This window comes from Prionailurus bengalensis, chromosome D4 (genome assembly GCF_016509475.1).
Source record: "Prionailurus bengalensis isolate Pbe53 chromosome D4, Fcat_Pben_1.1_paternal_pri, whole genome shotgun sequence".
NCBI classification, from domain to species: domain Eukaryota; kingdom Metazoa; phylum Chordata; class Mammalia; order Carnivora; family Felidae; genus Prionailurus; species Prionailurus bengalensis.
In genome coordinates this window covers 72866000-73099453 of record NC_057359.1, presented here as the reverse complement: position 1 = coordinate 73099453, position 233454 = coordinate 72866000, and the positions used below count along the sequence as shown (strand labels likewise).

The following is a 233454-nucleotide window of genomic DNA, read 5'->3' as shown; positions in this document are numbered from 1 at the left end:
GGAAGGAGGGAGGACGATGAGGCGCGCCCGAAGCTCCGCCCCCGCCCGCCGCCCGCAGGAAGTGCGCCCTGAGCCCTCGGCCGCTGTCCTCCGCGTGGCCACCCTTGCCTCCAAGAGGCTACCCTGTGGAGGCTGCGCGCGGCCCCCGGACAAATATTTAACGGAAATCAGAGGTGGAAAAAGACGTTGGAGCATCCTGTTCCATTCCGCCCGCGTTTACTGAGGCGCCCGCGGCAGGCATGCGGGGGGCTGGGGGCTTTGGGGCCCGCACGGGAGTCGGGATCGCCTGGCCTCGAAGATAACCCAAAATGGAAGGAATCACGCCGCATATTATAGGAATGGCATAAAAGACTGTGAGGCGCAAAGGAGCTGGAGGACACGGGGTGGGAAACCTAGAAGGGAATTCAAGGAGGCCGTGTGAGGGTTCTGACCAAGCGCGCCTAGAGATCCCCAGGCCCTCTCGGTGAACCTCAGAGGAGGGAGCATCAGAAAGGGAGGGAGTGCTACGAATGATGTAGGACCCAGACTCACACCTTGACCCAACTGTGCCTTTTGAGAGAACCCAATTTTTCATGCGTTTGTGCTTCCTTTCTAGGCCTTTGGCTGGGCTGAATTCTCGTTTTTATTTGCTAGCAGAGTGGAGATAGTCAAGGCGTTACTTGACCCGTTTGGGGTGGAAGTTCACCGACTTTAACCACCTTACCTGTCTCCGCATTTTCTTAGGGCCAGGTCAGTAGGGGGCATCAGTCTGCGCAAGAATAGATGGCTTCTAGCAAAGGAATGGGTAGGGAGTATTTTTGCCTATGGATTTCCAACCTCTTTAGGTTTGTCCAGTTTCATCTGACAAATCTTTAAGATTTTATTTTATTTTTTAAGTTTATTTTGAGAGAGAGAGAGAGAGCGAGAGAGCACGCGGGCGAGTGGGGGAGGGGCGGAGAGAGAGGGAGAGAGAGAAACCCAGGCAGGCTGCATCCACTCTTGTCAGCACAGAGCCTCAGGCCTCCAAATTCATGAAACTGAGATCATGACCTGAGCGGAAATCAAGAGTCAGATGCTCAACCGACTGAGCCACCCAGGCGCCCCTCACCTGACAGATCTTGAAGTTGGGATTCACTGTGGTCTCCACCATGCCTTTATGAAGAAACAAGTGATCCTTCAGCTGGAGGAGAATGCAAAGAATTGAAGCTGAGCTAAAATATCACTCAGAGACTCGCTGAGCTTCAAAGACCTTATTTCCCCTGGGGTAATTCGCTGAGCCTTAGCCCTCAAGTTACCAGCTTTTCTCTCCCCCACATGGGTCTGCCTTGTTTGGGGACAATAGGACACGGAGGGCACTGGGAACAACTTTAAATTCTGCTTCTTGTCTACCTCCCAGGAATGCCAACGTCTGGTCCTCCTGGAGATGGGTAAAATTAATACTTTTATATTCAAGGGCTGCTTACAATGACTACAGACCCTATTAACTGTTCTTATAACATCAAAGTATGTAGCACGGATATAACTAGAAATGAATGTTCTATAGATGTATAATATAGGTGATTTTTACAGAATAGTGTTATTTATTTTAACAACCAGGCCACCTTAACATAATAGAGATCTTATTTTACGAAGACTCCACATAGCTTTCTCCTCAGGTCACCAGGAAAGAGTGAAAAGAGAGCCACATTTGGATTCCTGCTTCGTCACTACAAGTGGGTGACCATGATCAAGTTTCCTAACCTTAATGAACCTGTTTCCTAACCTAGAAAGGAGGGAGCGCATAATAATAGTTACCTTGGTGGTGGCTGTGAAATAGCATATTCTGCAGGTAACGTTCCTAGCAAAATGCTGATGCAGAACAGACACTCCCTAAATGTTCATTCCCTTCCTTTCCCCCTCTATCCGGTTTTCTCTACTATTGTTACAAAACAATAATTATAGAGTTTTCATAACTGAACATGCTGCACTCCAAACTCCTCTGTTTGCTTCGTTTGGGTCAGAGTACCATTTTTCTGTGCTCCTCCCAAAAACAAAAAATAAAACCCAGAAAACCAGAGTTCCTAAAAGGCCATACGAAAGAGTTTATTTATTTTCCAGTTTCCTGGTTGGTCAATGGCATCTGGCCACAATGATCCACTGGGTAGTCATCAAAACTAAAGAAAGTGAACTTCCATGGAAAACATTTTGGTATAAAGTTTCCACCATTCAAATTTAGCCCAGAACTGCCTATTCATACTCACCACTTCCTGTTGTATTTTAGTATTCCTTGTGGTGGGAAACTGCCATTGAAATAACGTTAAGTGTCCTACAGTATGTGACTGTGCTACTAAAAGTTTTCAGAGCAACATGGTGGGAAGGAGGAAATGTGAAGTTTTTATATCTGAGCGGAAGGTTCTCGTCTTTGCTGGAGTTTATGGAGGGAAGCTTGGATCTCTAGGGCTGAGTTCTGAGGAAGAACACACTGGATATTATATGTACGTGGGAGCACAGGGTAGATGCCACCAACCCAAGAACACAGGATGGAGCCTTCCGGCATCCAAAGGGAATCTTAGGCACTTAAGCTGGCACCTTTCATGAGACAGGGTCTTGGACCCCAGAATTTTTTAAGTTTGCCAAGCCGGAATCCTGTAAACCTTACCAGCAAGTCTATCTGGGCTTTACACGAGCACCCAGACCTCAGAAACAAAGCAGAGTCGCAACAAAGCATTCTCTCTTTCTCTCCCCTGGTACAGCATGTGCTTAGGCCTTATTCATGTTTGTGTTAGCTGCTTATCCTCTCCTGGTTTTTAATACAATCGTAGCTTTATTTTATACGGCATCCCAAACCCTGCCTCAAAATAACACCACCACTTCTGAAGTGGATGGCTGATGAGGACAAAGGGGGTTTTCAAAGAGCATTCAGAATGACATGTAGAAAGCCACAGAAGCCTGTCTCAAACAAGAGGGCAACTGAGAAGACACTATCGCCAACACAGGCAAAATTGTATGGACAATCTAATTCAGCCAGTGATGTCCCAAGAAAAAGAAAAAGCCAGCAGGTCCACTTGAGGCCAGGATCTGAAGAGTTTTGTAAACAAGAAATTGGACCTTGCCCCAGAACCAGCAGAGAGGCTTGTGGCTAAATCATAGGATCATTTTGTATTTCCATATCGAGACTCCTGGCCCCCAAAGCACTGAGACCTTCTGCAGTAGATAATGCAACCCAGGCCATGGAGCTGGTGCCTCAGATCCACCTGTGAATTTGTTAAAATGAAAATTTTTAGGCCCTATCCAAGAGATTCTGATTCTGCGTGGGCCTGGAATCAACATTTTTAAACAAGTCTCTCGGTGATACTGATGCTGATCTGTAAACTGCACTTTGAGAAACACTGTTCTCTGAGCTCCACCCATTTCTCTAAACCATAAGCTGACATTCCAAACCACCTTTTGTAAACAGCATTTTAAGTGCTTACTTTGGAGAAATTTCCTGTTTGCTGAGAAGTTTCTTAAAAGACAAATTTCTTTTGCAAAATTCTATTACAGGGAACTTTTGCCCTAAACTTTAATGGTTCTTTTTATGGAGCATCTACCAGGTGCTTAAAATTTTGGAGAAGAAGCTCGGTGAACTAAACTGTCTGTTGAGAGATTCATTTCATAGCTCTGCCTGTGGAATGCCTCACAACAGAGTGGGTATTTTTCAAAGCACCCAAAAAGGCCATTCTTTGGATGGCCTTGCAAGCTCCTGGTAACTGGGCTTCGTCTGGCCATAGAAAGGTAATTCACCACCTTCACAAGGGATACCTGCTACCTGGCTTTCTTCACAGGCAGGCTCTGGAGGGTGTGGGTTTGTACATATTCTTTTTTGGTGGCTACCCATTAGAGAGGGTGAGCTGGAGAAGATACAGAGCTGACAAATACTGGAAGCCCAGGCATTGAGCCTCATTAGTAGTGAATCTTTAGATAAGGTGGAAAACCTACTTACTGGCTGTGTACCTACTTACATGATAGTGTTTGGTTCCATTGCTAGGAATGATCCTTACAAGGCATCTAGAAGGTAAACATTCAGATATCCTATGACCCAGTAGTTCTACTCCCAGAACACAACAGAAATGCATGAGTATATTCATCAAAAATGGATTTGCGAATCTCTACAGCAGCAGCATTTGTAATAGCCAAAACTAAAAATAATTTATGCAACCGTCAACAGTGGTATAGTCACACGAATGGAATGTTACACAGCAATGACAGTGGAGGAACAACATGGTGAGTGAATCGCACAAATACAATTTTTTTCTTTTTTTTAAATGTTTATTTTTATTTTATTTATTTACTTCTTTATTTATTTTTTTAATTTATTTTTAAGAGAGAGAGAGAGCAAGCAGTGGAGGGGCAGAGAGAGAGGGAAACAGAATTCCAAGCAGGCTCCATGCTGTTAGCACAGAGCCTGACATGGGGCTTGAACTCATGAACTGTGAGATCATGACCTGAGCTGAAACCCAGAGTCAGATGTTTAACCAACTGAGACACCCAGGCACCCCACAAATACAATTTTTTAAAAAATGTTTATTTTGAGAGAGAGAGAGCGCACACGCATGCATGTGCATGTGTGCACAGAGAAGGGGCAGAGGGAGAGGGAGGGAGAGGATCCCAAGCAGGCTATGCTATCAGTGCATAGCCTGACACAAGGCTCAATCCCACCAACTGCAAGATCATGACTTGAGCAGAAATCAAGAATAGGATGCTTAACCAACTGAGCCACCCAGGCACCCCACAAACACAATTTTTTTTAAGTAACCTCTATGCCTGGGGCACCTGGATGGCTCAATCGGTTAAGCGTCCGACTTCAGCTCAGGTCATGATCTCATGGTCTGTGAGTTCAAGCCCCGCGTCGGGCTCTGTGCTGACAGCTCAGAGCCTGGAGCCTGCTTCAAACTCTGTGTCTCCCTCTCTCGCTGCCCCTGCCCCCCTCACGCTATGCCTCTGTCTCTGAAAAATGAATAAACCTTTAAAAATAGAATCTCTATGCCCAAGGTGAGACTCGCACTCGTGACCCCCAAGATCAAGTGTCACATGCTTTACTGACTGAGCCAGCCAGGTGCCCCTCACAAACACAGTATTGAATGAAAGAAGCCAGATACAAAAGAGTATCTACTTTATGACTCGGATGGTTTGAAGTTCAAAAACAGGCAAAACTAAAATGCAGTGCTAAAAGTCAGAATAGTGTTACCTTTGTCTTTGCGGGGGTTTCTGGGGTACTGATAGTATTTTCTTATCTGGGGACTGGTTTCACACAACACATTCATATTTTGTGAGCCTTCATGTTAGGCTGCATTAAAAGTTTATGTAAAAAAAGGCATCTGGTCTATGACCCTCACTTCCTAAATGAGGAAACTGAGGCCCAGAGATATTAAGTAACTTGCTCAAGGGCAATCAGCTGTTGCTGTCCTACTGTTAAGTGCTTCCTTCCATTTGGATGCATAGTGATTCACACGTGGGTTTGGGCAATACTTGCTCAAGTAAACCCAAAGGTAAAGGAGTGAGGACATAAAGAAAAAGGAGAAGGACAGCGATGTCAGCAGCTAGTATTTGCCTACCAGTCATTTGTCCTTTCCCCTGGTGGTTGTCTGTTTCTCTTCCACCCTCCCTTTTGAACGCAGTCTTGCAAGGGCTTGGTGCCTGGAGCCACTACAGCCATCTTGTGGCCATGAGTGGAGATATTCCCAGTACTCGGGCATCATTGAGCCAAGGCACCAGACTCCAAATTTCTTAAGTAAAAAGTAAACATTCCTATGGTCCCAGGCAGTTGAATTGGGACCCCTGTGACATGCAGCTGAACCCATCCTTAGGAATTCAGAGGAAGAACAATACAAGAAGGCAGGAGAGGATCTCAGAAGAGAGTCCCCCTTGTGGGTAGCAACATTCACAGCAGTGGTACCATCCTTCCATCATATGCATTCTCAAACGGGGCCATATTGTCCCTGAAAGGGGTGAAAATCAGTTCTTGGGGTAGCAGTAGGGCAAAAAAAAGTCTTAGCTATTACAATGGTTTATGGCTCTCCAAAGCTGACCAACAAAATTTTATTCTTCAGTATTTAATTTTTCTTGTTTTGGCAAATTTAAACCTACTTCACTTTTCCCCCTTAGGGGCAGCGATGAGGATAAAGGGTTGAGAAACACTGCTCTCTAAAGACACAGGAGGGGACCTGGGTGGCTCAGTCAGTTAGGCATCCGACTCTTGACTTCGGCTGAGGTCGTGATCTCACGGTTCGTGAGTTCAAGCCCCGTGTAGGGCTCTGTGCTGACAGTGTGGAGCCTGCTTGGGATTCTCTCTCTCTCTCTCTCTCTCTCTCTCTCTCTCTCTCTCTCTCTCTCAAAAATGAATGAATGAATAAATAAATTTTAAAGATGTGGGAAGAGCTGTAGAACAGAAGAGGAATAGAGTTCCCGGCTTCCTAAGGTTGAGCTTCTGAGCCTTCCCAAAGCCTCGGAATTCTACCAGCTCTTCCCAGAACCTTGGCCCAGATTGGACCACTGTAGTAGGTCTAGCCAGACCTGCTCTGCTCAGCCCATCCTGTGCCTTGTCACCCAAGTGATCAATGACTGTGTGGGCCCACAGTCTTGTCCTCACTATACAGAGGTAAGGGGAATGCAGACAAGAGGCCTCATCTTTCTTTCTTAAGTTTATTTAGTTTTGAGAGAGAGAGAGACAGAGCATGAAAGGGGAGGGGCAGAGAGAAAGGGAGACACAGAATCTGAAGCAGGGTCCAGGCTCCAGGCTCTGAGCTGTCAGCACAGAGCCCAACGCGGGGCTCGAACTCAGGAACCATAAGATCATGACTTGAGCCGAAGTCGGACGCCTAACCACCCAAGCTCCCCAAGAGGCCTCGTCTTTCTGTAGAACCTATGGGCAATGTAGCAAGATGGTGCCGGGGGGCACAGCAAGGAAGTTACACTCAGTGCCCAGACTTTTGGTCCAGGTGAGGTGACTTGCTAACGGCAGGGCCCATACCATCTGCTAGCTAAGGTCATTGATCATGCTGGTATTTCAGATTCTCTGATTGTCAGCGCAGGAGGCTTGGTCTTCCCACTCGGGGGCCTCCTTTGATGTGGCAGGCAGCCCACCATCACCACCCACTCATGAAGGAAACAGCAGATTCAGGAAGCCGCACTCACCACATACCCACTAATCTGGTTCTCTCTGCTTGTTGAAATAGTAGCCTTTGAGTTTACGCCAATATATGGAAACTTCTAGAAGTTTTATCTGCTGGCATGCTCATTTTTTCCAAAATCAAACCCAGTCCCTTGCAAGACTTCTTAAATCACACTGTCCTACACTAATGAAGGTTCGTTCAACTCCCAATTTCTAGTGCGGGTAGTGTATCTTGGCTCCTCCAAGTCAGCATCCTTGTGAGGTTGTCAATCTTCTAAGTTCACTCATTCCACTGCTTGTTGTCATCAAGTCAAAGCAGACTGAAGTTCTTCCTAGGAAGAGCCACACATCCAGTCCCTCAGAGTGGGATCTTAGGAGGTTATTGATGATGCCATTAAAGTAATTGAACACTGAAATGAAAGCAGAGTTGTAACTTCACCTTGAACACGAGGTTTCTGTACAGTCTCAGGACAAAAAGCTTTGCTCTGCCGATTTCAGTCCATCCACCAGCACCAGTACTACCCAGAACCCCCTGGAGGGCTACGTGGCTCGTACTATCTGGAGATCAGGAAACTTTAAGGGGATACCAGAAACTAATCATGCCACTTCTCCCTTAATAAAAAATTTATGCTACAAAATCATAATTTGATATATTAGCATAATTACAAATCGTACTTTTTAAAGCTAATTTTCCTGGAGTAGAGAGGATGCCTTTTAGTTTTGATAACATTGCTGCTAACAGTATTCCATTACATGGGTAAGAGAAACTACACCGTATCTGCTCCTTCCAGCTGAGACCTAGGGGACTTAGGCTAGTTGGGCAGGGAAAGATGGTAGATGGAATACCTCTCACCTGCCGCTTCGGGTAGTACAGAAGTCAAGAATGATAGAGGGGAGTAAGGTGAGAAGCCAAGATAGAAAAACCAGGGTAAGGGGTCTTGCTTGGTCACTCAAGCAAGGAGAGAGGGGAGGATGAAAGCAAGTGTCAGTGGGGAAGAAGAGAATCAGGGTTCAAGAACCAGGAACAACAGGTTGAGAAAATAAGCCTTCTGGTGGTCTTGAGCAGCATCTTGGGGCAAGAGGGGGTAAAGGATGTCATTGTGACCCATTGAACTTCCTAAGATAGGAGGCATGGAGTGGCCAGGACAACCAGAATCAGTTATTCTGGAAAGCTTCTCTGAGCTGGCTGGGGAATCTGGACAAAGGAAATGACTTTTCAAAATTCATTTCTGACCCACCTACAAAATTTGTTCAAATTAAGCATGAGGTTGCAGAGACACCAACTCTTTGGGAAAGCAGGATGCTTTCTTGGCATAGATATACTCCCTCAGGAAGGATGTGGCTAGCAAAAATGCTTCCCCTCCCCCAATTAAAAAAATTTTAGAATAATTTTAGATTTACAGAACAGTTGCAAAGATAGTGTGAAAGTTTTCAAATACTCCTCATCCAATGTCTTCTATTGTTAACACTCTATATCACTATGGTACATTTGTCATGAGAAGCCAACCTTGGCACGTTACTATTAACTAAATAAATGGTATACTTTATTGGATTTTATTAGTTTTTCCCTAGTGCTCTTTTTTCTGTTACAGAATCTTGACAGGATACCTCATTACATTGCACAGTCATGTCTCTTAGTCTCCTCTGGTTGACGGCAGTTCTCAGACTTTCCTTGTTTGTGATGCCCTTGCTGGGGCATCAGGCCCATCAGGCATTTTACAGAATAGCCCTCAATTTGGGTTTGTCTGTTGTTTTTCTCATGGTTAGACTGGGGTTATGGGTTTGGGGGAGGAAGACCACAAAGGTGAGGTAAAGTGCTACTCTCCTCATATCATATCAAAGGTGCATACGCTCAGCATGATTTGTCATCACGATGTTAACCTTGATCACCTGGTCCAAGTAGTGTTGGCCAGGTTTCATTACTATTGTCACTCCTACTCTGCGCCCCACCTCTTCCCATACTGTAGTCTCTGGAAACATAGTGCTAAGTGCAGTTTGGCTCCTTTTTGCCCCTTGCTGTTAGGACCCCATTTTCAATTCTTTATTTGAAAGAGAAAGTTGGGGCGCCTGGGTGGCTCAGTCAGTTCAGCTTCCGACTCTTGATTTCGGCTCAGGTCATGATCTCACAGTTGGTGTGTTGGAGCCCCACATCACGGTCTGCATTGTCCATACAGAGCCTGCTTGGAATTCTCTCTCTGCCCCTCCTCCTCTCTCTCTCTCTTTCTCTCTCTCTCTCTCAGAATAAATAAAAATAAAACTTGAAAGAAAGAAAGAAAGAAAGAAAGAAAGAAAGAAAGAAAGAAAGAAAGAAAGAAAGAAAAAGAGAAAGAAAGTTACTTGGTCAAGGCAGGTCTCAGAGTATCAGGTGAGCACACACTCTACCCTAAGCAACCACACACGGGATGATGAGGACTCTGCTTGTTGGGAATGTTCCTTGTCCTTGCTCTTGCCTTTTGTTCCTGGCCCTCAAGATATTTATCTTCCCCCTAAGTCTGTTGGAAGGGAAACATCTCTCTCATTAGGTACAGTAATTTCTTCCTGAAATCTAGTCAACAGGCAGGGTTCTACTTGATTAGTGACTAGGAAAAGATTGAGAATATATTCCAGATGAAGTAAAGATGTAAACGTAAAAATAAAATATTAGCAGAATGTTTAAAGAAACTTGGAGAGAGTAGAGACCTTAAAGCCACATAGGAAACTACAGAGCTAGAAGTTGTAAAAGAAAAGAGAAATATTTCACTATAGGAAAATTAAGAAAAGTTGATACTAAAAGTACCCTATGTCAAAAGATAAATTGTGATGGAGAGTGATAGATAAAGTGCACAGGATTTCTGTTGGGGGTGATTAAATGTTTTAAAATGGATTGAGGAGATGGTTGCACAACCCTGTGGACACAGAAAGAACCATCGAATTCTAGACTTTAAATGGGTGACGGATACGTTAATTAGCTTGTGACAATCATTTCACAATGTATGCAGATATCAAAATATGCTGTACACCTTAAATATAGTTTTGTCAATTATACCTCAATAAAGCTGGAAAAAGAATATTCATCAATCAATGGGCGAATAGTATGATACGTGAATTACATCTCAATAAAGATGTTATAGGGGCGCCTGGGTGGCGCAGTCGGTTAAGCGTCCGACTTCAGCCAGGTCACGATCTCGCGGTCCGTGAGTTCGAGCCCCACGTCGGGCTCTGGGCTGATGGCTCAGAGCCTGGAGCCTGTTTCCGATTCTGTGTCTCCCTCTCTCTCTGCCCCTCCCCCGTTCATGCTCTGTCTCTCTCTGTCCCAAAAATAAATAAACGTTGAAAAAAAAATTAAAAAAAAAAAAAGATGTTATAAAAAGGGGCGCCTGGGTGGCTCACTCAGTTAAGCATCCGACTTCAGCTCCAGTCATGATCTTGTAGTTCGTGAGTTTGAGCCCCGCGTTGGGCTCTGTGCTGATAGCTCAGAGCCTGGAGCCTGCTTTGGATTCTGTGTCTCCCTCTATCTCTGCCCCTCCCCCACCCATGATCTGCCTCTTTCTCTCAAGATAAATAAACATTAAAAAAATTTGTTAAAAAGATGTTATAAAAAAAAAGACAAAGGATAATCTAGAGAAAATTATTTGTCACACATATGACCCACTGGTTTTAATATCCTTAATACACATAGCCCCTACAAATTAATAAGAAACAATCAATCAAAAATGACCAAAAGAAGGGCACCCGGCTGGCTCAGTTGGTGGAGCATGTGACTCTTGATCTTGGGGTCATGAGTTCAAGCCCCACATTGGGCACAGAACTTGACAGAAGAATATGTACAGTCAATTCAATGAAAAGGAAATACAAATGGCCAATATATATGTGAAAAAATATGCTTGATTTCACTAGAGATCTATGAAATGTCAACAAAAGCAAAAAGATACAACTTTCGCTTATCTTACTGGCAAATGTTGAAAGACAAATAAATTATAATTAGATGAGGATTCATGCTTTAGGAGGTCTAAAATTTAAACAGTTTGAAGACCCTTTTCAAGTAAAGGAATTTAAAATTTCATTACAAAACTTACTACAAAGGTAAATATTTACAATGAGAAAATCACCACGATAAGAAATTTTATGAATCTGATCACAAATATTCCCCCCCAAATTTAAGCTGCTTATTAACCGCCTGACACACCTCTACAATACTATTTTTCATAGTCTTTGGATGTATATTCCGTAAGAACTTCCTCATATGACAACTATCTGATAATATTATTTTCTATAGAAAGTTAATAAAGTCTTTCCTCTAGCATGGCTGTTTGAAAATATGCTTATTACTGATAGCTTTAAAAAGCTACAGCGCAGATTTGTTGTTGGTAATGTGCTAAGAGCCAATCTGATACACTGGCAGGCATAAAATATGTGGCTTCCCACCAAACATACCTGCTGCTTGCAGTGTTGTTACAAATTTTTAGCCTACAAGCACAGGAATTCTAATTGTGTCTGAGGCAAGTTCCAGGTGAATTTATAATTGTATGTACTGCTTTACCAAGGATACTAACAGAAGAGAAACACCTGCTTAGAATTCTATCGCTTGGACAATGGGAAGAGTTTTCTACAGGGGTGTGTGGGTGGCTCAGTAGGTTAAGCATCTGACTCTTGATTTCAGCTCAGGTCATGATCTCACAGTTGGGGAGTTCAAGCCCCACATCCAGCTCTGCACTGGCAGTGCGGAGCCCGCTTGGGATTCTCGGTTTCCCTCTCTCTCTGCCCCTCCACCGCTCCTGCTCTCTCAAAATAAAATAAACTTAAAAAAAAAAAGAATTTTCTACAGACCAGCTTCTGGCTCCATACATTTCACACTCTTTCTCCTCCAGTACTCTCATACAGCTGGTGCCAGGTGCCGTTGGACAAGTTCATTTCATGATACAAACTCTGACCGTGTGTCTTCAGTCACATACTTGGAAGCCATTCCTATGCCAGATGTCCAGTGATAACTTCACTATGCACAGAAGTGACAGTGAATAGTAAACCTCATAAATACATCCACTAAACTCAAATAGACACATCCCAGCTCAACTTTCTTTCTTTCTTTCTTTCTTTCCTTTTCTTTCTTTTTAAGTAAACTCTACCCTTAATGTGGGGCTCAAACTCACCACCCAAGATCAAGAGTAGCATGCTCTACCGACTGAGCCAGCCAGCCAGGTGCCCCTCTGCCTCCCCAGCTCAACTTTCGAAATGCCTGCAGCCACTCCAAAGCCATCCAACCCAAGGGGAAGCATGAAGGCAGGGAAATTTGGAGTGAAAAGGCACAGTAGTCTTAAGTGGCTGTGGATAAAGTAACCTACTTTTTCAAATATTACAAAAATACACAACCCTGTGAGCAGAGTACTAAGACTTCTCCCAAGGCCTTAAAGGGGTAGAGGAGTAGGAGTAAAGAGCCCTGAAACTTAAGCTTCATGTGACATCTACCTCCGCATCCACTACTAATAAGGGTACGGGGAACTGGGTGCTGTCAGTGTCAGCACAAACCTGTGATTCTACCAAACTAAAGGCTCTAGTACCTACTGGCATATATGTGCAAAGATGTTTATTGCAGCATTATTTGTAGAGGCAAAGAGAGTGGAAATAACCTACATATACATCACTAGGTAAAAGGTTCAACAAATTATAGTACATCCACACTATAGGATGTAGCAATAAAAATTAGCATTTTGTGTATTGGAAGGCCTATGATACATTAAATTTTATTTATTTGTTTATTTATTTATTTATTTATTTATTTATTTATTTATTTATTTATGAGAGAGAAAGAGCGTGCATGAGTGCAGGGGAGGGGCAGAGAGAGAGGGAGAATCTTAAGGAGGTTCCATGCCCGGCACCAAAGTCCAACGTGGGGTTCAATCTCATGACATTGAGATCACGACCTGAGCCAAAAATCAAGAGTTGGAGGCTTAATCGACCGAGCCAAACAGGCACCCCAAGACATTAAATTTTAAAAAGCAAATGGTGAAAAAATAAAAAATAAAATAAAAAGTGGATGGTGAAGTAACATGTATAGTGGGACCACTGTATATGAATGAATGTGTGTATAGGTTTATATCAGAAAAGGACAACGAATGGTAGGATATGCACCAGACTGTTAAATATTTTATCTTGGGCTGAGGGGGGCATCAGGGCAAGGGCTAACCACATTAACATTTTAACTTTTTTCTTTTTTTTTTAAAGAGAGAATGTGAGTGGGGTAGAGGCAGGGAGAGAGAAAGAGAGGGAAGGAGGGAGGGAGGGAGAGGAAGAGAGGGAGAAAGAGAGAGAGAGAGAGAGAGAGAGAGAGAGAGAGAGAGAGAGAATGAATCTTAAGCAGGCTTCATGCTCAGCAATGAGCCCAGTGCAGGGCTCCATTCCAGGACCTTGGGATCATGACCTGAGCCAAAATTAAGAGTCAGAAGCTCAACCTACTGAGCCACCCAGGCATCCCAACATTTTCTTTCTACAACTTCATATTGTTTCCTTTCATGCATTACAAAGAGCATTTATTTCTTTTGAAATTTAAAAATTCTAATAAGGAAAAATTTTTAAATCAAGACATGAAACATCCGAGTTAAACATATTTACAATACTGGGATGCCTGGGTAGCTCAGTCGTTTGAGCATCTGACTCTTGGTTTCAGCTCAGGGCATGGTCTCACAGTTCATGAGATGGAGCCCCAAGTCAGGCCATGTACTGATAGGGTGACCTGCTTGGGATTCTCTCTCTCCCTCTCTCTCTGCCCCTCCCCTGCTCATGCTCTCTCTCAAAATAAATAAATAAACTTAAAAAAATCATTTTTGCAATACTTCCTACTTCTTTTCCAAGGCTAAGCAATATTCTTTATGTAAGTCAAACTTTTGCTTACCTTTCTCCATTTGTAAAGTGATATAATTACAAGAACTTTAAGAAATCTCCATTATATCCCAATTAAAAACACTTTTAAAAACATCTCTTATGACATATCATTTTTTTAAAAAGATTTTATTTATTTATTTATTTATTTATTTATTTATTTATTTATTTATTTTACATTTATTTATTTTTGAGAGACAGAGACAGAGCATGAGCAGGGGAGGGGCAGAAAGAGAGGGAGACACAGAATCCAAAGCAGGCTCCAAGCTGTCAGTACAGAGCCCGGCGCGGGTCTCGAACCCACGAACTGTGAGATTAAGACCTGAGCCAAAGTTGAATGCTCAACCGACTGAGCTACCCAGGCGCCTCTTAAGATTTTATTTTTAAGTAATATCTATACCCAACATGGGGCTCGAACTAACAACCCCGAGATTAAGAGTCGCACACTCTAATGACTGAGCCAGCCAGGTGCCCCAGGTATCTCTATTTCAAATTATATTTATATGCCACACAACAGCAACAAAGACAACTTTCAGTCACAGTCCTAGACTTCCACCTAACAGCTATGTCCCACCCCTCTCCTCCGTTTTATGGACATAGTCCTTTCTGTCTTACCTCGCCTTTATCAGATGTGTCTTTTTTTTTTTTTTAATGTTTATTCATTTTTGAGAGGGGAGGAGAGGGGCAGAGAGAGAGAGGGACAAAGGATCAGAGGCAGTCTCTGTGCTGGCAGCAGCGAGCCTGATGCGGGGCTTGAACTTATGAGCTGTGAGATCATGACCTGAGCCAAAGTCAGACACTCAACTGACTGAGCACCCAGGTGCCCCCCAGATGTGTCTTGAGACATGTGGAAACAAACAAGGTTGAATTCATGTCATATAATTTGACGTACACTACAGAAGCATTTCCGATTTGAGAAAAAATATCGATTTTACTTATTAGAATTTTTTTTAACACTTCAGAATTATGTGCGTCTTTGCTGTTAATTGTATATATAATGTGTATTTTTTTACTGGAACTGGCATGTTCTCAGCATCTCATTTTGATGATGATCTTAAAAGGTTTTTTTAAATATTCTGAATACTACAAATATATAAAATATAGCAGCATATTCTGAATTGTCCAGATGACCACTCTTTAGTTGACTAATGACATAGATATCGGCTCCCACATTTATTTTTTTTTAATGAAATTTATTGTCAAATTTGTTTCCATACAACACCCAGTGCTCATCCCAACAAGTGCCCTCCTAAGTGCCCATCACCCACTTCCCACTTTCTCCTCCCCCCCACCCCCCATCAACCCTCAGTTTGTTCTCAGTATTTAAGAGTCTCTTATGGTTTGCCTCCTTCCCTCTCTGTAACTTTTTTTCCCCTTCCCCTCCCCCCTGGTCTTCTGTTGAGTTCCTCAGGATCTACATATAAGTGAAAACATATGGTACCTGTCTTTCTCTTCCTGACTTATTTCACTTAGCATAACACTCTCCCGTTCCATCCATGTTGCTACAAATGTCCAGATTTCATTCTTTCTTATTGCCAAGTAGTATTCCACTGTATATATAAACCACATCTTCTGTATCCGTTCGTTAGTTGATGGACATTTAGGCTCTTTCCATAATGTGGCTACTGTTGAAATTTCTGCTATAAACATTGGGGTACAAGTGCCCCTATGCATCAGCACTCCTGTATCCCTTGGGTAAATTCCTAGCAGTGCCATTGCTGGGTCATAGGGTAGATCTATTTTTAATTTTTTGAGGAAACTCCACACTATTTTCCAGAGCGGGTGCACAAGTTTGCATTCCCATGGCTCCCACATTTATATGTAAGATCAAAAAACTACCAAATATTTCCACTTTAATTTCCCAATATTAATGACAAATGTAACACATGTAAACTTGTGCCTAGTCAGGCCCATCTAAGCATTTGTGGGGCCTGGGGCCTCAGTACAGATGCAGGCTCCATATGTCTAAATATTTAAAAGTTATAATTCAAGTTAGGGGTGCCTGGGTGGCTCAGTCAGTTGAGCATCCAACTCTTGATCTCATCTCATAACTGTTGGTTATGGGGGCACCTGGGTGGCTCAGTCAGTTAAGTGTCCGACTTCGGCTCAGGTCATGATCTCACAGTTCGTGAGTTCAAGCCCCGCATGGGGCTCTGTGCTGACAGTTCAGAGCCTGGAGACTGCTTCTGATTCTGTCTCCATCTCTCTCTCCCCCTCTCCCACTCACGCTCTGTCTGTCTCTCTCTCTCTCAAAGAGAGAATGTTATAAACATTAAAAAAAATTTTTTTAACGTTTATTTATTATTGAGAGACAGAGAGACAGAGCATGAGCACGGGAGGAGCAGAGAGAGGGGAAGACACAGAATTTGAAGCAGGCTCCAGTCTCCGAGCTGTCAGCACAGAGCCTGATGCAGGGCTCGAACTCACAAACTGTGAGATCATGACCTAAGCTGAAGTCGGATGCTTAACTGACTGAGCCACCCAGGCATCCCTATAAACATTAAAAAAAAATTTTAATTGTTGGTTATGCAAGAATTTATTGAATTCACATCTGATCTGAGACACAGTATTTGGAATTTGTTTTTTGTCTTCCCTAAGTACTTCTGCTGTTCACCTATTCCCTGCACTAAAAAGCAGTGTCCATTTCTGGCCTTTTGAGATAATAGAAAAAATATATATTGGTGTCTGCCCCCACCTCAACTCATTCCTGGCACAGGGCTTCTGAAACCTTTGTAAATTCCTAAGTGATAAGAACAGTAGGAGCATCTTTGGTTCTAAAATTTGTTCTTTGGGGGCACCTGGGTGGTGCAGCTGTTAAGCATCTGATTCTTGATCTCAGCTCAGGTCTTGAACACAGGGTCCTGAGTTCAAGCCCCACGTTGGTCTCCCTGTTGGGCACTGGGCCTACTTAAAACAAAACTAAACTAAACTAAACTAAACTAAACTAAACTAAACTAAACTAAACTAATAAAATTTGGTCTTTGAGACCGGCTCCCAAGACAGGGCGCCTAACCAACCCCCTTAGAATTTCCTACGTGACAGGAGGGCCTTTTGTTCTAATGAGATGACTGAGTGGGCTCCTGCATGGCTCCAGGAAGGGGGCTAGTCATCAGAAAGACCATGCCATGACTAGAAACTTGGAATATTCAGCCCCACCCTCCATTCCCCTGAGAAAGGAGAGGGGCTGGAAATGGGGTTAATGATGGATCATGCCTCTATGAGGAAGCCTCTATAAAACCCCAATTGTACAGGGTTTGAGAGCTTCCAGGTTGTTGAACACATCTACACATCAGGAGGGTGACAGACCCCAACTCCACAGGAAAGAAGCTCCTGAGGTCAGGACCCTCCCCAGAGCTGGCCCTATGTATCTCTTTACCTGGTTGTTTATCTATATCCTGTAGCACGTCCTTTAATAAACCGATAAATGTAAGTAAGAGTTTCCCTGACTTTCTGTGAGCTGTTCTAGCAAATAAATCCAAGGGGGAGTAGCCTCCAATTTGTAGCCAAGTTGGACAGAAGTTGTGGGTAACCTGGGGGCCCTCTACTTGTGACTGGCATCTGAATCAAGTGCGGGGAGAGAGAGGGCAGTCTCATGAGACTGAGCCCTTAACCGATGTGGTCCGATACCATCTCCAGGTAGATGGTATCAGAGTTAAGCAGCATAGCTGGTGTCACAGGACTGCTTGGTATGGGAGAAGCGCACACACACTTGGTGTCAGAAGTGCTGTGCCCTGTGGTAGCAGGCAGTGTGAGTACAAGGGACACACAAGACTGGGTTTTTCCCAACTCAGACCTCAATGGGCATAACCCATAAACCTTCACAGCTTTCCACCCCAGCCGCCTTTTGATTCAAAAACATAGGGCAAGAGATGTGAAGTGTTTCCATGGAGCCTGAATAGTGTTAGTCATAGCAGCAGATGGCCAAGGCTCTAGGTTGTGCTGGGCCAGTGCTCAAGTGACAGAGGTTCTCATCTGCTCTGGAACAGATGGGTGCACGTTGTGTGTACATGTGTGTGTCATACAGGACCCTCTAAGATGTGGGGGCAGAAGCCCCTCCTGCTTGGACCTGGGGTAGTCCTGGGCTCAGTGAAAGCCAAATGACTTCACACTATACCATAGAGGTGAAGGTTTTACAGTCATTTTGTCACCAAAACCTGAGTTTGGCTGCTCACAGCTCAAAAGCCGAATACCCAAGAGACAAGTGTTGTTTGGAAAGGAAAGTTTGCTTTATTCAGGAAGCTGGCAACCTGGGAAGATGGTGGACTAATGTCCAAAGACCCTTTCCCAAAGTCCCAGACCAAGCAAGGGTTTTTTTTTAAAGGGGAGGCACAGGAAGTGGTAAAGGTCAACAAGTAAGGGGAGGCATTCTCCATGTGATCTGAGGCAGATTTGCATCAGGGAAGGCTGTTCTCTAGTGTGGTCAAACTTGATCTTCTGGAAACACCCGGGTTCCTTGTTTCCCCAGGGTCAGTATTCTGTTGAAATCTCAAAGAAGCTATAATTAGGCTATAAGTTAGAAGGCACAGATTAATGGGTTATAGATATGTAGCCTTTAGGCTGCCTGGAACACAGTTACATTCTGAATGGAGAAAACTGGTGGGAGATGCAAGGAAACCCAGAGAAATGCAGGCTGCTGTTAAGAGCATCTTCACACTGTCAACAGAAAGTCGAGTTTACCAAAACATGTTACATGAAATTTAATGTACTGACTTGAAGGTATTAGTTTTGTGGTTTGTGTCTAAGCTAAACACCTGATTTCTAAACAATTCTTAATTTTGAGGAATATCATATTTACTTTGAAAGTCTTGCAGGGACACATGGGTGGCTCAGCCAGTTAAGCGTCTGACTTTGGCTCAGGTCATGCATGATCTCATGGTTTGTGAGTTCAAGCCCTGCATTGGGCTAGCTCCTGTCAACACGGAGCCTGCTTTGGACCCTCTCTCTGCCCCTCCCCTGTTCCTCCTCTCTCTCTCTCTCAAAATGAATGAATGAATCAATCAATCAATCAATCAATGTCTTACAAAGATAGGTAACCCTCACAGAGGCACAGGACTTGTGCTGATTTACAGGTGTTAAGAGATTATTGAAAATCATCATTCCTGTTGCCAATTAGGTTTTAGATACTGAGCAGGAACCTTCCATTTAAAACAATGGGATGTTAACTAACTTGGATTTAAATTAAAAAAAAAAAAGCTGAACTCTTAACAAAATAATAATAATAATAATAAACAAAACAATTGGAAAATACTCCTAAGAGATTACAGTTGTAGGACTTCTAACAGCTAATGTTGATGCAAAATTGTCCTGTCTGATTTGTCTTGTATCGTCCATGCTGCCCAACATGGTGATTTGCATGCAGAAAGCACTCAGTGAGAAGCTCAGATAGTTATGGGAAAAAGGCAAACTGCAAAAAGGCCATATGCACTTTTAACCAAATTTTAAAATAATGTAATATATTTAAAATGCAGTAAAAGTTTAAAGGTATGTATTGGTGCAAAGAAAGCTACATTCAGGAAAGTGGCTTGCCTCAGAGGTGGAGAGAGAGGAGCCGGATGGGAAGGGTATCAGGGACGATTTAAATGTATTTGAAACATACCGTTTTTAGGCTAAGTGGTATGTTCCAGGGTGTCTAGTGTGTTATTAGCTACATATTTTTAGAAGCCTGAAACACTTCATTAAAATGCAACCCAGACAAAAAGGCCTGTCCAGCATTTGTTCTCAGGCATTCTTACATACATGCTGCGACAGGCCGTGAATAGCACTGTATTAGCTGCCTGTGGTGACTCTAACAAGTGACCACAAACTTGGTGCCTTAAAAAACAGAAATTTAGGGGCGCCTGGGTGGCTTGGTCGGTTAAGCGTCCGACTTCGGCTCAGGTCATGATCTCACGGTCCGTGAGTTCGAGCCCCGCGTTGGGCTCTGTGCTGACAGCTCAGAGCCTGGAGCCTGTTTCAGATTCTGTATCTCCCTCTCTCTCTGCTCCTCCCCTGTTCGTGCACTGTCTCTCTCTGTCTCAAAAATAAATAAATAAATGTTAAAAAAAAAAAAATTAAAAAAAAAAAAGAAAAGTATTTAAAAAAAAAACAAAACAGAAATTTATCCTCTCACGGTTTTGGAAGCCAAAAGTTTGAAATCCATTTAATTGCGCTGAAATCAAGGTGTCGGCACAGCCACACTCCATCCACAGGAGGGGAGGATGTCCTTTGCTCCTGAAAGTGGGGGTGCAAGCCCCCACAGGCCCCACAATAAGGACAGAATGGCTCCTGGCTGCCTCTGACCAGAGTCACATAGCCCTTGGTTACTGTTATAGAAACCTTCAAATTGCCTCAGGAAATAACATAAAGTTGCCTCCAGAAAAGTCTGTGGGATGTTGCGCTGCCTGAGATAACAAACATAAGGTGCTGTGTTTGCAAGAAAAAATAATAATAGTTTGAAGCTCAGTAATCATCACAGGATGTAAAACCTTGGCCTCTGGACTCTAGAGATGACATCACTAATGCAGCTGGCCGAGAACATCTTGCAGTTCCAGGGCCCTAAAGTGGAACGACCAGTCCCCTGAAGCAGAACGACCACCTCATTACAATCTCACTGAAACCAGACATGGAGTCAGTGGAAGGGACAGGATGATCAAGAAAGCAAGTATTACAGCTGGCCAAATCCCTCATCAATCAGCATGATCCAAGACCCTGAGTCCCTTAGCCTGAATTTCCACCTTTTTTTTTTTTTTAATTTTTTTTTTTAACGTTTATTTATTTTTGGGACAGAGAGAGACAGAGCATGAACGGGGGAGGGGCAGAGAGAGAGGGAGACACAGAATCGGAAACAGGCTCCAGGCTCTGAGCCATCAGCCCAGAGCCCGACGCGGGGCTCGAACTCCCGGAGCACGAGATCGTGACCTGGCTGAAGTCGGACGCTTAACCGACTGCGCCACCCAGGCGCCCCATCCACCTTTTGAAAACCATTGCTCATAAGCCACCTGGGAGTGCAGGTCTTTGAGTGTGAGATCCCCCTTCTCCTGGGTGGGGCCACACCAGTAAAGAGCCTACCTATCTTGCTTCACTGCAAAAGTTCAGGGTCAGATTTTTCATTGGCTTGCCCTGCCTTGTTAGGTTACACTTCTTCCAGCACACTGTCTTCTCTTCTGTCTTTGTCAAATCTCTGCCTGTCTCTCTCTTTCCTTCTCTCTCTTTTTAAAGTAGGCACCATGCCCAATGTGGGGCTTGGACTTACAACCCTGAGATCAAGAGCCACATGCTCTACTAACTGAGCCAGCCAGACACCCCTCCCTGCCTCTCTCTTATAAGGACACTTGTGATTGTGTTTAGGGCTCACCTGGATAATCCAGGATAACCTCTCCAACTCAAAATTCTTTTTTTTTTTTTTCCAACATTTATTTATTTTTGGGACAGAGAGAGACAGAGCATGAACGGGGGAGGGGCAGAGAGAGAGGGAGACACAGAATGGGAAACAGGCTCCAGGCTCTGAGCCATCAGCCCAGAGCCTGACGCGGGGCTCGAACTCACGTACCGCGAGATCGTGACCTGACTGAAGTCGGACGCTTAACCGACTGCGCCACCCAGGCGCCCCTCAAAATTCTTAATCTTACCTGTAAAGACCCTTTTTCCATCTAAGGTAACATTTACAGGTGTCAGGGATTAGGACTTGACCACAAATAACTTTACCCTTAGGCACAATAGGAATTCAGTCCATTCCTAAGGTTTGGGTTGAATAAAACTGGCCCAAGAACAGAAAATTAAAGTACTCATTAATTAGAAAGGAATTTTAAGAATGCCAGGGGACTTAGAGCATGCAGCATGGGATGGAACTAATATTTTATCATTAACGATCTCTAATAAGAGCACTTCAGACAATTTATTAAATTTACAAATGGCACCAAGCCTGGAGGAGCTGTTAATAGTCCTAGTGTTAACAGTTTCAGAAGAGCAAACACCTTGAACTTTGGTGGGACAGCAATGCTGAAGAGCATGTTAGCTGCATAGTGAGAGTCCACAAAGCATTCTTTGACTAAAGGATTAGATTAGTTTTCAAAAGAGTAGAAAAGCAAAAGTGGGGTTCTGGCCTCCACACTCAAAAAGCATGTTAGAGATAAAGACAGTTCATTCCGTTTGTATTTTCATTAAATGTTTAGTGAATAAAGGACTATAAGGGCCCATTTCAGCTTCAACTGGGTTTAAAACAAAGTGGGCGTGTCTGCTTGGCACCCTTCTGATGAGGGAGCAGAAGGCAACCTGACACCCCACAAACCACGCCCACACAGCACCCCCAGGTGGGCTAGGTGACACTCCTCAGGCACTCCTGGCTGCCCAGGAACAAAGGAAAGGACAGAAAACAAATGGTTAAACTGATAGAGTCTCTATCAGTTTACAAAAATCTTAGTATTTTTAGTATTACAAGAAAAGGGTAATCTTATCGATAGCCTAATCTCCAGGAATTCCCTACTGTCTTAATGTTAATGTTTTGCTAGAGGGAAAAAAGTTAGTCTGACAATGGCTAAACCTCCAAGTAATCTGTGAGTCTTTTTTAGCATATGAAAAATCCCTTTAAGAAACTTCCTCTTGACATCATGCCCCACACCCCCCGCCCCCCCCACTCCACAGTATATAAGCAGTCACTCTTCACAACCCCAGTTCAGCTTTCTGCCCATGGGTCCTGTCCCTGGGCTTTAATAAAATCACCTTTTTTGCACCAAAGATACCTTCAAGAATTCTTTCTTGGTGGTCAGCTCCGAACCCCCACCACTCCAAAACATCATCACTTCTAGGTACTTTGAGGATTCCAAAAGGTACTGGAGACCTGGCTCCTTAGAGGTGACCACATTAGAAGTAGATGACAGGGGGTGCCTGGGTGGCTCAGTCGGTTAAGCACCCGACTCTTGGCTTGGGCTCAAGTCATGATCTTACAGTTTGTGAGTTCGAGCAGGGCATCGGGCTCTGTACTAATGGCACAGAGCCTGCTTGGGAGTTTCTGTCTCCCTCTCACTCTCTGCCCCTCCCCCACTCTCTTTCTGTAGCTCTCTCAAAATAAATAAACATTAAAAAAAAAAAAAAAGAAAGAAGTAGATGACAGGAAGCATTACTCTGGGCTCATGCTGCCATGCTCCGTGAGCAGCTTAATGCAATTTCATGTGTCCTCTTGTTCAGGTCCCAGTGAAAGCATCAGGGTTCAATCCATTTTAATTAAAGGGACACACAAGTGGTAAAATTAACTCTTACTTTTTAAAGTCAATCAATCTGTTAAATAAAACATTTCCAATCTAATTTTTCCCACCCTTGTGGTCCTCCTCTCCTTGCCCCAACACCTTTACCTCCCTCCATGGGAAAAGAGGCAGAGTGACCTAACGCCTTGGTGTCTGTGCCACACAGACTTGGCTGGCAAACTGTGAACTAGACCCAACTCCACATGGGGCCTCAATCTGCACCAACTGGTGGCAGTGACCACACTACAAGCTGTTATCCTTGGCCATGGTTATACACACGAGGGGCAGCTTCGACTAGTGGTTTGTGTCTGTTATAAAGAAACAACAGGCCCCAAATGGAGTCACTTATGTTAAGTCTCACTAAGAATACCTAATAGCAGTTTCAGCCTCTTCCAGGAGTGCAGTTTAAACCAATCTGTCTGAAATTTTCTGATGGCACTGGTGAAGTAAGTTCATGATAAAACCCCACAATCCTTTCCTCTAACTGGAAGGTCACCTTGCCTGGAACAATCCTTTCTTTTCTTTTGCTATTAATTTCCTTGTCCTGACCTGTTTCTGCCTATAAAACCTTCCATTTTGTACAACTCCCAGAGCATCCTTCTATTTGCTGGATGGAATGCTATTTGATTCGTAAATTGCTGAATAAATCCAATTAGAGGTTGAATTTTTGTCCTTTAACAGTTCATTATTATAAACAAAGAATGGAGCGAGCATCTTGGACAAGTTACTTCATTTTTTAAAGTCTCAATGTCTCCACATCTTTAAAGCTTAAAGATGATCATTGTATCCTTCTCAAAGCTTAGTCTTGTGACAACACATGTGGAGTCCTAGCATACAGTAAAGATCCCATAAAAGAGACCAATTACCTCTAAAGATTGTAGAGGTTTCATTTCATGGTCTGCAAATTCCCCTTAACCAAATCATCTGTCTGCCTTTTGATTTAACTGAAATCCACTCTCCTTCAAGGGTAGCTTCCTTCACATTCCTTTAGTAGAAGGTGCTATTATTACTCCTTTCCACAGATGAGGAAATTGAATAGTAATTGAACAGTGTTAACTCAGTAAGTGGCAGAGCCAGAATCTTAATCAGGATAGTCTGGTTCTAAAGGCTGCTCTCAACCCAGTGGGCAATTTTACCCCTTTTTGTAGTTAAGAGTTTCCTGAACTAACTTCACCCCATTTTATGTTACAGGATCTGAAATAAGAATACTTTGTTTGTTTGTTTGTTTGTTTGTTTGTTTAAAGCAATGTAGTTGTAGTAGCCAGCTCCTAAAATGATCCCTGCTTTGGACTGTGTCCCCCCAAAATCTGTATGTGGAAATCCAAATGCCCAGTATGCTCATATTTGGAGGTAAGGCTTTGGAGGTGCGTGGGTCACAAGGGCAAAACCCTCACATATGGGATTAGTGCCCATTTAAAAGAAATTTCAGGGGTGCCTGGGTGGCTCAGTTGGTTAAGTGTCCAACTTCGGCTCAGGTCATGATCTGAAGGCTCCAGAGTTTTGAGCCCTGCATCAGGCTCTGTGCTGACAGCTCAGAGCCTGGAGCTTGCTTCAGTTTCTATGTCTCCCTCTCTCTCTGCCGCTCCCCTGCTCACGCTCTATCTCTCTTGTCTCTCAAAAAATGAATAAACATTTAAAAAATTAAAAAAAAAAAAGATTTCAGAGGGGTGGCTGGGTGGCTCAGTCTGTTAAGCCTGTCATGGCATCAAGACAGACCTCCCCCATCCATCCGGCTGAGCATGCAGCCTGCTTGGGATGCTCCCTCTCCCTCTCTCTCTCTCTCTCCCCCTCTCTCTCTCCAAATAAATAAACTTTGAACAATAAATAAATAAATAAATAAATAAATAAATAAATAAATAAAACCTCAGACCCTTTACCCCTACTGTTAAAGTAGGCAGTTAGTTAGGCTTTGACAGGATGACAAGAGGCCAGCAAGGGGGAGTCATGAATCATTCTCAGGAAAGTTAGAGACCTGTCCTGGCAGCATTCCAAAAACAAAGCCACATGAAGAGCCAGATCAAACTAGATAGGCCCAAGATAAAGAAGGCCAGAGACCCTGACCAAGTAAGGGAGAAAAGGCAGGAAACCCTGAGAAAGTCCCGCCCCAAATAACAAATATTCCATCCCTCAGTTAACAACTGTCAATAAAAGATAGAGACCCAACCCCACCACCTCCCCCCCAGCTATCCTTTGAGCTCTCCAGTGCATACCCTCTCTAATAAACTCACTTGTACTGCTCAAACACTGTATCTGGTCCATCTTTAAACACTTCCTTGCAGGAGACCCAGAGCCTCCAGCGACATCCCGGGGATGGGCTGGGTGGAGGCCTCGGGGCCCAGTAGTCTCCACCACTCCACGGGGCAACACTATTACCATGTGAGGTTACTACAAAAAGACAGGTGTCTGTGAATGAGGAAACAGGCCCTCACCAGAGCCAGATGGTGCCAGTGCCTTGATCTTGAACTTCCCAGCCTCCAGAACTGTGAGAAATAAAATTCTGTTATTTATAAGCCACCCAGTCTATGGTATTCTATTATAGCAGCCTGAAGGGACTAAGACAGTCCCAAGTGTTTCTATCTCCCAGGATTCAGAGCCTTGTAGTCCCTTCTACACTGTATCAAGGCCGGTCTGTGAGCAATAGTATATAGCAGGAGAGATGGGAAGTCACTCCTAAGATCATGTTCTAAAAGACACTGTTGGCTTCTGTCTTGGTCACTCTCTCTTACTCTTGTATCACTTGCTCTGGCTGTGAGTTGTCATGTCATGAACAACCCTGCAGGTTGAGGAACTGAAGCCTCCTGCCTTCAGCCATGGGAACGAACTTGCAGGCCGATCCTTCCATCCAACTGAGCTTTCAAATGATTACAGCCTTAGCTAGGATCTTGGCTGCAACCTTACAAAAGATCCTAAGCCAGAACCACCCAGCCAGGCTGACCACATTCCAGTCCTTCAAAAACTGTGATAAGAGAATGAACATTTGTTGTTATAAATTGCCCAAGTTTGGAGGTAATTGGTTACAAGCAATAGAACTAATACGGCAACTGTCTCAAACTTCTACACACTTTATTTCAAAGGCTGTCTAGCCTAATGCATTTTCCATAAATATTTAATCACAAAATAGCAAAGGAGAGTTAAGGTGGCTCCACCTGGAAGTTGGGGATTATTCTCACCTCTCTACTCTGACATTAAAAGCCCATGACAATCATAATGGCTTTATGGGCTGTTACCTGGAATTTCCTTATCAGTTAACAGAGCCACGGGACTGTCACATACATTCCTTTTGTTGTGGACTTTCCCCAAGTAGATGTGTACAATCTGTGTGTTTATTAGCTGACCTATGACCGAGTACCGTATGCGGTAAAAGGCAGATCTGTCACAGTTGCCACAATCGCCACCAGCCATTTCCAGAACTCTTTTCATCTTGTAAAACTGAAACTCTATACCCCATTAAACAATGGCTCTCCATTCTCTCCAGCCCTTGACAACCATCATTTTCTTTCTGTTTCTATGATGTTGACCAAGTACCTCGTACAAGTGGAATCATATAGAATTTGTCCTTTTCTGTTTATTTCACTTAGCATAATGTCCTCAAGGTTCATGCATGCTGTTCCATGTGTCACAATTCCCTTCTATTTTAAGGCTGAATAATATTACATTGTATGTATGGGCCACATTTTGTTTATCCTTTCATTTGTGGATGAACAATTGGGTTGCTTCTACATCTTGGCTATTACGAACAGTGCTGCTGTGAATATGGGTATACAGAGACCCTGCTTTCAATCATTTTGTGTATATGCCCAGCAGTAGAATAACTAAATCATACGGTAATTCTATTTTTAATGTTTTGAGTAACCATCATCTTGTCTTCCACAACGGTTGTACCATTTTGTATTCCCACCAAACAGCGCACAAGAGTCCCAATTTCTCTGCCAACACTTACTATTTTATTTTCTGGGTTTTTTTCTTCCATGTTTTTTTTTTTAATGTTTTTATTTTTATTTTTGAGAGACAGAGAGAGAGAGAGAGAGAGAGAGAGAGAGAGAGAGATGGACAGAAAGGGAGACACAGAATCCAAAGCAGGCTCCAGGCTCTGAGCTGTCAGCACAGAGCCCAATGCAGAGCTCGAACTCACGAACCGTGAGATCATGACCTGAGTCGAAGTTGGACGCTTAACTGACTGAGCCACCCAGGCACCCCTTCTTTTTTTTTATAGTAGCCATCCAATGGGTGTGAAGTGGTCATTCATATATATTTTTATTTCCTTTTTATAGATGACAGAACTGAAGCATTGAAAGGTAAAACAAGGTCTAATAATCATTAAGTGTCAGAGCTAGGATTTGAACCCAAGTAAACTCACCCACTAATAACCAATATGCCAAAATTCTTGTGAGGTGGCAGTTCCAACAACTTCCAAGGAGAAGACTGAGGGGCAGTTCAAAGGCTAACATCTACCAAGTAAAGGGCAAAAAAAAAAAAAAAAAAAAAAAAAGCAGCAAATTAAATTCATTTTTCTCCTGATAATGTTCTCCCAAAGCCTGGAGGCTGACCTTGCCGGGAATTTACAAAATATTCTTCTGGAGGTAGGACTCTTTTTTTTTTTTTTCTTTTCTCCATAAATGGGCTTGTTTCAGAACATCCATTAGGACTTAGACTGCTAACAGACACATGAAAAGATGCTCCACATCACTCACCATCAAATACAAATGCAAATCAAAACCATGAGATATCACCTCACACCTGTCAGAATGGCTAAAATTAACAACACAAGAAACAACAGGTGTTGGCAAGGATGTGGAGAAAGGGGAACCCTCATGCACCGCTGGTGGGAATGCAAACTAGTACAGCTACTCTAGAAAACAATATGGAGGTTCCTCAAAAAATTAAAAATAGAGTCACCCAATGATCCAGCAATTGCACTATTAGGTATTTACCCAAAGGATAAAAAAAATACTGATTCAAAGGGACGCATGCACCCCGATGTTTATAGCAGCGTTATCAACAATAGCCAAATTATGAAAAGAGCCCAAATGTCCATTGACTCATAAGTGGAAAAAGAAGATGTGGTATATTTATAGTGGAATGTTACTCAGCCATAAAGAAAAAAATGAAAACTTGCCATTTACAACCACATGGAGGGAGATAGAGTATATTATGCTAAGCTAAATAAGTCTGAGAAAGACAGATACCATATGATTTCATTCATATGTGAAATTAAGACACAAAACAGATGAACACGGTGGGGGGGGGGGCGAGAGAGACGTAAACCACAAAAAGACTCTTAACTAAAGAGAACAGACTGAAGGTTGATGGAGGGGGGTGGGTGGAGGATGGGCTAGATGGGTGATGGGTATTAAGGAGGGCACTTGTTGGGATGAGCACTGGGTATTATAAGTACGTGATGAATCACTAAATCCTACTCCTGAAACCAATATTACACTATATGTTAACTAACTAGAATTTAAATAAAAACTCGAAGAAAACAAACCAAAAAAGGACTTAGACTGGAGCTTTCTTATGCCCTAGTTTCTGTATTATCTAATCAGGCCACCTAAAACCAAAAAAATTTCCTAAGGTTTTGTAAGCCGTATACATCCCAGTCATCTTTTTAGTCAGTCCAGGACTCAAAAAGATCTTTATAAAAAAATTTTTTTTACATTTATTTATTTATTTGTTTGTTTATTTATTTATTTTTGAGAGACAGAGACAGAGCACAAGTGGGGGGAGGGGGAGAGAGAAAGAGAGGGAGGAAGACACAGAATCCAAAGCAGGTTCCAGGCTCTGAGCTGTCAGCACAGAGCCCGACGGGGGGCTCGAACTCAAAAACTGTGACATGACCTGAGCCAAAGTCGGAAGCTTAACGGATGGAGCCACCCACGGGCCCCAAGGCCTTTTTTTTTTTTTTTTAACATTTATTATTATTTTTTTAGTAATCTCCACACCCCACGTAGAACTCCCAACTCACAACCCTGAGATCAGAAGTCATCTGCTCTTGCAACCGAGCCAGCCAGGCACCCCTCAAAAAATGCCTCTTAATTGAAAAGCAGTCCTGGCCGACTACCAGAATGCTCACGTATTACACTTTATATCTACATTGAAGATGTCAGCAAGGGCTGGACTCTGAGGAATTCCTTCCTCCAGAGCAGAGACAATGTGTGAGACTTAAGAATGTGGGCCTTAGCATCTGGCAAACATTTACTCCTTTGAAACTCAGGTTGTTACTTGACATAAAGTAATTCAACATTTCTGAGTTTCATACACAAATATATAAATATAAATCATATATAAATCAGGAAATGGCAGGATCAGAGCTCGATGCACAAGAAGAACCTAGCATGCAGAAGGCACTCAATACATGCTTGGTAGTGTTATTATTTCAGAGATCCATACGTAACAAAGTTGTGCCTTATAAACATTTACCATTGAGCAAACATTAAGAATCGATGTTCAAATTCTAGAAATATTCATAACAGGGGTTACCCACCACAGAACAGGTGAAACACACCAACACATGGTTACCTTTTAATGTAAATAGGTAGATCTGTAGATCAGGCATCAGGTGATCCCACTAGGAGGGGCTTTGTGTTCTGAGATGTGCCACAGCCATTTCTTAAACAGATTATAGCACAGTAGCAAACACTTCTGCATGTTTGGTGCTTTTCTTATGTATAATTATGTAAACTATTAAAAAAAAAAATCCCTGGGATTTGTGGAAAAGTGCAGACGCAAAACCCCAGATGGTTGTTGAATAATAAAAGCCAGCCCTGCCTGTGAAGACTGGCCCTCCTCTTATCCTAGCCGGAGTGGATTCCTATCGTCGCAGGCCTGGCCAGGATAGTGACTTTTCTCTGAACAGAGGCTTTGACAAAAGGGCCACTCGCGGTGCTAAGGTCTCAGCCGGTCTCGGCCCCGCCCCTGCCCGGCAGAGCCGGCAACAAGCGTCTCCCTGAGCCCCGCCCCCAACAGCACCGCCTGCATCTCCCATGAGCTTTTTCGGCTGTCACTCTTCAAAAGGGAAGTGGCGCCTGCGCTGAGCAGTTAAAGCACGAATCACAGTGGGCAGCCGCTGCTGTCTGGAGGCGGGAGGCGGGACTTCCGCTCCCTCCAGTGTACGTCAGGCAGGAGGCGGAAGCGTAGCGGGGGCGGGAAGGTTGTAGGGCTGCATGTTGGGCTCTGTTTGCAGGTGTTTAAGTGGTCGCGCCCCCTTTGAGAGAGCGATCTGGACGCGTGGAGGGTCCTGGACGCTTTCGTGGCCCGGGTAAGTAGGACCACCTGATGGCGCCGGGGGATGGAAGTGTGTGGCGCCAGCGCGGATCTGCTGCCGCGTGCTTTGTTGCCACAGGGTAGCGGGTTCCCCACCTTCTTCACTCCCCCTCCTCTGGGTGGTGTCGGCCGCAGCCCCCGCCCAGCCCGCCCTCCACGCCCTCCTGCAAGGGCCCTTTGAGTCGCGGGTGCCGCCTTGTCACATCCCCGGTTAACGTTCCCCTTCACTAGATGGCCCTCTTTCTTCCCGACCCAACCTGCTTGCCTCGCCCTGTGCTTCTGCCGAGGAAGCGCCTAACGATATTTTGTTCAAAACCGCAATCCGTTTGCTAGCCCTTGTAGTTTTCCGGGGTTCCCCTAAAGGCATCCTTCATCACGTCGAAAGAATCAGCTCCTCTCTGCTTCCGGAGCACTGGTTACGCCTTTTAAAGAGCGCGTTTGTTAAACTTATTCGTATGGTTGCTTGAATGAGAGTATATTTTCCCATAGGATTGTATGTTCCTTGAAGGCTGGCGTAGGGTCCTGCTCATTTGCGATCTCCCCAAGGCCTAATACAAAAACCACCAAGTTTGGAAACTAACAGCCCAAAGTATTCGTACTAGCTTTGTGACCTTGGGCACGGATCTCCCTATCTATAAAATGCTGATAAGTAAAATAATTTCAAGCATCTTAGTGTATGGTGCAGACTATATACTTGGTAAATTCTAGGCTTGTTTTCCTTTTTAGCTTTTAGTATACACAGTAGTTGCTGGATATATTTTAAGTGAATCCAAAAGCACCATAGCGGAATGATTTTTTTTTTTCTTTCTAGCACTCATATTGATGCTGTCAATCGGTTGATATATGTGGTAGTATTTGGTAAATACAACGTAATGGTGTATATTAAAGAGAGTAATGCTAAATGTTGGTATCAACATCTTCAAGAATAAAGACTTAACGTTCTAATTAAATACTTGAGGACTTTGCAGAGTTTAAATTTGTGATTTAAGTCTGTGTGCTTTTTCAGATGTATGTTTCTGATGAAACGAAGACACTGCAAATGTTTCATTGTAGGAAAGCTAGCTGTTCCTGACAACTTTTAGTTTGTTATTAAAGTATGGTGCATTTTATATGTTTGTACATGTATTTTTTTTTTTTTTTTTTACAGGAGATTGGAAATTGCTGACCAGTTGCCACTGAACATAGTTGAAGCAAAATAGGAAGATATGGCAGCAAACTCATCAGGACAAGGTAACGCATGCTGGAACTTGTTATTAATAGGAACTTTTCCCCATAATAGTGAACATGTTTTAATAGAAAAGTTAGTATACAGCAGTTAACTGTAGTCAGAATAAAAAATGAATAGCAAAGTAAAAACTCTGTATTTGAAGTAAGTCCAAGATTGTATCAGATATATAACATTCTTAATAGATATTAATTCTATGTTTGTTTTTTTCAAATGTTTGTTTATTTTTGAGAGTGAAAGAGCAGGGGAGGGGCAGAGAGAGAGGAAGAGAGAGAGTCCCAAGCAGACTCCACATTGCCAGCACAGAGCCCGCTTGATCTCACAAACTGTGAGATCATGACCCAAGCCAAAATCAAGAGCTGGATGCTTAACCAACTGAGCCACCCAGGCGCCCCTATTAATCCTGTATTTTAACCTGTGTTAAGATTATTCACAGTGTAAACCTGTGTTCTCTTTTACTTGCAATCAAAACCACTTTAAGTTTATTTATTTATTATAAGAGAGAGAGCAGGGAAAGGGCAGAGAGAGAGGAAGAGGGAGAGAATCCCAAGCAGGCTCTGTACTGTCAGTACAGAGCCCAGTGGGAGGCTTGAACCCACAAACCTCAAGATCATGACCTGAGCACCTAAGCCAACATCAGGAGTTGGACACTCAACTGACTAAGCCACCCCAGGCACCCCTCAGAACCACTTTTTTTTTTTTTTTTTTTTTGAAAGAGAGGGCACAAGTGAGCAAGGGGCAGAGAGGGAGGGAGGAAGGGAGAGGAAGAGAATCCCACAAGAGGGGAGAGAGAGAGAGAAAGAGAAGCCGGGCTCACCTTAAGTGGGGCTTGAGCTCACCCGATGTGGGACTTGAACTCATGAACCATGAGATCATGACCTGAGCCAAAGTCAGATGTTTAACGACTGAGCCACCCAGGCATCCACGTGTCAGAACCACATTCATTCATTCATTCATTCATTCATTTATTTAAATGTTATTTGTTTGAGAGACAACCCACACAAGCGGGGGAGGGTCAGAGAGGGAGAGACAGAATCCCAAGCAGGCTCTGCGATGTCAGCACAGAGCCTGACATGGGACTTCATCCCATGAACTGTGAGATCATGACCTGAGCCGAGATCAAGAGTCGGACGCTTAACCAACTGAGCCAGTCATGCATCCCCAGAACCACTTTTAAGATGTTATATTATCACCAGGCAATATCCATGCATTTATCTTCATTTGTTCTAGAAACTTTCATATACATCTCTGTTTAGAAGCTCTCTAAAGCAAATCAAGTCAGACACATCCTAGAGAAGGAATTTTTATTTAAAAATAAATTTTGGGTAGCTCAGTCAGTTGAACATTGGACTCTTGATTTCAACTCACAGTTGATCTCATAGTCATGGGCTAGAGCCGTGAGTCAGGCTCCAAGCTGAGAATGGAGCGTGGTTGGGATTCTCCCTCTACCCACCCTGCTCACGTGCGTGTGTGCTCTCTCTCTCAAAATAAATAAATAAACTTAAAAAAAATAATAAAATAAAAATAAGTCTTAGGGGTGCATGGGTGGCTTGGTTGTTTGAGCGTCCAGCTCTTGATTTCAGCTCAGGTAATGATTCCAGGGTCGTGGGATCGAGCTCCACATCAGGCTCTGTGCTGAGCCTAGAGCCTACTTGAGATTCTCTCTTTCTCTGTCACTGCTCTTTTCCCCTGCTCACACTCACTCTCTCTCTGAAAAAAAAAGTTTTACAAAGTAAAATTTAATCTCTAGAAAGTATTAAATCCCACTTCGTAAGTTGTTTCCTGTTCCACAACTTGAAAGCAAACCTCTATTTCCTTTCCCTATCAACTCTGAACTTTTTTTGACCCATATGTTTTTATCCTCTCTGTTCTGATTTTTTTAACCTTAGTTTTGTCTTAAACTTCATATAAATGGAATCATAGTGTGTGTACTTGTTTGTGTCCAGCTTTCACTCACTGTCATGCCATGTATCAATAGTTCATTATGTTTATTCTGGAGTAGTTTTCTACTCTGTATTTACCACCATTTTTTTATTCATTCTCCTGTTCAGGGGTTTTGGGGTTGTCTCAGTTTTGGCCACTGTGAATACAGTTGCTTTGAAAATACTCGTTTATATGTCTTTCTGTAGATATTTGGATTAATAGATACAAGTGGAGCAACTGAGTATATTGTTAATTTTATAAAAAACTGCCAAACCTTTTCCCAAACTGCTTGTACCGTTTTACATTCCCTCTGGCAATGTGTGAGAAATCTGGGTGCTCTACATACACCGTTATAGGTCTCTTTAATTTTAGTCATTTTAGAGGACAGGAAGTGACATCTCATTATAGTATTAACTTGCACTTTGCTGATGACAAATGTTGAGCTCTTTTTTGTACTTCCTGGCCATTGTAAATCCTTTTATGTGATTTGTTTGAGTGTTTAGTTCATTTTTTAAAAATTGGGTTATTTTTATTATGAAGTGTTTTGTTTTTTTAAGAGTCTGGATATAAGCCCTTTGTTATCACTAATTGCATCATCTGGATCATCTTGGAGTTGGTTTCTGTTGACTGTATTTATTTACTTATTTATTTATTTATTTATTTATTTTTTATTTAAAAAAAAAATTTTTTTTTTCAACGTTTATTTATTTTTGGGACAGAGAGAGACAGAGCATGAACGGGGGAGGGGCAGAGAGAGAGGGAGACAGAATCGGAAACAGGCTCCAGGCTCCGAGCCATCGGCCCAGAGCCCGATGCAGGGCTCGAACTCACGGACCGTGAGATCGTGACCTGGCTGAAGTCGGACGCTTAACCGACTGCGCCACCCAGGCGCCCCTATTTATTTATTTTTTTGAGTGTGGGTCATGTTTTCCTTTTTCTTGCTATACTTAGTGATTTGTTACTGGATATACTGGATATTATGACTAATACATTGTAGAGACTCTGGATTCTTTTTGTATTCCTCTGAAATGTGATTTCTAGCAGATGCAAGCCTTCAACTCAACTCAGACTCCAAACTCTTGTCTCCTTGTGTTGGGCAGTAGCTGAAATCTCTGCTCAGTCTTGTAAGCTTCCAGCTGCTACTTTATTGCTAAATCTCCTGGGGTTTCCCCCATACATGTGTAGTTTTAGCAAGAAGCAAACACTTTGGGTGGATTTTATAGGCTTTACTCCCTATGCCTTTCCCTCTTGGGTTTCTCCCCTTATTTTCTGGCTACTCTGCCAGCCCTGAACTCTGTCCTCTGATACCTCAAAAGCCAGTAAGGTGAGGCAATCCAAACTGTGAATTGAACAAAAAGTCACACATTCCCAAATCTCCCTAATTGTAGTTTCTGCCTGTTGGGTTAGTTTCTACTGCCTTCACATAATGATTTTTTAATGCTTTGTCCAGAATTTAAACTTCTACAGTGGCAGGGTTGGTCTAACCAAACTACTCTGCCAGTACTGGAAGTTGGAAGTCTGCTGTCTTATTATATGTAAATTTTTTTTAGTATATTAGTTGCATTTAGGGCAAACTAAAGGTTGCCTGAGTTTTATAGAAGTGTAATGTTGTGAAAAGCTAGCTATGGTGACAGTTGTAACTAGCTAAGAACTGTTCTGTTCTTTCAAATAACCATGTGTGATTTGTGTGCTCTGTGGATTAATCACAGGTCAACGTTCCTTTCTGGTCTTTGATCTCTTCTTTTCATCAAGTTATCAGATTAAAAGTAATTTAATTTGAACCAAAATAAAATCAAAGATATGTCTATTTTTGAAAGGAAATATGCTGCTAAAAAAAAAATCACACAGTCCAGTCCAGCTGAAAATAAATTTTAAGTTATCTGTTCTAATACCACAAATAATCGAGATTTACAGTTTACTGGTTATTTTTTTTTCCACATTTGCAATAAAACACAATAATTTTTAGGGTTGTTCTTGATTTATCCATAATCATCTTCTGTGAAACATCCCCTAATCTAAATAGAAGCGAATTTAGATTAGCCTTTTGGCTTTTGTTGTCCATGATTTTGTTGGTGTCCTGGGCTGCTATTAGGCACCAGCAGAGGGAGTCCATATCATGCACCATAGACTTCAAGTGAATTTTTAAATTCTTACCTATTTGGATGTATTGCATTTTACTTTCTATATTAAATTATTTCTGTACTGTTTACATGTATAGGAACTACTCAATACGGAGATTGAATGCCAAGTGCCATAATTATCTTATAATGATAACTGAGAGAACCATGACTGAAAAAGAAATCCTGATCTGTACACTGCAATTTGTTAATGTCTCTAGTATAGAAGACAGAATCCCATTGTGTTCACTGAGCCCTCTAGCAGATCTAGCAGTCTGTCATACTGTGGTAGCAGTCAAGACTGCTAATTTCATAAGCTCTTGGCAAACCATCACTGAAGTCTCCTATTCTTAGCATCTGTCGTAGTATGGAACATTTGGTTCGTTCTTAATAACTACTTGATGGATGAGTAACATTTTGAGAATTTTAACATGTAGAGGCAGATTGTCAAACTGCTATTTGGCCAAGGTACTATGTAAAGAATCTTTCATTATTGGTAAATATCAAGGTCCTATGTACGTGTGGATTGGTCCAACCAATTGGACCGACCTGATTTCAGACACAGAGAAACCTAGTGAAATAGTAAGAAATTATTATTTTCCTTGACTCTTTTATAGTTATCTCAAAATGTTTATAGTAATAATTATAAGCCCTGCAGATCAGGTGGTGGGAACTACTGATTTGGGACCATACTAGATGCTCTTAGCTGTGATTTCAGGGTGCTGTGTAAGAGTGGGGTGGCATAACTCTTGGGAGGTGTCTTGCTTGACCTCAGGCCCAGATATTATCTTACCCCAAACCATCTATAGCCCAGAAGAAAAGCAAACGTACCCTTAAGCCTTGTACTAAGGTATACTACATCTTAATTAAGAGTTTGTCTCACTGAAGGATAAAAATCATATTTAAATTCTTGCATTTGTATATTTTAAAATGGAGAGTGTGGATGCAAAAATGCAATTTGCAGTTGGGGTTGTTTTTTTTTTTAAGATTCATTTATTTTGAGAGATTGTGGGCACATGCACGAGAGCAGGAGAGGGACAGAGAGAGAGGGAGAGAGAATCCCAAGGGACACAGAGAGAGAGGGAGAGAGAATCCTAAGCGGGCCCTGTGCTGTCAGCATAGAACCCAACACAGGGCTTAATCTCACGACCCTGGGATCATGACCTGAGCTGAAATCAAGAGTTGGATGCTCAACCAACTGAACCACCTAGGCGCCCCTGCAGTAGGTTGTTTATTTTTAAAGATTATTATTATTTTTTAATTGTTTTTTTGTTTATATATTCTTTTTGAGAGAGAGAGAGCAGGGAAAGGGCAGAGAGAGGGAGACAGAGGATCTGAAGTGGGTTCTGTGCTGACCACAGAGAGCCCAGTGCAGGGCTCCAACTCAGGAATAGTGACATCATGACCTGAGCCAAAGTCGGACGCTGAACCAAGCCACCCAGGCACCCCTACAGTAGGTTTTTTTTTTAAGCTAGATTTCTTTTTGTGTCATTTATTTTTTTTATTAAAATTTTTTTTTCTTTAAATGTTTATTTATTTTTGAGACAAAGACAGGATGCGAGTGGGTTAGGGGCAGAGAGAGAGGGAGACACAGAATCCAAAGCAGGCTCCAGGCTCTGAGCTGTCAGCACAGAGCCTGACTGGGGCTCGAACCCATGAGCTGTGAAATCATGACCTGAGCCAAAGTCGGATGCTCAACCGACTGAGCCACCCAGGCGCCCCATTTTTGTGTCATTTTTAACTGCAAAGCAAAGGGTACAGTATTTTTCTGATGTGCTAGGATTGATCTGTAGGCCCCAGGTTCAAATAGGAATGAAACTGAGTTGAGGCAGAATTTGCTGTAAAGTAGCTTCATAGAGTATGTATAGTTAGGAGAGAGCTTGAGATCCATTCAGTCTGGCCTGGAAGCCCTGTCCTGTGAGTGTAACCTAGAAAGCTGCATGCTAATCAGCTTTATTCTTTGTAATAACAACTATTCACTGAAAGTGGATTGGCAGAATGGGGCTGATGAGAATCTAGTGATGTTAACTAATAGAGAATGCTAGATAGTAATAGCTAGTATTTATTAAGCAGTTACCACATGGCAGGCTGTATGCTATATTTCCTATATTTCATAAAACCACCCTTTGAAGTTGTTACCATTGTCCCCATTTGTCCTGCAAAGTGAGATGATTTTCCCAATATTAAATAGTAACTGGTAGTACTTAGATGAGAAATCAAATCGATTCTGTGCCCACGTCCCATGTTTTCCCATACTGCACTTTAGCTGAGGGATTAGAACATTCTAATTATAGCATCTAAGAAAAAATTGGGAGTTCTAGAATAGGGGCAGAGACTTCTTAATCTTTGTATCTCTTCTGCATCTATTATGAGGCAGAAAATCCTTGTACTGAATGAAAAAAGGCCCTGTGAGTTTAAGAGGAAAAAAAAAATGAGTGATGAGGAAAGGTCAGCTCAAGCAGATCACTCATCATCTTATTTAGCCAGTCCTGAAGATGGGAAACCTCAAATAGGTAGAAAAAGTGGCAGTCGCTTACAGGGAGTAAGTCCATGAGGTCTGAGAGAGAACTTGAACACAGGGAGATCATCTGAGCAGACAGTAGTGTTTATTCCTTTGATAGGTATTTTCAGTAAAGTCCAAAAGGTGGCTAAGAGTTTTAGATCTCACCGGATATAAGAAGTGTTTGCCATTCACTAGATACCTAGAAGCTAATTATTGGTAATAATCAACTCATGTTGACTTAATGTGATATGCTTTTATTCTGCTAAGACTTAGACATCAAGCAGTCTCCCCTGGATGAGGTTTGAGCTGTAACCACGGAGTACATGACATATATCATTAGGCAGAATGGTCCCTCCCCCACCAAAGATGCCCACATCATAATCCCCAGAACCTGTGACTGTGTTACCTTATGTGGCAAAAAGAACTTTGCCATGTGATTAAGGTTAATAAGGGCCTTTAGATGGGAAGATAATCCTGGATTATCCAGGTGCACCCATTTTAATCACAAGTCCTTAAAAGGAGCAAATTTTTTCCTGGCTGTGGTCAGAGAAATGACAATAGAAGAAGGGTTGGAGAGATGCAACGTTGCTGGATTTGAAGGCAGAGAAAGGGTACCAGGATCCAAGGAACTCAGGAAGCTTCTAGATGCTGGAAAAGGCAAGGAAACAGATTCTCCACCAGAGACTCCAGAAAGGAATGCAGCCCTGATTGTAGCCCAGTAAGACCACTGAACTATAGAACTGTAAGATAATAGCTTCATGTTGTTTTAAGCCACTGAGTTTGTAGTAATTTGCTACAGCAGCAATAGAAAAATAGAAATAATTCACCATGTCAGAAATCTAGGAACCATCCATGACACCTTCCTCATTCCTTACTTTATATTTACTCTATCAGTGTCCTGTTGATTCACCTTCCTAAATAGCTCTTGGATCTGTTCCTATCTTTCCACTTCTCTGGCCTGTCATTTCTTGCTTGTTCTACTGTAATAGTCTCCTGTTTTCTCTTGTGTAGCCTAATCTCAGCATTGCAGCTACAGTGCTCTTTTCATAGGGAGAAGTATCATTTTTCCCCCACCCCTAATGAACTTACTTATTTATCCTTTAGATTTCAGTTCAGGCATTACTTTCTCTGGAAGCCTTCACTGGTGCACTTGCTCCCAGTCTAGGTCAAGTTTACTCAACATTAATTCCCATGGTAATGATTGTTATAAGTGTTTATAGAATTTTCTTTCTTTATTTCAGACTACTCCTCTTAGATTCTAAGTATACATTCATTTCTGTAATTATTTGATCATTTCTATCCTCACTGGACTCTGACAGCCATGAGAGCTAGAGTCATGCCAAGTTCTGGCTTATCATTGTATCCTTAGAACTTTATCTAGTCCCTGTGTATAAAGCATACACAATAAATATATGTTGATTCAATAAATGACTTAAAACATGTTAAATAGTGCCACAGTGACTTTCCTTTAATACAAAACAGGTATCTTAAGTATGATACGTTGATTTAAAGTATAGCTGTGAAGGGGCACCTGGGTGGCTCAGTCAAGCGTCTGACTCTTGATTTCGGCTCAGGTCATGATCTCATGGTTCGTGAGATTGAGCCCCACGTCGGGCTCCGTGCTGTCAGCACAGAGCCTGCTTAGGATTCTTTCTCTTTCTCTCTGCCCCTCCCCCTGCTCACATTTTCTCTCTCTCTCTCTTTCCCTCAAGATAAAAAAAAAAAAAAAAAAGTATAGTTGTGAAGAATATCTGGCTTGTAGGATAACCACCTCAAAGGATTTGAATAATATTTTAAAATATCTTTTAAAAAGTGTTATGAAAGCAGTTTATCAACTGTAATTGGAAGGTGGATGATTCATAACCCTACTGAACAAAGAAAATAATTTTCATTCTTTAGCTTTAGAGTTTTTTTTTTTTTTTTTTTTTTTTTTTCAGTAGAAAGAATTCCAGTTAGTGCTTGTTTACATGTGATGGAGCTATTCATGTAAAGTGAATATCAGCTGTTAGGTTTTATTTTTTATTTTTTATTTTTAAAATATTTATTTGTTTTCAGGAGAGCTCAAGCAGGGCAGGGGCAGAGAGAGGGGACAGAGGATCCAAAGCAAGTTCTGCATTGACAGGCCGACAGCAGCAAGCCTGACGTGTGGGGCTTGAACTCACGAATTATGAGATCATGACCTGAGCTGAAGTCAGACGCTCAACTGACTGAGCCACCCAGGTGCCCAAGCTGTTAGGTTTTAAATGTAATTGACGTGAGGCTGGTTCCTCAAGAGTGTTTTTAGTGACCAAAAAATGTGTAGGAGTTAAATGTTTCTATGAATGAATGTGGAGATGAGAATATATATATGGTTGTGGATGGAGGTAGGGTTAAAGTTCTAAAAGTAGAAGTATTTTAGAGACTGCTGCTTTATTCTAAGATAATTGTTAGGGAACAGGTTAATTATAAAGGAATATTAAGTACTGCACGTGAGATGTATCTTTAACACCCTTACGCTTCTAAGAATATAAAAGTTGGATGTAACTTTATGAAATGTGTAAAAGAATGTAGCAATGTTAAATTATGGCACGAGATAGGTGTGTGTTTTTTAAAAAAAAAACTCATGTAGTGAGTATAATAAAACAGTTAAATGTTATATTGGTGTCCTAGAGTTTGTATAAACCCTAAAGGTGGGAGACTCTCACTACATAACATTATACTTTATTTATTTATTTAAACGTTTATTCATTTTTTGAGAGAGAGGCAGAGAGAGAGAGCATGAGCAGGGAAGGAGCAGAGGGAGAGGGAGACACAGAATCCGAAGCAGGCTCCAGGCTCTGAGCTGTCAGCACAGAGCCTGATGCGGGGCTCAAACTCACAAACTGCGAGATCATGACCCGAGCGGAAGTCAGATGCTTCACAAACTGAACCACCTAGGCGCCCCCCCCCCCTTTTTTTGAACGTTTATTCATTTTTTGAGAGACAGAGAGCATGAACATCATTCAATACAACCAGATAAACTACCTAGTTTGTGCCTTGAGTTTCAAATTTGCAGTAAGTTATTATTACTCCCTAGGTGCTATCTGTTGACTTTTATACACTTTTATAATGTAAATGTTTTGTGCAAAACAGACATGTAAAATAATACTATATATTATTTTTTAAAAATCAAGAAGGAAGCATAGGTTTCAGGGGCATTAGACAAGATTAGAATATAAAAGGCTAAAAGATCTGACCATACCCTTTCCCTACCTATAAAGTTTAGCCTTTGTGGCTATCAGCTGCCTGTAGTTACACATTAAGATCTAGAATATTATGCAAGAGATCATTTTGTTTGGTTAGGCTGGAAAAGGAGTTGATTGAGGAAGTTCCTTTAGTGACGTTTAGGACATAAAATTAGTTGGATTAAGTGATTGGTTAGATGTGGGTAGAAAGAGAGGAATTTAAAACTTGAGCTTCTGGGTGGGAGCATGGGGGCACAAGTGAGATACAGAGATAAGCATTATCCCCTCTTTACAGGGAGGAAAGGCTAGGAGCTAGCCCAGGCCAGTGACCCCTTGTTTAAATATTTTAATGAATTCTTTGAAGTCTGAGGGGATCTTTTGCATGGAGAAAAATACTCATCACTGCTCATAATTTAATTGACGGTGTATTAAACCTACTCATCTAATAAACTAAGTTCTAAAATAACATTTTTTAAACCTGTAGAATTGATTATAAGCTTATTTAGTTAAATTCTCTTTAATAGTTTAAATTAGAATTATAATTAATATGACTGTGTAACACATCCCTAATTATTGCAAAACTTAGTACACTTAAATCGATTTTAAAATATTAACCCATGATTAATTGATTTACTCATTCTGTACTTGTTTTTTGTATTTTACTGGGGCTATAATAATTTTCTCAGATTCTTACCTCTGTACTTTCCCAGGATCCTAGTAATTTTTCTATACTTTCCTAGGGTTACAGTAATCTTACCATTACCAAAAACAAAACAAAATTTCAGACAAGTCAGGATTTAGTGTTTTTGAGAAGTTTGATTCTCAGCCAAAACACAAGATTTGGTAATGCTTTTAAAGATTGAAAGCTTAAAAGCTGTGGTGGTGTGCACTAGGTCCCTTCTATAATTAAACTTTACCTGTTAAGTTAGTTAATGGGATTTTTGCAAGCTCATGCCGATCCATAGATTTTTGGTTTCTTACAACCTGGAGTCAGTCCCTGAATGAAATACTTCTGTGTTCTGTTTTCATTATGAATTGCCCTTTTCTGGTAGCTTTACTGCCAGGATTTCATGCGTTTCATCTCTGAAGAGGTCTGGGATTATTAGGTCTATACAGTTAGTTTTCTTTAGGATATTTCACTAATTCATCCAGTTAGAACTCAGAGTTTCTACTTGGTCATTGTGTGACATGGGTGCTCATTGCCACTGGGTCCCCTTTTAAATGGTGTATATGGGTGAGGACCTGCACTAAATCTACCTCTCCTGTTCTTAGTACCTAACCTGCTTTTTCTGGAACTATTTGACTTAGCCCCTGTTCCCTGTGCCTGCCCCTGCCTCCCTGTACCTTAACAAAAAAGTATTCAGCTATATTTTATAAACAGGCACATTTAATAGGAGAAACAAACCCCTAAATATTAACACTGACCTAATTATTAGCTATAATTATTATAACTAATTATTAATTATAATAACTTATTTTCACCCTTCTTTATAACTATATTTTTATGTATTTTAACTTTCCCTTTTGTATCTTTCTATGAAGTCATGGCTTATCATAGATTGAATTTGTTCTATTTAGCTATAATTATTATTCTCTTTTTAATGTTCCAATTGTGACAGCCTGGCTAACCTTAAGTTGGCTTGTCTTCAGCACTACCCTGGACATTGTTTAAAAAACTTCTTGCTTCCTGACCACTAGATGTTCCAGGCCCTTCTTGATTTTTTTTCTTGCCCTAAGACATGCACCTAGAACTCTGGTTCCTTTTCCTGGAGGAAACACATTTAAAAATAGTTTACGTTGGGATGCCTAGGCGGCTCAGTCGGTTAAGCATCTGACTTTGGCTCAGGTCATTATCTCACGGTTGATGGGTTCGAGCCCCGCGTCAGGCTCTGTACTGACAGCTCAAAGCCGGGAGCCTGCTTCTGATTCTGTGTTTCCCTCTCTCTCTGTCCTTCCATCGCTCATGCTCTGTCTCTCTGTCTCAAAAATAAACATTTAAAATTTTAAATAAATAAATAAAAATAATTTATGTGCATTTATACACAAAGAGCATTGAAAAACTCGGTTGTGCTTGTATTTATCTGAACGTTATTTATCAAATTATCTTCATGTAGTCTTTTTAATGTTTTGTACATACAGTTTCTATGTACATACAATTACTTTACTGATAGTGACCCTAAAACATTTTTTTGTGAGCAAATTAATCTTGAGGGAAATTGATATTTCTGTAAACAGCAGATCAGTACTTTCCAGTGTGGTTATTTATTTTGCTCATCACATAATTTAGACACTGTCAGATTTTTAAATTTGCTTTTCAGGACTTTATTTTATTTTTATTTTTATTTTTTTAAGTAATCTGTACACCTAATGTGGGGCTCAAACTCACAAACCTGAGATCGAGTTGCAGGCCCCACCGACTGAGCCAGCCAGGCGCCCCAGTTTTCAGGACTTTTCTATTTATAGTATCTCTAAATTCCTACAAAAATGGAACCACAGAATTATCTTCTAAGAATGCATTAGCCTCTTCTGAGAAGTGGAGAAAAGTCTCGTCCTATAGGTGGAAATATACCTAGTGGTGTAACTTGCTTTACATGTATGTAACTTCGTGTATACAGATGGGAGAGTGCTCCTTTCCCTTGGAAGGTGTTCTTCAGTTTACAGAGACCTCACTTTGAGGTTCGTTTGCCTGTCTTTTATCTTTCCATTTGTTTTCTTCTGAATTAGGGATCAGAAACTCAAATGCCCACAGGGCGTATAAACAAGTTGAATAAGGACGGCAATAAGTTAGAGAGTGCCCATTAAAGGTGAGGACTGTTCGTTCTAGTTAATTTTTACCACGGGGTATCCAGATCCCTTGTTGCCAGTTCTCAACATGTTTCTAGAGAAGCAAGAAGTCTGAGAATTTTGTTTACATTATCTCAATGTTTACATGTTGGCATTTACTTCAGATTTTAAAAACCTAGTTGGATGCTGCTCCTGGGCCAGCACTTTGCCCGCTCTGCGCTAGATCTTTTGTAATTTAAAAATCAAAAGCCTAATGTTACGTACTTGCTAACAGACACATCTTTCTGCCCCCCCCCCCCCCCATTAGGCTCCATTTCTTTCCCAGAATTGCTGTGTGGGCAGTCACCGTTTTTTGACTTGTTCCTTGAAAGATTGTGCGTCATTTCTGAATGAAAGCAGTTGAGAAAAAGAAATATTGTTTAGGTCTGAGCATGTCTGTTGCTGTTTTCCTCCTGAAAACCTTGGTGATTACAGTTCTTTAAAACTAAGTCTTTTGAATCCTCAGTCAGTATTAGGCTTTACATGTATCCGTGGGCCGTGCTGGTAAAGTCGCTGGGAAGTAGGCAGTGGGAAGAGAGTAACCATCTAGGGAAACTACTTACTAGTGAGTTTGTTATCTTGTTAGAGAATAGAATTTGCTTTCTGGGTTTCTAGATGGCCTGGGTTTATAAAAATATCTCTAAAATGTTTTTTTATTTCTCTCTCCCCTCCACCCACTGTCTTTTTTAGGTTTTCAAAACAAGAACAGAGTTGCGATCTTGGCAGAACTGGACAAAGAGAAAAGAAAATTACTCATGCAGAACCAATCTTCAACAAATCATCCCGGAGCTAGGTATTGACGAATAATATGGGTTTTATATTCAGTGATATAAAAAATATTTTGGACAAAATACCTCAAGTTAATTGGCAGTGGTTTATTTCTCTAATATTGGAATTTACATGTTATTGTTTTGTTTCCTAGTTAGATTTGAAAAAATTAGACAAGTAGATTTTGTTGGATTTTAAATATTTTAATTCTAACTAGAATATTCAGTGTTCCCTACAGCCTGCTTTTTAAAAAAGAAAAGGATTTGTGTGGGTTTTGTTTGTTACTGAAATTATTGTCAGCATCCCACTCTTTAAGCGTTCTGTAAAGCAGGTAAAATTTAGGTATCTTGATGATCTTTGTGTTCAGTTTCTGCCTTCTTACATCTCTTCCTTCAGATTATCCCATTTAACCACCACCCTAGCCTTCCTCTCTCTTCCAGCCAGACCTCTTAAAAGTGCTGTTTATCCTCATCTTAACTGACTCCCTTTTACTCCTTAGTGCACTCCACTTGGTCTTGAGGCCCCCTCTCCCTGCTTCCCAAGAATAGGTGCTCCCCTAAGTCACTTGCACCCTCATTGTAGATAAATCCAGTAGGTCAGAGTCCTTTTCTTACGAGACATGTTAACATTATTTGACACCACTGATCACTCCCTCCTTCTGCAAATACTCTCTTTCCTTGGCTTCCATTCACTCAGTGTCACACTGTCTTGATTTCTCTTGCAGACATTTCTCCACTGCCTGTCTCGTGAATGTCAGTGCTCCTCAGAGTTCAGTTCTAGATCCAGTTTCCCAGTCTTCTCACATCTTTTCCATTGGACAGCTGCACCCACTTTCACAGCCTGTTATTTATGTGCTGATAACTTTTATCTAGTTTTCTCTCCCAAGTCCCAAACCGCCTCCTGGATACCTCCACTCTGATGTCGTTGAGGCATTTCAAACTTAGTATGTCCCGAGCTTAACTCCTCTTACCTTCGTGCCTCTAACTACTTAATATTCTTGGGTTTCTTGTCTCAGTGGATGGTACAGATCTACATAAGTGTGACCTTCATTTATTATTATTATCCTTTCATTTCTATCTCCAAGCATTTACCATTCTTTTATGTTTATACTTTGAAATGTGTTTCAAATCTCTTCTTCTTCATTGCTACTGGTCCTGGCCACTCTCATTTCTTGCCTCAATTACTACAGCTGCTTCCTCACTGAGTTTCCTGTCATCTTAAGTCTTCCTGAATACATTTACCAGTTGTGTCAGTTAGGATGCTTTAATCTAAAAGTAACTGAAAACCAAGAAAATGGGCACGTACATTAGGATGTACGTTAACCAAGAGTATGAAGAGCAGGGGTGTCCAGAGTGGCGTCATGCGGTGGCCCAACAGTGTCAGCAGTGCTCTGGCTTCCCTCTGTGCCTTTCTCTGTGGTTCACCAGCTCCCTAATGGTCAAAATACGACTGCAGTAGCCTCAGCCTCACCTCTACACTGAGCCACCTATAGAGGCCAAAGCCAGAAGGTTCCTCCCCTGTGTTCCTTTTGCAAGAGCATGGAAAATGTTCTCAGAAGGCTTCCGGCAGACTACCCATCAAGTCTAGTTGCCCAGAATTGTGTATCTTTCTCTTGCCTAAGCCAGAAGCCAGCAAGGGGAATGGCACTGTCTTAACACCCACCAGAGTTCACCCCCTGAGAGATGAGCCTGGCCGGCCCTGAAGCATGGAAACACCGATAATAGAACTAAGTTTGTGTTCCATTGGCAAGGAAATAGGAAGACCAGAAGTTGTTGAGGTGACCAGCACTGTCTGCCATAGTGGTGGTCCTTCAGAGCCATCATATGGTACTGATGATCATGTCACTTCTCTGCTTCTAATACTCTTGGGGGTCTCCCTTTACTGTTAGGATAAGGTCTACATTTCTTAATGTATTTCACAAGGCTTTTCATATCCTGGCACCTGCCTTCCTCCCCAGCATCATTTTTTGCTAATGCACTTCACCCCTTTTCAATCCTGACCTTCAATCCTATTGAACTCTTAATTCCTTCAGACACATCAAGGTCTTTTGCCCTGGGCTTTTTTACACTTGCTGTACCTTCTGCTTGAAACATTCAGTTCTTCTGTTTTCATCATAAATGTAACTTTATGATAGACTGGAGTAACCTCAGATCTGTTTGAAAGTAAGGGACCATAAATCATCCCCAAAAAATCATCAAAAAAAAAAAAAAAAAGAGTAATTCGAAGCCCCAGTAAATAATATAGGCTTTCTTCATATAAATTAACATCGACAGTGGGAGAAGGAAAAAAAGACTTACTCTGGAAGGCCTTTTTTATCCCTATAAAGAATATATAAATGAAAAATGTGACTCAGAAGTAAGGAAGTCTCTACTTTCAACAGCCAAATAACTAAGATTCCCATTTTAGCATTGCACTCTCGAGACCCTCTCTTAATAAGGACTTCCGGGATCATGCTGAGCAGCAGCATATTGCAGCCCAACAAAAGGCAGCTTTGCAGGTGAGCCAAGTGTAACTGACATTCTTGTCTCATTGGAGATTTCCTGGATCTTGGAATCCAGCGCAGTTCCCATTTTGTATTTCAGTGGAACGATATCAATAAAAGCGTTGCGCACATCATTGCAATGGTTTTTTGATGTTCAGTCATGCTCAAAGGATTTGAAGGACCAATACAGCAGTAATGAAAGTATCTTTTATGGTTTTGACACCGCCATGATTGATTCTGTGCCGTACCTGGCAAGGGATTGCTTGTGTACAAAAGAGTTTAGGATATTTGGATGGACAGAATGATGTTAAAAGCTAAACTGCCTAGTTTAATGGTATGTACATACTTTTTTCGAATTTGTCATGCCGTTACATCCCTTAATAGTCTTACTGGTTCTTTGTTGTTTGGATTCTTTTTTTAATGGTCAGTATATGTTTAAAGATTCACGCTGACCATAGGAATGTGATAATCCATCAGTTTTTAAAATTTTGCTCTTCATAGTAATAATAAACAGTTTTAGTATTACAGTGATCTTGGATAGTTTAACATTCTCGGAGACCTTGAACAAGCCATCATTACCTATGCTTTTAAACCTTGGAATTTCAGAATTGGAAGAGACATAAAAGATCATCTCACTTCAGGCAACCTAAAAACAGTCTTCCTTTCTCTAGCGATAGAGGGAGGTCACTGGTGGTTTTCTGTTACTTACAACATTCTCAACAAAATGTTGGTGTCTTAATCACCAGTAATCGGCTCCCTTCCTAACTGCTGCCCTTCTTTCTCAAGTTCCTGCTTTGTTGATTAAGAGGAGATCTCTGGGATCTTTGTTACTAGTTTTCCCTGCTCCAAGGAACAAAGTAATTCATGTCTTTGACTCATTATTGACTTTAGAGAATCACAGAGGAGAGAGTGGGTCTGATAAATGAGTGCCTGGTGCAGCTTGTTAATATGAATTTTTTATTACTGTCCATCTCCCGTGTATTTGAAGAAAATTAGCAGCAGCAGAACTGATTTTTAAAATAAATTTTGTCTCAAGGATAAGTAATTTTAATGCCTTGGTTGAAAAACTGTGACTTTTAATAGCTTAATTGCTTTTTTTTTTTTTTTTTTAAACTCTTCCCCCCAGCACGCACATGCACATTCATCTGGATACTTCATAACTCAAGACTCCGCATTTGGGAATCTTATTCTTCCTGTCTTACCTCGCCTTGACCCAGAGTGAAGAAAATATTTGTAGCAAAGGCAACTATATCAGATGCCAAAGCTACTATCATTTAGTGCTATACAAACTGTGACTTACAGAATTTTGGTGAACTTTTATACTTTTTGCTTCTTTGAAAGAAAGGTATGTGTAAGTCAAAGCAGAAGAGGAGGGTCACCAGGAGGATGCGAGCTTTGGGAAGTGTACTCGCTGAGGAACTGATGATGCTACTTGTCACTGTTTTGTCACACAGAACAGTTCGGTTTTAGCTCCAAATCAGACTCTGGATTGGATGGTCCCATACATTCACCCCCCGCCCCCAACTAGGTGGCCTGAATATATCATTGTCCACAATAGACTTTCATGAACCATTTATATATAGTACTTAACTTAAAAAAAAATGAGGGTGCTTTTAAAAATGTGAACCAATGGACTTAAATAAGTTACATTTATATTTGCTGTTTATAGAATTGCTATCAGTGTATCTTTTGTGTTTGTAGTCAACATGTCGTCCTGAAATCTTTAACTCATAACTGTCTCTCCTGTTTTCATTTTCAAAGAAAATCTAAGATACAATTAAGTTACCAACAAATCTTAAACATCTTTTATAAACCTGTGCCACTATAAATTATGTGACTAAATGCTATTAAAAACAGTGATAAGAGGGGTGCCTGGGTGGCTCAGTCTGGTTGAGCCTCCGATTTTGGCTCAGGTCATGATCTCATGTGAGTTCGAGCCCCGCGTCTGGCTCTGTGCTGACAGCTCAGAGCCTGGAGCCTGTTTCAGATTCTGTGTCTCCCTCTCTCTGACCCTCCGCCGTTCATGCTCTGTCTCTCTCTGTCTCAAAAATAAATAAACGTTTAAAAAAAAAACAAAAAAACTGTGATAAGAAACGTGGTTACTACATGTATGGTGTCCCTGAGTTTTATCGTCCATTTTTGTTCTAATTAAAAATGTATGCAAGTCAAGCCCCTTTTTAATTTAAGGAGTTAGGTTAAGCAAGTTTCTCAATATGACACATCTTCAACAGAATCTGGGGTGCCTGTTTAAATAGGCAGTGCCTCCTACCTTACTCCAGTCCTACAGAATTAGAATCTCTAATTCAGAACAAAGTCTGAAAACTATTGGTAGGGGAATTCAATTTTCACAACACACACACACACACATATGTATATGTGTATATATATATGTATATGTATATATATGTGTGTGTATGTATATATAAAGCCATAGATTTCTATGTTCATGAAACTTAGAGGTCATTTAGCTAAAATCTACATTTTTTTCTTACCTTTAATAGGATTGAAATTATATTTTATACTATATCACAGATATAGTATTTTATAGCTACTTATAATTGACCTCATATTAGCCTTGAGTCCCCATCATCTCTGGTGGTAGGAACTGAAACTTAAAATTCCAGTTTAGGTCAATATTTAATCGAAGTTCATCTCCCTTTTCAAAGGGTTTCTGTCCCTCCTTCCCTAGATATTTGCAACAACCGCTTAGCTCTATGTTAACCCAAACTAATTAAAGCAAGGGTGGACAATTCTAGACTTGGCTGTGCCATTTAGATTCTTTAGAATTTGAACTGATTTTCTGCATTTGGGTGAGGTGGCAGTTGTTCCACTGTAATGGTCATTATTACAGCAAAGGTGCCCTTACTTCCTGCTGCTGAGGAGCTCCCAGGGACCCCTGGCCCCTGTCCTGCCTCAGGCCCATCCAGCTCTTCCTTGGGACTTCTACAGTGGCCCTCATTTTCTTGACTTGTTTTGACAGTTTCTGTTCTGTGCAACCCACGACTGATTGGCATGGTTCTAAATTTATTGATGCTAAGAAGATAAAACATTTGGATTGTATACTTTTTATACTGTTGAAGCCTCTACCTAATGTGTGACTTATATAACCTAGGTAAAGAGATCTTTTTTACAGTGGTATCTTTTCTAGTCTCTTAGCCTTTTATTTATTTGTTTTTTATTTTTGAGAGAGAGATCGTGAGTGGGGGAGGGGCAGAGAGAGGAGGGTACAGAGGGTCTGAAGCAGGCTCAGTGCTGACAGCAGTGAGCCCAATGAGGGGCTTGAACCCACGAACCGGGAGCTTCAGCCCACAAACCGTGAGATCATGACCTGAGCCAAAGTCAGATGCTTAACCAACTAAGCCACCCAGGTGCTTCAGTCTTAGCCTTTTAAATAGATGTTGCTAAATCCTGCAGTCCTGGCTAGTAAGCACTTCCTTGCACCCCTCTCCTGGGAGTCACTTACAAATTCAGTTCCATTCCATATGTATTTGTTAATACACACCCTGTAAAACATCGTAGTATGCTGGGGGGAACAGGAGGCCTGCTCTGAAGGAAGTCACAGTGGAGAGGAGCCTGTTGTGGCATAGCAGAAATGATAAGGAAGCCAGAGGGCAGTGTACCATAGAAGAGGCATTCAGAACACAAAGCATTCTAGACAGGCCTGGAAGTATTGGTCCGATTTTACCTGGAAGGGCGGGAAGAGCTGCTCCAGGCAAAGGTCAGGATTTCATAATCAGAAGTAGGAAGTAAGACCATTGGGAGGGCTGCGGAGGATAATGGGAAGGGCAGGGGGCCAGTCAGAAGCCCTAGGTGAGGCTTCAACATTGCTTCCCCCCCCCCGAGTATGGGTGAATGGGGGTAACTCATTCAGCCTCTCTTGGCATGTCACTCTGTCTCACCTGTAAAATAGGAACAGCACCCACTCTGCCTACTTCATAAATTGTCTAGACCAGTATTTTTCCGAGTGCAGGCCTCAACCTGTTACTAAATTGAGAAGCCAACTTAATGGCTTTAATGGGGTGTGACCAGCATTTTTTTCTTTTTTTGAAAAAATAGCATGAGAGTGCATGGCATGTGGTCATAGGAGATTTTGTTTCACGAGTCTTCTATTTCCATGTGTGTGTGTGTTTTGCTTGTTTTGTTTGTTGTACTAGTATGTAAGATCTCTGAGGTGAGGATTTGTTTCCTTCCCTCCCCTCCTCTTTGTTCACTACTGTATTCTGTTTAGTTTTTGGCATATAGTAGGTGGCCAGTACCTGCTTATTGAGGGAATGAATGGATATATATGACCTGGGTCGTGATGGAGAAGGTATTTGTTTTGTTTTTTTTTCACTGTGAGTCACCCCAAGAAAAAGTCTTGAAAGCCACTGCTCAAAAATACAGATAATAGTGCTTTGTATGATTCTGTAATAAAAACTAAAATGACTCACTGATTTCAAACAGATTTGTTTCCTCTGAACAATCTATAAAACGTCTCATTAAGTGGTCTCAGTTCTTTGTTTCGCTTTGGCAGTAGAAACTCAGCCCTTCTAGGAGTTTAAGGCCCACGGAGGCAAGGGTCTTTGCAAACATGTTTACACTGAGAATAAAAGGTCAACCTAGGGCTCATCAGGTCATCGGTGCCGGTCAGCCCCACCACCAGCATCCGGCAGCCAGCACGAGTCCCGTTTCAGCGTCAGCTCAGCCAGTGTTTACTGAATACTGTTCTTCTTTACCTCTACGCACAGGGGACACGGGTTTTTTTGTTTTTTGTTTTTTTGTTTTTTTTTTTTAATGAGCAATAAGAATGAACATAGGAGGAACTGGAGAACTTCACTACCCTCAAGAACCTGACAATCTAGAGTGGGTGAGACAAACACGGTAATAGATAACTTTCTGGTTGCACCTTATTAGTGAGGAGAGAATAAGCCTGGATGGGCCAGTGAAGCCTATGTCAGGATAAGAATCTGAGGGGCGGGCTTCTGTTTGACTCCATCGGTGGAACATGTGACTCTGGATCTTGAAATTGTGAGTTAAAGTCCCATGTTGGGTGTAGAGATTACTTAAATAAATATATCTTTAAAACAACCAAACAAACAAACAAAAAAAGAATAAGCATTTGAACTTGACTTTTGAAAGAAGAGCGTCTCAGCCAAGGAAGATAGAGCAACAGTGAAAGCAAAGGAAAAGCCTGCACAGAGGCAGAACAGGCGTAGGGGCCATTGTGAAACACCAAAAGTCCAATTTGGCTGGACTTGTATGGATAGATGTGGATAAATTTGTATCCTGCAGTAATTAGAAATGAGGCCAAAGGCGCTAAGGTGCTCCATCCTTCGAGGAAGCTAAGGCCGTGTTGGGGTGAGGCCCTTGCTTCATCCAGCGACTAGCACTGTGACGGCAGCACTCGCCAGCACTGGGGCCTCCATCTCAGCACACCTGCATCATCTACTGGGTCCTCATCCTGCACAACGGTGAGGTGACAGTCACTGAGGATGAGATCATTGCCCTCATTAAAGCAGCAGGCGTAAATGCTGAAGCTTTCTGGCTGGGCTTACTTGCAAAGGCCCTGGCCGACGTCTACATCGGCAGCCTCATCTGCAATGTAGGGGCTGGTGGACCTGCCCCAGTAGCGGGTGCCGCACCAGCAGGAGGTCCTGCTCCCTCCACCACTGCTGCCCCAGCTGAGGAGAAGGAAATGGAGCAGAGAAGGATTAGAGGAGTCTAAATATTTTTAAATTATTTATTCATTTAAGTTATCTCTATACCCAAGGTGGGCCTTGTACTCACAATCCTGAGATCAAGAGTCACATGCTCCTCCAACTGAGCCAGCCAGGTGCCCCAAAAACCTGAACTCAAAAAAAAAAAAAGAAAAGGCCAAAGACAGGCTGGACAGACACATCCTCTGGAGAGTCTTGAATTCCAGGGTGAGGCAAATACCTCCAATCTGTGGAACATTTTTGAGCATAGGCAGGTGTGGAGATGAACCGGTTAGGTCCTTCTCAGCCAGCTCATGGCAAAGGGGCCCTTGTAATAAACACCAGAAGAATATTACTCTTAATTTCTACTGAGATTTCAGACTGGTGTCTTCTGTTGATAACCACATCTTAACGCCAGCTCTCTCTTCCATTTAGTTCCTGGACCCTTCCCCCAAATTGCTCTTTGCTCACCTTCCATTATCTACCATTCTTCTCTCACCAATTCCTAGATCTCCACTTCTAAGAATGTCCTTTTGTTAGTGTTTTTTTAACATTTATTTATTTTTGAGAGACAGAGTGCAGAGACAGAGTGGGAGGGGCAGAGAGAGAGAGAGAGAGAGAGAGAGAGAGAATTCAAAGTAGGTTCCAGGCTCCATGCTGGCGGCGCAGAACCCGATGCGGGGCTCGAACCCATGAACCATGAGATCATGACCTGAGCCGAAGTTGGACACTTAACCAACTGAACCACCCAGGTGCCCCTCTAAGAACCTCTTAAGAAAGAAAAAGCGAGGGCAGCTGGATGGCTCAGTTCGTTAAGTGTCTGACTCTTGATTTCAGCTTAGGTCATGATCTCATGGTTCCTGAGATCAAGCGCTGTGTCGGGCTCTGGCCTACAGCATGGAGCCTGCTTGGCATGCTCTCCCTCTCTGCCACCCACCTCAAAATAAATAAACTTTAAAAAAAGAAAGAAAAAGCAAGGCAACCTCACACCATATTCACTTAATCTTCACAGCAGCTCAGCGAGGTAATGAAGTGGATATTCTTAGTAATCGCAGCATTAATCCTTCCTTTCCCCCTTGCCAACAATACCCAAGTTTTTATTGGGTATGCCCCTTCTCCACAACAGCCAGTATGCCTCAGGGAAAGCTGACTGCCCCAAGCCGCAGGAGTGGGCCTTCCCCACACACTCAAGCCAATCCGGGCAATTCCTTTTTGCCACATCCAGTGTATAGCAACACTGCATTTCACAGACCACAGGAATTGGTTCAGCATTGGACATGTTACCCAAACGAGACTCCAGAAGAGATTTGCTGGGCTTATGGGAAAGACGTTCTCTCACCTTTGAGAATGCTACCAAAAGGCAGTCGTTCTATATGTGTAAAAGGAAAGATATGTGTGTGTGTATTTAATTATGTTATATTATATATATTATATATACATAATATATATAATTAATATAGTGACTGTGAGATGGAACCAGTCTTAGAATGAAGCCACTATCATAAAAGGGGCAGCAGAGAAATATAATGAAACTGGGTCCTTGACAACATCATCGGGTTGCTAAGTCAAACAATTCCTAAAAATGCTACCCTTCCTCTAGAATTTCCAGTTGTGGGAGGTAATCCTTATTTTCGTTTAAGCCAATTTAAAGTAGGTCTTCTGTCACTTGCCACCTACATACACTAGGCCGAGGTGCACTGACTTGCTGGCTAACCTCTTAGCCACAAAGCGAGGCAGCGGGGAAGCAGAACTCAAACCCACATCTGTCCTCAGGCCCACACAGTGCTGCCTCTGCTGCTTGCTAGTCTTCATTGTCACCAGAGTCAGTTGTCTATGCATTCCCTCCCTGCCCTCCCTCTCACCACGTAGCTCAGAACGTTCAATACAGCAGCCAAAGGGATAGTTGTAAAATGTAAATGTGGCACATGAAAAGTGGCATCACTAATCATTAGGAAAATGCAAATCAAAACCCACAATGAGACCACACCACACCCATTAGGGTGGCTACCATTAAAAACAAAAGCAAGTGTTGGTCAGGATGCGGAGAAATTGGAACGCATGGACACTCATGGCGGGAACATACGATGGTGTAGCTGTTGTGGATAACAGTATGGTGGTTCTTCAAAAAATAAAATACAGAATTACCATTTGATCTAGCAGTTCCTCCTCTGGGCATATACCCAAAAGAACTGGAAGCAGGGACACAAACATATTTGTAAACAGCAGCATTATTCACAATAGCCAAAAGGTGGAAACTACTCAAATGTCCATCAATGGGTAAATGGATAAACAAAATGTGGTATTTCCATACAATGGAATATTATTTAGCCTTCAAAAAAGAGTGAAATTTCAAAATGGATTAAGGACCTGAATGTGAGACAGGAAACCATCAAAACCCTAGAGGAGAAAGCAGGAAAAGACCTCTCTGACCTCAGCCATAGCAATCTCTTACTCGACACATCCCCAAAGGCAAAGGAATTAAAAGCAAAAGTGAATTACTGGGACCTTATGAAGATAAAAAGCTTCTGCACAGCAAAGGAAACAACCAACAAAACTAAAAGGCAACCAACGGAATGGGAAAAGATATTTGCAAATGACATATCGGACAAAGGGCTAGTATCCAAAATCTATAAAATGCTCACCAAACTCCACACCCGAAAAACAAATAACCCAGTGAAGAAATGGGCAGAAAACATGAAAAGACACTTCTCTAAAGAAGACATCCAGATGGCCAACAGGCACATGAAAAGATGCTCAACGTTGCTCCTCATCAGGGAAATACAAATCAAAACCACACTCAGATATCACCTCACGCCAGTCAGAGTGGTTAAAATGAACAAATCAGGAGACTGTAGATGCTGGAGAGGATGTGGAGAAATGGGAACCCTCTTGTACTATTGGTGGGAATGCAAACGGGTAGAGCTGCTCTGGAAAACAGTGTGGAGGTTCCTCAAAACATTAAAAATAGACCTACCCTATGACCCAGCAATAGCACTGCTAGGAATTTACCCAAGGGATACAGGAGTACTGATGCATAGGGGCACTTGTACCCCAATGTTTATAGCAGCACTCTCAACAATAGCCAAATTATGGAAAGAGCTTAAATGTCCATCAACTGATGAATGGATAAAGAAATTGTGGTTTATATACACAATGGAGTACTACATGGCAATGAGAAAGAATGAAATATGGCCCTTTGTAGCAACGTGGATGGAACTGGAGAGTGTGATGCTAAGTGAAATAAGCCATACAGAGAAAGACAGATACCATATGTTTTCACTCTTATGTGGATCCTGAGAAACTTAACAGAAACCCATGGGGGAGGGGAAGGAAAAAAAAAAAGAGGTTAGAGTGGGAGAGAGCCAAAGCATAAGGACTCTTAAAAACTGAGAACAAACGGAGGGTTGATGGGGGGTGGGAGGGAGGGGAGGGGGGGTGATGGGTATTGAGGAGGGCACCTTTTGGGATGAGCACTGGGTGTTGTATGGATACCTTCATATATTGGGGGGAAAATAAAGAGTGAAATTCTGGCACATGCTACAATATAGATGAACCTTGAAGCCAGTATGCTAGGTGAAATAAGCCAGACACAAAAGGGCAAACATTGTATGATTCCACTTAGATGAGGTACCTAGAGTGGTCAAATGCATAGACACAGAAAACCAAACAGTGGTTACCAGTGGCTGGGAGGGAGGGGGAAATGATGAGTTATTGTTTGGTAGGTACAGGGTTGCAGAAGACAGAATGAAAGAGTTCTGGAAGTGGACAGTTGTAACAGTTAAACAATGTGCCTGCACTTAATGTCACCAAACTTTAACACTTAAAAATGGTTAAAATAGTTAATTTTGTTAAGTATATTTTACCACAATAAATTTTTTAAAATATAAGTAGGATTGTGTCCTTTTTCTTCTCTGATGAGTTTCCATTCCACTGACAGTAAAAGTCAAAATCTTTACAATGGGTTACAAATACACAAAATATTGTCAAGTGAGTTTCGTTGTCGGAACAAAAAGAATTTGGCTGAAAACAAAGTGAAGTTTTCTTCCTCCTTGAATCTTAATGTACTCTCTTTCCCCCTTGGAGTTATTAAGTACTTCTACTGAGAGGCTATCTACTGAAAATGGCCAGTGATCAAAATGACTATTGGAATTTGAGTCAAATTATATGTAGTTCTACCCCAGCGGGGTAGAGAACCAGCGGGTCTGGATGATAAAGAATGTCAGTTCCTGATCCAGAGCAATATCCTCGTTCTGTGTGTCTTTCGTTAGGCAAACCAGCCTGGTCCATCCAACAAAAAATGGTTTGACCTGAGATGCTTAGCCCTTCCACTCTTCTGGAAAGTGATGTTGATGCTTGGCCCCTGCTGTCTAATGTCAAGCGAGAGCAACTTTGAAGAGAGTCCTCTGGATACCTCTGGGACGTTGGGGCCTTTGCACTTGCTGTGCCCTCTACCTGGTATGCTCTTCTTCCTTATACCCATGGAGCTTGGTCCCTCAACAGCCTCCAGTCTTTACTTAAATGTCATCTTTTCAATGAAGCCTTCTTTGACCACTCTATTTAAAATGTCATCTCCCTTCCCAGTACAACCTTGCTTAATTTTTCTCTGTGGCTCTTAGCACCTTCTAACATAGAATGTAATTTACTTTCTTGTTTATTGTCTGCCTTTCCCACTAGAATGTAAGTGTTGTGAGGGCACATGTTTTTACATGTGTTTTTTTGTCCACTGTTCCTAGTGCTTAGGACAGTGCCTGATACATCATGGCAAGCAATGAAATATTTTAATGAATAAAGAAAAGAAGTCTGATCATCCAAAGGGAACACTGGCATCTCGGTCTTCAGCGGTGGACCCTCTGCAAGTGAAATGTACAAAAAGCTACACCTATAATTTTAGGGGATGCCTAGACTCCCTGAAGCCCAGCCATAAGTGCTAGTTAAAAACCTTTGATCCAAAGTAATTTAGCTGCTATACCTCTTTGAATGCCTCTCCAGTGCAGCCTTTGGGAAACCTCAGTGCCACAGATGTGATTACTACTGGGAGTCTCCCAGGAGACTCGGAGCCTTGCAATATTGTAGCAAATATAGCAAAGCTGGCAGCCATAGTTCTGCTAAGAAAACAGGAGTGTGTGCCAGCCCGTCATTTTTCATAACTGAGCTATTAATTCATGTTATCTTAGGAAAACACCCAACAGTAAAAGTATAGGCTCTGTGCAGCCACAAACTGAGGCACTGCCCTCCATCCCCAGAGGCACAAACCTTCATTCAAAAACCCATCTTCCAGTGTAGCCACTTTGTGAGTCAAATGCTCACAGATGCAAAGTTGCTCCCTTGGAGTATAGTTGGCTCCTTGGGAGCAGGAGATGGGGCAGAGTGACACTGATCGGCCTGTAGGTTCCGCTCAACATTGCCAACTTGTGAGGCAGCAGAAGCCAAGGGGACTCACTGCTTCTCAGAGGAGCTCACATGCGCAGCCAGACGAGAACTGAAGAATACGTAAGAATTTTACAAAATAGAGAGTGATAGCAGAGGAGCGGGTAGAAGAGAGAGGGCACTCAGGCGGAAGGTGAGCAGTCAGCAGGCAAAATGGCAGAGGGAGGGGATGGAATGGTGTCACAGCGCCGGCCAGAAATCCATGAGTTGGAGCTTATCAGAAAGGCCTGGGAGCGCCATTAAAGAGGGAAAGATGGAATACGATTTGTGAGATTTTCCCAGGAACCAGTGGAAGGTAGACTGGGTGGAGCAAGGAAACCACTCGGGTTGCTTTTAAATAATCACAGGAAAAAATGGTATGCACTGACCAAGCTGATGGCAGCAAGGAGAATGGGAAAGGAAGAGATTCGAAGGATATTAAGGTAGATAGAATTATCCACTAGTAGACAATGATTATGGAGGATGACAGAGGAATGGGGAGAGGGAGGAGCGAGGTCCTAGAATAACTGTCAGGCTCCTGGCTTGGACAACAAGGTGGATACAGGTGCATTTCCTTAGGAAGAAATATAGGGTGGGAACATGGGGTTGAGGTGCCCTTCTCAACCAGAGTTCCACTAGGGAAGTAATAAGCCCTAATGCCCTAAGGCCTCCATTGTCTGGAATGAATTCTCGTCTCTCCCCTGCATCTATAACGTGTTTCTTAGGAATGATTTTAGTTGTTGTATGTATAGAGCAAAGTACTTTATGTACCTCAGTTCTCCAACTGAGAAGATAGGCACTCAAGTTATCTTCTGCCTTCTGTGGTTCAGAGGAAGGACCCCAGTTGAGAAAGGTTTAGATAATGTAGTTCGCCTTATGCTAAGCCTACAGGAGTGAGTGAAATTGCCCTGAGAACGTATATAAGATTGAATCAGAAGAAATGAGAGGGTCAAGGGATGAGGAGCTGAGAAAGAAACACTCTAAAGATACACCAGAAAAACCAGGAGATCATGACACTGTAAATTCTCACAGAAATCAATAAGAAGATAATCTCAGAAAGGATGGGGCGGGAGGAGGGGGGGGGGTCAAGCTATTTCCTAAAATGTGATTATTGTGTCACTGGTGATGACAGAGACGATTCTTGGAGTTTATACTGACAAGCATTTTAAATTGCGATAGTTATGTGTTTATTTCAAGGAATACAGCATTTATGTTATAAATAATAAGCATAGCTGACAGTTACTTATGTTTTGACAGTTACTGTGTATCAAGCATTGCTCTAAGTGTTTCATCATATGTATTAATATTATTACTCAATCCTCACCACATCCTTATAAGATACATATTGTTGTCCCCCTTTTAGAAATGAAGAAATTGAAGCCCAGAGAGGTCACACACCTTGCCTAAGGTCAGAGAACTAGTAAGAAGCAGGGCTGCAATTTGAACCTGAGTGGTCTGACTTGAGAAACCCTGCTTAAGAGAAGTTACTACTACTATTTGCTTTAAAAGAAATTCAAGCAAAAAATGAATCCATTTAAAGCAAGTATCAAATAAATAAAAGACCGAGTGGACTCAGCTATCACAAAAATTGTGAAAGAGGTAGAGGAATGACTGACATTTGAGAAACAGTATCCTGGCTGGGGAGTTACACTGAGAAATCAGGAGAGAGCAAAAGAAATACATGGCAGTGGACCTAACACAGGCCATACATGTCCTGAGAATACAGCACAAAAGGAAACATCTGGATCACACTGGTTCCCTGCCTACGGGGAGGTCAAACTGCATCCTTTCAATTCTGGGCCATGATCCTACGGACAGACAACAACAACAAACCACAAATACAGTATTAACTATTAACTGTCAAAAATGCATTTGTGAAAAAAAAATGCATTTGTGATTGTGGGGGTTAGACTCCTTAGCAGTGTCTTAAAAGATTCACTGGATTTTTAAAATTTGGCCAAACTCTTAAACATTATGACCATAGTTAAGTGTATTAGAAATGTGCTAAATTACTTCCTTGATTGCATTTTGAACATTTCAGCAGCTGAGTACATTGTAAATACTCCAGCAGGAGTTTTTATTTCTCATCATTATTTCTTTGGGATCCCATGAGAAATACAAGAATCTTGTTTATTGCTGAAATATATCTTGTTTAATATCTTTCATGTCTGTCCCTGGTGTCTTACCAGCAAAAACGATAGTGAAAGTGCTCCTAAGCAGAGGGAGAAAACCAGGGAAACAGAAAGGAAGAAAAGGAAAAGGAAGTATATTGGAGAAGGAAGACAGAACCCACACCTTCGGGGACTCCGGTTCCTAATCTGGGAGAGGCCAAGAAAAAGGAGACGGAACAGACTGAATGAGTCAAATGTGTGGGGTCACGAGACTCCTCCAGGAATGGGGAAATCACGTCTTGACACCTGAGTGAGAGGAAGGGCGTACCAGGCCACTGCTGCATTGCCGCACACATTGCACTCCTTGCCGGTGCTCACCTGAACCTTCTCTGGTCCTTTCAAGGTCTCCGTAGAACCTGGCTTCCATGGTGACCCCTGAGGAGGGTCTGTTCTCGAGGCCAGAAAGTCATGTGCTATCCCAGCCCTTGGACTTCCCAGCTCAGCGTGCGAACCTTCACGCCCCTTTGGCTGGAGTGGAACACGTCTCTATCTGTACCTCACAACTACAGCTCTCTGAAGGCTGCCAGAATCAGCCCCCGAGGGTTCCACAGATCTACTCTCTGCATTAAAGGGAGAGAACAAAATGTGTTCCCATCTGGTAGGTGCAAATGAGGTCATGTTAACAGTTAATGATTCAAATGTCACTGGTTCTTGTCCTTCCTGCGCCAGCCCAGCATTCTCACCCGAAAATCAACCTCAGGTTTGTCTGGCAGGGGGATGTCTTACCTGGCTGTGTTGGCATCCTTACTCTCCTCTCTCCTCCGGGGCTTCCTCTCAGCTGGAAGTTTCTGCGATTTCATGAGATCTGTGAGGAGGGTAGTAGAATCTCCAGTACAGGAGCTTGTTGCTGTTTTAAACTCTTCCTTATAGAAAATTTCAAGCATATACAAAAGAACGTTGGTATAACAAACTCTCACACACCCCTTGATTTGCTTTAACCATGATCTACTCTAAGCCAATTTGTGTATCGTCTGCATTTCCACCGACTCTTCCCCTCTGGATTATGTTGAAACAAATCCTTAAATCTTTTAGACTATATCTCAAAAAGACAGCTCTTAAAAAAAATTGAATGCAGGAGTATTTAAACCTCGGTTTATGTGTGTAAAATGCTACATGCATATATGCATTTTCCTGAGAAAATGGTCTATAGCTTCCATTACATTTTTATTTTTTATTTAAAAAAATTTTTTTAATGTTTATTTATTATTGAGAGACACAGAGAGTGTGAGCAGGGGAAGGGTAGAGAGAGGGGGAGAGAGAGGGGGAGACACAGAATCTGAAGTAGGCTTCAGGCTCTGAGCTGTCAGCACAGAGCCGACACGGGGCTAGAACTCACAAACTGTGAGATCATGACCTGAGCGGAAGTCAGTTGCCCAACCGAGCCACCCAGGCACCCCAGTTTCCATTACATTTTGTAAAATGTAAAATGTAAAATTTTAAAAATCATTGCTCTAGGGTGCCTGGGTGGCTCAGTCAGTTAAGCATCTGACTGTTGATCTAGGCTCAGGTCATGATCTCACAGTTTGGGAGATTGAGTCCCACGTTGGCTCTATATGCTGACAGTGTGGATCCTGGTTGGGATTCTCTCTCTCCCTCTCTCTCTGCCCCTTTCCTGCTCTCTCTCTCAATATAAACAAAATAAAAACTTAAAAACAATCATTGCTCTAAGTAGGATAATGACAAGAGAGCCATTGTGCCTAAGGGTCAATAATTTTCAGTGAAACAGCTTATCTTTTCACCCTTATCACTATGACACCCATATGGAAAGATTTCTCAGACGCTCATTTCTCAGGAATGATTTAGAGCTACAAATTGTCTATTTTAAAGGTATTCAGGATTAAATATACTCTCCCAAAACCAAAGATAATAATTTAGAAAGCAGAAAAACAGTAATCCGAGGCATATACACAATGGTGGATATATTGTCATCTACAAGGCCTTTCCAAATGGGCTCCCAGCTGCCCAGTGAAGAAATGCAAGTTGGAGAACCAGAGAGAAGGTCAGTCAGAACAATTTCACTCAGGGCATTAGCTCAGGAGCATAGCATATGGGCAAAGAACTGCTCAAAATGTCCTTACTTTGCAAACCACGAAGAACATTACTTCTAGGAACGTGATATGAAAATAAAAAGCATTCAGAAGCCATACATACTGCTAAGTTTAAATAACTAAGTTATTTTAATAAAACAGACATAAAATATAGATTAAATTTTTTATTTTCAAAAATCTGGGGCAAACAGTCAAGCTGCACATACATAAACCAAACAACAACAACTTAAAACAAAACAAAACAAAACCCAGAACCTTGCAAACTGTTACCAGACTAATAGACTATCAGCTAGAGGGCTGGACTAGATGAACAGGAAAGTCTGTCTCACCTCTGACGTTCTATGACAGAAGACAGATGCCACATGTGCTTTCCGCCACGTGCACATGTGTGTGTGTGTGTACATGTACAGGCATGGGGGGGGTAATAAAAAGTTGAAAAGTGGTACATTAAAATCATTCAAGTTACTGACCATTTCTTATGTGATTCAGGATGATGTTTCCAGTGTTAAGAAATGATGGATATCCTCCTCTACACTAAGAAAAGAAAAACACATCCAGAATAGCGAAAACATTAGGACACAGCTTTGTTGTTATCATTTGGAACATACAGCCACATAGAAAATATTTAAAATGTTAAATAAAAGCACTGCGTTTCTCATTTAAGCAGTTACAGTGAACAGACTTTTGTCAGTCACAGCCAAGCAACAGGGGACCTTGGAAAAGGTTACACTTGGAACCTATCCAAAAGAGACTCTCTCCATCTGGAAGAGGTTTGCTGTGCTTCAGAATGGAAAACTAAGCAAACGCAAAACAACCTATTAACTATTCTATTGCTAAATTTAAAGCAAATATGCTTGTCGTGTTGAAAATTTAATTTAGAGTTTAAATTGCAAGGAAACTTGGGGCACAGATAAACCTTTATACTGTCAGGAAGGAACTGAGCATTAAGGCCAATGATACTCAACATTCCTGGGTCTTTTCAAGTCCTTCCAGTGCAAGCGAATGAAAAACCAAACCACACAACCCAGCTTCAGTTCTAACGTTGACATTAGACTCCAGAAGTAATTAATTAGCTTTTTTTTTTAAAATGCTTCTATTCCCTTAATACCTGAATTTAAAACTTCGAGCACAGCTAAAGAAATCACTCTCACTGCCCCAGGCCAGCTTCCTGCTGTTCCAACTGGACCACTCTTGTATTCGAAAACAAGATTTGTTTTCCCTGGTCTCATTTTAAAACACAGATATAGATTCTGTAATTTTCTACCTTGGCACCTGTTAGTTCTGAATTAGAGGAGCAGGGACAAGCACATGGGATGGCCTCAACAAAGGTCTAGTTCAGGCTCTCAGACCCCAAAACAGAAGTGGGGACCCCTTTGCCTTTTCTCACTTAGAAGCAAAGGACTCTCTCAGAATAGTGTTTTAGGTGGTAGCAGAGGAAATTGAGGGCCATTTAAATTTTATTTGTAAGGAATGTATCTGAATTTTCTATTTATACTATAATGAACACTGCATTACTTCAGTAATAAAAATGAAAAAACACAATGCTGTCAAACGGCAATTATTTTCAGGTACATTTTCTTACACTAGGGAAGCCCATTCATGCGAGGACCTAGGGCACTTTCAGATATGTGGCTTCTAACCATGTTACCTATTTAAAAGCATATATTTCCTTCTTCTGGTGGGTAAATGATCTGATATTTAATACCCCAGAGTCCCTTGAAATTATATTAAGCAAAAATTGCTTTATAAACCAAACTTTGTAGGCTAGAATAGTACATAGATGGTTTATTTCCTGAATGCTTGTCATAACTAAAAATCCTTTCTGTATCTTAACGTGTATCTAATTTCAAAATTCCACAATGTTTCCCCTCAAAATTCCCTATAGTTTCCTGGCATTTGGTGCTATAGAATAGAAGGTTGAAGCCAGAAACCTCTTTTGTTTTCTGAGAGGCAACTGGTGACTTTCTGGCTGGATATGCCTGCAGGATTCTTCATTCTCTGTCCTTGGTAGTTTGACATTTTTTGCCAGGACGTGCTTAGGTACAGGTCTCTTTGGTTTTATTTTATTTTATTTTTTGACCAGGAATGCAGTGAGTCCTTTCTAGTTTTTTCCATCAGGAAAGCAAAACTCAGGAATGTTAGCTAATGTTCTGTCTTCCAAATCCATTAATCTCTCCCCATTGTTTTCATCTCTTCTTTCTTTTGAAAGAACATTAGGAAGAAAATCTCAAGTCTGTCCTTCACATTATTGATTTGTGTTTCTAAGCCCAGTTGTGTTCTTTTCTGCTTCCAGCATGGATTGTAATCTGATGTGTTTTAGCTTCCTTGAAATTCTTCTAAGCATTCTTCTTTTTCATTTTATTCTACCTCCTTTTTCTCTGAACCAGTCCCATTCTGACATAACTTGCTTCACAGAAGCAATTCTTCTGTTCTTTCAGTTACAACAAGAAGAGCCCTACACTTTTGTTTCTTGCAGGAAACCACTTTAATTTTCAAATGCTCTTGGAAGCTGTTTATTTCACCTGGTTCAGTCATTTTTTTTATAGACCCCGTGTTGCTTTTTGTTCTCTATACTCATCCTTAAATATGGTCGTCTCTTCCCAGATCCAGGACTTGCCTTTGGTTGTGCTATCTGTCCACACTGAGTGTTCTGTCAACACTCTTCTGTGGATACATGTGGTGGTGGGTAAGGAGATGTGCATACTTCCAAGTCCAATTTCAAGTTTAATGCTTTTCTATTGAAGTGGCATTCTTTTCCATCCTATTGCCTGGTTTCCTGGTTCTCTGAACTGATATTGTACGTGAAAAATTACAGTATTTGCATGTTCCGCAATTAGTTGTATCTGTCCTCACCTAAAGGACATTTTTCACAGAATGCACCAGGCCTCTAAGAGATCTCTCTGCTTTCTGCTCACATTTTGGGCCTAGGGTTTGGAGTCATGGACTGAATGAGGAGGAGGTGGGGCAGGGAGAAGGGTGGTGGGATGGAGAACCTTCATGGTCTGCTTCCTGGTTAAGAGGAAGGATCAGTCATTTTTCTGGCCCGGGAGACCTGATCCTGAGCAAGGAGGCAGGACATGGTTGGTGAAGAAAATGAGTCACTAGATACCTTTCAAATTTTTAAATTCACAGTATGTCCATTTCATGACATGAAGCCAGAGAAAAAAGTGAGCTACAGCCTGCAAGATTTTCCCTCAATCCACCACCATATGCCTCATAAATTGTACCAATTCCTTCTAGATTCTAGAACTGAGATTTGGCCCTCTTTGGGGTCTCCATGAGTATTTCTTTGGGAAGTTAGGAGCTCAGTGGGGGCTTCTGACAGCCAGATGTCATTCTTCCAGATGCAGTTCAATAATTAATTTTGAAAAACCCAAATCTTCCCAGCTATGGTATGGAAGAAAGAGTTCTGGATTAATTTTCTAGTACTGAATCTACTTACTGTCTTGCTGATCTTCGATGGCCCCTTAAATATCTCTGGGCTTCAATTTCCTTATAGGTAAAATGAGGGAATTTGACTACGTGATCTCAGAGGTACTTCTAGCCTATTGTTTTTTAAGTCTCAAAACAGAAAATAAAAATGCCCTGATAAAGGAAAGAAGAATACAAAACAAAAGACTAAGGTAAGTATATTTTGCTATGAGGGTGCTTTACCCTAAGGATTATAAAAATCCTTTGACACCAAAATTAAAAAGCAAAAGTAAAAAACACGAGCATATAATTGTGACATAGGTTAGGTAGTTCTTTACATTTTATTCAGTGATAACAGTGTCAAAACAGGTGCAGTAAGTAAACTACTTGACTCTTTTTAGAATAAACTGGCATGATCATCTGCCCTTTGGATTAGAGAATAGGTAATACGAGTTATTTATTGAATAAAGACAGAAACTTATCACTATGCAGAAAGTTCACAGAAAACCATCAGGCCTCCCAGGAACTACTGAATCATACTAATGACCAACAGATTAGTAAGAGAGTGCATACAAGGTGTGCCACAGTATGTCTTGAGAAATGAAGTATTCCCAAACAAACAGAAATTGTGTTTAATTTTTTAAAGGTTCTGTGATAAATGGACCTCTGTGGCCCTGAGAAAGACAGTTTTCTCTAATGGACTGAGCACTATATTTGAAGCCAGAAGACCCTGGGTCCAAACTTAATTTCTCCTTATTAGCTCCGTGACACTTTGGGAAATTTACTTAACTTCTCTGAGCCTTGGTTTCTCAATAAGTAACATGGGAATAATTAGACCTACCTTGCAGAGCTGTTGTGAGGTTAGATGAGAGTATGAGGCAGCTGTCAGGAAGCACTTACCATAATGTTAGTCAAATGTGAACCTTCTAGAAACTTATTTGAACTGTAACAATAACTACAGTTAAATGCAAATTAATCATATCAGTTATATTGACTATAAAACACTTAGGAGCCCAATCTCATCTCAATGGGGGTCTATTTAAATGCTTTTAATAGTAATGTAAGCAATATGCATCCAATATAACCCAGTGATCTTTTTGTTTTGGTTTTAGTAAATATTTCCTGAAATTATTAACTTCCATATGAGCTGCATTAGATAAATAATAAAGCACTTTAATTGAGCATAGAAGTCTGATTCTGATCAACAACTAAACATGAGAAGCAACTCTGGTTTCCTTGGATCATAAAGAACTGGAAACACTCAAAATCATAACAAACTTTGCCAGAAGGAGGGGCAGCCTCCCATAAAGGAATTTTGGGAAATCCAGTGATGTCAGGAGTCAGGGATATGGAATACATAGGAATTCCCAGAGATAAGTTAATCACCCACATGCCCACATGGCGTCCTCCTCTCTCACAAAAGGAGCTCAGCCATAGGTCACCACCAATCTCTCCCTCCACTCATGGTTTTGCTAAGGTGATTAATCTATGTGGGGGAAAGAAAACAACAAAGATTTTTCAGAACACTGACTAAATACAATTGAATGTTTTTCTCCTAATACAGAGCATTAAACATCCAATCCCACAGCAAAAACATTTAAAGATATATGTGAATTTGAATATCTGTGAATTGTTAACAGTTTCTAAATGTGCATGGGCCTTTACTTAGATGAAACTGGAGCTCATGTAGAGAAGATGAGGTAACTTTGAGGTCTTTGTTGTCTGCATTTATTGGTGCCTAAAGGTAATGGGTTACTAGCTCAACAAGGTTTAGCAATCCAGATGTCAGTAAAAGCAACAAAGTGATGCATGTTGATAAGCACAATATTTAAACATCCTGTTTCCTTTATTTAAGTAATTAAAGTGTGGCCAGCATTAGCCTAGACTGAGAAAAGCAATCAAATATTCTGTTGCCTAGAAATAGCAAAAAATAATTTTAGAAGTTGTGAAAACTGAAAATTGAAGAAAACTGTTATTCTAGAAGAAAGTGTTCCGGTACAGCAAGAAACTTCTTAAAATTTAGGAGATTCACTACATGACCTTGAGGAATTAGGAATCTTGCTTCCAAGTTTTGCCACTTCCTAACTAATACGGGTTTGAGGAATTGTGATACTGTTCACGCTGGAGATGATCCATTGCAACAATCCCGCTTTATTATAGTTGATGGAAGTGAGACCAGAATTGCCAAGTGAGTGGTGAAGGAGCTCCCAATCAAGTCCTCTTCCTACTACAGAAAAGGGCTTCAGCTTCTAAATGAAGGTTATTTTGTCCAGATTCTCCCAATGACAGTCTATGAACATGCTGAGAGAGTGGTATAGTGCTTGATGCTTTTAATAAGGTCGAATTTAAATAAAAATCAAAGGAATAGAATTTCACATTTCTTCAAACACCATTTAACAGTTATGGCAGATTAATACAGCATATAATCCAAGGAGAGCTGGGAAACGCCACACAACCAAGGAGACCACTTCGTTCACAACTTTGGTTAGGTTCTTCCGTATTACTCCCCTTTGCAAACACACTAAACAATGCAAAAGCTTTCTCATAAAGCCTCTTAAGGCATCTCCATTCTTCACTAGTTTTTGCTTACAGCTGAGGTATCAGGGCTGGGCTGTGTTGGAGGTAGAATTTATGGGCATAAATGTGACCAGATTATCAGGTTTGTTTTCCTCTTCAAGTTTAACGGTTTAAAGGAGAGAGAATCTCCACAATGGAAGAAATAATTGATGTAATGCAGATTAGTCGAATATTATTATTATTCTTACCAAAAAGGCTCACTTAAGAGCAGATGCAGCAGGTGCTGGGGGCAAGAGTTCACCCAAAGCACTCACTCCACAGGTACTCTCCTAATATCTGTAGCCGTACAGATGTAAAGCCAGAGGCAACTTGTGCTTAAATGAGCTTGTGAATTCCTGATATTCACTCCCACTTTTGAGATAAATAAATAAATAAAGGGAAGTGGAGAAAATGCCCTCAATCTCCCCTCTTCTTTTTCTTGGGATTCTCCTTTCTCCTGGTTTAGGCAAGAGTAGAAAATCATGGCATTCCCAGCGGGCATGATTTAGAGCTGGCTGGAAAGGCTGAATGCCAACTAGAACTAGCTACTCTGGCCCCACTTCAGATCCTCTGAGGATGGACATGGCCGTATAAAGGAACAGGTGCTTTGCCATTTTAGCAGGTCTACCAAGTGTTACCACATATAAATTTAAAGTATGTGTTGCATACGCACACATCTAACACAAATACATAACAAAGCACCTAGTACAATGTGTGGCACAGAGGAGCACTTGATATGTGTTTTCTTTCTCACTTTTGCGCTCCTCAAGGGAGGCATGTAATGCACGGCATTTATGATGCTGAGATACAATTCTTTCATTCCATCAGATAGCACTGAAGATTCCACCTCCTGATTTTTTATTATAACCATTCACTTCAGAACGCTGGGGATTTATAACACATCAGATAGTGATAAGCAACAAATGTGAGGCAGAGGTGGTTATTCAGCTGATGAAAAGCCACTCTCAACAGAAAGATGACAACCTCTGGGTCAGTTATTGCTACTTACAGAAATGTTATAATCTGAAAAGATCCCGGAGATCCCTAATGGCGACTTCTTCTCATTTCTATTTAAAATAAAGATGGAGGTTTTATTCAATTAGGCTGTAGGCTCTGTCTGCCCAATAGTTCACATGGGTTATATTTCTGTTTAAGTGCAGAACTGACAGAAAATATGACCGTCTGCCTTCCACGAACAAAATAGCCTTTGGGTGTTTAGCAAACTAAAGAAAACTGTACCTAATGTTTTGTGTCTCTTTTTAAGCAAAATCCTAAAATCACTATAGGAAATCACAACAGAACAGTACGCAATATCAAGTCATAACACTGATTATTCAGTATTGCCTGTTATTTATATACACATGGAGACATACCAAAATTAACCCATATTCAGGAAAGATCAACTAGTAAACAAAATTATAAATGTGCAGTTTAACTAAAAAGGGAAAAACATTAAACCTTAAGGCAGCATTGGCTGAGTCTTTTCTGGTAAGGGAAGTATTACATATTTCAATGACTGGTGAATGATATTTAAGAATGATTAATTAAAATAAATACTAAAATAATGTTTTGAAAAAGAAACAGGACTGATTTTAGGACTCTTATAAAATGAATTTATATTGGAATTTTAATTTTGGATTAGAAAGCACACGCAGGAGCATACTGGTATAAAGCTGTAGCAGTCTTTCCTCAAATACAAAATACAGATTTCTGGAAATTATTATTAATTACCACTCTTTGGGCTCCTTTCTCAGTTATCATTCAGAGTAGTTATTAGAAAATTCTGCTGATGTTTCAGCAGCATGTGTTCAGGTTGAAGTTTACCTGAGTGAAATGATTTCAAACTGCATTAATAGCCTGTCATCATGCTCTGATTCTTACAACTACGTCCAAAATGCTGAGCCTGCTTACCTGGTAGGCTGCCTACGTCATCATGTCCCAAGCAGTGGTGCCAACCTCAAACGATGACATCTACTGTGGCTGAAAGAGTCATACTTTGACAAACATATTTCAAAGCTCTTTAATGAACACATTTTGGGGTTTTCTTTGCAGCTTGCCTTGTTGGATTTTCCTGGTTAAGCTGAAAAATTACCATTAGTTGTTTTACAGATCCAGTGCTAGATGCTGACAGAACAACTGTGTGACACAAAGAACAGATTAAAGACAGTTCCAAAAAAACGTTCGAATGAAAACAGCTTTCACGTGGTACTGAGAAATAAAACGTAGGCACTTCTGCTTCAGGAGGTTTTCTTATTTTGATCACAGATCGCTTTCCCAAGCCACTTTTTTTTTTTTTCCACTACTGGAAATTCCCTCATGATACAAACCATCTAGTTCACCGGAAACCTTGCTCTCATAAACATCTTCTGGTGCATTAATCTCTTTCCATAAAATTAAAACTGCCTCCGTTGATGCAGGAATCAAGTTGCTCCTGTGCTGACAGCAGTGGGAGGCAGCCCCCCGCCTCTCTTATCAGCACTACTGAGTGCAGCCCCACCAGCTTCTAGCAACCAAAGCTGCTTGCTCTGCAGAACCAAGTCATCCATCAACAAGACACAGAGAGGAGTGTCGAGTGCAATTTTTCTCCTGGAAACAGTTAACATGTCTGCCTCTCTCCTTCCAGTTCCTTACTGTGAGTGTAATTCAACAAAGTATATATAGTCTTCATAACATTCTAAAGCTACTAGGCTACTGGGAGTTTTTTAATGACTACTTAAACAGTCTCCTTTTTCTTCCTCTTTTTTTTTTTTTTTTTGAGAAAAATCTGTGCTAAAAAGGCACTAGATAAGATGAACTTCCTCCACTTTTGTGTATGGAACAATTATACATTGTGTTAGATTCTATTATTTAACAAAGGTGACACACATTTGGATAAAATACCCTAATTACTCAGACCCATCTACTTTCAGTTAAAAAAAAGAACAAACCCGAAGTCAAAGAAACAGCAGGTCACACTGACAGAGACCAGCCTGACCTTGATGTCACAGTCGTCCCCTGCCACCTCGGAGCTCTGGCCCTGGCTGCCTGAGGGAGCTCCCTCCCATCAGGGTAAGCAGGGCAGTGGCCTGGACCCAGGGAAGACTCATTGACAGCAACTGTGGGAGCCAAGTCTCCTAGAGACCTGAGTAAATGAGACAAAGGTGAAGTTCTCACAGTTTTCCAGCTTGACCTTCTTGGCTAAGTTTGGGACAATTCCCCGAAGAGAGCGCAGTCCCATCCTCTGTTCCTCATACCATACGCTGCCCATGTCTGTGGCCTCCTTCCTGGCTGTAAGGTAGAAAGGAGACTTGGCCTCCATTTGGGTGGGCGGCCGGTGGATGTACATATACTTGTAGAGGAGGCAGTAAGGGCACTGTTTGTGTCCCCGGGAATGCTCATGGTAGATTTTCCCATGACACACTCTAGTGGAACCGCTGCGGCTCTCCCGCTTGACACTGTCTGTCCGGGCAAAATAGGGCTGGTTCTGTGGGTCTTTGAGCAGCTCAATGTCACCATACATCAGATCTGCATGCTCCTGCAGTGTCCGCATGTTCAGGTACTGGCTGTTGTACTTGACCACAGTGGACAAGAGAGTAATGGGGCTGTCATCCCCTAGACACCCTGCCTGCCACATCTCCTCCTCATCAGAAAGAGAAAAGTAGACAATATTGCGAGAACGAGCACCTGACATCCCTGCCTTGCTCAGCACCCACAGCTTCTCCTTGAGTTTCTTGGTGGAAGAGCTGAAGGTGCTGCTGGTGATGGAAAAGCCCACACCTGCATTCTTCAGGATGCGGTCCAGGCCCCGGCGGATGGCGTGCAGCGAGGTGGCCAGGAAGTCGGAGCCGTCACTCTTCTTAACGGTGACGTAAAAATTCTCGAGCAGCTCGTTCAACTTCGCCGCGGGGATCTCAAATGAGACAAACACTGAGGTTACATATTTGAGGACACCCAAAGAGCCAGACCCCTTCCTTCTCCTGATCCTCACTAGGGACTGTATTGTGGACAAGACATTTTGTGGTCTCTAGAGGGTTGACTCCTCAGCATGAGACAGTGAAAGAACTTCAAGCAGAAGATCTTGGTTCCACACTTGTAAGCTAAGTGTTTCAAGCAGCAAAATGGGACATAATACTCAAGACCTACTCAAAGAATTACTGTAATGCTTAAATAAAGTAGGGGATGAGGGTGCCTGGGTGGCTCAGTCGGTTGAGCGTCTGACTTTGGCTCAGGTCATGATCTCGAGGTCCATGAGTTCAAGCCCTATGTCGGGCTCTGTGCTGACAGCTCAGAGCCTGAAGCCTGCTTCGGATTCTGTGTCTCCCTCTCTCTCTGCCCCTCCCCCACTCATGCTCGCTCTCTCTCTCTTTCTCTCTCTCTCTCTGTCAAAAATAAGTAAACATTAAAAAATTAAAAAAAATAAAGTAGGGGATGTGAAGTGGTTTGTAAACGGTGAAGAACACATATACACGTATATCTATATAAATATTCATATGTATACTAGTTACTGTTATTGGCCTTTGTAACTTTCACTATTCTGTTCCTCTCTGGAAGCCCCTTTTTCTCCAGAAGCCCCTTTTTCTCTTTTCTACCAAATCATTTCCTTCTCTCTCCTTTGGGAAAATTCAACCATTCTTTCTGAAGAATTTGTGAACTAAATTTATAGACTGAATCATCCAGCATTAATTTCCTCAAAATCTGCACATACGATTGGGTCCTGCTGGCACTAAACACTGGGCCTTTAGGGAAAGGTGATGGGCATGTCTGGGTTGCAGAGCAAGTTAATGACCTTGATTCTTCACTTGAACATATCTGAATGGGTCCAGAAATATCACTGGCTTAATGACCCATAGGGTTGCAATATCAATACTTTTTCAAAAAATATGAAAAGCTTAATGACTGCACTGACAATTAGAGAGAGCTTCTCAGTTGGATGTGGTAGGAGAAGAAGGAAGCCTGGCCAGTGAGACAGCTTTATTTTCAAGAAGGAGCTAGACAGAGAAAACCAGACTTTGCTCATAGTCATTTCAGGCCGGCTACACATTCTAGGACAAAAGAAAGCCTCAACAGAAAACTTTTTAAAAGTAGAAACTGTACAGGTAACACTCATTCTTCTAATAGCCCTTGGGTCAAAGAGAAAATAAAAAGTGAGTTAGAGATTAAAAATGAACCAAACTGAAAACATTCCATATCAAAATGCATGAGATTTGCTAAATACACTCTCATAACATCATACTCTTGAATGACTTTGTTAGAAAATTGTCCTGAAAATAAGCAAACTGATTATTTAGCTGAAAAAGCTAGAGAAAGTAAACCAAATGAAAAAATAATAGAGCAAATCATGGGGTACCTGGGTGGCTTAGTCGGTTAAGTATCCGACTCTTGATCTCAGCTCCAGTCTTAATCTCAGGGTTATGAGTTCAAGCCCTGCACTGGGCTCACACTGGACATGAAGCCTACTTTAAAAAAAATAGAGGGGTGCCTGGGTGGCTCAGTCAGTTAAGCCTCTGACTCTTGATTTTGGCTCCAGTCATAATCTCATGGTTCATGGGACTGAACCCCATGTTGGGCTCTGAGCTGATGGTGTGGAACCTGCTTGGGATTCCCTCTCTCTCTGCCCCTTCCCTGCTTGCTCTCTCTCTCTCTCTCTCTCTCTCTCTCAAAAATAAACTTAAAAAAACAATAGCGTGAATCAATAAAAAATAAAACATAAATTAATGAACTAGAAAAGATATAAATTGGGATAGATTAAAAAGTGAAAATATGTAGGGGTGCCTAGCTGGCTCAGTTGGAAGAGCATTCAACTCTTGATCTCCAGGTTGTGAGTTTGACCTCCATGTTGGGTGTAGAGACTACTTAAATAAATTTTTTAAAAAGCTTATAAAATGAAAATATGAGGTAACTGGGTGGCTCAGTCGGTCAAGCCACTGAGCTCAGGTCATGATCTCATGGTTCATGGGTTCAAGCCCACAAAGGGCTATCTGCTGTCAGCATCAAGCAGACTTTGGATCCTCTGTTCCCCTCTTTCTCTGCCCCTCCCCCACTTGCATGCTCACTCTCTCTCTCCCTCTCAAAAATAAACATATTTTAAAAATTGAAAATATGTAATCTTTGGAGAGACCTACTTTGACAAACTTCTAGTGGTTGTGACAGCAAGAAAGAGAAAGAAGAAGAAATGAAATATACATTTAAATAACATTAGGAATGAGAAAGACAGTAAACTATAGAAAATGAATCAATAATATGAAAGAACATTATATACTTTGTACATATTAACTTGAAAATCTAGGTAACCTGAATAATTTTCTAGCAAAATGCAAATTACCAAAGTTAGTTCAATAAGAGGTAAAAGATCTGAAGAGCCCCCAAAATACGGTGAATGATGGTCAGGGATGTACATCACTCCTAAGGAGTTGGCTTTATGGAGTCCATTCAGCTTTTGCATTTAAACAGTTTTGGAGCATAGGAAAAAGAAAGTTTCTTCATTTTTTTCTACTCCAAATCTAGCAGATATATAATAAAAAGTGTATGAATACAAAGGTAAACAGACAATGTTTGTTTTGCACAGTGCCAGGTTAAAGTAAGGGATGTTTAAAGTGTGCATGTTAGAACCGTGCAAAGCGAGAACAAGGCTCCAACACACGGCTCTGATATGCATGAGCAGCAATTAACATGGTACCATGGAAAACAAGGGCTGCCTCTATTATCAAATCAGATTCAGAACTGCAGGAAAGCAATACTACATCGAGACAAGTAGGGATTGTTGCAGAGTGTAAACATGATTCGGTCTTAATAAACATGTTAATATCATTGACTTACTCATAGAGAAAGTAACATGGACTTGCTGAGTACTGAAAAATGACTTGAAAGTATGATATCCATTTGAAATTTTCTTTCTTTTTTTTTTTTTATTTATTTTTTAGAGAGAGAGACAGAGCGTGAGCGGGGGAGGGCCAGAGAGAGGGAGACACAGAATCCGAAGCAGGCTCCAGGCTCTGAGCCGTCAGCACAGAGCCCCACGCAGGGCTCGAACCACGAACCATGAGAACATGACCTGAGCCGAAGTCGGACGCCCAACCGACTGAGCCACCCAGGCGTCCCTCCATTTGAAATTTTTAAGAATTCAAATTAAATTTAGATTGGAAGAAAAAAAATCCAATCCTCTTACTATGATGAAGAGTATTTTACAGACCAGAACTATAAATATTATACCTACCATGGAAATGTTAGAAATTTTTTTTTATAATGTCAGGAATAGGATGAGCTTGCTGAATATAATTACTGTTATATAACATACTGTTCTGGAGGTCCTAGCCAACCAGGCAAGACAAGAAAAAAAATGACACACACACACACACACATACACACGTATGTATATGTGCATACTAAAGGAAGACGATAAAAATATAATTGTTTGCTGATAATCTGATTGTTGGTCTAGGAAATTTCCAAGAGATTCAGCTGAAAAGCCATCAGTGGGATAGTTATATGCAAAATATAAACATGCAACAGCTTTCTTACATACCAGTAAAAACCAGTTAAAACAACTATGACTCCCAAACGTAACTGGTTTCAGATTTTTATGTTGTCACTTGCAACTCCCTACTTGCAGGTGTTAACCTCTCTTTGTATTAGTTGGGATTCCTTTGGTTGCAAGAGATAAGCCAAATTTGAACAAGCCTGGGCAGGGATGTCAGCATTAGTGGTCTCCAAGACCATCAGGACTCTTCTCCCATCTCCGCTTCTCTGTGTAGAGTGGCTTTCTTTATATAGCTTACAACATAACCCCCCAGCACTCCCTAAGGTTTGCATCTTACAGCTTCAGGTACTGGCAATGTTCCAACTCTTATTTTCAACAGAAAAAAATCTAAAGAAAGGATTCTGGTTGTCCCACTCCTGATCCAAACATCCAACCAAAAGGTAGGCTGTTGTACTAACAGGATGGCTTCTTCAGTAACAATTGGGACTAGAGGAATGGCTCCTTAATAAGGGATGTTGAGAAAAAAGCCTTTTGCCTGTAGTACTTAAAAACAACACAAGACACGACAAGAAACCAACCAACCTCTGATAGCTTCCTGTTGCCCTTAGACTAAATTTCAAACTGTTCACCTTGTAAGCAAGTCTTTACATAATTTGCTTTCACCCTCTGGTACATTGGTTGCAAAGACAGCCACAACTGCTCCCCTCCCTATTCCCACCCCTCTCTGCAATGCTGCTCCTCCCATCAAGGGGTGGAACCTATTTTTCCCATCCTTGGAATCTGGGCTGGCCATGACTTCTCTTGACTAAAGAACATGGCAAAAGTTAACTGTGTGTGAATTCCAAACTTAGGCCTCAAGAGATGCTGCTTTCATCTGCTTTGGTCTTATAGGTTCCAACAGGTTGTGCTTTCATCAGCTTAGTACATGTTACCAAGTGAGGAAGCCCAGTTAGACCATGTAACATGTGAAGCAGAGACAAGCTGTCTCCCATCTAATACCCTGCACCCACATGTTAGATACTCCAAGTGACCAGTAGAAGAACTACCCAGCTAAGAACAACCCAAAGAATCATGAGCAAATAAAATGTATGTTGCTTTAAGCCACTAACCTTTTGAGTGGTTTGTTATGCAGCTATCATTAACTGGTACGCACACTATTTCTCTAGCCTAATCTGCTGTTTTCTCTGTATATTATTTTCCAGCCTCACTGAACTCTGTGCCATTCACAGGAACCATCAGGTACTCTTACGTCTCTAAGTCTTTGCACTCTACTTCCTATGTCCAGAATGCCTTTTTCTTCTAACCTTCTCTATTTGGAAAATCTCTCTTATTTCAGATCTAGCTCAAATTCTGCTGTCTACATAAAGGCTTTTCCAGCTTCCCTAAGCAAAGTTACTCTCTCACCTAGGATCCCACAACACTTAATTTAATTTTTTATTATGGCCTTCTCCATATTGCAGAGCTTCTTATCTATTTTTATGTCTGCTTCTCAAAATGGACTGAGAGCTCCCTGAAGGCAAGAATGACATCTTATACATGACCAAGTCTTCAACACACAGCAGAACGCCTGCAATACATCAGTGATCCACAATGAACTGATAAACACAGTTAAGTCAATGAATTTACCTCACAGTCAGGACAGCCAAACTGACTTAAGATGCAGAATGTTTTTCTTGATTTACATAGAATACCACAGATTACAAAGTAAAACCACAGCAAAAGCAATTCCTGGAGAAATGTCGAGTCATACAACTTATATTGTATGTACATAAGAAACCATTCATTCTGGCCCACGTTGGCTGCCTCCTTAGTTTTCTCAGATTGAATTTTGGTTGGTGGTTGGTTATTTGTCCAGGTTACCAAGGTCTTTAAATTTGTTACAAAGACATCACATGAAACTATTTTTCTTCATTAATGACTCTGTATAGAATCACCATGTCAAAATTCACCATGGATTATAAACTTGGTTTTTTGGATGTCAAAATGACCAAAGAGAAGTAAGAAAGAGCATGGTCATGGGGTCGATGACTCCAGAAAGAACAGAGTAAGAAAAGGCTGACTTGCATGGCAAGTTCCAAAACTACACAGTAATCTTTGACACTTGAAAGAGTTATAAGACAAGCCAATGAAGAGTTACTTTTGGGGAATGTCTCAAATCCCTCTGTGGATAATCTTACCTAGGAGGATGAAAAAAGTGGAGAAATGTTTATGAACTACAAGTACTCTTCTAGGAAAATAAAATGAATCCTGAAGTAACCATTGCTGACAACAAAAATTAACTTCATTCTTGCAGTTACCAAATTTTAATTTATTCAGAAAGATAAGTGTGGAACCTCAAGATGCTCTATTTTCCAATGAGTGAGTCTAGGTCACTGAAATAGCAACCTTGAGGGAGATGGGTCAGGGAGGATCAGATCACACCTGTGAAAATAACTTATATGAAAAATACTATGTGAAACTCACACAGGAGGCAACAGAGTGAGACTGGAGGGTACACCCCACTTATTTAGATGATATTTTGAAGTCTGATTTGACTCCTTGCTTTCTCCCTTGAACAAACAACTAAATTTGAGGCTCACCAGCTACCAAATCATGCTCAAGAGCTGTTACCTACCTTGTCTGCTGTCAGCTATAACTATCTTTAAAGACACATCTAGATTAAAAATATCTCGGGGTACCTTGGTGGCTCAATCGACTGAGTGTCTGACTCTTGATTCCAACTCAGGTCATGATCTTGCGATTTGTGGGTTTGATCACCGTGTCGGGCTCTGTGCTGCTTGGGATTCTTTCTGCCTGTCTCTCTGCCCCCTCTCCCATGCATGTGCGTGCACTCTCCCTCTCTTAAAATAAGCAAATTTGCTTAAAATAAGCATATATATACATATATATATACACACACATTGAGACCAAGAAGGTGAGACTAAAGAATATGGATTTTGGATGCCACAATTCCTTCTTTTTATTAAATATTGGCTAATCCTTTAAGATATTGGCCTCTTTCTTAAGTTATTAAAAATGTTTATTTTGGGGCGCCTGGGTGGCGCAGTCGGTTAAGCGTCCGACTTCAGCCAGGTCACAATCTCGCGGTCCGTGAGTTCGAGCCCCGCGTCAGGCTCTGGGCTGATGGCTCAGAGCCTGGAGCCTGTTTCTGATTCTGTGTCTCCCTCTCTCTCTGCCCCTCCCCCGTTCATGCTCTGTCTCTCTCTGTCCCAAAAATAAATAAACGTTGAAAAAAAATGTTTATTTTGAGTGGCCCATGTGAATAGATTACAGAGGACTGAAATACATCTTCTTTCTCACCCATTATTCCTCTAGCTAACACAGGGGAAACTAAGAAATACCAGTGCAGGGGTGATAAGGCACACTCTATCAGACAGATGGGACATTTTCTTCACCTGGGTTGCAAAACTTATCTAATCCTTAGAGAGTGTGGAGAAATTGGGTTCTTTTCAGGGATTCCTGCATGGGAATGTAAAGGTTCCCAGTAAGAGACAACTGTCTCATAGTGACTTCACAAAGTTTAGAAGACAAGACCCTCGAGCCTAGAAAAGTTTAGTAGGGATGAAGAAATTGTGATGGGGTATGTGAGAACAGTGAATTTAAAAATTATTAATAAAGGTGAAGTGGTTATATTTTACTGATTTTTTATTATGGTAAAATACATACAACATTTACCATCTTAACCATATATAATTATACAACGCAGTGGCATTTAGTACATTTGTAACATTGCACAACCACTACCACTATTCATTTCCAGAACTTCTTCATCATTCCAAACTGTACTCATTCGACAATAACTCCACACTTCCTCCTCCCCCAGCCCCGGGTAACCTCTATCATACCTTCTATCTTTATGACCTTGCTTCTTATAGATATCTTACATAAATGGAATAATACACACTTGTCCTTTTGTTTCTGACTTTTTTCAGTTAGTATAACATTTTCTAGGTTCATTCACGCTATAAGCATCTGTCAGTACTTCACTTCTCTTTATTGCCAAATAATATTCCATTGTATGGATATGCCACATTTTATCTATTCATCTGCTCATGCCATTTGGGTTACTCCTACGTTTTGGCTATTGTGAATAAGGCTACAAAAAATACACTTGAACTCAGATTTTTCACAGATATATATGTTTTTAATTTTCTGGGTATATGCATAGGAGTGGAATTGCTGGGTGAAAGAGTAACTCTATGTTCAAAAACTTGTGGGGAAATGCCAGATTGTTTCCAAAGCAGCTATACCATTTTATATTCCCACCAGAAGTGTAAGAGGCTTCCAATTTCTCTACATCTGCACCAACACTTGTTATTATCTTTTTACAAAATGTTATTATTATAGTCTTTCTATTGGATGTGAAATGGAATCTCATGTGGTTTTGATTTGCATTTCCTTGATGTCTAATGAAGTTGAGTGTTTTTTCATGTGCTCATTGGCCATTTGTTTATCTTCTTTTTTTTTTTTTTTTTTTGCTTATCCTCTTTATGGTAACTGTTTAATGTCTTGTCTGATTCTAAAATCTGTTAGATCTGGGTTGGTTTTGATTGATTCATTCTTTTAAGGGATATGTTCTTGCTTCTTTGCATCTCCAATAATTTTTGACAGACATTGTGAATTTTATTTCTTTGGTTCTGTATATATTTATGTTCCTATACATATTCTTAAGCTTTGTTCTGGGACACAGTTAAGTTACTTGAAAATCATTCAATCCTTCTATGTCTTGCCTTTTTTTTTTTTTTTTTTACTTAAAAAATTGTGATATAAATGACACATAACACTATATTAGTTTCAGATGTACAACACAATGATTCAATATTTGTATATACTGAAAAATGATTACCATAGTCTAGCTAACATCCATCATCACATACAGTTAAATTTTTTGTATTGTTAATGGGAACTTTTAAGATCTACTCTCTTAGCAACTTTCAAATATACAATACAGTATTGTCAACTATTGTCACCAAACTGTACACCATATTCCCACGACTTATTTATTTTATAACTGGAAGTTTAAACCTTTTGACCACCTTCCCCATTTTACTCTCCTTCCCAATGCCCCTCCCCACCACCTCCAGCAAACACAATCTTTTCTATTTGTCTATGAGTTTGGGTGTTTTGTTGTTGTTGTTGTTGTTATTTTGTTTTGCTTTTAGATTCCACATATAAGTGAGATCTTAAGGCATTTGTCTTTCTCTGACTTACTTCACCTAGCATAATGCCCTCTAGGTCCATTCATGTTGTTGCAAATGACAGGATTTCCTTCTTTTTTATAGCTGAGTAATATCCCATTGTGTATATATGCACCACATTTTTTTTTTATCCATTCATCCACTGATGGACACTTAGGTTGCTTCCATGTCTCGGCTATTGTAAATAATGGTGCAATGAACATGAGGGTGCCTAAATCTTTTTGTTTTTGTTTCCTTCAGATACCCGGAAGTGGAATTGATGGATCATACAGTAATTCCATTTTTAATGTTTTGAGGAACCTCTATTCTGTTTCCCATAGTGGCTACACTAATTTACATTCCAACAATAAAGCACAAGGGTTCCCTTTCCACATTCTCACTAACACCTGTTATTTCCTGTCTTTTTGATATTAGCCATTCTGACAGGTATGAGGTGGTATCTCATTGTGGTTTTGATTTGCATTTCCCTGATGATTAGTGATGCTAGCACCTTTTCATGCACCTGGGTCTAGCTTTTAAGATTTGTTGGGTGGGATTAGAACAGAGCTTCGTCTAGAGCTAACTATTCTCTACATCTGGTACAAGACCTTTCTCATTTGTTACCTTTCTCTAAAGGATTTGTTGCTATCTGTTCTGTTGAAAACACTTTGTTGCACATATTGTGCTCAGTGTTCTGGTTGTTATAGAAGAAGGGTAATTTTGGGCCCTTTTCCTCTTATGGCCACAAGCGGAAATTTTTCGTTATTTTCAAATCTGCTGGATTATTTTGATTAGCATGTTGTTGCTTGCTCATTTTTATAATTCTTATCATTCATTTCTGTAAATATTTCATATATATTAGTCTATAATCTACTGCCTAAAGTCCTTGGTGTCTAAATCTATTGCTTGCTGTGTCTATGCAACCTCATTCATAGTGATCTATTTCCTTGAGTGGCTGATGTTTTTTTTTTTTTTTAACTGCTTATTTTTGACAGAGGGAGTGTGAGACAGGGAGTGGCAAAAAGAGAGGGAGACAGAGAATCTAAAGCAGGCTCTCTGCTGTCAGCACAGAGCCCACTGTGGAGCTCGAACCCATGAACCGTGAGATCATGCCCTGAGAAGAAGTTGGTTGCTTAACTGACTGAGCCACCCAGGCACCCCTCCTCCCCCTAACCTTTATTAATGAACACATATTTAGCTGACTTTAATCTGCAAAAAAACTAAACCCCTACCTTTTGGGTGTTTCACTTCAAAGATTATTAGCATATGACTCTGTGAGGAGACAAATGTAGGGCCTAGAACCTCTTAAGGCTCCTTTCAGTGTCCTCTCCTAAATCCAGGATTCTTCAGTGATGTATCTGTCTCTTCCCTTCCTTAATGATGCTATACATCTAAACCTTCAGGAGAACCCTGCCTTTCATATGTGCTACTGCTCACTGCTCCAGTTCCAGCTGTCTTGTGTGTGTGTGTGTGTGTGTGTTCAAGTGTGTGCACGTGCACATGCACACTGTGGATGTTTCCTCTCCTTTTTGCAAGTAGAGAAGAAAGGCCCCTCACAGTATCTATAGCACCATGCTGTCAGGAGTAGAAACCTGGAGGGGTGCCTGGGTGGCTCAGGCAGTTAATCGACCGACTATTCATCTCAGCTCAGGTCATGATCTCATGGTTTGTGAGATGGAGCCTCATGCTGGGCTCTGCACTGACAGCATAGAGCCCGCTTGGGATTCTCTCTGCCCCTCCCCTGTGCACACACAATCTTGCTCTCTTTCTCTCTCTCAAAATAAATAAATAAACATTAAAAAATAAAGAAGTAGAAACCTGGATTTCTTATTTCATCTATTGTTGGTGCCCTAAACACAATACCTGAACTTGGAGATGTCACCGGCCTTGGGCTTCAGTTATGACCTCTGTGTGCAAGACCTTTAAATCTGTACTTCCAGCTTTAACATCTCTCCCATGTTTGTTTGTGTGCGTGCATGTGTGTGTGTGTGTATGTGTGTGTGTATTTTTTTTAATTTAATTTTTTAAGTAAGCTCTAGGCCCAATGTGGAGATTGAACTCATGACCCTGAGGTCAAGAGTCATATACTCTACTGACTGAGCCAGCCAGGTGCCTCCTTTTCTCCCATGTTTTAATTCCCACATTCCCAACTGTTTATTGGACATGTCCATCTGGATAGCTGTCTGATTTAGACTCAGTATATCCAAATCAAAACACGCCTTTCTGTTCTGTCTCTGTATGCCCAAAAATGTTTCCTTCACATTCACAAATCTCAAACATTTCAAGTTGGAAGAGTAAATTTTAAGAGCTCATTTTGCAACTAGGGAAATTGAGGACCAAGGATACTAAATAAATTTTTCCTTATCACTTCCAATTAATTTTTCCCAAATATCTCTTTCATTATGTTATTTCCTGTTAAGGAAACTTCAGTGATTTCCCTTTAGCCTAACCCTTTAGATCTTACAGTCACAGCATTTCCCTCTTGTGACAGTCTCTTGCCAGTTGCCACTGCAATAATCCTTCAGATAAACTCACTCCTTACAAACAAAAACAAAACAAAACTTCAAGGGCATCCCAATATTCATAAGGTTTTAGTTTGGCATTTAAAGGTTTATCAAAATCTTGTTTTAGAGTCCACTATCCCCATACGTGAAGTCTATCTTCCAAATCTTTTTCTTTCTTTCTCATGTCACTCAGCCTAGAAGACTCTTCTTCATCTAATTCTAGTGAAATTCCAACTCTCCTTCAAAACACAGCTTTAACTATCAATTCCTTCACTAGTCTCATCAGACTGAAATTAATTTATCCGCCTGAATTTTTTTTTTTTGCATTTCTGACCTGTAAATTCACAGAACACTTACTAAATTCTGCTTTGTACTGTGCCTTTTTTTCTTTCGATTTCATGTCCTTCCCAAGTTTCCTTAAGCAAAAAGCAAGTGTTTGGTGTTCCCCACAATGCTTAACACAATGCCTGGCACTCAGAAGCTGTGAAGCTGGCTGAAAGAAGAAGTACACTCAAGAGTTTCTTACCTTGGTGATGTCTGTGTGATCTTTGAGCCCGTTGGTCATGCACCAATATCGCCACACATTCAGGGCATACCGCGTGGCTTTGGTAGTATTTGGGCTCACGGCACTGGTACACAGATCATTCAAGTCATCATTAATATTAAATACAGGAAATTTGTTGAGCTTAGTAGAATAGGCTAGAAACAAAAACAACAAAAGGCATTAAAATAATTTGCCATTCCTTTCTTTAGAGAATTACATCTTGGGATCACGTTCAATAACACAAATCTAAGAGGTAACACTTTAAAAATGAAATTTCTATGAAGTAGACATGTATTAGAATAAATAAAGTAGGGAACAATATTTCTAGCATAGAATTAAGGCAGTAAACTTGCCTTTGGCCCTAGTATTTTTGCCATATATATCAACTGATACACCAATGCAGGCATTCCAGTAACAGAAAGAAAAAAAATGAATGCAGAAAAACAAAGAATGTTCTAGCTAAAACTTTCACTGGAAAGAAAAAAAGGCATTCATATGAACAACAAAAAAATAGAAGGAAGTAAGGGAAGGCAAGTTACACATCCTTTCTCTTGACCCTCAGTGCATGTAGAGCCGTGTTTCTCTGTAATATAGTGTCTTATGTACCATCCTGGACAACCTTGAATTAAGTGGTGTTGGCATAGTTCTTTAATTTTTTTCACAAATGAACAAAGAGATATTTAAAATTTTTTTTTAACGTTTTATTTTTATTTATTTTTGAGACAGAGAGAGACAGAGCATGAATGGTGGAAGGGCAAGGAAAGAGGGAGACACAGAATCGGAAGCAGGCTACAGGCTCTGAGCCATCAGCCCAGAGCCCGACGCGGGGCTCGAACTCACGGACCGCGAGATCGTGACCCGGGTGAAGTCGGACGCTTAACCGACTGAGCCACCCAGGCGCCCCTCAAAGAGATATTTAAATCCTGACTCCACAATCCATCAGCTACCTTAGAATCAGAAAAGAAGGTAAAGTGAGAATAACTTTAGGGGAAAGAAGAGAGAACTGCCAGAGGGCCTCACAGCATCTCAGAGAAGAAGGAACAGATTTTAAATTGCAATTGTCAAACTATGTCAGATGAAAACTGGTCTTCCTCAAGGTGTCCACTTTAATTGTTGGCTACCAAAGAGATAATCAAGTCCATAACCATTAGACCTTTTTTTATACTCTGTGATCTACTAAAATCAAGCTTAAATTGTTTAAACTGTTGTCTTTGAATAGAAAAAAAATCAAGGTAGACCACCTTAAAATGAAAGCAATGCCAACCTGTAGTTTATCTAATGGTTCTGATCCTCTTTGGAATGTTTCTATGTTCAAACAAGGTGCTAAGAGGCTGAGAAACAGCAAAATGGAAAGTTAGTGCAATTACCAAGGTGATCTGCAGATTGGTTCCATTTTGCCTAACTCACCTCACCTTTCACTGCTCCCACTGAGGAACTCCCAACCACCAGCTCCTGCTATCCCCAGCATCCACTTGGGCCCAGGACACCACACCAACCTTCCCTACCCGAAGCCGAGAAATCTCCCCATGGTCTTCGTGCCAAATAGTGTCTTTTCTCCCATTTCTAATTCCAAGCTCACTTCTACATAACCTTCTTCACATGAACCCAACTCCTTATTCTCTCCAGTATGTGTCTCACATTTGCTTTATTATTCCTTAGAACTGTGATGTAATTGTGTCCAGAAGATCTCCAGTTGGTTTGTATTGCTCCTTAAGACTGTGTTCTTCACACTTTGAGTTTGCTGTTGAACTGCTGAACACATAATCTACTTTAATAGATGCTTTTAGCAAGAGAGGAAGAAACAGTGCTAGAAATGTTATCCAAAGTGACTGAATCATGTAAGCATATTCTTCTCACCACCCTCATAAACTGAGATCATTCATATTGTTTCTGGGCCTTGCTTGGTATTAATGAAAGGATTCTAGCACAAAATTTATTATTATTACATCTAGTATTAACTGAATGCTTATTATATGCCAAGAGTTATATAAATGATCTGTAATCACTAAGCAATTGTGTTATTGTGTTGTTATACTTATTTTACAGATAAGGAAACTAAGTCACCTCATACATTTAGTAACTTCATACATCACTCATCCAATATTTACCAAGGTGCCCTCTCTGTGCCAGACCCTGGGCTGTCCCAAGTCATGGAGTCAGCAAGTGCCAGAGCTAGGGTATGGACCTGGATCCCACTGACTCTGTGCTCTGGCTGCCACAGCAAAGGCAGCATGTACTACACAGATAAAGTTCTCAGTACAGAATACAATTTAGATATTAGCCACTTATGAAAAGTATATCCTGGCCCCCAACATATACTCGTATTAGCCTTCAGTGAGGAGAACTAAGTCCGATTTATTTGCACAACCACTACAGTTTCACTATGTTTATTATTATTTTTTTAGTGTTTATTTATTTTTGAGAGACAGAGAGATACAGAGCGTGAGCAGGGGAGGGGCAGAGAGGGAGAGGAAGACACAGAGTCAGAAGCAGGCTCCAGACTCTGAGCTGACAGCCGAGAGCCTGATGCAAGGCTCGAACCCATGAACCGCAAGATCATGACCTGAGCCAAAGTTGGATGCTTAACTGACTGAGCCACCCTGGTGCCCCTATTTATTTATTTATTGTTAGTAACCAGAACACAGGATGTATTTGCAACACAGCCCAGTCCCCATCATTTCAGTACAGTACAGGAGCAGAAAAAAGTCACACTGCAAGATAGGAGGTTTAATTATTACATGAAACAATTACATGGCTTTAAATAATTTCATTTTTATCATAGGATAGAGACTGTATACTGAAAATGGAAAACAAAATCCTAGTACATACAGAAACAGTAAAGAATGCTTGTATGCTTACATAAAGGGAAATAAATTGTGTGAAAATGATTAAATGACATATATGTTTCTTTCATAAGTGTATTTAAGGATTAAATTAAACTTACATAATAAGCTGCTCTTTGAAAATTCTGAGTAGAAGTGGCAGAGCTATGGCGTCGAGGGCATTTTTAGGAGACCGTATGATGGAGAAACAAACAAAAGTAAGAACTTATAACTGAATATGGAACAAAGAGGGGACCACTAAAGAAGGATTTGAATTCTCCTTCCATTGGAGAATAGGCAAACTCTGAGCTCAAAGCTAGGAAGAGCTGGCCATTGGAGGGGGAGTGGGCCATGGGGTCAGGTACTCACTCTAAGGACGGCCAGATCTGAACAACCGCCCTGGCTCTCTACGCGTGGCTACCACATACATCATGTACAGCATAGGTGTTGGCAAGTACAGTGTGTAATGTGAGGGAAATCACTGTGGAAGACTATCCTCAGAGTCAGAGACAGAAGGGGCCTTGCCTCGGGAAACCTGAGGCAGCCCCACTGGACACAGGGAAGGAAAAACAAAAAGCAATTGCAAAAAAGCAAAAAATCCCTGAATGCATGCATGCCCCGTCTTAGGTAGCACCTTCCCTGTGTCTACATTTGCAAGTTCCTGGCTTCCCAGCTTGCTTTCAGCTTATACACCCTGAAGGGATGCCTATTCATGGGACTTCTTTGTCCATTCATTATAGCTGGGTGAAGTCCACTTGCAAAACCCTGTGTTCAACTATTAGCCGCAAAAGTGAGCTCTATCCAGATATATCAAACAGGAACACTTAACAATGTCTAAGGAAATCCCTGTGAGCTGGCAGCAATGATACATCTAGACTTTCATTTTAAAATGTGAGCACACAAGCATTACTTGGCAACTGGGGAAAACCAGTAGCATGAAAGTTACCAAGTTTCACAAGCAGATCAACAGGATCCACATTCCCACTCTCCCGCAGTGTTAATTCAGAAAACCAAAGAAAAAGTTTAAAAGATCACAAATGTATCATTACATAAACCTGAGAGCATAATGCATCCTTAAAACAATGACAGCTTTCATTGGAAAAGAAAAAATAGGAGAACAAGAAAGACCGTAGAAATTGAAAATGATTGACAAAGTAATATTTTAAAAATATTTGATAGAAGAACTGTGTATTTGAATGAACACTGCTAAAAGACAAATTAGGGATATGGAAGGAATTTCCCCTGAGGGCAAGCAAAATCATAACAGTTTTTAAATTATGAGGGTGGGTTAAGAGGGGTGGGAGACTGATATAGGAGATTCAAAATCCATCTGATAAGAGTTCAAAAGAAAAAATTGAGAAGATAGAATACAATAAATAGTCAAAGAAATAATATATGAAAAGTTCCATTAATCAAAGAGATTTTAATCTTTAGGATGTTAAAGCTCATGAACTGTCAAACAGACATACTGAAGAAGACACATATATAAACATATCTTAGTGAAATTTCCAAGGTCTATGAACAAAAAAGAAAATTCTGTGATCCTTCTAGTAAGAGGGGTAGCGGGGAGCCATTAACAGTAACATGAATCAGATTTCTCATCTGTGACACCCCATGCTACAATATAATGACTCTGTCTTCTCAGAGTTGTAAGAGGAAAAGGCTAAGAAATGAATAATTCTATTACCTACCTAAGGTATCATTCAAGTGCTAGGGCAAAATAAAGACATTTTCAATCGTGAAAGACAAAGCATCAAGAACAAGTTAACAGAAGAAAAGAAAACTCAAAAATGATGGCAGGAGGACTTCCGCTTAGGGCTATCATGAAGCAGCTGGTATTACACTATCTTTCCTGCTGAAAATAAAGCTAGATACAATGCCCTGGAAAACAACCACAGTAACTGGAACTCAAGGAGCAAACATCCTGGTGAGAAGGGAAATGCACAGAGGGGAGTCCTGCATTGATTGCCATGTTTTCCTCTTCAGTCATCTGAAGGGTTGCAGTGCAGGTCATAGAACCCAAACAAACAAGCAGCCTGCAGTCTACAGCAATCCTAGGGAAACAAGTACACAAATATTCAAGTACAGGGCTAACAAGCAGCCAGTACTTGAGAGTCGGAGAACCTGGAGGAAGGGAACCATGCAAAAGTAAGCCAACATTCTGCATGCAATTTTCCTTCTAGGAATTACTGATTCCTAAGCTAAACACACAGGGGTAAGATGCAAAAAAACCAAGTAGAAAGGAGAAATCACTAAGAGGAAACCTCATGGCACTGAGGGTCAAGAATAGTAATCCAGGGCCTTCCAAGGCATAAAAAACTTGGTAACAATACAGACTTTCATTTGAGACCCAGGAAGGGCTTAACTGTAAGAATAAGAGAAACGAAATACAGATGGTCCCTGACTTACTATGGTTCGACTTTATAATGATGCAAAAGTAATAGGCATTCAGTAGAAACTGTACTTCAGAATTTGAATTTTGATCTTTTCCTGGGCTAAGCAATATGTGGTAAGATGCTCTCTCACAATGCAGGGCAAGGGTGGCCAGCTGCAGCTCCACATGTCAGCCACATGATAAGGGTAAACAACCGATACTCTCATAACCATTCTGTACCCATACGACCATTCTGTCTTTCACTTTCAGTACAGTATTCAGTAAATTACATGAGATATTCAACACTTTACTATAAAACAGGCTTTGTGTTAGATGATTTTGCCCAACTGTAGGCTAATGTCAGTGTTCTGAGCACATGGAGGGTTAGGCTAGGCAGAGATGTTCACTAGGTTAGGCGTATTAAATGCATTTTCTACCGAAAACATTTTTAACTTATGATGGGTTTATCAAGATATAACCTCACTGTAAGTCAAGGAAGACCTGTAGAACAGTCTCACCTGGGTTGAGGTGATCTGCCTACCTTATTTGCTAGCTAGCAGAAATTTAAATCCTCTCTGGAGGAAGGATAACATCTTCAGCAAGCTTTCATACAAAATGGCCATCATTCATAACAAGTTAACAGACATAGTATAAAATAAGGCCAAATGAATGAAAAACAAGAGAAAAATCAGACATGATTATCCAGATTACTGGAATTGTCAGACACGGACTTTCAAGTAAGTTTAATATGTTCAAGAAAATAAGAAAAAGGTAGAGAATTTTACTAGAGCATTAAAATCTATTAGCAAAATGGAACTTACAAAATCCTCTTCCGTCTTTCTCTTCGTCCTCTTTCCTTCATCTGTTTCCCTTTTCTTCCTGAACTACTCAGTTTCAAAACTGTTGGTGGGGCAGAGCAAAGTAGACACCTGTACTGGAGTATGTGTATGTTGAAGGGACTGTGGTGGCTTACAGTGAGGCATGAAGCCTGAAAGGGTAAAGAGGACACCTGCATAGAACTGCCCAATGAGGGGTGTAGGAAGCTGGGGCAAGAAATATGTTTCAGTGGGGAGACAATAGATCCTGAACTCAGAGGAAAAAAAACATCTCATGCAGTGGTATCCAGGTATGTGGTGTGACTGTCTGAGCAGACTAAGGACACCCACACAGCAGCGGGAGATATGGGGAAAAGCCCTATGTGAAAAGTTAGAGTCTTGCTGGAGTGAGTAGGGCTTCCCTGCATGGGAGTGGCCTGGTGCCAGTTATCACAGCCCAAGAAGTGTGATGAGAGCTTTCCATGCAGGAGGGCTTACCAGCATAGGATGTCAGGATTTGAGTGCAGTGAGAAAGGGATCTGTGGTTGGGAGGATGGCCCAGTGCAGGGTGTTATAAGTTGAGGAGATAAAAGACAAGGAGAAAATCTTAAAAGAAACTGGAGGAAAAGTACAAATTACCTTCAATGGAGCAACAACAGATTGATTGGTTTTTCAACTGGTATGATGGAAGCCAGCAGACAGATGATCATCTTTAACATGCTGAAAGAAAACTGCTACAAGTGTAGAATTCATACTAAGCAAAGCATCCTTCAAAAATAAAGGTGAACTACAGAGGAAGTCATACAAAATAATGAATGTCTTCGTTATCAGCAGTCAAGCATTAAGTGATAATAAAGGGAGTTTTTCAGGCAAAGGAAGTGATCCAGGATGTAAGCACATTGATATAGCAAAAAATAAAGAATACTGGAAAGATTGAATATGTAGGTGAATCTAAATGAATGCAGCTGTTTAAAACAATACTAGTGGTGTCTTGGGCTTTAAATGCATGTAGAATTAATATTCATTACAACAGCACAGAAGACAGTAACTGGAGCTAGTGTTGAAAGGTCTTTGTATTATCCAGAAAATGATGAAAACACTAATTTAAAGTAGACCTTAACAGTACAAGGATGCATATTTTAATCTCCATGGTAACCACTACAAGAATATTGAAAGAATGTATAAGTTGATAGGGGAGGAAGATGGGAATAAAAAAAAAAAAACTTGCTTAATCAAAAACAAGGCACAAAGAATAGATAAGACAAAGCAAAAAATGTAGGATATATTTATTTTTTATTTTTATCTATTTATCTATCTATTTATTTATTTTGAGAGACAGAGAGAGAGATTGAGAGAGCGTGTGCACAGGAGAGGCAGAGAGGGGGAGAGAGAATCCCAAGCAGGCTCTGCACTGTCAGTGCAGAACCTGATGCAGGGCTCAAACTCACAAACTGTGAGATCATGACTTGAGCTCATATCAAGAGTTGGATGCTTAACCAACCGAGCGACCCAGGTGCTCCTAGGATATATTTACACCTAAAAGTATCAATTATTACAGGATCAATATTTCAATTAAAAGATAAGTGATGTCGGGGCGCCTGGGTGGTGCAGTCGGTTAAGCGTCCGACTTCAGCCAGGTCACGATCTCGCGGTCCGGGAGTTCCAGCCCCACGTCGGGCTCTGGGCTGATGGCTCGGGGCCTGGAGCCTGTTTCCGATTCTGTGTCTCCCTCTCTCTCTGCCCCTCCCCCGTTCATGCTCTGTTTCTCTCTGTCCCAAAAATAAATAAACGTTGAAAAAAAAAGATAAGTGATGTCAGTCTGGATAAACAAAACTCAGCTACGTGTCCCTTACACATAGGAATAAACGGGGTAGAAAGGTTGAAAGCAAAAGGATGAAAAAAAGATATACCATATAAACAATAAAGAAAAGAAGGCTGGTATAGCTATCTATCAGACAAAACAGACTTTAAGGCAACAAGTATTACTAAAAATAAAGAGACCTTTTTTTAGGTTTATTTATTTGAGAGTGGGAGAATGCACACCTGCAGGGGAGAGGCAGAGAGAGAAGGAGAGAGAGAATCCAAGCCAGCTCCACACTGTCAGTGCAAGCCTGATGCAGGACTCATACTCACAAACTGTGAGATCATGACCTGAGCCTAAATCAAGAATCAGACACTTAACTGACTGAGCCACCTAGGCGCCCCTAAAGAGAAATGTTATAAAATTCAACAGAAAGATATAACAATCCTAAATTTCTATAGATCGAATCACATAGCTGCAAAATATAAAAAGCTAAAGTTGTAAGAATTTTAAAAAGATATAGGCAAATCTACAACTAACATTTTAATATATCCTTTTCCATAATCAACAAAATAAGCACACACAGAAAACAGTAAAGATATAGAAGACTTAAACAATGCAAGTATCAAACTGTACTTAATTGATAGACAAAGAGCCACATATCTAACAACTTCAGAAAACACATTCTTTTCAAAGATACATGGCACTTTTACCAAAATAGAAATGCTAGGACCTAAAGCCAATTTCCACATTCCAAAGGATTAAATCATGCAGAATATCAGCAAAATTAAAATATAAATCAATTACAAGAAGATAACTTTTGACAATTAAGCAATATTATGCTTTTAAATAAACCCCTGATGAATGGAAAAAAACTCAATGGGAATTAGAAAATATTTCAAACTGAATGATAACAATAATATACATGTCAAAGTTGTGAGATGCACTTTTTGCAGTACCTATAGAGAAAATGATAGCATTGAATGCAGAGATTAGGAAGGAAGAAAGGTTGAATATCAACTGTACTAGGAAATTATAAAAAGAATAACATATATACTCAAAGAAGTAGAAAGAAGGTAATAATACATATATTAGAAATCAATGAAATAGGAAATTTACAATTAAAAAAAAGTAATGCCAAAAAGATTGGAAAAGACTAACAAAATTAATAAACTGGTATAAAAAATGAGAGAAGACACAAATTGCTATAGCAAGAATGAAACAGGTGTTATCACTACAGATCCTACAGATATTAAAAAGACAGTAAAAAGATATTATGAACAATTTGATGCCAATAAATTTGAAAATTTGGACAAAATGCACAAATATCTAGAAAAGCCACAACTTACTAAAACTGAACAAGAAATGTAAAATTTAAATAGTACTACACCCATTAAAGATATTGACTCTATAATTTAAAATATCACAAAAAAGGGGTGCCTGGGTGGCTCAGTCAGTTAGGCATCTGACTTCAGGTCATGATGTCGCTGTTCACAGGTTCAAGTCCTGTGTTGGGCTCTGTGCTGACAGCTCAGAGCCTGGAGCCTGCTTCAGATTCTGTCTCCCTCTGTCTCTGCCCCTCCCCTGCTAGTACTGTGTCTCTCTCACTCTCAAAAATAAATAAAACATTTTTAAAAATTAAAATAGCACAAAAAACCCTTCAGGTTCAGATGGATTTCACTAGCAAATTCTTTTAACGTTTAAGGAATACATAATGCTAAACCTAAAAACTCTGCTAGTGACAGAAAATGAGAGAATAATACTCATTTTCTTTTATAGGGCAGCATAACTTTTCTATTAAAAATATAACAAGAACAATACAATAAAAGAAAATTACAAGCCAACACAGCCCATAAACACACAAAAATCCTTACATAATATGAGCCAACTGAATGCCTACTTCACACCACAAACAAACAACAATTCCAAATGGATTATGACCTAAATATGAATGGTTAAACAATAAAGCTTCTAGAAAAAAAACATAGGAGACCATTGTTATGACTTTGGGGTAGCTACATATTTTAAAAAATTGTTTTTAATGTTTTTTTTATTTATTAAAAAAATTTTTTTTTACATTTATTCATTTTAAGAGACAGAGAGAGACAGAGCACAAGCAGGGGAGGGGCAGAGAGAGAGGGAGACACAGAATCTGAAGCAGGCTCCAGGCTCCCAGCTATCAGCACAGAGCCCAATGCAGGGCTCAAACTCACAAACAGCGATATCATGACCTGAGCCGAAGTCAGATGCACAAATGACTGAGCCACCCAGGTGCCCCATGTTTTTTTTTTTTATTTTTGAGAGGGATAAAGAGACAGAGTGCAAGTGGGGAAGGGGCAGAGAAAGGGAGACACAGAATCTGAAGCAGGCTCCAGGCTCTGAGCTGTCAGCACAGAGCCTGACAAAACCCATAAGCCTTGAAGTTGGATACTTAACCAACTGAGCCACCCAGGTGCCCCGCGACATATTTTTAATAGAATATCAGTAATATTACCCCAAAACTAAATGATTGACAAATTGAATCATTAAAATTAAAAAGACATTTATGAAAATGCACCATTTGGAGGGTGCAAAGGGAAGCCACATGGTGGGAGAAGATATATCTGAAGGGTGTATCTATAACAAACCAATTAGAAGGCAGCTAGTCCCATTAAAAATGGACAAATTGAATGGACACTGCATAAAATAAGAAATACCATTAATATTTCAGGAAATGTAAGTTAAAATGTATTCACCAAAATGTCTAAAATGAAAAACAAAATCTGCAAATATCAAGCATTGGTGAGGAGGTGGAGTGACAAGAATACTCCCACTCAGCTGGTAGGAGTGGCACTTGCACAAGCACTTTGGAAACTAATTGGTAGTATCTACTAAAGTTGAACACACAATATTCTTTTTTTTTTTAATGTTTAATTTTGAGAAAGCATGCATGTGTGAGCGGGTGAGGAGCAGAGAGAGAGGGAGAGAGAATCCAAGCAGGCTCCATGCTGTCAGCACAGAGCCTGTCACAGGGCTCAATCTCATAAACCATTAGATCATGACTTGAGCTGAAAGCAAGAGTCAGATGCTTAACCGATTAAGCACTCAGGTGCCCCAGAACACACAAATATTCTATGATCCAGCAATCCTACACCTGAGTATACACCCAACAGAAATAGGTACATGTTTACTGAAAGGCATATGAGTGTTCATAAAAGCACAATAAGAGAAAGCCCTGAACAGGAAATATCCCTAAGTCCATAATAGAATGCATTTTAAATTATAAAATATTTATACAATAATTTATTGTATAATAATGTCATTATTTATAATAATGACAAGGAATGAGTACTGGAATCAACTAACATGAAAAATATGGATGAAGCCAACAAACACGAGGTTAAACAAAAGAGTCCAGACACAACACAGTATATTGAAATCGTTCCCTTATATAATCTGAAAACAGATAAAGTGACTCTTAACATAGCGGTTATCTTAGGGAGGTAACTAAGGCAGGGCACGTGAGGGAATTTTATGGGGTTCAGTAATGTTCTATGTTACAGCAATAAGCTTGCTTCATAAAAAATTAATCAAACTGTACATTAACTATTTGTGTACTTTTATGTTTATAAAATTCAGTAAGAAAACTTTCAAAAATCCTTAAAATTAAAAATATATAAACCTAATAAATGAAGAGTCATAACATGTACCTGGATGGGAAGGTTCAACATTATAAAGATGTTTAATTTCTTCAAGTAATCTTTGATGTGGTGTAATTCCAATTAAAATCCCTCCCTTTTGTTATTACTGGTCAGGTTGATTCTAAAGTTTCTCTAGGAGAGTAAATGCATAAGAAAAGGAAGGCAATTTTGAAAATAACTGGGAGGCTTTGCCCTGAAAGAAATAAACATGTACTATAACACTGCAATAATTTATAGTTTAAGTTCTGGTAAAGAAAAAGACAAATAGATCAGTGCTATAGAAGAAAGTCCAAAAGACGTCTGTGTAAATATGCAAATTGAGTCGATAAAAAAGGCTCCAATACGAATTGCTGGGGAAAGGATGGACTCTTCAATAAATGCATTGAGATAATAAGCTATTGAGTTGGAAAAACAAAAACAAAAGCAAATTTAGATTCCTATTTCATACCACACACAACGCATTTCCAAATGGATCTTTTTTCAAAAGGCTCTTTCCATAAAGAAGACAATTTCCATGATTTTGGGAGTAAGAAAAGCCTTTCTCAGCATGATACAGCCCAGAGCTATAAAAAATAGATTAACAAATCAGATGACATAAAAATTCAAAAGTTCTGCATTGAATAAATTTTAAAAGACAATAAACAGACCTGGAGAAATACTTATAACACATAAAGTGACAAAGTACATATGAAAATCTTCCTTAAATCAATTGGAAAAAGATAACTCACTAGAAAATGGGCCCAGGATGTGACAGGTAATTATTCATAGAAGAAATACAAACAACAAAAGCATTAATAATAATAAGACCTTATAATCAAAAGAGGATGTATTTCATTTATCAGACTGGCAAAAATATAAAAAGGTCTATATCTAAGTATTGGCTCGGATAGGGGGAAATTGCACTAGAGTTTAGAAAAAAAAATTGGAAGGGTAAGGATACATATCACCCTGTAAGTATTTAGCTCTGTGCGACTTTTAAGCTTTATAATATGAATAATTATTTTTGCCAGTCATAAAAATGACTAGGATTTTGGAAATGTACATGCAGGAAAAATAAATGTTTTTTATTTGACCCAGGAATTCCTCTTGTAGAAATTTATGCTGGACACTTAATCATAGATATGCACAAAAATGTATGCTCAAGGATGTTCTTGAAGGCAAATGTGTAACAGGGAAAAACTGGATACAAATCCAAGCCAACAAAAGCATTGTAAGCTAGATTTTGGTACTACTATGCAATGGAAAGCTATGTAACTATATGATAATCACACTTTCAAAGGCTAACGATCCAGGGCGCCTGGGCGGCTCAATGGGTTGAGCGTCTGACTTTGGCTCAGGTCATGATCCCATCCATGGTCTGTGGGTCCAGGCTGACAGCTCGGAACCTGCTTCATATTGTGTGTCTCCCTCTCTCTCAGCCCCTCCCCTGCTTGTGCTCTGTCTCTGTCTCTCTCAAAATAAAATAAAATAAAACAAGACAAAAAAATCAACGGCTAAAGACCTTTTCCAAATGTACAAAACAGTAAATACAGTTTGACTACATTGTTTTTTTACTACAACTTTTGAAGGGCATCTAAGCATAAGAATTAGAAAATAAAACACCAAAATGTTAAAAGTTGTTTTTATGGGTAGTAAAATTCCTGTGATTTTTATTTCCTATTCTACTTATCAGTATTTGTCAAATTGTTCACAATTAGTATTTATTTATTGCCTTTACATTTTAAAAGCATTATTAACTGTAATAAAGAAAATATGCTCTTTTAAAAAACAGTAGTTTGGTCTGAGGATGCTTGCCACCAAACTAAATGTTTGCTTTCAACATAATCTTTTCAGATGATGTATCACCAACATTAAGTATTTTGTACATATGAGCCATTTTAGTTACTTGATGTCTTTTCAGAAAAGATAATTATGAATAAATTAAATAAAATTAAAAAAAAAATATTTTCTGAGTTGTAGGCTAAATATTACTCAGTTTGAATTCTAATATTCTTCCTCTATTGGGGAAATAAAATTTGTCCGATTTTATTTCATTAAAAAATTTTTTTAATGTTTATTTTTGAGAGAGAGATAAGAGTGCAAGCAGGGGAAGGGCAGAAAAAGATGGGAGACACAGAATCCGAAGCAGGCTCCAGGCTCCAAGCTGTTAGCACAGAGCCTGACACGGGGCTCAAATCCACAGACTGTGAGATCATGACCTGAGTCAAAGTTGGACCCTTAACCAACTGGTGCCCCTAGGCGCCCCTAATTTGTCCCATTTTAAATGTGTAACTTGTAAACAAATTTAAAGGTGAGTTTCTTGTTTCTTGAAGTACCAAGAACACATAAACTAAGTTACAACTACTGATAAAGTAACTTTAATACAATTTAAAATACTATCACGCAAAAATAAAGCTGTTGTTTCTATTTGCAATATTCACTTTTTTTTATTTAAAAAAATTTTAATGTTTCCATATTTTTGAGAGAGAGAGAGAAACAGAGAGAGAGAGACAGAGCATAAGTTGGGGAGGGGCAGAGAGAGAAGGAGACACAGAATCTGAAGCAGGCTCCAGGCTTTGAGCTGTCAGCCGGGAGCCCAACACAGGGCTCAAACCCACAAACTGTGAGATTGTGACCGGAGCCGAAGTTGGACGCTCAACCGGCTAAGCCACCCAGGTGTCCCTGCAATATTCAGCTTTCTATGAGTAAAGACTGGTGGATTATTCATAGACATGAAATAAATACATTTGCATTTTGGCAAAACCAATGACTGGGATAAGGAACATTATATTTTCTGGTTTTTCTGGTTTTTTATTTTAACATTTTTCTCTATTAATTTTAGTGACATAACAAAGATGTCTGAAGTGATAATCATTTTGAATACCCATTCCTATTCTGCTCAAAGAATGTCATCAAATAAGCTAAATGCAAAAAATGGCACATGGAGAATTATGACCAAAAAGACTTTCTTAAAAACTAGGAAGTCCGGAACCTGACATCTACTTTGCTGGGTGTAACTTTCATACAACTGGCTGACAGAGCTCACAGACAAGGAGTTTGCAGTGGAGCCTTCTGTTTCATTAATAGGACTTTTGGACCTGGGGCTCCAGGAAGCATAGGATTAATTCAGCTGTTCTAAAGTGTCTTCCCTACCCTATGGGCTGCATATGAACGCACACATGTAGAAATGACTCTCTTCCAAGATTTCCCCTCCACAGCGGTTAGAAACAACACCTGATATTCATTGACTATATCCTGGGGCCTAAGGCACAGTGACCAGGACAATTTTTTTTTTTTTCAAAATGAGGCTATGTTTTTAAAAACGTTTGTTTTAGCTACAAAGAGCAGCCAGCCAGCTTTGCAGAAAACCATTTATTAAGTGAAGGAAGACTGGTCATATCCAAATACAGACAAAATACTGTGACTAAAGCATGCTCTCATTATGGAGACATCACGGATGCTCATTAGCTGATTTTATTGGATTTTTTTTCTTACTTCCATAGGTTTTAGGCTGTATCAACAAATACTGAAAGCAAAAGAAAATCACACGACGTTAGAGGCCAATATACACACAATGGAATAAGCCACTGGGACATAAAACTAGAATTTTATTTAGAGCACAAGTACACAGACAAATATGAAGCAAAAACAGTGAGCTGAAAAAGATGAAAACATTGTAGTGTGAAACGCAGTGAGCAGCAAAATAAAGATGAAGCCAACAGTATATTCTTATTAACAAAAAAAGGTCTATCATATTAATACAAATATCAACTGGCAGAGGATTAACCAAGAGCATCAAAGTCACACATTTTAACATATTAACAGAAATTTCCCTCCATTTCAATTCACCTTTCTCCTCTTTCACAAATTATAACTGCAGCAGTTTAAGAGAGAATTTTAAAATATGATTAGAATGAACATCAGGCACACATGTGCTTTTTTTCACGTAAGTCAGTTAAAAGTCAAGTGGCCGGAAAATATATCAAAAATGACACTCTACCAAATGGGTGGGGGGAGTAATAAATGTATCTTCAAAGAACAGTACCATTTTTCATAACATTTTTCTAAGTATTCACTGTGGTGGCTATATTTCTGTTTTAAACAAGTGTCTGGAGTTAAATTATACTGAATACATTCATAAATCTACCTTTTTATTCCCAATTAACCTCTAAGTGGTAGAATGAAAGAAATCTTCATAAGGAAGATCTTATTTAAGTTGAACACAGCATTCATTCTAATAAGCAACCAAAGTTCTTCATTTGAACAGATAAATGAGTGATTTAAGTGATTCTGTTGAATCCAAAATGCTTCCAGTCATTCTCTTACCAGGTTTCAGGCCTATGGGGTTACATTTACATTTTCAGATTACAACGAAAAAGGGGGCTATCTGGCAAATCTAGGTCTAATTTTAGCAGTGAAAAAAAGTTTTAAAGTCATGATGGAAATATACTATATAAATTAGAAACCTAATAAATACATATGTATTACTTAAAAGTTGCCCTGGGCATAAGGGCCTTAGGACAGACATACAAAATGTAAAGAAGATCCAAAATAGGGAAAAAAAATCCAAGAGCAGGATTCAAATAAACGTGCCCACAGCTATCTAATAGAAACCATTAATCATCATGATCTATCATGCCATAATCTTTGGTGTCCAAAATATAAAAGAAATTCTATGTATAAACACCTCACCTGAAAACCCCCAATGCAGGAATCAAGAAATACTTTAGTGTTGTTCTGGAGGCCACTGGACAAGGGCAGAACTTCTTTAGAACATACATAATTGAGTTTCCTTTTATTGCTTTATCACCTCCATTGAGGGGTAAATGTTTAAAGCATATTCTGGAGAAAAGGCTCACAATTAAAATCTGCCTTTCTTTTCCTTTAAGCAAAGGAGTGGCAGGGGCCTTGATGAATTAGTTTTAATATTCTTAAAATTAAATCAGCAATTTCAGCAGCAATGTTTCCAAATACAGCATTGGCTGTCACCATGTATCTGACAGTCACACAAAAAGCCTCTACATAACTCAGGAGATTAAAGAAATCTCATAATTATAAACCCATTGAGCAGACAGAATGAAACCCTGCACTAAGCAAGGAATTTTGACATGTTGGTATTAAAATGCTCTTAAGAACATAGCCTACTTTTCTTTAACATTTTATGACTGTTTCCCTTCCAGTTTGAGTATAAATGTATAATATTTCCCCCATGTTGAATTTTAACAAAACATAGAATTCATCCACTTTTCTCTAGAATTGCAGGGTTTGTTTGGAAATACTGACACAAGATGTAAAATACTAGGAAAAACTAACGACAGGTGGGTATGAAAAAATTCTGATGGTCATAAGGCAGCCAAATAGGTTATAAAGCCCATGTGAATGCTGAATATAAAAGTTAATTATTTGGGAACTCTGAGACTTCCACAGTCCCTAATAAATAAATTTGAAAAGCTAAAAATTCTTATTAAAACCAATTCAAACAATAAGCCAGGATAACCAACAAAAATGATGTAGGCACCTCATAGTTCTGTTATTACATCATTTACCTGGATAGAAATAACCAGATAAAAGTAAATTAAGCTGCTACATTGTCATTCCATAGGATTTTTCTGTAAGGTGTTCAAGTATCAGAAGAACAAAATAGATTTGAGGTGGGAGGAGTACCGAAAAAGCTAAAAATTCTTGCTTTCTCTTTTTGCAAACATTTCCTTTCAAAGAGTTGGGGGAAAGTATGGAAGAAAATTTGACGTGGAATTTACACATGTGAAACAAGATGCTGAAGTTGGCACCACTTGACAACTACAATATTTCCTTCCGTAGAGGCCACTAAGTGCTGGCTCAAAATATTAAACAACTAAGTACACATTTTCACAAGTCACACATACAACTGTTGACTGGCACAGCCTCTTAGCACAGTTCTTCAGTTTAGCTACAATAAGTGATAGCAGCAATGGTTAACAATTCCACATAAACATCACAAACACAGATAGGAAAGGGCACCTATAACAACATGCAAATCTCAACAGTGACATCACTGAATATTACACAATGCATAGAAATTGTAATGGTTTTTGGCAAGATGGGGTTTTTTTGTAACAAATACTTTATAAAACAAAAGTTCTTTTGTTATAAATGCTATTTAAAAAGTTGTAATATAATGAACTGTATAAAAATTCAGTTAGATAAAGTTAATCTGGGTGGATTAATACTAAAATGGACCTGCTACTTCATCCAGTATAAATAATCCATTATAAATTAATTTCTAGTGGAAGTATACTAAGTTATTTGATTTATAAAATGTAAGAATTACAGAAAGTAAACAGACATAAAAATCACTTAAATACAGTATGCGCAATTACTGTTAAGGTTCTATATTGCTGATGTCTTCCTAATTCTACTTACCACAAATAAATAAATTATACCAAAGCATTTTCAAAGCTCTTTGAAATGGATGTACCATGGTAAAAATACTCTCTAATTCCAGTGTAATACAAAGGAGAACATTAGAAGTCTAGCAAAATTCAACACTGCATTCAAAAGACAATTCCACTGTACTTAAAAAAAAAAAATCCTAGAATTTCACCTTTTTTCTTCAACTATAATCTGGTAAATATAATTTGTAAAATAAAAATTTGTGAAAATTTTTCATTTATGCTTGAATTCTTTTTTAGAAGAACAAGCAGGATAATCAGAGAATTTATAAATACTTTGTATTTCTACATCTTCCTGCTATAGGTCTTCCATTAGTTCCCATTTTCTCTTTCTTCCCTATCTTTAACTAAATTCACTTCAGAAACATCCTAATTATGTCGATAGAACTTTGATCCTTTGGATTGAAGATACATCTCAAACCTTCAAGATGATATTTTAACCTTTCCATAGAGTAAAAAAGGATATTATAGACTGCATTTGAAACTAATAATATAGATACTATGAAGCTGGATATGCAAATGAGTGTCACAATAAACAAAAAGTTACTTTTTAGTTCATGATCTATAATTGGAATTCATATACTTGAAAACTGTAGTTTGTTTTCCCTCTGTAAATGAAAACTAAGTATGAATGGGGAGAGATGCTTGTTAAAAAATGATTACATTTAGAGATTATTCCATCAAATTTCAAAAAGAAGTTGCTAAATCAAGATATAACACTATACAATGAAAAGTGACAATTCACATGTAAAAATAGCCTATTTGGAAACTAGCAGCTTGAATCTACTTCTAATAGAAACTTGACTGAGGGCTTAAAAACCAATTACAATTTTGAAAACAAGAAAAGGATACTCTTTCTCAGTGGAAACGCAGGGTTGTTTTCCCTCCCTAAACTCTGATCTATGGATTAGAAGTCAGGGTGCCTAGGTTCTAGTTCTGGTTCTGACAAGGTGTGTACACCTGGGCATTCATCTAATGTCTCTAGGACTGTTCCTCTCTTCTATAAAAAAGAGGGGTAGATTAGGTTAGATGTTTCCAGTCTTATTTTCCAGACTCCCCATGTGAAGGATGTGTCATAGAGGTAGTAGCTCATTCAGTCTAGTGAGTCTCAAAATAGGAAGGTAGGGGCATAGGGAACATGAGAATTCCTGGGGAATCAGCGTGAGGACTCCCTTTGCAATCTCTACTCCTTGACCTCCTTGTCCTCTACTCCCAAGAGGACATGGTGACTCCTATTCTTCATAGCACTGAAAAGCACTGGACTCGAGGTTCTCTTGGTCAGCCTCTAGGATTGTAATTCAGCAAAGATGATGGTTCACATTAATATTCTGACCTAATTAATATTCTGATCAAATTAATACTGACTTCATTAATACTGAGTGTAATTCAACAAAGTCATGGTTTAGAAACCAACTCAATTGTATTAAAATGTTGTCTTTTAAAAATAATGCAATCTTTCATACCAACCTAGGTGTTTCCCTCCATCTGATTAATTTACAAATAGGATGAAGCATGATAAATTTTTATTAACTTCCTTTTCTCTGATTAGAAGTGAAATCAGAGTTGTTGGCAGTTTGCCAATATCATCCCCTTTTCTGTTTTATATCATTAGAAATACATTAACCAAAGATGATATATGGAGTATATTTATGTCCCAGTTATATTCTATGGCAAGGATCTCTTAAAATCATCCTGTCTTCATCACTTTGCCTTGTGAAAATGCATTCATTTCATCTCAGCCAGATCTGAGCAGGGAAGAGAAGCAATGTTGAATTCCATGCATTAAGGGAAAAACAAAAACAACTGAGGATCCCGTTGCCAATGGTACGTTTCTTAATAAGCAACTCTCTATCTGTACCTTATCATATGGTAATATGCCAAGATCTGATATAAAGGAATTCTATTTGAGAAAAAAATCTATTAAAACTAATTGGTAGAGAACTTGTTAATTCCTTAGTGTTTATAACATTTTTTTTCATAAATGAACCTTTTAAAAATTAGCTTATTGCAATAAATTATCATACACTCCTCTTGACTTCTCCGCTAGGCTTGGAAATTTATTTCCTTTATCACATAGTGGAGTCTTTATTTATAGATGCTAAGTATTATAGCTCTATTTTGGTTAGAGAAATACAGATCAAAATATTCCTTTCCTATAGCTAGAGAAAACCAGTCACAAGAAGCCTGATTAAAATCAGAAGTGTTTGCCTCTAATATGTTGAACTATGGAGATAGCCAACTAGAGAAAATCTGAATGGTTTTGGTCTATCTCTAATTCTGAGACTCGTAAGGATAGTATTTTTCTTCAAAAATTTTGTTAAAAACAATCTTTATTTATTTGTTTGTTTGTTTGTTTGTTTGTTAAGTAGGCTCCACAACCAACGTGGGGCTTGAACTCACAAGCCTGAGATCGAGAGCCACAGGCTTAACTGACTTGAACCAGCCAGGCACCCCAAAAACAATCTCGATAGATAAGAAACCAAAATATTAACAACAAATTCTTCTATCAAATATTGTCGGGGGTGGGGGTTGGGTGGCTCAGTTGGTTGAGCATCCAACTTCAACTCAGGTCATGATCTCACAGCTCATGGGCTCAAGCCCCACGTCAGGCTCTGTGCTGACAACTCAGAGCCTGGAGTGTGCTTCAGATTCTGTGTCTCCCTCTCTTCCCCTCTTGTGCTCTGTCTCTGTCTAAAATAAATAGACATTAAAAAAATTAAATATTGTTTATTTGCTGGCACCAAATTTGCAGGCAAGATCAAACTCCCTGGCAGACCGGCAATCAATGCTCAGTAACTGGTGGCTGGCAATACTGGTTTTTGGGCTTAAGAGCCCAACCTTCCCTTTCCCTATCTTATTTATGAGGAACTCTCTTAAAATTGAGTTTTTGGTTTATTTGGGGGTAAAAACAAATGGAAATCACTTTTTAAAATATAATTACTTGTATACACACTCACCTCCATGAAAAAGTTAAGTGTCCTTTAAAAAGTGACACAGACTTATGCTCTCTACTCATGGCCAGGGGAGAAACAAACTGCCAAATGTCCTATATCAAAATAATTAAAATAATGAGGCCTAAACAATGTTGTACCAACAAACATGCCAGGTGATGGCACTGCCCTCAATTTGGAATTGAATGAATATTGATGATTTTATTACACTAGGGATTTCATGTATAATTTATCACTTCAGAGTCCACAGATGCACAGCAAATCACCTTGTGAACAAGCTGCCTCAGCCAAAAAGGACAGAACTTAATAGGATCTGGATCTGGTTTCAGATCCGGATGCTCTTATGTAGTAGCTGTGATATGGGCAACCCATTTGACTTCCGTGATTTCCTCATTTATGAAGGAGAAATAATCACACTTACCCTCAGGACTATCGTGAGAATTAAGTGAAACAGCTTACAGAAGCACTTACTACTCTGGCATACTGTTAAGTACTCAGTAAACGATAGTGATGGTAATCTGCACATTCTTGGACATGTGTGCACCTATGTGAACCCAATAGATGGTGCAGGAGTGGCTGCCTTCATATTGGTTTTAAAACAGGCTCTAAGGAAGATTCTCGTCAAAATACTCAAAGCAGTGTTATGTATTCCACAGCAAACCAACATATTCAGTGGCTGAATAATAGACAAACTGTATGAGTACAAAAACGGGAAATGATGCAAAAAGAGTATCGGCAGAGACTTTTTTGGTGAGCTCTCAAAAATGAAATGAAACTTTTATTACAGTATCTTTTATAAATTCTTTGAGGGTAGGGACTGTTTTACACATCTTTGTACCCCTCCCAGTGTCTGGACAATAGGTGTTCAAATATCTGTTGATATGGCTGTAAATTCTCTCTCAGTGAAAGTTATTTGATGTCATGACATCTTAAAAGCTAAGCCATATGACTGAGACCAATTAATGTGATGAAAGTTTCAGCTAACAATGATCTAAATGAAAAACCAAAGAGATCTGATCTACTCTAGAAAATTTTCAGACTATTGTTTACTGCTCTGGGAAGTGATTTAACACAGGGGAAAGTGAATTGACATAGGGAAAATTTAACACAGGGAAAAGATCTAGAAAAATATTTTAAGTAGCTGGCGTATTACAAACCATATTCAGACCACCCCTACTAACTAGGAGAATAAATGGAATTTTAAGAATAAGCTCTGTTGGATTAACATCCTGAATTTCTCTAACCTTTTCAGATATTATGGTTTTAAAAACAATTGCTACCATCCAAGGTTTTCAACAGTCACTCACATGAATATAGAAGAAAGACTGAATTTTGCAGCTATCTCCCCTCAAATGCTGACAGATGGGCTTGACACTTTTGTTGTAGACAGTGCAAAACTTTCAGAGTCATGTGAGGAGCACTGGAGAATTCCTTACGTGACATTACACTGACTTAAAAATGTAAACCTTGCAAATATGGTTTTATGGTTTTTGTATGAATCACAGGATTGACTGGAAAGGCAGCACATTCAGTTGTAGTGAACACGTGCTGGACTGCTGAATTTTCACGAAAGCACATGAATGATATTTTGGCATGTACCAGTGCCACAGTATGAACATAACTTCTTTTAAATTAAAGTAACAATGAAAATGGCATCTGGCAATAGCATGTCTTCAGTATTGTTTATATAAAAACATAAAATTTAGAGGTAGTTGCAGATAATTTTTCATAATTTCATTAATGCAAAGAGATACTGTAATTCAGCTAAACTTCTACCAAGCCATTCTTCAGAAAAGCTTTCTAAATCTAATGTCACAATGTTCCCATTTGGTTTGAGTTATCAAAGCAAAATAAAAATAAATAAAAAAGTAATTTACATTCTCAATTTGTGTTCTTCTGAATGAAAATGCAATAGAGACTGTTAAAAACTGAGAACAAACTGAGGGTTGATGGGGGGTGGGAGGGAGGAGAGGGTGGGTGATGGGTATTGAGGAGGGCACCTTTTGGGATGAGCACTGGGTGTTGTATGGACACCAATTTGTCAATAAATTTCATAAAAAAAAAAGAAAATGCAATAGAATGAAATAGGAGAGATTTTCATTGCAGTGCCTTAATCAACACAAATAGGAATGCAAAATTCCCTAATTCTGCTTTCTCAGTACATCCTCGCTGCCCTTCTTCCTCATGACAAACTTACTTTGCTGTCAAAAACATATTAAGAATTTTTAAAAGTATGTCAATGCAAAAATAAAATGCACACATTTTAAGTGTTTCACAAAACCCTTTTTTTTTTTTTTTTTTTTTTTAAACGAGAGGTAACGCATTAAGAACAGCCTTATTGGCACCTAGGTGGCTTAGTTGGTTAAGCTTCTGACTTTGGCTCAGGTCATGATCTTGCAGTTCTTGAGTTCAAGCCCCAGGTCAGGCTCTGTGCTGACAGCTTAGAGCCTGGAGCCTGTTTCAGATTCTTTGTCTCCCTCTCACTCTGCCCCTCCCCCGCTCATACTCTTTCTCTCTCAAAAATAAACAAACATTAAAAAAAAATTTTTTTAAGAGTTCTTTTATAGTAGGCTGTCCTGTGCACTTACAAACAAGGTTATAGAATAAGGAAAGTTTTGTAAAGGGAACTGGGAGAAAGAGGCCCTGTGGCTCAAAATGAACAGAAGAAGGGGCACCAGGGGACACAGTGTGCCATCATGAAAGGTCACTCAGCATTCCTTCTAATCAGATAGCCTTGAGAGATGGGAAAACACTGTGTCCCCATTTCTGGCTCAAATCACTGGAAACTGACTCTGAGTTGGAACTAAGGAAGATAAACAGAAAAAACTCAAGTCAGAAGACAGTACCATTTCCTTAACAATAACTGATTTGTCTTGATCTCAACATAAAATGAAGATAACTAAGCTTTTCAAGGATTGAAAGGATGAAAGATGTGTACAGAAATAAATATGTATGTATTGAAATATCTAAAGAAATATTTACTAAAATATTAACAGTGGTTATTTGGGCCAGCAGATTTATGAGTGTTTGTGCTCTTTATGCTTACCTAAATTTTCTAATTTTCACACAGTTAGTAACTATTATATAAATGATGCATGTAAGTCACTTGACACAGAGCTGGCATACACACTAGTTAAAAAATGGTGGCTGCCATCATTAATACAAAAAAAAAAAAATAAAGCAAGATATCTTCCACCCTTTCTTATTTCTGGATGCCTCTCTATGGAGGAAAAGTCACGAAATGAAGTTGATTCCACCACAAAAAGTCCACAGAAGACTTTCTATTCGTGAACCAAAGGAAAGGTCACCATATAGAGGAATGAGTCTTTATGTGTTTATGACTTGGTGTTGAAAAAAGCTACCAAGCCAAGGGAAACCTCAGCTTTTGTGATGATTTAGGAAGGCATATAAAAATGAAACCTGAACTCGTTGTACAATAAGTTAACACATAAAATACCACCTACCCTTCTAGCTAATGTGAATTAAGAGGTTGCCTTAAAGAACAAATACTTCCCAACAGAATCCAACAAAGCAATTAAGATTCAGATTTTCTATGTGTTAATGATTATACAGGACAGGAACCAAGCTCAACTTCATTGTCACCCTAATGTCTAAATTTATGTTGTTATTGAAGGATCTTAACTAAAAATACACCACAGGCTTTAAGACTTGAAAATAAAGACCTTGGGAAAACCACCACAAAGAGTTGTTTAACCAAAATTATTATTATAATTGCAGGGTATCACAGATAAATTTATATTTACTAGAAACTGCACATTTTCAAGAATGCTTTGAATTCAGCTAAATCCATTAACAAAATGTTGTTACCCAAAATGAGTGTCAATATTCTTTTGATCTCAACTACAGAGTTAAGTAATCTAGGGAAAAGAGACTGAAGTTTAATGCTTATAAATAAATAATTCAGGGGGTTTGGGCTTTGAAGAGTAGTCCTCTTTTGTTGTCCTGACTAGCGCTTCCAGATTTTTAATAAGACTCTCCCATTCTCTACCTTCTCTTTATGTTTGATATACAGTCTAATGCTTGGGAACATTTTGAAAGCTTTGGTAGTTTTGTAAATCTGAAAATCACACTTCATTTAAACTGATTTCTTAGGGAACAAAAAAAATCTATCCAGGTTCAAGCACAACAGTAAAGAGCTGTTAACAGTCTTTTTTGCCACAATATTGGACTTTGCATATTATTTAAAAATTATACATCTTTCAAAAAGAATGGCACCTTTATTGCCCTCAAAAGAAAAGATGTTACCTAAACATCTGGATTTTCAGACATTACAAAAAAGAGGCACAGGAGCTAAAATTCTAATTCAGCTAAAAAAAATATGTAAATAATTTGTAGAGCTTATGTCAACACTCTCATATTCTGGATCTGACTGAATATAATTCTGTGTAAGCAGCAGAGCTAGTATTGTTTCCTCCTGATTAATATAAAATTTTAAAACTTAAAAAAATAAAGCCATTTATTAACTAGACTCAAAATGAGAGGTGGGGTGGGAAGGAAAAGCAGGCGTTGAGGACACACGTGTCTAGGACGACTTTCAGTTACTTTTCTGACAGTTTTTTAAAAAACGGAATTCCTTCTCTACTTTGTATTGCCTGAGAACCACTATGGTTTTGTAACGGCTATAACAGTAATTACATTTAATCACCCACAAGTACATTTGTGTTAAGCCTATAAATACTATGTTAGCAATACTAAACTATCTCCATTGGCTTATTTGTAAAAAGAAAAATATATTATATATTTATATTTTTATAAAGTTAACACTGAGGGCCGAGGAAAGGAAACGAGAAGCAGTGTATAACCACAGTTTCTCTGGACACAGTAACCAAGCTGGGGTCTTGCTCAGGACACCTGGTCAAGCAGTGTCTGAGGAAGAGTCATAAGAGGCAGAGACGATGAAATTGCCACTGTTGGAGTGCCCGGCCACTGACTGTGCAGCCTGCTGGCTCAGATTGTTACAGATAAGTACCAGCTGGTTGCTCTGGGCCTCAGACAAGGTGCTGCAGCTCTGATACACGCTGAAATTGGTCTTCCTGCCGGGGATGTTGCCCTTCTCACACATGGTCTTCACCATCTTGGCCAGCTTGTTCTTGCCGAGGGCTTGGCAGTTATACCAATGCAGAGCTGCCAAGTTCACCACTGGCTTGATGGACAGGTAGAAAGGAGCATCCTCGTAGCGCATGGCAGGAGGTCGCCGCTGGGCATACTCTTTATAGTCCTGTACGGGGCAGGTCTGTGGGGCATGCTGGGTGGCATACACACGAGAGTCCGTCCCCCCTCTCTTGGTTTTGGCATTCAGGTCACCAGTGTCTTGACCCATCCACTCTAAGTACTCCAGCCCCGTTTCTGTTACCCGGAGCCGGATATCACCCCACTTCAAGGTAGATCCATGGAATCCTGTGCAGTGCCCAAAAGCTTTTGTGTTGTTGAGCCACACAAGGTTGAGAAGACCCTCAGGATTATAGCGGCTCAGCAGTCCTCTTTTCCGCAGAATGAGCTCATCAGCAAAGGTGAGCTTCATGGACTTGTGTGGCTTATTTCCTTTTCCTTTGCAGCGGAGTTCAATCTGCTTCTGTTTCAGGGCCTCTTGGGAACGCTTGAATTCCTTATCCCTCGTAATACTGTAGCCATACCTGTGTTCTTTTAGGTACCGTTCAAGTCCACACTGGTAATTGGCCAAGCTGTTGGGTTCATACTCGGACCCATCCTTCTGCCTGGCATCCACAAAGAAAGAGGCCAGGTAGGCATCCAACTCCTTGCAAGGGATGACATAAATCTCTCTTGTTTCAGAAGGATACTTGGAGATGAGGAACTCGCGGAAATTGCGGAGCGCAGTCTGCGTGCTCCGGATGGTTTTCTCATTCTGCTCCCTGCTGAGCTCAGCTGCTCTTTCATCCTGGTCTGCAACAAATTGGGGAGGGGAGGGATAGAGAGGGTGTTGATGAGTTCAGACAATGCACTTTCTACTCTGAAATAAAGTTTCCTCTTATAATGAAAAGGGAAAGAAGGAATCCATTTTATAGAGATCACTTACAAATGTTATTTACATACCTGCTGCATTATAATAGCCAACTTCAGTTTCACAAATGATGTACTAGACAAGGGTATGGCCCATTACAATCAAAATGAGCTTCTTGTGTCACTGGCACATAAGCTTTGTGCATGAAAGTTTGTGGGAGGAGTGAGTTTAGAAACAGCCTTTGTTTTAGGAAGAATGCAAGGGAAAAAAATGTGCTGTTCATCCTACTGCAGTGTGCAAGGGCCCCATTAAAGCTGACACACTCATTTTGAATCACTTCATTTGTGAAACCAGAGGTTGTACTGGTTCCATTTTATTGAATTAACTAAATATTCAAATTTGTTATTTAGCACATCACTAGAGATCTATATTTAAAAGTTACCAAACAGATGATTTGCAGTAGTTAATTCAACACTTTATGGCAATTTAGGTTAACACAATTTATAAATATTCTGTGTGTAATTGCAGGGCTATTTGTAAGAAGTGGTAACATATTCGGTATTTCGTAAAGTAATGAGGATAGGGGCGCCTGAGTGATTCAGTTGGTTAAGTGTCTGACTTTGGCTCAGGTCATGATCTCACGGCTCATGGGTTTGAGTCCTGCATTGGGGCTCTGTGCTAATGACTCAGAGCCTGGAGCCTGCTTCAGATTCGGTGTCTCCCTCTCTCTGCCCCTCCCCTGCTCGTGTTCGTTCTCTTCCTCTCAAAAATAAACATCAAAAAAAATTTTTTTTAAATAAAAAAGTAACGAGGATAAAACTTCTGAAGTGTAACAAACAGGACAACGAATTTTGAATTAGGTTACTACAATCCAGATGTAAGGAAAGGGATGTATCTCTTGGACAAATCATTTTATTTATTATTTATACTCTTCCACCAAGAACTAGAATTGCTTCTTCTCATTATGGATCATCCACGGTTAAGTGATGTTGCTCTAGAGTACCAGTTCTCACACTTGAGTGTGCTTCAGGATTGCTCAGGATGCTTGATCAATAGCAGATTCCCAGCTGGCAGGAATCCATGCCCAGGAGGAGAGAGAAACTCCCTTGAGAAACAAAGTTCTAGTGTTTATGTGTTATGATGGAAACCCTATTCTATTTTTTACTCAATTTTTTTTTATTAAGTTCAGTGATATCATCTAAATGGTTTCCTTTCAGTAGTATGTAATTTAAATTTGGACTCAATAGTAACAATAAAAATGTTTTGTCAAAAATCACTATGTCAGACATGGGTGTAACTCAAAAAGAGAAATTCTAAAAATGAAACTACACAATAGAAAACTTGGCTATCCTATTGATTGTTGAGAGGCAAGCATCAAGCTTAGTTTAAAACAACATAAAAATGTAATTTCTGATTTTACAGTATAAAGGTAAAATATTTTGTTTATCCTGTTTATCTTATTTAGGAAAATTTTAGTTTGTAAGGTTGCTCATTGGAAGTCTTTGTAAATAACCACATACAATAATAAGAATTCTAATAAACTGAATTTTATTCAGAAAATACACTTTTTGTATTACTATACACATTTATGAATAAGTATGTTATTTTAAAATGACATTCTAATGTGTAATTACCAAAATCCTCATAACTTTATAAAACAAAATGAACTAAAATTCACTAGACTACCTAATTAGATATTTTTATAGGCATGTTTTTGAAGGATCATATTTCTAAAATTCAATATACAAAAGTGTATTTTATACTTCGTTAGACTTGACTTTTGATTATGCTATTTTCTTGCAGTTAAAACTGTTTATATATCACCAATAAAGATGTGTATCTTTCCCTCAAAAAGATGGAAGGCACACTTTGCATGTAACCTTTTACCATGCTGGCTGCCTTCCCTGGCTGTTTACATGTAAAGCCAAAGGGGCCAGCACAGCTGTTCATTCTGGCTAATTGTTTAAATATCCATCACAGTGGTCTTCAAACCTCAGAGACTTTCTAAGAAATAAACAGTCATGGACAACTTTAGGGAAAAAATTTCTAGTTTCTCAAGTTTCACACAGAATGTTTTATAAAACTTACTTGTCTGAGATGAAGACTGAGTTTGCAAATGTTGCCATCCCCAATCTCATATGGTACATATTCTGGGGTGCAAAAGACTTTGAGGAGGCAAACAAAACTTATACATTGATGATTAAACCCATAGCATGTCTTGTCCTTTGTTCTTATACATATTCTTATATAGGTGAAATTTGCCATCGGAAAGAGGGTATTTGGGCCTGAACTGGGGTGAATTTAGGACTTCTGAAGGGGTTATAGGTTAGTAAGGTTGGTTCTTTTCACTGGAAATGGACTATTCTGCAGGACTACCAGGATGTTCAAGATAGAAGCTTAAAACTCTATTCAGTTCTTTCAGACTCAGCATGCTTTTGTTCATAAGATGCTCAATAACTATTTCATACACATGAAACATTATTTGTAGTTACAGTCAATCCTCATCTTCATTTCATAAAATATTCAACATTTTCTCCCTCTTTTTTATAAAAATAAACTGTTGAAAATCTTTGGGTGTCCATTTAAATGGATAGTTTTTTCAAAGTTCTTTTGAGGGGTATGTGAGTAAAAGAGTTAAAATAAGCCTTCCTCCTCTTTCTACTTGGCCTCAATCTTTAGTTGAGAGCCATTACACATCTACAGGAAAAAAAAAATAGCCTGAAATGCACCACAAAAGGAGGGGGAAGAGTAGAGAAACCCTCATTCATTTTGCACGAATAGGGGGAAGTAAATGGCCTTAAAGTCAAGTAATAGTTTTTCAGCTAATTATACAATCAAAAAAGACCAGAAAAGATTGATAATAAAATATAAAACTGTTACATTTATCTTGCTTTTATCTCTAGTTTTAGAAAAACTTCTGATCCAATTCTTTTTAAAAACTTTTTATTAGGTATAACATACATACAATAAAGTATACTAGTCATTAAGTGCATGCAATTTTCACAAATTGAATCCAGTATCCGGATCAAGAAAAAGACCACCACCAGCATCCCAGAGGTCTTTCTCATGTCCCCTTCTTCCAGTTACTCCCTCTCATCAAAAATAACAGCTATTCTGATGAAACAGAATACAACTGTCTGGTCTACTATTGTAACTAATATGAATGGAATCTTAAGAGGATGAACTCTTTTGTATCTGGCTTCTTTTGTTCAGCATTGTGAGTTTCATCCATATTGTTTTGTAGTTGTAGATAATTTACCCTCATTGCTGTGGGTACATTACACACATTCCATTGTGTGACTATATCACAATTTTTGTTTCCACTCTATCAGGCATTTGGGTAGTTTTCAGTTTGGGGCTATTTCCAATGAAATTTTTATGAACATTGTATGAAATGATCATGTCAGGTGTTTACTTAGAAGTGGAATTACTGGGCCAAAGGAAATCATAGGTTCAGCTTTAATAGATACTGACAGACAATTTTCCAGAGTGGTTGTACCAATTTACTTTCACAAACTTGAGTATGTGAGAGTTCAGGTTGCTCCATATCTTCAGCAACAACTAAGTAGTCTTTCTTTATTTAAGCCATTCTGCTGGGTGTGGGTGGTACTGCACTGTAGTCTTAATTTTCATTTCCCTGATGACTAATAAAGTCGAACACCTCTTTATAGGTTTATTGGTCATTTGAATATTCTCTTTGTGGAATGCCTGTTTAAGTCATTTTTTCTGTTGCCCTTTTGTCTGCCCTTTTCTTACTGTTTGCAAGAGGTTTTCACAAATTTTGAGTCTTTATCAGATACACATAACGCAAATATCTTCTTCCCAATCTGTGGCTTGCCTTTTCACTTTCCTAATGGTGTTTTTAATGAGTAAGATTTCGAATCCTAATATAGCCCAGTTATCAATTTTTTCTTTTATGGTACATGCTTTTTGCATCTTATTTAAAAAAATCGTGTTTATTCCAAAGTAATGGAAGATCTATTTCTTCCGAGGACTTTAGTTTTATTTTTCACATTTCGATCTGCCATCCACTAAACAGCCACCTGTACGTTCTAGATAAAAATTAAGATTAATTTTTTTCAATATGGACCATGATTCATTTGATTTTAGTAAATTAATAAATTTTGACCAGGCAATACAGTAGGTACAGTACCTAAAAGTTACATATGGGTATAGAGTGAAAGTGAGTCACCCTTCCATACCATCTCCTTGTTTCCCTCTGCATGGCAACCAGTATTACCAATCAATTGGGTATAATTTTTGAGATTTTTCCTATGCACAAACACTTATTTTTTGTCTTTCAAGTAGGGGGGTGGAATATACTCTACATCCTATTCTACACTCTGCTTTTTACCATTATGGTGTATTAAAGATAGCTCCATACCACTGCATACATATTTGCCCCAATCTAATAGCTGTAAAGTTCTTCTATGGATACACCGTAATACATTTATCTAATCTCCTAATTCTCTATTGATGGACATTTGAATTATTTCTATCCTTTTGCTATTACAAACAATGCTACAATGAGTATCCTTGTATACATGACATTCCCCATATATGAGTGAGTATATACACAGAATTAATTTCCAAAGTGGAAATGCTATATTGCTATTGCCCTATATGTATATATGTTGTATCAATTTATACTTCCATAAGGTATAAGAATGATGGTTTAATCACACCTTCCTAGATATAATGTATTATCAAACTTCTTAATCTTTGCTTATTTAATTGGTAAAATATATTAAGGTTTTATTTTGCATTTCTTTTATGATAAATAAGATTGAATATTTCTTTCAAATACTTATTAGCCCCTTATATTTTTTCATTTTCTTTCTGTGGATTTTTTTTGGCCTCTGCCCATTTTCTTTTTTTATACTGACTTATAGGGGCTACAGATACATTTAGGACTTTTATATTTAGTCTTTTTTTATATTTAGTCTTAATATTTATTATATCATTTACTTAACGTTATCATTATTACATTTAGCTCTTTGTGTTACATATAATGATGTGTATGTGGATAAGTATATACTTTTTTTTAGTTCACCTTTGTATTTGTGACTATTACACACTTATGGTATTGAACTTACCTCTGTTAAATGTTTTTTATATTTTGTGGTATACTTAGAGATGTTTTCCCCACTATGAAGCCATAAAACAGTTCTCTTATGTTTTCTTCTAAAACATTTTTATTTCATTTTCCATTTTCATTTTATTTCATTAAAATTTCATTTTTACTCTTTAAATATTTAATTGCCTGAATTTATTTTGGTGTAAAAAGTAGGCGCCAACTTGGTATTTTTCTAGATAGTCATCCTACTGTTAATAATAGCAGTGACAGTGGCTCATTATTCACATAACTGGACCTTTAAAACTTTTTTTTTTTTTGCAGCAAATTCCTGTATTTGTTGTAGGACGTCACTATTTATTAGAAGTCTATCATGTCTTTTAAACTATTGAAGTATTTTTATTAGAATTAGTTTGGTTGGTTAGTGACTTGATTACAAATTGCAAAGGCTTTGAATAGTCTCTCCCAAAAGTGGTCATTTAAAAAAAGTTTTTTTATGTTTATTTATTTTTGAAGGAGAGATAGGCAGAGCATGAGTGGGGGAAGAGCAGAGAGAGCGCGAGACACAGAATCCGAAGCTGAGCTGTCAACACAGAGCCCGAAGTGGAGGTTGAACCGACAAACTGTGAGATCATGACCAGAGCTGAAGTCAGATGCTCAACCCACTGAGCCACCCAGGAGCCCCAAGCTCTGTCATTTTTTAGTGTGCCATTTGCAAAATGATTTTTAGAAATGCATATATTCTTTGATGACAATAACACCTGCATAAGATATTGTTGGGTTTTGGTTTGTGATCCACTTTTAGAGTCAACACTGAGTTTATCTCATTTCTTTGTTTTAATATTAGTTGTATTTATTTTGCATACTACACATTAATGTATAGACTTTTTCCCAGTTTTATTGAGAAATAATTGACATATATCACTGTGTAAGTTTATACATTACAGAATAATGTTTTGAATTACATATATTGTGAAATGATTATCACAATAGGTTTAGTTAAAATCCATCACCTCATATGGATACAATAAAAAGAAAAGAAATTTCTCCTCATGGTGAGAACTTTTAGGATCTACTCTCTTAATTTTCTCATTTCTATTTGTTTCATTTAATCTTAGTTCTTGTGATCATAATATATGCCAGGATCTGTTTTGACTATTGTATCAGGGCTCTTGCTCAGCTCCTCTTTTTCTTGGCTGAACCGTCTTCCTTGTGTTGGCTTCATCCACAAGCAGGATAACAACAGCCAGAGGTGGAAAAGTGACCGTCTATTCCAGTCATCTCCTTTTAGGAGTAAAGAAAACCTCTTCCAGTTTATGTTCTCTTGTTAATTTTTCTAGTGGTTATCATTATTTTGATAACTCTGCATATCACAAATCCTCTATTTTTATACAACATATATTGATACCCCACTACAAGCAATGTCAAAATTAATATGCCATATACTTACATTTCTTCCTCCAACTAATCATTTTCAATTTTATTATTTTTCTTGGTCCTTATAATTGTTAGCTTTTATTCTACCGTTTAGTTTAGTTCTTCTAGTGTTACCTTTATACCTTCAATCTGAATACCCTACTACCTGAATTGGTAGCTTTAAGTAATATCTTTTGAATCTTCGTTTATACTATTTCCCACATTCTCTCTCCTGTGCCCTCCCAACTTTTGAAAAATTATACACTTCTACATTGTTGTGGCTTATGATACTTACTATAAGTATTTATAAAATAATTGATACAATTGTTTTTAATAATAATTTCTACATTTTGTTCTCAATTTTGCAATTAAACATACAGAATCAATGCTTACCACCAGTGTTTTGCCAGTCTCCTTCAGTTAGTTAAAGTTTGTCCTCTAACAGCTTAATCAGAAAGTACTTATGAAAACGATATTTTCCTGAGGTCTTGAATTTTTTAGTATGTCTTTAAGCTTTTATTGTCTTTATAACTGAACAACATGAACAACAGTTTGACTAGGTACAAGACTCTCCACTCATACTCCCCGCCCTCCCACACACCCTGGACAATAGCAGCATTGCTCAAGTATTGTGTAGAATTCATTGCTAGCATAGAAAAGTCAATGGTCAGCATAGTCTTTCTCCCTTATAGGTCTCTTGATTGCTTTTTTGGGCAGGGGTCTGCCCAAATAATATCTAAATGATTTCTTTATCTGTGAAGGGCAGTAAGGTTACTAGACTATATGTCAGTGCTGATCATTGTACACCCATCTTTTTTCTGGTACACAGTGTGCCCTTTCAAGCCATAAATTCAAGTATATCTCCACTGCCTTATCACACTGGCAGACCACCTCCCACAAAGATGGCAAGTGTATTTGTGTTTCTTGACTCAGTCCTGCCTCCTCTGCTATTCTCTGGTGTCAAACAGGGCCCAGGGAAGCTCTCAAGACCAACCCAAACACCCCCATGCCAGTTCTTCAAAAGTGACTGTTAATTTTACTGCTCAGCATGTATCATCCTAGGTGGAAAACAGTTCTCACACCTCCATCTGAGATCTACAGTCACGTGTCTCGCAGTGTCATGTTCAAATCCCCAACCGATCACTGCATCTGGCAGTCTTTCTTTGTATACTGTGGTTCTAGCAGAAGACTTATAGTTTAATTTAAGAGAATGTTTGTTTCTGTTTCTTATTTTGAAGTTATTTTAAAAAGAAGCTGGAATTCAGATCCAGTTCTTTACATATGAATGAGATTGCTGCAACTTTTAGTCCCTAACCTGGTGCCTAGCACTTAACAGGGATCCCATAAATGTTCACTGAATGCATTCTCATCACATGAATCTACTCCGTGAAGAAGAGTTACATTCCTGAAGATTTTGTCATTCATCAAAAACTCAGTAGCCAAATTTTATTAAATTTTGTTTGAATGTATGTGGTAAAAAATAGAACTTGGATTCTAAATAGTTCTATTTTTTATCTAATACTAATGATAAACAAAATTGTTTTCAACACAAACGAAGATTCTGTAAAGATCACTTCCAATTTTCATAAGTGTTCATATCATTCAGCAGGCAAGCTGAATGAGTCATTGTTACTGATGGAAAAAAAAGCATGCATTGAGATGAGCAAAATGGTCTTATTATATATAGGAAGTTGTGATTAAATAGCAAACTTTAAAAATCATTATTTAAAAATTTAAAAACCCCAAAGGCCTAGAAAATGGAATGAAGACAAGGTAGCAGCCAAAAACATAGAAGTACAAATTATTGTTTTCTAAGCAGATCAGGTATTTAACAATTAGAGATACAGTTTTGCAGACGGTGAATGAGTAGGCATCAGAATCATGTTCCCTACGGCTCCCATGAACCTAATGTACCTAAAAGCCATGAATCATTATATGTGCCCAGACCTAAAACGTAGCTTTGGCTCTGTTCCCACAAACCTGCTCTTCTATCTAATCAGTGCCTCCACCACTCACTTACCATTTGCCCAAGTTTGAAATCTGAGCACCAGCCTTGACACTGCTCTCCCTTTCTTCTACAGCTAATCCATCAATCCCTGCTGAACCACCTCACTCATTCAAGCACACTTAATGAGTGACTGAAACATGTTAGGAATTAAGTAAGCTCATTCTACAGGGATGAGTATAATGGTGACAGTCCCTACTTTTGTGGAATTTACCACAGAGTGAGTGAAAACAGATAATAACACAAATAAGGTAACGTTAGACAAACCAACACAAATACTATGAAGAAAAAGAGTATTGTGAGAAAGAATAAATGACCAACTTAAGGATGGATGTTCCAGGAAGGACTCTCTAAGAAGACTTTTTAGTTGAGACCTAAAAATGAGAAGCCAGTTACATAAACTATAGAAGGAGGAAGAGCAGAGGGAACAGCACTTGAGAAGTTCCTGCAATGGAAATTAAGTTTGAGAAACTGAAAGACTCTCAGTGTGCCTGGAGCAATAAAAAGGGAGAGTGATACTAGGAGAGGTCTGAAAGCCCATGGGGGTCAGATCACACCAGGCCTTGTAGGTCTTATTAATGACTTTGTATTCTGTCTTAAGAAAACTAGTTGGTCAGAAAACTACATGGTCAGGTTTGCACTGCCCTCTTATGATACAAAACTATCTATAGGTTTGCAGACCTATCTCTTCTCATGCAAAGAACTCTACCTTGTATAACTAGGGCTGAGTTCACATTTGAATGACCTGGTGCAAAACACTCCCAGACAGTGAAATGATGCCTAAACTACCTCTGTGGAAGGTCAGAGCCAGAAAAAACAAGAGGAATATCCAAGTCAACCATCACCTCACCTTTCCTCCTCACTCTACCCCTCAAAAAGAAAGAAAGGTATTAAGAGTTTGTAAAAACTGTGGGACAGAGATTTGAGCTAATCTTACTGAGATCTTAAAGGACCAAGAGACACCAGGTGACAAATGGATTATGCTTCCATTATCCTGCCCTATTATTTTATTCCATCTTACTCACACCTCTCTGTTAGGTTGTGACCTCCTTGAGGAGAAAGGAATGCTTAGCACAGAAAAAAAATTTTTTTTCTTTAAAGATTTTAAGTAATCTCTACACCCAATGTGGGGTTGGAACCTACAAACCCAAGGTCAAGTGTTGCACGCTCCACTGACTGAGTCAGCAAGGCACCCGAGTCTTAGTAAAATTTTTAAGCAATGGTTTTTCTATACTTATTTATATAGTCTTTATGCCCCCATTAATTACATTATTTTTCATGTATTTATCATCTCTGAATCCTGAATACCCAGCATATGTTCCAGCACTCCAGAGCTACCCAAAGTATGAAGACTGAATGAATAAATATAAGAACTATCAAAATTTTTAAATTTATTTTATTTTATTTTATTTTATTTTTTTAATTTTTTTTCAACGTTTATTTATTTTTGGGACAGAGAGAGACAGAGCATGAACAGGGGAGGGGCAGAGAGAGAGGGAGACACAGAATCAGAAACAGGCTCCAGGCTCTGAGCCATCAGCCCAGAGCCCGACGCGGGGCTCGAACTCATGGACCGCGAGATCGTGACCTGGCTGAAGTCGGACGCCCAACCGACTGCGCCACCCAGGCGCCCCTTTAAATTTATTTTAAAGATCTTATTTTTAAGTAATCTCCACACACATCATGGGGCTCGAACTCACAACCCCGAGATTAAGAGTCACATGCTCCATTGACTGAGCCAGCCAGGTGCCCAAAAGAATTTTAAACCTACGTATCCTACACATATATTTTTCTTTTATCTTTTTGAGAGAGAGACAGGGCACAAGTGAGCGAGGGACAGGGAGAGAGAGAGAAGCGGGGCTTGTGCTCACTCAGAAGTGGGGTTTGAGCTCATCCGATGTGGGTCTTGAGCTCATGAACCATGAGATCAGGACCTGAGCGGAAGTCAGATGCTTAACGGCTGAGACACCCAGGAGCCCCCTACACATATATTTCTAATGACTGAATGTTTCAAGCTTTGACTGGAGGATGGTAGGAAAGGGAGAACTTCTGGACATGGGTGGCTTTCAGAAATGCATTTTTAAAATGTCTGCCTTTCCTCCATACCTTTAATTTATATAAGTTCCCTTCTACCCATACTGTACCCTGCTGGGCTACTGTATTAGGGATCTTTGCTGTCACTAGTATGCAAGTAGTTTTTGTTTTTAAGTAGGCTTTGGTTTTAAGTAGGGAGAGTGAATAAACTCTTCAGGTAGAAGGTATGGGTGACCTTCGTTCTTTGAATGAATGTGGTCCCTTACTTCTTGCCTGTACCATACACAACCGCCATCTAACACTTATCACTTAAACTCACTCTAAGCTTTTCAAAAGGAGAAGCCGTACTATAAAACCTAGTACAGTGAAATGGGCCCTCTATAAATGTAGCCAAGAGATGGAAAAGTTTTAGGTTACTGTCTTCCAAGAGATCTGTGACCTGCAAAGGGGCCCGAGAGAGAGCCTCAGCAGTGGCACAGGAACTCCTACAAAGAACCTGAGTAAAGTGTTTATATACACAGCCTTTCTGTACTTATTTACATAGTCTTCATGCCCCATTAATCCAATTATTTCCTCCCTTGTTAGGAGATGGCATGGAAAAACACATAATTAGTGCAGTATCTTGTGTTCTCATTTAATTTGAGGAGATTTATGTTCAATTTAAATTCAGATCCATTTCCTTCTATTGCTGTAGCATTCAATTTAACAAAAAAGAAGCTTAGCTATCACATTCTTTTTGTGATTTTATTAAAGCGATACATCTGAAGCAATAAGAAACATTTCTTGATATTTAACTTATTATTTTCATTTGAATATTTTATCTTTTCATTTGATAGAGAAATGATGTTCAAATTCTTTTTATAAACCAGTGAATGATAAGTCTACAAGCTTATTAAATAAGAATGTATTTTTAAGTTTGAAAAATAAAAAAGTAAAAAGAAATCTGGCGAGTAGATTTATATTTATGAGACTACAGTTGGGATTAATATAAATCTACATTTGTGAGTACCCCCCTCCCCCCTCCCTAGCATTTCAAGAAGTCCTGAGGTGGTAGAGTCAAAGGCAAGTCCCTGATGGTTATGTAGATTATATCATAGCTAGAAGAAATGACTAACACACGTAAAATTAATTAAAATGACCATACAGGGCACAGTGCGATTAGGCACTGTGTTTATGGCATGGCCTCCCGGCCCTATAGGAACTCAGAAACAAAAGAGAAGTCAAATAGAGCTTCAGATATGTTGTAGCTCTGTTCCATGGGGGAAAGGGTACCATTTGGTTAAGAAGAACAGGAGGGTAGAGCACTGCAGGAAGAAACTGCATATGCAAAGGGAATGATATGAGAGGGAGTCTGGCTTCTGATCATAAGGACAGTAAAACACTGATCCTGGTCTGAAGGTGGGAGAAGGGTTAGAGTGGGGAATATAAAGCTTAAACAGTGGGAGAGCCACATGAAGTGCTTTATATAGTAATTATAAATATATACACCAGGAGAGGAAACAATATGCTAAGTGCAAAGAACCTCCAAATGCCAAACATTTGAAGAAACTGCCTTTTAAAAATAAATCAACAACCCATTTCTCTACTTCTGACATTCTTTATTCCCCTTGTGCTCTTATTTTCTTCTGTACACCTGTCACCATCTGACATACCACATATTTACTTGATACCTTGCTTAGCATCTGTCTGTCTCCAGTGGGCTGTGAGCTCTGTAAGAGCTGGGACTTTGCTACTTTACTCACAGGATCTGGAAAAGCACTTGAGAAGTAGTAGCATTCAATAAACATTTTTTGGCTGAACTAACACCAAAGCTAAAAGGAAAGTTACTGAGATAACAGTATGTGTAATTATACAATCTACTTTAGACCAACACTACTGACTGCATTTAAGAACAAAAGTCAATGGTATGAAATTAAATTTGGGGGCTCACAATCAGAATCTCATAGTCACCTTATCCTTCATTAAGCCTCTTCAGAGAGTCTGTTGTGGTCAAGGCAGGTGGTATGATCATCTGCAATAACTATACGAAATGGCTCATTACAAGGACACTGGAAGCTTTTCCCAGGGCTAGTCCCTTTGGATAAAAGGACCTATCACATAAGGATGGACTGGCTGGCTCAGTCAGTAAAGCATCTCACTCTTGATCTCAGGGTCTCAGGGTCAAGCCCACTTTGGGCATAGAGCTCACTAAAAAACAAACAAACAAACAAACAAATAAGACCTATCACACAAATTGCTACAAGACAATATCTTTATATTACCATCAGGATAAGAAAAAAAACAATACTTTAACAGAAGTCCATATGAGAATTAACATGTCCATAAAATCAAGATAACTCCCTCCCCCTAGTCCTGACCCTCACTTTAAAAGAGATTATACTGACATGATGATGTTTGCTTTAGGTACTTACTTCTACATATGTATTCCTTTGAAAGAAATTAAATTTTCTTAGAATTCTTTCATATGCTCAAGGAAAATAATCTTGGTATTAAAATGTAAAAGTGCCCTAGTTGGTAATTAGGAAATAGGACAACTTTATTTGTCAAAGGGTTACAAAAATCATATTTGCCAACACTCATATTTCATTTTTGAAAACAGCAATAGCTCCTAACTCCTGTAATTTATTTAAAAAAAGAATACTGTGGGGTACCTGGATGGCTCAGTTGGTTAAACAGCCAACTTTGGCTCAGGTCATGATCTCATGGTTCGTGAGTTTGAGCCTCGCATTGGGCTCTGTGCTGACAGCTCAGAGCCTGGAGCCTACTTCGGATTCTTTGTCTCCCTCTCTCTCTGCCTTCCTCTGCTCATGCTCTCTGTCTCTCTCTCTCTCTCTCTCTCAAAATAAATAAACATTAAAAACATAAAAATAAAAAAAGGAATAGTGAGCTATATTTACTTTAAAAGTGGAAAAAAGGGGCACCTGGCTGGCTCAGCCAGTGGAACACATGACTCTTGATCTCAGGGTTGTGAGTTTGAGCCCCACACTGGTTGTAGAGATTACTTAAAAATAAAATCTTCAAAAAAAAAAAAGGTGGAAAATAAATTGAGATAACCTAATAACTACCATAAAATGTATTAAAAGTTACTGTCTTCTTTCTCCTTTGATTTTTATGCTTTTTCCTAGAACCTTCAAACACAGGCTATTTTGTAGGATTGTTAACATCACTAGTTGAAGCCAGACTTGTATGTTATTATAGCTATCTGACCAACAAACTATTTTAAAGCTCAGTTAATCTTTTCCAATAGTGAGAGTAAAACACATCTCTTACATACATATTCAAAAGCTTGATAATTTAGAATAACAGTATGAGTCAGTTTGGTATGATTTTGATAGTATTTTTCACTGAAGCAGAAATCACTTAAACATTGGTCATCTGTTCATTTCTCTCAGTTGTACGTTATGTGACTCTAGAGCTTCTGGAAAATTTTCTCCTTAAAAAAATTTAGAAATAAAATACATTACAAAAATACCAGCACTTATTAAGCAAGTACAGGCAAAAAAAGAAAGAAAGAAGAGGGAAAAAACCCCACCTTTTTTTCATGCATATTCACTGTTGTCTCTCTCTTTACGAATTAAATCAGGCTAAGGAAATGTGTGCATTGGATGATGGAGTAAGATATTGTACACGTAAAGGAGACCAGGCACTGACCTTGCAAATCCTCCCAACAAGGAATTAAATGAATGGCTCATAGCAAAGCATAAGAGACTGTTAAAAACTGAGAACAAACTGAGGATTGATGGGGGGTGGGAGGGAGGAGAGGGTGGGTGATGGGTATTGAGGAGGGCACCTTTTGGGATGAGCACTGGGTGTTGTATGGAAACCAATTTGTCAATAAATTTCATAAAAAAATAAATAAATAAATGAATGGCTCATAGCATGCAGGAGTCTACATTTTTAACAAGTTCTCAGATGATTTAATATAGGTGTGGTCCAACAGGCCATGCTTTGAGAAACAGCGCCTCCTCTCCATCTTCCCCTAAAAGGCCTAGAATATCTTCCTTCAAGTGAACCTCAGCCTAAGCCTGGCTTCAATTGCAGCACTTGCCTCCCTGCTGGGACAGCAGATTTTCTGATCTGAAAATTTTTATTTCCCTGGCAAAACAGTGGCTTCTTAAATAAATAATAAATGCTTAAGTGATTTCTGCTTCTGTGAAAAATACTACCAAAAATCATTATAGATAACTAGTATTATTACTTGACAAAATAATGAAGGAGTTAAAGAATTATTTCCCTCTGAAATCCACTGGATTCAAACTTCGTCTTTTGTAACTTTTGTGAAATTATTAAATTCAACACTGTTTCCCTAATTGCCAAAAATAATGTTTCAAATCTAATCTTATTTGGTCCCTTTCAAGGCACTTGATATGGGCAGTGTAGCAACTCATTTATGGCTGCAGCACTGCCAGTAAGAATGGCTGGGTTTGAGTCCCAGCTCTACTGCTAGCCAGCTACGTGAACTCGTGTTAGTAAGTCTTTTAACTTGAGTTTCAGTTTCGACAACTGTAAAATGGGTGTAATAACTGTACCTATCTCTTAAGGGTTGTATTAAAATTATTTGACTAAGAGAAAAACAAACCACTTAGCTCAGCATTGGGTACATAAATCATCTAGTTCAACTCTTTTTTTTTTTTTTTTCCAATGTTTATTTATTTTTGGGACAGAGAGAGACAGAGCATGAACGGGCGAGGGGCAGAGAGAGAGGGAGACACAGAAACGGAAACAGGCTCCAGGCTCTGAGCCATCAGCCCAGAGCCCGACGCGGGCTCGAACTCACGGACCGCGAGATCGTGACCTGGCTGAAGTCGGACGCTTAACCGACTGCGCCACCCAGGCGCCCTAGTTCAACTCTTTAAAAACATCACTGCTTAGAAATGTGTTCCACCCGGGCCTGGGTGGCTCAATTAGCTAAGCGTCCGACTTTGGCTCAGGTCATGATTTCATAGCTCTTGAGTTCAACCCCGCGTTGGGCTCTGTGATGACAGCTCAGAACCTGGAGCCTGCTTCAGATTCTGTGTCTCCCTCTCTCTCTGCCCAGCCCTGCTTGCACTTTGTCTCTGTCTCTCAAAAATGAATAAACGTAACAAAAAAAAAAAAAAAAAGAAAGAAAAGAAAAGAAGAAGAAATGTATTCCAACCTAGTAAATCTTATTTCACTAGTTTCTCCTCTATTGATGCTTTAATTTGTAGCTAATATTTAATTCTCCCAAGTTATATCACCAGTGTTAGGCATTTGTGTATAAGTGAACATATTCTGTCACAGACATATGTAAGCAATCAGAATTAATATCTGTATCTAAAACAGCTCTTAGGACACCTTCCATTCCACATCACTTAGAATCCTGTGATGTGACAAGCTTCCTGTCTCACTGAAGAAGAGACATTCTGTGACTATGACTTCAGTACAGCACTAAACAAGGGTAAAACCATAGAATTCTCTAAAAATTCTGCTTCCTTGCATTAAGAAAATTAAGATTTCTCCTCAATTGCTCCTTCACCTCAAAAAGAGGTGTAGTATTGCAGGTGTAACCTAAGAAGTCTTAGGGTCAGCACTGCTAGCTAGGGACAGCTGTAGGCTAGCCACAATTGCTCAAAAGGAGTTAATTCAAACAGGCTTCACATATAGAGGACAAGCAACATTCAGTGACAACTAAGACAACACAAAAAGAGAAAAAGGAGACCAGATGACACAAGTGAAAAAAAACTAGACGAAACTTTTCAAATCTCGAACTTAATTTCAAGTCACAGAAAAGAAATTAAGCATTTCAAAGGCAAAAAAAGAGTAAAACAAGAGAATAAATACTGTACTATATTAATCACAATAAGGACCCCTTTTGTCTTGGCCAAAATATATTCTTAAATCAACTGTAGAATGTGGCTGCATTTTCAGGCTTAGCAGCATGAAACCCACATGACTGTAATTAACGTAATAAATCATGTTGTGGAATTTTCTACAGAATCTGACAGTACTCACTGATATATTGTTTATTAGAGACTGCAGAGATTTCTCCTCCACTTTTTTTTATTACACTGCCAGAGACACTGAATCAAGAGGACCTTCTGATGGATCTGAAATACCTGCAGCTGGTGTAATACATAAAATATATAGTGAGCTGCTGCCTTCAGACTTTCATATACAAAACATCATATACAATTTCCCAAAAGAACCTTATTTTTGAGTTCTTACTTTCCTGGACTTAAGGCAGTTGTAGGAGAGACAGGGATTCATTACTGATGTGACATTTACATTTTCTAGTTTCTTTTTTTTTTTTTTAATGTTTGTTTACTTTTGAGAGAAAGAGCAAGTGGGGGAGGGGTAGAGACGGAGACAGAGAATCCAAATCAGGCTCCGCCCTGTCAGCAGACTCCAGTGTGGGGCTTGAACCCACAAACTGTGAGATTATGACCTGAGCTGAAGTCGGAGCCCTAACCAACTGAGCCACCCTGGTGCCCCCCATTTTCTAGTTTCGATCATGAAGTCACAGCTTTACACATGTGGCTTTCCTTTTCAGGTTAGTCTGTGATGACTCCATTAGTACACAACACATAATACTGTTTAACAGGCATTATTTAATCAGCCTATGTATGTTCTTTCATGATTTTTAAGTAAAATTTTATTGGATATTAAATCATTTTCAAAAGTAAAAATTACTCCTTGCACAGTTCAGAAATTCAGCCATGACTGCATTTAACCTTGGTGAGTTCAAATATCCTTAAATATGCTTTGCTTAAATCCAGAAATATCGAAGTTTAAAAAACAGATGACTTAAAGAGTATTCACATGAGGAAAAGGTTATTTTATGTATATTTCCCCTAATAAAAATAATTTTATTAGTTTTATTATGAAAGTAGTACTTTAAAAAATTTTTTAATGTTTATTTTTGAGACAGAGAGAGAGAGAGAGACAGAATGCGAGCGGGGTGGGGGGGGGCAGAGAGAGAGGGAGACACAGAATCTGAAGCAGGCTCCAGGCTCTGAGCTGTCAGCACGGAGCCTGACACAAGGCTTGAACCCATGAACCATGAGATCATGACCTGAGCCGAAGCTGCATGTTTAACTGACTCAGCCACCCAGATGCCCCAGTAGTACATGTTTAATATAAATAAATGTATAGAGAAGACAGAAAAACTGCCCATAAATCCATCATCCAAAGGTGGCCACTGTATATATTTTGGTGTATATCCTTCTGACTTAAAATTTTAATTACAACTATTACTCTTCAATTACCAAGAGTTTAGTCCATTCCACTTTAACTATAGACTTCAGTGTCCTTTTGTGATGTATTTTTATTTTTCTCTGGAAATACTGCTGTGTCTTATGTTCAAGAGGGAAACTACTATTAATACAGTAATGCCTGGTTAAGTTACTACTTCTGACATATTCCCTTTGATCATTTGAAATTAGAGGTTTTAAGACTTGAAAAAGAATTTGATATTGGATTTATTACCCATTGATGATATACAAATTCCCTGTGTCTATTCTTGCCTCTATTCAAACTCCACATAGCAGCATGAGTTTTCCCAAAAGAAAGCGGAAAGTTACCTCTTTTTTCTTTCTAGAAATTTTAGTATTTGCATTATTTACTTTTTAACACTCAACAAAAAATACATTCAGCACCTCAACACGGTAGGCATTGTTTTAGGCATGTCTGTATATGTCTCCTCAACTGTTAAACTTTATTATCCCCTTCTTATGGAGACAATTAGACAATAAAAGCAGATGGGAGATTGGGACTAGAAAAGGAAGAGTAAAAGTAGAAGTTTTGGCAATGAAGTTTTTGGAGAAATAAAACTGAAGGAAAGTTGGTGTACATCCTAAAAGGACATCTAAGTGCTAAGAGGGAGGGCTGCTGAAACATGCAAGAGAAGCATCACCATGGCCAGTGACTCTGGTGGTTAACAGCGTGAACCAGACTACCTAGGTCAGAATCCCGGCTCTCCTAGCCTCTTACTGTGTGACCTCCAGCAAGTTCAACTTTTCTTGCCTTAGTTTCTTCATCTGTAAAATAGAGTTAATTATAGTCCTGACTTCACAGAGCTGTGAGAACAGAGTTACCACAAGCAATTAGTGAGATAATAAGCACCCTATAAGTATTGGCTATTTTTATTGCTATTCTGCATGTAGTAATCAAAGAGCTAACAACATATGACCCTGCCTATGAAGAAAAATAATCACCATTTGTTAATAGCTTATCAGTACCTCAGTCAGAAGTGAGTGTCTGAAAAGCACTTTTCATGAGTTTGTGAAAATTCTATGGCTTCAGTGACCCCAAAACAAACAAGCATGTTACATTAGGTAACATCAGATGAATTTAAGAAATGAAATACTATACACAATAGAAACAGTTATAAAAAATTATGATTGGAAACCAGGTCTTTCTTTACATTTACATTCAATTTACAGGACTGCATATCTTAATTAGTAAGGCTCAAAATGTGAAGGCATCTTTTACTGAAAATGAATAATAAAGTAAAAAACACAAAGATATTATTAACCAACTTGAAACAAAAGATGTATGGCACATAATGCATAGGAAAACAGGTAACACATAAAAATAGAAATGCAGCAAACCCTAATAAATTATCTTTTTTTTCTGAGTTAGTCTATTAATATTCATTAAATTCCACCCAAGAAGTAATAATTTAATGGACAGGAGCATGCTAATTTCTCTAATTGGGTCAGTGGGTAAAAACAAAACATAGTTTTGAAAACTTCATTATAAAATAAAAACTAAATTATTTTTTATACATGGATTAGCTTTCTATATTACCCATTTATAAGTATGGGCAAAACAAGCAAAGTTTTTTCTTACTGATGAGATAGCTGCTTTTCATTACACAGAATAATAATTTAGCAGCAGTTATGCAACAGTATAAAGGTATAAAACATTAGTGATCTGTAACATAAATCTTAACATACTCCAGAGACTAAAAATATTATGTAAAATATAATTTCAGGCATTATTTTTAAGGAATATGTACCAAACACTAAAGTCAAATTCACAGCAACAGCACATTCTTGGATTATAAGGATTCTTTTTTTCTGCTAAATAAGTTAACAGGTAGAAAATTAAGTAACACTGATTTTTTTTTTTTTTAAGTTTCTAGGGGTGGGAGTGGTTTCAGTAAGATGTCTGAAGACATCCGTTACTCATATCACCCCTGTCAACAATAATTTGATATCCACTCAAGGACAAAAGTGGCTTTCTGGGAGTTTTGGAACTGGGTGGGAGATTGTGAAACCCTACCCTAACTGTTTTGAGAAGGCAAGCTCACACCCAGGTGGCTGACTCACCAATCATGGTCCAGACTTCAGATCCTTGAACAGCTCCATACCCCTGAGAACTATAGCCCCATGTGGCTTCAGTTCTGTCACCAGCACCATATGCCAAGGGACCCAGGAGTAGTCATGCCCACATGCACTGGGTAATAGGCATACAGACCTCGGTTCAGGATGTGGACCCTAAGTGGCCTATAAAGCATGTCCATTCTCTTCTTGGCTGTGGTCTGGAGCCCCTGGAGGTAAGCCCTCCAAATTCTTTCAGGCTGTAGATTCTGAAAGGGCCCTGTAACCAGGGCCATGCTGCTTCTAGCTGTAGCCTGAAAACGTCCTGCTGACACAGGGACCTGGCAGGAGACACTCCCATCTGTGTGGCCAGAAATTCCAAAAGGGTCCTATACTTGGAGTTTGCCAGCAGTCCTACAGGTCCAAGGACCTAGTACCTAGTAGGAGATACTAATGTTGGCAACCCTGAAGATCCTGAAAGGGCCCAGTATATGGCTCTAACCCTGTCACAGCCACAGTCTGCCAGCGGTCCTGAGAGTCCAGGACCCCAGCAGGACATAATCCCATCTGCAAACCCAGAGATTCAGAAAGGGCCCAATACTCAGCTCCAGCTTCTCAGCCAGTCCATGACTAGTACCACTGGCCAAGGGAATCTGTGGGAAATACCCCTGTCAGCACCCGCACAGATCCTGAAAGGAACCTATAATCAGGTCTAGCTCCTTTAGCCACACAGGGAATGATGCAGCCTACCTAGGGACCTGGCAAGAGACACACCCATGTGTGCCTCCAGAGCCAGGTCTGCAGACCTCAATCTTGGCTGTGGAACCAGAAACAGTGCTGCCAATCAGTTACAGCCTTTTCTACGCCATGGTCCAGGGCCAGTCCTACCAATCCAAGGACTCTTCCAGTGACCACTTAGGATCATTTTCAGGGGCCTGGTGGGAGCCACAACCGTCTGTACACCCAGTTAATAGGGTCACTGTCTGAAGACCTAACCATGGATCCTAAAATGGACCTTTGTCCCAGCACTACCCTACCAAGCAAGGTACTGGAGACAGTCCTGTCCACCCAGGGACCGGGTAAGATCCACACCCACCTGAGCCACTGGTAACAAGAATACCAACTGCAACCCAACTGTAACCCAGGAACAGCCTCCTAACTGTCCAGCCCAGCAGGACTGTGATTCCAGAGGTAATCCTATCAGCCCAGTGAACAGGAAAAGACCTTTACCTGCTAAAACCAGTCTGTAAAAACTGGAAGAGGTGTTACTTCAAATGTATAGACAACAATGCAAGGCTACAGGATCAGGAAGAACCAGGCAAACATGACAAATAAATTAATAAAGGAACCAAAGGAAACTAATCAAGCTCCCATAACTGATCTAAAAAAAAATGGAGATCTAGCTCTTTTTTGTGTGGTGCCTCGGAAGCAGTAGGCTGCTTCAGGATGAAGCTGAACACCTCTTGCCCAGCTACTGGCTGCCAGGAACTCATTGAAGTGGACGATGAATGCAAACTTCATACCTTTTATGAGAAATATATGGCTACAGAAGTTGGCATTGATGCTCTGGGTGAGGAATGGAAGGGTTATGTGGTCCGAATCAGTGGTGGCAATGACAAACAAGGTTTCCCCATGAAGCAGTGTCCTGATCCATGGCCATGTCTGCCTGCTACTGAGTCAAGGGTATTCCTGCTACAGACCAAGGAGAACTGGAGGAAAAAAGTGTGAATCTGTTTGGGGTTACATTGTGGATGCCAATTTCAGTGTACTCCACTTGATCACTGTAAAAAAGGGGGGAGAAGGATATTCCTGGACTCAGTGACACTACTGTGCCTCGTTACCTGGGGCCCAAAAGAGCTAGCAGAATCCACAAACTTTTCGATCTCTCTAAAGAAGATGATGTCCACTAGCATGTTGTGAGAAAGACCCTAAACAAAGAAGGTAAGAAACCTAGAATCAAAGCACCCAAGACTCAGTGTCTTGTTACTCCATGTGTCCTCCAACACAAAGGTCAGCATACTGCTTTGAAGAAACAGTGTACTAAGAAAAATAAGGAAGAGGCTTCAGAATATGTTAAACTTTTGGCCAAGAGATTGAAGGAGGCCAAAGAAAACACCAGGAACAGATTACCAAGAGACGGAGGGTGTCTTCTCCGAGAACTTCTACCTCTATGTCTGAGTCCAATCAAAAATGAGATTTTTCTAAGAGTAACAACTAAGATCAGACATAAAAACAAAAACAAAAACATAAACGGAAATCTATAATCTGCAGGACAAAACATTCAAGATAATCATCTTAAAGAAACTCAACAAGGGGTGCCTGGGGGGCTCAGTCAATTAAGAATCCAACTTCAGCTCAGGTCACGATCTCACGGTCTGTGAGTTCGGGCTCACAGTGCTGACAGCTCAGAGCCTGGAGCCTGCTTAGGTTTCAGTGTCTCCCTCTCTCTCTGCTTCTCCCTCACTCATGCTCTGTCTCTCTCTCTCTCAAAAATAAACATTAAAAAAATTTTTTAAAACAAAACTCAACAAAATGTAAGAGAACACAAACAACTAAACAAAACCGGGGAAACAAAGCATGAATAAAAGGAAAAGTTTAATAAAGAAACAGAAACCATGAAAAAGAACCAATCAGAAATCCAGGAGCTGAAGAATGCAATAACAAAAGTGAAAAGTTCAATACAGAGCATCCAACACACTTGATCATGCAAAAGAATCGTGACCTTGACAGATTATTTGATATTAGTCAATTAGAAGAATAAAAAGAAAACAATGAAAAAAAAAATCCTATGTGAATTATGGGATGCCATCAAGTGAATGAACATTTGCATTGTGGGAGTTCCAGAAGGAAGAGAGAGAGAACGGGGCAGAAAGCTTACTTAAAGAAATATTAGTTGATGGGGCAGTTGGGTGGCTCAGTCAGTTGAACATCTGACTTTGGCTCGGGTTATGATCTCACAGTCTATGGGTTTAAGACCCGTGTCGGGCTCTGTGCTGACAGTTCAGAGCCTGGAGCCTGCTTCAGATTTGGTGTCTCTCCTTCTCTCTGCTCCCCTCCCCCACCTCAAAAATAAGTAAACATTAAAAAAAAAGATATTTAAAGAAATATTAGTTGAAAATTTCCATCTTGGGAGCTATATGGTCATCCAGATACAGAAAGCTCAAAGGACTCTAAGTAAGATCAACCCAAAGACTATTCCAAGATCTATTATAATCAAAATGATAAAAGTCAAAGAATTTTTAAAGCAACGAGACAAACTATTTTTAATAGTTCCCAGGTGACCACACATGGAGTCATGAGGGCCTAGAACACACAAGGGCTGCATCCAAGGTGGAGGCCAATCACTCTGTTGAAACCCTCTGAGGCTCTAGGCTTACGGACAACTGACAAGGGAATGTGACAGTGAGAAGTAGAGTTGAAAACTGGGCTCCCTAACCTCTCACTGCTCCACCCTTATCCTTTTCCAAAACAAAAACAAAACAAAACAAAACAAAACAAAACAAAACACAGACAAAACTTTGCTAAGGAAATTGAACCCAATCATGTGGGAAGGCATGGCCTGTAGCATGGGTGCTGGTGCCTGAGACTCATCTTTGGAGGCCTGCGGACCAAGCACCAGCTCTCTATCCACTCTCTATAACCGAGTCCTGCCAATCAATACATCTCACATACTTTTCACTCCGGAAAAGGCCCAAAGTAAGCAAATCTATTTACACAACCACAGAAGAAACCAACGCCAGATTCCTGTCCTGTGTTCTTAAATGTGAACTATTTGACTAGGCATCAGAAGAAAACTGGCAGCAATAAAGAGAAGGATGGAAAAAAAAAAAAAGAACAGAAATAATTTAAGGATAGAAGATAATTTTTTAAAAACTTTTAATCAAAATTCTGAGAGATTTGAGAGATTACTATAATTACAATCCCTGTGAAAGGAACAATTACCAAAGAAAACATTTTTAAATTCTTACTAGAGGAAAGGAATTTGCAGCAATTTAAAAACTCAAAAGTTTACTTCCCACCTATCCATTCTTGGGAAATTATTTGATGGACTCTAGTAAAATGAGGGGAAAAAAGGGACACGTGAAAGCTAGGAAACAGAGGATGAAACCTAGAGAATCCTCAGGGTGGGAGGGTTATCTCAGGCTTGTTAAATCGGTTAGTCCAAACTGCAGCAGGAAGACGGAATGGAAAATGGAAATCTTGGGAGGACCATACAGATACGATAACAGCACACTGTTCTTCTGTCAAGAAATGATACCAAAACTTTTAGGAAAACACACAAACCCCCCAAAACTAGAATAAGGTATTTCATTGATTGTAAGATGCACTTCTACATTTTAATATCTCTGAAATTTGTCTCACAATTCCTGGGAACTATAGTTTAATTCGTAGCATGCTTTTTCTTTCATTGTGGAATATAAAATAATGGTACGTTTTTACAACCAATGACATTTCAGATGCAACAAATACAGTAATAATAATAATATGGGGACATACTTAAGTAAGCCCTTTTCATTGGTTAGGTCATTTATCCATACAAGAACCCTTAGGAACATCCTCTTTTCAGTGTCCCAGAGGTGGTGAAATTCATCAGGATGAAAAGAGATTCAAGTTTAGAACACTAATAACTATGAATAGTTTTTACACTGTCAAAATAACATAAATGGTACTATTGGTTTTTAATGTTGAAGAGTCAACTTAAGGATAAAGCAGGAAAAGACTCCGTCATGGCCACCAAAGACGATGAAAAAATATTGACAACTTTGTCAGATTAAGAAGATGGTTAGAAGGGAGATGAGAATAGTTGAAGGAAGGACAGAGACACTAGTATCTTCAGTCTTAGGTTGAGTGAGCCTATTTATTTCCTTTTTCATTATTTTTATTCTTCTATTGGGTATTTGCATATTTTAATTGCCTAAAAATAAAAGACTGAAAGGTTAATGGAAATGAGTTAAATTCTCATCATTTGTAATAAGGAGTCTGTAGAGATTTTCTCAAGCTGATAATCAAGAGACAGAAGTATAAACAATTTGTTTAGAATTTGGAAAGAACTGAAAATAGAATTGGCTCAAATGAAGTTTCTTGAAGAGTGGGATTTATGAGGTGATGAGCTTTGAGGTGAGAGACTGTTAATGTTAAACAATATTATTGGGGCGCCTGGGTGGCGCAGTCGGTTAAGCATCCGACTTCAACCAGGTCACGATCTCGCGGTCCGGGAGTTCGAGCCCCGCGTCAGGCTCTGGGCTGATGGCTCAGAGCCTGGAGCCTGTTTCCGATTCTGTGTCTCCCTCTCTCTCTGCCCCTCCCCCGTTCATGCTCTGTCTCTCTCTGTCCTAAAAATAAATAAACGTTGAAAAAAAAAATTAAAAAAAAACAAAACAATATTATCTTACTGATTGCCACGTACATGTATTACCTTGATAAGAATGCAGAAAATTGAAAAAGGTAAGAAAATTGTTTTGCCTGAAAAAGCAATCCTGCAGCTATTAGGGCAGTACTGAAGATTCAGCTATGTGTATCATAAGTGAAGACAAATAAGCTAACTAAGGCATATCAATCATTAAATCAGATTTACTTGATGATAAATTTGATCACTCTTCTCAACTAAAATAAAGCTTAAAATCACCTTGTAGCCATGTAAGCATAATTTATTGCTTTTATTACATTATATATATATATATATGTACTTCTTGTGGTTCTAATACACTATTGGGAACACAAGCCATCAGTTACATAAATGAGATCTAGACTGAAAGAGAAGTTATTGCTGGGCCTACGATGCAGGGGATCACCTGCACTCTGCCCATACCTGGTGAGACCCAAGATGGTCAGGCAGCAAAATCTGTAAGGAGAGATCGAAGGCTGCTGCTTCCCTGAGGAAAACAAATAAGGAAGATGTTTTAATCCCGGGACACTGAAGCAAAGACTTCAGTGTTCTGACACTGACCTCTCTGCTGAGAAGTCATACATTATTTCATCTCTTTAGACTACAAGGAATGGATACCAAGACTAGAAAAACAAGATCTATGCCTCTTTGATTCTGAACTTCCTAGCAGCCTTAGTCAAATCTAAATTCACTGAAAGGAAATTACATGCTGAGGTTTATAGTTATTTGCTAGTCTGCTGTATTTGGGTACATTTTGCATATTTGGAAGTCTCAGTTATATCTGGATGAACATTAAATAAATAATAGAGCTCTTATTTCATTGGTATAATAAAAAGTGCCTTTAGTTTAGAGAAATAAAAAGCCAATTGGGAAGATTTTCTTGTGAAATATTAAGACAAATGACATTTTAGAAGTATGTGTAAGCACTAGAGAAAAGCTGATAAAAGTATTTCTCAGAACATTATGCATTTGCACAATAGAAAGCAATTAGGTTGATTTTTTATTTTGCCTTTTGGAAAACTAGTAAATAATTATACTTTTAATTCTTAAAGATAGGTCACTAGTTGATTGCAAAAATAAGCAATATTACAATTTTAATATAACTAGGTTCATGTTATGTTTAGCTAAGTATAAAGTATTTCAAATAAGTGATGTGGAGTGGGTTGTCTGTAGCCTCTGCACTTTTAATTTCCAGCTAAAACTCACCTTTCACTTACTATAGTGGCTTAATTGTTCATTTAACCACATATCATCCTAGATACAGCCTTCAAAAATGTATTATCTAAAGGCAACTGATTTAATCTTACAAAGTCATTTAAACGTGAATAGCATCTTGGTTCAGAAAATATTTTCAACTTTTTTCTCTTAATTGAGGATGTTTTGAGAGGGCAAGTATATGTCTCTTTCCCATTAGACTGTAGGCAGTATGACAAAGGGAACCGTGTTTTTGTCCTGAATGTTGGTGTACTAGTGGTACTCAAATTGAACTTGGCAATTTGTAGCCTTCCAATGGATATTTGTCAAATGAATGAATGAAATGAATGTCACAGCATGCTTCAGAACTCCAAACACTGTTTTACCCTACTCTCAGAGAATTATGCCTTCACTATAGATATTTGGGTTCTGAAAACCTTTTGGTGTTACCCAAAATAGTGCTGTGCCTTCAGGGAGAGAATATGAGGGTAGCAACAGAGATCTCAAGAGGCCAAATACTCAGAGTAATCAAGGTCTGTACTTTTTAACTCCTGAAGCACCAACCTCTGTCTCTCTCCTCCTCTCCAATGTCTGTATTGTTGTCTCATGAGCACTTTACTGCCATCTCCCATTGGAATCACCGTAACACCCTATAAAACAGCTCTTGTGTCCCAGTCTCTACTTTCCCACTGCTATCAGTATGATCTTCTAAGACAATGAATTATGCCCCTCTGCTCTGCATGTAGGACATTCGTGACATCACAGGTACAGCCCTTCATGGGAGGCTCCAACCTCCAGCAGCAACTCTCCTGACCCCTTGGAAATTACTTCTCAGCCACACTCAAATCCATGCTTCCCTATGGATTAATCTGCAAAATGTTTATGCCCGAATGTCTGCTCATTTGTTCTGTTTACCTGAAATACTCTTTCCTGTGTACCGTAAGGCTGAGTAAACTGCTCCTCATGTGTGTTCCACTACATTTCATATACCTCTTTCTATACACTTGGAATTGAAGTTGTTGCTTTACTGGCCACCTTCTCTAAACAATGCTATTGTGGGGCTTGGGAATCTGACATTCATCTTTGTATTTTCATCACTTCTGTCATATAGTTGATCTTAAAAAAATGTTTGATAAATTCAAGTGCAAGTGACTTGGCCAGATGCTTAGCAGAAAAAGAGACTAAAACACATGTCTCCTGTCTCCCTGAATCCTTCTATTTAAACCCTGGGTCCTTTCAGAAATGATTCTCAGAGAAAATAAATCATATCTTTAATATGTACTCTGGCAGTCTAAACTTTGGGTAAGTGATAGGCATGACCTGAAAATGAAAAAAGGAGAAGAAGGAGCGTTTGGAGGTTTAGGCTATACCTATACCAAGACAAGCAGAGGTAGGTACATAGCAGTGACTCAATGTTAACTTAGAAGTTAACAAGCACGAGACCAAGTTTCTCCCACCGTAACTAAGCAAATCACCTAGTTTCTTTGTGGCTCATTTCTCATCAGTAAAATAATGGAAACAACCTCTTTCTTCATGGAACTCAGGCAGTATTATTTTGGAAATAAAAGTGCTAATAGATAATAGAGAACATTTGGGGGTATTTTTTGGTTGTTTTTTACATATTATAGCAGAGGAAGTTAAAAAAATTCCCCATGACAGCGTCCCATTATAAGCATAGGAGGGAAGCCACAGTGTTGAAATTTGTAAGAATAATCCCCAAATTCTTTGTCTATAAACAAGTACACCAGAAGATAATGTTAAGTAAAATTTGCTTTCTTACACACACAAAAAAACCCTTCTATATTCAGTAATAACAATGTCGTAATGCCCTCATCTCATAAATATTCCACAATTTTACTTATTTTCATAATCTATATTTATTTAAAAAATGTTTTTAATATGAAATTTATTGTCAAGTTGGTTTCCATACAACACCCAGTGCTCATCCCAACAGGTGCCCTCCTCAATACCCATCACCCACCCTCCCCTCCCTCCCACCCCCCCATCAACCCTCAGTTTATTCTCAGTTTTTAAGAGTCTCTTATGGTTTGCCTCCCTCCATCTCTAACTTTTTTCTTCTTCCCCTCCCCGATGGGTTTCTGTTAAGTTTCTCAGGATCCACATAGGAGTGAAAACATATGGTATCCGTCTTTCTCTGTATTAAAAAGTAATCATGTTTGGGGCACCTGGGTGGCTCAGCTGGTTTAGTGGCCAACTTCAGCTCAGGTCGTGATCTTGTGGTTCAAGCCCCGCATCAGACTCTGTGCTGACAGCTCAGAGCCTGGAGCCTGCTTTGCTGCCCCTCCCCGACTGATGCTCTGTCTCTCTCAAAAATAAACATTAAAAAAAAATAATAATAAAAATAAAAATAAACCAACAAAAAGTAATCCTGTTTTAGAGGCGCCTGTTGGCTCAACTGGTTAAGTGTCCAACTCTTGATTTTGACTCAGGTCATGATCTCTTAGTTCAGGAGACGGAGCTCCATGTTGGGCTCCGCGCTAATGGCGTGGAGCCTGCTTGGGATTCTCTCTCTCCCTCACTTTCTGTCCCTTCCCTAAAAATAAATAAACATTTTTTTTTAAAAAGTAACCATGTTTTAAAAAAAGTAACCATGTTTGAAATATACAGAAAAGTATACAGAATAATGCTAAAGTATGCTGACCTTGAATCAGAGGGCTTTGTATGGATTAATGTAATCCTTGTATCAACCCTATAGAATAAATACGTTATTTTCTTCATTTTACAGATGAAAAAATGAAACCACAGAGAAGTTAACTAACTTGCCAAACTCACCCAGAAAAGGGGTGGCAGAGCTGGAATATGAATCCAGGCAGTTGTGTGTCTGGATATCCATAATTAAGCACTGCACTTGTGTTGCCTCTTATGTAACACAATTCATGTTCCTGTCATTCAGATTTAATACATGTTATTATTTTGTCATATTTTTTACATGTTTTTAAAAGAAAATGTTACAGATATAGTTCATTTCCCATCCCCCTTCCTCCTCAAAGGCAACCATTATCATTTGTGGTATCTCCTTTCATGTTTCATAATTAACTGTATGTGAGGGGCTGTGCATAAGAACAATATATTTTGGTATTTGGGTTTTTTAAAAAAGGTATGGTACTCTATTATTCTGCAACTGTATCTTCAAGATTTATCTACATTAGTAAATGTAGATCTGATTGATGCACATATTCCATTGAAAAATATAATTTAGGGGCACCTGGGTGGCTCATCGGTTGAGCATCCAACTTCGGCTGGGGTCATTATCTCACAGCTCATGAGTTTGAGCCCCTCATTGGGCTCTGTGCTGACAGCTCGGAACCTGCAGCCTGCTTCAGATTCTGTGCCTCCCTCTCTCTCTGTCCCAACCCACTCGCATTCTGTGTCTCTCTCAAAAATAAATAATAGTAAAAAAAAAATTAAAAATTATATATACAATTTCTCTCTTGATAGACACTGACATTGTCATTTTTTTTAACTTGTTATCACAAAGTTGCAATGTACACTCCTGTACATCCATCCTTCCCTCTTTCTCTTTGTCTCTCTATCTATGGATATTTCTCTAGGGCAAATACCTAGATATTGAATTCCTAGGTTGGATGCTCTGCATATCTTTAATTTTATTAAATATTACAAACTGTTCTCCAAAATGGTTGTACTAATTTATATTCCCACAACCATGTTCCCATTTTTCCATACTTTCAACACCACTTCGGATAGTTAATAATTTTTGCCTTTCTGTACCTCGTTGTTGTCTTGTGTCCCTTTGATTACCAGTGAGGTTGAGCATTTTTCATGTTTACTAACTAAATGGGTTTCCTCTTATTAGAAGTGCTTCTTCAGTTCCTTTTTTCATTTCCCTACTGGATTATTTGACCTTTTTCCTACTGATTTGTGGCAGTTCTTTATATATATTATCTGTATGAATATTTTTGGTTATGCACATTAAACTCATCTCACAGATGGTTGCTTATCTTTTAACTTTGTTTATGATATCCCTTGTGTCAGCTAAGACTTTTACTTTAAGACTTTTACCTTAAGGCTGTTAGCATTTCCAATCTTTTCCTTTATGGTTTGTGTCTTTTTTGTGCCATGTTTTAAAAATTCTTCCTAACATCAAGGCTATTTTGCAGGATTTCCTTTAGATAGTTTTAAGTTTATAATTCCACATTTAGATCTTCAAATGAAATTTATTTTCATGTCTGATGTAAGGTGAGGACCCAATTTTATTTTGTTCCACATATGTGACCAAATGTCCAATACTATTCACTGACTGGTCCACCCTTTTCCCACTAATCTGAGATGCCATCTCTTTTACATACAGTTCCTATTTATGTGTAGGTGGGTTTCTAGGCTCTCTATCCTGTTCTGCTCTACTTGTCTATCTTTATGTCAGATCATTCCATTTTAATTATTATAGCTTTATAATAAGATGTATGTAAGTTTTATACTGTAAGTTATAATGAGTTTTCTGCCTTAGTAAAACTGTCTTTGTAAAAACCTAAATACTTTGAAAAGAGATGAAAATACTGTCATTTTTTTTAACAGAATGATCCCCACACACACCTCCCCTATTGCCAGTGTAGAAAATAAAACTAGAAATTACTAATTTAAAACCAAGTCTTTTCTTTTTTCAAAGAACTACACTGCAGGAAGGAAGGAGGGGAGTGCTTACCAGCCAGGAGCTAAAGACCACCAACCCCAGATCCTTAAAACTCATTATTATAAGCTTTCTGCTATGCGTGATAAAACCTAAGACAACCCCCACCACTCCACTCTGAGAACTGCCCTTTCATCATTTGGGGAGGAAGGGCTTTCCAGCACCTAGGTTGAGGAGAAGTGTTCCTATGACACTCAAGTAGGAAAATCAAGAGCTGGTGATCTTCAAATGGAGAAACAATCAGACTGTGATACTCAGGAGAGGGGTGGAAGGTGGCATCTAACAGGCTAAGGGAAGGGCGGCTGATGGTACAGATCTGAAAAGGTTCACAGTATTCAGTAACACATTAGAGGCCTATAATTTCATCAATGTTTTGACTTGCCCTCTCTTCCTGTGGACATGCAATCCACTGTCCAATTAGGTGAAGAGAGGAATGAAACAAGGCTCTTGCTTCTTAGATGATGTTGCTAGCATCAAGCAGTGAGCCCCAGAAACTCCTGTACCCAGGTACGTAATTTTTCCCTAAGTTATATACTTGAGGTCAAGAAATTACTAATATAATGACCACACTCATGCTACTTGCGAGGCACTAGGACTGGAGAGAAGGGTACTGTGTGGAGAACACAATAAATTAGATACGTATCTAGTTCATTAACTTTCTTCTCAAAGACCTAATGAAATAAAGCTTACTCCTCTTCACCAGATCTTACAAAACTTTTGACATTACCACTACTATCAATGGCAACTCAAGGGCAAAATTATACAAGGAGACAAAGAAATGGAAGAAGGAATAAATGAAATATATGAGGCAATTAAAAAAAAGTCAATGTCCAGATTTTCTTAATCCTCCTTATTTGGGCTACCTCCAGGTGATTTTGCTATTCAATCCCTTTGTCAAAGGTACCAACTTAAGAAATAAAATAGATCATTTCAGAAAATAGTATCATGTGAATTAGTGTGGAAAAAGGTACACCTAAGAAAAAACTAATAACTCAAAATTAACTTTCAACCAATATTTAACATAATGGTAAGAAGTTCCAACTGGGATTTCTCTCATTTCCCAGAACTGCCCTTTAAATAAAGTCCGTAGCTGAAAGCAAAAGTACTAAGTACCTCCTTCCCCCATTCTAGGTTCAGGGAATATGTTAACCTGTGCTTCCAACCACTTCCCAACAAGGGACACATTCCAGCAAAAACTCCCACTGGAAGGAAGGGAAGATTTAGTGTGAGGAGAAGCTATCTCTACCCTCACCATCTTATTGATTGTTTGTACAATTTGTACAGCAAGATATCATATGATACAGGCCATCCTGGTATCAGTGGTTACTTACCAAAGGGATGTCATTAATTTTAGCTGAAAATACAAACCTAGTGACAAAAAGAAAATTATTTTATTTTTCATGCAACATTTCCTAGGTTTAGAGGTTATATGCCTCCAGATTCTTTGTTTAGAACAATGAAAGCCCAATCTAGTGAGGTTCGGCATAAAAGAATTTAATAAGGGCCACAGGGTTTCCTAGAATACCAGTAAATCAGGTTTGCAGGAATCCACAAAAAACTCTCTGACCCAACACAGATTTGCTCTGGTAGATGTCATGAAGCCACCAAACTCCAACAACGAGCCTCTAAGGCTGAAACCACTGCAGGGATGCTGCTTCTGCTACCTCTAGAAATGGCAAGATTTGCATTTGCAAAATAGATTCTTCTAGGTACTTTTTTTTTCAATATATGAAGTTTATTGTCAAACTGGTTTCCATACAACACCCAGTGCTCGTCCCAAAAGGTGTCCTCCTCAATACCCCTCACCTACCCTCCCCTCCCTCCCACCCCCCATCAACCCTCAGTTCTCAGTTTTTAAGAGTCTCTTATGCTTTGGGTCTCTCCCACTCTAACCTCTTTTTTTTTTTTTTCCTTCCCCTCCCCCATGGGTTTCTGTTAAGTTTCTCAGGATCCACCTAAGAGTGAAAACATATGGTATCTGTCTAGGTACTTCTAATTGGAGTCTGGTGTCAGTGCATTTGACTGACAAAGCCTAAGGTCACAAGACTGTGCCCTCATTGAAATACAAACTTGGAACCAAGTTTTTGGCCTCTCCAATGGGGAAATGCAGGTGCACAGAGGGAATTCTCTCACACAGCAAGAGTGTTCAGTTACTGGGTGGCTGGATGGAATAACAATGTGCCCCATAATATGGGCCCTGCATTCCCTGTATCACTGCTTCTTAAGCTTCAATGTGCATACAGGTTATGTGGAGATCTTATTAAAATGCAAATTATGATTCTTTAGGTCTGGGGTAGGACCATAGATTCTGCACTTCTTCTAAGCTTCCAGCTGATGCTGGTAATACTGGTCCATGGAACATTTTTTAGAAGATGAATGGATGTAATTGCATAACATCGGAATCTACCTCATTACTTAAAGAGTATTGAGCACAGCCTAATAATGGCAACAATGGTGATGATAATGAAAATAAAAATATTAGTAATTGTAGAAACTTATTTGCTGAGTGTTTATTATATGTCAGGTATTCTCTTTAACCTATATTTTTGCATTTGGTCCTCAAACAATCCTATAAGACAGGCACTATTATTACTTTACAAATGAGAAAACAGTCTCAGGAAAATGAAATGACAGCTAATTTCACAAGGCCAGCAGGAGGTAGGGGTGAGAATCGAGCTAGGCATGTCTGATTCCAAACTCTGAATGGCCAGGCTCTACTATCTCAATGCCCAGCACTGCCTGACTTATCAATCCTCAGATAAGCACCCTGTGATAAGGAGGGAAATGATGGCATAAAACTGAGCCTGAATTTTTACTCTCCCTCCCTTATCTTTCAGAATTTATGTCTCAGGTTTTCCTGCAGGAAGGCACAGAAAAGGGTGTGGCTAAGAAAACATATTTAGTCTTGTCCTATCTTGCAAGAAGAGGCATATATTTCTTGTGGAATAAGAAAATATATATAATATCATGGATATGTATGTATACATATGCATATACAGACACACACAAGCATACATATTCATATATGTTTCTACCCCTTATGTTAGAACACTGTTCTAGTATATCCTGTCCTTGAATGACATATATAAACATCTCCTCCTATCTGACCACATTAAAAAAGACTTAAGTGCTCAAGGGCACCTGGGTGGCTCAGTCAGTTAAGCATCCTACTTTGGCTCAGGTCACAATCTTGCAGTTTGTGAGAGTTCAAGCCCCACATCGGGCTCCGTGCTGACAGCTCAGCTCTCTCTCAAAAATAAACATTAAAAAAAAATAAATAAACAAACAAAAAACTTTAAGTGCTCAAAACAAAAACAAAAATACACACAAATAGTAGTAAGTACCTACTTACTTACCTACTGGTTTGCTGCCCCTTTCAAGATTAGTACCTAGAATGAATGTCCTTGGAAGAATACCCCCATCCAACCTCTACACCTAGCTATGTGGTTTGTGTAGAACTGGCCTCAATACCATTTCCTGTTGGGGGCGTGATGCTCCAAAGACTGATTCAGGGGTTAAGGGGAATGCTGTGACAAAGGCACAGTCTACTGCAAGACAACAATCTTAGCAGCACTTGGCAATCACCTTAGGGACAATGCAGGAATCAAATATCTACAGATAGAGGGGCGCCTGGGTGGCGCAGTCGGTTAAGCGTCCGACTTCAGCCAGGTCACGATCTCGCGGTCTGTGAGTTCGAGCCCCGCATCGGGCTCTGGGCTGATGGCTCGGAGCCTGGAGCCTGTTTCCGATTCTGTGTCTCCCTCTCTCTCTGCCCCTCCCCTGTTCATGCTCTGTCTCTCTCTGTCCCAAAAATAAACGTTGGAAAAAAAAAACAAAACAAAACAAAAAAAAAAACCAAATATCTACAGATAGAGCTAATACCAAGGAGGCTAAGGGTGAGAAATAGCAAGAAAGAAACTAGACATCATTTGACCATTGCATAAAAGCTTGTTTCAAGATATGTCCTTGGACTATAAAGCAATTTATTCTCTTTTAACTTATTTTAACTCAGGTTTTTTGTTTTTGACAAGAAAAATCACTGTTTATGCATGTAAACACAGACCAAATAACTAGAATATATGACTTAATCATTTTAAAAGCTTATTAAACTTGGGGCACTAGGTGGCTCACTCAGTTAAGCGTTGGACTCTTGATTTTGGCTCAGGTCATGATCCCAGGGTCATGGGATCAGGGCCCGAGCTGGGTTCCACGCTGAGCGTGGAGTCTGCTTGGGGTTCTCTTTCTCCCTCTGTCCCTCTCCCCCACTCATGATCTCTCTCCCCACCCAAAAAAAAAAAAAATCTAAGAAACAAAAAACTTACTAAATTCTATTAAATACTTTAAATTATGCTATTCTATTCTATTCAATACTTTAAATTATACTCTTCTTTTTCTATGAATGCATTTTGTTTTGTATAAGATATAATCAAATAGTGGAGAACCTAGCTAGTTCAGTTGGTGGAGTGAGTGACTACTGATCTCAGGGTTTTAAGTCCAAGCCCTGTGTTGGGTGCAGAGATTACTTTAAAAAAAAAAATCTTAAAAAAAAAAATACTCAAATAATAAAAAATTAGAAGAAAAAGAGATCAACAACAGAATTGAAAATCTACAAACAGACCCAATTATAAACAAAAATGTGATATATAAACAGGAATTATTTAATGAATGATGCTGAAACATCTAACTGCAAAAATAATGAAGTGAGGTTCCAATCCAAAATATATTCTAACTGCAGAGTTAAAGGTAAAAAAAACAAAGGAGACAGGATGGGGTTGTGGGGGATCAGAAAAGAACCAGAGTAAAATACAGGTAGTTATCTGACTCAAGGGAGGGAAAGGACATCCTTAGCAAAATAACCAAAGGCAGAAAAGATGATAGCTAAATAAAGGCTAAAAAGATTAACCTTCATAAAAATTAAGAAAATCCATCTTAAAAAATGCCATCAACAAACTTACTTTAATTATACCAAAATTACTTTAACAGTAAAGACAGAAATGTATTTCCAATGTACAAAATAGACTATGAGAGAGGTGCCTAGGTGACTCAGTCAGTTAAGCCTCCAACTCTTAGTTCTGGCTCAGGTCACGATCTCGCAGTTCGTGAGTTCAAGCCCCACATCAGGCTCTATGCTAATAGTGTGGAGCCTGCTTGGGATTCTCTTTCTCTTTCTCTTTCTCTGCGCCCACCCCCCACTTGTGTGCTCTCTCTCAAAATAAATAAATAAAAAACTTAAAAAAAAATAGACTGAGTTAATATTTCCGATATATATATAGAACATACAATTTATTAGAAAAAACTAAAGATGTGTATTTTCTTTCTTTTAATGTTTATTTCTTTATTTTTGAGAGAAGGAGTGAGCAGGGGAGGAGCAGAGAGGCAGAGAGAGAGAGAGAGACAGAGACAGAGACAGAGACAGAGAGAGGGACAGAGAGAGGGACAGAGAATCCCAAGCAGGCTCCAAACTGTCAGCACAGAGCCCAACGCAGGGCCCAAACTCAGGAAATGTGATATCATGACCTGAGCTGAAATCAAGAGCCAGAAGCCTAACCAACTGAGCCACCATGTGCTCCAAGATGTGTATTTTCAAGAGAAAAACACACATATATTATAAATCCGATAAGAAAAAGTTGATTGCTTGCTACTATAAAACTTCTGGGGAAAAAGCTGATTAATAAAAGGGGTCCTTGTACAAAATCATAAAGTAAGTCGTGTGTATGTGTGTGTATTTGAGAAATATGCACATAAAAACCCAACTCACAATGCAATAGAGATTTAAATTTATAACAAATGCCCCAAATTTACATTTAAAAACCTCAAAATGTAATGGAATCTAAGCCACTGGGAGATAGTTAATAATTCTTTTAATAATATATGTCCTCTCTCCTCATTACTGTTTGCTAAGATTTGGGTTGAACAGTATAACAGGGTTGGTATGAAAATAATTTTATCCATACCTTGATTAACATTTTATCACTTTGGTTGTTTAATTTTGAACATAAATAAGGATGACTTTACACTAGGAGAATACAATTTAAATAGCATCAGTAAAACTAAGTAAAATGAGACAATTTCTCTTTGTTTTTGGTTGACTCAATAGTCATTTGTCAGATTATTTTAAAAATATTATTCAAAGATATGCAGTATTTCTACAATGATCTGATAAGAACTCCAGCTTATACAACATCTGTTTTCTTAAGAAGAGTACCTGATTTTGCTTACAGCAAGTTCTTTTCAAAAGCTTTCTTCTTTGCTTAGTCCCAAGTACACTTTATATATTAACTGAGTAAGGTCCATCTGTACATAATCATTCGCATACATTTGGATGTGCTGAATTCTAAATTTAAAAAAAATCTATGTTTAGAATAAAGACTACCCACTGCAATAAATATGCAAAACAAGTAAATAAAAGCGTTAGAGCACAGAGCCTAATTGGGCTCTATAGAACAATGGTAAATTTAAGTCTACGTAACGTTCACAAAAGAAAAATGTCAATCAGATTATTTGTTCCATGATGTTTCCAGTACAAATAGTGTTTCTTTAGCTAATGATATCTTAGCAATATAATATCCTTCCAAAGAACAACGGATCAAAAAAACATCAAAATGATTCCTTAGGAAATTCCCATTACCAGTTCTTTATACTGTTTTTCTTAAAGGTTCAATTCCAAGCCAAACCAATTCTCCTTGCTAGAGTAAAGCTAAATCACAGTTTACAATTGTATTCATTATATGCTGTACTTGGCCATACCTGCTTTTATAGCTATTATAAAAAAATACAATTTCATTAAGAAAAGAAAAAAGCCTAAGAGAATGTAATCTATATAAAAATAAATAGATTAAAATATTTTTTTCAAATAGGCTGAATTTCTTTTCAAAAACAATTATATAATAAGATATTCATATTTTATTTAGTAAAGAGCCTTGATGTTTCATTCCTTATCCACTAGGCAGATACAAGAAAATCTGGGGTAAGTTAGTGGAGGGGATAATACAATTACTAAGCTGTGGTACATTAGCGGAAGGATGCTGGGTAAGTTCATGGAAGGATATGTAATACAACAGTCTTACTAAGCTGTTTTGGTATACTGGACCACCGTGCAAAATACATTTCTGAATTCTACCCTCAAATATAAATTAAGTGGGAATGCAGAAAACTCTGTCAGGCCAAGTCTCCTAATTTATATTTAAAAAGGGGGGGAGGGGACACAAATAAACTAGATACAACTATTTATTTAAGTGAAAAAGTATTACTACTTATATCCTATATGTATCAAGAGTCAGATTTCCTACCTAGTACAAATACTTCACCAGCCTAATAAAAATAACGTGTCTAAATTATGCCAGGATTAGCCAAAGACTATATTGTTATTAAATGATTGAAGTAAAACTTTTAAAAGTTCAATTAACACCATTAGTCATTAGGATAATGGAAATCAAAACCATAATGAGATACTATTTCATGCATCTAATAGGATGAATTTTTTTTAATGGAAAATAACAAGTACTGGTGAGCACATTAAGGAACAGGAACCTTTTAACATTGTTGGTGATTGTAAAATGGCGGAGGTACTTTGGAAAACAGTTTGGCAGTTCCTCAAAAAATTAAGCATAGAGTTATCATACACCCAGCAATTACACTTCTAGGTAGTTGCCCAAGTGAAATGAAATTATATGTCCACACAAAAACTTGTATATGAATGTTATTAACAGTATTACTCATGACAGCCCCAAAATAAAAACAACCTAAATGCCCACCAGCTGATGACTAGGAAAACAAAATAAGGTATATCCATATAATGAAGTACTATTTGGTAATAAAAAGAAATCCTGATACATGCTACAACATAAATTAACATTTAAAAAAGTAGCTAATTGCAAGAAGGTAGTCACAAAAGGCCACACGATATGATTCCATTTACATGAAATGAGCACAAAAGACAAATCCATAGAGACATAAAGTAGATTAGTGGTTGATGGGTTGGGAGGAGGGAAAGAGAGACTGCTGATAAGTATGGGCTCCTTTCTGGGGTGATGACAGGGTTTTGAATTATATAGTGGTAATGGCTGCACAACTCTGTAAATATACCTGAAGCCACTGGACTGTATACTTTAAAAGAGTATATTTTATGGTATGTGAATTATATCTTGATAAAGCTGTTACTTTAAAAAGAAGGAAAAATGAATAAACTGAAAAGCCTAATTCTTAGTCAGGATATGAATATTTTCATTGTGTATTTTATTAATAACACCAGGGCTATCGCAGGAAAATCATAAATTGGGTAAAGGCACAGGTACCACAGGATTCTAGGAGACTTTTCCCAAAATACAGGACTTCCTTGAGAGGAATTAAAATGAAACCAAAATGTGCCACAAATTTCTGCTTTCTCTACTCTCTGTTCTACCTATCTGTCATCCTTATCCATGTTTCTACTTCTGGCCTATTAGATTTGAATAATGGATCCAAACACGCGACACTCAAGCCCCCTTTATATAATAATATCCCAGATTAAATAAGAACTGAACATGAGAATTACAGAATATCAGAATATCAGAATAACAGATAGAGACCTCATATGATTATATCCCTCCCCTCTCATCCGCTGAGTTAGGCCCATGTATTCCCGGAATGCAAGTTATTTTAAATTATGAGATAAAAGATAAAATATTTCTTCTAGAATTATTTATTGCTTTTTAAAAACCTTGTTCTAAACTGCCACACCAACTAAAATGAATAGAAATGCCAAGATGGTTCAGACAAATAATAAAGGAAAAGCGCCAGTTCTATTGTCATTATTTGTCTAACCCAACATCATTTTTGGCTTCAAACAGCAATCAAATACTTTGATACTGATAGGAGACAAATTTTTTTCAAAGATAACTCTGCTATATAAAGTTCAGCTTAAGATCAGATACAAACCTTAAATCTAGCCATGCAATAGCAACAGCACAATCCTACAGCTGTCCTCTCAGCCCTGAGGTACACTGACTGGATGGATGGCCTTAATTCAGATGAATTTCCTTTAGAGTAACACCTGGATGTCATATATTTCATTATTTCTATCTTTCTGAGAATAATAAAGGCCTGAATTCTAGCAAACTGAGCCAATGGTTTCATAAGTGTTGACGGCGCAGAATTCTCTGACGTACATGGATGAGGGACTCTCTGTCACCTCATGTGCCATACCTGGTATGCACTGTGCTGTGGCCTCAGTGGTTATGGTTGGAGCAACTGGGGGCTGCTGCTGACTGGAGCTCACTTCTGGCTCTGTGTTAACTGAGGGAGAAAGAGCTACCTCACAAGAGGAGACCTGGCTGGGCAGATGGGGCAGGAACTCTTCAGAAGCAATTTGGTCATCTTGTCCAGGCAGTTGCAGGGCAGACAAAGGGATGCTGATCTGTTTATTAGGATGGGAAGTGCTCACAGGCATCTGCATGGCCACCTGCTGGTTTGTGCCATGGGTACTGGGAGGTCCTCTGTTTGGTGAAGCCAGAGATACCCTGGCAGTCTTCTGGACGATCGGTCTGGACATCACAGAGGGGGATGCAGACACACCATGTGGGTCCAGCTCTGTGCTGATGGCAGATGTTACATGGGGAATCAGCTTAGCAGACCCTATACAAGAGGGACCAGCATGACTCTGAGGCTTGGGTTTTGCCATCTGTGTCAATGACAGGGCTGGTCCGTCTACCCCTCCAGTCAGCTCTGCATTCGCCACAATGTAATAATCCTCAGGAATCTCTTGTTTGATTTTCTTAATGATGACATCATTGCTGCATTCATCAACCATTTGAGCTTGGGAGCTGGAATGGAGAGAAGATGGAACTATTCCAGGCCTTTTTCGAGCAATGGTTTGAGGCCTTTGGGTTTGGGGTTCAAAGTCACTATCCTCATCTGTAACAGAAGACTCACAAACCATGTCAAACAGGGTGTTTTCATCTTCATATTCTTCAACAGCTTCATCCAGTTCAGAGGGCTCACTGCAATAAGAGAAGTCACAAGAGTCTCTGGTCCGATTACAGTCTAGCTTCGCTTTCACTGGTCTCCCAGGGTACCTTTCAACAGGGCTAGTTTGTGTCTCGGAGGGCACTCCGATTATACTGGGACTATCAGAGTTAAAACTTCTGTTATCCTGGAAACAGACCCTTTCTTGGGACCCAGCTCTGCAAGTAGCTGTCAATGGCCAGTGATAAGCATGGCCAGCACTACAGCCCCACATTGCTGTGAGGTTCCCATGGGAACCTTCTGAAAGCAAGTGTTTCAGGTTTGGAATGAGGCTGCAAATGGTCCCATGGCTGTGGGCCCAGCTGACCAATTTGGACAGATTCTCAGATGAGGTATGAAGGCAATCCTCCATGTTACAGGATCAGCAGTGTCTTTCCTAAAGGGAAATAATCAAAATAAGAAGCCATTATTACCCAAGATATTCCCGTATCTCCATCATTTCAATATCCTTGAACTATGATCATGTGGCATAAAAAAGAAATGCACTTCAAAACTTTATCTAGTTAATATTGCTGCACATGGGCAGGGACTGGAAGAGAATACAGGGAAAAGTAAAAAACAGTTGATGCCTTATGGCTGTGAAACAAGATTTTTGTCCGTTTCCTTCAATGTTATAATATCTACATAAAAAGTAATATCTGCATAAAAAAAAATGTGGGAAAGAAAAAAAAACAAGCAATAAAAAAGAGGTGAGGTCTGTCATGGTACATTTTACTTCCAAAGTCACAAAAAGAGGCTTAGTCAGCCCCTTAAGAGTAAAATGTATGCATTATTTGTATTAACCAAGAAAATGCACTTCCAACTTTACACTCTGCCATCAGAAACTTCATTACTGAAGGCAGAACCAACAAAGGCTGAGATCCATTCTAGGATGAGTTACAGAAGGGAAGTCAATCCTCTGCTGGGCACCAGAAAGCAATGATGCAACTAAGAGTCCAAGGAAAGAATCAAGTGCTGAAGTGCAGAAGAAAAGTCTAATAGAGAAAGGAGAATGGACTGGGAGGAGAGCCACTAGAGTGCACCTGCTGGGATCTGGGTTGCAGGCAGTCTGTAGATCAGAAGCAAGGATGGGTGGGCCAGGTGCCGGGACTCTAACCAAATCTTAGGAACAGGCTTTCTGCCTCCTTGCTGTCTGAAATTCCTGAAATACTGCCTTTCATGTCACAATTTAGAGGTAAAAGATGGGTCTGGTGTGTTCCACCATCTGAGCCTCCTGGGCACCCTAGGATAACCAACTACCAAATAGGAATAAACTATTCTTTATTGGACAGACTTCAGAAAGAATCACTTGTTATGAGTCCTTGGCTGGGTAAGAGTGAGGACAAGATGATGGGCAAGAAAAGTAAAATGGGGCACGTGGAGTCTGCATGTGATTAGAAAGGTCAAGTAAAAGGGAGATCCTGGGGAGAACTGGGATGAGGGGCGTGGAGAAGGAGGAACAAGGATCCTGATGTGTGGTTAGTTGGTCCTGTTCATCTGTAGCTGTGAGTTAACAAGTGGTGCCTCAGTGTAGGTGGGCTCTGCACTGAGGTACCAAGGTCTAACTATAATGTCAGGTGGTCATACAAAAAAGCACATTTGAATCTCTATGGCACCTCATCAGTAGAGTTAGGTAAAGTGAAACCTTTCACATGTTATGAGGCCTCTGTGATGTGGTCAGGACCACAGCCAACCTCTCAAACCTCATTTCCTACTACTATGGGATTTCCCCACATTTTTTATGGTCTCCTCTTTGCTAAAGTTTCTCACCCTCCACTAGGCCTCTAAAAATTTGTTCTTTGTCTTGATATGCAGCCCTCTTCTTTATTCATCTGGAAAATACTTTCAAAACTGAACTTGAGACCACCTCCTGTTGAAGTCTTTCCAGAACTTCTTTCAGCCTCAAAAATGTATTCAAATTCTTTTCACTTGTGCATCTATCATCTCCTGAGTTATCTCTGTACTGTTATCATTGACATTCTTGTCTGTTTCCCAAACATGACTGAGAATTACTTGACGACAGGAACTATAATTTTGCATTCATCAATGAGGGCCTACTTGGGGATTAATACGATATGGTCCTGCTCTTTGAGAATTTATAATCTACTGTTAATGATGAGTGAATGAATGAAGAATGAATGAATAAATATATAAATGCTGGCAGTGCCATCAACACTAACAAAGTGAACACATAAGACCCTCAAATAAAGGGGTGCCTGGGTGGCTCAGTCAGTTAAGCATATGACTCTTGATTTTGGCTCAGGTCATGATCTCACAGTTTGTGAGTTCAAGTCCTGTACCAGGCTTCTCACTACCTCCTTCTCTGCCCCTCCCTTCCTCAAGCTCTTTCTCTCTCTAAATAAACATTTTAAAAAATCTTTTTTCAAAGACCCTCAAATAAGAAACAAGAAATCTCCTCCTATCACTTTATTGTAATCACTGAAGGAACAGAGGATTTTCTTGCCAGTGGTATAACCAAACCACAGCTGTCTTGTGTACAGAAGACTAATACATGAGCAACCAGATTTTAAGAAGCAGCACAGTAAATGGAAAGAACAGTTATTGGCATAGGAGTTGGGAACTTCAATTCTAGTCCTGGAACCTGAGTCTGTGGCCTCAAACAAATCATAGATTACCTCTAAGCTAAAATGTCAGGACTGTATGATCTTTATGTTCCCTTCATACTTTAGGAATTTAGGGACTTATTTTTATTTGTTTCATATAACTTTAAACTAAAAATGCAGAGAAAAGAGAAAGACTGCTACAATTAACACAATGAGCACTGAGTAATGTACAAAATTGCTGAATCACTATATTATACACCTAACACTAATATAAAACTGCATTAACTATATTGAACTTAAAATTACAAAATTAAAAAAAAAGAAAGGGGCGCCTGGGTGGCTCAGTTGGCTGAGCATCTGATTTTGGCTCAGGTCATGATCTCACGGTTCTTGAGTTCAAGTCCCGCACTGGGCTTGCTGCTATCAGCATGGAGCCTACTTTGGATCCTCTGTCCCCCTCTGTCTCTGCCCCTCCCCTGCTCACGCGCTCTCTCTCTCAAAAATAAACACACACACACAAACACACACACACACACACACACATACACATATAAAGCAAGAAGGCCTGACGTTTTTTATTTTTGTTTTTTAAGTTTCTTAATGTCTATATTTAATAGGAATAGGAATTGAAATAGGAATTGTCCCTTGAAATAGGAATTGTCATATAACACATTTCTGGGCAATAATGTGTTAAAAAAAAAAAAAGCCACTGAGTGGGGTTTGGGAAAGCCTTCTGAAAAACAGACTTGTCCAGTTTTTGCCTTTTTTTCTTTTGCCCTTTGTCCTTCTCTTTCTTCCCGACTAGAACAAGGACATGATGGTTGGAGCTCCATATGGCAATAGAGGCCATAATGGGAGCATGAAATAAGAACTTAAAGATGGGAGAGAATAGCCAGAAGGAGGTTGGGTCCCTGTTGACATCATAAAGCCATGACATCAACTCTGGACTATCTAGGACTCTTTATTACATAAGGAAAGATGAGCCCCTTACCTTGCTTAAGCCACTGTTGTTGGAGTATTTAATTACATACAGCTGAACTCAACTACTACCTGACACACAAAAAATAACATTCATCTCTGGTTTTTGGAACCTCAGAGCAGAATCCTTCAATTTCTCTGCACCATGCCCCAGTACAATTGTTTCTCAGACTGGACTCCACAAATAAATTCTTGGGAAGTCTATAATTCTATTCCAAAATGTTTTATTTTGATTCTACAAAAATATGATTATTTTAAGCATATCATGAGTCATCTAATCACATTACATCCAAGTATTGCCTTTGCATCTATACTCACATTATTGTCCATAATCACCTAAAGTGACATGACTCAACTTCCAATTTGTTGGGAAACCCATTCATGCTGTTTCCTTTTTAGCAGATATAAATACAAAACTTCTCTTTTGCATTAATTTTCAGATGAAAGGCAATCATGATTTGACGTCATGAAAATGGCATATGTGATGGTGAAGCAATATACCACTTTAAGTGTCACAGGGTAATGAGAAAATAAAAAGGAGTTGAAATAAATATATATGTTCATAGAAAGAAAATAACATACATTAGGCACAATATTTGACTAAGGACGTTGTAACAGTTCAAACAGATAAAAATGTGACAGAATCCAAACATAAAATTGTATAAGCATGTAGAACTCCAAAGAACTTACTGTATAAGTAAAAGCTACAGTAGTAAAATAAGTACCTTTACTGAAGGTCCCACAAGCCGGAAAAAAAATTATAATAAAAGACAAAGTAGATAAAATTTCAAATTTTGTTAAAAGCTTATCCACTTAATTCTATAATAATAACCAACCTTTAAGAATCAATAGACAGTAATCAGAAGTCACTTTTATTACATTCTGAAATTCACTAGCAATCTTATGAAGAGGCTCTTAAACTTTTCTTGAGTATGATAAAGTGAAAATATTTTTCCAGTATCACTATTAATATATTTCAGCCAGGCAACCAATGTTAACCAATACAGTTATAAGAGAGCATAATTAGCTGATATTTAGGGTAATTAAATGGATTGAGTCCAAGCTGCCAAGGAATAACTATCAATATGCTGCAATATATTCTAAATTTAATAAAAATAGAATCAATAAGACAATTAGGGTATTTCCAAGGTGCTAAAAATAAATCCTTTCAAGAACCTACTGGTTTCCTTCAACAGTCTGATGATAAGCTCTATGCTGAAAAACAATGCTTTTTCTACATTTTCAAGAATTAAAAATAACTTCAGACAGTATTTTCCCATATTCATATGGGCTATGATTGGATTAGGCACACGGATTAGGAGTTATCACGTGACACTTGATTAAAAACAAACTCAAAGAGCCCTGACTAGCAGAGTTTAGGTTAAGTATGAGATCTAGTTACCCTAAATTTGCAAACAAAGCTATAAAGTTATTATCAACACTTTATATGTTAACTTAGGGAAGCAAACATTCTATGTATTAGGATTCATACTATTAAAGCCAAATCAGAAACCCATTAAATATAGAGTCAGACATTCTACTATTAAATCCAACACCAATCATTAAGGTTTCAGTAATATGAAACTAATTATTATTACAGCTAATACTTATTGGACATTATTAATTTCCAGGCACTATTCTAAGACTTGACATACCAATATCCTAACTATAGTAATACTCCTAATAAATTAACTAAATTATTACCCTCACTTTATGAATAAGTAAACTAAGTCACTTGAACAAAGTGGTGGTAGAGCCAAAGTTTGAACCTTAGTCTTTATCCAGAGCCTATGCTCTTAAAATTAACATACTACACTGCTTCTGATATAAAAGTAGAAAGATATTGTCTCCAATCTGGTTTCCTATCACATTAATGTTAATTTGAGTTTATGTTGGTTTTATAGTTTAACTTTGGTTGAATTTGTGTGATTATTTTGGTTTACAGCTGTCTCAGAAGTATAAGCATAAATTTTATGTTTATACATATTTAAATAACATTATGACAAAAATGACTTAAGGCAGCACTGGGCTAAGGACAGTCCATGAAAATGTTTTTCTTTCACAAGTTTGAGAAAAACTTCTTACAGGAAAAAAAAAGGGGGGGTATGAAAAGATTATGTCATTCTTAGAAAACCTGACAAAGTACCAATGAATACCAGCCAAATACCAGTGAATGTCTAGTTGGCTTTCACCTCACTTCAGTTCCAACAATCTGCCCACAGCCATTATAGTCTCTCTCTTTATAAGATTCTGAACCTGGGGCGCCTGGGTGGCTCAGTCAGTTAAGCGTCCGACTTCGGCTCAAGTCATGATCTCACCATCCGTGAGTTCAAGCCCCGCATCAGGCTCTGTGGTGACAGCTCAGAGCCTGGAGCCTGCCTTGGATTCTGTGTCTCCCTCTCTCTCTGACTCTCCCCTGTTCATGCTCCATCTCTCTCTGTCTCAAAAATAAACATTAAAAAAAATTTTTTTTATAAGATTCTGAACCTTTCAAAGGATTTAGTGTGGTGTTGTTGGAATGCCACTAAATGTCAATTGCTGATAGATGATAAAATTGACACAAGAAAAAACAGAAAATCTTGGTAGCCATATATCTATAAAAGAAGTTGAATGCTAAAAAAAAAATCCTCTCCAAAAAAAATATTTCACTGATAAATTCTATCACACATTCAAGGAAGAAATAATACCAAAATGATGCAAATATTTTCAAAAAATAGGAGAAGGGAGCACTACCCAACTTGTCTGAGGAAAACAACATAACCCTAATAACAAAAACCTGAGAAAGGTACTACAATAAAGAAAATTACAGACAAACATCCTTATTTTATACAAAAAAAAAAGCTTACAAAACATTACCGAAATGAATCTAACAACATATAAAATGGGTAATAATACATCATGACCAAGTAAGACTTATCCTAGGAATGCAAGGTTGGCTGAACATTCAAAACTCCACCAATATAATTCAACATATTAACAGTCCACAGAAGAAAAAAATCCACATGATCATCTCAAAAGATGCAAAGCACATGACAAAATTAAATATTCATTTACAATTAAAAATGCTTAGGGACACCTGGGTGGCTCAGCCAGTTGAGTGTCTTGATTTCAGCTCAGGTCATGATCCCAGGGTTCTGGATTCAAGCCCCATGTTAAGCTCTGCGCTGAGCATAGAGCCTGCTTAAGATTCTCTCTCTCTTCCTCTGCCCCTCTCCCCCACTCACACTCTCTCTCTCCCAAAAAAAACAAAAAAACAAAAAAAAAAACCCCACCAAAAACAAAACAAAAAAACCCTGAAACATCTCTTAGTAAGCTAATATTAGTAGGAATTTCCTCAAACTCATAAAGGATAGCTGTAAAAAATCTACAGCTAATATTAAACTTAACATAAAAGGCTGAATCATCTTCTCCCAAGATCAGTATTCTGAATGCTCACTTTCATCACTTATTCAATATCATACTAGAGGTCAGTGCCACTGAAATAATGCAATAAAAAGAAATAAAAGGTAGAAAAATTAGAACAGAAATAAAACTGTTTTACATGTAGATGATACTGTTTACGTAGAAAATTCCAGAGAATTCATGAAACTGCTAGAACTCATAAATGAATTTATTAGCAAAGTAGTAAGATAGAAGATTAATAGTTTTAAAAATCAATTATTTTCTACATACTAACAACAAAATATTAGAAAATTAAATTTTTAAAAATTCTATTTATGGTAGTGCCAAAAGTATTAAATACCTAGGAATAAATCTAACAAAAGATGTCCAAGACTTCTATAACTAAAAACAACAAAACACTGATTAGAGAAATTAAATGTGACATAAATACAGATAAATACTATATTTGTGGATTGAAAGATTCAATATTGTTAGGTTGGTATTATTATCAACTGATATATCTATTCAATGCAATTCCAATCAACATTCCAGTTGGCTTTTTTAGAAGAAACAGACAAGGTGATTCTAAAATTTATATAAAAATGCAAAAGATCTCGAATAACCAAAGCAAAATCTTTAAATAAGAATAAAGTTGGAGGACTCACTATACCTGGTTTTGAGGCTTAGGATAATTTCAAGGTATAGTAATCAAGATCATGGGATCCTGACAAAAGAATAGACACATACATCAATGGAACAGAATGGGTGCTCAGAAACAGACCCACACATATTTGGTTAATTGATTTTCAACAAAGGCAAAGGCAATTCAACAGGAGAGGAAAAAATTTTCAAAATACAATGCTAAATCAATTAGACAGCCATTAAAAACAAAAACAAAACAAAACCTTCAGTTAAATCACACATAAAATTAACTCAAAATGGGAGCCCCCACGTGGCTAAGTTGATTAAGCATCAGACTTCAGCTCAGATCATGATCTTGCGGTTTGTGGGTTCATGCCCCAACGTCTGGCTCTGTGCTGACGGCTCAGAGCCTGAAGCCTGCTTCAGATTCTGTGTCTCCCTCTCTCTCTGCCCCTCCCCCATTCACACTCTGGCTCTCTCTCTCTCAAAAATAAATCTAAAAAGTTAACTCAAAATGGACCTTAAACCCAATCTGAAACCTACAACTAAAAAAATTCCAGAATTTTTTTAGTATCTGTGACCTTGGGGTAGGCACAGGTTTGTTAGGTTGCAAAAAGCAAGAGCCATAAAAAATTTGATAAACTGGACTCCATCAATTGCTAATGGAATATAAATAATCCAGGGATGAAGAAGGTATCCATCAAAATTAAACACACTCAACATTGCTACCTTCTTTCAGGAGATCCCCTATGTAATTTTCATTGCTATCTAAGGAAATGTGGGTATGGTCTAAAAAGCACTGATGATGTCTCAACTAACAGACCAGTGATGAACAAAGCTAGAAACAAAAGAAAAAACAAAACATGGGAAGTATAGTTCCTTTAAAAAGCCAGAGACAAGGTTTCTATGTTTTTCTTACTTACTGAGAATGACATATACTTCCTATTTTATTATTCCATTAACTACAACTCTTAGAATCTAAAGAGTAGATCATACAATCCTAATTTCCCCATATTTTTTTTTTAATTTTTTTTTTCAACGTTTATTTACTTTTGGGACAGAGAGAGACAGAGCATGAACGGGGGAGGGGCAGAGAGAGAGGGAGACACAGAATCGGAAACAGGCTCCAGGCTCTGAGCCATCAGCCCAGAGCCTGACGCAGGGCTCGAACTCATGGACCGCGAGATCGTGACCTGGATGAAGTCGGACACTTAACCGACTGCGCCACCCAGGCGCCCCTAATTTCCCCATATTTTCATTAAAGGATGCAATTTATTACATATGCTACATATAGAAAATATTCGAACAACTGGAATTTTACCAAAAAAAGTCTGAAGAAAAAAGTTTCAACATTAATGCATAATAATGTACAGAAAGAAGATACTACTTTAAAAAAAAATGTTTTTAACGTTTATTTATTTTTGAGACAGAGAGAGGCACAGCATGAACGGGGGAGGGGCAGAGAGAGAGGGAGACACAGAATCGGAAGCAGACTCCAGGCTCTGAGCCATCAGCCCAGAGCCCGACGCGGGGCTCGAACTCGTGGACCACAAGATCGTGACCTGAGCTGAAGTCGGACGCTTAACCGACTGAGCCACCCACGCGCCCCAGAAGATACTACTTTTAAAACCACAGTGAAAGGACAGGGAAAGGATATTTATTCCTACTGAGGCCTGAAATGTGCTTTCCAAAATGTAAGACCCATCTATTATTTTTAAAAATGTATACGTAAGTTACATAAATTAGCACAAACATTAAAAGTGAGCTTACAAGGGCAACTGGGTGGCTCAGTGCGTTGGGCATCCAACTTTGGCTCTGGTCATGATCTCACAGTTTGTGGGTTCGAGCCCCACGTCAGGCTTTTCACTGACAGCCGCAAAGCATGCTTCAGATTCTCTGTCTTTCTCTCTCTCTCTGCCCCTCCCCTGCTTATGCTCTCTCTCTCAAAAATAAAGAAGCATTTTTTAAAAAGTGAGCTTACAAATAAAGATTTCAGGGGCGCCTGGGTGGCTCAGTGGGCTAAGTGTCCGACTTCGGCTCAGGTCATGATCTTGTGGTTTGTGGGTTCGAGCCCTGCGTCGAGCTCCGTGCTGACGGCTCAGAGCCTGGAGCCTGCTTTGGATTCTGTGTCTCCCTCTCTCTCTACCCCTGCTCCAATCGCATTGTCTGTCCCTATCTCAAAAATAAACATTAAAAAATAAAAATAAAAATAAACAAGAAACCAAATAAATAATTCAGATTATATGATATTTGCTTTTACTTTAATACAGTTATTAATTTTCAAATGTTATAAGTACCATGCAATCTATGATGTAATTTTTGGGAACAGACAAATCTAAAAGATACTTCGCACCTAGTAAATTAAAAAATCATAATATAAAAAAGTTTTAATTCTATACCATGAATATATAACATGTATTTCATTTATATTTCAATTCAGTAAACATCTATTAAGTACATATTACATGCTAAATACTGTGTTATAGACTGATTTGTGCCACCCCACCCGCCGTAAAGATATGTTTTAGTCCTAAATCCCAGTACCTCAGAATGTGACCATAAGATAACTTATAGGGGCGCCTAGGTTGCCCAGTTGGTTAAGTATATGACTCTTGATTTTGGTTCAAGTCATAATTTCACTGTTCATGAGTTCAAGCCCCACATCGTGCTCTGCACTGACAGCATGGAGCCTGCTTGGGATTCTCTCTCCCTCTCTCTGTGCCCCTCCTCATCTCTCTCTCTCTCCCAAAATAAAATATTAAAAAAAAATAACCTATAATTGCAGATGTAATTGGTTAAGTTTTCATGAAGTCATACAGATGTAAACGGGGTCCCTAATCCATTATGACTGGTGTCCTTATAAGGAGACAGCCACATGAAGACAGGCACAGGGAGAAAGCCTTGTGACAGCACAGATTAGAGTTATGCAGCTGCAAGCCAAGGAACACCAAAGGTTGACAGCAAACTACTAGAAGCTAGGAAGAGGAAGGAAAGATTACCCTATAGGTTTCAAAAGGAACATGATTTTGCCAACACCTTGATTTAGGACTTCTAGACTGAACTATGAAACAATACATTTTTGTTGTTGTTGTTGTTTTAAAGTGTATTTATTTTGAGAAAGTGAGAGAGTGCAAGCTCAGCCTGACATGGGCTCGATCTCACCATGAAAAGATCACGACCTGAGCCAATATTGAGTCAGATGCTTAACCGAATGAGTCACCCAGACACCCCTCATTTTTGTTGTTTTAAGCCATTCACTTGTGGTACTTGTTGGGCAGTCCTAGGAAACCTAATACACACTGTGTAAGACATTCCAAAAATAAAGAGAAATAAGACCAGAGTTCTTGACTCCAAGAAACTGAGAGTTGACTAGTACGTAAGTCAAGTAATTGAATGTGGTACAACAGAAGTTCCATATATGGGGATAATGGCTAATTCTACTCTGGGGTGGGGAGTATGTCTGAAAAAGTAGGGAAGGGCTAGATCATGATGGTCTTCTAGATCATGTACAAGACTTGACTTTATTATAGAGATAATTTAAAAAGTATTACATGGTTGTAAGTAATGAAGTGACTTTAGAATCATAATTCTGATTATAGTTGAAGAGATCAAGACTGCAAGGCAGGAATCCCGTCAGGAAAGATAATGCAGCAATTCAGGTAAGATATAGTGGTAACCTGCCTTGGATAGTAGCAGAAGGATGGAAAGAAGGGGACATACTTGAAAATCGAGTAAGAGGTAGAAGATGAAAGATTGGATAAGGGTAGTGAGAGGAAGAAAGAAGTTATAGATTCTGACTTGGCCACTGAGAAAAGGTTTGATTTTTGTTATGTTACTTTGAGGTGCTTTTAAAACACCCAAAAGGAGGTATCAAATAGTTGGAAATATAGATGAGCATAAAGAGACTGATAAAAGAAATGATTTAAGGAAACAATCAGCAAAACTAAAGGCAGCCAATGGAATGGGAGAAGATATTTGCAAATGACATGTCAGATAAAGGGCTAGTATCCAAAAACTATAAAGAACTTCTCAAACTCAACACCTTTAAAACAGATAATCCAGTGAAGAAATGGGCAAAAGACATGAATAGACACTTTTCCAAAGAAGACATCCAGATGGCTAACAGGCACATGAAAAAATGCTCAACATCACTCATCATCAGAGAAATACAAATCAAAACCACAATGAGATACAACCTCAAACCAGTCAGAATGGCGAAAATTAACAACTCAGGCAATGACAGATGCTAGCGAGGATGTGGAAAAAGAGGAACCCTTCTGCACTGGTGGTGGGAATGCAAACTGGTGCAGCCACTCTGGAAAACAGTACTGAGGTTCCTCAAAAAATAGAGTCACCCTAAAATCCAACAATTGCGCTGCTAGGTTATTTATCCAAAGGATGCAGATGTGCTGTTTCAAAGGGGCACATGCACTCCAATGGTTATAGCAGTGCTATCGACAATAGTCAAAGTATGGAAAGAGCCCAAATGTCCATGAACAGATGAATGGATAAAGAAGATGTGATATATATATATATATATATATATATATATATATATATATATGATAGAGTATCACCAAGCAATCAAAAAGAATGAAATCTTGCCATCTGCAACAACGTGGATGGAACTAGAGTGTATTACACTAAGCAAAATTAGTCAGAGGAAGAGAAATATCATATGATTTCATTCATATGTGGAATTTAAGATACAGAACAAGTGAACAGAAGGGAAGGGAAGCAAAAATAATATAAAAAAAGGGAGGAGGACAAAACATAAGAGACTCTGAAATACAGAGAACAAACTGAGGGTTGCTGGAGGGGTTGTGGGTGGAGGGATGAGCTAAATGGGCAAAGGGCATTAAGGAGGACACTTGTTGGGATAAGCATTGGGTTTTATATGTAGGGGATGAATCACTGGATTCTATTCCTGAAATCATTATTGCACTATATGCTAACTAACTTGGATATAAATTTTAAAAATTGAAAGAAAGAAAGAAAGAAAGAAAGAAAGAAAGAAAGAAAGAAAGAAAGAAAGAAAGAAAGAAAACTGCAAATACAAAACAGCTATGAACATTTCTGCACAATCATAGAAAATAAAAACTGAATATACAAAATAACACTAACAATAGCTCCATGAACTCTGAGCTCAAAGAGTTTGAGATTATTTAGGGATTTACTCAAAGCTGGATGGGGGTTACTGGGGGGAAGAAAGAGGCATATTACCTAGCCAATTCATGGCTAACCTTCCTGCATCTCAGCAGTGACAATTTTCTCCCTATGTTTTTATTTCTTTGAACATTTATATAAGAAATTAAGATGAAAGGGAATGAAAGGTTATGAACTTAAACTGTGATTGCACAGACACCATTTGGCAAGTGTCAATGTTCAGGTTATCTGAAAGATGAGACTTGGTAAATCAAAACAAGATTTATAGGAGGATGGCTACAGAAGGAAATCAGGTCAATCAGGCAGAAAACAGAGTATCAGCAACATTCTCCACGACTGATAGAGTTAAAAGCTTTTGAGTCTCCCAAAAGGGCCTCACTGGTAGAGTTACAGATAAGTCTGATAAGATGAGGGTCACATGAAACTTTCTACAAACTCAACTGCTTTCCCCCAAGCCCTATCTTAATATGCGTAAAACTGAAGAAGTTCTGTATACAGACTATCCTGGATGTGTATGAGGGACCACTTCCATGTAAGATGGGACAGTACATGGGACTCTGCTGCCAGACAGACAAAACTTAAATCCTAACTCTGCCGTTTGCTGTGACCTTGGGCAAGTTACTTTACCTCTCTGTACCTTAGTTTGCTAATCTGTAAAATTATGCTAAGAATAATCCCAACATCATAGTGTTACTGTAAGGATTAAATTAATTCATACCGTAAAATGCCTAGAATAATCACCTGATAATTGTTCACCTAAAAGCAGACTCTTTTCCCCATTTCGATGGTCTACAATATAACACACAATTTGGCATGGTACCCTTGTGAAGGCATGAGACCCAGAGAGCACACAGTGGTATACTCAGTCAAGAATAAGGTCTTCATTTAACTTTCTCAGACACCTTAGAATAACAAAGATTCATCAAAGTACCCACTAAATTTAGAGCAGCATAACAGAACAAGGCTTAGCTACCCAGACATCCCTAGGAATCATGCAAATAGGCCTTAGAGCAGCCATAGGACCTATTGTGCAGCCACCTTAAAACTTTGGTCCCAGAATTTCTTTTAAGAGAAATCATAGGTATTTTCAGTGGCATCCTTTCTTTCAACAAATACTGAATGACATTAAGGCCACTAAGCACTAGAATACTGTCATGAACAAGATAGCCATGATCTGTGCCTATGTGGAACTGAAGGAGGCAGGTGGGATGGGAGAAACAGCTAATTACACAAGAAATCATTCTGTTGAAATTTTGACAAAAATTCTGCAAAAAACAATCCACTGAATGCTAAGAGAGCATAAAACTAGAGAGACTTGTTCTATTCTGGGGGATCAGAGAAAGCCTCTGAGAAAGTAGTATTTAAGCTAAGAGCTGAAGTGCTCTCTTCGGCAGCACATATACTAAGCTAAGAGCTGAAAAATTAGTAAGAATTCACAGATGGAAGGAGGAAAGGGCAGAAGGAGAGAAGAAACTTCCAAGTAGAAGAAAAAGTACAAGCAAAGGGCCTCAGAAAGGTTCTGAAATTCCATTATATACTCACCCTGAGCAACTATTATGAAACATTCTAGCACTCCACACAGAGGTCAGGATAAAAGATGAAACTTTCCAAAGTACTACTTGCCTTATCCATCCCACCATAGTTCACCTACGCTCTCCTAACAAATGCTGCTCACCATCTCTTTGAGAGACTGATCCAGTAGAAATCACGTTTATGTCATGCAAGCTAATTATGCATTTGCCAGAAAAAATTTCATTAAAAAAAAATTTTTTTATATATGAAATTTATTGACAAATTGGTTTCCATACAACACCCAGTGCTCATCCCAAAAGGTGCCCTCCTCAATACCCATCACCCACCCTCTCCTCCCTCCCACCCCCCATCAATCCTCAGTTTGTTCTCAGTTTTTTTTTTTTCAACATTTATTTATTTTTGGGACAGAGAGAGACAGAGCATGAACGGGGGAGGGGCAGAGAGAGAGGGAGACACAGAATCGGAAACAGGCTCCAGGCTCCGAGCCATCAGCCCAGAGCCTGACGCGGGGCTCGAACTCACGGACCGCGAGATCGTGACCTGGCTGAAGTCGGACGCTTAACCGACTGCGCCACCCAGGCGCCCCATGTTCTCAGTTTTTAACAGTCTCTTATGCTTTGGCTCTCTCCCACTCTAACCTCTTTTTTTTTTCCTTCCCCTCCCCCATGGGTTCCTGTTAAGTTTCTCAGGATCCACATAAGAGTGAAACCATATGGTATCTGTCTTTCTCTGTATGGCTTATTTCACTTAGCATCACACTCTCCAGTTCCATCCACGTTGCTACAAAAGGCCATATTTCATTTAAAAAAATTTTTTTAACAAAATTTCTACTGTCATGGAAAGCAAACACCTAAATCTTAGTGAATAATTTGATACTGATATTATATCAAAAATGCTTTCAAAATATTGATGCAACAAAATACCCATAAATACCTCAGAATTCTTAATAATTCCCAATTATTCATGTTTTAAATTTCTATAGTTTATACTGTGCAGAAGTTTGTAGTATATACTATTAGAAAAGGATTAAAATTAGTGGCATTCCATTCATACAAACTGTTCCATATGTGTTGCCTAGTAGTATTAATCAATCACATTCTTTTCTTTTTTTTTTAATTTTTTTTAATCTTTATTTTTGAGAGAGACAGAGACAGAGTATGAGTGGGTGAGGGGCAGAGAGAGAGGGGAGACAGAATCTGAAGCAGGCTCCAGGCTCTGAGCCATCAGCAAAGAGCCCGACACGGGGCTTGAACTCATGACCTCGCGAGATCACAACCTGAGCCAAAGTGGGACGTTTAAGTGACTGAGCCACTCAGGTGCCCCTCAATCACATTTTAAAGTGGTTTTCCCATCAATGAACATGATTTGACAGGTTGGTTCATAATTTACAGTCCACTCAAAGAAGTATAGTCAATGGAAAAACTGAAAATTCTATCTCAAAGTGAGTGATGTTAACATTCTTAGCTACCTTACAATTACATACCTTCATTTTCCTGATAGAATTTTCCAAGACTTGAGTAGCAGTGTCTTATAATGAAGACTGTATCCTAGATGCTGCTGGAAATACAGCCCCACCTCAGTAAATAAACTTAAGACAGGGTGATCCCAGATTTCAGAAAACCGTGCGGAAAATAAGCATGCCACTCCATTCTCCACTGGAACTGCTCTAACCAACATCACCAATAACCACATCAAGAACTTCCAACTGATACTCAAGTTCTTCTGTTGGCTTCTCAGCAGTTTAAACAGCTGTTCTCTGTCTCACTTGAAATTGTCTCTTTGCTTAGCTTCTAACATACTCTGCCATTTTTCAGTGTCCTTTGCTGGGGCTCATCTTTTTGACCTTTAAAACTAGAGTTTATCAGTGGTCCTGGCAGTCTGCTCATATGACTGTCTCGCTAGATGATGTTTTCAGCCATCCCTATGAATTTGGTTATCAGGTACATATCCTGACAATTAATATCCAAATTAATATCTTAACAAATGGCATGACCACCTCCTCAGCTGCTGAAGTCCAAATTCCTGCAGGAATCTACAGGGCAGGTTCAATTCTAAAAATTCATCTCTGGCCACTGGTTTCCAAAATAACTAGGTTTTACAAAGCATCTTGTTTATACTATTGCTACACTTCTAAAGCTTGCAGAAAAAAATGAAACATTCAGACAGAGATGTACTTTATGCATAGTGGATAAACCTTAACATTTTAAACGTATTAGTAACTTTATAAACATGGATAACAATTATATAATTCTTACATATGGACATAATTATAGAATTTATAAATTATTTTTTTTATCTTTACTGATTCTCAGTAAAAGGGAAGACAGGTCCTTCTTATTACTGTGAAACATCTGCTCCTGGGAATAAAATTTTGAAGCTACCAAGTATATATCATACTAATAGTCCTCCACTCTGACTCTCATTTTTAGGAATAAGCATGGTGAGTACTGCAAGTGGTATAACTGTTCCAGATGAGATGATGAGTCAGTGACATGGGTTAGGAATGTTAATAATCTAGTTTTGCTCATAAAATATTTTAGAAATCCTTAATAGATATCAAAATGGCTTAAATTTCAGAGTACTGGTAATAGGACTAAACTCTCTAATTTGGGGCCAGAACATTTGTTTTAGAAAACATACAAGAAGGAGGGAATGAGACTATTTCCCTAAAAGTGCAAAGGAATTAAAAAATTAATATAGTTATCCAGTTCTCTCAGCACCATTTGTTAAAGAGACTGTCTTTTTTCCATTGGATATTCTTTCCTGCTTTGTCAAAGGTTAGTTGGTCATACTTTTGTGGGTCCAATTCTGGAGTCTCTATTCTATTCCATTGGTCTATGTGTCTGTTTTTGTGCCAATACCATGCTGTCTTGATGATTACAGCTTTGTAGTAGAGGCTAAAGTCTGGGATTGTGAGGCCTCCCGCTTTGGTCTTCTTCACTACCACTTTGGCTATTCGGGGTCTTTTGTGGTTCCATACAAATTTTAGGATTGCTTGTTCTAGCTTCGAGAAGAATGCTGGTGCAATTTTGATTGGGATTGCATAGAATGTGTTTGTAGATTGCTTTGAGTAGTATTGACATTTTAGCAATATTTATTCTTCCAATCCATGAGCATGGAATGTTTTTCCATTTCTTTGTGTCTTCAATTTCCTTCATAAGCTTTCTATAGTTTTCAGCATACAGATCTTTTACATCTTTGGTTAGGTTTATTCCTAGTTATTTTATGATTCTTGGTGCAATTGTGAAAGGGATCAGTTTCTTTATTTGTCTTTCTGCTGCTTCATTATTAGTGTATAAGAATGCAACTGATTTCTGTACATTAATTTTGTATCCTGCGACTTTGCTGAATTCATGTATCAGTTCTAGCAGACTTTTGGTGGAGTCTATCAGGTTTTCCATGTATAAGATCATGTCATCTGCAAAAAGTGAAAGCTTGACCTCATCTTTGCCAATTTTGATGCCTTTGATTGCCTTTTGTTGTCTGACTGCTGATCCTAGAACTTCCAACACTATGTTAAACAACAGCAGTGAGAGTGGACATCCCTGTTGTTCCTGATCTCAGGAGGAAAGCTCTCAGTTTTTCCCCATTGAGGGCTTTTCATAAATGGGCTTTTCATAAATGGCTTTTATGATGTTTAAGTATGTTCCTTCTATCCCGACTTTCCCGAAGGTTTTTATTAAGAAAGAATGCTGTATTTTGTCAAATGCCTTTTCTGCATCGATTGACAGGATCATATGGTTCTTATCTTTTCTTTTATTAATGTGATGTATCACACTGATTGATCTGCAAATGTTGAACCTGCCCTGCAGCCCAGGAATGAATCCCACTTGATCATGGTGAATAATTCTTTTTATATGCTGTTGAATTCGATTTGCTAGTATCTTGTTGAGAATTTTTGCATCCATAATCATCAGGGATATTGGCCTGTAGTTCTCTTTTTTTGCTGGGTCTCTGTCTGTTTTGGGAATCAAAGTAATGCTGGCTTCATAGAATGAGTCTGGAAGTTTTCCTTCCCTTTCTATTTTTTGGGACAGCTCGAGAAGGATAGGTATTATCTCTGCCTTAAATGTCTGGTAGTATTCCCCAGGGAAACCATCTGGTCCTGGACTCTTATTTGTTGGGAGATTTTTGATAACTGATTCAATTTCTTCACTGGTTATGGGTCTGTTCAAGTTTTCTATTGCTTCCTGTTTGAGTTTTGGGAGCGTGTGGGTGCTTAGGAATTTGTCCATTTCTTCCAGGTTGTCCAGTTTGTTGGCATATAGTTTTTCATAGTATTCCCTGATAATTGCTCGTATTTCTGAGGGATTGGTTGTAATAATTCCATTTTCATTCATGATTTTATATATTTGGGTCATCTCCCCCCCCCCTTTTTTTTGAGAAGCCTGGCTAGAGGTTTGTCAATTTTGTTTATTTTTTCAAAAACCCAACTCTTGGTTTCACTGATCTGCTCTACAGTTTTTTTTAGATTCTATATTGTTTATTTCTGCTCTGATCTTTATTATTTCTCTTCTTCTGCTGGGTTTGGGGTATCTTTGCTGTTCTGCTTCTATTTCCTTTAGGTGTGCTGTTAGATTTCGTATTTGGGATTTTTCTTGTTTCTTGAGATAGGCCTGGATGGCAATGTATTTTCCTCTCGGGATGCCTTCCCTGCATCCCAAAGCATTTGGATTGTTGTATTTTCATTTTCATTTGTTTCCATATATTTTTTAATTTACGGAATTAATTTTAATTTAATTATTTAATTTTTTTTATTTTAAATTTATGCCTGGCTGACCCATTCATTCTTTAGTAGGGTGTTCTTTAACCTCTATGCTTTTGGAGGTTTTCCAGAGTTTTTCCTGTGGCTGATTTCAAGTTTCATAGCATTGTGGTCTGAAAGTGTGCATGGTATGATCTCAATTCTTTTATACTTATTAAGGGCTGTTCTGTGACACAGTATGTGATCTATCTTGGAGAATGTTCCATGTGCACTCGAGAAGAAAGTATATTCTGTTGCTTTGGGATGCAGAGTTCTAAATATATGTCAGGTCCATCTGATCCAATGTATCATTCAGGGCCCTTGTTTCTTTATTGATCCTGTGTCTAGATGATCTATCCATTGCTGTATGTGGGGTATTAAAGTCCCCTGCAATTACCACATTCTTATCAATAAGGTTGCTTATGTTTGTGATTGTTTTATATATTTGGGGGCTCCTGTATTCAGCACATAAACATTTATAATTGTTAGCTCTTCCTGATGGATAGACCCTGTAATTATTATATAATGCCTTTCTTCATCTCTTGTTACAGCCTTTAATTTAAAGTCTAGTTTGTCTGATATAAGTATGGCTACTCCAGCTTTCTTTTGACTTCCAGTAGCATGATAAATAGTTCTCCATCCCCTCACTTTCAATCTGAAGGTGTCCTCAGGTCTAAAATGAGTCTCTTGCAGACAGCAAATAGGTGGGTCTTGTTTTTTTATCCATTCTGATACCCTATGTCTTTTGGTTGCAGCATTTAGTCCATTTACATTCAATGTTATTATTGAAAGATATGGGTTTAGAGTCATTGTGATGTCTGTAGGTTTCATGCTTGTAGTGATGTCTCTGGTACTTTGTGGTCCTTGCAACATTTCACTCACAGAATCCCCCTTAGAATCTCCTGTAGGGCTGGTTTAGTGGTGATGAATTCCTTCAGTTTTTGTTTGTTTGGGAAGACCTTTATCTTTCCTTCTATTCTGAATGACAGACTTGCTGGAAACAGGATTCTCGGATGCATATTTTTTCTGTTCATCACATTGAAGATTTCCTGCCATTCCTTTCTGGCCTGCCAAGTTTCAGTAGATAGGTCTGCTACTATTCTTCTGTGTTTACCTTTGTAAGTTAGAGCCTGTTTATCCCTAGCTGCTTTCATATTTTCTCTTTATCCTTGTATTTTGCTAGTTTCACTATGATATGTAGAAGATCGATTCAAGTTACGTCTGAAAGGAGTTCTCTGTGCCTCTTGGATTTCAATGCCTTTTTTCTTCCCCAGATCAGGTAAGTTCTCAGCTATGATTTGTTCAAGTACACCTTCAGCCCCTTTCTCTCCTCTTCTTCTGGAATTCCTATGATATGGATATTGTTCCGTTTGATTGCATCACTTAGTTCTCTAACTCTCCCCTTCTACTCCTGGATTTTTTTCTTCTTTTTCTCAACTTCCTCTTTTTCCATAATTTTATCTTCTAATTCACCTATTCTCTCCTCTGCCTCTTCAATCCATGCTATGGCCACCTCCATTTTTTTTGCACCCCATGTATAACACTTTTTAGTTCCTCATGATTATTTCTTAGCCTCTTGATCTCTGTAGCAATAGATTCTCTGCTGTCCTCTATGCTTTTTTCAAGCCCAGCGATTAATTTTATGACTATTATTTTAAATTCTTGTTCCATTATATTGCTTAAATCAGTTTTGAGAAACTCTTAAATACAAAGAACAAACGGAGGGTTGCTGGACGGGCGGTGGGGGGGGGTGGGAATGGGCTAAATGGGTGATGGGCATTAACGAGAGCACTTGATGGGATGAGCACTGGGTGACATATTGAAGTGATGAATCACTGGGTTCTACTCCTGAAACTAATACTACACTGTATATTAAGTAATTTGAATTTAAATACATACATACACATACATACATACCCTTTCAGTGCCAGTTATACTCAGCTAACAAGGAACTGCTTTACATAGCTTCATTAGTGATCCTTAGTAGATAGGTAACCAAGAATTCAGACTTGCTAGAATGGTTTTTTTCAGCCCAAGTGTCCTACCATGAGTGTCTACTGATGAACTCAGATTTGTTACTAGTTACAAAGCACCAGAGTATGTAAACTGTTCACCTCTTTTACACTTACATTAATGTGGATTTAAGGTTTTGCCTACAGTAACATCACTCTCCATCAAAGTCTTCAAATAGCCAGAGAAGATGTCCCAACTTCTCAACATGGCTTTTGAGGCCTCTTGATCTAGACCTTGCCAGTGACGCTTACTTCTCAAGCTTAGTTTCTTCCCATTCAACATCTCAGCTCCAACCACGTTAATAAACTTATTCTAGTTCTCCAAACTATGGTATCTCAACTCCAGATCTTTACAAATACTGCTTTTTTTTTTTTTTTTTTGGCTTGACTAAATCCCTCCTATTCAATCTTTTCAACTTGATTTAGGGGTTTCTCACCCATCAGCATTTGGGCTGGATAAATCTTTCTTTGGGGGATGGTCCTGTGCATAGAATATTTTGCAGTATTCCTGGCCTCTACTCACCAGATGCCAGCAGCACACTCTTCTCCCTCAAGCTGTGACAACCAAAACTGTCTCCAGACCTTGTCAAATGCTTCCCTCTCTCTACCCCACCTCTATTTGAGAACCACTAATTTAGTCATTTCTTCAACACTTCCCCCAAAAGTCACTTTAGGTGCCACTCCATTTGCTCCCCTGGGATCCTGTTACCCTATGTAAATGCCCACCTCCACTACAGTGTTAACTCCTTGAGCATAAGGCTTATAATTTTACTAATCATTATAGTCTCAACTCCTAACCCAGCGTGTGGCATACAATGAGGTCTCAATAAATACTTGTGGATCAAATGGACAGGATCAGGATATATGGAGTAATATGGGAATTAAAGGAAGAAAACAATGTTGAAGGAAAGAAATTGGGAAGCTCAGGTTGTACAGAAAATAGCAAACATTTTCATTTGCTTGAGAACAGAATGGGTTAAAGAAAGTAACAGGATATGAGTTAAGAAAAATAGGGTGGAATAGCACAGAGTTATAAAGGCCATGCTAAAGAGCCTGAACTATACTGGGAATGAGAAATCAGGGGACTGAAACAGATGGTATTTGTTACAGTCCCTTCTACAAATGCCATTCCTGAGTTTATGTTATCAAGCATGAGCTTATATATTATGGCAAAAATGAGGCAGCACATCCTCTGGTGTTTCTTTGGTCAACTGCTGTTCTGTACAGAAGTCCTCTGCATGTTGAAAGCCAATGTGTGGAAATGTGTAAGTTGTAGAGTTTGGCATGCACTTAAGGAAATTAATCATTTCCACCGGTCCTTACTCTCTAGGATGGTGGAGTAGATTACAAATGTCCAACTTTTAGTGTGCTGAAATAGGATTCAACAGCTGTGAGCTTCAAGTCCCTTCACCAAGCTTGGTTCATTTATTTATTTATTCAACACCAGTAACTGAACATCTATTCTCTTCCAAGTACTGTGCCCAGGCCAGAGATGCAGTATTAAATAAGAGAGATGTAGCCCCATTCCCACTGAGTTTAAAGTCTCGCTAGAAATGCTTACAATTAGGCAATTATAAAACAGTGGAAGGTGAGTTATAGTGAGGAAGTAATTAGAACTTAAGGTTCTTTCATCAGTAAAATAAAGGGGTTGAATAGTGATCTCTCAGGACCCTCCCAGATCTGACATTCACTTCCAGTCCAACAGTACATAAAATTTTAAAAACTTGTCAAGTTGCTACATACTTTCCTCCATTTTATAGTAAAAAACAAGGACACAGATATGAAAAGGGCTCAGAAATGAATCTAATATACTATGGAACTGAGGGAAGGAGGATCTTAGTGCAAAAAGATTGGGTACATATATGAAAAGAGGACCTCTGTATTAGGAAAACAGGGACACAGACAAAGGTTCACACCTACCTCCTTGAACTAGTTAATGGACAAAACAGTAACATAAATATCACAGAGAAAATGTAACTATTGTAGGAAAATCTATGTTCCAATGACTTGGCATTTCAGCGGACATCTCTTACATATATTATGATAATCACCCATAAGAAGGTATTTCTATGATTGATGTTTCATGTATTTATTCATTTAAAATATAGGAGCAGTTGGTTAAACGTCCAACTTCGGTTCAGGTCATGATCTCACGGTGTGTGAGCCCACATTGGGCTCTGTGCTGACAGCTCAGAGCCTGGAGCCTGCTTCAGATTCTGTGTCTCCCTCTCCCTGCCCCTCCCTGTTCATGCTCTCTCTCAAAAACAAGAAACGTTAAAAAAATTTTTAAATATAAAGATTAAGTATCTTCTATATACAATAAATTGTACTAAATGCTATAGCTTAGCCAATCTACATCAGACATGGGTACTAATCTTAAGAAGCTCACAGTTTAGTGGTTACTAAAGGAGTTAAGCATTTTAAGGTTCTTTTTTTTTAATGTTTACTTATTAATTTTGAGAGACAGAGAGAGCGGGGGGGGAGGGGGGGGAGGGGAGAGCCAGACAAAAACCCAAGCAGGCTCTGCACTATCAGCACAGAGCCCAATGTGGGGCTGGAACCTATGAACTGCAACATCATGACCTGAGCTGAAACCAAGAATCAGACACTTAACCAACTGAGCCACTCACGTGCCCCAAAGGAGTTACACATTTTACAGAATTCTTTGTACAAACATCAAACAATATCACATGCAAAACATTACATAACCAAGGTATTCACAAGATCTAGCCCACTTAGCATCTATTTATTTACATTTAATGGTTGACTGTTTACTCAAATATGTATGTGAAATAGATGGTTATTTCTGAATATACATGGAATGTTAAGAGATTTTAATTATATTGTTTTTCCAAAAGATGCACCTATAATGTGGGGGTTTTTTAATTAAATGGGTTGAGAAGTTTGGGTTGTTGCTGGCAGGGAGCCTCTGGGTGAACAGTATTCAAGCTTTCCAGAGCTTCAATCGACTCAGAATACAGGCCATGAAGAATGCTTGATTTATGAGATCTCAGAGTAGCAAACTGTCTGAAGTCTCAGCATTCCTTTATGAACTACCAAATCATGAAAATGAAGTAAGAAACTCAAAATGCAAGCCATGTGTTTCCCAGTGTCCCTCCATTTTGAGTTTAACTCTCTCAATTTGCAGATGGTAATGAGGCCAAACTCCTCAGCCCCCAAATACTACCAATTCAACAAAAGAAAATACTAAACTGCAGAGTATCATTAGCTCCAGGTTTGAAAACATAAAACATATTAAATTATCCTATAGCAAAAGAAAGAGTTGTGCCTGACAGGTACAACCTAGGTGTGTTTGCAACCTAATGTAAGTGGCACCCACTTGTTAATGTTACTGTGAATGTTAAATGAGAAGGTATGGTAAAGCACCTAACATAAGTATATGACACTTCACTAAGAAAAAAAGATCCCGACCCCTAAGTGGCCTGTAAAGCCCATTCTGAAACAACCCATTCCAACTTCTCCAGTCCATATCTAAACTAAGATCTGTTAATAAATACTAGGATGATGGCACAAAAACAAACACATAGACCAATGGAATAGAATAGAAACCCCAGAACTAGACCCACAAACGTATGGCCAACTCATCTTTGACAAAGCAGGAAAGAACATCCAATGGAAAAAAGACAGCCTCTTTAACAAATGGTGCTGGGAGAACTGGACAGCAACATGCAGAAGGTTGAAACTAGACCACTTTCTCACACCATTCACAAAAATAAACTCAAAATGGATAAAGGACCTAAATGTGAGACAGGAAACCATCAAAACCTTAGAGGAGAAAGCAGGAAAAGACCTCTCTGACCTCAGCCGTAGCAATCTCTTACTCGACACATCCCCAAAGGCAAGGGAATTAAAAGCAAAAGTGAATTACTAGGACCTCATGAAGATAAAAAGCTTCTGTACAGCAAAGGAAACAACCAACAAAACTAAAAGGCAACCAACGGAATGGGAAAAGATATTCGCAAATGACATATCGGACAAAGGGCTAGTATCCAAAATCTATAAAGAGCTCACCAACCTCCACACCCGAAAAACAAATAACCCAGTGAAGAAATGGGCAGAAAACATGAATAGACACTTCTCTAAAGAAGACATCCGGATGGCCAACAGGCACATGAAAAGATGTTCAGCGTCGCTCCTTATCAGGGAAATACAAATCAAAACCACACTCAGGTATCACCTCACGCCAGTCAGAGTGGCCAAAATGAACAAATCAGGAGACTATAGATGCTGGAGAGGATGTGGAGAAACGGGAACCCTCTTGCACTGTTGGTGGGAATGCAAATTGGTGCAGCCGCTCTGGAAAGCAGTGTGGAGGTTCCTCAGAAAATTAAAAATAGACCTACCCTATGACCCAGCAATAGCACTGCTAGGAATTTATCCAAGGGATACAGAAGTACTGATGAATAGGGCCACTTGTACCCCAATGTTCATAGCAGCACTCTCAACAATAGCCAAATTATGGAAAGAGCCTAAATGTCCATCAACTGATGAATGGATAAAGAAATTGTGGTTTATATACACAATGGAATATTACGTGGCAATGAGAAAAAATGAAATATGGCCTTTTGTAGCAACGTGGATGGAACTGGAGAGTGTGATGCTAAGTGAAATAAGCCATACAGAGAAAGACAGATACCATATGTTTTCACTCTTATGTGGATCCTGAGAAACTTAACAGAAACCCATGGGGGAGGGGAAGGAAAAAAAAAAAAAAGAGGTTAGAATGGGAGAGAGCCAAAGCATAAGAGACTGTTAAAAACTGAGAACTGAGGGTTGATGGGGGGTGGGAGGGAGGAGAGGGTGGGTGATGGGTATTGAGGAGGGCACCTTTTGGGATGAGCACTGGGTGTTGTATGGAAACCAATCTGTCAATAAATTTCATTAAAAAATAAAAAATAAAAAAAATAAAATAAAAAATAAAAAATAAAAAATAATAATAATAATAAATAAATTACAAAAAAACCTACAAAAATCGTATTTACCAAGGCACTTCTGTTAAATAAAAATACTGTTTTATGTTTAAAAAAAAAATTAAAAAAATAAATAAATAAATACTAGGATGATAGTCCTTTCAGTTATATTCATAATTATTTTGTATTTTGTTGCTAAAACTTTCATTTTATTATTTTTTTTAAATAGGCTCCACACCTAGCACGGAGCCCAATGTGGGGCTTGAATTCACAACCCTGAGATCAAAACCTGAACTGAAATCAAGAGTCAGATCGACTGAGCCACCCAGGCACCCCTGAAACTTTCATTTTAACCAGTATATGTGTCTCAAAGCAAAGTAGATATGCTATTTAATACATACTAGGTATTTAATACACTATATTTGATAATCCTTTCATTAAAAAAAATGTTGAGAAATGAGTATAAAAGCACAAGCATACAACTAGTAGTCTTATTCCTAATAGTCCGAAACTGGAAACAGCCCCAAATAAAAATTGGGTTGAAAATTTGTTGTATATTTATAAAAATGGACAGCAATAAAAAATAATATACTACTGATACACACCACTATAACGAATAAACTTCAGAAATATGCTCAGTGAAAGAAGCAAGGCACATCAGAATACTTACTGTATATTCCATGTATATGAATTTTCTCCCCCATGTATATGAATTTTAAGGACAGGCAAAACAATCTATAATGACAAGAGCCAGCATAGTGGTTATCTGTACACGGTAAAAATCGACTAGAAAGGGGCACAAGGAAACTTTCTAGGGTGAGCGAAGTGTCCCACATTTGATGTTGATGGCATTTAAGTAATTGTATACATATGTAAGAATTTATCACTCTATACACTTAAGAAGTGTGCATTTTACTGTATGTAAATTATACTTCAATTAAAAAAAAAAAGACTCAAAGTCTTGTAAGTAGTCCAACCCTAGAAACCTATTCTTTATTACTAAACTGTACAGTTTCATGAATGTGAACCCAAGAGAAATAAACAGAAAGTTAAAATAACAGTGTCTGGCTACACTCCCTGCCCGGCATATTAAATTCATCTGCCTGACTACTTCGCTCCTTAGAAGTTATGTAGGGTTTGAAGGCCTCCCTTGTAAGAGGTACCATCATTTCTTTAGTGTCATCAATCAATCTCTGAGTACACAGATAGCCCAGCTGTTTTCAATACCCTCTCTTTCTTGTCTTGGTTTTCCCAGAATAGATGCTGTAATAAATAATGGTCCATCTCATGTTGAGACAGAGGGCTCTAAATTAATTTGCCAAAACCTTTCACTAGCAGTCAATTCATAAATAGATCAATTCACTGAATATATCAAATTTATACTCTCACTTTTTCAATATTTCAGTGAAATTTTAGAATTTGCTTCATAGCATTTTAAGAACTATTTAATTTGCAAAAAGCAAAGAGTTGTAGAGTGGTTTAGTTTTCTTATAAACATATTCTTCATGAATATATTCAATAGATGTGAATATATTCTTTATGATTATATTCATGAATATATCCTCCTTATAAATATATTCATGAATATATTCTTCTTTGCCCTATTGGGAAAACGTTTTAATGTAGTTTAAAATTAATGAATATCAATATATTCATGAACATTTCATAAGTTTATATTCACATTCATGAGCTATGTTCTTGACCATATTGGGGTATTTTTGAAGATGGTTTAAAATTTAATGAATATCAATATATTCACTAAGACTATATTCATATTTTCATCAGCATATATTCATATTCATGGCCTGTACTTTTAACCTATACTGGAAAATTTTGAGTTCAGTTTAAAACCTAATGAATATCAACAGATTCATTAAGAATATATTCATAAGACTACAATCATATTCATTGCATATATTCAAGAAGAGTATATTCACAACACAACAAACCCATCCGATAATTCTGACCTTTGACAAAACGAACGTTCCTTAAAACAGTGCTAAGAATATATTTGTTTTTATTGATGAACTGGCATCCTGCCTTCTAGAAGGGTTTTTATCTCCAACCAAGTACATATTGGCCCCAGGATTTACCCTGTGAAACTCATTTGGACATGTGCCAGTGGTGTCCCAGTATTTCTCAGCTCTCACAGGCTCTGTAACATCTATGTTTTTCTTATTTTACTCAAACTCATTGATTTGGAACATATACAAGACTAAATCAATGTTAAAACTTCCGGCAGCCCTATCAGCCAATTATTACAATCTACCTTCAGGTATAATTTCCATTCTACCTTTTAGAATTATTTTTCAACATATATTTTTTTTAATGTTTATTTTTGAGAGGCAGAGAGAGACAGAGTGCGAGTGGGGAAGGGGCAGAGAGAGAGAGGGAGACACAGAATCCGAAGCAGGCTCCAGGCTCTGAGTTGTCAGCATAATGCCCGACACGGGGCTCGAACTCACAAGCTGTGAGATCATGACCTGAGCCAAAGTCAGACGCTTAACCGACTGAGCCACCCACCCACCCCAAGAATAATAATTTTTTTAATGGAATTAATAAACAGAGAATACAAAATTCTAATTGGCTTAGAAATTTAAACAAAAAACAAAAGAACTAGAAAAATAATTTCATAATTTTGGGATGTTTAAGGAATTTCTCTTTAAGCATTATTTTAACATATTAATATGTAAATATTACAAAAATGTCATCATAGAAAGAAAACATTCTAGTGGAGCTTTTTTTCTAAATTTCTTACTATTGTCAAACATAGATTGGGGCGCCTGGGTGGCTCCGTCGGTTAAGCGTCCGGCTTCGGCTCAGGTCTGATCTCACAGTCCGTGAGTTCGAGCCCCGCGTCGGGCTCTGTGCTGTCGTTGGGCTCTGTGCTGACAGCTCAGAGCCTGGAGCCTGCTTCCGATTCTGTGTCTCCCTCTCGCTCTGCCCCTCCCCTGCTCATGCTCTGCCTCTCTCTGTCTCAAAAATAAATATAAAAACATTAAAAAAAAAAAACAAAAAAAAAAAAAACCATAGATAAAAGTTGACAGACTAATAAAGTGATCACCCATAGAACCCTCACACAATCAATTATTATCATTATCATAAAACATTAGAGTACAACCTTTAAATATTGTTTTTTCTTTATACCTGGTTATCATAAAACATTCATGTAACACAGCAAAAGTTATAACATGAATGGGCCTTAAAAACAGTATCGTGAGGCATCTGGGTGGCTCAGTCACGATCTCAAGGTTCATGAGTTCGAACCCCATGTCAGACTGTGCTGACAGCTTGAAGCCCGGAGCCCGCTTTGAATTCTGTGTCTCCCTCTCTCTCTGCTCCTACCCCCCCCTCCCCCCCCGCTCACACTGTCTCTCTCTCTCTTTCTCAAAAACAAATAAACATGAAAAAAAAAAAAAAAAGGGTCCAACTTTGGGTCAGGTCATGATCTCACACTTTGTGGGTTTGAGCTCCATGTCAGGCTCTGTGCTAACAGCTCAGAGCCTGGAGCCTGCTTCAGATTTTGTCTCCCTCTCTCTCTGCCCCTTCCCCTGCTCACGCTATGTCTCTCACTCTCTCTGAAAAATAAATAAACATTAAAAAAAAAACAACCCAGTATCCTAATTGAAATAGTTAAGTGATAAAGGCCCACACATTACATTTACATGAAATGGGTACAACAGGCAAATCTCTAGAGACAGAAAGTAGATCACTGGTTGCTTAGGACTGGGAGAAGGTCGGTGGAGGGGGAGGATTTGGGAGTAAATGCTAATAGATGCTAGGTTTCTTTTTAGGATTTTGAAAATTTTCTTGAACTGACTGTGGGTGATCAGGTTGCACAATTCTGTAAATACACTAAAAACCACTGAATTGTACAGTTTAAACATGTATATTCAAAGTATGTGAAATACATCCTAAAACTTATTAAAAATAAGAAATTAATTACAGCTACATCAATTGACTTTAAGAGTTCCCTATGCCATATTTGAGTAAGGAAAGAAACATGCAGAAAAGTGTGTACATGATTTCATTTTTGTAAGACAGTGACAAAACCGTATATATGAATATATGCATGTATGTAATTATAGGAACATGGAATAAATATGGAAGGACACATACTATGGTATCAATATGGGTTACCCAGATAGGGGATGCTAATGTGGGGAAAGGGTGACTAGAGTGGAAGGAAGTAGTAGCAACGCAATACAGGTTCTATTTAGACAAATTGCACTTAGAAATCCATGATGCATCACATCTGCAACTTACTTTCAAATGATTCAGTAAAAAAGTGTGTATGTGTATACATACATGATTTCACATGTAAACATACGTATACAACCAAAAATATGCATAAAGCAGGGGCACCTGGCTGGCTCAATCAGTAAGAACTGAGTTTTGATCTCTGAGCTATAAATTCGAGCCCCACATTGGGTGTAGAGATTGGTGGTTCAGTCAGCTGAGCGACTGACTCTTGATATCAGCCCAGGTTGTGATCTCATGGTTGTGATCTTGTAGTCATGAGATCAAGCCCTGCGTCTGGCTCTGGGCTGAGTGTGGAGTCTGCTTGGGATTCTTTCTCCTTCTCTCTCTGCCCCTCCTCTGCTCATTCTCTCTCTCTCAAAATAAATAAATAAACACTTTAAAAATAAATAAAATATTTTTAAAAAATGGGTAAAGCAAATATGACCAAATGTTAACAGTAGGGTTTTTTTTATCATAGTGATTTTTCAATATTGAAACAGTTTTGTGAATAGCCAAATTTTGTTGCAATGATTTCTAAAGGGCAACTTTGAGGGCCATTATTAAGAAAAGAGGTGCTACTATTCTGCACAGTTCTTGATTATCATTTTAGTGTACACATGAATCTCATTATGAAAAATTCATGGGCATTCTAGTGAAAGGCACACTTGCTTATCAAAGCACAGGGCAACCTATGCCATACACAGTAGCACACGGACAGACTGGAATAACTAATCCCACTAACATCGTGAAACCAGGCTACTAGAACACAAGCCCAGTTTTTGATACTGCAGTCCTAATTCCAGGGCTGAGCTACCAAATGCCGTGGTAATCTCACCACTGTTATATCAGAAACTTAAAACAGACTACCACCCCTGACCCCCAGGAGGCAACCAAGGAAATGACCACTCCAGTCCCTACTCTCTTATATATTGTGTTATTTCCCAGCAACAGAAAGAACAAGAGATCGAGCACTGGCTATTAGAGACCAGGGTCATATTAGGAGAAAAAAAAAGAAAAGGAATTTTCCTCTGGCTTAAGGACAAAAATTACATTCTCTTTGAATATATCTATAAATACTAAGTTAAAAAGAAAAGGCTTTACAAAAAGAGAAGATTTAAAATGCATCTGCCTTTAATTGTGGCAAATCTGGCATAATTTTTAAGACTGGAACGTATCTTTTATAAACTATAATCTTCTATCTATGACCCATCCTGAGGCCACCCAGAGATAGCAGCCTGCGAAAGACTGCAACTTCCAAGCCTCAATTCACCTCCTCCTCACCATCAGAAGTTTAAAAAATTAAAAGCAGCTCAATAATGCTAGGTATTTTTAATCCAAAGAGGTTCCCCAAGGTATCTATTGAGGCCACTAGTCTCCAATGAGAGGAATGTGAGGCTGTCCCTCAAAATGTGGTCTGTCTGGCAGCAGTAGCAGCAGCGGCAACAGCAAAGCTGAGGCTTCAATGGGCAGCATTTAGGGCCCTGGGTCTCCCAAATCTGTCCAGTTGAGCGACATTAACCAAGTCATGGTTTCAATATATCAACATTGAGCATTAACCTTTATACTGTGGCCCATTTCTGTGTATAATTGAAGTAAAATCCATCTGATAATAGATTTTTTAAATGAAATAAGATGTACTTAAAAACCTGTAAACTGTAAAGTGTTATTATACAAAAAGAACTGGCTCACCATTGGAGAAAACCAGCCTGAGTTACAGAGTATTTTTTTTCAAGTCTTTTTAACTTTCAGTATCTAAAATGGAACAAACAAGGGCGCCTGGGTGGCGTAGTCGGTTAAGTGTCCGACTTCAGCCAGGTCACGATCTCACGGTCCGCGAGTTCAAGCCCCGCGTCGGGCTCTGGGCTGATGGCTCAGAGCCTGGAGCCTGTTTCCGATTCTGTGTCTCCCTCTCTCTCTGCCCCTCCCCTGTTCATGCTCTGTCTCTCTCTGTCCCAAAAATAAATAAATGTTGAAAAAAAAATTAAAAATAAAATAAAATAAAATAAAATAAAATGGAACAAATTAGCACCTGATAAAAATCCTTGCAAAATACGCTTTTTCCTAAATTTAAAAAATGCCCTCATTGCCTCATTAAATAAGTAACACATGCCATTTTCTAAAATTGAAAAATAATAGAAAAGCTGGGTCACACCACCTAGTAAGACATTCACTATTAATATTTTGGTATTTTCCAAATGGTTGTTTGTATGTATGGTCAGTTAGTTTCCTTTAAAACAAAGTTATAATCAAACTATTACTATTTATATTAAGCATTTCCCATATTGCTATACAATCACTTGCTATATGTTATTCCATCAGCTATAACGCAAGAATAAGCTGAATATACAATATATAATGGAATTACTGACAGTTTCATAACAGTCTCTGAAATATTTAGTTACAGATAAACATACAAAGAATTTTGGGCTCCTAAGAGCTAAACTTAATTTCTGGCGAGCATGACTGGTAATTACAACCAAAAGCCAAATATTATGAAGTCCTTTTTTTAGACTAAGCAATCTTACCACTCAGCATATATAATCACTGAAACACTTCCTGCATAATATGTGCTCAGCTACTGGCAACTGTAAATATCCCTGAAAGCTAGAGAAATATAAAATTTTTCTAATATGATTAGCAAAATGGAAGTTATACCTGATAATTTAAAAGTATAAACTGGTCACAATATTATTCTAAGAAGTATTTACACAGTATTTATTCTAAGAAATACAATACATTCTGAGAAAAATCATACTCATATTTTACCGATTAAAAGTAACTATACAGACCATCACAAAAAAACAAAAACAATAACGATTGAAGATTTATCTGTTTAATAGTCTTGAGTTCACATAAGTACATAAAATTATTTTCAAATTCTATAGAAAATCGCTGAGGGGAAATTATTTAAATTTTCACCATCAAAAATACATACTTGAATATCCTTATAGTACTAGAAAATAAGGAAGCATTCAAAACACAAACCAATGGGAGCATGCCGAAGGGACACAGGAGCCAACTCAATGAGTTCTCAATGCCCAAATACAGTTTGGGCAATCAATAAAGTTGTATTGGATTATAAGCCAAACTATAAAATAAATAAATGATTGACTAGATAACTGGGAGAGAAGAGACAAATCTATTGTACAGAAGAATTCCTTCCCAAGAAGATGGAGCATAACTCCCCAACACTTAAGTGGGCTGCACATAATAACTTCCTTCCAAAAGGTAACATATGTGGCAGTGAGGGGAAGGACTTTACAGTGCAAGAACCTGACAAACATTACCTCAGTCAAGTGATCAAGGCATCAATAGCAATAATTCATGTTGATAACATGTACCATTGATATGATGAGAATGGCACTTTACCTCTGTGATCTTCTTCGCAAGAACCCATAATCCTCACTTAATCATGAGAAAAATATCAGACAAACCCATATTGAGGGACATTTCCATTCTACAGAATATATCAATACTCCTTAAAACTGTCATGGTCACCAAAACAAGTAAACCCTGAAAACTGTCACAGCTCAGAGGAGCCTAAGAGGGCATGATGATTAAATGTTATGTGGTATCATGAATGAGATCCTGGACAGAAAAAGGACATTAGGTAAAAACAAAGGAAATCTGAAAAAAGTATGGACTTTAGTTAATAGTAATATATCAATATTGATTAATTAGTTATAACAAATTTACCATACTAATGTTAAGTTAGTAATACAGGATTTCCGTAAATCTAAAACTATTCTAGAATTAAAAGTATCTACAAAATGTTTGAAATGGATATATAGGTACTGATAGATCATACACACATCTAAGTTCCAAGACAGCAGCAGACAGAGACTTTGTTTTGTTCACTACTCTGTACTCCACTATTAGAACACATTTAGGTAATCAATAAACGTTTTTGAAATGAGTAAATGGATATATTGGTTTTAAGACACCAGTTTTATTTCTATGATTCCATTCACAAAAGAGTATGTTGGAGATTTAAAAACAAAACATGAAATTCACAATTGCTTTGGATTATCATGAAAGTACACACCAGAAGCACCTCGTCTTGCATGAGATGGTAAGTGGTGAAGGATTCCCAGGCAAAGAAAGTCAAGCAAGCCCAAAACAACTGACACAAGGAGAGATAGAGAACATTTCTGTCTATGGGGCACTGGATGCCAGGCAAAGCATAGTGATGGACAGCGCTTGAAAGGCAAGGAGGTGTCAAACTATCTAGAGGTCTAGGGAGTTGATGGGGTGGGGGAGTGACTTCAATAGATCACCTCTCTCTGGAGGCAGTGGAGCAGGGTGTAGCTGAGTGATTGCTGTGAAGTTGTGAGAGTACAACAGGCAAGGATGGTGGCCTGTGACAGTGAGAGAACAGAACTGAGAACAATTTAGGAGCTAATATAGGCAGATTGGGCAATTATTAAATATGGATCACCATGCTCTTAACTCATTTCTCTACTTCAGCCTTTGCCCTGTTCAACCCGTTCCCCTACAACAGGCAGAATTATCTTTGTAAAAGATAAAGCAGGTCATCTCACACACACACCCCTTAAAACCTTCCATAGGTCTTCCCACTGCATACTCCAAAACTAAAGTCCTTAGTGTGCTCTCCAAAGGGCATCATAATCAAATTCTTGCTTTCTTCTCCAACTTCATTCTGTGTTACCTTCCTCCAGCTACAATGACTTTCTTTCAATTCCTTAAAAATATCAAGCTCCTTCCTGTTCTAGCACCATTTATGCCTGAAATATTCTTCTTCCTATTTGTTCCACAGATGTCAACTTAAATGTTACTTCCCAAGAGGCTCCAAATAAGGGAAGTCTCTGTCTTACCATTGCTAGTTACTCTCCATCATAACATCCTATTTGTTCTTTCTTTGCATTTAAGATACTTTGCAAGTACAGCTGATTCTTGTTATCTGTAGTAACTACGTTCTGTAAAGTCACTGCAAATACTAAATGCTGAAATTCCTAGAGGAAATATAGGGTTCCTCTGAGCCATTGGTCATAAAATTTTTGCCAACTGGTCAACATATAATCCTGTTTTATTTGTGTTTCTGTTTAAAGATACCTATTCATTAATTATTCAAGTAATTATTCATTACTGTATATGTTGATTCATTAACAGTGAGCTCATGGCCAACAGCCCTATAACTCATGTCTGAACAAAACTTATGTAATAAGTACTTTCTCCATAAGACAAATTACAGCCTTCTTGTGTTCAGGAACATTAAAAAGCACATTAACACTACACTAGAGGGTCATTTTAAACATTGAAATCACCATCAAAAAGCACAAAAATACAAAAAGTGTGGCATCACATTGAGCATGAAAAGGACACTTGTTTATAGTATGAGAACCAAAATAGAAGCAGAGCATTGCCTTGTTCAACCTCAGCTGGGAACATGTGCATCAATTCAATTTTTTTGCTGCTCTGTACATGTCTGCAAATGACTACAAAAGTACTACAAGTACTGATTTTGCAGTTACAAATTGATTTTAGTGAACAGGTAGTTTCACAAATAGAGAATCCACGAATAATGAAGATCAATTATATTTGATTACCATTATTTGCTTTATAATCTGTAAAACCACAACGATAGGGCAGAGGCCAGGACTGTCTGTCCTCTCAGCATCCAGCACACAATAGACATTCAATAAATGATTGCGAATAAATGAGTACCCAATAGGTAGGTGAATATATAAACCAGAAGGTCAATCAGAGGAGAACTTAAGATAAAAAAAAGACATGCTAAATAATCACAGATGTGATAAATGCTGAAAAGAATTTAAACAAACTGCTATGACAATTATAGGAGATCTAATGAGAATGGTCAGAGAAGGCCTTTCTGAAAAGGTGATTTTTTTAAATGTTTATTTTTGAGAGAGAGAGAGAGAGAGAGAGAAAACGAACAAGCCGGGGAGGGGCAGAGAAGGGGGGGTACAGTGGATCTGAAGTGGGCTCTGTGCTGAAAGCAGAGAGCTTGATGTCAGGCTTGAACTCGAGAACCACGAGATCATGACCTGAACCAAAGTCAGATGTTCAACAGACTGAGGCATGTAGATACCCCTGAAAAAGTGATTTTTTTTTATTTTATATATGAAATTTATTGTCAAATTGGTTTCCATACAACACCCAGTGCTCATCCCAAAAGGTGCCCTCTTCAATACCCATCACCCACCCTCTCCTCCCTCCCACCCCCCATCAACCCTCAGTTTGTTCTCAGTGAAAAAGTGATTTTTAAGTTGAGGATAGAGAAACAGGAAGGAGCAAGTCATGTAAAGTGGAGTGGGGAAAAAATGTTAGGCAAAGACAACACTAAGTATAAAGATGCTGAAGTAGAAAAGTGTCTTAAGGCCGAGTCAATACTATTTAAAAGCTGAGATGAAAAAAACAAGTACATAAACATATTAGTGCCTGAATGAGTTCATCACAAACACTATATCGGCTTCCTTATGTAAAGCAGCAGTAACTTCAATCTATTTAGCACCTCTCAGAGATGTACAAGATTCCTTTCTTTAAACCCTGTAGAACAATTCAGATAAATATGGACACCAAGACCACTGACAGCCAATGATTAGGATAGCACCGGGAGAATTCACTGATGGGGACACACCAAAATAAAAAACTTAAAAGAAGCCTCCCAATTTCTCCCACTCCCAAGGTCCGTAATGATAGCTCCTGAATCCCTTTGTCCTATTCCTTCTGTTCTATGCTCATCTAGACTCACTAAGTTTAGGGTCTATTTGTTCCTATTTTGGTTATGTAATGTAGTAAGTTTACAAAACAGCAACAATAATCAAGGACACAATGTGGCTTCTCTCATTCACAGGAAATAAAATTGTGCAATTCTGTGAGGACTAGAAAATTACATAAAAAAGAAATATGTAATAAATTCTCCTTCATATAATAGGTACTAGGCAAAATTACTTTTATATATGAATAATTGCAACAATAAACACCAATAAGGCAGGAGTAATGGCATCATTAGGAACAGCCAAATAATTCAGGCAATGAACAGACCACTCACTGGTGGTCCCCAGAATCAGTCCACTCCACCATTACTGGGAACATGCTATTATGAATAAATGAAAACCATAGGATATGCTAATTTTCTCAAGATTTGTATGCTTATAGGGAGGTCAAGTGCTGTGGATTTCAGGAAAGAATGTATTTCTAGTGTTTATGGACCTGAGAGGATGGGCAAAGGATGACTGATGGGAAATCAGACAGCAAAGTAGAAAAGGAAATGTGTCAATGTCAACTCATAGCTAGCCCAGTAAAATGTTCTCTGATTATTCAGTATATAGAACACACACCCAAATACCTTCACTGATGAAATGATCTCCGGCATACCAGTTACAGAATCAACATGTAGTGAGCCTTACATAGTATGTGCTATAATCTGCTGTGAAGGGGATTCTGGGAAATAAAACACGTGACAAGTCTTCACAAGGAGACCAAAAATGGTAAGTCAATTAGTTTAGAAAACAAATGAGGATTTTATCACAAAAGCAGTGCTATACAAATTATAATTAAGTTCTCAGGCGGCCCACCAAAATCTCATTTAACCCTCTCTGCTAACCAGAAACAGAACTAATATTGTTGCATACCACAGCCAACTAGAATTTTTATTATTATTCCTGTGAGAAAATGCAATTCTAGTTTACCATAGACAGCAAACTCTGACTCCTTTGTAGGCAGCAAAACCCTATCCAGCAACAACCCCAAGATGCCAGGGCAGCAGAGAGTCATTAAAGACTTACTAATTCTATTCTACAGTGGCTATTTAAACTTAAAATAATTAAAATTAAATATAATTAAAATTTCAGTTCCTTACTAGCCACATTCCAAGTGCTCAACAGCCACATGTGGCTAATGCTACCACAGTGGGAAGCGCGGAAAGAAAACATTTCCATCATTGCCTAAAGTTCTTTTGGACAGCACTCGCTACCTTCACATCTTTACGAATTAAAGATTCTCACTTTTCTAACAACATCATAAAATAGGTCTCTGAGGAATGGACAGTGGTGATGATAGCACAACAACGTGAATGTACTAAATACCACTGATGGTATATTTAAAAACGGTAAGATGGTAAGCTTTATACGTATTTTACCACAACAAAGAGGGGAAAAATTTTCTCAGTTACATTCTTTCCTTATATTCCAAGGTGTGGCACAAATTGCAACTGGTCACTAAACTGGACCCCCTTCAAGTATGAGACACACAAAAGCCAAGAATTTGTAAGTGGTTGTGAGCATACAAAAAAGGGGCAATTCCTGGAGTCCAGTTCTACTGCCCATGCTTTGGTTTTCTGAGTTTACACATGTCGTTAGTTGTGTCTTGGATCCATCCACATTTTATAGACCCCTCCTCAAATTTCCACCATGAACAATTCTGTCCTTCAGACCATGTTAATCCCTCAGCATGAACATCAGTGCCACCAGTGGCATCTTGTTGGCTTTGGGTATGCGGTAATGTGGTTGGGAAATGATCGATTAACACTGAAAAAAAGAGCTGAAATCAAAAGGAGAAATAAGATGGGGTGCTCCTCAATCATGAAATCTTACTCAAGTTTCCTGCCTTAAATCTATATGGGGTTTGCATATTATGCACACTCACCACTTGAGGCATATTTGATGTATATAGTGACTTCTAGGAACACAACTCCCTACATAAACAATGCCTATTCACCCATGAGGTCCCAGAATAAAAGCAAAGCCATCTAAATCAGAGCCAACTTAAAATGAACAAATCAGGAAACTATAGATGCTGGTGAGGATATGGAGAAAGGGGAACCGTCTTGCACTGTTGGTGGGAATGCAAACTGGTGCCGCCGCTCTGGAAAACGGTCTGGAGGTTCCTCTAAAAATTAAAAATAGAACTACTCTATGACCCAGCAATAGCACTGCTAGGAATTTACTAGAGGGATACAGGAGTGCTGATGCATAGGGGCATATGTACCCCAAGTTTATAGCAGTGCTTTCAACAATAGCCAAATTGTGGAAAGAGCCTAAATGTCCATCAACTGATGAATGGATAAAGAAGATGTGGTTTAAATTTTTTTTAACATTTATTTATTTTTTAGAGACACAGAGAGACAGAGCATGAGCAGGGGAGGGGCAGAGAGAGAGGGAGACACAGAATCCGAAGCAGGCTCCAGGCTCTGAGGCAAAAACACAGAGCCCAACGCGGGCTCCAACTCACGAACCACGAGATCATGACCTGAGCCAAAGTCGGACGCTTAACCGACTGAGCCACCCAGGTGCCCCAAGAAGATGTGGTTTATATACACAATGGAATACTACTTGGCAATAAGAAAGAATAAAATCATGCCATTTGCAGCAAGTTGGATGGAACTAGAGGGTATTATGCTAAGTGAAATAATCAGAGAACGACAGATATCATATGTTTTCACTCATATGTGGATCTTGAGAAACTTAACAGAAGACCATGGGGGAAGGGAGGGGGAAAAATAGTTACAAACAGAGAGGGAGGGAGGCAAACCCTTAAGAGACTCTTAAATACAGAGGACAAACTGAGGGTTGATGGGGGTGGGGGAGAGGGGAAACTGGGTGATAGGCACTGAGGAGGGCACTTGCTGGGATGAGCACTGGATGTTGTATGTAAGCCAATTTGACAATAAATTATATTTAAAAAAACAAATAAGGGCACCTGGGTGGCTCAGTCGGTTGAGCGTCTGACTTCGGCTCAGGTCATGATCTCACGGTTCGTGGGTTCAAGCCCCGAGTTGGGCTCTATGGTGATAGCTCGGAGCCTGGAGCCTGCTTCGGATTCTGTGTCTCCCTCTCTCTCTGCCCCGCCCCCTCTCGCTCTGTCTCTGTCTCTCAAAAATGAATAAATGTTAAAAAAATTTAAAAACAAATAAATCAGAGCCAACTTTATCACTGTATCTCCATCTTGAGTTTTGCTTTAGCATTTCTTTTAATATAGAGAGAAATATTAACTTCATTAACCATGCTTAGGTCATATACACTGAGTTTTCTATGGTTCTGCTAAACCACCCACACTACTTTCCTAATCCCATTTGTTAGCAGTCTGTAAACATGGAACAACTGGCCTTTGAAAGAAGCCAACTCTCTTGAAACAGCATCATATGTGTGACGTGGGCTCCAGTGCAACCATCTGGCAACACACAGATTTACCGTTGGATGTATGCTGAATGAACCTACTACACTACCTCTCATTCAATCCTCAAATCTTAAACCAAAGAGCTACTTGCAAATTTCCAGTCAGGTCAAAGTTCCTGTTAAATCTGTCTGTTAAGACATAGTTGGGCAAACTTCTAAGCTTTTTTTTTTTTAATAGAATTCAAGAAAATTTACAGATAAGTATCACCTCGTGGGGCTTATCTGCTGTACACAGTGGTTCGATACACTATGCACAAGGTCTGGCACCAGACAGACATGACTCAAATCTTGGCTCCAGCAATTACTAGCTGTATAACTTTGAACAATTTATGTAACCTCTGAGACTCAATTTTCACATTTATAAGATGGAAATAACAGTCACAATACCTTAGTTGTATAGCTGTAGCAAGATAACATATGTAAAAGACTGACATCACATCCAGCAAAAGGGTTATTTAAGAAACTTCTCTCTGCATGACTGCCACCGTCCGGTCCAGCCAACTGCCCCTCAGGTTTTGCTGTACATTCAGCACTCGCCCTAGCTCACATAGTCTGTCCTTAATAAATGGTAGCTATTATTTTTTATAGTACTACACTCGTCATCCAGATCAGTTCAGCTCTATCCCCTCACCTCACCTCTGCTCATTTGCAGATTTACTGACCCCGTCTACTCATTAATTATGGCATCTCAGGGCACACTCTACAGCCAGCCAGTGCCCTTGCCCCTCTCCAATTGGCACTCCAGCCCTCCGCATCAGTGCCTGTTAATACTAGGGACAGTTCCACACAAGTGTAGAGGTTATAGAACAACCTATACTAAAAAGATACTAGAGCATGTGCTTATATACACCTTCCAGAAAGATCTGTGCAAGGGCTCACTTTTAATTACCTTTAGAAAAAATATTTCACAAAGAAATTCCAAACTATCTTCCCCAGGACTTTCAAAAGCACAAAACAAGGTGAGGAAATTCCAGGCCAGAGACCAGATCTGATAAATGGCTTAAATTTCATGTAATCCAAGACAAGCTTCTAAAATGACACATCTACTGGTTGAGTCTTTAAAATCAACACATCTAATTATGCATGTATTGGAAAAGTCTCAACATCTTACAGGACTACCCTCCACCCTTAGAGTCTCATTCTTATGTCACTTCTCAAATTAGAAGTCATAAGTACAAAAAAGAAATCCGTTTCTGATGGGTGGCTGTGATGATAACTGGTTTTGATGGTAGGTGACTATGCTATGGCTAGAAAACATATTACCCAGCTGTCCTCACACAGCCCTGTATCTTGCTAAGTCAGGCCACCCAAAACTGTTAATTTGTGGATACCCCTACCATCCACTCAACTCTAAAAGCAGTCTGAGCCACATGAATTCAAATTTCCAGTCCATCTAATGTGATCAAAAGACAGATGACTAATGTTAGATCTACACAATAAGTTCCTGTACTGGTACTTTGGGCAGCTATTCCAAGGACCCACCAGAGGCTGAGCCAAGTCCTTCTGAAGCAGTACATTCATTTTACCCAGCTTCAGACTAGGGGCTGGCTAAGGGGGATAAGCTCTATGGCTATACCCAAGGAAGAAAGCCACAGAAAAGTAGATATGCCAAGGGGAGATGAGGAAGCTGATCCCAAATGGATCAACAAGGGCCAGGGTTCTAGGTCAAAGTACGCAATGAGAAGGCCTGCACATGGCAAGCTTATCATTTCTGTGGTATGGAACCAAAGAGTAGGGAATCCTGGCCTTTTGAAAGGTCTTAGGAGCTGAGATAGGTGTAGGAAAACAGAGACTGGATAGATATCAAATGTGACTCAGATAAAATGAAAGTAGGACCAGAGCTACTTAGAGATGGTAGAAATACTAAACAGAACAGGGTTAAGACTTGAGTAGCTGTGGTTGGAAAGTAGTACTGGGGATAAAGTACTAAATCAAAATATGAGATACCTTATCTACAACATGAAATACTAGAGAACAATAAAGATGGTCTATAGTTTCTTGGGGAAAAACTATTCAAAATCAGGATTCTGGGCCTCCTGGGTGACTTAGTTAAGCACCGACTTCAGCATAGGTCATGATCTGAGTGAGTTCGAGCCCCACATTGGGCTCTCTGCTGTCAGCACACAGTCCACTTCAAATCCTCTGTCTCCCTCTCTCTCTGCCCCTCCCCTGCTTGCTCGTGCACACACACTCTCTCAAAAATAATAAACATTAAAAAAATAAATAAAATAAAACCAGATAAAACCAAACAAAATCATGCCCAGCAATGATCATTCAAGTGGGTGGACAAAAATAAAGGCATATTCATTTAGGGAAGTTAAGGCCATAATCAGCCCAATGCACTTATACTGGAGGAAAAAAAAGAATAAAGAACATATTCCAGTGATATGAAAAATATGAACAAAGATTTCAAGCAGACATAAAAAAATGAGAAAAACACAATTAGACCTGAATAGATGTATTTTTTTTCAAATAGAGAATATACATTCTTTTCCAATGCCAATAAAACCTTTCTCAAAAATTATCATGCAATATGTCAAAAGAAATCTCAAAATTCTAAAGTGCGAAAGCCTTATTTATGACCAAAATGCAATAAAATTGAAAATTAGCATAATAATCAAAAGAAGAAGAAATCTTTAAAATACTATATTAGGGGCACCTGAGTGGCTCAGTCAGTTAAGCGTCCAACTTTGGCTCAGGTCATGATCTCACAGTCTGTGAGTTCGAGCCCTGCATCGGGCTCGGTGCTGACAGCTCAGAGCCTGGAGCCTGTTTTGGATTCTGTGTCTCCTTCTCTCTTTGCCCCTCACCTGCTTGCACTCAGTCTTTCTCTCTCTCTCTCTCTCAAAAATAAATAAACATTAAAAAAAATTTTAAATACTATTTTAAATAAGACACACTATTCAGAAATATAAAACACTGAGAATAACACACATTAAAATCCAAGGAGAATAGGCAAAGCAATGGACCCAGGAAGATGAATTGCCTTATATGCTTTTATTAGAAAAAAAACTCAAAATTGAAAAATAAGCTAACTAAATATTAAACTCAACAAGCTTGAAACATGATAAAAGAAACTAGAATTAAGGGCTTATAGGTAAAGGAGAAATTAATAAAACCAAAAAAAAAAAAAGATGAAGGAGGAGATGGCAACTGAAGCAAGTCAAAACATGAGGGGGAAAAAAAGATCAAATGTAGACATTATTTATTGGGCACATCTCAACTCCAACTACTGCACGACAGGTGCTAGGGGCAGAATGTTGAAAAAAAAAAAACCCAAAAAACACCAACATATGCTTGTCTGATCCAAACCATAGATGATCTAGAAAGGATTCCTAGAAGAAAACCTCAGGACCTTCGTGTTTCCAGTGTCCATTTTTAATCTTTATAGTTTGACTTTGTACTTATTGGAAAATAAACATTAACATTTACTTGTATTCAGTATTTTCTTGATGATCTGGATTTCTTCCCTTAGAATCACTATAATGAACAGTTACAGTAAAAAAGAGAATTGATATATTTCTCACAGTTTCAATAACCTGTTCATTTCTCTGTTCCTTCAGTTTCTTTCTTATCTGTGTTTCTACATCCTCTATCATTCTCCTAACTGTAGTTTTAAGTTTATGGATGTTAATTTACAAAGGAAGTCCACAACTTACTGTAAAAAAGTTAATCTAGGATTAATATACCCACTCACTCAGAGCATAGAGTATCATCATGTAGATGGTGGTAAAAGCATCAGGCATATGCTGTTGCTTTATCAGACATGATAAATAATGCACAACTAATGCAAAATATCAATTTCATTCTGTCTCTAGTTACCTGAGACTATACCGCATGCATTATTTTATCTACAACTGAAGATAGTACTTCTACTCAAAGCCATTGCTGAAGACAATTCAGCCATTGCTGAATTAAATTTCCTTGGAAGTAATATAGACATAGTATTTTATCTACCTGTCTTTTCTATTTCCTACCATGTTTTAAAAATATAAAAGCAATTTAACTTGCTGCTTTCTACATAACCAATTTTGTAAATTGGTGCGATTTTGTAAATCGCAAAAAAACTATTTTCACTTTGTCATTTTCCCAAACACACAAACTTAACAAATCCTTGATCTTAATTAAGATGACATATCACTGAAGGAACTGAAACACCTTTCTTCTATTATACTTGTCCACTTCCTGCAATGTAATATAATTAGGAACAAGACACAGGTAATGTATTTATATTAGCACTTACTAAAATAAAAATTAAATGTTTTAATAATCCAACAATTACATGAGCATAATCCAATGGGATCCAATTGTTTCATCAGAAACAAGATGGTACGAAAATGTCTTTGAACTCCAAAAGGTACACGAGCATTTCTTACGATAATTGACTTGTAAAAATAGTATGTATCTGCTGGAAAGGCCTCAAAGAACTGAAGGATTTGGAATTAATTTTCATGATAATCACACTTTACATAATATTTGCTCACTCAATAAATAATCACTGAGTACCTATGTACCAGGTACTGAGGAAGGCAAACTTTTGTTCAGAGTCATAAGAATAATTTAAAACAACCAATCCCTAAAAGCCTGAAAGTCATCTGTATTTGAGTTTGAAAAAGATTTTGCTACTGTGAAGTTATATTTAAACACCAGAACATGTGATGTCCTGGTAGTAATCAACACACAAAAACTAGATCACGAAATTTCCAAATGGATCCTGAACAGTATATAGTATGCTATGCATACAAGTTTAGACATCATAAAGGAGTATCTCGTTTGTGTTAAATCTCACATTAGCGAGGCACCTAAGTGGCTCAGTTGGTTAGACATCCGACTGTTAATTTTGGCTCAAAATTTTGGCTCAGCACAGAACGTGCTTGGGATTTCTTCTTTCCCTCTCTCTGCATGCACTCACATGCATGCAGTCTCTTTCAGAATAAACAAACTTAAAAAAAAACTCACGTTATTATAATAATAGCATACTTAGTAAAAGCCGCATGATGTTTCATAGAGCAATCAACAGAGAAATCATACACTAAAAACAGCAAAGAATAATATTTCATATGCTTTCTTTAGCAGTCATTTATTTTACTCTAAGATTTTTATGATTTTAGGTCTTACAAGGTGTTGTTACTGATTCATTTTAAGTTAATTTTCCTATTTCCTATTTAAGTTAAATTTCCTACCATACCTTACCTTATGGTATGAAGTAGGGATCCAACTTCATTCTTTTGTGTGTGGAAATATAATTGTCCCAGCACCACCTGCTGAAGAAACTTCTTTTCCCATTGAATGGACTTGGCACCCTTGTCGAAAATCAATCAGCCCTGGGGCTCCTGGATGGCTCAGTCAGTTAAGCATCTGACTTTGGCTCAGGTCATGATCTCACAGCTTGTGGGCCCAAGCCCCATGTCGGGCTCTACTGACAGCTCAGAGCCTGGAGCCTGCTTTGGATTCTGTGTCTTCCTCGCTCTCTCTGCCCCTCCCCCACTCACACTCTGTCTCTCTCCCTCTCTCAAAAATAAATAAACATTTAAAAAAAATAATAAAAAAAAGAAAATCAATCAGCCCTATATATAAGGATATATTTCTAGACTGTTAATTGCATTCCACTGGTCTATACTTCTATCCTTATGCTAATACCACACTGTTTTGATTATAATAGCTTTGTAGTAAGTTTTGAAATCAGGAAGTATGAGTCCTCCAATTTAAAAAATTTTTAATGTTTATTTATTTTCGAAAGAGAGGTGCAGAGTGTGAGTGGGGGAGGGGCAGAGAGAGAGGGAGACACAGAAACCAAATCAGGTTTCAGGCTCCGAGCTGTCAGCACAGAGCTCGACACAGAGCTCTAACTCCTAAACCATGAGATCATGACCTGAGCTGAAGTCAGGCACTTAACCAACTGAGCCACCGAGGCACCTACCAATTGTTCTTTTTCAAAATTGTTTTAGCTGTTCAAGATCTTTCGCAATTCCAAATGAATTTAGGTATCAGCTGTTTAATTTCTGTAAAAAAAAGGCTATTGGAATTTTGATAAGAATAGCTCAGGGGAATATTGACATATTAACAATATTAAGTCTTCCTATCCATGAACACAAGCTATATTTCCATTTACTTAGGTCCTCTTTAATTTCTTTCAGCACCATTGTTTTTTAATTTTTTTTTATGTTTGTTTATTTTGGAAAGAGAGAGAGTGTGAGTGGGGAAGGGGCAGAGAGGGAGACACAGAATCTGGAGCAGGCTCTAGGCTCTAAGCTGTCACCAAAGAGCCTGATGCAGGACTCGAACTCACAAACTGTGAGATCATGCCCTGAGCCACAGTCAGACGCTTAACCGACTGAGCCACCTAGACACCCCTCAGCACTGTTTTAAAATTTTCAGTGTGCAAGTATTTCATTGCCTTGGTTAAGTTTATTCTTAGGTATTTTATTCTCTTAGATGCTATTATAAATGGAATTGCCATCTTAATTTCCTTTTTGGATTGTTTCCTGAATATGTACAGAAATACAAGTGACTTGTGTGTGTTGATTTTTGTACCTTGCAACTTTGCTGAAATCATTTATTATCTCTACTGGATTCCTTGGGTTTTTCTATATATATATGATTAGGTTATCCATGAATAGAGATAGTTTTACCTCTTCCTGTGAATTCTGTGAACTCTAGTCACCTTGGCCTCCTCAGACTTCTATCCCTACCTTTTCAACTCAGCAAAACTGGCAGTCTCCACTTGAGCTCCCCCTCCTTGCACCACAGCCTAGAAATCCTTTCCAGGTAGTAAGCTGAAGCAGTCATGGGGTTCACCTTACTTGTTTCTCATCTCTCAGAAATCACTTGTATGTCAATGCCTGATATCCAATGTTTTAAAAATCACTGTTTAATATATTTTGTCTGGTTTCTTAATTGTTTCAGGTGGAGTAATCGTTTTATGTATCAACTTGACAGGTCACAGGGTACCCAGACATTTGATTAACATTATGTTGGTATGTTGAGTCTGTGAGGGCATTTCTGGATGACGTTAACATTTGAATCAGTAGACTACATAAAGCAGATTGTACCCCTTAATGTGAGTGACCTTATCCAATCAATTGAAGACCTTAATAAAACAAAAAGGCTGAGTAAGAAGAAACTCTTCCTGCTTGACAAATGAACTGAATAATCAGTCTTTTCCTGCATTCAGACTCTAAAAAAAAACACTGGCTCTTCTTGGGTCTTGAGACTTCAGGCTTTCAGACTGGAAAGTATACCATCAGCCTTCCTGGTTCTCAGGCCTTCAGACTTGGACTGGAACTACATCATTGGCTCTATAGGGTCTTTAACTTGCAGACTGCAGAATTTGGGAGCTCTCAGCTTCCATAATTAAGCGACCCAATTCCTTATAAAAAATATGTAAACAAACACATCCAATTGGTTCTGTTTCTCTGCAGAATTCTGACTAATAATACAGGTGGGGTGATAAATCTGCTCCCAGTTACTCTAGCTTGGCCAGAAGCAGAACTCTTTCCATACTTTGGCTATTGTTGATAATGCTGCTGTAAACATGGGGGTACATGTGTCCCTTTGAAACAGCACACCTGTACCCTTGGGTATTTTTAAGACAACGTTTTATTACAAGGCAAGCAATAAGAGTCATCAATACTTTTTCTTACTTTTCTACAAGATTCATATCTTTTTAACAGACATAAGGCGAAATTATTTGTACTGCATGAACAAAATTCAGGATATAGAAGAGCAGGAGGGCAGTGTGGAAAACAGTGGAGGGTAATGATTAGGAGATGTGACTTTATTATTAGGAGTAATTTTATAAAATATTTTCATATGCTTGTCTCTCATTTCATACTGTAAACAACTGTGAGACTAAGCTATTAGGTACTTTTAGTTCTATTGTACAAATATTGAAATTGATTTAGAAAAGTTAAGTAACTTACCCAAGGCCAATTAACAAAGGCAGGACCTATACTTGGCAGTGACAAAGAATGAAATAGGGCCTTTTGTAGCAACGTGGATGGAACTGGAGAGTGTTATGCTAAGTGAAATAAGTCACACAGAGAAAGACAGATACTATATGTTTTCACTCTTATGTGGATCCTGAGAAACTTAACAGAAGACCATGGGAAAAAAAAAAGTTAGAGAGGGAGGGAGCCAAACCATAAGAGACTCTTAAAATTGAGAATAAACTGAAAGTTGATGGCAGATGGGCAGGAGGGGAAAGTGGGTGATGGGCACTGAGGAGGGCACCTGTTGGGATGAGCACTGGGTGTTGTATGGAAACCAATTTGACAATAAATTTCCTATTAGAAAAAGAAAAAAGGCAGGACCTGAACTCAAAACTTTTTTAAACTTTTTTTTTTTTTTTAATTTACATCCAAATTAGTTAGCATATAGTGAAACAATGATTTCAGGAGTAGATTCCTTAGTGCCCCTTACCCATTTAGCCCATCCCCCCTCCCACAACCCCTCCAGTAACCCTGTTTGTTCTCCATATTTATGAGTCTCCTCTGTTTTGTCCCCCTCCCTGTTTTTATATTGTTTTTGTTTCCCTTCCCTTATGTTCATTTGTTTTGTCTCTTAAAGTCCTCACATGAGAAGTCATATGATTTTTGTCTTTCTCTAATTTCACTTAGCATAATACCCTCCAGTTCCATCCACATAGTTGCAAATGGCAAGATTTCATTCTTTTTGATTGCCAAGTAATATTCCATTGTATAAATATACCATGTCTTCTTTACCCATTCATCCATCGATGGACATTTGGGCTCTTTCCATACTTTGGCTATTGTTGATAGTGCTGCTATAAACATGGGGGTGCATGTGTCCCTTCGAAACAGCACACCTGTACCCTTGGATAAATGCCTAGTAGTGCAATTGCTGGGTCGTAGGGTAGTTCTATTTTTAGTTTTTTGAGGAACCTCCATACTATTTTCCAAAGTGGCTGTACCAGCTTGCATTCCCATGAACTCAAAACTTTTGACTCAAAATTACTTGCTCTGACATACAATTCTAAAGTCAGGAAATACTAGTTTTTGGAGATACCTGACTGAAGGGAAAATACTTGTAATTTAGAGTTAATCAGAGATCTGTATCAGAATTTCTTTCACTGACCAATTCTTTGACTCATTGGGACTCAAAGTCAATCCTACCATGTTTTCACTGTCCCAATGATCCATCCTCCCTTATTTCTTTATGCAACTTAGATTTTGTGGTATATCATTTAAAACAATACCTTGTACACACTCAATTCCCTCGTCCCTTTCTTTCTTCAACATAACCTAATGACTATTTTCACATTAAACTTAAGATCATTAAACTCAAGTGGATCCTCATGGCTATGTACTAATTTGTACTTATCTCTTTAGTCCGATGGCTCTCAAACTTTTTTGTGCATAATATCCCAGAAGGCTTGTTAAAACATACATTGACTGTCCTCACCTCCAGAGTTTCTGATTCAGTAGGTCTGGGATGAGACCCAAGAATTTGCATTTCTAACACATTCCCAGATGATATTGGTGCTGCTGGCCCAGGGATACACTTTGCTCAAATCTATTCTCTCTCTACTGTCCTAATTGAACAGCTCTTCAAATCTCCACTTCCTTCTGCTCCATCCTTACTCTCACTGAGGAAACATAAGCAATCAGAAGATAACTTTCACATGCTCCCAGTGTGCATCTACTTACTTCTCTGACATCATCCCCTTGTCTGTCACTCTGTTCCATCTGCAAAACCCTCCTTGCTCTTCCTCAAATGCATCAACCTTGCCCCCACTACAGGGACTGTGCATTGACTGCTTAGAATGTTTTTCTCCCCAGATATCTCTATGATTTGCTCCTTAACTCTGCTTTAGTGTCCTGTTAATAAAGATACCTTCCCAGACCACCTTATAAACCCCCACCCCAACATGTGTCTGGCACTCCCAAACCCCCCTATCTTGAATTATTTTTCTTCACAGCACTTATTATCACCTGATCATTTTCTTAGGTGTTTGTCTATTAGGTAGGTCTAATTTTGTGGAGACTTTTGAGTAGAAGGGGCAGAGACAGCCAAATTCCCTAAGATTAAAGAGAGTTAGTGATAAGAGAAAAGATAGCACCATAATCCATTTATTTAAGAATCTGGCTATGAAAGAAAGGAAATGGGAACAAGAAGTAGCAGGCAGGCTCAAGCACAGGTTTCTCAGTATGCAAAGACAAGGATGAAGGACCAGGGGCTAGGACCAGTGCGAAGAAAAAGTTTAAGGATGGTGAATATTGAAAGGATGCATGGGAGACAAGACTGCTTAAATATCTGGAAAGAATGGGCTCATGGGGCACAGGATTTTTACATTTGTTTTTAAACCAGGTATCTACTAAGAGGTTACTATAATGCAGAGCACTGTAGGAAACAGTTTATACCATCACATCTAATTTAGTTAATCTCCACAATAACCCTAGGAAGTAGGAACTTTATCTAGACCTTTTTGAACATAATCAGAGACCTCTACTAACAGATTTTCCCACTACAAAAATAACACAGGCTGGTGCTCCTGGGTGGTTCAGTCAGGGGTCCGACTCTTGATTTCAGCTCAGGTCATGATCTCACAGTTTTAAGATCAAGACCCATGTAGGGCTCCATGTAGGAGCTTAAGAGTCTCCCTTTCCCTCTCCTCCTGCCCCTCCCCCACTCACACAAGTGGATGCTCTATCAAATAACTAAATAATAAAACAGCTTTATTAAAAAATAAATAACACAGGCTTCTTCTCCAAATAATTTCATCCTTCCTTTTTCCCTTACCTTACTTATAATTGATCCTGTAGGATCTCTAACTTCAGGGCCTCATGGAGTCAAACATCAGATCTCAGAAGCAAAATTGTGTGGAAGAGGATGAACTACTTCTTTACCACCTCAGGTGGTTATCAAGGTGCCCACACAGGTAATCAACTGCTTATGCTCAGAGAATTCAGAAATCACCCTGACTCACAGGCACCAACCTTTGTTGAATGACTCCACAGTGTCTTCATACGATTCACCCTCAGTTGAACCCTTAGAGGTACACCACATACTTTTTCATCACAGCTACTCTAAATTCTTTCTTCTCGTTCTTCTTAGTTGCTCAATTTCCCTCTCAGTGCCCCCCTACCCCGACCCCCCCCCACCACTTTCTGCAGAAAGCCTTCATTCACCAAAAACTTGGAGGACCAACAGAAAATGTTTCAATCTCCCTTCCCTCCAATTTAAACTTTCATCTTATTCTCAAAAATATTCTTTTCCTTGGGGCGCCTGGGTGGCTCAGTCGGTTGAGCGTCCAACTTCGGCTCAGGTCATGATCTCGCAGTCCATGAGTTTGAGCCCCGCGTCGGGCCCTGTGCTGACAGCTCAGAGCCTGGAGCCTGCTTCTGATTCTGTGTCTCCCTCTCTCTCTGCCCCTCCCCCCACTCATGCTCGGTCTCTCTCTCTCTCAAAAATGAATAAAGGTTAAAAAAAATTTTTTTTTTAATATTCTTTTCCTCTATCCCATCACTATTCCTACAAATGGTGATAATTATATGGTTTCCTTTCTAATATCTATATCCATTTTTCTTGCCTATCTTAGGATTTGCAAAACAATGGTTTTGCATAAGACATACTTATCTTAACAGACATTCTGACTTAACCTGAAGGCCTTCAGTGTTTTCCTCATGTGGACATACCTTTACTACATCCATATGTTTTTAGTGTTTCCCCACTAAGAATGGGCCTGGCTTCTCACAACAATGCTTATTTTAAATGCTCAAAAATGGAACATCTACAAGGAGTCAGTCAGTTCAGGCTCACACAAAACCTCTTCTCTATAATAAAGTTATCCATATACTATTCTGCTAACAGAGAAGACATTAGACATAGCTACATTACTTCTTTTTTTTTTTTTTTTTAACACCATGTATAGTAGTCCCCCTTATCTGAGGTTCTGCCTTCAGTTACCCACTGTCAACTGTGGTCTTGAAGCAGATGATCCTCCTGATATAGTGTCAGAAGGTCAACAGCAGCCTAACACTGTGTCATTCACATCACTTCACCTCATCAGTTAGACATTTTATCATCTCACATCATCACAACAGTGAATGCAACACAATAAGATATTTTGAGAGAAACCACATTCACATAACTTTTATTATGTATAATGTTCTAATTGTTCTATTTTATTATTGTTGTCAATCTTTTACTGTGTCTAATTCATAAACTGAACTTTATAATTGGTATACACACACACACACACACACACACACACACAGAGTTTGATACTATCTGCAATTTCAGGCATCCACTGGCAGTTTTGAAATATATCCCCCCACGGGACAAGGGAGGACTACTGTATTATCTTTCTAGGCATTTTAATTATAAGTCAGCTATTTCTTGAAATGTTTATTTTAGTGTCTTTTTTACACAAAATAATTTTCTTTCTATAATAACTATAAATGCAGGCTATGTATGCTCATATGTATGCAAAAGTACAATATAGGTGACTAGCCTATAAAAGTGAATAATTTTTAAATTGAACCATATAGTTTAACTAGTGGCCAGCAGGGCCAAATAATCTTATACAAATCTTATTAGAAAAAAGAAAATTAGACAATCAGCTTTATGGTACACATCAGCCAACAGAAAACTGATTTCAAAAACAATTCTCAAATGTTTAATAATGTATATTTTTATGACATGACTTTCAGCTGTTGTTTCACCTTCCAGCTAGACTGAATCAGATTTTAACCACCCTCATGGCATTGTACATATGCAGGGAGCAAATGCAATCTATTGAAGCGAAGCAGTGTGTGCAAAAAGGGCTCAATTAAATTGTGGAATGTTTCTTGTAAATTAAAGCCCTATTGAATAATCATCTTCCATGCAAATTATCTTTCATGGGGTGTTCCAACAATGTGCCATCATCATATGTAGCCGCTTTAATACATGCTTATTTGTAATGCTTGACATAATGAATTCACCCTCTTTATTCTCACAGAAATGAGAATGAGAATTTAAGCTTTTAAATTTTTCCTTGCTAGACTGCCTTTGTGAATGTACCAGTAGTGAGACACTATTTTTTCATAACCTACAGTGCAGAAGAATGATTTAACCAGATGCACTACTCGTACATTTATCAGAAACAACAGTCTAAATGGATTTCTGATGGAAAAATATCATAGTATCCCCTCCTTCAAAAACGTAAATTTTCCCTGGAAGTCCATAAGTTCACTCTCCTAATTCTTATCTCAAACCTTTAAGGTTTCCATTCTTATGAAGACAGAAGAAAGTCACATGCTAAAGTATAAATACACAAAATAGAGGTTGTTAGCATAATGTGTCAGAAAGATCTAATTTTTTCCTAAAATGTATACAGAATTGTATGCTATATATGCAGATGTACATTTTCTGAGAAGAGAATCCAAATTTTTTATCCAATTCTCAAAGGGGTCAAAGACCCACAAAAAGATTAAGAATTACCAAGTCAAGCTAAAACATACAGTATCTCAGAGTCATACTTGATCTTACAGGAATATAAACTTTGACTGATATCCTAGTCAATAGAAATTTAGTTCCCCTGCTGCTAATGCAGTATATTTATCACACAAAACAGAAAGTCTTACTCAAAAGACTCAAACTAGAATATTCAATCATAGTCATTTCTTACAATCTAAAGAGAGATTCCATACATCCTTCCTGAGTATTCATATTAATTCTGTGCATTCGATACACCAACCCAACCCTGAAAAGAATAACGAACCCAACAACAAGGGTGTTAGGGGGAGTGTGAGTCATATGCTACCTCTTTGGACCAGAGCCTAGGGTAACAGCAGAGGGCTGGGAAAAAAAAAGGCTAATTCAGTGTCACAATTTTATGTTTCATGAAAGTCTCTGTAAATGTATGGCTTCTTTCCTCCCACCTCCAAATACTTCTAAAAGTCCTTAGCTTAAGTATTAACTAAATCATAAATACTGAATTGCATTTTTAAAAACTTTCTCAGTTTAATATAATGGACTAGGAAAGCTCCGAGGGACCTTCAGGTTCAATTAAATACCACAACAGCTACAACAGCAATGTCCTACTGAGCATATAAGTACCTGAGTTCTGTTAGGAACTCACTACCAAAACCACCACATTTCTAGTTAAGCACAATCCCTAGGTTCTATTCAGAATTAATGTGCCCACAGAAACCCTAAGTTATAACCAATGATTCTGCAAGGAAGGCAGAAACACTGCTGACTATATCTGCATTTATCCAGCTATGTTAAAAAGAAAAAAAGCAGCAGCTTGAGCAAGTAAAACTCCTGAAGACTTAGCACTGAAGAAAACAAAATCAACAGTGCAAAAAGATTTCAGATTTTTCCCACTAAAAAGTAATAGAATTTTATGCAACCCCCAAACAGTCACAAACACAAAATATAGTATGGACACAGTATGTATATAAAATCATCCTTCACTAAATTAAATACCACTAAGAAAAATATATCTAACTTTTTTTTTTTTCATAAATTGTCAAAGTACACTGTAAGTTAAATTCTGGGTTGTTTTTTTTTTCATACTTCAAATTTTAGCAAGCTTTATAATACATTTTGAAAGTCATTTTCTAGAAAAACTAAAAAAAAAAGTGTTAATTCTTAACTATATCCATTATTTGAGTTCATTGGTGCTCAGCCTCTCTGAGATTAGGGGCACTCAAATACTAGAATTTTGGTGGCATGCTTCAGAGGACAGGGTTACATCCTCATCACTCTCTACTTGATTCCCTTTCACCAATTTGTGTCTGTCTATGCAGAGTTCTTTACTGCCCTGTGTATGCAGAGTTCTTTACTGCCCTGACCTATATACGCACAAAGCAAAGCTCTTGCATGCTCCAGTAAACAAGCAATCTTTCCTAGAGCTGGCTGGACACTGTGCCAATAGCTTTCAGGCCAGCCAGTGGCCTTTTATCATTCATCCTGTGCTGTGTTTAGTCATGTGACCCACTCACTCAGGCCACTCACCTAAGTCACAGTATTTCTCCTACTGAAGTTAAAATAAGTATTCTTGGGGCGCCTGGGTGGCGCAGTCGGTTAAGCGTCCGACTTCAGCCAGGTCACGATCTCGCGGTCCGTGAGTTCGAGCCCCGCGTCGGGCTCTGGGCTGATGGCTCAGAGCCTGGAGCCTGTTTCCGATTCTGTGTCTCCCTCTCTCTCTGCCCCTCGCCCGTTCATGCTCTGTCTCTCTCTGTCCCAAAAATAAATAAAAACGTTGAAAAAAAATTTTAAATAAATAAATAAATAAATAAGTATTCTTCCCCCCAAAATTTGATAGCTGTGAAGGGTTTATAACATAAGTGCTACAACAGCACATGATTTGAACTCACTATGCTAATTAAGCTGATGTTAATTAAAATGTTAATAAATTGCTATTTGTTACCTATTAAGTCAAAGTAGAAAAACACATACAAACTTTCAATAACACAATCCAAGTACTTGTCGAACTCAAATTTCTCTGGTATCTAAGGCTCAAATACTTTCCCTTCCTGATATTTAAGCCTCCATAATAATTTGGCCTAGTTGCCTGGCATTCTACCCACATGAATTCATTTAATCCTCACAACAACCCTATGAGGTACATAGTTAGTACCAAATCATTTTATAAATGGGAGGTTAAGTACTAATAAGAGCCAGAAACAAACCCAGGTAGTCTGAGTCCTTCTATATATATGGTCTCAACCAGGGTGCTAGCCAAAAGAATTCATTATTAACACCATATTGGCTACAGGGGTTTTGGCACTGAGGAAATCTGGACAACAGATTTAAATTTCATTATTTTAAAAGGATTTTTTTATGTTAAAGATTAGATAAATTATTAATGACAAAAATCACTAAAATACAGAATAACCTCAGGTTAAACAGTGATGGAACATACAAACACATATGGAAAAAAACTGAAAGCCTGAGTTCCTTCACTTCTTCAGATCATTTCCTTTACCCATAAAACAAAAAATTTAGGGGTCTCCACAGTTCCTTCCGGTTCAAACACTGAAAAATTAATCATTAAAAAACCAGCAACTCCTAAGATGATTTAAGACAGTGCTGTCCACTGGCAGGCTACAATCAACCAGAAGTAATTGACTACTAAAGTATGCAAAATCCTTCAAGTTTCAAAATATGCATTTTATTATAAAAGATAGCTAAATTATACGAGGTTGACCATGATGCATCATCACTGCCACCCCCACCCCCATTACCTGTCCAACCTCATCCCTTGCTACTCTTCTCCCCTTCCTTCACTCTACTGCAGCCCTTTATCTTACTGTCGTTCTCAGAACACATCAAGCACATTTCCAACTTTGCTCCTTTATGCTTGATTTTCCCTCTGCCTCAAATGCTCTTCCTCCAACTCCCTGTATATCAAGCCCTTTCACTTATTTTAAGTCCTTACTCAAAAGTCATTTTCTCAAAGAAGGCAATCTAAAATATCAAGCCCTCACCCTAAAATATTTATCTCCCTTCCCTTTTTTTCCCATCTTAGCACTTACATCATACATATTATTTTAGATATTTATCTCATTTATTTTCTATCTCCTCCACTAAAATTAAAGTTTTATGTGGGCAGGAATTTTTGTCTTTACTGATTTGCCAGCACCTAGAAAAGTAGCTAACACATAGCAAATGCCCAATAAATATTTGCTGGATTAATAATCTCTATCATCATTTTACTATTTAAAACAATTTTTAACGTCTATTCATTTTTGAGAGAGAAAGACACAGAGTGTGAGTGGGGGAGGGGCAGAGAGAAAGACACACAATCCGAAGCAGCTCCAGACTCTGTGCTGTCAGCATGAAGCCTGGCGTGGGGCTTGAACCCACAGACTGTGAGATCATGACCTGAGCTGAAGTTGGCCACTTAACCAACTGAGCCACTCAGGTGCCCCTCTGTCATCATTTTAAATGACTATATCCTACTCCATCAAGTGCTTACACCAGGATTTATCTTGTAATTCCCCAACTGATGGATATACTGGTTATTGCTAATCTTTCACTACTCTAAATAATGCTCTGATGCAGGGGTCAGCAAGCTTTTTCTGGAGAGGGTCAGATAGTAAATATTTTCTGTTTTGCGAGGTTTCTACAACTAAACTCTTCCATTATAGCACAAAAGTAGCCACAAAAAACAAATGGTTGAGACTGGATGTGGGCTATAGCTGGCCAGATTTAGCTTGTGGTCTTTGATCTCTGTTTCACGGAATGTTTTTGTGCATGTATCTTTTTCCATCTTTTCAATTAGTAGAATTACTAGATAATTGGCGATAGATATATTTATGTCTCCTGATACATTCTGTCAAAATGCTTTTCAAAAGGATAATCATGAAGAAGTGGAGCCACTGGGACACTAACACACTGCTGATGGCAGTATAAATTGATACAATTACTTTGGAAAATTGGCAGTATCTATTAAAGCTGAGCATATATACCCTGACTCAGCAATCAGTCAGGATACTTTTTTTTCCTTCAAAAAGACTATGTCAGATACAGAAAGCAGTACAAGGGGTTCCTCTACGGTGCTGATAAAGTCCTGCTTAGTGATATGAGTGCTAGTCACATTTATACAATTTGTTAAAATTCAACTGTATACTCAATATGTTCATTATTGGTACACATTATATTTTGAAGGGGTTCAGAACATGCCACCCCAAAATCTGTCACTTTGGCATATTATTTTGGGCTGAAAACACTTGAGAAATAGAAAATTCAGGAAAGTCTCTCTGACCTCCCTCTTTCTACCCAAAAACAGGTCATAAAATTTCCCATGAGAAAGATGCCCTCTTTATACCAGAAGAGAAGAACATTCTTAGCACTAGAGACTGGGAGATGATGCCAAAATGGATCTGTACAACCAAACCTACTAAAATAACCCTTACCTTCCATTAGTCTCTCCCATATATTTTCTAGTCACTGTTTCACAATTTATGGCCTCTAGCTGAAACTCCTTTGCCTAGTCACTTCCCATCAAATTTATTGATTCTTCGTTTAAAACTTATATAAACTTTCTGAGATACTGGGTGGCTCAGTCAGGTGAGCATCCAACTTCAGCTCAGGTCATAAACTCATAGTTTGTGAGTTTGAGCCCCACTTTGTGCTGACGGTGTCAAGACTGCTTCGGATTCTCTGTCTCCCTCTCTCTCTGCCCCTCCCCCATGTGCACACACTTGCACTTGCACGCGCTGACGTTCTCTCTCTCAAAAATAAACACTAAAAAAAAAAAAAACTATATAAACTCTCAGTTCAACCCATTTCTTCAGGTCTTAATTTCCCTTATGAAGACCCTGTGTGCACATAAAAATATTAAATAACATCTCAGGGCCCCTGGGTGGCTCAGTAGGTTGAGCTTCCAACTCTTGATTTTCATGCAGGTCATGATCTCATAGTTTGTGAGTTCAAGCCCTGCGTTGGGCACTGTGCTGGCAGTGTGGAGCCTGCTTGGGATTCTTTCTCTTTCCCTCTCTCTCTGGTCCCTCCTCTGCTCCCAAGTTCTCTTTCTCTAAAAACAAATAAACATTTAAAAAAAAAATTTACTGTTTATTTAGTTTTGAGAGACAGAGAGACAGAGCATGAACAAGGGAAGGGCAGAGAGAGAGAGAAACGAAACTTGAAGCAAGCTCCAGGCTCTGAGGTGTCAGCACAGAGCCCAACGCAGGGCTCGAACTCAGAAACTGCGAGATCATGACCTGAGCTGAAGTCATATGCTTAATTGACTGGGCCACCCAGGCGGCCCCTGAAAAATTTTTAATATTAAGTTACATCTGTATGTTTTTCTCTTACCATGTTTATTACTCAGGCCCTGCCACAGAATTGAGCAGGGTAGAACCAAGTTTTACCTCCCCTACACCTTCAAAGTTTAAAAGAACAGGGGCACCTGGGTGGCTCAGTCGGTTAAGCAGGTAACTCTTGATTTTGGCTTGGGTCATGATCTACTAGTCATGGGTTTGAGTCCTGCATCTGGCTCCACACTGGAAGTACAGAACCTGCTCTGGATTCTCTCTCTCTCTCTCCTTTCCTCCCTCCCTCCATCCCCAACTCATGCTTTCTCTCTCTCTTGCTCTCTCTCTAGATAAATAAATTAAAAAAAAAATTAAAATTAAAAAAAGGGGAATTTCCTTTAAAAAAAAGTTTAAAAGAACAAATAAATAATTCTATATACGCATCGGCAAGATATGAGAATAACTTCCTCCCTTCTTTTCCCCCCACCAGCAATGGGCATTATCTCATTTTATATTTTTTGCTGATTTTTTAAAAAGCAAATGATTAAGAAACAAAACAAAGGAACACAGAAAAAGAGAGACAAACAAACAAAAAAGCAGACTCTCATATATAGAGAACTGGTGGCTACCAGAGGGGAGGTAGGTGGGGGGATGGCTGAGATAAAGGGGATTAAGAGCACACTTTTGGTGATGAGCACTGAGTAACATACAGAATTGCTGAACTAGTGTACACCTGAAACTGTATGTTAATTACACTGGAATTAAGAAAGCAAATTAAAAGAAAATGGATTGCTATATTATTTTTGCTTAATTATCAGTGAGGCTGAACATTTTTCTTGCTCATTTAACCTAATTGTCCTTGAAGTTTTATTAATTCTTTTGTAAATCATAAAAATAATACAGTGCCCTGAAGACCTCAACTCCCTATCATATTGCTACATTTTCTACAAACTATTGCCTTTCTTTTTAATTGCATTATCTTTTTAAAAACAAACTGTTTATTTGTGTGTTTATGTGTGTGTGTGTTTTGAGAGGGAGAGCACAGTGAGTTCAGGCGCGCCACACACACACACACAAAGGGGAGGGACAAGGGGAGAGGGAGAGAGACAATCTCAGTCTCCACACTCAACACCGAGCCTGCGCAAGGCTCAATCTTACATAAGTGACCATGAGATCATGACCTGAGCCGAAATCAAGAGTGGGACATTTTTTGACTTTGGCTTAGGTCATGATCTCAGTCTGTGAGTCTGAGCCCCACATCGGGGTCTGCACTAACAGCTCAGAGCCTGGAGCCTGCTCCGATTCTGTCTTCCCTTCTCTCCCTGCCCCTCCCCCCCACTCGCACTCTTGTCTCTCTCAAAATTAAACAAATATTAAAAAAAAAAAAAGAGTAGCACTGGGTGTTGTATGGAAACCAATTTGACAATAAATTTCATATATTGAAAAAAAATTAAAGAGATTACTTCCTTGAAAAAAAATAAAAATAAACATTATCATGCTTGTAAAAAAAAAAAAAACAACAAAAGAGTGCGATGCTTCAACCAAGTCACCCTGACACCCCAAAAGCAAACTTTTTAAAAGTTTAAGTTTTCACATAGCCAAACTGATGGACCTTTTCACCTATGTAATCTTTTCTCAAAAAAAAAAACCAAAACTATTATATAGAACTACATTCTTTCATTTTAAACAAAAATATTGTTTCTTACTACATAATGTATAAGGATATCCCTACTTCTCAGACTAATAGTATGCTCTTAGAAAGACAAATAAAATAACTATTTGAATGACTAACAGGAAGGCATCAACTAAAAAGGTATTAAGGCAAATCTACAGGATGAATTTTGACTCTAAAAATAAGTTTTAATAAGAAAAACCCTACGGGTGCCTGGCTGGCTCAGATGGTAGAGCATACAACTCTTGATCTCAGGGTCATGAATTTGAGCCCCATATTGGGGGGGGGGGAGGTTAGAGTTTACTTTATAAAGAATAAAAAGGGATGCCTGGGTGGCTCAGTTGGTCAAGCATCCGACTTTGGCTCAGGTCATGATCTCACGCTTCATGGGTTTGAATCCCACATCAGGCTCTGTGCTGACAGCAAGGAGCCTGGAGCCTGTTTCAGATTCTGTATCTCTCTCTCTCTCTGTGCCCCTCCTGCATTCACACGTGTGCTCACTCACTCTCTCTCTCTCTCAAAAAATAAATATACATTAAAAAAAAAAAAACTAAAGATTTGAGGCAATTACTTTATTAATGGAAAGTGTAGATTTTTTAAGTTTATTTATTTACTTTGAGAGAGAACCTGACAGAGAGAGAAAAGAGAGAGAATCCCAAGCCAGCTCCATGCTGTCAGCACAGAGCCTCGCGCAGGGCTCAAACTCACAAACTGTGAGATCATGACCTGAGCCAAGAATAAGTCAGACACTTAACCAACTGAGCCACCCAGGTACCGCAAAAGTGCAGAGTTTTATACCTTATCAGTGTATAAACACATGATCAGAGAAATGCTAAATATACAGGAAATATAATTTGCGGTAAGACTTTTGTCTGTCAGAAGTAAACCAGCCAGTTGGCCAAAAAACAATTTATGAGTACTGCATATTAAGAATATATTCACAAATACTAAATATATTTAACAAAATATATTCATTGGTAGAATACTATTCACAAAAATATATACTTTTCATTGAATATACACATTTGCATGAAATATATTAGAAAAAAAATATTTACAAAAAGACTATGCCATCATATAATCTTTGCTTTCAAAAACAGAACATTCCTAAAAACAAACAAAAAAACCCAGAACATTTCTTAAAATGCTGCTCTGAAGGTAGAATGGGAATACCTTCAGCTAAAATTTCACAGAAATATTCAAAGACTGTTTAAACAAGGTTTTGGTAAATCCACAAATTTGATCAATTTGTCAGTTAGGTGGATGGAATCTTCCTTGCATTTGTTGTAAGAAACCTGTCTAAAGTTGCAAAACTTCAGAGCCAGAAAGCTGAAGAGAATTTCAGAAACAAATTTCTTTATCTGCTTGTGTTCATCCAAATGCCAGAAAAGGATTCTTGGCAGATTTCCATAAGTAACTGAATTGCCACCCTTTATTTAAATTTAACCACAGATGGGAAACATTTTCCCTAAAAATAATTAAAATCTTAAGTTTTGTACAAGAAATAAACTTTAGTTATACAAAAATTCATTAATGTGGAGCTCTGTTTTCTCAAGATGCCAAAGTATACTTATTATTATTGAACCACAATTGTCAGGAAAATGTTAACAACCCAAGTAATTTACAAAAGAATTGAATTCTCTGAAACAAATCTATGTCAGCTTATCACTATATTATAAAGAAAATAAACTCAAAAAACTATTAATCAAATTACTGCATATCTTAACCTTTTTTAACCTAATATTTGTCCCCTTTGACCAACAGGAACAAAAAGTTTTCCATGATAATAACAAAAAAAATCATACTTAAGAATGAACAAGGGGGAAAAAAAGAATGAACAAGGAGTTCTAAGCAAGTTAAACAGTAGCAAAGGCTTAGTTCTGGATTCTCCTCAAATCTATTCACAAAAACAGATGGAATAGACCAAGAAACAGACCCATCCGTATGCTCAACTGCTTTTTTACAAAGATGCAAAAGCAATTCAATGGAGGAAGAACAGCTTTCTCAACAAATGGTGCAGGAGCAACTGGACATTCACAGGCAAAAAAATGAACTTCAACCTAAACTTCACACCTTAAATAAAAATTAACACTGGGGTGCCTGAGTGGCTCAGTAGATTAAATGTCCAACTTCAGCTCAGGTCATGATCTCACGATTCATGGCGTTTGAGCCCTGCCTCAGGCTCCGTGCTGACAGCTCAGAGCCTGGAGCCTGCGTTGGATTCTGTGTCTTCCTCTCTCTACTCCTCCCCCACTCACACTCTGTCTCTCTCTCAAAAATAATAAATAAACATTAAGAAAAATTTTTTTAATTAACACAAAACAGATCAGACTTAACTATAAAATGTAAAACTCAGGGGCACCTGGGTGGCTCAGTCAGTTAAATGTCAGACTCTTGATTTCAGCTCAGGTCATGCATGAGCTCACAGTTCATGACCCACATCAGGTTCTCTGCTGTCAGTGTGGAGCCTGCTTCGGATCCTCTGACTCCTTCTCCCTCTCTGCCCCTGTCCCACTTGTGCGCATGTGTACACACACACACACTTTCTAAAATAAATAAAATATTTAGAAATTAATAATAATAATAATAAAAATAAACTATCTTGGCCTACTTCCACCTCCATCACAGAAACCTTCTCCTAAAGTACAGGTGAATCCATCTAAATTAAACATGAACAAGAGAAAAGAATGGAATCTAATCCTATGTGAAGTACTGTGATAAAAAGACAAAAAGAACCAAATAATGCATTAACCAATGAAGGCACATCAGAAAAATATGGCCATAAAGTAGATAAGAACTGTAACATAATATCTTAATATTAATTAAAAGAAACTAAGAAACTGACAGGAGCTATAAAGAATAAATCAGAAATAGAAAACCTAAAAAAAAGAAAAGAGAGAGAGAATGTAGACATAACAAGAGCATTTACGAAAGCAATGACAAAATTCTGGACAGAATAAGAAAGAAAAAAAATTCAGAAAGGAAGACAAAACTGGAGGAACACTAGACTTAAAGGACAGATACCAGGGATACTGCTTAATAAAGGATAAAAACGAAAAATACAAAAATAAAGCAAACTTTAAAAATAAGATAAAAAGAATTTGAGGAAAGATGTAGATATAAAAGACAAGCAATGAAGATCCAACATACATGTAACAGGAGACCCCAAAAAGAAAATGAAAGCAATGAAACGTTAAACACTAAAATCTATCACTGATGAAAATATTTATGAGAACAGCCAACACTTTATACATATTCTAGGGGCATCTGGGTGGCTCAATTGGTTAAGCGTTCAACTCTTGATTTTGGCTCAGATCATGAAGATCTGCGCTGATAGCACAAAGCCTGCTTAGGATTCTCTCTCTCCCTCCCTTTCTACCCCTCCCCTGCTCATGCTCTCTCTGTCTCTCCCTCAAAATAAATAAACCTTTAAAAATACATATTCTAGTAAAAGTATCGGTTTTTAAAGATTAAAAGTCCTTTGGGCATCTAAGAAAAAATTAAATTCACTTTTAAAAAATCACAGGTATTAGACTCTGACAACAACACTTTTTACCAGAATACAATAGAATAGGGCTCAGCAAACTATGGCTTGGGTACCAAATCCAGCCCACTGTCAGGTTCTGTAAATAAAGTTTCTCTAAACACAGCCATGCTTGCTCATTTACATACTCTATATGGCTGCTTTTGCACTACAGTGGCAAAGTTATGTAATTTTGACAGTGACTTATGTTCCACAAAGCCTAAAATAATTACCATTTGGCCTTTTACAGAAAAGGTTTGCCAAACCCTACCAGAGAGTAACATATTTAAGAAACCTGAGGAAAGAAAATGTGAGCCAAGTACTTATATTCAGCAAAACTGACCTTTTTTTTTTTAATTTTTTTTTTCAACGTTTATTTATTTTTGGGACAGAGAGAGACAGAGCATGAACGGGGGAGGGGCAGAGAGAGAGGGAGACACAGAATCGGAAACAGGCTCCAGGATCTGAGCCATCAGCCCAGAGCCTGACGCGGGGCTCGAACTCCCGGACCGCGAGATCGTGACCCAGCTGAAGTCGGACGCTCAACCGACTGCGCCACCCAGGCGCCCCTGACCTTCAACTATGAAAGCCACAAACAGTTTTAACCATGAAAGACAGGACACATTATTCACATGAGGCATTTATGAGGGTTCAAAGAGCTTTAAACTATCAAATGATGACTACAGAAGCCTTAGCATAAGGACTTGTGTTGTGCATTGAATATATTTAACTGTAGAACCAAGACCAATGATAGGCAAAGGTGACAGAGTACTATGTGATCTGTATGGGGCAAACAGAACTGAGAAATCTTGGGAAGCAGGAACCAAGTAGTCTAGGGACTTGATTATATCACACATATGGAGTGAAGTAGGTATGCATGAAAGGCAATGAGTGGAGGAATGGGCTGTATTATGAGCTGAATTGTTCACCCCCTGCCCCTGCCAAATTCATATACTTAAGTTCTAACACCCAGGACTTCAAAATGAGACAATATTTGGAGACAGGGCCTTTAAAGAGGTAATAAGGTCATTTGGGTGAGTTCTAAGGTGATGACTTGATGTCCTATAAAAAGAGGAATATAGGACACAGACAGGCACATAGTGAAAATATCTGAGGAAGACTGCCATCGAAAGCCAAGGAGAATCCTTAGAAGAACCCAACTCTGCCAACATCTTGATCTGGGACTTCTAGCCTCCAGAAGCGTAAGAAAATTTTGTTGTCTAAACCACCCAGTTTGTCATACTTTGTTATGGCAGCCCTTGTTAACTAATACTGGCTAGGAAGAGGAAGTAGTTCTGGCTAGACAGGAGTTCACAAATACTGTTAACTCTGTCCCAGAAGTATGAAGTCTCAGAACAGCAGAGCTTTTGATATGTGGTGACTATGCCTTAAATAACACAATGATTATTATTTTTTTTTATTTTGGGGGGGGGCACCTGGGTGGCCCAGTTGGTCAAGTGTCCCACTTCAGCTCAGATCATGATCTCACAGTTCATGGGTCTGAGCCCCAGGTGAGGCTCTGTGCTGACAGCTCAGAGCCTGGAGCCTGCTTTGAATTCTGTGTGTGTGCCCCTCCCCTGCTCATGCTCTGTCTCTCTTTCTCTCAAAAATAAACAAACATCTATTTTTTTTTAATGTTTATTTATTTATTTTGAGAGAGAGAGAGAGAGAGAGAGAGAGAGAGAGAGGGAGAGAGAGAGAGAATGCATGAGGGGAGAAGGGCAGAGAGAGAATCCCAAGTAGGCTCCACAAAGTCTGCACAGAGCCCAATGTGGGGCTCGAACCCACAAACCCATAAACCCGTGAGATCATGATCTGAATGGAAACCAAGACTCAGATGCTCAATCAACTGAGTCATCCAGGCACCCCAATTAAAAAATGTTTAAATAGGGGCACACAGCTCTTGCTTTTTTTTAATGTTTGTTTATTTTTGAGAGAGAGCGAGACAAAGAGAGAGGGAGAGAGAGAGGAAGGGAGGGAGAGGGAAGGGCAGAGAGAGAAGGGGACAGAGGATCCAAAGCCAGCTCCGCGTTGACAGCGGACAGCCCCATGTGAGACTCAAATTCAAGAACCCTGAGATCATGACCTCAGCCGAAGTCAGATGCTTAACCAACTGAGCCACCCAGGCACCCCTGGAGCACAAGACTCTTGATCTTGGGGTTGTGAGTTTGAGCCCCACATTGGGCGTGGAGCCTACTTAAAAATATTGTAAAGAAAAATAGGGGCGCCTGGGTGGCTCAGTCAATTAAGCGTCTGACTTCAGCTCAGGTCACGATCTTGCGGTCCGTGAGTTCGAGCCCCGCGATGGGCTCTGGGCTGATGGCTCAGAGCCTGGAGCCTGCTTCCCATTCTGTGTCTCCCTCTCTTTCTTCCCCTCCCCCGTTCATGCTCTGTCTCTCTCTGTCTCAAAAATAAATAAACGTTAAAAAAAAAGAAAAGAAAAAAAATAATAATCCAAAAAAAAACTTTAAATAGTGAACATTCAAGAGAAAACATAATGGACACAATATTTGCAACTTGAAAAGCCCGGAAACATTTCAAGTAGTGTCAGTTCTAAGGAAAACCAAGAAGAAGGAACACCCAAATAAGATACGTCTTATTCCTGAAATCAACTAAAAAAGTAAGTAAATAATACATAAACAATCCTGCCAAGCAAGAGAAAGTAATGGCAGCAACTTTGGATAATTCTTTAGAATTCAAATTAACTTTTTTTAAAGTAAGCTCTACACCCAACATGGGGCTCAAACTCACGACCCCAAGCTGCATCCTCTACCCACTGAGCCAGCCAAGTGCTCCTCAGATTAACTTTAAAAAATTTTCAGGGGCACCTGGGTGGCTCAGTTGGTTAAGCACCAACTCTTGATTTCAGCTCAGGTCATGATCTCACAGTTCTTGGGATCGAGCCCCATGTCAGGCTCTATGCTGACAGCACAGAACCTGCTTAGGATTCTCTCTCCCTCTCTCTCTTCCCCCCTCCCACTTGCACTCGTTCCCACTCTCTCTCAAAATAAATAAATAACTTGGGGCGCCTGGGTGGCTCAGTCAGTTGGGCATCCGACTTCAGCTCAGGTCACGATCTCAAGGTTTGTGGGTTCAAACCCCGCATCAGGCTCTGTAAGACAGCTCAGAGCCTGGAGCCTGCTTCAGATTCTGTGTCTCCTTCTCTCTCTGCCCCTCCCCCACTCGTACTCTGACTCTCTCTGTCTCTCAAAAATAAATAAATGTAATAAATAAATAAATAAATAAATAAATAACTTTAAAAATTTTTTTTGCTAACAGAATCCCTGACGATCAACAAACAAAAACAGTTGCAAGCATCAAATGAAAAGATAGTTTCAGTGAGTATTAATGAAATTATGGTTCATTGCAAGTTTTTTTTTAAACAAGTAATAATCAACTAATAATTGAACCTATATTATTTCTTGCCCTGTATCTAAAACTATACAGGCCATAGATTTTGAGAGGACGGTAAGGTAAAGGGGAAAGCTATTTTCCAATTTGTAGCTACCTAAAAGAGACTTGCTCCCAGGTGCTGAGGGGGCCAAAGTTCAGGCAGATCAGAGGGGAAATAGCTAGAGTCAAATGCATCATTTTACAACAAGACTTTTAATGTTTTTAAAAGTTTCTTAAATGTTTTAATGCCTTCTTAAAGTTTTTAAAAGTTGTATTTCACATGAAATTGCACAAGTTAGCAACATATATGTTACTTTTCTTTCAGTACAAAAGAACCAATTACAGATGTCCTACACAACACTTTGCTATCTATATTAAAGTGTGACAAAGTTTTGAAATACATCTTGTCACTAAAGCCATTGGTATTACCAATATAGAATAGTGAAAAGGCTCTCCAACTGTTTCAAGACTTTACAAAATACACTTGAATACTGCTGCATAATTTGCCTTTCTCCAGAAAAGCATATTAAACTTTGTTGACATTGAATACAAAATAAAATTCAAAAATCTGCATCTTGAGTACTTTTGGTTTCTTGACCTTTATTTGAATTTGAAACTAAGCTTTACCAAACAACAGAATTTACACTGTAACTAGCCAACCACAGTCCTCATTATGGAATCTATGCAGTACATTTGTTACCTAGGAAACAGATCAGAGCACAGGCAGAGTGCAATTTCTGTATAGCAAAAGAATTCTCCAATCATGCTGGTAAATAAAGTCCATAAATCAACTAATCAAAAGCAAAGTCAAGAAGTATCACATAAGAGTTAAGCTCTATGGAAACTTTTTTAAAGGAAAAAAGAAACCTGTGGGGCTTCCTCAGGCAACTATGTAGCTCTCTTAAGTAAATATTATGAGCAGGTTTCTTTACAAACACAAACTGTCAAAAAATAAACTGTTCAAAATAAATGGCTTCTCTCCAATCTTCAGCTTCTCTATTTTTGACAGTATTTAAAAGAAAAAGCTTCTTCAGAGCCAGCCTCGTACATCTGGTAGCAGAATATTAATCCAAGAATGAATTCCACATTTTCCAAGAGCAGCACGAGTTTGTGCCGTTCTTAAACAATGCAGGACGATAAAGGCTGGAATGAGAGGTCACTGTCCACACTTCTAACAGTCAAGACCTGCTTCCACACCAGGCTACAAAAAACTTCATGAAAAAGAAGGATCTGAAAGTCACAGGTCTATTATAAAGAATAAAATTGCTACTTTTCAGCTTCCATTTGGTTATTACTAATGATAATACTAGTCCTTTGAGGGTTCCAAGTAATCTCAAGTGGCCATTTTGGGTTTCCTTTAATGGTAACACGCTGGTAACTAACAAGCAGGAAAAGTCTATAGATTTTCAAGCCTATCAAATTTAACTGGACAGCTTAGTGTTGTTTAAAAAAAAAAAAAGAAACTGGTAAGTGTCAGTTTATATTGCTCAAGTATATTTAAAACCCAACTTTACATAAAAATTCAAAATTTCTGGAAGTAACATTTAGTAGCTGAAAAAAATTTCAACCATGAAGACTAAAAAATAATTTATATGCCTTCCTAAACACCGACATACCAAAAGAGAAATCAATTGAAAATATGTAAGGTTCTCTGCACTGCTGATTACACTAAAATGTTACTGCTAATTATACAAAAACCAAAAAATATCCACATATCAGAGCCAAAAATAAAAACAAAGCAAAAAAAACTAGGTGTTATCTTTTAGCCAGCCCACGTAAAGACACTACACTGCCAATCCCAGAAAACTGTTAGGCATAACTACAAGTTGCCAAGCAATTCTCAAAACAGGCCACACACTCTTAATGTTTAATTTACACACTGACTCTTTGTTAAACCTTATCCCTCCAATTGCCAGTCCTATAAATAAAGACATAAACAAGCAATTCAAGTTGTTATTTTCTTTTTTTGAAACTTCTAAGAACTGACAAAGAGTGTGTAATCTAATAGCTGAAACTCTGGGAGTGTTTTCGAATTCCATCCCATTCCTAATACAAATTAGGACAATTAAAAAAAACAAAAACAAAAACAAAAACAAAAACAAATTAGGACAATAAGCCCGAACAAATTTCAATACCCATGCTCTTTAGGCCATCCTTATTGAAAAAGAAGAACCCTGCTCAAGAGCTTACTAGTGCCTTGCACTGAGCTCTATGCAGCCTAATTTGGTTTAGCTAATCTAAACAGGAAGTCAAAGCAGGAATATAATTTGATCAATTCAAAGGGGCTGGTGAGACAAATGTTAGAAGTAGCCTCTTCTAGGTTTTAAGTGTACAAAAATGTACACTCCAGGTATACATAAAATTAGGCATGCAATAATATTAATCTGTTAATGTAACTAGGGCAAGAATCTAGGATAAATTTTTCTCCTAGAAGAAGATCACTCTTTTTGGCATACTAAAATGGTCTCCTCTTCATAAGGACAAAAATCAGTTTGCCTAATTAAAACTGCATTAAAACTGTGCACTGCTGGGGCACCCGGGTGGCTCAGTCAGTTGAGCGTCCGACTTCGGCTCAGGTCACGATCTCACGGTTTGTGGGTTCGAGCCCCGCGTCAGGCTCTGTACTGACAGCTCAGAGCCTGGAGCCTGCTTCAGATTCTGTGTCTCCCTCTCTCTCTCTGCCCCTCCCCCGCTCTCACTTTGTCTCACTCTGTCTCTCAAAAATAAATAAATGTAAAAAGAAAACCTTTCTTTTTTTAAAGTGTGCTCTGCTTTCTGATGAAAGCACATTGCATCTGTAGAAGCACATTGCTTTCTGTATCTCATTTGATGAAAATTTAAATATTTTGCACCACTATGTTTTTCAAGGAAAGCCTCTGTTTTCTACATATAGCTGTATATATAACTGAGTGTACCCAAAACTATTCTTTTAATCTCCTTGATAAGTCAGATTTAAATTTGTCAACATGGATTCCAAACAATAGACAAAAAGAAAAAAAAAAAAGTCTCCAGAAGTGAGTAAATTGAGATTAATATAAAGATATAAATCTGTACCTGCATTAAAAATCTGTGCAATATTAAGTTTCTGGGTACTTATTCAACTTCACTTACAATTTGGATATCTACAAATATATATCAACTCTTCATAAGAAACTCAGATAAATAACATAAACCGGAAATATCACCCACGGTACTTTTCAAAAAATTATATCCACCAGTGCAACCCAATCGTTAGGTTTTGTAAAGAGAGAATACATAAAAACATAGAATAAAAGAGGGAAAGAACAATCACAGGGAGAAAAATCAGTTCTAACATTCACGTTCTCCCCATACGCTGTGGAAGATCTCATACTTTAAACCAGCAAAAATAAAGGTTTTAGCCTGAACGGAAAACTAGATGTTTACTGCACTCCAACTTAACCTCCACTGTGGAAGCTATCACTATCTGAGTCGCTTGTTAACTGTTTACTTAATAGGTAGAAGAGTCGGTCAGGCTAATCCTAAGGAGTCTGGGAAATAGCAAAACTTTACCATCAAACTTTAAAATATGAAGAGATACCCAAAAATTCCTAAAAAATCACAGCCATGTTCATCTTTGATTTGCCTGAAAGTCCCAACCTAATCTTAAGAAACAGAAGAGGAACCACCTGGAAACCAGAAACCTTCTCTGATCTGGGTTTGATTCTGGTCAACCCAGCCTCCTTGCACCCAGGGAATACATTTGTCGATGTATTTGATAACAAACACAAATCACTGCGCGCAGCCTCGGATGGGGGAGGGGGCGGAAGAGCGCTTCGGAGAAAGCCCTCCTCCGTTAGAAACAATAAATAAGGGACCGAAGCGATGCACGTTCCTCCACACACGCCCCACACGCACCTCAGCGTGCCTCTCGCGAGGGAAACAAGTCGGGCAAAGACCCGAACCACCTCTCTCCCTCTCTCCACAACCATCTCAACACTTGGAAACTAAGAGGGCAGATCTTTTCTTTCTCCTTCCCGCCCTCCTTCCCACCTCCAAACAGACCCAAGAGCAGGAGCAGGCGAGCCAGACCCACGCAGCGCGCCCGCGGCGGCGACAGGAGATGCCGGGCGCCGCGCCGGCCCCGCGAAGGCTGACCAGAGCCTCGGCCGCCGAAGCTCGCTCCCGGAGCCCGCTCGGCCGCCTGGGGTCTCACCCGTCGCGCCCCCAAGCCCGGCGACGGCTGGCCGCCCGGGTCGCTGCCCTGACTCTCGGCCTTCCCACCCCGCCCCCCCCCCCCCCCCCCAGAGAAGACAAAAGAGGGTTCAGCCGGGTCACTGCTTGGCGGCCGAAGGGGAGACAGCCCGGACCCCAGCGCGGCCGCCCCCCACACAAAGGGGCTCCCCGGCCCAGGTCGCAGCGTCGGCGCGCTCGTCCCCGCCCCGCGCGCGGGCTCTCACCCACCTGCAGGTGTCTGTGCGTCTGTCCATAGGAACGCGGGCGGCGGGGGGGGCCTGCGGGAGCCGGGCAGCCCGGGCTGGACGGGGCGGGACCGAGGGGAGGGAGGGAAAGCGGCCAGAGGGCCGGGGAGCGGCGGCAAGAAAAGCGGGGAAGGCGCCGGGCGGACGGAGGCGCGGAGCGGGGGGCGGGGGCGCCAGCCTGGCTCTCCCGACCGGCGCGCGCCGCTCCGTGCGCCCCGGGCTCCGCGCGCCCGGCTCGGAGCGCGGCGGGCTGGGGGCGGGGCGCGGGCGGGGCGGGGCCGGCGAACGGGGCGGGGGCTCGGACCCCGGGCTCCAGCCGGCACCGGAAACGCGCCGTGGTCCGCGAGACCTACAGGAAGTGTGTAACGACACCTCCTACGAAGCGCTCCGAGCTGGCGGTCGTCGCTGCCCGGAGGGGGTGTGGACCGACCCTCCTACCACACACCGGCGCGCACGGGTTCGGGTCTCTGCACCCAGACAGGTGTGAAACCCACTATCCCCGCTACGCTCTGAAGTGGGCAGCTCTCCGTCCTGCCGCGGTCCCCACTGCTCCTTGGAGCTCCATGCAGCTCCACCTAAACCCAAGGAGCAGACCTTGCAAGAACCTGATCCGTTCGTCTGGTGTGTAACATCTGTTTTAACGCACCGAGTAGCGTCACCTCCACACCCAGGCACGTCCAGGGACACCTCCTGCTGACACATCTAACCCACAGTCACCACAGCCCAGTAGAAGTTACCAATCCAACTGCCACACTCGCATCCATCCCAGAGAGAGAGAGGGGCAACTTAACACCTAAAACACACTAGAACCGGGGAGGCGTACAATAGTATCACCTAGACAGCTTGGTACAACAGAGGTAGGGCTGGCACCTTCCACCTTTATTTTATCTAGCACACTCTTTTATAGCACTTAATATGTGTCCGGGGTTAACACTAAGTGCTTAGAGAATATTAATTTGTTTAATCCGAAGAACTCTATGCAGTGAGTGTTGTTAGCATTACCAGTTTATGGATGAAGAAACTGAGGCACAGAGAAATTAAGACATCTTCCCAGGATCAGATGGTAGCTGGAGGAACCCAGATTCATCCCAGATAGTTTGGCACCATGCTCTTAACTCCCTTTCTACTCATAGCATTAAGTATCTCCAAAAAATAATAGTGGTAATAAATAACATTTAAAGCATATCTTATTAGCTATGTGGTGCTCACATCCTTGCCTCACCCCAGTGACAAAGGACACCTTAGTCCCTTTTACGCTTGGGGTATGTGAGGAGAGAGAAGAATATGAGGCAGAGAAAGAGACTAACTTCTAAACAAAGAAGGATTCTTAACACCTTGCTCTATCAACATCAGGACTCCTCCTGGCATAGGCTAATTAAAAAAAATCCATGTGAACATTTTTGACAAAATAATGTCTGTCCAAAAAACAAACAGTTACTTGCCACATGTTTCAAGTATGTTATCCTGTGGAGAAATTGGAACCCTGTGCACTACTGATGGAAATGTAAATGGTGTAACCACTATAGAAAACAGTATGGAGGCTCCACAAAAAGAATAAAATTATGAGCCAGAAATCCCACCTCTGGGTATATGTCTAGCAATTAAAGCAGAAACTTGAAGAGTTATCTGCACACCCGTTGTCACTGCAGCATATTCACAATGGCCAAGAGGTGGAAGTTGCCCAAATGCCCACAGTTGGATGAATAAATAAACAAAATGTGGCATGTACATACAATAGAATCTTATTCAGACTTAAGTCTTAAATTTTAAGAAAGAAATCCTGTCAAATGCTACAAGAGGAATGAACCTTGAAAATATTCTAGTAAAATGTGAAATACTTCACATTCTTGTGAAGTAAACTAGTCACAAAAGGACTATTGGAATACTGCATGATTCCACTTATGTGAAATACCTAGAGTTGCCAAAATCATGGAAACAAAGTACAGTCTTATGGCTGGTGCCAGGCACTGGGGGAGAGGAACATGGGGAGTTGTTCCACGAGAATAGAGTTCCAGTTTAGCAGAATGAAAAAGTTCTAGAGATCTGTAACACAACAATGTGAATATAGTTAACACTACTGAACTGCAAACTTAAAGGTGGTTAACAGGATAAATTTTATATTACATGTTTTTGTTTTGGTTTTATTACAAATAACTTTTTAAAAATGCAATCCCTGGGGTGCCTGGGTGGCTCGGTTGGTTAAGCATCTGATCTTGATTTTGGCTCAGGTCATAATCTCACGGTTTGTGAGTTCAAGCCCCACATCTGTGCTGATAGCACAGGGCCTGCTTGGGATTCTCTCTCTCCCTCGCTCTCTCTGCTTCTCCCCCCACTTGAGCTCTGTCTCTCTCAAAATAAATAAATAAACAAAAAGAATGCAGTCCCATTTAAAGGATATTTCCATCATGATGAATTTCTTCAATGATGCAGGCTTTCAGCTATGGTGGGATACTTTGTTGAACAAACTACTTCTCCCACTAAGGACTGTAAAATCTGTATTTAAAACATTAAAACAACAACAAAAACTGTTTAAAGCTATTGTAGAGCAACCTAGGCAACCAAGGCTTGAGAGTGCCAGAGCTCAGCAAGAAGGGAAACACATTGAAGTGAATCCTATATTCTCAATCACTTTTCCTTCTTAGGGCATTGTTGATTTGTGCCTAGGAGTATAGAAACCAGTGAGGAGCATCCTAGAATTTTCAACAGTCTGATTGGGCTATGGATACAAAATTTGGAGGTCAAGTCTATCAAGGCAGCTAGGACTTAAGAGGCCAACATCCGGGGCGCCTGGGTGGCACAGTCGGTTAAGCGTCCGACTTCAGCCAGGTCACGATCTCTCGGTCCGTGAGTTCAAGCCCTGCGTCAGGCTCTGGGCTGATGGCTCGGAGCCTGGAGCCTGTTTCCGATTCTGTGTCTCCCTCTCTCTCTGCCCCTCCCCCGTTCATGCTCTGTCTCTCTCTGTCCCAAAAATAAATAAACGTTGAAAAAAAAATTAAAAAAAAAAAAGAGGCCAACATCCCAGAGAAAAGGCAATCATGGCAAAAGGAGTCAATCACTCTATATGTCATTTGCTTTGTACACACAACAGGCATTTGCTTTGTGCACGCAACAGGCAAGAAGCCATGAAACTGCTGAGTACCTCCCCCCCCCCAAAAAAAATCTTGGCAACAACACTTGACTGTCGTATAGTGTTAGAGAAAATTAAACAGGAAGGAAGGGTCCCAGTGAAACCTCAAACTTGCAGTTGAGACCCTTGAAGAACTATACCCTAAGAGTAAAATATCAGAAATAGCACTAATAATGCCTGAAACAGCCTGAACTATTTATTTTTTTTTAACTTTTTTTAATGTTTTATTTATTTTTGAGACAGAGAGAGACAGAGCATGAACGGGGGAGGGTCAGAGAGAGGGAGACACAGAATCTGAAACAGGCTCCAGGCTCTGAGCTGTCAGCACAGAGCCCGACGCAGGGCTTGAACTCACAGACCGTGAGATCATGACCTGAGCCGAAGTTGGGTGCTCAACCGACTGAGCCACCCAGGTGCCCCAGCCTGGACTATTTAAATGACTAGGTGGGTCAAGATGATCTTTCCATGTTCTATGTGCCTGCAGGAAAAAAAATCTTCTTTGAAGAATCTTAATATTTCATATACAATATCTAACATTCTATCAATAATCACCAAATACACCAAGAAAAAACTAACTGCACAAAAGCCAAGAAGAAGAAAAAAAGACTTTAGAAACAGGGGTGCTTTCATGGCTCAATCAGTTGAGCATCCAACTCTTGATTTCAGCTCAGGTCATGATCCTAGGATGGGGGGATCGAGTCCCACATTAGGCTCCACACTGAGCATGGAGCCTGCATGGGATATTTTCTCTCTCTCTCTCTCTCTCTCTCTCTCTCTCTCTCTCTCCCTCTGCCCCTCTACCCCACTTGTGCTCTCTCTCTTAAAAAAAAAAAAAAAAGAGGGCGCCTGGGTGGCGCAGTCGGTTAAGCGTCCGACTTCAGCCAGGTCACGATCTCGCGGTCCGTGAGTTCGAGCCCCGCGTCGGGCTCTGGGCTGATGGCTCGGAGCCTGGAGCCTGTTTCCGATTCTGGGTCTCCCTCTCTCTCTGCCCCTCCCCCGTTCATGCTCTGTCTCTCTCTGTCCCAAAAATAAATAAACGTTGAAAAAAAAATTTAAAAAAAAAGGACTTTAGAATTAGATGTACACATGATCCAGATACTGTAGTTTTATATGCAACTTTTAGAACAATTATGGTTAATACGTTCAAGAACATCAATAACAAAATGGAGAATTTCACTAGAGAGCTAGAACCTTTAAAAAAGAATGAAATAGAGCCATCAGGGAGACACAAATCAGAACCACAATGATATCACTACACACCAAGATGGTTATAATGAAAAAGATAGACAATAACAAGTGTCGGTAAGGATGTGGAAAACTGAAACCCTCATACACTGCTAGTGATATTGTTAAAATGGTGCAGATGCTTTGGATAACAGACTGGCATTTCTTCAAAAGGTAAAACAAAGCTACTGTATGACTTAGCAATTCTTCTCCTAGGTATATACCCCAGAGAAATGAAAACATGCACACAAAACTTGTACATGAATGTTCATAGCAATATTATTCATAATGACCAAAAAGCAGAAACAACCCAAATGTTCATCAACTGCTGAGTGGATAAGTAAAAAATGGTGTGTTCATACAATGGAGTATTATTCAGCCAATAAAAGGAATGAAGTACTGTACATGCTACAATTTGGATCAACCTTGAAAACATGCTGTGTGAAGAAAGCCAGTCACAAGAGACCATATAGTCTATGGTTCTATTTATAGGAAATGTCCAGATAGGCAAGTCTAGAGACAAAAAGTAGATTAGTGGTTGTCTAGGCCTGAGAGGCTTTGGGGGGAAAATGGGGTAACTGCTAAAAAATAAAGGGTTTCTTTCTGGGATGATTAAAAATTTTCTAAACTTGATGCTGATGATGGTTTCACAACTCTGAGTATATGAAAACCACAAGATTATACACTTTATATGGGCGAATTATATGGTATGTGAATTATACCTCAATAAAGCTGTTACAAGAAGTACTGCGTGCCTGGATGGCTCAGTTGGTTGAGTGTCCGACTTCAGCTCAGGTCATGATCTCTCATGGTTCATGAGTTCAAGCCCCGCATCAGGCTCGCTGCTGTCAACATAGAGCCCACTTTGGATCCTCTGTCTCCCTCTCTTTCTGTCCTTTCCCTGCTCATGATCTCTCTAAAATCTAAAATAAGTAAACTTTTGGGGTGCCTGGGTGGCGCAGTCGGTTAAGCGTCCGACTTCAGCCAGGTCACGATCTCGCGGTCCGGGAGTTCGAGCCCCGCGTCGGGCTCTGGGCTGATGGCTCGGAGCCTGGAGCCTGTTTCCGATTCTGGGTCTCCCTCTCTCTCTGCCCCTCCCCCGTTCATGCTCTGTCTCTCTCTGTCTCAAAAATAAAATAAAAAACGTTGAAAAAAATTAAAAAAAAAATAAGTAAACTTTTTTAAAAAAAATAAAAAAAATTAAAAAAAAGGTGGAGCGCCTGGGTGGCTCAGTTGGTTGAGCATCTGGCTTTGGCTCAGGTCATGATCTCACAATTCGTGGGTTTGAGCCCCACCATCGGGCTTGCTCCTGTCAGCACAGAGCCTGCTTTGGATACTCTGTCCCCCCTTTGACTCTCCCCCACTCGCTTGCTCACTCTGTCTCTCAAAAGTAAATAAACATTAAAAAAAAAAAAAAAGAAGATAGTACCAAAAAAATTTTTCCAGAACCAAAAACTGTACTAACTAAAATCCTAAATCCAATAGATGTTTAACAGCAGATTGGACACAGCAAACATGAAAATTAGTAAACTGCCATAAAACACCCTACCATATTTCAAATTCAGATACAATGCCACTTGATACTGGCTCCCATCCTCTGCCCAGCTCCTATTCTCAAACTGGGGAGAATTAAAGTTCTTGTCTCCTAGAGGGTAGGGAATAGCTGGGAAGTGATTTGATCCTTTCTTGGATAAATATATGGTCAACTGTGTATACTTTTAAGTTTCACTAACTTTACTGTCATGCTTTTTTGTGTGTGTTTAAACAATGTTTTGCATTAACCCTACAATAATGAAACCCTCAAGTTATATTATTGCAAAGTTTTAATAGGTTATATTATACATTTCAAAGTTCTATTAGATTCTTTTTATTTTTAATTAACCTGTTTTAGATTACTAGTTACTAGTAACTCAGGAACAGCCAGATGGAAGATATGGAAGGTGTGGGGAAAGGGTGTGAGGCTTCATTGCCTTCTCTAGATGTGTCACTCTCCATGTGTTCATCAACCCAGAAGTTCCTCTTACGCTGTTTTTAAAATCTGCTGTTTTCCAATAAATGATGCTGGAATAATTGAATATCCCTAGTTAGAAAAATGGTCTACACCTTTCAACATGTACAAAAATTAACTTGATTTGTATCATAGACTTAAATGCAATACTTAAAACTATAAAACTTCCAGAGTTTTCAGTTAAGCCAAGATTTAATTATGACACCAAAAGCATGATCATGATTCATTTAAAAAATTGGATAAATTAAAACTCCATCAATATTAAAAATGTATGTATATAACTGGTAAGAAAATGAAAAAAATAAGCCATTGAAAGGGAGAAAATATTTGCAAATATCTGAAAATGACTTGTATCTTGAATATATAAAGAACTACCATAATTCAATAAGAAAACAATGTAATAAAATATGGACGAAAGGTCTGAGCAGACACTTCACCAGGAAGGTATACAATGTCAAATAAGCACATGGAAAGATGCTTAACATCATCACGGATATGAAAATTAAAATACAATGAGATACCACTATATACTAGAATGGATAAAATTTAAAAGACTGAACATATCAAGTGTTGATGAGAATGTGGAGAGATGAAACTCTATACATTGCTAATGGAATGTAAAATGGTACAACCACTTTGGAAACAAATTTAGCAATTTTTAAAAAATTTTTTTAATGTTTAATTTTGAGAGAGAGAGAGAGAGGCAGAGAGGGAGACATAGAATCGAAGCAGGCTCCAGGCTCTGAGCTGTCAGCACAGAGCCCAATGTGGGGGCTCGAACCCACAAACCATGAGATCATGACCTGAGCTTAAGCCAGAATGCTTACATCTACTGAGCTACCCCAGGCGCCCCAGCAATTTTTTAAAATTAATTAATTAATTAATTTTTAATTTACATCCAAGTTAGTTAGCATATAGTGCAACAATGATTTCAGGAGTAGATTCCTTAATGCCCCTTCCCCATTTAGCCCACTGCCCCCCACACACAAACCCCTCCGTAACCTTCTGTTGTTCTCCATATTTAAGAGTCTCTTATGTTTTGTCCCCCTTCCTGCTTTTATATCATTTTTGCTTCCCTTCCCTTATGTTCATTTGTTTTGTATCTTAAATTCCTCATTCCAGTCATATGATATTTGTCTTTCTCTAATTTCACTTAGCATAATACCCTCTAGTTCCATCCACGTAGTTGCAAATGAGCCCTGGAAATTTCTTAAGTTAAATATACACTTACCATATGATCCAGCCATTCCATACCCAAGAGAAAACAAGGGCTTGTACATAAATGTTCATAGCAGCTTTATTTCTAATAGCCAAAAGCTAGAAACAACCTGAATGTCTGTCAACAAGTGAATGGATAAACGAATTTGGTATATCCATATAATGGATACTCAGCAATACTACTCAGCAATAATAAAAAAGGAATGAACTATTGATATATGGAGGAACATGAATAAATCTCAAAATAATTATGCAGATTGAAAGCCAGAATGATAGAGTATATATTGTATAATTCCATTTATATAAATTCCAAGGAAATGCAAATGAATCTAGTGATAGAAAGAAGGTCAATAGTGGCAAGGAATGGTGTGGAAGATGAGCATAAATGCCTACAAAGGGGCAGAAGGAAACTTTTGGATATGTTTATTTTTGGATAGTTAGTGATGGATATATATTTACAGTGCAAATAGTAAACATATGGATAAATTTAAAAGGCATTTCTCATTTTTTAAAAATTTTTATTTATATTTGAGATAGAGAGAGACAGAGTGTGAATGGGGAAGGGGCAGAGAGAGAAGGAGACACAGAATCCGAAGCAGGGTTCAGGCTCCAAGCTATCAGCATAGAGCCCGACATGGGGCTTGACTCACGAACCATGAGATCATGACCTGAGTTGAAGTCGGATGCCTAACCGACTGAACCACCCAGGTGCCCCGACATTTCTCATCTTTTAATTTTTAAAAAGATAATTTACTTGTTTAACAGAACTATTAAATGATATACTGTGGAGCTTATAACATACAGGAAATAAAATGTATAACGAAAATAACACAAAGGATGGGAATGGGTAAAGGAAATATCTTGTGATATTCTTGCATTACATGGAAGACAGAATGAAATGGAAGACAGAAGAACTAGAAAATAGAAGAACAAAGATATACAGAATGAATGGAAAAGAAACCAAGACAGTAATTAATAACCTTCCAAAACCTAAAGCACCAGGTCAAGAAGTATTCACTAGTGAATTCTAAAAAACATTTAATGAAGACATTATACCAATTATCTATAGACCCTTTCAGAAGAAAGAAACAGAGAAAATATTCCTAATTCATTCCATGAAGCCAACATTACCCTAATACCAAAACCAGACAAAGACATTATAAGAAAACTAAAGGCCACTATCTCATGAACATAGAAAAAAAATCCTCAACAAAACAGTAGTAAATTGAACCCAACAATATATAAAATGAACTATGTTCCATGACTCTCATAGCCTGCTCAGGCTGCCATAACAAAGTACAGATCTTCCTCAACTTACCACGGGGTTGTACCAATAAACCGTAAATTGAAAATATTGTTAAGTTAAAAATGCATTGAATACAGATAACCTACCAAACATCCTAGCTTAACCTAGCCTACGTTAAACATGCTCAGAACATTTACATTAGCCTACAGTTGGGCAAAATCATCTAGCACAAAGCCCA

General features: G+C 39.1%; 2 protein-coding genes and 1 pseudogene across 9 annotated transcripts; 2 read left to right on the top strand and 1 right to left on the bottom strand.

The window, feature by feature from the left end:
- The first annotated feature begins 30268 nt into the window (after positions 1–30268).
- LOC122474577 (INTS3 and NABP interacting protein) lies at positions 30269–51908 on the top strand. Of its 7 annotated transcripts, none has more exons than XM_043565539.1 (5): positions 30269–30433; positions 31586–31668; positions 44923–45025; positions 47407–47497; positions 48609–51908. In XM_043565539.1, the coding sequence occupies exons 2-5, from the start codon at positions 31644–31646 to the stop codon at positions 48702–48704; spliced, it is 315 nt and encodes a 104-aa protein (XP_043421474.1). In that variant the 5' UTR covers positions 30269–30433; positions 31586–31643; the 3' UTR covers positions 48705–51908. The 7 variants fall into 7 exon arrangements, 6 of the variants coding, with proteins under 6 accessions (XP_043421474.1, XP_043421472.1, XP_043421476.1 ...); XR_006294944.1 differs by lacking the exons at positions 30269–30433; positions 31586–31668 and adding exons at positions 38317–38863; positions 47583–47816 and having other exon boundaries at positions 48609–48721; XM_043565537.1 differs by lacking the exons at positions 30269–30433; positions 31586–31668 and adding an exon at positions 38393–38863.
- Positions 51909–62931: 11023 nt separating this feature from the next.
- Positions 62932–224625, bottom strand: KIAA1958 (KIAA1958 ortholog). 2 transcript variants are annotated; one of them, XM_043565535.1, is made up of 5 exons: positions 224377–224625; positions 151506–152700; positions 111122–111205; positions 84413–84585; positions 62932–72638 (listed from the first exon to the last, which is right to left on the bottom strand). In XM_043565535.1, exons 2-5 carry the CDS (start codon positions 152674–152676, stop codon positions 71832–71834), a joined length of 2235 nt encoding a protein of 744 aa, XP_043421470.1. In that variant the 5' UTR covers positions 152677–152700; positions 224377–224625; the 3' UTR covers positions 62932–71831. The 2 variants fall into 2 exon arrangements, with proteins under 2 accessions (XP_043421470.1, XP_043421469.1); XM_043565534.1 differs by lacking the exon at positions 111122–111205.
- On the top strand, positions 132299–133466 carry LOC122474576 (annotated as a pseudogene).
- Positions 224626–233454: the final 8829 nt, after the last annotated feature.

What these genes read in the sequence shown, in the direction of transcription:
- LOC122474577 (XM_043565537.1), top strand. Translation starts at nt 38,758, where the DNA reads ATGACAATAGAAGAAGGGTTGGAGAGATGCAACGTTGCTGGATTTGAA. An exon ending in GCTTCTAGATGCTGGAAAAG is followed by an intron (nt 38,864 to 44,922) that starts GCAAGGAAACAG and finishes TGTCTTTTTTAG; the next exon opens with GTTTTCAAAACAAGAACAGA. An exon ending in AACAAAAGGCAGCTTTGCAG is followed by an intron (nt 47,498 to 48,608) that starts GTGAGCCAAGTG and finishes TCTTCCCCCCAG; the next exon opens with CACGCACATGCACATTCATC.
- KIAA1958 (XM_043565535.1), bottom strand. Translation starts at nt 152,676, where the DNA reads ATGGAGGATTGCCTTCATACCTCATCTGAGAATCTGTCCAAATTGGTC. An exon ending in GACTGCGCTCCGCAATTTCC is followed by an intron (nt 84,586 to 111,121) that starts GCGAGTTCCTCA and finishes TTTTGTTTCTAG; the next exon opens with CCTATTCTACTAAGCTCAAC. An exon ending in ATCACACAGACATCACCAAG is followed by an intron (nt 72,639 to 84,412) that starts GTAAGAAACTCT and finishes GTCTCATTTGAG; the next exon opens with ATCCCCGCGGCGAAGTTGAA.